At 39.4% G+C, this 223820-nt stretch overlaps 5 protein-coding genes across 5 annotated transcripts; 2 read left to right on the top strand and 3 right to left on the bottom strand.

Annotated features, from left to right (window-relative positions):
- The first annotated feature begins 7860 nt into the window (after positions 1 to 7860).
- LOC129085417 (tumor susceptibility gene 101 protein-like) lies at positions 7861 to 9385 on the top strand. The gene has a single exon (XM_054591825.1). It carries the CDS (start codon positions 7956 to 7958, stop codon positions 9129 to 9131), a length of 1176 nt encoding a protein of 391 aa, XP_054447800.1. The 5' UTR covers positions 7861 to 7955; the 3' UTR covers positions 9132 to 9385.
- A 12957-nt stretch (positions 9386 to 22342) lies between these two features.
- Positions 22343 to 124056, top strand: MCUB (mitochondrial calcium uniporter dominant negative subunit beta). Its single transcript, XM_054591625.1, has 8 exons — positions 22343 to 22536; positions 100622 to 100697; positions 101203 to 101373; positions 104807 to 104911; positions 118468 to 118628; positions 121435 to 121638; positions 122218 to 122334; positions 123642 to 124056. Exons 1-8 carry the CDS (start codon positions 22441 to 22443, stop codon positions 123717 to 123719), a joined length of 1008 nt encoding a protein of 335 aa, XP_054447600.1. The 5' UTR covers positions 22343 to 22440; the 3' UTR covers positions 123720 to 124056.
- A 7342-nt stretch (positions 124057 to 131398) lies between these two features.
- On the bottom strand, positions 131399 to 145701 carry CASP6 (caspase 6). The gene is made up of 7 exons (XM_054591824.1): positions 145617 to 145701; positions 140974 to 141016; positions 140291 to 140437; positions 139464 to 139540; positions 137197 to 137372; positions 132573 to 132732; positions 131399 to 131906 (listed from the first exon to the last, which is right to left on the bottom strand). Exons 1-7 carry the CDS (start codon positions 145654 to 145656, stop codon positions 131671 to 131673), a joined length of 879 nt encoding a protein of 292 aa, XP_054447799.1. The 5' UTR covers positions 145657 to 145701; the 3' UTR covers positions 131399 to 131670.
- A 5849-nt stretch (positions 145702 to 151550) lies between these two features.
- On the bottom strand, positions 151551 to 168125 carry PLA2G12A (phospholipase A2 group XIIA). Its single transcript, XM_054591624.1, has 4 exons — positions 167760 to 168125; positions 157560 to 157636; positions 156406 to 156571; positions 151551 to 154512 (listed from the first exon to the last, which is right to left on the bottom strand). Exons 1-4 carry the CDS (start codon positions 167965 to 167967, stop codon positions 154394 to 154396), a joined length of 570 nt encoding a protein of 189 aa, XP_054447599.1. The 5' UTR covers positions 167968 to 168125; the 3' UTR covers positions 151551 to 154393.
- A 10125-nt stretch (positions 168126 to 178250) lies between these two features.
- CFI (complement factor I) lies at positions 178251 to 222985 on the bottom strand. Its single transcript, XM_054591623.1, has 14 exons — positions 222832 to 222985; positions 214005 to 214052; positions 206698 to 206977; positions 205043 to 205196; positions 201801 to 201982; positions 200800 to 200913; positions 200536 to 200646; positions 195611 to 195631; positions 192899 to 192934; positions 190749 to 190852; positions 190489 to 190592; positions 184331 to 184608; positions 179937 to 180041; positions 178251 to 178583 (listed from the first exon to the last, which is right to left on the bottom strand). Exons 1-14 carry the CDS (start codon positions 222886 to 222888, stop codon positions 178366 to 178368), a joined length of 1812 nt encoding a protein of 603 aa, XP_054447598.1. The 5' UTR covers positions 222889 to 222985; the 3' UTR covers positions 178251 to 178365.
- Positions 222986 to 223820: the final 835 nt, after the last annotated feature.

Here is a 223820-nt window from a genome sequence, read left to right as displayed (position 1 = left end):
GAAAAGGGAAAAAGTTTGGTCTACTCCTGTTTTTTCCTTTACTCTCACATTACTACCACACAACACTCCAGATACCAGACATGTGGGGGAAACAAAAAAAATTAAAAATTGTGTGTTTATTCTTACATGTTTAAACTTCAGTCACCTTCAAAGTATTCTCCAAATGATGCGATACACCTATTGAGACATTTTTTCCACTGTTCAAAACAGTTTTTGAACTTGTCAATTTTGATGCCTTTTAGTGCTTCTGCTGTTTTTGGTTTCACCTTTTCCACATCATCAGTGTTTCCCTTTGGGGACATTTTTCATGTAGGGAAACAAACAAAGTCACTCAGGGCAAAATTGGGTGACTACGAAGTATGGGGGCGTCATGCCATTTTTTGGTCAGAAACTGCTGAACACTCAGCACAGTAGGGCACAGTAGGGCAGCTGCACTTGAAAATCACCCATCATGAAACAGGCAAATAGTCTTCAAAAAAATTCACTGAAGTTGAATGCAGCTTCTCACAACAAGGCCAGATGGCACACTGATATAGTTGGGTTCCTGGAACACTCACCTAGTGGGGGAAGCCTGTACAAGGGACCTGCCCTCAGGAAGACAATGCAGTTTTTTTGGCCCCCCATCATATGTGGGGATTTTCCCCACACTGAGCAATTCTCTGTGACACCAGCTGGGTGTCCTATAGTTCAGTTCTGGCACCACCTAAAGATAACATCAGATCCCACAGGCCAAGACTCAGTCCCACAAGTCTACCCCACCCCCCACCTCAGGTACCAGTTGCAAGAGCATGTTGTTTGTTACCTGTGCCTCTCTGGCCCACTGGCTATCGGTCAGAGATTTCATGGCCCCCACCTCAGGTTGGATTAATTTACCAGCATATTAATAAAAGGACATGATAGAGGATACAGATGAACAGCCAGACAAAGAGAGACATAGGGCAAGTTCTGGTAAGGTCCTGAGCACAGGAGCTTCTGTCCCTGTGGAGTTGGGTACCCTCCTGGTGCGGATGTGTTCCCCAGCCTGAAAGCTCTCTGAACCCTGTACTTTCAGGGTTTTATGGCAGTCTCTTCACTTAGATAAAATTGGTTACTAAATCCATTCCATTCCCTTTCCCCTCTCTGGAGGATTGGTTGAGAGGGGGGAGGACTGAAAATTCCAGGCTCCTAACCATGGTTTGGTCTTTCTGGGGACCAGCCCCTATCCAGGAGCCCACCCAGAGTTGCCTCATTAGAATAAGAGATGCTTACATCACCCAGGAATTTACAAGGGTTTTAATAGCCCTGAGTCAGGAGCTGGGGTCATAGACCAAATATTACAATATGAGATGCTCCTAGTACTCTTACCACTTAGGAAATTACAAGGGTTTTAGGCGCTCTATGCAGGAACCAGAGGCAGATTTTATATAGATATTATATTATTATATATTTTAAAATATATATAAGTATATATTTTATATAATACAACATATAAAATTGAAAAAATGTTTCTGTTATCTTACAGCTAATACACAATTCTGTTAATTTTCATTTTGGGGGCCAAAAAGCATTACTTACTAGTAATCCACTAAATGAGTTGTTAAGGATTGCAAATATTTGTATTTGCAAATGAAAATCAGTGTTTTATTAGCGTTTACTTGGGATTATATTTCTATTCTCCTAAGAGACCTGGTGCCTGTGCAATTTTCACAATTTTGCAAAATCTACCCAAAATGCATACACAGATTCATATTCTATTTCACAGATATGTTTCTATTAGACAAATAGCGGTACTCAGGCATGTTCTAATGCGTGTATCATCACTGTTCAGAGATGTTCATGGGTTTTGCTGCTATTTTTGCTTTCCAGGTTCATACTATTTTAGCTCGATAACCATTTAGATTGTAGATAATTTGATTAGTGTGTAGTGATATATGTGCTTATATTTACATTTGAATTGTCTAATTTTTTATAACTAGATTTTTAAATATATTTTTATAGAAATGAAATGATGATTCTGTTTTTAAAAGATTTTATCTACTTATTTTTAGAGGAAGGAAGAGAGAAAGAAAAGGAGGGAAACATCAAAGTGTGGTTGCCTCTCTAATGCTCCCTACTAGGGACCTGGCCCCCAAGCCAAACGTGTGCCCTGACTGGGAATTGAACCAGAAACCCTTTAGTTCATAGGTAGGCACTCAATCCATTGAGCCACACGAGTCAGGGCTGATTATTCTTTCATTGCTAAAGCAAACCTCTCTAGCTAGGGTTTTGGAGCATTGCCATACCCATTCTGAAAAAAAAACAAACAGTTGTTTTTTTTTTAGAACAGCTCCTAGACTGCTACTGAACTGTTCACAACAAGCTCTCCAGTGCCCTTGTGACAGTGTGAACCAGACGATAAAGTCGAGCATGCCCAGCAATGGTCTATCACTAAACAAAAATAGTATATATCAGGCTCAGCTGATCCTGAGGTAGGTTGCATGAGCTGGTGGCTCAGGTTCATGGCATCAGCTCCCGCGGCATTGCCACCTTTTTCTCAGTTCACATCTATGGCCTCATGAGGCATTTCCCTATGATCAGTCAACTAAGAAAGAAAAGCAATACCTGCTTTTAAGACTAAATGCTGCCACCAACTAGACTGCTATAGTATTAGTCCAGTGGCAAAGGGCAATCCTCTTTGTGCGAGAGCCATACATTTGTCTAGACTGTGTAGACCTATACAACTTCATTTTATCTCCAACTTGGAATAATTTAAAGTTGATTCAGCAAACATTTAGTGAATGCTCATTATGTGCAAGGCATGGTGGGGTGTAGGGGGCACTAAGACACAAAGCAGCTGGCCTGATAGAAAGTTGGAAAGTTCTACTGAAGACAGGTATAGTGACTTTGGTGTACATCCTCCAGGATGAAGTCTGTGCTTTGAGTCCATACCCAGCGCTTGTCTGCCATAGCCAGAACACAAGGTCTGAGAACAGAGTGGAAGCGGAAGCATTCCCTTTTAACCTATTCACGGAATTTCAGGGTCTCAGTTCCCAAAAGAGATGCTTCCACCAGGGAACACAATGGTGTTCCAACTGAATTGGTAGTTACCTTCTGGCCATTTGGGGCTCCTTATACCAACAGCCCAGAAGGGGGTTGATTTTCATTATAAAGCAGCATTAATTTGCTACTCTCTGTTGTAATAGGGCAGGAAGGACTGTATCTGGAACTTAACAGGATTTTCCAAAATGCCTCTTAATATTTCTATGTTCAATTCTAAAAGTTAATGGAATAGTATAGCAACACAGTAAAAGATCACTGATGTCTCAAACTCTTCAAAAATTAAGATTTCTGTCTCCCACTAGGTTAAGAATGCCAACCAACATATTCCGAGCTGAGTAAAAATTGGAAGATGATCTGAGAGGTACAGTGTGAGGAAATTCAATTATGAAAAAAAGGGAAGTCAGTTCTAGCCCTGGATCTGTCACATTATATTAGACCAACTAGAATATTAAAAATATGTGTTTCAGAGCCAAACACAACACAATTTGAATTCTAGTCCCTCTGCTAGCTGTGTGGCCTGGGGCAAGTCCCTAAACTTAGTATCCCCACCTGCAATAATGATTACATGGTGAGAGTTTTGTGAGTACCATATGGAACAAAAAAAGTGTAAAGTTTCTAGTGTAGCATCTGGCACATAATAAGTACCCAGTAAATGGCAGTCAGTGTCATAGCATAATAGCAGCACAACAGTAATAGTCGTAATGATCCTCCCACATTGACCTGCCTTTTGCCCTCCATTCACCAGTTTTAGTTTGTCTCTTAACTACCAGATTCTACCTTCACTGAAATTCTTCCCTACTTGAGACCAAGAACTGAAAGTTTTAGTGGTGGCTACTGCCACCTTAACTCCCTTTTTTTCTCATTGACTCATTAACCACAGATATTTTAAATATCTGTTTATTGATTTTTAAAGAGAGAGGAAGGGAAAGAGAAAAACATCGATTGGTTGCTTCCCATATGCACCCTGACCAGGGACTGAACCCGCAACCTAGGTATTTGCCCTGACTGGGAACTGAACCTGTGACATTTTGGCTTACAGGATGATGCTCCAACCAACTGAGCCACCTGGCCAGGGCTAATAACACTTAACATCTGCATCAGACCATTCAGTACTGCTGGATATACAGAAGCAAACAGTCTTAGTCCATTATATCCGTACACCATCAGACTTCAAAACTTGATACCTACAAGTAACTACAATTGTCATGCTAAGTTTTTATTGATACCAAGTTTTAACTTCCTGCCTGATAATCTGTCAGTAGAGAATTATGAACTCATACCTCTGGACCTTTGAACGTGCTGTTCTCTGTGCTACAAACAACAACAGAGCCACAGAGCTGGCAGGCTGGTGCCATATGTAAGACTCCATCAACCTGGGTAACACTCTTTCCCCCTCCCCAGAGGTCTCCAGAGACTGTGTCTCATTCAAATTATAGGTCACCCAAGCTGCTTTTCCATACGATGGCTGGGCTTGGCTCATGCTTCACAATTTCCTAAATCCTCTCAAACAAGCAAGAGCTGGCCTCAGTGAGCCCCCAGGCCCTGTACCTCTTGCTAAGTGGCCTCAGTCCTGGCACTAACAGCAAACAGCCTAGATTCATAGTTGGGCTTCACCTGGGAATCAGCAAGCCTAGCACAATATCTGCCATCTCAGAGTGCTTTACAGCTCAGGCAGGGTAGCTCCAGGCAAAACACAGGTGGGAGCTGACCTTGACCTGCACCACCAGGGAAACCCAAGAGCCTGCGCACCCAGTGGACAGCTACAGACCATGTCAGAGCACCTCCACCATGCCCCTGCTCATCTGATCCTCCATAGAAAGTGGAGGTTGGTGGTCAGTGGTTACAGTGAGTCCCAGCAGCTGACTGGCCTGGGTATATCCCTCACATTGACCTACCAACAGCAATCAAGACTCAACTACAAGAGGAAGGTGTACTCAGCCCATTCAAAGAGCACTCTTGAGTACCCAGCTTGGGTGATAGGGGAGGCTGTGCCACAGGATCCTACTGGACACTACTACATTAGGCCACATTACCAAGACAGGGAGACAGAGCAGCTCTACCTAATACATAGAAACAAACACAGGGAGATTGCCAAACTAAGCAAAGAAACATGGCCCAAATGAAAGGACTGAAACTCAGAGAAAGAACTATACAAAATGGAAATAAGCAATCTATCAGATGCAGAGTTCAAATCACTGGTTATAAGGATGCTCAAGGAAATCAGTGAGGACCTCAGCAGCATAAAAAAAAATCCAGTCAGAAATGAAGGATTCATTCAATGAAAAAAGAATAATTTACAGGGAAACAATGGTAGAGTGGGGGAAGCTGAGAATCAAATCAATGATCTGGAGCATAAGGAAGCCAAAAAATAACCAATCAGAAAAAGAAGAAAAAAGAATTCAAAAAAACAAGGATAGTGTAACTTCAAGCTTTCCAACATTCACATCATAGGGGTGCCAGAAGGAGAAGAGAAAGAGCAAGAAATTGGAAATCTATTTGAAAAAAATAATAAAACTCCCTTAATTGGTGAAGGAAATAGACATACAAGTCCAGGAAGCACAGAGAATCCCAAACAAGATGGATGCAAAGAGGCCCACTCCAAGACATGTTATAATTAAAATGCCAAAGGTTAAAGATAAAGAGAGAATCTTAAAATCAGCAAGAGAAAAACAGTTAGTGACCTATAGGGGAATTCCCATAAGACTGTCAGCTGATTTCTCAAAAGAAACTTTACAGGTTTGATGGGTTTGGCAAAAAATATTAAAGTAATGAAAGGCAGGGAACTACAGCCAAGACTGCTCTACACAGCAGAGAGATCATTTAAAATCGAAGGGCTTCCCAGAAAAAAAGAAAAAGAAAAAAAGGAGTTCATCATCACCAATCACTATTTTATGAAATGTTAAAGGGACTTATTGAAGAAAAAGACCAGGACAGAATCAAGATGTCAGAGGAGTGAATGGAAGTCACACTGACCTCCTCCCCAGGACTAACTTGGAATTACAACTAAATTGTGGAGAAATCACCTGGAACAAACAACCGAACAATAGTGAGAGAGGAGCCTTGTAACCTCAGAGACAGAAGAACCAGTTTTAGTACAATCTAACTGGTAAGGAGTGTGGTAGAGACTGGAGAAGGCAGGCAGGGTGCCCACAGGCAGCAGCGAAAGAAGGATATTGAAACGGCCAGTTGGATCCCACAAAAAGAGTGGGGTCTAAACCATAAGCGAGGGTCTCCAGCCGACAGCATGAGAGCCCAAAAAGTACACAGATAACAACCAGCTGGGAAAAGCGGCAGGGTTGCTCTCTGTCAGAGACAGGTGTCTGGAGACGCAAAGAGCTGTTTAAAGGGCAAACGTGTAAATTTTTATTTGCAGCCATTTACCCTGGGCTCCAGCAATGGGAGAGGCAGAGTGGGCTAGAGACACCTGAGGAGAGACTGGGGAAGGAGTCTTTGGGGAAGGAACTGAGAGAGTAGCCAGCTGGATCCAGGTGTTAACTCCTCCCTCATGCGGCAGCAGCCATCCTGGTCAGGTGGACCACTCCCCCAAGCAGCAATAGCATGAGAAGACACAATAGCCCCACCCCCAGGAGTGACTAGGCCCTGGCCCAATAGTGCTAAAACAGACTGCTGAGTACAGAGTGACTAGATCAACAGCTGAAGCAGACACTCACAGACAGTAGATTCCTGAAAGTCTCAAACAGACTGCCTAAGGTCAGACAGGGTCAACATCTGACATCATCAGAGACAGATCCAGAAAGAAAAAAAACCCAGCAGTCTTCTACCACAGAAGTTCATACCACAAAGCCAGGAAGTCAAGACAGATCAATTTAAGAAGCAGAAGCAAAAAAGAAGAGTCTCACAAATAATGGGAAGACAAAGAAACACCCCTCAATCAAACGGAAAGGAGGAATCCCCAGAAGGAGAACTAAATGAAATACAGGCAAGGAAACTATCAGATATTGAGTTCCAAAGAACTGTACTAAGGAAGCTTAATGAGCTCAGTGAGCTCAGAGAGAACGACAAAACACTACAGGGAAACTACGAGGAACTTACTGCAAACTATATCAGCATGAAAAACGACATTGAAACTATCAATAAGAGACAAGAGGGAATGAAGAACACCATTTCTGAATTAAAGAACACAGTAGAAGGAATCAAAAGCAGGCTAGATGAAGCAGAGGATCAAATCAGCGAGCTGGAGGATAAGGTGGAAAAAAGCTCCCAGAAAGAGCAAGAAAATGAAAAAAGACTCAAAAAGAATGAAGAGGCATTTAGGGAAATGCAGGACAACCTGAAACATAATAATGTCCGTATACTAGGGATACCAGAAGGAGAAGAGGTGCCAGGGATAAAGGACCTGTTTGAAAAAGTAATGGTGGAAAACTCCCCCAATTTGAGGAGAGAAGAAGTCCCACAAGTCCAGGAAGCACAGAGGGTCCCATTCAAGAGGAACCCAATGAGGCCCACTCTAAGACACATCATCATTAAAATGGCAAACATCAAAGACAAACAGAAAATCCTAAAGGCAGCAAGGGAGAAACAGGTAGTAACATACAAGGGAGCCCCTATTCAGCTAGCAGCTGACTTCTCAACAGAAACACTGCAAGCCAGAAGGGAATGGCAAGAAATAGCCAAAGTCATGAAAAGCAGAGGCCTGCAACTAAGACTGCTCTACCCAGCAAGGCTCTCAATTAAAATGGAAGGCGAAATAAGAAGCTTCCCAGATGAAAGAAGGCCAAAAGAATACACCTCCACCAAACCAGCATTGCAAGATATGCTAAAGGGACTGCTTTAAGAAGATGAAGAGGACTTCCTGTTGTTAGAGGCGGGGAGGTGGGGGGCTGGCCACTTAGTGTGCTGCTGTGTGGGGCGGCCTGGGGCAGCCCGGGAGCGGCTGACCCCCTGTCTACGGGGACAGAAGCCACGAGGTGGCCGCCATGGCGGTGTCGGAGAGTCAGCTCAAGAAAATGGTGTCCAAGTACAAATACAGAGACCTAACTGTACGCGAAACTATCAATGTTATTACGTTATACAAAGATCTCAAACCTGTATTGGATTCATATGTCTTTAATGATGGCAGTTCCAGGGAACTAATGAACCTCACTGGAACAATTCCTGTGCCTTATAGAGGTAATGCATATAATATTCCAATATGCTTGTGGCTGCTGGACACATACCCATATAATCCCCCTATCTGTTTTGTTAAGCCTACTAGTTCAATGACTATTAAAACAGGAAAGCATGTCGATGCAAATGGGAAGATATATCTTCCTTATCTACATGAATGGAAACATCCACAGTCAGACTTGTTGGGGCTTATTCAGGTCATGATTGTGGTGTTTGGAGATGAACCACCAGTCTTCTCTCGACCTACGATGTCAGCATCTTATCCGCCATACCAGGCAACAGGGCCACCAAATACTTCCTACATGCCAGGCATGCCCAGTGGAATCTCTGCATACCCATCCGGGTACCCTTCCAATCCCAGTGGTTACCCAGGCTGTCCTTACCCACCCGGTGGTCCGTATCCTGCCACAACAAGTTCCCAGTACCCTTCCCAGCCTCCTGTGACCACTGTTGGTCCCAGTAGGGATGGCACAATCAGTGAGGACACCATCCGAGTTTCTCTCATCTCAGCGGTCAGTGACAAACTGAGATGGCGGATGAAGGAGGAGATGGACCGTGCCCAGGCAGAGCTCAACGCCTTGAAACGAACAGAGGAAGACCTGAAAAAAGGTCACCAGAAGCTGGAAGAGATGGTTACGCGTTTAGATCAAGAAGTAGCTGAGGTCGATAAAAACATAGAACTTTTGAGAAAGAAGGATGAAGAACTCAGCTCTGCTCTGGAGAAAATGGAAAATCAATCTGAAAACAACGATATCGATGAAGTTATCATTCCCACAGCCCCATTATATAAACAGATCCTAAATCTGTACGCAGAGGAAAATGCTATTGAAGACACTATCTTTTACCTGGGAGAAGCCTTGAGGCGGGGAGTAATAGACCTGGATGTCTTCCTAAAGCATGTACGTCTTCTGTCCCGTAAACAGTTCCAGCTGAGGGCACTAATGCAAAAAGCAAGAAAGACTGCCGGTCTCGGTGACCTCTACTGACTTCTCCGATACCAGCTGGAGATTGCGCTCTTCTTAAAGCATTCTTTTCTTCTCTTCTTTTCTCTGATCAGTAGGTGCCCAGAATAAGTTATTGCAGTTTATCATTCAAGTGTAAAATATTTTGAATCGATAATATATTTTCTGTTTTCTTTTGGTAAAGACTGGCTTTTATTAATGCACTTTCTATCCTCTGTAAACTTTTTGTGCTGAATGTTGGGACTGACTATGCTAAATAAAATTTGTTGAGAAAAAAAAAAAAAGAAGATGAAGAAAAAGAGTCTATGAGTATACATTTCCTTTCACAGTCACCAATACTTGATATTACAAATAGTTTTAATATTTATTAATCTGATTGTAACAATTATGTTATTCTGTTACTTTATTATTTGTTGAAACTAAACCTGTTTTTGTATATTTCTTGCCTATTTCTATTATTTTTTTAAAAAACTTTAAATGACTTTTTGGTATTCTTTATCCATTCTTTGATTAAGTGTTTGTAGAATTTTCCCCTCAAAAAAAACACAAAACTTTTAACTCTTTTTTAATGTGTTGCAAATACTTTCCTATTCTATTACTTGTCCTTTAACTTTTTTATATGTGTATTACTGTATAGTCTTAAATGTTTAATATAGTCATATTGTCAATATGTTACTTTATAGCTTCTGGGTTTGAATATTTTACTTCAGGGTAAGAAAAATATTATTTTGTGTTTTCTCCTAAAACTCCTTAGATTTTACATACTGATTTTTAACTCACCTGAATATTTTTTGTATAATGTGTGAAATATGGCTCTATATTTGTTTTATTTCAAGTAATAATGCTCCGTGCACCTTATTTGTTGAATAAGCCTTATTTTCCCCATTGATTTGAAACATCAATTTAATCATATACCGCATTGTTAGAAAGATATACACATTTGTTTCTAGAATAGTCCTTTTATTTTATTGATCTGCTTGATTATTTCTGTGCTGATGTCTTGTTTTAATTGCTGAGACTTTATAATGGATTTAAATTTTTTATATTTTATAACAGAATTTGATATATAAATAAATTAAATTAATAAAATCTGCATTTAAAAAAATAGAAAGAAGGAACTCCTACCTTTTCTGACAACATGAATGGAACTGGAGAACATTAAACTAAGTGAAATAAGTCAGTTAGTGAAAGATAAATACCATATGACCTCACCTATAAGTTGAATCTATTCAACAAAATAAACTATCAAACAAAATAACCACAGGCATGGAAACATGGAGCAGACTGAAAGTGACCAGAGGGGATGGGGTGGAGGACAATGGTGGAAAGAAGGGCAAGGGACTAGACAAAGAACATGTATGAATGATCCATGGACATGGTCAGCCGAGTGGGAATTGACTGTGGGAGTGGGGGGTGGGGGTGGGATGGGTGGAGGCGGGCAAAGGGGGAAAAATTGAAACAACTGTGATAGATTAAACATGATTTGAAAAAAAGAACAAGATCAAAAGAATGAACAATAAAATGGCAATAAATACTTATCTTTCAGCATTTGAATCAAAAAACAAACTATGCAAACAGGAAGAACAGAGGCATAATCATGGATATGGAGATCATTTTGGTGATTGCCAGATGGGAGGGGGTAGGGGAGAATGCATGTAGAGGTGAAGGGATTACAAAGTACAAATAGGTAGTTACAGAATAGCCATGGGGATGTAAAGTACAGTACAGGAAATGGAGTAGCCAAAGAACCTAAGCATGACCCATGGACATGAACAATGGTGTGGGGATTGCCTGTGGGAGTGGGGGTTGTTGAGTGGAGGGGCGTAAAGGGGAAACAATTGGGACAACTCTAATAGCATAATCAATAAAATGTAATTAAAACTAAAAAAGGATTATATGTAGTCAGAACTACAGACTAATGTTCTGTTTATCAAGCCAAACATTTTGGTGCTCCCCTCAAGCTACTAAACCTACAAGATGAAAATGCATTTTCCTGCACTGTTGATTTTACTTAAAAATTGGGGAAACAGCATTTTTTTTTTCTTACTAAAACACTAATGTATTTTGGAATAAATTCTTACGGAGTTTTAAAACAGGAATTGTTAAGAACAGGAAACTTGCTGCTTCCTCATTCGGGTCTTGTCAGACTACTCCTCTTCCTCCCCTGCTGAAGGGGAGGCACTTTCAGGTGTATTATGTTAATAGAGAGAAAATGCACAATATTGTAGCTACAACAGTATTAGCCAACATATTTTGGAGTGTTTTCAGTCTTACAGTTTATATTCCTGCACTCAAAACTCAAGGCCAAGTTTTGACAAAAGAGGTATTTAGTCATGCTAAATGCTAAGACACAATTCCTATCTTATATTGGTCAAAATAAATCACTCCAATTTCTAATAGACCAAAAAAGGACAAAGATGTCCTAATAAACATGCACCCAACATTTAACAGGAATTAAATTAATTTTTGTGATCATGATCAGCATTTGAATTACCTAGAACATCATACATAAGAATTTTTACATAAAATGATCATTTCTATTCAATGTTCATTTTGGTTAACTGATGTGATGAATATGGATAATAAAAGTTATCCAAAATAAGGACATGACAGGATATATGTGACATGTACTGTGGAGAAAATTTATGAAACCCATGTTTACATTAGTTTGAAAGAAGATGAGGGATGGTAGTTGAGTTGTCAGTTACTAACTCAGCCCTACCTGGTCTTTCAACTACTGCTTTTATATCTCTGTGAAATATACTTAAAGATACATTTTACAGTAATGGGAGGCTTTTATATTTAAGTTGTTTTGTCCTCTGCATTATTGGTATTTCATTACTTCAACTCAGTTAGAACTTCGTAAATTAGCCTGAAATTTTCTTGAGTACTTGTTTCTGTAGCATTTTGATGATATAAAACCACTTTTTAAGTACTAAATGTCATTATATGCCTTTAAAATTTCCTGTACTTTGAGTTTGAAATAAATTAGTTATGTCTTTTCTGTGTATATAAGTTCCTAATTATTACTTTTATATACCAGTACATCAATAAAGTCAGTTTTTGGTTTGTAGGGTTTTTTGTTTGTTTTGGTTAGGTTCAGAAAATTGAGGGAAACAAGGGTGCAAACCAGTATTTGCTTTGGAGCACATTTCCCAAGCATAAATATATCTTCATAATTATGTTTACTTAAGCTAATGTTCAACTGTTTACATTTCTGCAGAATGTATTTATGTGAATATAAAAGCAATCCAGATGTATATTTATATTAGGTAGAATCCAATCATGATCTAAAATTTTCCTTGGCTAATCCATAAAACAAAAAATTCAAATACAGATAAATGAAAGTTGACAGTATATTACAGTGATAATTTTGTATTTTTCAGGAAAAAAGCAAATTTCTCTTTTTTCTTTTTATTATAATGACCAACTCTTGGTACTTCATTGTTACAGAGATCTATTTTTAGAATAAAATATCATTCTCCAAGGCAAAAAGAAAGAAGAGAGAGGCAATAATATAAGGTCAAGGCTAAAACCTTGGGTTCATAGTTATGTAATTCCAGGCTTGAATTCTGACCATGTGACCTTAGATAAGTTATTTAAACTACTAACATACAGCTTTTTCATCATTAATAGAGAACTAATAATATAAGGTTTTTGTATTGATTAAACAAGATAACACAAACAAAATACTTATGCCTGACTCCCAGAGGCAGGTCCAGGTTTTATGGAGCTTGAAGCCTATATTATTTGGGGGACCCTTTTTAAAAAAAATTTAGAATACAAAATTGGCATGGATTGCTATTGATTGAGAATGGGAAAATAAGTCATAAATAACATTTTATACAGCACAAATCCATAAAAATAAAATATTTTACAGGATTGATTGCCCCTACACATTACTGTGATACTTTCTTTCTGACAGTTTAAAAAAATAGTTTATTTTTTATTGCATTTTTCCCATTACCACTTATCCCCCTTATATCCTCTTCCACATCCACCGAGACCCCTCCTTCCCCACAATCACCACACTGTTGTCCATGTCCATGAGTTCTTTTTTCTTATTTGCTCTATCCTGCTACCTCCTAACCCCTACTTAGAGCTGTCTGCCTGCTCTCTCTGAGTCTGTCTCTATTTTCCTTGTTAGTTCAGTTTGTTCATTAGCTTCCTCATATGAGTGAAATCATATGGTATTTGTCTTACTCTGGCTTATTTCACTTAGCATAATATTCTCCAGGTCCATTCATTCTTTCAAAAGGTAAAATTTTCTTTTCTGTACAGCTAATTAATAGTATTATCTACTGCATAGCATTCTTACAACAATTAAATGAATTAATACAGGAACAATACTTAAAATTGTGCCTGGCACAACAGGCAACAGTGATGATTATACAAGATCTGTCCACAAAAAGTCCAACCATTGTTAACATAACAAGAACAGTTTGCACGACATCAGTGTAACCTGGCAGCCAAAGAGAGTGGACTGGAATGAGAATCTGTGAACAATGATGACTTCACTGTGCTAGTCAGCGAGAGCAGTAGATGTCACTGAGTGAGCATGTGTACTCTGTGGCTGTCACATTCAAAATGACTTAGTGAGTAGAGCAATAAATCTGCATCAAATTTTCCATGAAGTTTGAACATTCTTTTGTAGAAACCATTCTGATGATTCAGAAGTCTGCAGCTATGGGCAAGTGGTGATTGGCAACTTCATCAAGACAACATTCTGCTCATGCATCACAACTCGTGCAGTTTTTTGGCAAAACATCAACTCACCCAGGTGACTCAGTCCCCCTTCAGCCCAGATTTGGCACCCTGCAACTTCTGGCTTTCCCTCAAACTAAAACCATATTTGAAAAGGGAAGAGATTTCAGATTGTTTATGAGATTCAGGAAAAAAAATGACAGGGCAGCTGATGGTGACTGGGAGAACTGTGTGAGGTCTCAAGGTGCCTACTTTGAAAGGGACTGAGGCATCACTGTCCTATGTACAAGGTTTCTTGTATCCTCTTCAATAAGTGTCTCTATTTTTCATATTACATGGTTGGATACCTTCTGGACAGACCTCTTTCATATTAAATTTTGGGTTTCTTCAGATAAATTCCCAGAAGTTGTGTTGCTGTATCCAAAGACAGATCCACTTTTAATTTTTTGAGGAAACTCCATATTGTTTTCCACAGTGGCTACACCAGTCTGCATTCCCATCAACAGTACAAAAGGGTTCCATTTTCTCCACATCCTCACCAACACTTGCTTGTTGATTTATTGATGATAGCCACTCTGACCTGTGTGAGATGATACCTTATTGTGGTTTTAATTTGCAATTCTCTGGTGATTAGTGATGTTGAGCATCTTTTCATATGTCTATTGGCCATCTGTGTGTCTTCTTTAGGGAAGTGTCAATTCAGTCCCTTTGTGTTTTTTAAAAGTTGATTGTTTCGTTTTTTGCTTTTTTTTTTTTTTTGGTGTTGAGTTTTATAAGTTCTTTATAAATTTTGGATATTACCCCTTATCAGATGTACCGGTGAATATATTCTGCCATTTAGTGAGTTGTCTTTTCATTTTGTTGATGATCTCCTTTGCCATGCTAAAACTTTTTAGTTTGATGTAGTCCCATTTGTATATTCTCTTGTTTCCCTTGCTTGAGGAGATATACCTGAAAAAATATTTCTATGAGCATTATCTAAAATTTTATTGCCTATGTTTTCTTCTAGGGTTTTATGGTTTCAAGTCCAACATTTAAGTCTTTGATCAATTTTGAATTTATTCTTGTGTGTGGTGTAAGAAGGTGGTCTAGTTGAATTTTTTCTGCATCTAACTGTCCAATTTTCCCAACACCATTTACTGAGTAAACTATCTTTAGCCCATTGTTCATTTTGGTCTCCTCTGTGGAATATTGACTATACAGGTGTGGGTTTATTTCTGGACTCTCTATTTTGTTCCATTGATCTATGTGTCCATTTTTATGCCAGTATCATGCTGTTTTGATTGCTTTGGCCTTATAGTATAGTTTGATACTAGTGTGATTCCCCCAAATTTACTCATCCTTCTCAACATTACTGTTGCTATTCTAGGTCTTTTGTGGTTCCATATAAATTTTTGGAATATTTGTTCTAGTTCTGTGAAATGTGTCATTGGTATCTTGATAGGAATTTCATTTAATCTATAGATTGCTTTGGGTAGTATAGACATATTAATGATGTTAATTTTACCTATCCATGAACACAAAATGCTTCCACTTATTTGTATCTTCTTCAATTTCTTTCTTCTGAGTCTCCAAATTTTCTGGGTATATGTCTTTTACATTCTTATTTAAACATATTCCTAAGTATTTTATTCTTTTTGAAGCAATTTTGAATGAGATTCTTCTCTTAATTTCCCTTTCTGATAGTTTATTATTGGCATATAAAAATGCAACTGATTTCTGGACACTTATTTTGTATCCTGCTACTTTACTAAATTAACTTAAGAGTTCTAGTATTTTTTGGTGGAGTCTTTAGGGTTCTTTATGTACAGTATCGTGTCATCTGAAAATAATGACAGTTTTACCTCTTCCATCCCAATTTGGATGCTTTTTATTTCTTCTTCTTGTCTAATTGCTGTGGCTAGTACTTCCAGTACTATGTTCAATAAGAGAGCCTAAAGTGGACATCCCTATGTTGTTCCCAACCTCAATGGGAACAATTCTGGGTTTTGCCCATTGAGTATAATGTTGGCAGTGGGTTTGTCATATATGGCTTTTATTACATTTTAGGTATGTTCCCTCTATTCCCCCTTTCTTGAGCATTTTTATCATAAATGGTGCTGGATTTGATCAAATGCCTTTTCTGCCTCTCTTGAAGTAATCATAGGGTTTTTATCCTCCATTTTGTCTATGTGGTATATCACATTTACTGATTTGCAAGTATTATAACCAGTGCTGCATCCCTGGAACAAATCCCACTTGATCATGCTGTATGATCTTTTTGATGTATTGCTGTATTTGGTTTGCTAATATTTTGTTGAGGATTTTAGTACCTAGGTTCATCAAGGATATTGGACTATAATTTTCTGCCTTTGTAGTGTCTCTATCTGGTTTTAGAATTAGAATAATGCCATCCTCATAAAACAAGCTTGGGAATATTCCATCCTCTTGAATTTTTTGGAATAGTTTGAGAAGAAAAGGTGCTCTGAGGTGTTTGTTCTTCTCAGAATGAAGCCATCTGGTCCAGGGTTTTTTTTTTGTGTGTGGTTGTTGGGAGTTTTTGATTACTCCTTTAATTTCACTAGCTATGATCTATCTATTCAGATTCTCCTATTCTTCCTGATTTAGTTTTGGAAGATTGTATGTTTGTAGGAATTTATTCATTTCATCCAGATTATCCAGCTTGTTGGCATATAGTTGTTCCTAATATTTTCTTAACAATCCTTTGTATTTATTTAGTGTCAATTGTTAATTCTCTTCTTTAATATCTGACTTTATTTATTTGGATCATCTCATTTTTTCTTGATGAGTTTGGTTAAAGGTTTGTCAATTTATCTTTTCAGAGAACAAGATTGTGGATTCATTGATCTTTTGTATCTTTTTTACCCTATTTTATTTCTGTTCTGATTATTAATATTTCCTTCCTTCTACTCACTTTGGGCTTTGTTGTTTTTTTGCAAGTGTAAAGTTAGATTGTTTACTTAAGCTTTTTTTGTTTGTTTTTTGAGATGCCCAGTAAAGCTATGAATTTTCTTCTTAGGAATGCTTTCTCCATGCTCCACAGATTTTGAATTGCTGTGTTCTTAGTTTTATTTGTTTCAAGGTATCGTTTGGTTTCTTCCTTGATCTCATTGTTGACCCATTCATTGTTTAATAACATATTATTTAGCTTCCATGTCTTTGTGTATTTTTTCAGTTTTCTTCTTATGATTGATATCTAGTTTCATGACACTGTGGTCAGAGAAGATGCTTGATATGATTTCAATCTTCTTAAATCTATTGAGACTTGCTTTGTGTCCTCACATGTGGTCTATCCTAGAAAATGTTCCATGTGCATTTGAAAAGAATGTATATTCTGCTACCTTGGGATAAAATGTTCTGAAGATATCAATTAAATCTATTTGATCTAATGTGTTATTGAAGGCTGCCATCTCCTTGTTGCTTTTCTGTCTGGAAGATCTATCCATTGAAGTCAAAGTGGTGTTAAAATCCCCAACTATGATTATATTTCTGTCAGTCTCTCCCTTTACATCCATCAGGATTTGCTTTATATATTTAGGTGTCCTAAGTTTGGTCATAAGTGTTTACTAGGGTTATCTCCTTTCGTTGGCTTGTCCCCTTTATCATTATATAGTGTCCTTCTTTGTCTCTTTGGTCTTGGTTTTAAAGTCTATTCTGTCAGATATAAGTATTGCTATCCCAGCTTTTTTTCTCCCTTTCATTTCCATGAAATATTTTTTCTCCATCCCTTTACTTTTAGTCAGTGTGCATCTTTCATTTTGAGGTGGGTCTCTTGGAGGTAGAATATATATGGTCTTGTTTTCTTATCCATTCAGCAACACTATCTCTTTTGATTGGAGCATTTAAGCCATATACATTTAAAGCGATTATTGATAGACATGTACTTATTGCCATTTTATTTTTAACTATTTTCTTCTTTTTCTTCTCTTAAAATGATCTCTTTAACATTTGTTTCAATACTGGTTTTATAGTAACAAACTCTTTAGCTTGCTCTTTTTTTGTTTTTTGTTTTTTGTCTGGAAAGCTCTTTATTTCTCTTTAAAATTTAAATGATGGCCTTGCTGGGTAAAGCAGCCTTGGTTGTAGGTTCTGACTTTTGATCACCTTGAATATTTCACATGAGTCCCTTCTGGTGTGAAATGTTTCTGTTGAGAAATCAGATGACAGTTTTATGGGAGCTTCCTTGTAGGTAACTAACTGCTTTTCTTTGTGGCTTTTGAGATTCTCTTCTTGTCTTTAAGCTTACCATTTTAATTATGATTTGTTTTGGTGTGGGCCTCTTTGGGTCCATCTAGTTGGGACTCTCTGAGTTTCCTGGAATTGTGTGTCTTTATTCACCAGGTTAGGGAAGTTTTTGGTCATTATTTCTTCAAATAGGTTCTTGATTCCTTGCGTTCTCTCATCTCCTTCTGTTGTCCCTGTGATATAAATGTTGTTATGCTTCTATGCATTTATAATCGAGCTGGAGAGCCAGACATGAGTGCAAATAGACAAAATGTGATACATGGTATGAAGTAGGCAAGCACTAAGTGTTATGGAATGGTTTGGAGTAAGAATAATAGCATTTATTGAGGAATTATGTGTCAGCAAAGATTATTTAGCTTAAGCTTCAGGACTCTTCACTTACACAAGAGCCTCTTCCAAGGCACTTGGCGGGGGGGTTCCTAGCATTGTGTTCACTTGGTAATATGTTTTTAAAATATTTCTAAAAGTAAGATATTTTAAATGAAATCAATTAAGACCTCAGTCTCATGCAACCACCCCTCTGGCAAACCCACCACATGTATCAGGTGGCTGAGTGGCCGTGGCCATTTTCAAGATCCAGCAGAGTAAGTTGAGTCAGAGATATATTTAGTTTGGGTTTATTGGGGTATTTTATGAGGCTCACTGTCATTTTCATGTATTATTAAGTTATTAGTAGGCATGCCCACATAGGAATGGCTTCCAAGAATAGTCCTATCACCTACTGGACCAATTTACCAAGTGATGTCACCCAAAAGTGCAGGGCCAGAGATTGTACTGCAATATGAATGTGACATACGTTGCCAAGTTACCAGAATTATGTGGCTAGTTAAAACGTAGTGACATTTGCCCTGTCCCCTGTGGCTTAGTAGGTTGGCCGTTGTCTTGCAAATTGAAGGGTTGCTGGTCCAATTCCCAGTCTGGGCACATGCCTGGGTTGCGGGTTTGGTCCCTGGTTGGGGTGCATATGGAAGGCAACCAATCCATGTTTCTCACTCACATTGATGTTTATCTCCCTCTTTTTCCCCCTCACTTCCCCTTCTCTAAAATCAAAAATAAAATAAATTCTTTTAAAATAAATGACATTTGAAATGAAAGGACACTGAAACTAATTTGTGGAATATTCTTTTAAATATTACTGCTTATATGTGAAAATCACTTGATGGAAGTTTTCCCAAATTTAAGAACAGTCATCAGAATTGACACAACATTACCAATAATCAATTATAAAGCTCAGAAACACTTTTCTAAAGTGTCAATGACATAAAACAATTCAACATGCTGGAGAAAAGACAGTTATCTTTTCTCTTCCCTCTATAGAAAGTATTATAAAATTGTCGTTCTATGAAAAGGCAATTAAAGGGAATGTAGCAAAAAAAAAAAAAAAAAAAATCACAGTGATGTGTAGGGGCAGATTCTGTGCTCCCAAGTGGACATTTTCTCTTCTTCATTTCCTTTCTAATAATATGCTTTTCTTTCTTTCTTCCTGCACCCCCACCCCACTCTATTGAGGTATATCTGACAAATAAAAAGTATATATATTTAAAGAGTACAATGTGATAACTTGATATTATAGGTAGGTAAATAGATGGTGAATAATTACCATAACCAAGTTAATTAACACTTCTGTCACCTCACATATAGTTAGGTCTTTTTTGGGGGGTATAGTAAATACAGTTTAGATATACTCTGTTAGCACATTTTAAATATATTTTACAGTATTGTTAACTGTAGTCAAAATGCTCTATATTAGATCCCTAAAATTTATTCATCTTATAACTGAAAATTTGTATCCCTTGACCAAACTTTCCCCATTTTTTTCACCCCCCAGCCTCTGGCAACTACTACTCTACTCTCTGGTTCTATGAGTTTGACTTATTTAGATTTTACATAAAAGTGAGACCATAGTATTTGCCTTTCTCTGTTTAATTTATTTCACTTAGCATACTGACCCCCAGGTTCGCCCATGTTGTCTATTGCAAATGGCAGGATTCTCTCCTTCCCCTTCCCCTTCTCCTTCTCCTCCTTCTTCTCCTCTTTCTTCTCCTCCTCCTCCTCCTTCTTCTTCTTCTTTTTTTATTTTAAGATTTTATTTATTTCTTTCAGGGGGAAGGGAGGGAGAAAGGGAGAGAGAAAGAGAGGGAGAGAAACATCAATGTGTGGTTGCCTCTCACAGGCGCCCTGCTGGGGACCTGGCTCATAACCCAGGCATGTGCCCTGACTGAGAATCGAGCAGGGAATCCTTTGGTTTGCAGGTCAGCACTCAGTCCACTGAGCTACACTAGCCAGGGCAGGATTTCCTTCTTTTTATGACTGAATAATATTCCATGGTAAATATGCATATATAATAGCATATAATATAATAGAGAATATATAACATGTAATTGATAATGGTTATATATCACATTTTCTTTATTCATTTTTCTCAGTGAACACGTAGGTTGTTTCCATACCTGAGCTATTAGAGAAATGGGGATCCTGCACATTGATGGTGGGAATGTAAATTGCTACAACCACATAAAAGAATTGATAGAGTTTCTTCAAAAAATGAAAAATAGACCTACCATAGATCCAGCAATTCGACTATGGGGGTATATATCCAAAAGAAGTAAAATCAGTATCTCATGAATATATCTGTGCTCCCATGTTCACTACAGAATTATTCACAATAGCCTACATGAAACTCACTTCTTTCATTTGGAGCACTAGCTAAAATAGAAGGAAAATACTCAGGAAAGTTCTCATGTGGACTTAATGTTTGCTGTGTCACACTATCTGCCTAGGGCAATTGTACTTTGAAATGCAAATGCTAGTTAACACGTGTGGCTTTGTCTTTGAGTTAACAAAGTTTTTGCTGTCATAGAAACCTCCATCTTTTTTCAATAAAGAAAAGAGATCATCATCAGGAAAGATTTGCTACTTGTTGCAGTGTTTGCCAGTTTTGAATTTCAGAAAAACAACAAATAATTTAGTGTAAGTATATCCCAAATATTTAATATATTTTTTAAAAAAGAAAAAGTGTGACCCATGCAATATTTGGGACATACACTAAGAAAAATTTATTAGTTGAATCTGAAATTCAAATGTAACTGGGCCTTGTTTTATTTAACAACTTACTGTAAGTAAGCTATGTAATAGCTTGGATTCGGTTGCTCTTAAATGGTTGATGTTTGTTTGTTTTTAAAAACAAAAAGTCTCCAGGATGTCCTGGCCAAGTGGCTCCATTAGTTGGAGCTTCCTCCTGTATACCAAAAGGTGCTGGGTTCCGTTTCGGTCCGGGCACACACCTGGGTTGCTGTTTCCATCCCTCACCGACGTTTCTCTCTCACGTGGATGTTTCTATCTTCTCTCTTTTCCTTCCTCCCCCCCCCCCTCTCCTCCCTTTCCTTTCTCTTCTCTTTCTCCCCCGCCTCCCAAAAATCAATGGAAACATATACTCAGGTGAGGATTTAAAAAAAAGCTTTACATTTCCCAGGGGTTGGGAAGACTAAGTTCCAGTTCTTTAGCAATTAAAAGCGTGCTGCAAAATATAAGCCGATTAAGCTGTGGGACTGTCCCAAAGAGCTAGGGGTGGGCCACCGTCTGGTGAGTAGCAGACCTCAGGCCGGGCAGAGATGGGCCTTGGGCTTACAGTCCGATCGACCTTCCTGCGGTCGCGACAGAGATCAGCCCCGGGCCCAAATTCCAAACAGACCTCCTACGCCCTGCCCCTTTTTCGCTCTTTTTTAAATTATTTATTGATTTGAGAGAGAGAGAGAGAGAGAGACAGAGACAGAGACAGAGACCGAGAGAGACAAAGAGAGACAGAGAGAAACATCGATTTGTTGTTCCACCCATTCATTCGTTCACTGGTTGACTCTTGTATGTGCCCTGAAGGGGGGAACAACTCGCAATCTTGGCATATCCCGACGGAGGACGCTCTAACCAACTGCGCTAAGAGGCCAGCGCTGAAGGCCGCTCTTAGAGCACCAAGTTAACAGCGGGCTCCCACGTCGAGAGCTCTCCCGCTCGCCAAGTGCGGGTGGCCGGCTGTCACTCCTGAAGGGGCTTCCGCAGGAGGAGGGCAGCCTGCCGGGCAGCGCCGCCCTCGAAACCTGCGGTGCGTAAGGGGCTTGGCCCTTGTGCTCTTTCTCTCCTCATCCTTACTGTCTTTTTTTTTTTTTTTTTTTTGGTCGGAGGAGAGAAAACAGTCTCGCGCTGGGGTGTGTGCACAGACCAGAAGTGGAAGTGGAAGACGGGCACACCCTCCTCCAGCCCGCCCAGCCTGCGCTGGGCGGGGAGGCGAGAGGCGGGCGACGCGGGACGAGGCGGGGCGCCCACGGCCAGCTCGCTGCAGCCCCCACGGCAAAAAGGCTGACGGAACTGAAAGGAGCCCCGCGCCTGCAAGATGATGCTTTTGAGAGGCTCCCGATCCTGGCGCCTGCAGCGGCCGCCGACTCCCAGCTCCCCGGGCCGGTCGGGATCCCGGCCGCTGATACCCCAGGTAAGACAGCTGGCTCCGCGGCGGCTGGAAAAGTTTGTGGGGGGCACTTCTGTGGAATGGAAGCTGAGCGGCCGGGAGTTCACTTCGTTTCTGCGCGCGCGAGGACCCGACAGTAGTCGCGGGGCAGCAGATGCAAGGCCGGGGTCTCGCCCGGGGCAGATGGCAGGAAAGGCCAGGGATGGGGAGGCTCGCGGGCCATCACCCCGGCCTGGTTGTGATACGAAGACCTCAGGACTGCGACCCGGGAGCGGCAAAATACCCGGGGAGGCGGTTTCTCCGCGTCCCGACCGTGATCAGGAGTTAAGTTTCATAGCCGCTGTGCCCCGGCTCGGTGGTCGGTGCCCGAGGGGGCTAATGATGAAGCGCAGCGGACCGTCTGCCCGAGTGTGGACTACGGTCGGAGGAGTGACATTTCCATCGTGAGAACCGCGAGCCCCTCCCCTCTCTAGAAGAGGGAAAAATAACTCGCGTCTTTTCCGAGAGCCGAGCGGGGTGAATCATGAGCGTGTGCTGTGAGTAACAGTTGGCCTGACACAATGGCCCCGTGGACTGCGTGGACCCTTGCTTGGAGGAGGGAGGAGAGTGGATGCGCACTGAAAAAGACACAGGAAGCAGGGGACCGTGCTGCGTGTCCCTGGGGCGGTGAGAGGGAGCCCGCCCTCAGCCCGCTGAGGGAGTAAAGACAGACCGCCTTTTGAAAAGAGCCTTCCAAGTGTGTGGTCTCGAAGGGGTTAGTTTCTGAGTTGTAGTTTGTAACCTCCCTCCCCCCCCCATTAGATTAGTTTCAGATTGTTAAAGAGAAAAATATTTTTTATCTTTCAGCTGTGCCGTTTGAAAGAAAAGCAGAAAGCCATGCCATTATCTTGTCACTTTCACTTCCTGTTTATTTTTTTCCCTGCAACTCTCTCAAGGCCTCAGAGATTGGATTGATGCAGGAAATGTTTAAATACATTTTTAAATGCCTTCCCTAAAAAAACAAACAACAACAAAAAAATGCCTTTCCTGAATGTTTGAAAGAGAGTGAGGGAGGGTATTATGTAACTAATATCTCAGAAAAGGGCTAACTCTTTAAAATGTAAAACGGTAGATTTAATAGAGTAGTTGGAGAGAGAGGCTTTTCCATTTTGTAAATTGTATTTTTATAAGTGTAGCCCTTGACAGTCAAAGACATACCAAACAGTAAACCAACACAATACAAGGAACACTTTTCACCGTACACTATTTAAACATAAATGAATGATTCAGTTTTTTTATGACATCTAACATTTTGAGTAGAATTTTTATTGAACCCAAAACTGACTGCCCTCTCTCAAATGATCAGTCTAAGCCCTTTTTCCCGGATTTCCCACCTGATGCTATATCTAGGGTAGTGCCATTGCATACCCCAACAGGGGAAAAAAACACCAGTGATGTTTGCAACCTGACAGCTTGCAATGATTTTATCATTAATAGTATCTCAAGTGAGTATTCCCAATTATATTTGGCTTATTCTGAAATTCTGAGTATGCCTTACAGGAATTTAGTAACCTTGAAAAATATACAATTTTCATCCTTCATATGGTAGGTCCACCAGTGTTTTGTGACTGGGGCGGGTGGGTAGGGGAGAGTTTGAAATTGATTTGTTAGTGTAGCAAAATTGCAAAATTGCATTTTAAAGAACACAGTGCACCTGAAGCATAAGAGAGCAGGGACATGTTGTATTACAATGGGCTAAGGCTGGACTAGTGTCCATGATCACGATTTGGTGGCAGCATCTGTGCTTGTCAGCACGGTTGTCAGGGCAATCTGTGGCTCCTGCTGGCCTTTCGGTACTCCAGCTCCGACTGACTTAGCTTTGAGTGATTATGGTATCTGGTGAATGATCTCTGAGAGAAAACCCTGGCCCAACTGCACCTTTCTTAATTTCATTTTTTTGCTGTTTAGTTTTGAGAAACCCTCTGATATGATTTCAAGCACCCCATGCAGCATTTGAGTCCCTACATAAACTATGTTTAAGACTTAAAACACTGAAGTGTACTGCAGAGGGAAGTTTACGTATTGAGTGTGCCTTTTTAAACTTATAGAAGCAAAGCATGTACTATTTTAAATCCCACTACCAAATGTTAATTTAGAAATTGTTTTCATCTTTTGAATTCTGTAGACATGTCATTCTTGTGTGACACTTTTCCTACCATTCTACCTAGTGTTTGTAATTGGCACATTGTATTCTCTCTCCGGAGGAGAGTGATTGGTTGTTTGTTGGTGGTTGTACTTACACAATAGAAAAGATATTGATGCTGTGGTCTCAGAGTAATTCTAGACAGGTTTTTCTATTAAATATTAAACATTACTATCCTCCCAACACTTAGATATTAGTACTAGATTTTTTGTTTTGTTTTGTTTTAGGTTTTACTACTTATTGCAGTTTAACAGTATCAGTGCTACTTTGCTGCCAGTTAAGCTAGAAAACCATTTGGTATCTTGGCAGATAAGTATCTGTTGAATGAGATACCTATGAAACTAAGAAAACCTGAAGCTAACATTAGTTGATTTAATAGCTGTATAAACTAAATGTGTTCATATCATAGAATAGAAATGAGCATCTAAGTTAGCTGGTGTTAGTCTAAGTAGGACACTTGAGTTCCAAACTGGCCCTGCCACCACTTAGCTCTGTGAACTTAGACAAGTCATTCAGTCTGTTTGGGCCTGTTTTGAAAACAAAGGGCCTGGTCAAAATTACAACTAAACTACAGAACAACCGTCATTCAGGGCTGCTTGAAATCTAGCTGAACAGCAAGACTGCAACTAACAGTCTAAAGAAGAAGCCACATTAAGACTGGTAGGAGGAGCAGAGATGTGGAATGAGTTGGTCCCACACACACGAGTGGTAAATAAAAATTGAGAGTGATGTCTTAGCTGCAGAGGCCTCCCTTGAGGAGCAAGGGGTTCTAGCGACACAACAGGCTCCTAGCCCAGGGTTCCAGGGCCAGGAAGAGAAGCCCCCATAACTTCATGCTTTAAAAACCAACAGGGATTCTGGCTGACTGAGATGGAGGTCTTCTGGAGTCCCAGGCAATTTATTTTAAAGGGCCCATGCATAGATTTACTCAGAGTCACTGTCTTTGAGCATCAGTATTAGGGCAGCTCAAAAAAGCACCAGGGACACATGGGGAAGAAATGAAGTATCTACCATCAGGGTAAGAGTTGGAGGGGCAGCTTTCCCCCAGGCAGGAGTGCTGGCAGAAGCCATTGTTCCTTTTATGAGACCTTGCTCCACAGAGCTGGCAGGTGGGCACCGTATCTGAGTCTCCATCAACCTGGCTATCAGTTTGCTCTGAGCTGGTGATTCCCTGAGACCCCACCCCACCAACGTTCACCCAAGATGTTTCCAGTAGTTTTTCCATACAATGGCTTGTCTTCGCCCATGCTTCAGACTTTCCTACAATCTCTCAAACAAGCAGCATCTGGCATCGGCATGCCCCATACCTCTCACTAAGTGGCCCCAGGCCCAGCAATAGCAGCAGGTGATCTTGGTTCACAGTTTGGCCTCATTTGGGCACTGCCAAGCCCAGCATGAAATACTCCATGTGATGAAAACCAAGGACCTCCAACCAAAATTACTCTACCCGGCAAAGCTATCATTATTGAGACTGGGAGGACACATGAAGAGCTTCCCAGACAAGAAAAAATTAAAGGAGTGCGTCACCACCAAACCAGTGTTATATGAAATGTTAAAGGGTCTTATTTAAGAAGAAGGAAAAAAAGATCTAAAATATGAACAGTGAAAGTGGCAATAAATTTATATCCATCAATAATTGAATTTAAAAAGCAAAATAAATGAACAAGCAGAACAGAAACAGACTCATAGATACAGAGAACACTTTGATGGTTGCCATATGGGAGGGGTTTGGGGGGTTGGGTGAAAAAGGTTAAAGGGATTAAGAAGTACATATTGGTAGTAACAGAATAGCCATCATAGAAGGTTTAATACTTCCTTCTGTCATTATCAGTGTTTTCATCTGTGAAATGTTGCTTATTCAAGAGTATCTAGCGTTAGACCCTCTGACATAATAGGCATCTTGAGCTAACCTACAGGTTGTATACCAATGTGTAATAAAACAGCATTATATGACATATTCTAGTACTGTCTTCTTTGTTGATCCTGTTTAATTTACCACAGTATTAATTTTCCTGGGTTTCAAAACATACCAGATCTCTGTTCTCTGCTCTGTGTATTTCAAATGCACAGTATTAGACCTCCGCCCAAATGTTTTCACTGAATTTTCCACATCATCATCCCTTCTGAGAAACAGCCCTATGAAATGTGGTCAATTAAAAGGTCCCCTTTAAAGGACTCCTGGGACTAATAGCTCTCTAGTATTAGAATTGTTGAGTTTCTCCTGAGTGTATGTGGGTTTACTGTCCAGACAGCGAAGTGCATAGCCAGTGGTGTTCTCTCTCTGCACCTGCTGCCAGGAAGATTAGGGCTCAGATTTTAGACACACCTTCTAAAATATGTGAAAGACCTTATGCTCTGCATCTGATGTGTTTGCCATACTCCTGGTTTCATCTGCTCTACCTTAATTTTTTTTCCTCCATTTGTGTCATCATCCATTTTTCTGTGATCATTTTTTAATGGGAAAAAGTGATACATAGATGTAAGACATTTTAAAAATCAGCTCTTTGGTGTTTGAACAAATATATTCTAAGTAGTTATGGGTTAAAGTGTGGAAAACCAATCTCTTTCTTGTTCAAGTAGTTTCCTTGGTGTTTTGCCCATAGGAAGGGCCCAATATTGATTGCATTGTATTGAATTGCTGTAAGAATTTAATTTTGATGCTGCCTCTCTAAAGGAAATTTGGTACTGAAGTCATTCACTCCCCCCTCACCCTTCTTTTTTCCTTCTTCCTACCCTCACCTGCCCTAAATCTTCCTGTTTACCCAGTCCCCATCTGAGATAAAATATAGTTTGGGACAACTGCCAATGCCTGTAGATCTCTTTATTCTGAGAGTTTCCTACAATATTTTAGTAACTCATAAATGGTGTTATTTGATTTTAAATTATTTTTACCTTAGTTACAGATCTGAGCTTTTGTTTGGCAGCTCTTTTGGGGATAGACAATTAGATATTTGTCTGGAATTTAGAATATTAGTGAGAGATGATGTATGAAATCTGCACTATAAACACGATCCACTGAAGAGAATTTCTCTGAGTAGATTTGAGGGCAAGAAATAGGGAATAATGAAAAGGAAGGCAAGAGGTGGAATTATAGTTGAAATGCCTGTAGCCTGTGAGCAGGAAAAAAAGTGAGGTAAAACATTAAATCTCATATCAAGTGTGCAAATTTTAGGGAGGAAGATCTTCAAGATTGACAAGGGTCAGCCCACAGTGTGAGTTTTACGATATTAAGATTGAGTAGTTGATTTGGTTTGTACAAACTGACATAGACACAGGTAGTAATCTTATTATATTCAACTCCACTGAGAATTCTCAGCTATTGTTGAGAGTTGTGGTAGGAATATTTTTTATGATGAATGCATCGTTCAAATTACAGTTCTGGGATGTAAAGATGAATTAGCTTATTTTCAACCTCTTAGACATAACAGTAAATAATAAATGCCATGAACCTGACTGGAGGAAAGAAGAAGGTATCATTCTTTTTGACAAATCCCCGTTGTTTTCCTGACTCTCTGTGTGTGGATACATTTGTATGTTCGTGTTCATGTTTGGCTGTCTTATTTGCTGAGCGTTTTGTTTGTCTTTGGTATAGCGTTTTTCTCTTAGGCTGAGCAGGATATTTAAAGAGGGGATTTTAAAAGGTGTTGATAAATAACTGCTCTTTCTGCCGGTAATGAAGCTAGAATACAAGCATGCATTTTTATTAGAGAGACTGACAGTAATGTGACCATAAACCTGGAAAAAAAATTACTTTTAGAAAACATTTTACAAACAGATCAACACAGCATTGGCTGACTAAGGCCTTGCTAGAGGATATTTGTTGTAACATTTTATAGTCTGATAATTCATTTCTGCTTTTGGAGTGTTTCAGATAATGTATAATAAAGCAATTTTTACTTTTCAGGAAAAAGTGTTGCTTCTTTTGACCTTGTACATATTCTGTTATGTGGGGGTTTTTATGAGTGAATCCAAGGTGAACAAGCTACAGTGGGTTCAGAAATCATGTTCTGGCCTCATCCCTGCAGTCACTCTTTCTGTTCCATGCCTTACGCAGCCCAGTCAGCCCTGCTGGACTAAGACCTCTTCCTGTGGCTGGTCACGCATTTTCACCCTTCTGCTTAGTGTTTATGGTGTTCCCAGGCAATGTCGTCTCCCTTTGGTCGCCCTCTTTAATTCTATTCCTGCTCCAAGGCTGAGTTCCAGTGCATGCTCACCCTCACCTCACCTCACCCCACCCCAGTTTTCATGAGGTCTCTGTAGGTTTCTGCCAGCAGAATGAATTACGTGACATGTTCTTTTGGACGCCCGTAACCCTTCAGCATTTGCCTTATTTCACCATGCATTATAGTTAGCTGTGCTTCTATGATCTTCCCACCTGGATTCTCCCAGTGCTATTTTTCCTCTTCTCTGACGGCCTCTGCCCTGCCACAGTAGGCGCATAATAAAAGCTTATTGGGTAGAGGAATGAATGAATGGATGATGAAGAACCAAGTATTGTATATACTTCCTTAACTGTGTGTTCTCTTCAGCTCTTACCTTCTCAGTTTCCTCTTTTCCACTTAATCTAGCTAGGGGATCACCTGAATTATCTACTTTTTTGATATGAGCCTTGAATAGTTGGAGATTTCTTAAAAGTTAACCAAAATAATCTTTATACATTTTGTATTTTTATTAAAAGAAAGGAGTAATCTTTAATCATGTTTTGGTTAATTGCTTTATTTCTACATCAGGATTTTTGAAAGACAAAATTAACATAATTTAATGAAACAAATTCTGTAAGGACAGCCCGGTGGATGAGTATCTTCTTGCCTGTTTTAAAGTGTGGTGTTGCCTGAGGATGATTACATGGAGAGGCAGTTCTTGTCTCCATAGACCAGGGCTTCTGTAAGTGGAATTATCAGAGTATTAGGTCATATTGGTTTTAGATTTGTGAAGTGCTGTTTTGTGATTGCCAGAAATTATCTGTTAACTAAAAACTTGATCATTAAAACTGAAATAATTTAGAACATTTTAAAAGTCAATTATAAAAATTACTTGTTTGTAAGATACAACTTCTGGGCAAAATAGAAAGTTAATCTTTTTAAAAATAACCACCCCGAAAAAGGAATATAAATTTTGATTAGGAAACACGCAGTTCTTTCCCTGTGATGATCCTTCTATTACTCTCCAGAAGCAGAGCACGCTTTCCTTTGGAGCATGGAGTGTAGCAGTGAAATTATCACCCGTTGGTCCTCCAGTGCTTGGGGATGGGTCAAGGGAGGCCCTTAAGGAGCATGTTCAGCAAAATTTGTTGAATACCATTGAGTCGTCAAGTACTGGATAAGTAACCATGTATAGAGGTTATCATTTATTTGTTTTACTTTTACAGCCTAAAATCTGAGGCCTTTGAATGTGAATAGGAACTTTTAAAAATCTATAAGGTTCATGCAGGAACTGTGGCCATTGTGCCAATATTTCAGGTTTTGAGGGCAAAATGGATAAGCAGGATGGTAATGGAGGTTCCAGCTGTTACCTGAGCCCTTGCTGCTACTTGTGCTGCTACTACCCTCAACTCCAGGAGCTGGTTCCAGCTTGACTCCTAAAAATGGTTTAACTAAAAGCTTGACTTCTTTATCCCCCATCCTGATTAGGCTGGTCTACTTTGACATGTGGATGCCACTTCTCACGCGTTTGGTTTTGCAGAGCTAAGTCCTAGTCTGTGACATTTTAATTGCCCACATTTTTCGTGCCCCAAGGGTGGGTTTTGTCTTTTACATATATATATGAAAGTTTATTTAGAAAGTCACAGAGGAGAAGTGAGCCATAGAAGAAATGGGCTTAGGAAACAGGGTACAGAGTCAAAAGAAGGGCTCTTGGAGTGTAGGAAAGAGAGAGGCAAGGAAAATGCACGTGGAGGAAGGGTTGGGTAAGAGGGTATGCTCCGCAGAGAGCTGCTCCAAAGAGAGCCATGCTGGGTCCTCCATTTTGAGGGTCTTTATTTGGAGATCTCAGGGGAGGATCCCAAGAGAATATTCACCAGCTTTCCAGTTGTGTCCGTTCAGGGTTGTGGTCTCTGCTGATTGGTTGGGGCCAGGGTGGTGGTTGGGGGTGCAGTCATTCGTCAATGCAGCTGTTCCAGATGGAAACTATGGTAGCTCTTGTCTGGTTTTGCTGCTTTTCTGGGCCCTGGAGCTGAGGTTTTGCCTTTCATCGAAGCCCGAGATTTCAGTGGAGGAATTGTGGTGGCTCATGCTAAGACTGAAAGCTTGTTTCCAGTTGGCTCATGAGGGTCAAATAAATATTGGAGACAGTAAATACTAACAGGATTCAGAGAAAACAGATCATTATAAATTGAAGACATGAGAAGAAGTGAGACTTGAACTAAGCCCTGAGAGTAGGTTAAAGGTTTATAAGACATATCTGAGTGGGAAGATGGGGCATAAGCACAAAGAGCGGAGACTGCAATGGGTTTGGGGGGTCCAGTAAGAACTCTGATCAGTTTGATCAGGCTGCAGGAAGTACTTCCTGTGAAGTGTGGTCTTTGACCTGACTTGGATTAGAATGTTTGATAGACATTGTCTTAAAATCTCACAGGATTTATGTTTACTGAATTAAACTCTGTCACAAACTATTATCCTGTGAAGCAGGTCCAGAAAAAAACAAATTCTCTGTTCTTATTAGTTTGAATAATTCTAGGCTAAGCCACACCAAATTAAATGGATTTATTTACCACAAAATTCTGGGAACTTTACTTGGCTAATGGGCATTGGGACAGTCTGAGAGTGGAATGAGGTTGATCACAGACCTTTTTTATCCTAAAACACTCCTAATAACTTCACCCAGAAAAGTGGTCCACAGAATACAATTTGGGAGACATTACATTAACAAATTAGATTGGGGATGGATTATGTTGAAAGATACATGAAATCCTGCTATGTCCTATTCTTACTTTCTGAGGCATAACTAATATTGCCAATCTGGCTCTAGTGCATTGGACCATTCTTACATGCTACACTCTTCAGCCTCCTTTGCAGCCAGCACGTGACCAAGTTCTAGATACCCTTCACAAAATGGAAGTGCAACTTTTAGTTTACATACTTAATTAGGAACCTAATGTCTCCCTTCTACCCTCTTCTCCCTCCCATGGGATATGTGGAAGAAGTGAGACAGCTGGACCCTGCAGGAGCATACAACCCTCTAAGTGATGGAGGAACAACTAGACCACTTCCATAAGTAAATGCTTTCCTGATTACTAGGTAGAATTCATACTTCCTTCCTATGTCTGTGTATATAGTTCACTCATTTTACCCCTCATTTGGTACTTGTATACTTCCTTGTATCAGGGCTTTTTGTGTTTCCATTTCACAAGCGTGCCAGCCTCCCCCATGAATATTCTCCTAACTTCTGAAGTGCAGGTTCTATATCTTTTACATTTTGAGGCATATTATGTCTTTGTGTTTTTTAAAATTCTATTTTATTGATTATGCTATTATAATTGTCCCAATTATTCCCCCTTTGTGCCCCTCCCACCCAGCACCCTCCACTCCCTTAGGCCATCCCCACACCATTGTTCATGTCCATGGGTCATGTGTGTAAGTTCTTTGGCCACTCCATTTCCTATACTGTACTTTACATCCCCATGGCTATTCTGTAACTACCTATTTGTACTTTTTAATCCCTTCACCTCTTCACCCATTCCCCCCATACCCACCTCCTATCCAGCAACCATCAAAACACTATTCTGTATCCATGATTCTATCTCTGTTTTTCTTGTTTGTTTAGTCAGCTTTTAAGATTCAATTGTTAATGGATATACATTTATAGCTATTTTATTGTTCATAGTTTTGATCTTCTTTTTCTTAAATAAGTCCCTTTAATGTTTCATATAATAATGGTTTGGTGATGATGAACTCCTTTAGTTCTTTCTTGTCTGGGAAGCTCTTTATCTGCCCTTTGATTCTAAATGATAACTTTGCTGGGTAGAACAATCTTTGCTGTAGGTTACTGCTTTTCATGACTTTGATTATCTTGCCAATCCCTTCTAACCTGCAAAGTTTTTTTTTTTTAGAAATCAGCTGACAGCCTTATGGGAACTCCCCTGTAGGTAACTAACTGCTTTTCTCTTGCTAATTTTAAGATTCTTTTTAATCTTTAACCGTTGGCACTTTAATTATGATGTATCTTGGAGTGGGCCTCTTTGCATCCATCTTTTTTGGGACTCTCTGTGCTTTCTGAACTTGCTTGTCTATTTCCTTCACTAAATTAGGGAAGTTTTCTTTCATTATTTTTTTCAAATAGATTTCCAGTTTTTTGCTCTTTCTCTTCTTCTGGCACCTCTGTGATGTGAATGTTGGAAAGCTTGAACTTGTCCCTTAGGCTGCTTATACTATCCTTGTTTTTTTTTTGGACTCTTTTTTCTTCTTGTTGTTCTGATTGGTTGTTTTCTTTGCTTCTTTATGCTCCAAATTGATTTGATTCTTGGCTTCATCCACTGTACTGTTGTTTCCCTGAAAATTGTTCTTTATTTCAATTAGTGTATTCTTTGTTTCTGACTGTATCTTTTTTATGCTGTTGAGATCCTCACTAAGTTCATTGAGCGTTCTTATAACAGTGTTTTGAACTCTGTACCTGATAGATTGCTTATCTCTGTTTGTTTAATTATTTTTCTCACTTTCAACCTGTCCTTTCATTTGGGCCATGTTTTTTTATCTGCTTATTTTAGCAGCCTCCCTTTGTTTGTTTCTTTGTATTAGGTAGAGCTGCTCTGACTCCTTGTCTTGATATTGTGGCCTAATGTAGTAGGTGTCCTGTAGGGTCCAGTGGCACCACCTTCCCTATCACTCTAGCTGGGTACTCAAGCTGCGCCCTTCGTGTGGGCTGAATACACCTCTCCTCTTGTAGTTGAGCCTTGATTGCTGTTGGCAAGTCAATACGAGGGATTTACCCAGCCATTCAGTTGTGACCACTGGCCACTAACCTCCACCCTCTGTGGAGGATAAGCTGTGCGGCGGCAGGGTATTGGTGCTCCGATGTAGTCTGTGGCTCTCCACTGGGTGCACAGGCTCGGGTTTCCTGGGTGGTGTGGTCCAAGGTCATCCCCAACAGTGTTCTGCCTGGGACCACCCTACCTGAGCAATACAACGATCTGAGATGGTTGCTACTTGTGCTGGGCTTGAAGATTCCCAGGCAAAGCCAAGCTGTGAATCTAGGTTGGTGCTGCTAGTGCAGGCCCCGGGGCCACTTAGCAAGAAGCATGGGAGCTTGTGGCTTGCTGAGGCCAGTTGTTGCTTGTTTGAGAGGATTTAGGAAGTTGTTAAGTACGAGCCAAGACCAGCCTTTCATATGGAAAAGTCACCATTCACAGCTTGGGTGGGCTCTTAAGTTGGGTGGGACGGAGGCTCAGAGATCTCCAGGGTGGGGCAAGCAGTGTTAGCCAGGTGGATGGGGTCTCAGTTATGGCACCAGCCTGCTAGCTCTGTGGCCCCATGCGGGGAGGGTTCAGAAAAGGGACAATGGCCTCTTCCTGACTTTCTCTCTGGGAGAAAGCTGTCCCCCAGCTCTTGCCTTGGTGCTAGACACTTCAGTTCCTCCCTGTATGCCACTGGCACCTTTCAAGCTACTACTCTGGTGCTGGAACTCAGAGGGAGTGAATCTGAATAAGTCTCTGTGTGGGTTCTTTAAGAGGAACTTCTTGGGACACCAGAAGTTACTTCCACTGACTCAATCCCTGCTGGTTGTTGCAGCCAGAAATTGTGGGGACATACCTCCTTGGCACTTGGAACTCTGGGTTGGGGGGCCTGGTGTGGGGCTGGGACTCCTTGCTCCTGAGGTATCCCTCCCAAATTTTTATCCACCACACGTGGATGTGGAGCCAGTTGTTTTGTGTCTCCACCCCATCTGCCAGTCTGGATGGATGTGGTTTCCTTAATTCTATAGTTGTCAGACTTCCATTCAACTCAATTTCTGATGGTTATTAAGTGAGCATTGTTCTATAGTTCAGTTGTAATTTTGATGTGATTGTGTGAGAGGTGAGCTGTGTTTACCTATGCCACCATCTTGACCAGAAATCTTCTTTGTGTTTCTTATTCTGCCCATACAGGTGCTTATACTGGTGCTAAATGAATGAGGCATAAGAAGGTAGCTGTCAGCATCCTTATGAGTGATGATATGGGTCTAGACCAGGTGCTGGTAAACATCTCCCGTAAAGGTCCAGATAATAAACATGTTAGGCTTCACAGGCTATGGTCTTTATCCAACTACTCACCTCTGCCATAATAGTGTTAAAGCAATTATAGAGAATACAGAAATGAATGGGCATGTGTGTGTTCCAAGAAACTTGGTATGCAAAAATGTGAGTCGGCCAGATTTGGCTCATAGACCATAGTTGGCCAACCCCTAGTCTGTACACTCTGGACCAAGATTTTGGCAATCGTAATGGACTCTGTTCTAGAAGATGAATTCGGAACTGGCAGTGCAGTGTATGTAGAGGGAGACAAGAAGTGAGTACTTTTAATGAGGACCAGTCGCAAAGTCGTGGTTACTGTGCATGAAGCTGGAATAACAACAGCTGGTACGATGAAAATGTAAGAAGAAAATATAAAGATGTTTTAGGATTTCAGCAGATTGGGGTATAACCATGGGGCCTAACAACTGTAGTGCCTGGCAGGAATGAAAGGAGGAAGAGAATGGGAAGGCTGAGACTAAGTAAGTTGCTGCCCAGAGTCAGAGGAGCAATCAGAATCCTGTGGTGCATTCTAATTACTATGGGACAAGTGACCTGGTAGGTATAATGGTGAAGACTTGGGTAAGGAATGTTCAAGAGACAGTGCCCTGGCACAGGCATTTATTTCAGTAGGTTTATTTTTCTTTGGAATTATTGTTAAGCCATGGTACAAGTTGTCTTCCATCTGAACCCAGCATTAGAACTTAGTATGTATATGTTTTCCTCCCTTTTCCTTTCCCAAACCTTTTTTATTTTTAAAAAATAATTTTCTATTGTATCTGTTGGTTAGAGTAAACTATGTCTCTGAAACAAAAGACTCAATAATAATTAAACTGCCATATTCTTTAAAGACAGTTTTTTTCTCCCTTGGGAAGTAGTTCTGATGTGACCTTTTCAGGTCGGCAATAATTTGGCTCCACACAGTCATTCAGGGACCTAAGCTGACCAGTTCTTCTGTCATCTTAAATATATGGCTTCCAAAGTCAAAAGAGCCTAGAATAAATAAATAAATTTAAATACACACACACACAGAAGCTTACAAGGTGTTATGGGCTAGGCCTCAAAGTATCACATAATGCATGCTAATGTTCCCTTGAGTATTTCATTGAATACGTCAGATGGCCACATTTAGCTACAAGGGGGCCGAGAGATGTTATCCTAGGTGGGATCCACATTCCAGCCAAAACTCGATTACTGTAGGAGAGGGGAGAATGGATTTTAGTGGACTTCAGCTGTTTCTGCCTCAGTTCCTTTGGCCAGAAACCAGATAGTTTTGCTTTTTTGTGGGCATTTAATCTCCAAGGCCCCACTGAGCTTTATTTATATATGTTCCATGCCGGTGGATATTGGGGAACAGGGAAACTTCATTTCTTTCTGGAAAACTTAAAAAGGAAATGGTGAAAATGCAGCATTTTAAATTTGGGCTGGAATAAGAACATCTGACACCTTGTTGGGCTCATCATGAGCTGCCCTCAGGGCTGTAACTTAATAAGAAAGGGTGTAGTCTCACTTGTACATTTAAGCTTTGGAAGAGAGAAATAAATTCTAATTCTTCAATTAGAATTTGAAGCTGGAATTCAAATTTATGTAATGACACCTGATAAGGAAGAAAAGAAGTATTTTTGAGAGAAGATGCTGATGATATGGTTTTAGGAAAGGACTTCCTTTAGAGAAATTGTAGTGATTAATAGATAAAGGGGCAAAGTAGAAGTTAAAAAAATATCGTGCATATCTAGTATATGAATTTAGTGGCATTTTGTAGGCTAGCCTGTTATAAATGTGGTCTTAAAAAGGAAATCTTAAATTGATACTTAGGGTGCTTAAAAGATGCTAACTGTGTTTTAGGAAAAAAAAGTGCCTTAATCACATCCTTTTGGCTTATATGCAGGCTTTTAAATTTTAATTTTTCAGGCTTGGATATCACTATTGATCAGTCTTAAATGCATAACTTTGATTGACTTTGAGATACTAGAATTTTTTCCTTTCCAGTGCTTTTCATGTACTTCAGTATAATTATTGTTTTATATAATGGAATTATTAGATTTTCATAAATACATTCCTTGAACTTGGACACTATATATAATTGTCTATGAAACATAAATAAGAATTTAGTAAAAGAGTTGTCCAAAGGACTATTTTTTATACATAGTAATATATAAAATATGTATACAGTCATACCTCGGTACTCTTTGGAACTCGTCAAACCCTGTACTCATCACATTTTGATGAGAAAAAAATGTTTCAGCGCTTGGCGCTTGCTTCGGACTCATCGCACTTGCTAGAACTTTTATTAGTCATGATACCGCCCGCAAGAGAAAATGCTTCATTGTTTGGCACTTGTTGGTTTCAACATTCATCACGAGTTCCAGAACAAATTAATGATGAGTATCAAGGTACCACTGTAATAGAAAATAGATATAATTGGAAAATATAATATTATCACTAATACGAATCTATTATGATATCATGAACTGTGTGCATCGCCTGGCAAGGTCAAAACAAATAAGGTCATGCTAGGTCCTGTGGAACTGTATTTTTCTGGAGGCTTATAATGCTCATTCCGTACTGCAGCCGATTGACCTGGCCTTGGCAAGCACATGTCACCATTGCTGTAATAGCAGTAAAAGAAAACCAGTTTCTTTTGAAAGAAAATCCACTGAACCACACCTGGCTGGCTGGTGTGGTTCAGTGGATTGCGTGCTGGCCTGCAAACCGAAACGTTGCTGGTTCGATTCCCAGTCAGGGCACGTTCCTGGTTAGCAGGCTAGGTCCCCAACTCGGGGCGTGTGAGAGGCTTGATCCATGTAGTTTTTCTCCCTCTCTTTATCCCTCCCTTCCTTCCTCTAAAAATAAATGAATAAAATCTTAAAAAGGACAATTGAGCAATGCTATAGAAGGCAGTTTCTCTCTCTCTCTCCCCCCTCCTCTTTTAATTCTCACCTGAGGATATGTTTATTGATTTGAGAGAGAGAGAGAGAGAAAGAGAAACATTGGTGAATTGCTTCCTGTATGCACCCTGACCTGGTATCGAACCTGAAACCTAGGCATGTGTCCTGACTGGGAGTTCAAACCCGCAACCTTTTGGTGCATGGGATGACACCCCAACCAACTTAGCTACCCAGCCAGTGCCAAAGTTTCTCTTAATGGAGAAAAAAACTAGGATTAGTAAATCCTAGCTTGAAAGTTAGTTGCGTGCAAAGAATCTAGCAGTTTCAGTTGATCCACAAGCCACCACCTGTAAGTGTTGGATTACCAGAACACCAGTGTGGCTCCTGACATTGTATCTCATGACATTGATATCAGGACTGCCACAAGTATCAGGGTTGTTATGTTTTGTTACTGAGGAAATACTTTAGAAGGGACTCAGACAAGCCAGTGGGGAGAGAGGTGCATCCAGAAGGCAATTAAGATGTTGAGTATTTATTTGGGAGATGATTAAAGTGACAGGATATTTTTTAAACCAATTCTTTTTTTAATTTATTGATTTTAGAGAGAGACAGAGAAAGGGGAGGGGGAGAGAAGCATCAGTTTGTTGTTCTGCTTCCTTATGTATTTCTTGGTTGATTTTGTATGTGCCCTGACTCAAGATCCAACCCACAACCTTGGTGTATTGGGACAATGCTCTAACTAAGCTACCTGGACAGGGCAGCGGCAGGATATTTTTTAATCTGGTGAAAAGAAGGCAATGGAGAGCAAAGTAATTGTTTTTGAATATCTGAGAAGCTATTATGTGAAAGAAAGTTGTCATTCTGTGTTGCTTCAGAGCAAGGCTGTCACTCCTAAGAGTGGGCAGAATTCAACTCTATTTAAGAAATTATTTGTATATACTCTAGCCATTCACCAATCGATAGACTACTTCTTAAAATACAGGACTCTTAAGCTACTAGAAGAACTCAGGCAGGAACTAGAGAAGCACAGGGGAAGGCCTCCGTGCTCAGGGAACACACCAGAACCAGAAAGCAAAACTGTTTCCTCCTTCAGTGTCTCTCTGGTGCCCTTCACTAACAGAACTTTAATGCCAACCAGAAAAGGAAAAATATGTAAAGAGCCGAGATCCATTTTCACAAAGAAGTCAGGAAGGGTGAATTTGGAGTTTACAGGCAGCAAACTGATAACCCTCACAGGAGGGCTGAGGTAGCACCTGCACAGTACTTGAAGTGGCAGCTGCGCTCATAAGCACTGCCAGCCTGGGGAGGCCACAGTGGGAGACAGAGGCCACACCATGGCAGGGGCACTGATGGAGGAGTGGTAATTTTGATACAGTGCTGTAGTCTAGGGCAGAAATCAGGGAAACAGCACTTGAATGTTCCAGGGCCAGAAAATCCAGCCCAAATGGGGAAGAGCTAAGGCAGAGAGATCTGGGGGGGGCGGGGGGGGGGGAGAAAGAAAGAAAGAAAGAAAAAGATAGACTTAGATGAGGAAGTGAGAGTGAATAGATAGGAAGGTAAGGGGTGGATTACTGAGAAGCCAAGAAGCAAGTTTAAGTAGGGTTGTAGGGACCTTGGTCAGGGCCAGATCAAAAATGGGAGGTCAGCTGGGGTGACCTAAGGTTCCTTTCATCACTTAATGTTCTGTGAGGGCCCTTAGGTATACAACCTTTGATCCTTCACAAAATTGGACACTTCTGAAGCCTGGAGGTTGGTAAACTCACATTAGCTAGCTAAAAATTAGCCAGCTGCCATACATCCCTTTCTGCCCACCCCTTACTGCCTGCCTTCCCTACTAAGAAAAAAATTTGGATTGTTTGGGGCGTCCCACCCATGGCCCCTGGGCCACATGCGGCTCAGGATGGCAATGAATGCAGCCCAACACAAAATTGTAAATTTCCTTAAAACATTATGAGATTTTTTTGTGATCACGTGTTGCAATGTATTTCACGTGGGCCCAAGACAATTCTTCTTCCAGTGTGGCCTGGAGATGCCAAAAGGTTGTGTTGTAGTTTTCTTTATTTGTGCGATATTGGGTTTAGAATGTTTGCTGTGAGGTTTTGCCTGGAAGTGGCACAAGTGTGCTACTCGTAACTGTTGTTCATTTGAGCTTAAGCACAGGTGTGCCACATATGGAATTCACTTTGAAATGAATCCAGGCTGCTTCATTTGTTTATTCTGTTTAGTGGGATTGTGCCACCATTTAATTAATGAAGTCTGAATTTGTGCCAGTCACTAAGCACCGTAATCAACAGTTGTTATGCTTGCAATTAATGTGGAAATAGCAAAGTGTAACCTCTCTTGGACAGAAATTACATTACTTTAATGGACCTTTGGAACTGCTTTAGGATGCAGTATCTTAATATTTAGAATTATCCTGCTTATTTAAAGGTAGTAGACATTAGAAAAGGCCTTTCATTGGCACAAGAGTGGCCATTACAACTATTACTATTACATTTCAGCATGGTAATATTCTTGGTTTTAAAACTTTAGAAAACACCTTTGTGTTCTCTTAGTCATCTTGCTTTTTTTGGTAACTTATCTCCTGTTAAACACATGTTACAGCAAAATTGGCCATCTTAGTGGAACATGACTTTCATCAGCTCTCCACCTGACCTGGGAATTTGGAATTGGGTCTAGGATTGCCATCTCTCCTGGCTGCTCTTCAGCATAGTGGAGTTGCTTTCTTGGAGCAGTTTGGTAATTATCATTTTCTACCATGTGGACCAGGAAGCAATGTAAATCATTTTATAGTGATAAAGCAGAGTGATACTAACACGTTGAGAAAGGAGAAATGAAATATGGATTGAGAAGACTTTCCAACCTCACCATGACACTTCATCCCCTGGCTCTAGCCCATTCCTGACGCTTCACTGATCCTTCCATGTAGGCTCCATGAGAGACACTCCTATCCTTCCAGGAAATTCTCATTCTAGCTTAAACTGAGTCAAGTAGAAGATTCTTCCTTTCATCCATATAACAAATATACATGAAGATCATTCAGACTTCTAAGAGAAACACTAAGATCTTGGTAGAAAAGTGGGCAAAGAACATAAATGATTCTCAGAAAAAGAAATTAAAAATGCTTAATAAACACATTAAAAATAGTTTGACTGATAAAGAAATGCAAAAGCAATAGTGCATTAGATATCACTGTTGTTTTTTAACCTATCAAATTTGCAAAGAAAAACAAAGATAATAAATATTCAAAGCATAAAGCATGTCATGATGTGAGAACTCTTCTGGGCTGCTGGTAAGAGTCAAAGTGATTCTGTAATTCAGAGTCCTGACAGGAAGCAGATGGGCTACTCAGATAAGGGTAAGTAGAGGAGAGTTTATATATAAAGGAGCATTCACGGAAGTGGGGGCACAGGGCCCGCCACAGGGATGGTGCAGGAATGCTGGGCCGAGGGGGGATGGGCCAAAGGCCACCCCGAGGGAGGGCCCAGCCGGACAGTCACTCGGAAATCATTTCCTCTTGTTCCATTAAACATTCACATTCATTAAAACTAAAACTGCAAAATTCTCAGCCTTACCGATTCAGGTTAAGACTTCAAGTGCTTTATTAAGTGTTTTTTAATGAAGAAGCTAATTTTTTCAAAGTCAAACCTCTTAGTATTGTTTTCCTTTTTATACCAGCAGCCACCGAAGTCAGCTCTCCTTTTGTTTAATATACATAATGATAGCTAATACATAACATATGCTGGAAACTGACGTCAGCTCTTCCCATGAGTTATCTCAGTCAGTCTCAGTAATAAGGAAAAACTCAGTTTTCCACTTTCGTCTGTAGGGAAATACCCAGTTCTTCCCTACTGTGTGTTTCTTCATTGTGAATCTTCTTTATTAATACTCACACTCACTTCTGATACTTCTGGTCACCAAATGTGTTGAGGGTTTTCCCACAACAATTAAGTCTCTGATACCAGCTGGGTCTAGTTTAACTCAGTTCTGACGCGTTCTGCTCGGAGACAGCTTCAGGTCTCACAGGTTAAGGGCTAAGCCCACAAGACCGCTGGCCACCCTCCTAAACGTGCACTTTAGATAATTGCAAGCCCCGATTATCACCTGTGCTTCTAACCCACTAATTAGCTACAGATCAGAGATTTCAAGAACACTCACCTGAAGTCTGTTTAATTTGCTAGAGCCTCTCATAGAACTGAGGAAAATATCTACTTAATTTACCAGTTTATTGAATTATATGATAAGGGATACAGATGAACAGACAGTTGAAGAGAGGCACCGGGAATGTCCCAAGCACAGGAGCTTCTGTTCCTGTGAAGTTGAGTGACTCACCCTCTTGGTGTGGATGTGTTCACCAGCCTGGAAGCTCTCTGAACCTGCCCTTTTGGAGTGTTACAGAGGCTTCCCCTCACACGGGTACAATCCACTATTAACTGAGTTTTTCTTCCCCTTCCCCCTTTCTGGAGGATGGGGTCAGGTAGGACTGAAAAATTCCACGCTTCTAACCAGGGCTTGGTCTTTCTGGTGACCAGCCCCTATTTAGGGGCTTATCCAGAGTTGTCTCAGTAGAAAAAAAGATGCTTCTAGTGCTCTGATCACTTAGGAAATTACAAGGTTTTAGGGGCTCTGTGCAGGAACCACAGGCAGAGACATCTCTCTCTCTCTCTCTCTCTCTCCCTCTCTCTCTCTCTCTCTCTCTCTCTCTCACACACACACACACACACACAGTCTTTTTTTCTATTATCTTAGGGGCTCTGTGCAGGAACCACAGGCAGAGACATCACACACACACCCCCCCCCCCCCCCCCAGGGAGAGACATATCACACACACACACACAGAGTCTTTTTTTCTATTATCTTAGAGCCCCCTCACCGAAGCCCTGGGAGATAGGTGTCCACATTACCCATTTACTGATCAGCTGATGAAGGAACAAAGCCTCAAACCAGGCCTGTCGCCTCTCAGGCCTGTGCTCCTAACAGCTCTGCATTATTGTTGATGTGTCTTCTCTCTTTCTTTGAAAAAAAAAGTTATAAAACAATATCTTTTCAGGCTTTGATTATGCTGATTCAGTTGAAAAAGAGCTTTGGACACACTTGACTGTTTCATAGTCATTGAAATGGATACTTGAATTCTGTAAGAGCTGTGAGATTAAATTTTAATGTACCACAAAGATGACCTAGCCATACTAGTTTCATGTGGAAACTTGTTTATGATGTTAAAGTGTAGTTTCCTAAAACCTTTTTAAAATTTTTCCAGATAAATAAATGGCTGAATAAAGGTCCAAATAAACTGCCTTATTTTTTTCCTTCAAAAGATGCAGTGGACTTTCAAAGAGGAAATAAAGTTAATTAACATCAATTAGTTAAAGGAGACTTTAATTCTTTTCAGAGTCAGTCAGTGATTTCAGATAATCCCAAAATATTGGGCAGGAACTTCAAAAGACAATTTGGGTCAGCATCAATTTTGGAGGAAGGTTATAGCAAAATTATAGTTAAACTAGTACATGGCTTCCCTCCCCCACCAAAGGAATTAGTCCAGTGTCTTAAATTTTAAAGCTGTTCTTTTAAATACTCATAAAACAACCCATTTTAATATAGTTCTTAAAATTTGAGAAGGTAAGTGAGGAGCAGAGCAGAGCTGTCCAGCCCGAGAGGGGCCTCGCCCAGGGCCACCTCGCAGCCGTGCTGTCCCACGGCTGTGCTCGCCCTCACTGAGCTGTGACGCTGCGGAGCTGTCCCGCAGCCGTGCCGGCCGGCCTCACGGCCCGCGCTGTGTCCCGACTGAGCAGCTTGCACTGAATCAAGCTTCTCTCTTCACCACACCAGATTGGGGATTCCTGCTGGTGTTGAATTAACACCACGACCATTGGTTGACAGTGCACTTAGACTGGACATTCTCTGGGGTCAGGGACCATGTGTGACACTTATGTTTTGTACTTTGAAACGCATAGCGCTGGATTAGAAACATAAAGTAAGTGGTTGATTGATTTCTATTTTTCCTCCGTAAGTGTATTTAGTTGGGACCCTGGGACTCTGGTAAAACCTCACATTTAAAGCGAAGCAGGATTGAGGTGTAGAGTTTTGTGGGCTTTGTATTTATTCAAGGGCACTACGTCTAGGAGGTGGCTTTACATTGTAGACATCATGGCTAGGGAAATTTATGATGAATGTATCTGAGGACGGGGAGCTGCCTTCTAAATTTACTCAAAGACAAAAATGGCCAGTGCAAAATTCCAGACCATAGTCACATAGTAGAGATTTATGTATTATATTATATTTTACATTTATTCAGAAATTAAATAAAAATAAAAAGGATAATTGAACAATGGCTGAAATTGGCAAATCAGAGAAGAAATCATGAACCAAATCCCTGTAAAGACACATCAACTTTTAAAAAATTACTTTTACAACAGCTTGAAACAAAAGTTTATGGGAAAAGAAAGTATTCTCTTAAAAGATATCGTTCTAGATTTTAATAAGAAACAGTGGTCAAATGACTAATTTATAAAGCTATGTTTGGAGTGTTGTATAATTAGAGATCATACTCTTAAGTTTTCCTAAGAAACGAGCACATATAAAAATAATAGATAAAAAGCCTCTGCTGGAAGCTTTGTAAATGAATTAAATTCAGAAGTATTTCTTTTCTTAGATAAGTAGTAATTTTGCTTTTTTACTGAAAAAATTATCCCAGTAGAAGTGAAAACATGTTAGCTATTTTAGTTTGTAGATTTGAAATAATTAGAAGAAAAATCCTAAGTTTTTAGTGACTGTAATATGATCTAAAATACAGAAACTTGTAAAGAGTTACAGAGAGTCCCCCTGAGGCAGATCTAAAAAGTTCAGTTGTTTGTCATTTAAGGAGTTGGTTTTTAAAAACGACAGTGTAGCAGTAACCGTCACCTTTACAGTTGTAGAAGCCAAATCACAATTTTGTGGTGGCCTATTCACCAACTTTAGGGCAGGGTGGAATTGTGGTTGAACTGACAAGAATACATCTTTAAAAATGTATCACTTATTTCTCATCTTTAAATATATTCGTGCTGAAGGATGATGCATCAAAGTGAGGGTGATATTTTGCAGCCAATAGACGTGTTTCTCATTTTTGCTACAGTCGCGCAAACTGTCGGTAACTCATTCTGTTTACTTGGGCCGCAGCCAGCACGTTGCTGTGGACGCAATGAGAGTGAGCTTGGTGTTTGAGTACTGAACTCGGATGGGTTTTACTCTGTCAGCTAAACGGACATTTCTCTGTTTCTGTTGAGCTTTTCATATTTGCACTCTGATGCTAAAATTATCAGCTTTTAGCAAAGGTTGATATTGGAAATGGCCAAGAGAAAGAAAATCGTTTTTTTACCCCCACTTCCCCAAATTGAAGATTCCATCAGCTATTTTTACCCCTTACAACGAGTTACTGCCTTATTTCAGTTCTAACAAATTTCTCTCCTGACAAAATGAAGCCTTTCTGTTAGGCAATAATTGCAAAGTCATCTTGACCTACTTTCCTGTCATGCCTGTCAGAGAAGACAAGGGCCCGGTTTCATGCCTCACTGTGACAGTTTTCCAAAGCCCACGCCACCAATTCTTGGCTTTCATTTTTTAACACCTGATTTGAATTGTGTCATTTTTGGTACTCCATATTTCTGTGGGAATTGAATGGGATATAAAAAATGCTCAATAAATAAATCTTTAATGTCAGTACAATAAGATTTTTCATGAAACCTGATAAATTAATTTTGAAACTTATTTGGAAAAGGATAGAGTAGTCAAAATTTTGAAGATGAACAAGAAGGGACTTGTCCTAATTAAGACACTGTAGTATTGATTCAGGAATATATAAATAGATCAGGGAATAGAAGAATGAGTAGAGAAATAGACTGTATATTGATGGGAATTGAGTATATTATGAAAGTGGCATTTCAGAACGGTTAGAAAAAGGTAGATTATTTGGTCAATGATTCTGGGATAATTGTTAACCATTTGGAAAAATAAAGAAGTGTAAGTTTGTACTGTATACATTCACAAAAATTAATTTCATATGATTTAAAGAACAGTATGAAGAACTTTGGAAGTACTAGAAAAAAGAGAATATTGCTAATCTTGAATAAGAGATATCACAAAAATATTGATATTTCATATTGAACTAATTATACCAAAGTAATCAAAGTTTTTAAAAGATTGGTACAGTTATTAGTATATTAGTAAAACTCTTAATAAGCATAATTTGTTATGGTTGTATAATATTCCATAAGGCAGAGGTACCATTGTTTACATGACAGTTTTCATTTACATTTCAAGTTCTCACATAAAATTCCTTAAATCCTTGAGTAGATTTATGTTTTCTACAAGACGATACTCTGAACTGGTTCAGATAATCCAGGAAAAACAGTAAATTATACCTTCTTGATTCAGACAATTTTCTTTCTTGGAATTTTGCATTAGGTAATCTGATTATTTTAAGAAATGCCCTTTTACATTTGTTCCTTTTTTAAAAGATGACATTTTAAAAGTTGCATTTTAACACTGCTCTTTTAAAGTTAGTTTTCATAATTATTATTACTAATTTATTTGCTCTCCATTTTTATTTGTGACTATTGTGGTAAGCCATCAGGAATCTAACAAGATACAAACAACTGAGAATTAAGAGATTTTCAGATTTAAGTAGTAGAAGCTTGTTTTCAAGGGCTATGTTTGGATGAAACCCAAAATATAAAACAGATAGAACGGGCCCCTGTGGAAAAGGCACTGGGGGTCCAGCCTCTGTCTGGCCTTTCCCTCTGGCTATCTTCGCCACGTTTGTGGGGCCTGTCTTGAGACTTCTTGGAAAAACTCTTTGAAAATCATTGACCAATAAATAGTAACAGTGCCCGAGTGAAAAAGCAGAAGGTGCAGTGTCTAGAGGGAAGAGACCTAGTGAGGTTTCTAGGCTTTAGGGACTAGTCTTCTTTAAAGTAATATATTGTGTTTTTGAAGTTATTTTTGTGTGCATGGCCATTATGGCATTCTTTTAATAGTTCTCCAAATGACAGCTACTGATGCCCTCATATATTTGTTTGTTAGGTGGAGACGAAAGTATAAGGTCTTTAACTACTTTTTTGCTTCGAGGTGAAGGCCATGCCTGCCCAGTGAGTTCCTTTTTGTGTGATGATGTTCCAGGAGAACCTGTCAGAAGGCGGGACCAAGCTGGTTTAACTCCTTATCTACCCACTGATGTTGCTCTTGCCTCTAAGGATAACTTTTCAGGGAAGGCTGTCCACAGAAAAACACTGGGTTGGAAGTGCCTGGACCTTCAGTAAGTGCTTTCCCTCTGCTTACAGATACAAATCCTGAGCTGGATACCTTGGTTCCCCCTCCCCACACAGTTGCTTTAGTTTAAAGCAGTGCAGAAAGTCCTCAGCTTTAGTCATCTTGGGTTCTACAAATAACCTTCATTTTAGTCACTACCTCCAGACTGGGATACAGAAACTGAGACATAGACGCTAACTCTCTTTTAATTGAATCAAGTCTCTTCATTGGTGTTGCCCAGATTAATTCCTGGGCGAGTTTACTGAAATCAGCAGATTTTTTAATGCTGTTTTCTTTCTTTTAGTTTTGCTGATAAATAAGGTTGATGAGGGTGGGGATTACATACCATTTGTATCCCCACGGCCTGGCGTTGTGCCTGGCACGTAGTAGGTGCTCAGTGTATATCACCGCCTGACTGACTTCCGTCCCTCTGCCTGATCATGTAGGAATCCTCATTTTTCTTTCTTAGACGTGGCTTGTATTCAAAGCTGCCTTATATTTTAGATAAGAATGTTTGGAACATCTTGTGTTTTTTCCCCTCTAGTTGATACAGATCCAAAAAAATTACCATCAACCATCATTCCAATTTTCCCAGCAGCATTTATTAAAAAGTTTCCTTTTTTTCATTGTATGTTTTTCCTCCTTTGTCAGAAATTATTTGCTCATACATATATACATGTGGTTTTATTTCTGTGCTCTCAATTCTGTCCCATTAGTTAAAATGTCCATATTACCCAAAGCAATATACAGATTTAATGCAATGCTCATCAAAATTCCAATGACATTATTTAAAGAAATAGAACAAAAAAATCATCAGAGTTGTATAGAGCCACAAAAGACCCCAAATAGCTAAAGCAATCCTGAGAAAAAAAGAACAAAGCTGGAGGTATTGCACTACCTGACTGCAAATTATATACTACAGGGCAATGATAATCAAAATAGCATGATATTGGCAGAAAAACAGACACAGACCAATGGAAGTATTTTATGACCAGTAAAGTGCTTACAGTTTTGTTGCTCTATAATCAGCTTCCTTTTTGCTTTTGTTTGCTTATAGTTTAAGTCTTTTCTAATCCAGTTTTAAAATAGTTTGATTAGCACTGAGAAAATGACATCTAATGTAGTTTCCATCTTATCTAGCTGTTTTATTGGATTTAAAAAATCGAACTTTTTTTTTTTTTTTTTTGGTTAGTCTCGAGTCCTCAGCAAAAACGTCCTTTATCTTTTCTTATTTCTTGGCCTAAATCTTTTTTCTTTTTTTTTAATTTATTTTTTCAAATACATTTGTCTCTGCCTACCCCCCACCACTTTCCCTTGCCCCCTCCCTCCCTCCCGCCCGCCCTCCTTCCCTCCCTCCCTCCCTCCCTCAATCCTTCCCCTTTGGTTTTGTCCATGAGTCCTTGCTATATGTTCCTTGACTTTTCCCCTTCCCTTCCTTTTCCCCCACCCCCGCCTTCCCTCTTGTCTCTGTTGGTTTCTTTTCCTTTCAGTGTTGCTGGTCTTATTTTCCTCGCATCTTTGTACTGTTGGTGAGGTTCCAATTATAGGTGAGATCATATGGTATTTGTCTTTCGCCCCCTGGCTTATTTCGCTTAGCATAATACTCTCCAGTTCCATCCATGCTGTCGCGAAGTTTAGTAGTTCTTTTTTTATTTCTGCTGCGTAGTATTCCATTGTGTATATGTACCATCATTTTTTGATCCAATCATCTACTGATGGGCATTTAGGTTGCTTCCAACACTTGGCTATTGTAAATTGTGCTGCTATGAACATTGGGGTGCATAGGTTCTTTTGTGTTGGCGTTTTGGTGTTCATAGGGTATAGTCCCAGCAGGGGAATCACTGGATCAAAAGGTAGTTCCATTTTCAGTTTTTGAGGATTGAAAGACCAAATAAAAAGAGTAAATTAAAAAAGTTGGGTTTTAAAAATTTAGTTTTTATTTTTATTGGATTAGTATGGACATACATTATTAATAAATAGTTGTACAAATTGCTATGAAAAACAGGCTTCAGGGGAAATACCTGTAAATCTAGAAGCAGCTCCTTTTGCAGCTGCTCTCGAGTGCTTGGAGAGTTTTATTTATTTATTTATTTATTTTAATGGTTTTACCCCACTTTACAGATGAGGAGACTGAGGCCTTCTGAATTTAAGTGACTTTCCAGAGGTGTTGCATGCAGGTGGTTAAGTGGCACCAAGAGAGAAGAGAAAGAGGCAGAGAGACTATTTGAAGAAATAATGACCCCAAACTTCCCAAGTTTGATAAAAATATAAACTCTACACATACAAGAAGTTCAGTGAACTCTAAAATAAAATTTCTTAGAATTTATCATAGACACATCGTAGTGAAACTACTGAAAATCAAAGACAGAGAATGTTGAAAGCAGCAAGAAAGAAACAATTTATCACATACAAAGTTTCCTCAACGGGATTAACAGCTATTTCTCATCAGAAGCCAGGGAGGCTAGAAGACAGTGGGTTGAATTTACTATGCTGGAAGAAAAAGCCCATAACCAAGAGGTTTATATACGACAAAACTACCCTTTAAAAATAAAGGAGAAACAAAGACATTTACAGATTTAAAAAATGGTAAGAAAACAGTAAAAATACTAAAGGGAGTTATTCAGGCTGAAATGAAAATTCACTAGACAGCAGCTTTAATCCACACACAGAAATAAAGAGCAGTAGTAACGGCAATTGTACAGGTAGATATAAAAGACAGTTTAAGTGAATGTTTTCTTGTAACTTTTTCCTCCTATGATTTTTAAAAGACAACTGCCTAAAGCAATAATTATAAATCTAGGTTGATGGGCATACAATATATATTAAAAAGTAATATATGTGACAATAGTAGTACAAAGGAGTGGTGGTAGTGGAGCTGTATAGGAGCAAAGTTTTTTAAAAAAGATTTTATTTTTAGAGAGAGAGTAAGGGAGGGAGAGAAACATTGATGTGAGAGAGAAACATCGATCAATTGCCTCATATATGTGCCCTGATTGGAGACCAAACCTGCAGCCTGGGCATGTGCCCTGACTAGGAATCCAACAAGTGACGTTTCGCTTTGTGGGATGATGCCCAATGAACTGAGCCACACTGGCCAGGCCAGGGGCAAAGTTTTGTATTAAGTTGGTACAAATTTCCCTCAGGGGAACCACTAAGAAAATAACTCAAAAAATAGAGTAAAAGATTTGACAAGATAATTAAAATGATGTACTAGAAAATATCTACTTAACATAAAAGTAAGCAGTATTAGGATAACAGGAGAAAAAAACATAAGATACAGAAAACAAATAGTAAAATGGCAGACATAAATCCTACCTTATTGCTGATTATGTTAAATAGAAAAGAATAAAACACACCAATCAAAAAGCAGAGATTGTTGCCCTGGCCAGTGTGGCTCAGTGGGTTGGGCACCAGCCTACAAAACCGGAAAGTTGCTGGTTCTGTTTCTGGTCCCCTCGCTTGCCTGGATTGTAGGCCAGGTCCCCTGCTGGGGGCAAGAGTTAACAATGTTTCACTCACATTTATATTTCTCTTTCTCTCTTTCTCTTTCCCTACACTTCTCTCTAGAAAATAAATAAAATCTTAAAAAAAAAAAAAGCAGAGATTGGTAGGATGGGTAAACTGCCATGATCCAACTATATTTTGTACACAGAATTAAAAGACACAATTAGGTAAAAAGATAGAAGATATACCATATAAACAGTTACCAAAAGAGAGCTGGAATGACCATTCTAATATCAGACAAATAGATTTTAAGATAAAAATTGTTCCTAGATGCAAGAGGTACCTTTTGTAATGCTAAAAAGATCAATCTGTCAGGAGGATACAATCATTGTAAACTTATAGGTCCCTAACAAAAGAGACCAAAACTGTGCAAAGCAAAAACTATAGAATTCAAGGGAAAACAGGCAATTCAAGCATAATAGTCGATTTCAGCACCCCATTTTCAATAATGGATAGACTAACTAGTCAGGAATCAACAAGGAAATAAAAGACCTGAACAGCACTGTAAACCAAGCACCTAATAGACATCTGCAGAACACTTCATCCAACAACACAATATGCACATTCCTCTCACATAAGGAATGTTCTCCAGGATATGTTATGGCATAAAACAAGTCTAAATTAGTTTACAAGGATTGAAATGATTAAAAAAACTATGAATCAATTAGAAATCAGTAACAGAATGAAATTTGGAAGATTCACAAATACGTGGAAATTAAACAATACATTCCTAAATGACCAATGTATCAAAAGAAATAAAGAGAGAAATCACAGAGAAACTTAGAGCAAACATTGGAATTGAGATCCATTGATCCCTGAGAGCTTCAAAAGGCAGTGTTTGTGTAGAGGGTAGTTGGCAAAATACCATTCCTGAGGGACATGCTGCTCTGGAAACCCTGCTGGCAGGGGTCACAGGGCAGGGGCCACGCTCAAGTGGGCTTTATCCCCCAGACCCCAATTCAAGACCTGAGTCTGACATGAAGGCATCCGCTTCTTGTTTTGATTATGAGATTTCCCAGCCAGGATCCCAACACTGGGGCCCACACATCCCAATGATGTGCCAGCTGCTGACTTATCAAGCAACTAATTGGAAATTGATTTCCTCCCTCATTGCTGATGTATCTCACCTCACTGGTTCTTCATGTGTCAGATGGAAATGATATTGTGGCTTCAGCTTCCAGAGGTCCTTGCCTGGTGCGCAGGGTGGGATTGGGGTCGGGGGGCGCATGTGCAGAGACTGGGTGATGGTATGGGGTTCTGGGAGAAGATGGGGGCGGGACTAGGTATCCCTTGTCATTATCTGCTGCAATCCCTTTTCTTTGGTGAGTGTTTCTGAAATCCTGTTGGCAAATGTTCCCTTGCTCCTTGGATTCCTTTGATGATGGGGTGGGGGTGGGGGGTGGCTGTGGTATGTGTGGTTCACATGCACTTTCTCAGCTCTAGAAATGGAAGAATTACAAGAGCTTTATTTAGGTATATTAAAAAATACAATATGTTTCAAAAAAAAGAAAAAGAAAAGCAGGCTTCAGTCACTTCCTCAAAGCATGCACTACTCTTTTAGCTGATAGGTTTTATTTACCCTCATGGCTCTGAATGATATGCTTATTTGCTATCACTCGGTACTTCAGTTCTAGTCATTTGTATTGGCCTCTATGAAAGATGAGTTAGCTCTCTTCACTCCTGCTCCATACTTGTCTCCTCCCTATTCTCCCTATAAAGTTACAATCTTAGCTCAGTATATAGGGTTTACCTTTTTGTGACTACATGAATGCTACAAAACCATGATTATGTCTCCTTTTCTAAGATTTATCTTCCCCGAAGTTAAAAAACTGTTGGTCTATGTACAAGTATATATGCACGAGCTTGCTCTTAATTTTCTTTGTACCACTCAGTAATTCAATCTCCATCTTCCCTTCAGTTGTAGAAATCTCTTAGTGCATTAAAACTCATTACAAATCCTTTCAGTTGCATCATCTTAAGAAAATCTTTTTGGGGCCTCTGCCTGCTCTGTCTGCTGCACAGCTGGCACCTTGTGATCTCTCTTCTGCTGGATCCTGATACCTGGAGAGCTTTCTTGGTTTATTCGCTCAATTGGTAAAGAACCTCTTCCAGCAATTGGGGGACAGGGTATTACATATATGAATGATATGTTTTAAACACATTGTATTGGGTAGATTGGTCACATTGGCTGCAGGTTGGACTCTAGATAGGGGAGAGTATTTTCTTTGCAATTTAGGAAACATTTCTGTTTTATATTTTAGTTTCCGCTGTTAAGTCTGATGCCATTTTGATTCTTGGTCCTCACTAAGAAACCTGTTTTTTTGTGTGTGTTTTTAAAAAATTTTTTTGGAAGTTTGTAGGACCTTAACTTTGCCCTACAAAGAAATTGGTGTTCAGAAATTTCATAAAGGTGTCTTCATCATGGTGCTGGCTACTTGATACAGTAGCCTTTAGCTCTAGGAATTTTTTTTGTTTTATTGATTTTCTTCATTCTTTTTTCTGTAATTGAGACTTTTAGAACTACTTATTTAGGTATTGGACCTCAAGGATTGATCTTTTATTTTACTGGTCTAATCTTTTCTTTCTCAGTTTTTTTTTTTTTTTAAATACTGATTTTGAGAGAGAGAGGGAGGAGAGAAGAGGAGAGGAAAGAGAGGGAGAGACAGAGGGAGAGAGAGACTGGGACTGATTTGTTGTTTCACCTGTTTATGCATCCTCTAGTTGCTTCTTGTATGTGCCCTGACTGGGAATCAAGCCCACAAACTTGGTATGTTGGGTCAACACTAACCAACTGAGCTACCTGGCTGGGGTCGTTTTCTCTCTTAATTTTTATTTCTTGGTCTTTTGTTTTTACTTTCTGGAAGATTTTCTTGATCTTTTAAGTGTTCATTTGAAGTTTTCCTCTTCTCCAATTTAATTTTTTATTTTCCAAGAACTCTCTTTTATTTACTGAGTTTCCTCCCTTAAAAGCTATAGCATCCTGTTCTTGCTTTGTTGATGTAATGTCTTCTTTTATCTCTGAAGATATTAATGAGAGGTTTGATTATTTTTTTCCTGACTTATCCTTAGTTATTTCAGATTGCTTTTTTTGTTCTTGTTGCTTCTCTTTCATAATACATATGTGGTACTAAAACGGCTTATTGGAAACTCTTTGCAATTAGATGGAGTTTAATATGGTCTACTCTTTTTTTCTGTATAGGTTCACAATCCCTTATCTGCAATTCTAAAATCTTAAGTCCTGAGTGCCAGTATTGGTGGGAACTCATAGATTCTTTTGCTTTTTGTTAAATCCTCACCCGAAGATATATTCACTGATTTGAGAGAGTGAGAGAGAGAGAGAGAAATACACTGATAGCCGCCTCCAGGGTTGGAACCCACAGCCCAGGCACGTGCCCAGACTGGGAATCAAACCCACAATCTTTTTGGTGTATGGGACTATGCTCCAATCATTTGGTGTATGAGGCATCTGGCCATGTCTCACAGATTCTTATTTTATTAAATGGGTTATAATCTCTTACTGTCACCGTTTATTGTGATGCTAAATTTGTCCCAGATTTGGTTAGTGGGAGCCCCTTCAGTCTGACTTGTGCATCGTTTTGATGCCTCTTCTGTCATTCTTTGAGTATTTCCTTACTTTATGGTACAAGATATTCCAGACTCACTCTGTATTTTTCTTGCCCTAACCTTTGAATTTGCTTTTTCCTCCAAGAGCCCAGATTTCTTTTAGTAGGCAACAGTATTTAGAAACCAGGATCTAGTGCTACGTGAGCTCCTTGGTGCCAACTGTAGCATTCTCAGACCAATCTAGAAGAAGAAAAAAATATGTATGTATACAGGATGGAGCAAAAGTAGATTTACAGTTGTTTGTATGAAAAATAATAATAAATAATAATACAGAAATAAACTCTTCTGGGTACTCACAACTGTAGGCTTATTTTTCTTCCATCTTGTATATATTATATTATTTTTGTATATTTTGTAACACATTGTATATATTTTATATAACACATATATATATGCCATGAGTTCATATTTGACACCAACTATATTTCAATCCAACACTAAATGTTACATTTCCAATAATGAGGAAACTACATTATTTCAACATGTTTCATCAATTGCTTAAGCCTAGAATACACAGAAAATAGTTTTACAGTGTGGTCCAGCTTGTGTGCGTTCCTCAGGATTGTCACAGCAGTCTACCTGGTGTTCTATTTGCGTGAGATTCTTAAGCTTTCCAGAACTGTGAGAGGCACGGTGGGGCACATCGTCAGGTTATTAGCCACTGGCATCAAAGAGAGGGAGCGAAAGGCAGTCTCCTCACTAGGCCCTGAAGAGAGTGCCTCGTGAAGAAGCAGCTCAGCCTGAAGTGAGGATGGAAGGGGAGACCGGAAGGCCAGGCGACCCAGATTGGGACAAAGGACAGGGGTGGTGGAGGAGGGCTACCACTGAAGTAAATAGGAGAGCCTTCTGGAGTGAGTTTAATTCTCAGGAAAGTTGGGTAAATTCTCTTTTAATTATAATCTGGGCCTTTGATTTTTCGTATTGCCAGTGAGGCTTGATCAAAAAGGAGATTTGTTTGAGAACTTCAAACTGACACTTCTCTCATTGAATTCCTTTTGCTATATATATATGTATATACATATATATATACATGCATACATACATACATATATACACACACACACATTTTTTTCCATAACCAAATGTTTAATTTTGTTGTGTTCTCTGAATTGGCATTAAAAGGAATAATTGTGCAAGTATTTCTGTAGACAAATATATATATCCAGTTGTTCAGAATAGTCAGTCAGCTTTTCTGTATCAGCCAAAAGCTGTGTCAGAATAAGCAGTCTGGGCATTTATCATCTCTGAAGAATTCTTAAATTGTAACTTTTGGATGAAAAAGCATTGAATGTCCTTGATTTTTAATGTGTTTTCCAACACACACACACACACACACACACACACACACACACCCCCCCCCACCCACCCACCCACCCCCCACACCCACCCGCTGTCCCTTCATTTGGGGGGAAAATGTGAAAGTGGAGAAGGTAGAAGGTACTCTTAATGATGGATATTTAATCAATTTCTGTGGCCCAAGAGCAGAATTGGAATCTGAAGCTTTAGTTAAGTGCTGAGCTTTGCTTGGAATTGAATGTCAAATCAGCTGAAACTCGTTTTATGTGGTTTTGTTCAAAATCCCGTCGTCTCTCCCAGCTTTGTTTGACCCTCTCCACCCTCTTTAGCTCTCTGTCTGATGTGATAGGAAAACCTTGGGAGTTATGTGAAACATCCAACTATAAGAAACAACTTTGTAGACTTCTCCTTTCTCTCAGAAACATTTTTAGCCCCAAAATATGTATTTTTAGAATATCTAAGGTCTTATATTATAGTAGTTTTGAGGGAATGCTGTCTAGAATGGCTTTGTACATGGCTGTACCTTAGCATGTTCTCTGGTGAATCCTGGGAGTAGTCTTGAGGATTAAAAAATCTTAATTTTGTCAGCTCATTGGGCTGGGCTGGGCCTAGAGAGACCTCAGCTGTTCTGGCCAAACTTACACCTTTTATTAAAACCATGTTAACATTAATTTACAGTTGGAAGAATATGTCATACACAGAGCAGTGTTTTCCTGGTGTTGGAGGTATCTTGTAGATGCACATTGGGCCAGGACTGAGGGACGTATCATGTAGGCTGTGAAGAACAACCCCTTTCCACTCTAGGAAATGCAGATTTTGGTGATTAAATAGCAAAGTTACTTTATTGTGATTTAAGAGATCTGGATTCTAGATCTAGTTCTGCCACTTGCCTGTGTCACCTTAGTAGTTCTTTGACCTTTTAGAGCCCTGGTGTCCTTATCAGAACAATCAGGGATGCAATTAGGTGACTTAAGAGTCTGAGCCTTTGTACCTCCTGCAGCCTTTTCCTTTCCTCACTAGGGCTCAGTGCCTGTGATATATCGCAGCCCTCATCCAGATGCCATGCAGCCTACATTTTTCACTTTCTACATTTCTGTGCTATTGCAGTAAAATGGTAGGTTCATAGATTAAAAGCTATTTTAGAGATCAGTTCAACAGTCATCTACCTAATTCTTGGGGGAGCCCACACTGACTCAAAAGTGATCGCTCTTTGGGGCTGAAATACTGTGTTAAGTCCCTGGACATCTCTGGGTCCCTATCAGCTAGTGGTAGGAGCAGATCTGAGAGGGGCTGAAACAAACCCTGATTCCTGATCTTAGCTTTGAGAACAAAATCTAGTTAGGGTGGGCTGCAGCTGAGAGCCCATGGCCCTTCTGTAGGGGAACTTTGGGAGTTTTGAGACATTTTCATTGTATCGTTTAATCTCATTATTCCATATGCATCTCTCACCTCTGAGATTTTTTTCTGTAAGACTAAAATATATGGAGGTCTCGTTTGCTTCTGAGGGGATGTTCTCTTTCTAACTTGCTTGTTTGTTCTATGTCTGCAGTTCTCTGCTATTTGTCAAGAACTATAAAGGGTTTGAGCTATTCGCCTACTTCTACAATTATGTGCTTACAGGCGAATGTTGGTAATATTGCGGGTTTTGTTCCACAGTAAAGTGAGTTGTGATATTTTTGCTGGTGGAGGGTCTTGCCTGCAATTTGTGAAAACAACAACAACAACAACAAAAAACAGAAACTGCAACATCTGTGGAGCACAGTAAAGTAGAGCATGGTAAAATGAGAGATGCCTGTGTGTGTAGGTGAATATTGTAGAAAGACGCGGCATCTGGGTAAGGGAGAAGAATACTTTTTATTGATTACTACCAGACCAACAGCTAGAGTACCACTGCAGCATCAGTCCCCGTAGCTGGACCCACCGACAATGTGAAGAGAGCTCATGGGATTTCTTTGTGCAGGTGTCAAGTTTTGCCCCATAGACAAGAGACAGAGAACAATGTATTTTCTCCATTTATATACAGAAGAGAGTCAACTGCTCCCCTCCTCTTCCAAAGGAGGGAGAAAAAGCAGGCCTGGTGTGAGCCTGCTTCCCAGCTTTCAGGCAGCTGCCTTTTCTCCATATCCTCACGTGGGGTGGTGTGCGGGAAGTGGTGGTAGGAAAGTGGTGGCGGGAAAGTAGAGACAACTGTACTTAAACAACAATAAAAATTTAAAAATCCTTGTCTTGAGGTTGTTGTGCCTAGGAGACAGCTCCAAACTCGGGACTTCTGTGACTGCCTAGGGAGTTGGCCATAGGTATGTGGTGATGGCTCTCCAGTCTTCCTGGCTCTTTGTGCACCTACTGTAGAGGCCCAGGAAGAGTTTTATCATCCCTTCCTGTCCAGACCAATAAGCTAGACAAATGGCTGTAGATCTAATCCTCCGGGTATGTGAAGAATAAAAGGCTTCTCGGGGAATTGAAAGCAAACATTCTTTATCTCTATATCTGTATCATATATTTCCATGTCTCAGGAGGCTAGGGATTTTTACAGGAGCACTGAGAAATCCAAGAAAGTTTTAGTTCCACATATGCACCAAGGATGCTGACATCATTCTGACATTATCTTTCATTTTTTTTTTTAAAGCAGTGACTGAATTGAGAAGCAAAAGGGGGGAATTTAGTTGCTTACATATCCTGTGAGTGAGAATTTCTTGAAGTTAGGGCTAAACTTCTTTGTGATTCAAACAGAACTCAGAGTCTAGGCATTTATTAATTTTTTTTCTTGTTAAAAAAGGGCTGATGGTTTGAAGGCTACTTCTTTTTATTGGTATTGCTCATGCTGGTGAAAAGGGAGCAGATGGCAAACTGGTGCATTTTAAATCCCACTGCTAGCGAAAACTGTAAGAAACAAAGTCCTGTGATTATGCTGCATTGATCAAGTGATTAAAATGAAAGGGGTGCATTTTGTAACAGACTTTCTTCTGATCTCTTTGACTAGACTCGTGACATGAAATTTTTAGACTAGAATTACTATCCTTTAAGATAGACTGCTCCTTAATTTTTTCTCATTAATTTTGTTGGCCTTGTGCAATGCTAATCTTTTCTGGCTGCTATAACAAAATACCATAGATTGAGTGGCTTAAACAATAGACATTTATTTCTTGCAGTTTTTGTAAGCTGGGAAGTCCAAGATCAAGGAGCTGGCAGATTTGATTCCTGGTGTGAGCCTGCTTCCTGACTTCCAGACAGCTGCCTTTTCTCCATATCCTCACATGGCAGGGAGAGAGAAAGCTCTGGGTGTCTCTTCCTCTTATTAGGGCACTGATCCACCATCATGACCTCCCAAAGGCCCCGCCTCCTAATAGCATCCTGTTGGGAGTTAAGGCTTCAGTACGGATTGGAAGTGGGGCACAAACATTCAGTCTGTTATAGCAGAAGATTTGAGGCTGACTTCCCGTAAAATATAGAAGGTTCCACAAATGCATATGGTTTTCTTCCTGAATTCTAACAAAACAAGAATACAGGAATAAAAAGAGAGATAAGCCCATAAGAATAAAGAAATCAGGAAAAGAGCCACCAGCAACAAAATATTGGGGCTAGAAAACAGGGACAAATAGCCTGTATTGTTGCATAACAAAATTCGCCAACACTTCAGTGGCTTAAAACCACACAGTTGCCATGGGTCAGGAATCCAGGCATGCTTCAAAGTTTTTCCAGGCTGAAGGCGTGGTAGTTGGCTGGAGCTATAGTCGTGTCTCAAGGCTTCCAAGCTCACCTAGTGGTGTTTTGGGGTATTTGTTTGTTTGTTTGTTTGTGTTAGCAGGATTCAGTTTCTCGCAGGGGAATAGGCTTTGGACTTCATTTCTCCCTGAGTAGTGGCCAGAGGATGCCCTCCATCCCTTGGCACGTGGGCTTCTCAGATGGCAGCTTGCCTCATCAGTGCATCTAGCTGAGAGGCTGCAGAGCCAATCGAGCGGACAGAAGTCTTCTGAAACCTAATCATGGAAGTGATATCTAATCACTTACCATATTTTATTTATTAGAAGCAAGTCACTGGATCCTGTTCACAGGTTCTACAGGGGTAGAAATGCCAGAAGCAGGATCACAGAGGGCCATCTTTTTTAATTTTTAATTAAAATATTGAGGTAATTGCAGAGTCCCAAGTAGTTTGTAAGAAATAATACAGAGAGATCTGATGTACACGTTACCCATTTTCCCCTGAAGGTAACAGTTTCCAAAACTGGTAGAATAGTAAAACCAGGATGTTGATTTTAACATTGATATAATCCATCAGCCTAATTCCTATTTCCCCGTTCTAGTTGTACTCATTTGTGTGTATATATGTGTGTGTTTAGTTCTATACAAGTTTGTACAATTTTATCACATGTAGGTTTGTGTATTCACCACCGCAATCAAGGATTCCTCATGTTACAGGACTGAATTTAAAATTGCATACAACAGTCCACTTAATGATTTACATCCCTCCAACATTCAAAAATACATTTACCCCCTCCCAAGGCCCCAAAAGTCTCATCCCATTACAGCATCAGCTCAAAGTCCATAATTGTGTCCTCTGAATCACGTCTGGGCCTTTGGGTACAGAGCCTCATCTGTAGGCCCGTGATACTAAACAGATTGGTTATCTGCCCCCAGCGTACTTTGTTTCTGATCTGATGGCACCTGGTTGGCATGCAGCAGCCGCTGGGCCTGCGACTACTCAGTCTTCCTCTGGATCTTTCTTAGCTTCTCTAACTCCTGGGCCAGATGTGTGTGTGTTTAGCTCTATGAGGAAGGGCTCCGGCTTCTGCAGAATCCCCATGGCAGCAAGACCAGAGGCAGCAGAAACTGCCATGGATTTCAACCTATCCTCATGGGCTCCAGGTTGTACTTGTGGTTTTTAGCTTGTTTTATTCTCTCCCCCACTCTGCGTCTGTCTTCCTTTGCTGCCTGCATGCCCTGTGGACTTTAGCTCCAGCATCAGACATGAAGATGACAGCCATATGGAAACCGCTTAACCAGTTACCACAGTTGCAGAAAGGCAAGTCCCTTTAATGAATCTCTGTGTAGTCACACACACATTCATAGTGGTTTGCTTCTTTGATTGAACTCCAACTAATACACAGTTCAGAAAGCTGATTGTTAAGCAGTTGTAGGGAAAGCCAAGAAACTACTAATTTATACCATTTAAGGATTACCACTTAATTTATACCACTTAGGATTTGATGGAACAACTATCTCTGTAAATATGGGGTGAATGGTGGGCTGTAAACATGAGCATTGGTTGAAAATCTGTTTAAGAAGTATTAGACCCCAAACTCTCCTACCCTGTACAGCTGGGCAGGTGCCCTCTCTCTCACCTGGAAGGAATCCCAGATATGTATTTCTTTGAGCTTGGGGACATCAGGCGCTGTGGAGAACTGGCATACTCTATGGAAAACAGGCGGACTGAGTGAAAGGGAACTAACTGATATTGCGACTCCAACCATCTTTACCCATATTGCAAAATGTCAGCCCCAGTATTATATCCTTTAAGAAGATTAGAAGAAGCTCTTATGGAGAATTTGGCCAGCTGAGAAGAAGAGACTTAAAGATGCCGGCATTGTATAAAATCCTGAACAATGTGATTGTCATAGATATAATTTATTTGCTGTCTCAACAAATTAAAACAAAGATGTACTTTAAAGAAGGTGGTTTTAGGAAAAGTATATACCTCAAAAAAGAATAATCTTTCTTTATTCGTGAAAGGCTGTCTTTTTCTACAAGGTCACATCAGAGAAGGTTCGCTCCTTATGTGTGGTGTTGAGGGAGAGGATTAGGGACCCCTCTCCACCATATTGGCTCTGGCGATCGGTGAGTGCCATCGGGTCCACAGAGAGGGCGTAGACCAAAACTTGGAGTTCACAGAGGATACATGTAAGATGATAAGAGATTGATCCTATGCCTTGTAGTTCTCACTCAGCAAGCATTTGTGGAATTAATAAATGAATGGGTATTTTGATACCTGTTTTTCTCTTTTACTGCATATTTCTAAATTGCTTTCTAATTAACTTATTTCCTGGGAAAGTAATCAGCTTTGCGTAAATTGTAACTGCCTCATGCTAGAGAATTTTACATGTTATTTTTACTGCTTTAATTAGTAGTGGAACAGTGCATTTTTTTGCACTTGTTTCTTATGTATATAAAATATATAAATATATTTTAATTTGGTGTTTGTTTATTTTGGTTACATTGAATATAAATTTTGATGTTATTTTTTAAATAAAATTTGTATTGTTAAAAAAATAGGAGTGGAACAAACCTTTAGACTTTTATTATGTATATTATCCTAACTAATGTACGTTTTGCTTCTGTAGATCTTGAAAGTCTTACAATTAAGTTTTTCGTAATGCCTTACCTCTAGTATAATACACAGTGGGGCTAGTTCACTGCTGAGTCCTACATTACCCAACAGAATAACCAACTATAAGGAAATTACACAGCTCTAAGTGTTACTGTCCTTTCTTGCATCAAGCCCAGCTTTTACTTTCATTTGGACCTGACACTTACCTTAAACATGTGTGACTTGGCCTCTATTACTGACTTTCAGATTTTCTTGAGGGAGCTGCAGACTTCTCTTTCATTTAAGCCACCAAAATTTCAGTAAGGGAGAAAATGAAAACCTCTGATAATTCCACCACTAAGAAGTAACCATACTAATGTTTTGACATTTTTCTTCTAGCCTTTTCTCTGTTCAAAATCATGTTTGCACGTAATAGTTCTTAAAAACATGTATTGAAGTAAAAAAAATACAAACCCGTGTGTTATACTTTATGGAGATTTGTTCTCTACCAAGAAAGTAAGAACATGTTATAAAATTGCAATTTATACTTGATTTTGTAGACATACTTTGTGATTATGCTTTTCCAGTATTTGGAATACAGTCTCTAATTTTGTTTGAGTCATAGCTGAATATATACCATTCAGTTGATAAACACATACATATTCAATTGTACAAATACAGTTCGATATTAAAATTTCACCCCTCTTTGCACTTCTGTTGATTTCCTTCTTTGTCCCAACCATATTATTGCAATCTTTCTGCTTTGTAACACCAGTGATTAACATTAAGATGTGCCCATCTCAGTTCAATTTTATAAAATAATAGTGATGTATACCAAACAAATCTACCTCAAGTTTCTGTCACAGATGCTTGAAAACTGAGCTTTTGTCTGGCATTAGATCATTCTGTTTATTCCTTAGCTCGTTATTTTTACTGTTGGCATTTTGGTAGGCCGAATTTTGTTGCTGTCGTTGTGTTTTGTGCATTGCAGCATGTTTAGCACCTCTGGCCTTGTCCACAATGTGTTTATAGCCCCCACAAATTAATATGACAACCAACAAAAGCTTTCCCACATTTCCACATGGATGAGGGAGGTGGTGAAGCAAATCGCTGTGGGTTAACTATGTGTTGGAGTCCAAATTTGGTGTAAAGATAGTCTAGAAGTGAAAATGTATAGTTATGAAAGTGCTGGTTTTGAAATGTAATAAATTTGAGGACCACTTGTCTATACTTTTGCACAAATGCAGGAACAATATGTGGTTTTGGATCTGACTTTCAAAGTATCATGATCACAAGTCTTTCCTTGTGTCATTAATATTTTCTTGAAAACAGTTTTAAGGGATGTATAATAATTATATTTTACAGATTTACAATTTATTTAACCCTACCATTATTGCTGTACAGTTGGGTTGTTTCCAGTTTTTTGCTGGTGTAATGCTGCATTAACCTCTTTGTAAAGATAGGATATTATTAGATACTATTGAGCCCACAGTAAGGTGTCTGCAAAGATTTTATTTTACTTTTGACCTATTTTCTACCTATGTTAGGTAAAGATGCCCTCAAAACTATTTAGGGAAGGTCAAGATAAGGGTAAACTTCACTTTATTCCTTGGAAAAGCCTGGGAAGACTTGTTTGCACATGCAACTCCTTGGTATTTTATGTGCAGCAGATGCCTCTGGTCCTTGCATGCCCAATTTGCCCACCTCTAATTTCAGCTGTAGCTGCTGTGGATAGTGTCTTGCAAATTCAGACTCATCTTCCACTGCTGGTGCTCTATCTCAAACTCACTTACGCCCAGTCTTTTTGCATTCTGCTCCAATATGTCCTCAGCAACACAGGAGCTAGGGAGCTTGCTGAGCCTGTGCACCAGGTGCAGCCTGTCAAGAAAGGCAGTGAAGGTAATGTACCTCCCCCGTACCCCCAGGGTAACTCTCAGCCAAGCTGAACAAAGGCTGTAGCCTCCTGTCTTTCAGATGGACAATTTTGGGTGATATTCGGAATACTTCTCATAGGAACTGTTGTCTATAGCAGTGAGCTTAGTAATGCTCTCAGATTAGCTTTTCTTCCTTCCCTGTCTCATGCCTCCCGTTCTCTCACTCCATAGGATTACCTCCAAAATAAATTCCTGCACCCAGATTCTTTTCCTCGGCTGTACTTTCTAAGAAACCCAAACCAAGACTCATGTAATAACTGATTTTTTGGTTATTGAGTTTCTTATTAAGTTCATACTCATTTTTACCTAAGTAAGTAGCAAGTAACAGAAAATAGCCTGGTAACAAATTATGATTAGCAAAGATACAACTCTACTGGGTCAAAGTTAATTAGGAATGATAGCAGGAATAAAATGTTACATGACCTGCCCAGGGGAGTATGATTTTTCTTGTAAATACTATTAGTCTTTAAATAATTGCATTGTTTTAAAAATGTACTTAAAATAATGGTATTTTACCATACACTCTTTCTAGCTGGTGGCTTACATGCAGCAAAGAAAATTGCTAACTTAATAATAAGCTTCTTACAGGTCCCACTTATTACCCTCCTCAAAGTACTTCAGATACACCAGCAATCCCAGTTGTTTTCAAATCCATTATTGAAAATTAGAGCTCTTTCTGTGTTGTGTTGTTCTTCCTGAAATTATCCAAACTTTTAGGTTACTACTGGAGTTAGTCTCTGATTGTGTTTTGGGGTTATGTCGCGTCTGCCTGAGAAATTACAATAATCATAATGATAGAGTAATAACGAAGATGCTGTACTTACGGAGTGCTATGGCACTTTATACGCCTAATCATCTTTAATGCTTATGTCGACTTGTGAGTTAGGTACTCTCCTGCGAGTTTATCTCCATTGTATAAATGTGGACACCTGAGGTTGTGAGAAGTTAATATACCTAGATCATATAGGTATTGAGTGAAATTTGGATGCCCATTCCTGCCTGCCTGTGTTAGCTCTGCCTTTAAATACTTCATACTTTATTTCTCCAGATAGTTTCTGAGTCCTTTAGGAATGAAACAATGTCCCTGAGGTCAGTGTTAGAGGCACTGCTGGGTAAATTCATGGCCAGCTAACCAAGCATTCTGTTCCTTTTAAAAATTATTATTGATTTTAGAGAGAGAGAGGAAGGGGGAGAGAAATGCAACGATTTGTTGTTCCACTTAGTTATGCATGCACTGGTTGGTTGATTTGGCCTGGGATTGAACCCGCAACCTTGGCATATTGGGACAGTGTGCTCTAACCACCTGAGCTCCCCAGCCAGGGCCCCAAACATTCTGTTCCTTTACTTTTCTAAAATTTAATCCTCACCCAAAGACATTTCTTTTTCATTGTCTTTAGGGAGAGAGAAAGGGAGAGAGGGAGGGAGAGAAAGAGAAACATCGATGTCAGAGAGAAACATTGATCGGTTGCCTCTGGTATGTGCCCGAACCAGAGGGGTACGTGCCTGGACGGGGAAGCAGACCCACAACCAAGATATGTGCCCTGACCAAGATATGAACCCATAACCCCTTGGTTGTGGGAGGATGCTCTTATCAACTGAGCTACACCAACCAAGGCTGTTCCTTTACTTTTTGTGCATAGGTCCTTCAGGTGCCAGACAGATGGCTTGATTACCTCTAACAGCAATATAAATTTAAGTTCTAGAACCCCATAGCAGAGGTTTACAGAGCGATTTCCTCTGGTTCATCAACCCCAGTAACAGGTCAAGAGTAAGGCCTGCCCAAGCCAATATCCCTGATTAATAGATGCCAAAATTTATCAACAAAATATTAGCAAATCAAATTTAGCAATACATTAAGTATATTATACACCATGATCAAATTGAATTTATTCCTGGGATGCGAAGCTAGTTGAATATCTGCAAGTCGGTTAATATGATAAACTACATAAAAAAAGAAGGATAAAAATCATATTATCATATCAATAGATGAAGAAAGAGCACTTTAGAAAATTCACCATCTATTTATGATAAAAACTAGCACCAAAGTGAGAATAGAGGGAACACATCTCAATATAATAAAGTCCATTTATGACAAACCCACAGCTAACACTAGATTAGAAACAAGACAAAGATGTCCACTGTCACCACTTTTGTCCAATATAGTACTGGAAGTTTTAGCCACAGCAATCAGACAAGAAAATGAAATGAAAGGTATTCAGATTGGTAAGAAGTAAAACTGTCATTTTTTGAAGATGACATGGTACTATACATAGAGAACCCTAAAGAGTCCACCAAAAAACTATTATAACTGGTAAATGAATTAAGTAAGGTAGCAGGATACAAAGCAAATTTTCAGGAATTGGTTGCATTTTTTTTATCCTCTGAGGATATTTTTTTCATTACTTTTACAGAAATATGAAGGAGGGGGAGAGAGACAGAGACAAAGACCAGGCATTGAACCCAAAACTCTTTTGGAGCATGGAACAACCACTCCAATCAACTGAGCATGCTGGCCAGGGCTGATTGCATTTTTATACACTAATAATTAACTATCTGAGAGAAAAAATACAAAAACAGCCTCTTTACAATTATTTCCAAAAAATAAATAAAACAGGAATAAATTTGACTGCGAAGGTCAAAGACCTGTACTTCGAAAACTATAAAACTCTAAAGAGAGTAATTTAAGATATAAATAAATGAAAACATATACTTGTGCTCATGGATAGGAAGAATCATAATCCTTAAAATGTCCATGCTACACAAAACAATCTTTAGATTCAATGCAATCTCTATCAAAATACCAATAGAATCTTTCTGCACAAAAACAGGCCAAGTAGAGGAAGCAGCATGCTGTGGATTGCTGGTAGCTCCAAATAGGTTGAACAGGACCACTTACAAGCAGAGTCTTGACAAAGGACTACATCAGAGTCTTTGCAGATCTACCTAATACATAGAAACAAATATAAAGAAGCCGCCAAAATGGGATGACAAAGAAACAGACCCCAAACGAAAGAACAAGAGAATTCTCCAGAAGAAGAACTATAGGAAATTGAGGGAAGCAATTTATCAGACAGAGAGTTTAGAGTAATAATTATAAGAATACTAAACAACATGAAGAAAAACATGGAAACATAAAAAAGGACCAGTCAGAAATAAATAATGAAATATATGAAGTAAATAATACAAGGGAAGGAATAAACAGTAGGTTAAGAGAAGCAGAGGATCGCATCAGTGATTTGGAAGACAAGGTAGAAGAAAACACCCAGGCAGAGCAGCAAAAAGAAAAAAGAATTTAAAAACATGAGTACTTAAGAAACATTTTGGACAATGTGACGTGTAACAACATCAGCATCATGGGAATACCAGAAGGAGAAGAGAGTGAGAAAGAAATTGAGAACCTATTTGAAGAAATAATGACCGAAAACTTCCCTAACCTGGTGAAGGAAAAATACACACAAGTCCAGGAAGCTCAGAGAGTCCCAAATAAGTTGGACCCAAAGAGGCCTATACAGAGGCACATGATAATTAAAATGACACCACAACTGAAGAAAAGGAGAGAATCCTAAAAGCTGCAAGAGAAAAGCAGGTAGTTACATTTAAGGGAGCACCAGTTAAGACTGTCATCTGACTTCTCAACAGAAACATTTCAGGTTGGAAGGGAATGGTATGAAATATTCAAGGTGATGAAAAGCAAGGACCTATAGCCACGGCTACTTTATCCAGCAAGGCTATCATTTAAAATCAAAGGAGAAATAAGGAGCTTCTCAGACAAGAAAGAGCTAAAGGAGTTTGTTAACACCAAACTAGTACAGCAACAAATCTTAAAGATCTTGCTTGAAGAAGAAGAAGAAGAAGAAGAAAAAGAGAAAGAAAATAAAAAACAGAGGAAACCTCCTAGCTTTCAAAGGACTTATTTCAAAGTCTGAGTATTCAAAATTATAATTACTTATTTGTGTTGCACTTGATATATCACATGTAATAGAGCCATGATTTCTGAATATTAAGTTTACTACATCTCTTCTACAAGGCCTTTGTGTTCTTTTTGAAACTGATAGCTTATTTCTGGAGAAGAAAATTGTGATGAGAATTTTTCTCTTGTACATTTTCTCTAAGAAATTGCCAGAAGGAATTTGAGATGAGTGTGAGCTGTACAATGAGTCAAGAAGGAAGTGATAGAGGATATAACGCAGTGCTCAGTGTAAACAGTGTGACAAGTCAGTGCTGGCACAGTCTCAAACATCTAAATTTCATTTGGGTGTTACTTTAAAATGTAAGGCACTGTCCGGTAGGAACTCTAATTTAGGACATTGACTTGTAACTGAAACAATAGAAAAGGTTAACATTCAGTCTCTTCTGAGCTTATGAGGACCAGTGTGTTCTGAAAAATTCATGGAGGAAAAGACTAGAGCGGACCATAAATGAAGATTTTTTTTCTATTACCCAATGGAAAAATCGTATTTCCATTCATAATGAGGGCAATATCTCACCGTGTCCTCTCTCACTTTCTCCCAAAACCATTTACTAAGCATTTATTACATTTATTGTATAATGTGTCAGACTCTGGAAATATATTGGTAAACAAGATACAACCCCAACGCTGTGAGACAGATGGGTAAATAAACAATTGTAATACTGGGTAATAAAGTCTATGCTGAATTAAATTTAGGATGCTGTGAGTCTATCCATAGAGACATATTCAGGACTTAAGCTTGAAATAATTGAAGCACATTTTAACAAAATAACTGGTTTCTAAAATGCTTCAGACAATTCTCAATTTTAAATCATATTGACATTTCTATTAAAAATGAAACATCCTTGCCCTGACTGATGTGGCTTGGTTGGACATTGTCCTGCAAAGCAGAGTCTCTGTTCCGATTCCCTGTCAGAGCCTGGGTTGTGGGTTCCATCTTGGGTTGGGGGGCTTGTGAGAGGTGACAATATTTCTCTCTCACATCGATGCTTCTTTCCCTCTCTCCCTTCTTTCTCCTCTCTAAAAATAAATAAATAAATCTTTAAAAAAAAACCTTGAAGTCACAAATTGCTTTTCAAAATCTTAAAATTCCTTTAAGATCTTTACTCCAAGTAAGTTTTCCTTAACTTTTTAGTTTTCATCCATTCACCTTTTGCCAATAAATAATTTGTTTATTTTACACACTTGATTCCAAATTTCAGAAATATTAGTTTTTATATTATTTACTTTTTTTGGTATTATTATATGTTACCACTGGTTGTGCAAAGGGAGGGAAAACATGGAGACTGGGTTTTTGTCTTCCAGTTCTTTAATTTGTTTAAAATAAGCACATACTCCTTTTGTATTGAGAAACATATTTATTAATAAAGCCATAAAACCCACATTTTCTTATGTTCATGTTTTCTATGAATCGACTACAGAGGTACAAGTATGCTAATGTCATCTCATTGTGACCTAACTCTGGTAGTGACATTAATTTTGTGGCTTGGTATAAAGCAGAAACAAGAATAAAATGATAATGTTCTATTTATGTACTTTACCCCTTAATTTATTACAGTACTTACAGTAAAATCTGAAGGAATAAAGTTTGCTTTATTTCTTTTGTGTGCAGCTACTATACAACATTATGTTCCTTTCTCTTACGGTATTATAATTCAATACTACCAATTTAAATTCATGCACTTTTGCTCCTAAGCAATTCAAAGTGCTATAAAGCCTTCATTCCATCTATCTTGCAACATTCCTGCATGACATATTAGCTTTGTAGTAGTTTGAAATCAGGTAGCATGATACCTCCAACTTTGTCCTTTCTCAAGATTTCTGTGGCTATTCAGGATCTTTTCTGGTTCCATATAAATTTTAGGACTATTTGTTCTAGTTGTGTGGAAAATGTCATTGGTATTTTTTTTCCCACTACCATTTAGTCTCCTTATATTCGCCACCTCCCAGCAATCACCACACTGCTGTCCACGAATCCCTTTTCCTTTTTGCTCAATCCCACCACCCCCTAACCTCCCCTCCCCCAGCTGTCATCCTGCCCTCATCTATGAGTCTGTCAGAGTCTGTCACCATTTTCCTTGTTGGTTCAGTTTGTTCATTACATTCCACATATAAGTGAAATCATATAGTATTTGTCTTTCCTTGGCTGGCTTATTTCACTTAGCTTAATGTTCCTCAGGTCCATCCATACTGTCACTAAGGGTAAAGTTTTCTTTTTTTTTTTTACTGCTGGCAGTATTCCGTTGTATAAATGATCCATAGTTATTCTATCCCCTCATGTACTGATGAACACTTGGGCTGCTTCCATGTCTTGATGAGCATAAATAACACTGCAATGAACGTAAGCGTGTTTATGTTCTTTCAAATTAGTGTTTCGGGTTCCTTTGGATATATTCCCAAAAGTGGGATCACTGGGTCAAAAGACAGGTCCATTTTTAATTTTTTGAGGTATCTCCATACTGCTTTCCATCATGGCTCCCCCCATCTGCATCCTCACCAACAAGGCAAAACAGTTCCTCTTTTTCACAGCCTCACCAGGATTTGTTGTTTGTTGATTTATTGATGATAGCCAATCTGACAGGTGTGAAATGATACCTCATTGTGATTTTAATTTGCATTTCTCTGATGATCAGTGACTTTGATCATCTTTTCATATGCCCACTGTCTATCTGTACGTCCTCTTTGGAGAAGTGCCTATTCAGGTCCTTTGCCCGTTTTTTTAATTGGATTGTTTGTTTTTGGTGTTGAGTTTTTAAAGTCTTTGTAAATTTTGGATATTAACCCCTTATCAGATATATTGGTGAATATGTTCTCCCATTCTATGGGTTGTCTTTGTATTTTCTTGATGATTTCCTTTACTGTGCAAAAACTTTTTAGTTTGATGAAGTCCCATTTGTTTATTTTTTCTTTTGTTTCCCTTGCCTGGGGAGATATATCTGATAAAATATTGCTATGAGCAATGTCTAAGATTTTTGCTGCCTATGTTTTCTTCTAGAGTTTTTATGGTTTTGGGTCTAACATTTAAGTCTTCGATAAATTTTGAATTTATTCTTGTGTGTGGTGTAAGAAGGTGGTCTAATTTCATTTTTCTGCATGTAACTGTCCAATTTTCCCAACACCGTTTATTGAATAAACTCTCTTTAGCCCAATGTATGTGCTCGCTTCCTCTGTCGAATATTAATTGACTATAAATGTACAGGTTTATTTCTGAGCTCTCTATTCTGTCCCATAGACCTATGTGTCTGTTTTTATGCCAGTACCATGCTGTTTTGATTACTATGGCCTTATAGTATAGCTTGATATTAGGTAGTGCAATTCCTCCAACTTTGTTCTTTTTTCACAGGATCACTGTTGCTATATGGGACCTTTTGTGGTTCCATATAAATTTTCGAAATATTTGCTCTAGTTCTGTAAAATACGGCATTGGAATCTTGACAGGAATTGTGTTGAATCTATAGAGTGCTTTGGGTAATACGGACATTTTAATGATGTTATTTCTTCCTATCCATGAACATGGTATATGCTTCCACTTATTTGTATCTTCTTTAGTTTCTTTCTTCAGTGTTTCATAATTTTCCAAGTACAGGTTTTTACATCTTTGGCTAGGTTTATTCCTAGATATTTTATTCTTTTTATAGTAATTGTGAATGGGATTGTAGGCTGGGGAGCCCAGCTTGATCCCTCACTGGTTGGGGGAACCCAACCAGCCACTGAAATATCCCTCTGAATCTTCAGCTGCCACTCACGGGAGCCCAACCAGACCTCTTGTGGCTCCGTACTCCCTACTAGTCACATTGTGCTGAAGTGGTTTCTTCTGTCTCTCTGTCTAAGGTTCAGATGGTTATTCAGGATGCTTTCTCTGCAATATCGTTGTAATTTCAAATTGGTCCTGCAAGGAGGTTAGTGTAGTTTCCACTTACTCCTCTGCCATCCTGGATCTGAAAGCCAGGAGTTTTAAAAAATAAAAATAATATTAAAGGCAATGTGGCTTTGGTGACTTTGCGCTCAGACAGACCTGGGTGTGAATTTGGACCTTGTGACTTGGGCCTTGTGATTCCTTAACTTTGGAGCCTTGGGGAAATAGAATGAAAATGCCTGTCTCTTCGGGTTTATTTGAGAATTAAGTCACATAGCACAGGCAAAATGCTGCTATATACATTTTCAATAGGCTGCTTTTTCAATTGTAATGTTACAGTTAAAGTAGTACAGTATATTTGTGTTATCAGTACCTTTTCTATATTAATTAAAATTCACTTAGTTGAAAACAATGGAATCCAACTCTGACCATCTCAAACAACAAGACACCTACTAGAAGAACAGTAGCTTCTATAATGAATAGCTGAGTGCCTGTCTTCAGGAGGGACAGGAACCAGAGAAACACTTCTGTGAATTCAGCAGCAGGGGTTAATCTAGGGCACCACTGTAAAATGATTCAGCAACCTCAGACACTTCCTACTGGCTCAGGAGGAGGTGAATGGCCCAGCTGGGGTCCATTAGCTCTGGCCAGATAAAAAAGTTCGAGAGAGTTAGCACTGGGAAATCATTCTGTACAGGAAAGCTGCCCAATGTGTACCTCCTCTATATTATATTTACAGTATTCTTTTTTCATTTTAACTTACAAAATATTCTGTTTTTGAAGTTGGAAGCAAAAGCATGTATTCACTCATTTATTCATTCAACAAGTAGTTTTTGAAATGTACCATGTGCCTGATTTCACAGATGTGTAAGGATTTATGAGGTGCCTGACATGTGCAATTAGTAGCAGCATGATTATCCTGCAGTTTACTTTAGAGACAAAATCACAGTAACCTTTAAGTTTGATTGCGAATAGGCCCCCAACATAATTATTTCTTTACTCCCCTCATCATCCCAATTTTCTTATAGGAGCGCCATCTGTTGTTTTTTTTCAATGAGTTATGTTTTTATTTATTTACACTTGTATTTTATGTATCTTTTTGTATTGCAGTAATTATTTGGGATTTTTCAGAAGGACAAAATTTCTAAGATGATAGTATTGTTAGAAAACACTTTGCTTCATTTTATCTTTTTCAGATAAATAAATTGAGGCCTAAAGTGATCCAGTGGTTTGTCAAAATCATGCATTTTGCCTCTGAATCAGGATTGATGCTGGAGTTGTTATTCATTTCAGTCCAATTGCTTTTGAAATTCAGCCTTTCCTGTTTCATGTATGAAAATTTTTTAATAGTTTGGGATAAAGATATGTGGAGCATGAACTAAAGACCTCTGAAATAGGAAGTTAAGTAGATACTAAATTTCTCTGGAAAAATGCTTATACTGTTTCTATCTGCTATCATGAAATAGTTAACCTCATTTTTTCAAACTAATTTAAGCTTTGACTTTAATACCTGATATTTTCTTTAAGAAATCATGACTAACACATGTAAGTGACATGGCATTACAGGTATGTAGTTATTGGATAAGGCATTCAGATTTAACTATATTCTCAATGTGATATCTTAGTGCTATGTTTATTTAATTCATTCTCATTTTGTAAGCTTAAGTTTGGGTTTCAAAGAAACATCTAAAGAAAAGATGGATGTTGTTGTTTATAGCTGTGGAAGTTAAAGCTGGATTTTAATATACAGTTATATGGAAGCTGGCAGAAGTATTAGGAATTTGCTGTTAATTATTTGTGTTCCCAAGAAGAATTCTATTTTGAGGAAGCCTGGGTCACATTTACACTTACAAATTGTACCAAACAAGTTGAGGTGCATTTGCTATATTTTATTGTCTTGATTAAAACAGATGTTTTTTTTTTCCCTCCACCACAAAATAACTTTTTTATTTGGGGATATTAGTTAAACATTAAAGGGTAAAAATGAGAAAAGAAGGAAGAACCATGAAGATTAATGTGTGAAAAATAATGCTAATAGTACATGTTGGAGTAATGAATGGATAATTCTGTTATGTACTTTTACTAGGGAGATTAGTTTCTTTAAAAAAATTCTAATAAAATTAACATAGCTCAAGGTGCGCCACAGCTTTCCGTTATAATCTCCTGAGCATTATTACCATTATTTCTAAATTTAGCTTTTTGAGATTTAAAAAAATTCCTTCAAAAGATACAGTTTATTCCAAAATCTTAATTCTTCAAGTTTTCTGTAACTGGTAGATGACCAGTGTTTACTAACAAGTACCTGGAAGCATTTTGGAAGGAACGACTAAAGAAGTTCCATTTTTCTTTTAAATATTTACAGATAAGTAACAAAGCCTAAGGGTATTGAGGAAGAGTTAAATTCACCTCAGTAATTATTTAAGTACAAGTGATACACTTTGTGATTTGAGGGCATTAAAAAGTTTAAGCTTTGCCTCCTCAGATGGAATCCAGGTAATTTAGGAAATAAATTGCTTTTGATGGGGTTTGTTGACCCTGAGAAAGAGAATATCTGCCAAGAAGGACTCCTTGTGGTTAATCAGGCCCCAAATTCATAAGTGAAGTATAGCAGCCATTGTTTGCAGAAGCCTCTTATGCACATTGTATATATTGTATATCAGGGAAAAGCCACAGGCTAAGCTGTCTGCCTGTACACTATGTACCTGCTGTCTGAGCCAATCCTAAAAGAAAGCTCCTGGAATTGTATTGCAACCAATAGAACGGAGACTTTCCCATCCATCAGGAGTTGTGCAACTATATTCTCATTAGCAACTGCACCTGTCAATCTGAGTGCCTCCTTCTGACCAGTCAGGACAGTGCTTTTTGTAGCAATCAAACAGAAGATCTGGAGGCCCCATTTGGATGAGAATGGACCAGTCAGGGACTGGGGGTGGGCACTTGTCTGTATATAAGCCAGCTTCACCTCTGCCTCATCAGAGCACACTTTCCCTTTCTACCAAAGCTGCATTTCCCCAGCTAGGGCTGTAACACTGAAGCTTTCTTAGTGGAGCAGGCAGAGCTGCCTCACCCAGGTCTGCTTTGACTGGGCTGTTCTATAGCCAACCTGTCTCTTGTTCTGTTTGCAGTGAATAAAGTCTCTTTCCCTTCACTGCACCCAAAACTGGGGACTCCTATTGGCATTCAGTTGGCTTTGACAACCTTTGGTTAACAGGTTTAGGACACACTATCCCTAAGATATGGCACCTTACCATATTAAATATCTTAAAATGAAGGATTTTTTTTTTTTTGATGACAGAAGCATGAAAGTCATGTTTACTTCTTCCCTTCCTCCTTTTTCTCTGAACTGGGTCATAAAACTCCCATGTGAAAGGTACCTTCCTTGTACAGCAGACAGTGGGAATTTGGAGGCAAGAAATCTGTACAAACAGAACTTACTAAACTAATCCTTATCTTCCTAGTTTCTTCTTAACCCCTATCCCAAACCTCTTTGTCATTTCTTCATAAATTTTTTGTTTCTTTGCCTAAAAGATATAAAAGCTTCCTGCTGTGTGGTCTTCATTCTCTGTGAAGGCTCCTAAGTACATGTAAAAATTAAATAAAATTTGTATGCTTTTCTCTTGTTAACCTTTGTCAGTTTAATATTCAGACCCAACCAGGGGCTCTAAGTAGGTTAAGGAAAGCCTTTTCCTCCCCTGTGCTTTCTTCTTGTGCTCCTCTAGCATTTCTTCATAATTTGGCTAGAACAGCTGTCGCATTGTATGGTAGTTGTTCATAAATTCAACAGATAATTTTACGAGTGCCAACCATGCACCGGGCATGGTTGCTGGTGCTGGAGACAGAGTGGTGAATACAGGAGAACACAGAGTCAAGATCCCTCCTTTCTTGACACTTTAGTGGTGAGAGGCCAGCAGAGAAGCAAATACGTGGCGCACACTCCCTGCGGGGAGCACACCTGCGCCTTTTCCTTCCCCCTCCTTCTACCCAGGTGCCTTACCTTTGCCTTTCTTTCTCCTAAGCTCCAAGAGCCCTCCTTTTTCTTCATTAACTTGTTTCCTGAGCAATGCAGCCCAGCTAGCCCACTTCTACTACCTCTGTAACATTGTAAATAAACTTTCTTATAAAAAAAAGCAAATAAACAAATAACTGACTTAATTGCAGATTAAGAGAAGGACTAGGGGAAAGTCAAAACTCTGAGGAGTATGGGACGGTCGGTCGTGTGGGAGGAACAGTGTTGGCGATGGTGATGGGGGAGGCCTGCGTGAGGAGGCAACATCTGATGATGAGCCAGAGGAGCAAAGCCTCCAGGGAAGGGACTGTGGGACGTGCAGAGTCCCTGGACAGGAATGAGATTGATACACTATTTCAGGAAGAGAGAGGAGGCCCATGTGCCTAGGGAGGACAGAGCGAAGGAAAGGAAAGAAAAATAGAAGATGAAGTCAGAGGGGTCGGAAGAGGTCAGAAGAGGTCAGACAGGGGAGGAATTTAAATTTATTGTAAGAGCAGTGTGGTAGGCTGTAACATTTTAGCAAGGCGGGTAACAAGATCTGCATTACGCTTGTAGAAGATCCCTTTGCTATTACAGCGAGAATAGGTTGTCGAAGGCAGGAGGAGAAGCCAGGAAAGAGTTTAGGAGATACTAAGAGCAGCCAGGGAGAGAGACGCTGATGGCTTGGAGAAGGGTAGTGACTGTGGAGAGTTTGGTCAGTTAGGCTTTTGTTTGGAAGTAAAACTGATAGCATTTGCTAAGGGAGTGTATGTACGGGAGTGGGCAAAAGTCGGTTTACAGTTGTGAGTATACAAAACAGTTTATTATTTATTAGTTATTGTTTTACTTTCCATACGAATAACTGTAAACCTCTTTGCTCACCCCTGCATGAAGAGAAAGAGGAATGAAGAGGGCCTCCTTGGTTTTGCCTTGAGCGGCTTAGTGGATGGCGGGACCATGTACTGAGATGGGGAAGAGTGAGGAGAGGCTGGTGTGGAGGGGAAAGATCTCTGCTCTTCTGCTAAAATTAGTTACTTACAGTAAGGCCGAGAGCCTGCGCAAGGGTCCTGCAGATAGAAGCAGGACTCAAATTCAGGCAGTCTGGCTCTAACTGCTATACCCTTCTTGGGCTCTGTGTCTAGAATTATAATAGCGTAGAGTCTAGGAAGAGGGCATTTGAGGTAAAGCAAACTGAGGGCAAAGGCATAGAGCCAACAAAGTGTGAAACACTTGGAGCAACAGCTTGGGACTTCCTGCTGGAGGATTGTTTGCAAGTCCTGTTTGGTAGAGCCTCAGAGAAACTTAGATCCAGTTTTTTTTCTTGAGCCCCCCTAAATTAAAATTCACCCTCTGGAGAACTTTTTTTTTCAATCCTTACCTGAGGACATTTTTTATTATTGGTATTATGGGGGTGGGGTACAGAAAGATAAATATCAATCAGTTGCCTCCCATACACGCCCCAACCAGGGATTGAACCTGTAACCTAGGTATGCGCCCTGACCAGGAATGGAACTGAAACCTTTTTCATGTACTGGACGATGCTCCTTTAACTCAGCATCCGGGTCAGGGCTTGAGAAGTTGTAGGAGCTTAAGTTAGAACTTTTCTCCAGCCTAGATTGTTTAAAGAAATCTGATTTGGGCAATATAGCTTCTTTTTTTCTTTTATCAAATTAAAAAAGAATCTTCTAAAAACTTTCTTCATAAAGGTTATTTTCACTTAGAAGATAAAATTTTCAGCTGCAAACATTGTTCCTTCTTTCTCTGCATTGTATGAACTGCCTTCCCTGGACTCTTCTGTTCAGTGAGCTAACTTGTTTCTTGAAGAGTTACTAAGCTTCACCATTTACAGATTTTAGAGCACATAGAATTTCTTTTAATTCTTTTTATAATAGTTTGTTGTCTTCTTTACCCTTTCTGCTTAAATATTCAGTCTCTGGGTAGAGGTCAGTGGCCTCACAGGCGGGACCACAGGCAGTGTAATTTAGAGGCTATTCACTCAGAGGAAGCATGCTGTAACATCGTTTCTGCCTAGGAAGTAACTGAAACCCTGTGTAACCACGCTGGGTATAATGTTTAGCACCACACTACACATAGGCACGTGATTTGTCGCTTTTGATGATGAATAATGCATTTCTAGTTTATATCACCTAATCTCTTATGCTTTGGGACTTAGGAATTTGTTTTTCGTCTATCACACTTCCTTTTCATTTTTTTCCTCCAACGCTAGATAACTAGATAGGAATGTAAACTCCAACTCAAAAAAAGCGACCTGTAGGATCCCTTTTTACCCAGAAAATATTACATATAGAATGAAATTGAGTGCCTGTGGCATGTTTACTAAATATAGTGATAAATATTGACTATCATCATATACTTTGGACACAACACATGCTTACATGTTCTTCCTTTAAAAAAAAATGCAGCACAATAAGGGTGAGAAAGAAAGAGGAAGTATAGTGTCAGATATTAATTCATTACATCTCAGCTCCAAATCTACCCTTCTTTGCTCTGTGATATTGTAGTTGGACCCTGTAAACACTTCCCTTTTGCCAGCTGGTGCACTTAGTTTTTGTCATAAAGGCACTTGGGAGACACTGCCAAGTGATAGCAGCAGGAAGTACTTCCTTTCCCACTTCTGGCTCTCCATTCTCCAACGTGAGAACCCCCATGGCCCTCACACCAAATTAGCACTCAGGCCTTCTTCTCTGCACCTACTGGCTGATTCTGAAGGGGCTCCAGCTGTGTCCTAGTCTGCTTCTTCACACCGAGAGAGCTGCTTTCCAGATTGTTCACACCCTTGACAAACAACAGGCCCCTTCTACAGCCCAGCCCAACTCTGACTGGAGCTCTGTTGCTAGTTCCTGTGCCCCGAGCAGCTGCATGTTTTCCCGCGTAACCAATAGCCACACCATCTGCAAAGGTGCCTGAATCTCATTCTTTGGAGAGAGAAGCCTCTCCGAAGTCCTCCACTATTCCTCTGCCTACATAAATATTATCAAAAGACAAACATAAAGCAACACCTCCCTCCATTATTGGAGTTTGTTTAGAGCAGAGGTCAACACACTTTCAATGACCTTCTAAAAGTATGAAAGAAAAGAATTCTTAGCTCATGGGTTGTAGTTTGCTGACCCCTACATTTAAAGTATGAATAAAGTAAATTCTTGAAGTCTAACCTAAAATGGCGAAAAGTCTGAATTTTTGCATAACAGATCCCCCAAAATCTTAGAGGCTTAAACCAACAATAAAAAAATGTATTAGTGTTCACTGTTTCTGTGGGGTAGAAATTGGAGAGAATGTGGCTGTGGTTCAGCTTCATGTCGCCTACGAGCTTGCTGATGCAGGCTAGAGCTGCCATCATCCTAAGGCACACATGGCTGACTCTTGGCTGGCGGCCTCAGTTTCTTTTCATGTGGGCTTCTCAACTGAGTTTCTTGAATGCCTCACACCGTGCTACTGGCATCCTCCAGAGAGAGAGTGATCCAGGATAGCAAACAGAAGCTATGATGCCTTTTATGATCTAACCTCACAAGCCATATGCTATCACTTACTGTCTTATATTGGCCACACAGGCCAGCCCTAATTCCATATGGTGGGTGTTACACCAAAGTGTGAATACTAGGAGGTACAGATTATTGGGGACTATCTTGGAAGCTGGTTACCATAGACTTGTACATGCAATTGCTTTTAAGTATGTTCAGTGATACTTACTAAGTTAATAAAGTGTTGACAAGTAGAGAATCTTGAAAACCCAGTGCTTTAGAAGTTTGATTAATGAAATAATATATAGTATGACAAACACAAAGCTACATAAAAACAACAATTTCTAAAATGCTTCAGTTAGATAGAATTGTGTATAGTAAAAATGCTCTCTACCATCCATTTAATTAAGGAACACATTAGGACATTCAAGGGTTTCACATTTTAAAAAGTATTTGAAGCCACTTATCTAATTCAACTCCTTAATTATACCCTTGAACAAACCTGAAGGAGGTTATCAAATTTGCCCAAAAGAATATAGCTGGAGTCAGTTATGAGAGAACCAACAGGGTAGAAGCCTCAGTGAGCTGATGCCCCCATGATATTTTCCTGCTTCGCTGTGTCCTCTCTCCTCAATAGATTAAAGGTTTCCTGGAAGAATTCTTTTTGTTTTATTTTTTCCATTCTTTCCTTTATAAGCTCTTTAACATTATATTGCATTTAAGTTACTTACTTTAACTTAACCTCACTAAATTCAAAATGAAAAAAATCTTAAGTAATGAGCTTTTACTATACTGAAGATAGTTTCTGTTGTTAAAAACTATGCTGTTTTGACCTATGATAAATCAAAATTAAACTCAGTTGTATTTTCTTAACTACTTTCTTTCATCCCCCCGCCCCCTGCCCCAACCATCGTTCTGTTCTATAGTCCCTCCTGTGTGATGAATGCCTGCTTCCCATCTATTGGCTCTGCTGGTCCTCTGCCCAGATACCTTCCCCTCGCATTATTTCCTGTCTTCAGGGCCCAGTACAGTGGCCTCTGACAATAGTCAATGAATTTTTTCTCCTCTGACTGGCTGTTGCACATGCCAGTTACACGTTGTTTTCCTTCTGAGTTTGTGTTGTCTTCACAGCCAGAGGGCTGACTTCTTGAAAACAGACAATGATCTGTTCCTATTGTGGTTCCTAGGATGGTCCTAGACCAATATTCACTCTGCCATTTTGTGCTGGGTTAGTTGTCATTAGTTTGCATACTATGGTTTTAATGAGAAACCTTTAAAGAATATATATATATATATTTTAATTTATATTTCCTGGGCCAGATCAGTCTGACCAATGTAAGCTAAGTATACACAATTCACTTGAAAATAAAATGCCCTCCCTATCTGATCCCTACAGTAAGATAATGTGGTTTTTTCTTTCTTTTTTGGGGCCTTTTTATTATATTTTTATTTTTTAATATGTATTTTATTGATTATATTATGACAGTTGTCCCATTTTTTTCCTTCCTTTTATTCTCCTCCTCCCTGCACCGCCCCCCTGCAGTCCCAGTCCCACCAACATCCCTGCCCCCCTTAGTGCATGTCCGTGGGTCGTCCCTATAAGTTCTTTGGCTTCTCCATTGCTCATACTATTCTTAACCTCCCCCATCTATTTTGTACCCACTATTTATGCGGCTTATTCCCTGTACCTTTTCCCCCATTCTCTCCCCTCTCCCGCCCCTCTGATCTCCATTTCTGCGATTCTGTTCTTATTCTAGTTGTTTCCTTAGTTTTGGGGTTTTTTTAGGTTCAGTTGTTGATAGTTGTGAGTTTGTTGTCATTTTATTGTTCGTAGTTTCTGACCTTCATCTTTTTCTTAGATAAGTCCCTTTTACATTTCATATAAGGGCTTGGTGATGATGAACTCCTTTAATTTGACCTTATCTGGGAAGCACTTCATCTGCCCTTCCATTCTAAATGATAGCTTTGCTGGATAGAGTAATCTTGGATATAGGTCCTTGCTTTTCATGACTTTTTCAAACTTCTTGCCAGCCCCTTCTTGCCTGCAAGGTTTCTTTTGAGAAATCAGCTGAGAGTCTTATGGGAATGCCTTTGTAGGTAACTGTCTCCTTTTCTCTTGATGCTTTTTAAGATTCTCCCCTTATCTTTAATCTTGGGAAATGTAATTATGATGTGTCTTGGTGTGTGCTTCCTTGGGTCCAACTTCTTTGGGACTCTGAGCTTCCTGGATCTCCTAGAAGTCTCTTTCCTTGGCCAGATTGGGGAAGTTCTCCTTCATTAATTTTTCTCAAATAAGTTTTCAATTTCTTGCCCTTCCTCTTCTCCTTCTGGCACCCCTATGATTTAGATGTTGGAACGTTTAAAGTTGTCCCAGAGGTTCCTAAGCTTCTCCTCATTTTTTCGAATTCTTGTTTCTTTATTCTGATCTGGTTGATTGTTTATCTCTTCCTTCTGCTCCCAATCATTTGAGTCCCGGGTCCCTTCCTTTTATTCTTGGTTCCCTGTATATTTTTCTTTATTTCACTTTGCATAGCCTTTGTTTTTTCCTCCATTTTGCAACTATACTCAACCAATTCAGTGAGCATCCAGATTACCAGTGTTTTGAACTCTGCATCTGATAGGTTGGCTATCTCTTCATCACTTAGATCTATCTTTGGAGCTTTGAGCTGTTCTTTCATTTGGGCCATATTTCTTTGTCTCAGCACACCCATTACATTGTAAGGGGCGAAGCCTTAGGTATTTGCCAGGGGAGGGCAACCCAGGTCGCTGTGTTGTGATGCTTTGCATGGGGGAGGGGTCTGAGAGGGAACAACGCCGCTTGCTCAGCTCTTGGCCAACTTTCAGCCACTTCCCCCACTACCCACAAGCAAATTGGGCCCTTCTTGTGATGATTCCCAGGTGGGTAGGTTTGTGTAACTTCTGGGACCCTGTGGGTCTCTCCAATGGACTCTCCTGTGAGGTTGGGAATTTCTTCTGCCGCCACAACCCCCACAGGTTTTTACCTCCAGAGGTCTTGAGGGTTTCTTTTTCCGCACTGGAACCCTGGGTTGCGTGGTCTGTCTTGCTCCCCAGCTGTTCCTCCTGGTTTATCCACACGCAAATGTGGGACTGACCAGATCGCTAGTTGCCACCTTGCCTGCCTGGTCCTCCTTGCCATGTGTCCTTTCCATTCCGGCTGCCCACCTCCACCCTTTCTATTGGTTTGGATGAATGTTCCTCCTTTCCTTCTTGGTTGTTGGCCTTCCATACAGTTTGATTTTCTGGCAGTCTGGTTATTTTTTGTTTTTAAATTTGTCATCTTTCTTTTGATTGTGTGAGGAGGCAAAGTGTATCTACCTATGCCTCCATCTTGGCCAGACCTAAAGAATATTTTTTTTGTTCAGTTAGAACTTTGTGTCAGTGTCCTTTTCATTTTCTTTTTTTCCTAAAAAAATTATTGCATGCCAGTAGACCAAAAGTATCTTACCATAAAATGTGTTCTCCTTTGTAGTTATTTTCAGAGATGACCAAGTAGTGATGTTTTTTTCCAGTTGGTTTTTATTTTTTATCTCCTTTGAGTCTCTGTCATTGCCAATCAGTGCTACCTTGGTAGGTTTCAGGGTGTGGTAGCAAAGTGAATTGTCAGGCCCTGAGGCTGGTACTCTAAAATAATGACTATGAAACAAAGATGTTTCTCTCCCTCTCTTTTACCCTCCCTTCCCCGTCTCTAAAAATACGTAAATAAAATCTTTAAAAAAATATACAGGGCAGACATAAGCTAGAAAATATAGTGTATTTTCAGGAGTCCAAAATGAAATATATAATTATAAATTCATTATATTAGAATGACAGAGTAAAGATATTTATCTGCTGAAATAAAATTTAAATCATCTGACTTTCAGTTGAAGTCTGTGTTTTGCATTTATTTGCATAGAATATAGTATTTTATGAGGAATTTTTAAAAGAAACTGTAACTGTATCATTAAATATGCCGGCTGTGGAATAAATTTAAAGCATTTAATGTGTTGATTTGCAGCCCTTGAGTAGAGATGCCAACTGTGCTATGCCATGTGGTTCTCAGACTTCTGTTATCTCAGACACCCAGGCATCAAAGCAAAGAAGACCTCTGGCTAGACCTCTAAAGTCTCAATTCTCTTCCTTTGAGATCATTCTTGACAATAACTGTCTTAAATTGGAAGCAAAAAGCTGGTGTATGTTCTTAGCAAAAGGAGCCTCCCGTGTAAAAGTTTTCCTTCCTAAATAATTTCTTTTTTGGGGGTCCCTCCATTATTATACTTAATCTCATCATTCCTCTTAAGCCTATTAAGACCTCAAAAACTGGCGTTCGTGCTGCCTCTCATTACCAGACCAGCAAGTAGAGATAAGGATTGAATCTTTATGGGCGCTTTTTTCAGATGGCTGCTGATCTGGAAAGCCAGTAGGTTATGTACCCTCAAAGACCATCTTACTACCTCATATCCAGCTAACATTTTTATATAAAGAGTAGAAAGGGTAGGTAAGGGGTTTGGGAAAAAAGCTTAATGAGATAAATGTTGTAGTCTAGCAGTGGTTTTCCTAGGACAGCAGTACCTCAGTACTCGTTAATTCATTCCGGAACTTGTGACGAGTGCCAAAACTGATTAGAACCAAATAATGAAGTATTTTCTCTTGCAGGCTGGCCTCATGACTCATACAAGCTCTAGCAAGCGCAATGAGTTCTGAGCCAGCACTGAGTGCTGAAACGTTTTTTTTCTTGTCAAAATATGATGAGTACAGAGAGTTATGACTGTATTTCTTTATCTGTTGATCAACAATTCCTTATCTGCATTCTCTCCTGGGAACGTAGTGGCTCAGATGCCATTTCCATAGCTTGTAGACCACCTGGGGGACAAAGGTTGAAATGTGTGTCCACCTCCTGGAGTCACATGGTCATGCATTCCAGTTTTTGGAATAACAGCTTTCCACGTGTGTTAATCCCTTAAGCCTATCAACTATAGCTAAAGCTAAAACCTTTAACTCAAGACTTCCCTTATCATGATTAATTGTAAAGAATTTTCACAAAGGAGAACTTTAATCTCAGTTCAAGTATCCAGATCAGATTTAACTGAAAATCTTGAAGAATAACACTTATATTGGGCCCTGGCCAGGTAGCATCATCCCAGTAAACCAAACCTGTGAGTCCAAGTCCCAGTCAGGGCGCATACAAGAATCAACCAATGAATGCAATAAATAAGTGGAACAACAAATCGATGTATTTTTCTCTCTCTCTAAAAATTAATAAAATTCAAAATAACCCCATTTATATTGGAATTGCATTGTCCCCAAGTTTAATTAATTTTCACAAGGTGAACATACTCATTAGGACCCAGATCAGGAAATGAAGTACTATTAACACCCTGGAAGCCCAAGCCCCCTAATTTACTCTCTTAATTACTATCTAAACTACAAAATGTAACTACTATCCTACTTTCTAACACCATAGATAGAGTGCTGCTATGAATGTGCTTATATTTATGCTTCTTATATTTGTATTTTGAGCACTTATTTAATTATTTCTCTTGGTTTATACCTAAGAGTGGAATTGCTTGGTCATTAGGTATGTGTATATTTAGAGATACTGCCAATTTTCAAAGTGCTAGTTGACGTACTCATTAATAGTGCAACAGCATAGATTTTGAAGACAGATTTAGTCTCAATCAGATTTCTTGGATGGGAACCTGATTGGCCCAATGTGGAGCAGATGTCCGCTCAATTTCAATGAGGGGACTAGAAGTCACATAATACAGATATGGTTTTTTGGGGGGGGCCACCACAGCTACACTCTAGGTGGAAGTAGAGGTAATTTCTAGGTAGTTTCTAGAAGATTGTATGAGATGGATTGATATCCTAAAAGGTTTCAACATATATACAAATTATTTGCACAAAGAGAGAGTCTAAATTGGAGGTACAGCTTTGTCAATGTAAGAAATATCCAAACCCCTAGAGAATTTTTATGAGTTTATTTGAGCCAAATTGCAACACATGCTGGAGAACAAGATCTCAAATGCTCCAGAGTATAACAATTTTGGAGATTCTTTTTTTGCATTTGAAAATAAGGGGGAAATGTAAGGAAAATTACATGGAAGTGGGAAAAAGCAAGATAGGATTAGATTACAGGATAGTTAACAAGATTATGTGCTTTCTCTTCTTTTTGTTTTGTTTTTTTTTTGTGAATGTAAACTGCTTTTATGTCTTCAAACCATTAGTAAGTCTGATACATATAGAAATATCATGTGAGAACAAGTTTCTTTTCTTGGGAGAGAAGAAAGGCTGGTAGCTGGAAAAATGAAGGGAGAGGCTCCATGGTGTAGAACTCTACCCTAACCCCTTACAGTACGTGGACACCCTCCTCACCATGTGCAGCCGCCGAGACTCCCGGCCAGCTATCCCTCAGCATGGATGCCCTCCTTCAGACCCTCTACCTCAGGCCACTCCTCTCTCCACTCCACGAGTGCCCTTTTATTTTTTTTTCAATGATTTTATTTATTTTTAGAAAGAGGAGAAGGGAGGGAGAAAGAGAGGGAGAGAAACACTGATGTGAGACAAAAACATCTGAGACAGGAACATCGATCCATTGCCTCTCATACACACCCTGACCAGCCCTGACCAGACGCCAGAACCTTCAGCCCACACATGTGCCCTGCCCTGGAATTGAACCAGTGAACTTTCACTTTGTGGTACACTGCCCAATCGACTGAGCCACGTGGGTCAGGGACGTGAGTCCCCTTTCAAAATGAATCCTTAGAATGAAAAGGTTTTATAAATTCTAAGAAGAAAACATAAAATTAGATCTGTACATGACATACTGTAGTGAAAACTAGAAGCCCAGAAACAGAACGGTGAGAAAAAAATCTTTAAATTTAAAGAAGATGTGTTAATCGAGGCCAAAAAGCATAGGAATGTCTCCAAGGTTCTAAGTGGAAATAACAATCAATCTGGAACTGTATATCCAGTAAACTATCATTTCAACAAAAGGAAGCCTGAGAGAGAGTCTTATTGAGAGTTGTTCTCTGGAAGAATAAAATTGAACACATAAGGAAGTAGGATATAAGAAGAAATGACAAGCAAAATAAAAATCTTATATATGAATCTAAGAAACACTAACTATATAAAATGGTAGCCATGATGGCAATTTGAGATGTTCTAAAAAATAAGGTAGAAAAAATTCCTTCCTAATTGTGATTGATGCAGTCTAAGATCCTTTTATCATTGTACAGTAGTTGGACAGAGAAATTAACTTTACACTCTAAGCCAAGTAAGAATGTCTCAGAAAGTACAAGGCAAACCTTAAAAGGATAGAGAAACACACATGTACTTCCAAATTAATAGAGAAGGTAAAAGAGTATAAAAAAAATTAATTAAATTATCAGAAGACAAAAAAGAAGCAAAGAAAAAGCAAGATAAATAGAAAACATGAAACAAAATGGGAGATATCAAAATTTACCTGAAATAATAAATGTAAATAGATTAAACTCAGCAGTGAAAAGGACAGAAATGCTGAATTTATTAATACAAATTGAGAGTTTACTACCCATACACAGGCTGTCATTGAAAGCACTATTCAAAGCCGCAGTGAGCAAAATTTACCACAGAAGGAAGTAATGAGAATGCAGAAGAAATGTTGAAGAAGGAAATGGGTAAAATATAAGCATAAAAAATGAATAAAAACTTAATCATTTTAAACCCTATTTTACGTACTACCTAATATGGAGTTCTTCTATGGAATGTGTGAACCAAGCAAGTAAATCCCTTGGTTATATCATTGTTTTGCTTTGAAGCTTGTTCTTGGGTTCATTAGTGGTCCACCCTGTGGTGTATCATGAGCTTTTGCAGAACCTCACACTGAGCGTCAAGCTTTTATAATTTATTTTGCTTCTCTGGTTAAAAAAAAGGAATCCCAAACTGCTCTATAGTAGCTCTCTTTGATGAACTCTTCTGACTTCCCATTTATTAATTATAAATAAGGTATTTTTAATCCAATATACTCTAATATTTCAGTATGTTTTATAACAAGCAAATTAGTCTAATACCTTCTCTTTGGATTGTGACCCTTCATTATTTGCTCTCAAAAGTGTTTCTTTGCTGAAATGAAAAAAAGGGGAGAAAAAGATAAGGAGGAAAGGCATAATGAAAGAAGTATTTATGAGAATATAATTTCAGGGATCGTACTGAAGTTTGTCTCCGGAGAGTGAGGGAATGGCTGGCGTAAATGCAGAGTGCTTAGAAGAGATGTAACCGTGGCCTTGCTGAGACGCTGCACTCATTGTGGAGGTTATTGTTGGTTACTAGCCAGATGCGGTATGCATTGCTTCTGCTGCTGTTCTGTTTTAATTACGTTGTGGATTAACTCTTCTTGAACTGCCTAGATCAGGGGAGTCCACCCCGTGGCTGACGGGCTGCCTGGGGCCTAGGATGGCTGTGAATGTGGCCCAAAACAAAATCGTAAATTTACTTAAAACATTGAGATTTTTTTGTGATTATGTGTCTCAGTGCATTTAATGTGTAGCCCAAGACAATTCTTCTTTTTCCAGTGTGGCACAGAGACACCAAAAGGTTGGATACCCCTGGCCTAGATGATCTCAAGAAGATTTATTATTTTATTTTATTTTTTTTTTTATTGTTCAGTTACAGTTGTCCTGCCTTTTCCCAGTAGCTCTCCCCTGTCCCATCTACCCGCCCACTTCCCCGCTCCCATAGTCAATCTCCACCCCATTGTCCATGCTGATGAGTCCTCTATTCATGTTCCTGGACTTGCCACTTCCCCTTCTTTCCCCGTTATCCCCTTCACCCCTCCCCTCTGGTCACTGTCAGTTTGTTCTTTACTTCCAAGTCTCTGGTTCTGTTTTGCTCATTTGTTTGTTTTGTTCATTAGGTTCCACTTACAGATGAGATCATATGGTATTTGTCTTCCACCACCTGGCTTTTTTCTCTTATCATAATGCCCTTCAGTTCTTTTCATGCTGTTGCGAAGGATAGGAGTTCCTTTTTTCTTTCTGCTGCGTAGTATTCCATTGTGTACATGTACCAGTTTTTTGATCCACTCACTTACTGATGTCAATCCATCTCAGCCGTTTCTAGCACTTAGCTATTGTAAATAACATTGTTATGAACATTGGGGAGCATGAGTTCTTTCGAATTGGTGTGTCAGAATTCTTAGGGTATAATCACAGCAGTAAGATCACTGGATCAAAAGGCAGTTCCATCTTTAGTTTTCAAAAAGATTTATTTTAACTGTGATGATTCATATAGCGCCTGAGAGAGGCTAAAATATTAATTCAGTGCCTAGTGTGTACTACAAAATCCAATTTTGTTGGACAGACTTAAAATATAAATCTAGAATGCAATTTTGTTGGACAGATTTAAAATATAAATCTAGAAGTCAGAAGAGTTCATCGAAAGGGAACTAGTACATTTGTTCTATGGGTTTCATGGTGGGAAGATAAGAGAGTTAAGAATAAAGAGTTGCCCTACAACATAGGTACACTGGGCAGGGCCTTCCAGGCAAGGTGGGAGTCACTACAAAGCCAAGGAAGCATGCAGCAATGTGCCATTTTCCAGAAACTCCAGTACGTTTCACATCTCTGGAATGAATACAGGATTGGCAGGTAGGTGGTGCTAGGGGTGCAGTGAGGCTGGAGAAGTAAACAATCAACTCATGAAAAGTTTCATTTGGAATTGGTTCTCTTTGCAAGAGAGAGCAAATGGAGGTCTTCAAACCTAGAAATAGTTTGCTTTTTGTGACTTGAGTGGATTAGAATATATCTTAATCTGGAATTGAGAGGTGGAGAAGCCAGTTAGGAAGCTGTTACATTGATCCATGTGAGATGGTAAAGGTCTGAGCTAGGGCAGTGGAGGTGGAGCTGGAAGAGAGAGGTTGGATTTGAGAGCTCTGTGTGAAATGTTAGAATCAGTAGGCCTCAGTGACAGGTTGTATCTACTGGTCTACCACTTCATCAAGATAAGGAATAAAGGAGAGGCTCGGGTCTCTGCAGGAACAAGAAAGCTCAGCTCAAGAGGCGTTGAGCTGGTATTCCTGTGGCCTGTCTGGGGGTGGCCTCCAGCAGGAAGTTTGTTGATCCAGCAGTGCCCAGATGTGTCTTATTGTTTGCTTCTGAACCTTATGAAGATCTGTTTGTTTAGGTTCAGACTGGTACCAGTACGGGATTGTACTAAGTAAGGCAACATGAGGCAAAGAAAATATTTCCCAAAGAAGTTTGAAAAATACATTTTCAGGATCCTAAAATTATTATTACTTTATGATCCAATCATTCTGCAGTCTACTCTAAAGGAAAAAATGCAAACAAAGATTTATGTGCAAAGATGTTTAGAATCAGTTTAGTTGTGATGATCAAAAAAACTTGAATAGAGTACATAGGATATAAAGTAGAAGGAGGCCCTGGCTGGGTAGCTCAGTTGGTTAGAGCTTCGTCCCAATACATGAAGGTTGTGTGTTTGATCCCTGGTCAGGGCATATCCAAGGAACAACCAATGAATGCATAAATTGGTGGAGCAGCAAATCAATGTTTCTCTCTCTCTCGAAAATAAATAAATAAAAATTTAGCCCTGACCGGCATGACTGAGTTGGTTGAACATCATCCCACAAAACAAAAGATTGTTGGTTTGATTCCTAGGTCAGGGCACGTGCCTAGGTTGTGGGTCTGTCCCCATCGGAGCGCATGTGAGAAGCAACCAATCGATGTTTCTCTCACATGTTGATGTTTCTCTCCTCTCTCTCCCTCTCTTCCTCTATCTCTAAAAATAAATCAATAAAATTTATTTTTAAAAATTTTAAAAAGAAAATAAACTGGATGGTATACATCACTATTAACTGTAATAATTTTAGATGATGGCATTATTGGTGACTTTTATTTTTTATTTTGAGTGTATGTGATATATGGGTTTTCTAAAATGATCATGCATTTTTTTTTCTGACCAGGAAAAAAATGTAGAAGTAATATATAAAATGGAAATGTCCAACAATAGGTAATAGTTAATTCTGGTATACCCATAGGATATGTGGTTACAGAGCTATTTAAATAAAATAATTTAAAATAACGAGGTTTTTAATCAGGTAGGTAAATCTTATAAAACATTAATGAGCATCTCTCAGTCATGAATTATATGATTATATGAATATAAATATAAAGGCTGGCATGAGAGAGTTCAGGTAGGTGGGATTGTGGGGACTTATTTTCTCTATTCTCCAAGTTTCCACAAGGACTCTTATTGCATTTCTTTTCTTCACTTTTTCTTCACTTTTTTGTTTCCATAGGGCTTTTTGCTTCTTTTTTTCTACTATCCATGAAATAGTTTGTTTTATTCTTTCTTCTTTTCTACCACTTTAGAAACTGCAGACTGGGTCATTTCCTTTAAGTGTTTAACATAAGCGCATATTTAATTATAGCTTTTCTAACAAAGTCTCAACATTTTCATTATCTTTTGCCTCCCCCTGAACACGATTTTATATGAATTCACTGAATGTAATGTACCAAACACTGTTAGGCACTTTTCTACTCTTTTTAACACACAAGCTGGTTTAAAGTTTCTTATCAGTAGCTTATTTACCCACATATTTTACAGCTTTGGTGTTTGTGTTAGTTTCCTAGGGCTTCCATTGAGAAAGTGCCTCAGACTGAGTGGCTTAAACAGGTTTTATTTTCTCACAGTTCTAGAAGCCAGCAGTCTGAGGTAAAGGTGCTGGGAGTGTTGGTTTCTTCTAAGGCCTCTCTCCCTGCCTTGTGCAGATGGCCATTTTCTCATTGTATCCTCAGAGGGTTTTGTTCTCTACACATACACATATCTGTCCAAATCTCCTCTTCTCTTAAAGTCACCAGCCATTTTGGATTAGGGTCCACTCACACGATCTCATTTTAACTTAATTACCTCTCTAAAATACAGTCAAGTTCTGAGGTACTAGAAGTTAGGACTCCGGTATATAAATTTGGAGGGGGACACAATTCAGCCCATAACAGTGTCTTCTTACATTCTGCTTCCACTGGGTTTAGTTCCTTTCTTCCTAAAAAAGTTGCTTAACAAGGGTATGTATGTGGGAAAGAACCTATGACCTCTGTTTATCTGAAAATCTCTAAAAAAAATTTATTCATCTATTTCTAGAGAGAGGGGAAGGGAGAGAGAAAGAGAGGGAGAGAAACATCGATGTGTGAGAGATACATCTATCAGCTGCCTATCTCACACCTCCACCCAGGGACCCGTCCTGCAACCCCGGCCTGTGCCCTGACTGGGCATTGAACCGGTGACCCTTCAGTTAGCAGGCTGGCACTCAGCCCAGTGAGCCACACCAACCCAGGCTGAAAAACCTCTATTTCCTTCAACCTAAAGTAATTTTCCGTAGTGTAGTGTTCTAGGTTGGTGTAGTTATTTTTTCCTTAGCGCTTTAAAGATATTCATATGTTCATTTAACGTCCATGAAGTTTTGAGCCTCTGTATTCTGTGTCAGACACTGTCCCAGGTGCTGCAGATAACAGCAGCAGCGAACAAGACCAAGCCCCTCCCTTCTCCCAGGGACTATGACTCTAGAGGGAGGAAATGAAGTAATGTTTGTACAAGTTGTATGAATATGCTTTTATTTCTCTAGTGCAGCAATTTTCAACTGGTGTACCGCAAGAATTCTTAAAACAAATAAAAAATGACAATAGCCAACACAAAATAACTACGGGTGTGAATGTCCTGTCTTGAACCATAAATATATAGGTCATCTCATAGAGCTGGATCTTGTTGCTCACATTGCATAATAAGGTTGCAACTGATTAGTTAATTCTTGATGAGAGAAATTCTTATGTACAAGTGTAGGCACCTGATTTTTCAAAAAGTCACTTTGGAACAAAAACGGTATATAATTACTATTATTATCATTTTTTTTGTAAACCAATCAAAATTCTACCTATTTTTTTGTCAGATTGAGGAAAAATTTATTTTTTGGTATGTCTAAGAATTTTAGTAATTAGTTTGTGTGTACCATTTAATGAAAAAGGTTAAACATTGCTGCTCTGAGGTAGACACCAAGGAGTAGGATTGAGGGTCATGTGGTAGTGTATGTTTAACTCTATGTGAAACTGCCAAACATTCTCCTGATGGTTGTATCCTTTTACATTCTTGCCAGACATGTATGAGAAGTAATTGTTTTTTGGATTCTGAAAGTTTCTGTATCTTTCTGTGCTGTACCTGAGTGAAATATTGTCTAATTAAATTAATTTTCTGTTTACTTCATCCAGTCAAGAATTTATCTAAGCTGGGTTTTTAAGTGTACGTAGATTTTTTTTTTCATTTCCAGGAATGCTAATTTGTTGATCATAGTAACTAATTTTTGTTTCCTTTCTATTACTTTTACTATCATAATATCTTGTTTATATCCGAGAAGCATACTCTCCAATTTATCTCTTTGAAAGCCCTAAATATAATCTATGTTAAATTCAGTTTCGGATGACTCTCTTATTTTTATCTTTCCTAAATGGAATTAATCTTCAAAATACATTTGTTGGTTTCTTCTTAGCATTTAACTTCTCATATATTAGAATTTTGAATTTCAGACTGTATGTAGGAGTTTATCTTTCATTCTGTATGTACCTCTTTTGGTTAGTAATTTTATATTGCCTCCAACTGGGCTCCTGTGGCCCAAGCCCAGAATTTGTTCTTAAATTCAGACCTTAAGGTCCTTGTCCTGGGTGTTACTGTTGTTACCAGTTAGGACGCCTGGCCCTGAACAGGTCTGCCTTGTGTGTGAGTTCTTGACCTCATGCAGGAAAAGTTTCACAAAAACGAGTCCGGGTGCCTAGGAGAGCATGTTTATTGAAACTGCAGACACTGAAACAAGGGCCTAGAGCAGAAGAAGCAACAGCAGAGAGCCCAGCCTGGGCTGCCTTACCTCACAGAGAAGTCAGGGAAAAAGGGGCCTTGGAGACAGGTTCAGGGCATTAGCCTGGGACAAGCTGCAGCTGCCCATTGCTCCCCTTGTTGCAAGTCTCCTGGGGACCCTTAGAGTTTAGGAGATGCGTGCCTGTGGGGAGGAAGCGGGAGAAGGGAATGGCGTGGGGCTGCTCCCCAGAGGGAGAGGCCACGCTGGGTCCTTTGTCTTGAGGTTTTTAACTCTCTTACAGGTGACAATCTAAGGGGAGGTCTCAGGGGAGGGTTTCAGCAAAATATTCATCAGTTTTCCAGATGTGCCCTTTCAGGGTCCTGTTCTCCATTGAGCGGTCAGTGCCAGGGCAGGGGGTCATCGGTCGCTGGAGCAGGTCCTGCTGCTTTTCTGAGCCTGGAGCTGCAATACAGCTGAGGCCTAGATGTTATCTCTAGGGAGATGACCTTCTGTATCTGGCTATAAATTGCTCGACCAGTGTGTTCAGCTGTCTCAGTTTCCCTGTTCCACTTGTCTGGGTTTACTAGCCTGTCTCACAGTCACATTGGAGATATCCCAAATCAAGTCATCAAATCACTGGAAGGCTTGGCTTGACCCTGTGGCCTGGGCTGCTTCTAGCCTCTCCTACCCCAGAAGAGCCAAACTCTCATTTACTTCTTTTGTTCTGGACTATCAAAAGCTAATTTTCAGAAAAAGGGAAAATTATGACTCCCATGCAGTTATAAAAATGAGCATGTATTAAATATTTTATTGGGTTGGCCAAAAAGTTTGTGTGGTTTTTTCGATAAAATAAAAGACATATTTTTCATTTTCACCAATAACTTTATTGATTTGGATATTTTAGTATGTCAGCTATCTCCTGTGTGGTATAGCATTGATGGTTCTCAATTAATGTCACAATTTGATTTCTGTCAGCTTCAACTGTTCTACCCAACCATCGAGCATTGTGCTGCAAGAAATCTCCGGCACGAAACTTGGCAAACCACTCTTGACACGCATGATCAGTCACAGCACCTTCTCCATACACTGTACAATTTTTCTTTTTTTGGCATATCAGTTGCCTATTTACCTTTCTTGAAATACTAAAGCATAATATGCCAAAAAATGCCACTTATTTTCTTCCATCTTCAATATTAAAATGGCTACAAAAAATTCACCAATTTTGATAAGTTTTTTTTAAATGCGTGCTGATAGGACAGCTGTCATGATACAATCTAATAAAATAGTTTCAAATGAAGTTAAAGACAACTAAGCACTACTAGAGCCATCATATGGAAAAAACCAAACAAGCTTTTTGACTAACCCAGTATTTTAGAATTTCAAACATATTTAGTCTTACTGAGGTAAGAATGTTCAAACTTGTAGAAAATATTTATGAGTTTATTAGAGTTTATTTGAGCCAAACAGAGAACATACCTGGAAGGAAGATATCAACAGACTGAGAAAAATGCTTCCCAGAATGACAGTTTGCAGCCTCTTTTATGCATTTGGAATTGAGGAGGGAAGGTAAGGAAGATCTCATGAGTGAGAGAATTCAAGGCTGGGAAGTCTCTGAGATTGGAATACAGGACAGTTAACAAGATTTTGAGGGTGGTCTGAAAAAGAGGCATTTCAAGGTGTGTTACACTAGATGCACAAGAACAATGGACAGGGCTTGCTTAAGGCAAAGGTAACCTTTTACTAGGGTAGTTATTTGCCTGGTGTGTGACTACCCACCATAACCTGCCCAGGTAGGAATTTATGATCAGATCACCCTTTCAGGTAACTTTTTGTTAGTTTTTTTTTTTAACAGAACTCCTTTTTCATCTACAATCTTATGATATGAAGGAGCCAAGCACATGTTATGTCCAGTTAAAAGGAAAAATATAGATATACAGATTTACACGGAGAAAAGAATATTAAGATGAAATGCAAAGAGATAAAACTGGTATTTCCACAGTGGGAAGACACTACATGGGAAAGTCACTTAGATTACTACCAAGTTGGACAGAATTTACATACCTATTAGTTACCTACAATTTACAAATAGTTGCAAAATGCTGCCAAACCAATGAACAGGGCTAAACTGTGATCACTTGGAAAAAAGTGTGCTGTGGACAATACATATGTTTCCATTGAAACATATTTTTTTTTCTACAGGACCCAGAACCCCCTTGACTGTCCACTGAGCCTTGCTTATCACATTGTGGTTTTTCTGTTTTTGGTACATGGAAATACATATATATTGTTCTTGAGCATGGAGCACAGGGGTCCCTTAATCTTGAATGGAAGATAATAATAAAAGTATTTAATCTAAATTATGATAAAGCTCTAGAAGCAACCTGATCTTGTTAATTGGCCCCAATGTGTAATCATTATATGAGGTCTGTCAGGAAGGTATCCAGCCACATGATATGAAAAATAGAGACATTTATTGAAGAAGATAAAAGAAACCTTGTACTTAGGACAGTGATGACTCAGTCCCCTTCAAAATAGGCACCTTGGGATGTCACACAGTTCTCCCAGTCACCATCAGCTGCCCGGTCATATTTTCCTGAATCTCATTGACAGTCTGAAATCTCTTCCCTTTCAAAGGTGATTTTAGTTTTGGGAAAAGGCAGAAGTCGCAGGGTGCTGAATGTGGGCTGTAGAGGGGCTGAGTCACCCACGTGATTTGATGTTTTGTCAAAAAATTCTGTGCGAGACAAGATGTGTGAGCAGGTGCATTGTCATGATGAAGCTGCTAATCACCAGTTCCCCCTAGTTGTGGCCTTCTGAATCATTTGAATGGTTTCCATGGAGGAATGCTCAAGTTTCACACAAAATTTGATGCAGATTTGTTGCTCTACTTTCTCAGTCACTTTGAATGCGATGGCTACACAGTGTACATGCTCACTCAAAGGCATCTACTGCCCCCTGACTAGTACAGTGAAGTCGTCATTGTTCACACATGCACATTCCAGTCCACTCTCCTCGGCTGCTAGGTTACATGGATGTTGTGCAAACTGTTCTCATTATATTAACAATGGCTGTACTTTTTCCAGATAGAATTCATACATCTCTTTTTTACTAATGGCTGCCTTCATTTTACTTTGAAGCTCAAACAGGTCTCTTACATATTGATATTTTACCTCTTGTAGTCTCTACCTATTGCCCTGGCTCCCTGCCTGTGGCCTCCACCCCCATCCCTGCCAAGCATATTCCCTTCTTTTCCTCACAACCTGTTTCTTCCAAACCTTCTGGCTGTCAAGGGTCACACTAGCTGGTATAGTTTGAAGCTGGGATTCCAACTTGGTTCTGACTGCAAAGTCTGTGCTCTTTTCACTACACCATCATGACCATCAGGAAAAGGAAATGGAATTTGAGCTGAACCTTGAGGGAATGACAGAATTTGTTAGGCAGAAATGGGTAAAGAAAGCACTGTAATAACACAAAGCTCTTTTGCCTAAATTCCTAATGCAGGGAATAGAAAGTGATAAAGCTGTGGAGCTGAGTTAGCCCATAGGCATGTGTTGTGCCTTACACTTGCTTAATGCTTTGTTTTAATCTTCACATCTGCTCTGGGAGACAGATGTTGTAATCCCCACCTAACCCTCGAGAAGACTGAAGGGGTCCCTTCTATGACTTACCTGGGGTTTCTCAGCTGTTAGTAGGCTGAATTAAATTTAGAATCCCTTTTTTTCCAACTCTAGGGCCTTGGTTCTTTCTACTTCATATAAGGCTAAGGGGTTTTAAGTAGGAGTGCAAAGTGATTGGAATTCTATTTAGGAAAGACAGTGATAAAAGAGTAGCCTAGGTCATGCTATCTATCTATCTATCTATCTATCTATCTATCTATCTATCTATCTATTAGAGAGGCGAAAGGAGGGAGAAGGAGAGAGAGAGAAACATCAGTGTGTGGTCCCCTCACCTGGGCCTCCTACTGGGGACCTGGCCCACAATCCAGGCATGTGCCCTGACTGGGAATCAAACTGGCAACCATTTGGTTCACAGGCTGGTGCTCAATCCACTGAGCCACACCAGCCAGGATGTACGTCATGTTTTTAACCAATACTGAGTATCATTTGAAGGCCGTAACCTTTAATCTAGCGCTAAAATTTGGAATTAAAAATGATTCTATGCAGAAACTTAAGTGCCTTAAAAGCCATCAAGGGTCAGTTATTTATAAGGTGGTCCTCACACCTGCAACTTCAGTATAACTCTAAGGTTTATTAAAAATGCAAATTGTCACACTCCTACCTCAGACTCACTAGAACAAAAATCTCTGAGGTGGAGCCCAGGAGTCTGTGTTTTTAGGTAAGCTCTCCAGGTGACTATTAGTCACAGAAATATTTGATAAAGCCCTGATAATACTCTCTGGCCACTCAGCCTTCTCTCCTCATTTCCTGGTTGTCAGGAGGGTTCATCTTAAAATGATTTCCTTGATAGTGGACCAGAAACTTCATCTGTGCACTAAATGATATGTACTTTATTGGTGAAGAATATCATTATTGATATCTAGGAGCTTGACTCCTTTACTCTCTATAGCATCATACAGACTCTAACATAAACATTAACTCACATATAAAGGTGGTAGTAGATAGGAAAAAAATCTTGAAGGATGCACACCAAGCCATTGTTAAAGAAACAGTCATTCGGCCATGGCCAGGCAGCTCAGTTGGCTAGAGCGTCATCCTGATATGCCAAGGTTGCAAGTTCGATCCCTGGTCAGGGTACATATGAGAAGCAACCAATGAATGCATAAATAAGTGCAACAACAATCAATGTTTCTCTCTCTCTTCATCTCTCTAAAATCAATAAATGAAATTTAAAAGAAAAGGTTATTCATGACATTTGCTGAAGAATTGGAGAGTAGACTTTATTCAGGGGAACCACAGCATTGGGATTTTGCAAGAGGAGAGAGATTGGGCTCAACTCCAAATACAACAAGAAACAATGAGGGTTTATGTCGGTGGAGCAGAGTGGGGGTTGTTCAGTGGAAAATTACTGAGAGGATATGGTAATTCTTTGCTAAACTAACCTAACAGGATTCTTGCTGAAGGCAGACTAGGGTGATCAGATAATACTTGGCAGATGGCAAAGGATGAAGAATTCGATCAGGTATCAAGGGTGGGGGATTCTGGCTAAACTTACTTGACGCAGGAGTTTTGCTAAAACTGGGGTCTTGCAGAACATGCCCAAGGATGGGGCTTAGTGAGGCTTATCGGCGTCTGACTAAAGTTTGGTCAAGAAGAGAGTCTCGCCCTGGTTGGTGTGGCTCAGTGGATTGAGCGCCGCCCTGCAAACTGGAAGGTCACCGGTTCAGTTCCTAGTCAGGGCACATGCCTAGGTTGTGGGCCAGGTCCCCAGTTGGGGTCATGTAAGAGGCAACTGATCAATGTATCTCTCACACATTGGTATTTCCCTCCATTTTTTTCTCCCTCCCTTCCCCCTCTCTGAAACTAAGTAAGTAAAATCTTTTAAAAGGAGGAGGAGGAGGAGGAGGAGGAGGAGGAGGAGGAGGAGGAAGAGGAGGGGGAGGGGAGGGGGAGGAGGAGGAAAGAAGAGGAAGAAGAGGAAGAAGAAGAAGAAGAAGAAGAAGAAAGAAGAAGAAAGGAGAAAGAAGAAGAAGAAGAAGAAAGAAGAAGAAAGTCTCTACCACTACAAACAGTGACTACTGTGGGGAAAGTTACAGGATTGTGGAGAAGTAAAGGGAGGGGCTTTAACTTTTCCCCCCTACATTTTTATTTTTGGCCTTTCTGTTTGGAGAACCATTTATATCTTTCAATATTTTAAAAGATGTATTTTGATAGAGAATTCTGACGTGTTTTTAAATGGGTACTTTTTTTTGTTTCATGTAGTTTTACCAAAAGTAATAAATAATACTGTACCATCCATTATCAAACTTGGAGAACTTCTACATAAATTTATTGAGAGTGGCATCTATTTTAAGAAGTAATCAGCTTTTTTTCTTCTTACTTAGTAGTGAGTTTTATTTTTAAAAATAAAATTCAAATGAATGACCTTAATGTGACAGATGATATTTTGTTGAAACTAATTGCCTAGGTCCATTTAGTACTAGAAATATGTATTTAAATGTTTTGTTTTACCTATTGATGGGATTATTTTGATTTTGAGCGCAACGGAACATCATTTGAGTCAGTGTCACTATTTCATTGTTATAGCAGTGAATACAGCTTCACGTTGTGACTAAAACTAGAAAGGTTGGCATTTGCGCTTCTTTTCATTACAGAACCAATAAGTGGAAACAAAGATGGAATGTTTTTGAGTGCTTTATTCATATGGCCTGTGATCTGAGAAGACAGTGGGTTATATACCCTCAGAAATTGTCTTAACATCATTTCAAGCTGACCTTTTTTTAAGGAGAAGAAAGGGTGGGTAAGGGGTTTGGAATAAAGGTTAATAGAAGAAGAGTTGCAATCTGGTAGTGGTATTTTCCTTTTTTCTCTGTTTATCAACAGTTCTTTATCTGCATCACCTGCATTCCCCCCGCAGAACACAGTGGCTCCATGGCTTGCACAGCCCATGGGGCACAGAGTTTGAGTTGCTTGTCATCCTCCTGGAATCACATGGCTACGCATTCCAGTACCTGGAATAATAGCTTTCCACATCATTAGTCACTGAAGTCTATCAAATATAGCAAAGGCTAAAATATTTAACTCTTGAGTTCCCTTATCATAACCATGGAACTAATTCCTTTGGCACCAGTTATTTTGAGTTACAAATGCCTATGAACCAGTTCCTCAGCGCTGTTTCTTTCTGCCACCACAGTACTATCATTGTTCACATACTGCACTATGATGTCATTTGGCCTTTGTTAAGCATCAATATAACTTTAAACACAAACACCAATGCAAATCCTAACATGTTCTATAGAGAGGTAGCCATTCTTGGAATATGTGAAGGTCCTTGTTATGCTGAGGAGGAGGGCAAAGATAATGAAAAATTTGAGACTGTTAAAAAAATTATAAGTGTGTGCATATTGAATATTTTAAACATATAAAGGAAACCACTCAATTTGCAGTTTCTAAAGTGGTAGAAAAGAAGAAAGAATAGAAACCAGAAAACTGTCTAGCAGACATTTCTGTGATGATGGAAGTGTTCTCTTCCTGTGCTGGCCAATATGGTAGCCACTTGGTGCAAAGAGCTGTGGAGCACTTGAAATGTGGCTAAGGTGACTGAGAAACTGAATTTTTAATCTTACTTAATTTTAATTAATTTAAATGGCCACATGTGTTTAGTGACTACCATATTGGACAATGCAGACCTACCTAGATCAGGTGTTTATCAAAGTCTAAAGTGCAGGAGAATCACCCAGGGATCTTGTTAAAGTGCAGGTTCTAACCCAGCCCGTCTGGCCTGGGTCTGTGACTGCATTTCTAACCAGCTCCTAGGGCATGCTCACGCTTCTGGCCCAGGGACCATACTTTGAGAAGCAACTATCTGGAACATACTTGTATCCATTTATTTTAGATGATCTCCTAAAAGGAAGAAGCAAACTTTAAAATTCTCACAGAAGAAAAGATTCTCACAGAACTCTAGGATTTTCAGGCGTTCACACCCTGGCGCACAGCCAGAAAGGTTTAGTGGGCTTCTCTAGAGGCTTTACCCAGGGACCTGCAGGAGGCTGGATTTTTCATTATGCTTGCCATATAAGGTTAAAAGGAATCTTCTGGTGAAGACACCTGTTTCGATCTTTCCCGCTTTTTCTAAAAGAAAAAATAATCTTCCTTACAGGTTTTATGTGTGAAGCTGTGTGGAAATCTGCAATACTGTCGATCACAGTTTTCCAGTACACTGGTGCCACCGGACGGTAAGCTTTCTTAGCACTTCGTTCATTCCTATGCTAATTCATTTCCTTTCTTCCAAATGAAGTGAGAAGTGTGAGGTTTGAGCAAAACCAACCTTTCTTGCCTTCTCCCACCCATGACACCTACACCTGGCTCCGTTCAGTTCCTCCCTTCCTGTTCCCCTAATGTTTCTGATGTCTTTTGGCAAACTCCCACCCCAGCAATCAGAACAATTATAGATGAATGAGAAGCAGTTTCCGCTCTCAGAAACTTCATTCTTTACCTACAAATACTCTAAGATGATTATAACAGTGTATATAAGCTCTGATAAAATGGCATAGAAGGGCAGGGAAATCTGTAAGCTGCAGTATGATGAAGGCACTACAGCAGCCAAGCAAGTGACTACAGGAATTCAGGGACCTGTGAATTACACGTTTAAGCATTCCTTTTAGAATTTATGTATTTTAAAGTTATTTGTATAAAAAATAAATTTTATATTTCTATGTTGTATTTTTTATTTCTTAACAGAAATAACAGTTAATTATAGACATGGCCTTCCCTTGATAACACTCACTTTGCCATCCAGAAAAGAGCGCTGTCAATTTGTGGTCAAACCAATGTTAACAACAGTTGGTTCATTTCTTCAGGACATACAAAATGAAGATAAAGGTGTAAAAAATGCGGCCATCTTCACAACAGGTAAAAAGAATATGTGTGTGTGTGTGTGTGTGTGTGTGTGTGTGTGTATATATCTTTTCAACTTCGTCTTTTTCTTTTTTCCTGAACCTTTGTTTTGCTTCTTTACTTTTTAAGAAAGAAGTTGATTTTTAAATTCTTTGTATAATAATTGGTTGGTCTTCATTGAGACCTTGATTTTTATACTCAATAATATTAAAAACATTAACTCTATTGAATTAAAATTAATGGAATAAATTTAGTGCAACTTTCAGTTACTTATTTCATAAACTTAGCCCTGAGGAAAAGGGATTTTTAAAAATATATTTTTGTTTTTAGAGAGAGGGGAAGAGAGGAAGAGAGTGAGAGTACATCGATGTGAGAGAGAAACAGTCGGTTGCCTCTCTCACACGTCCCAGCAGGGGACCAAACTCACAACCCAGGCACGGATCCTGACCCCAGAGTCCAGCTAGCAACCTTTCGCTCTGTGGGATGGCACTCAACCAACTGAGCCATGCCGGCCAGGGCCCTGAGGAAATTTTAATGGCACAGTCATCAGTGTGTAATTTTCAGCAATATTTGAATAATTAAAAACCAAAATGTAGTTTCAATAAAATATCCAGTGAACAATTAAAATACACAAGTAGTTATTTTGTCTTTGTTATAAAGCAATTTCAGTATAGTATGTTTTATGACAGAATTGGTTCTCAGGAAGAATATAGATATTTTTTAATACCAGCGGTGGTGTTTAATCATTTAGACATTATAAATTTAAAGTATAGCTCTCATGTCCTTGAGGTCTGACATGGCCTTAGACCTACTGCCCCTAAAACAGGCAACGAAGTGTTTACCCCAACCCAACATACAGAGGCTACACATATGAATAAGTGAATAAATTTGCATTGTTATTTTATGGTAATATTACCTGATTGAAATAAGCTTATTTAAAAGTTGAATACTGTTGCAGTTTTGAAAAGGAAATAAACATTCTTCTTTCCTGTCCAAGTTCAGAACTAATGAAGGGTAGATATAGAAGTTGGAAAAATGGAGATTAAAGAATTTATTTACTCAACAAATATTTATCGCATACCTAACCTGTACCAGGCACTGTTCTAGACGCTAGAGGTAGAGCAGAGCAAAGCTCCTGTCCTTCTAGAGCTTACATTTCAAATGGAGAAATAAGCAAGGTAAAGAAATAAAATATATAAATTATTAGATAATAAGTGCTATGGAGGAAAAATAAAGCAAAGTGGTGGTGGCGGGGGAGCGTGTGTTGTAGGGGGAGGTGCTTCGCAGAGGCGAGAGCTCTGCACAGGGGAGGAGAGCTCTCCCGGCCAGGCCCTGAGGTGGGAGCCGGCTTCTTTGCGGCTGCAAAGGGGAGAGCTGGATGGAACTCGGAGGGGAGGTCCAGAGGGGGAAAGCCTTGCTGTAGGTCACTGTGAGGACTTTGGGTTTAACTGGAAGGGGAGTTGTTTTCCTGGTAAAACCAGGATCAGAGAATGGGATTTTAGTCCGATGGCCACAATGGCCTAATACTCCGCCCCTGAGCCAGACAGGTACCCCCCCAGCCACAGGAGCACTGCTCCCCATGGGCCTTCCCCGCAGCGCCAGGGCCTGCCTTCCTGAGCTTCTAAGAGCAGGCGGATGCAACCCTTGAGTGCAGTGCCTGCCTCCATAGGCAGTATGCACTCAATAAATGCTTGTTAAATGAATGAAATAAGAGAGGTTAAGGCAATGATGGATGTGGGGGTGATTTTTTTCCTAAAAATAATTTGAGTAGCTTTGAAACATAAAGCACTCAGAAAAGAACGAGAAATCTTAGAGAAAGGGGGCTTTTGGACTGAGATAAAACACTTCATTGGGGTTTAAATCAATACTGGCTCACGAATAGGTGAAAAATGTCAACACTTAGTCATTAGCTCTTCAAAGTGTTCCACATCAGTCCTTTGCTGTTACTACATTAGTATAAAGGATAATGTAGTACTTCAACTGAGAAATGATACACAGTTGAATTTCTTTTTATAATGATACTTTAAGAAGTTGGTTTGAAGTCATTTAAATGTAAATTTTAAATGACACTTGCAAAAGTCAGATAAAACTATTGGTTTTTGATCTTTTTAAAAGAGGCTCTGTGGGTGGAATTTGCCTGCATTTCATTTGGGCATGAAAAGAGTGTTCTAAACTTGTCACTGTTTTGCCCACTGTGTGGGTTGAATTATTTGGCAATTCCTTAGAAGATGATCTCACCCCAGCTGATGAACAGGAACCCAAACAGCCAAATTCTAGGAACAGACCCAGGTGCAGACTTGACAAAAGAAATACAGGGAACCAGGCAGGAGGCAGGCAACCAGGGTCTTCCTGATTTCCCTGGCAGTATTACTGCTGTGTCACATGTTCATATAGCTGAAATAGCTCCAGTTGAAGGTGACCAAGCAAATGGCCAGGAGAAAATACTCATCCTGAACTTTATAACACATAATTTATAAGTGCACTCTTCTGAAGGAATAACGATAGAAAAAGAAACTCCTAAATGATACCAGCTTTTTGTTTACTGTTCAGTGACTTTGCGTTCTTCACACCTGGGTGACATTAAAGTTTAGTTCAAAAGTGTTAACAACACAAACGAGGCCATATGAGAAGCTGTGCAAAACACACTGAGGTTAAAATTTTCCAAGAGATTTTCTTCCTGAAATGCTCCTAAGATATTTGTAATTACTGTTAGACTCTCCTACCCCTCTCCACCTCCGTAAAATAAACCGAAGAATTGCAGATTTACTGCTTGGGTTTAATTATGTTTATTACTATCCCTGCCACCCCCACCTTTCCATCTTTCGCAGCTTTGCCGCTTTTCATCTTTCCCAAGCTACAAAGGGAGAGAGCCCTGTGTGTGGTGGTTTGTGGTACTGTTTGCCTACCAAGTTTTAACCAACACAAATCAATCACCTATAGTAATTAGAAATAAGTGAAAAGTTGGCTTTTTAAAAAAAATAGAGAGAGGAAGAGAGAGAAAGAGTGAGAGAGAAAAACACTGATTTGTTGTTCCGTTTATTTATGCATTCATAGTTGTTTTTTGTATGTGCCCTGACCGAAGATCGAACCTGCAGTCTTGGTGTACTGGGATGATGCTCCAAGCAACTGAGCAACTGGGCCAGGGGTGAAAGACAGGCCTTATAAAATGGTACTACTGTCCCTGTTCTGCGTGGCTCAGGTTTTGGGCTCAATCCCCAGTTGGGGCTTGTGCAGGAGGCAGCCAACCTGCCCATACCATTTGGGCTTGGCTGTAAGCAGCACAAGTGAACTCCAGTAAGGGGTGCATCAGCTGACTCTGAAATTGGGGTTGCTAGGCCAGGCTCACAAGGCCAGGCTCACAAGGCCAGGCTGTAAAAGTATTTGTATGGAAAGAGATTATTGCTGTTCTAAAACAAGGACATATTTTTTCATTATATTTCTCTTTCAGATGGCAGTAAGATTGCAACTTCAACCTTGATGGAAATTTTGCTAAAGAATGATTTTAAACTTGTCATTAATACAATAACATATGATGTACAGTGCCCCAAAGAAGGTAAGAAACACAGCTATGCAACTATCTTCACAGTTCCCTTTTGCTATGGCACTTCTACAGGGAGCAAGCTGATCTTATGAATCTTTTAAAATAACCAAATGACTGTATTTAGGATCTTTTTAGCAGGGGTATAAATGATCAGTAGAGGTTGCCTAGCAGGACTTTTAGTCTCATATACTCTCTTTAGACTTTTAAAACTTCACTGTAGGAACTTGAATGCTTAATCTGACATTATTGGGTTAAGAAATAGACCTGAAAATCATGAACTCAAGTGTGTATTCTTATACAGCTCTTAACTCTTTTTAAAAATAGATTTTCGTTCTGAGAGCCGTTTTGGTTCATAGCAAGATTGAAAAGATAGTAGAGCGTTCCTGTATCACTTTGCCCACCTCCCCACAGCCTTTCCTACTATCAAGCACCACAGTGGTACATTTGTTACTACCATGAACCTGTATTGACACATCATCATGTAAATTCCATACTTGACAGTATGGCTCACTTTTTTTTCCTCACCTGAGGACATGCCTATTGATCTTAGAAGACAAGAGAAGGAGAGAGAGAGAGAAAGAGAGAGAGAGAGAAACCTTGATCAGTTGCCTCTTGAATGCACCCTGACTAGGGACTGAACCTGCAACCTATGCTTGTGCTCCAACCAGGAACTGAACCCACGATCTTTGGTTTACAGGATGACACTAACCAACTGAGCTACACAGGCCAGGGCTAGGGCTCACTTTTGATGTACATTTATTGGGCTTTGAAAAAATGTATAATGATATATATCCACTATTGTAGTGTCATACAGAATAGTTTCATTACCTATAAAAATCCTCCGTGCTCCACTTATTTATCCCTCCCCCAGCCCTCAACTAATGGCAACCATTGATCTTTTTACTGTCTCCATAGTTTTGCCTTTTTCAGAATGTTAATACAGTTGGAACCATACAGTATGTAGCCTTTTCAGATTGGCCTTCCTAAATTAGTACTATGCATATAAGTTTTCTCCATGTATTTTCATGGCTTGATAGCTTATTTTTATTTAGTGCTGAATAATATTCTATTGTCTGTATCATAGTTTGTTTGTCCATTCTCCTGCTGAAGGACATCTTAGATGTTTCCAAATTTTGACAATTATGGTGGCTATAAACATCTGTGTGCAGGTTTCTGTGTGGACATAAATTTTTAGTTCATGTGGGTAAATACCAAGGAGCATGATTGCTGGATCATATAGTAAGAGTATATTTAGTTTTGTGAGAAACTGACAAACTTTCTTCTGAAGTGACTGCCATTTTGCATTCCCATAAACAGCGAATAAGAGTTACTGTTGCTGTAAATTCCCATCAGTATTTAGTGTTGTCAATGTTTTGGATGTTGGCCATTCTAATAGGTAGTATAGTCGTATGTCATTGTTTTAATTGGCAATTGCCTACTGACATGATTTCAAATGCTTGCTTGCCATTTGTGTATCTTCTTTAGTGGGATGCCCAAGTCTTTGGCCCATTTTTTAAGCAGGTTGTCTATTTCCTTATTGTTGATTTAAAACTTCTTTGCATATTTTGGATTACAATTTATAGTCAGATCTCTCTTTTTATTTTCTCCCAGTGTGTGGCTTGTCTTCTCGTTTTCTTAGCATTGTTTTTCAGAGCACAGGTTTTTTTAATTTTAATGAAGTCCAGCTTCTCAATTATTTCTTCTGTGGATTGTGCCTTTGGTGTTGTATCTAAACGTTGTCTAGGTTTTCTCCTGTGTTATCTTCTGAGAGTTGTATAGTTTTGTATTTTATTGGTTTGACCAGAAAGTCCGTACTGCTTTTTCCATAAAATAAAGGATATATTTTTTATTTTCACAAGTAGTTTTATTGATTTAGATATTTTGAGTATGTTGGCTGTCTCCCGCATGGTATAGTGTTGATTGTTCTCAGATAACGTCTTGATTTGATCACTGTCAACTTCAACTGGTCTACCTGACCATGGAGCATCATCCAGTGAGAAACCTGCAGTACGAAACTTTGTAAACCACTTCTGACACGTTCGATCAGTCACAGCACCTTCTCCATATACTGCACAACTCTTTTTCTGCCTTTCAATTGTTTTACTTTTCTTGAAATAATAAAGCATAATATGCCAAAAGTATTGCATGTTTCCTTCCATCTTCAATATTAAAATGGCTACAGAAAAATTCACCAGTTTTGATGTTTTTTAAAAAATGCACACTGATATGACAGCTTTCACAGTACAATCTAACAAAATTGTTTAGAATGAAGTTAGAGACAACTAAGCACTACTAGAACCATCTTATGGAAAAAAAACAAACTTTTTGGCCAACCCAATACATTTAAATCTATGATTTATTTTAAATTAATTTGTGTGACATGTATAAGATCTGAGGCTAGATTCATATTTTTGCATGTGGAGGTACAATTCTTCCAGCATCATTTGTTGAAATGACTGTCTCTATTCCATATTGTTCTTGCCCTTTTGTCAAAGATCAGATGACTATATTTATGTGGGTCTGTGTCTGGGTTCTCTATTCTGTTCCATTGATCTATTTTTGCTTTACCAGTACCACACTGTCTGGGCTACTGTAGCTTTATAATAAGCCTTAAAGTTGGGAAATGTCAGTCCTCTGACTTTATGCTTCTTCCGTACTCAGTTGGCTGTGCTAGGTCTTTTGAGTATCCATGTAAACTTTAGATTAAGTTTATTGATGTCCACAAAATAACTTGCTAGGATATTGATTGGGATTGTGTTTAATTATAGATAAATTTGCAAAGAACTGATTTCTTGACAATATTGAGTCTTTGCATAATCATGAAATATCTCTTCATTTATTTAGTTCTCTTGATATCTTTTGTCAGGCTTTTGTCTTACAGATTTGGTACATACTTTGTTAGATTTATACCTATTTTCAATTTTTAGGTGAAACTATGAATGGGAATGTGTTTTTAACTTCAAATTCTACTCATTTATTGCTGGTATATAATACAGTGATTGATTTTTATATATTAAGCTTGTGTTCTAGAACCTTGTAATAATTGCTTATTAGTTCCAGGAGGATTTCTTTTTGTTGTTGATTCTTTCAGGTTTTCTACATAAGCAATCATCTGCAAAGACAATTTTATTTTTCCTTTGCTTTGTAAACATATATATATTATTTTTCAAATAGAGTTGGCATTCAATATTATATTAGTTTTTGGCGTACAACATAGTGTTTAGACATTTGTATACCTTAACAAGTGATCAACCTGATAAGTCTAATACCCATCTGACACCATGAGTAGTTATTACAATATTATTGAATGTATTCCCTATGCCATACTTTACATCCCTGTGACTTTTTATAACTGGAAATTTGTATTTCTTAATCCTTTCTCCCTTTTTACCCATCTCCCAATACCCCTTGCATCTGGCAACCAGCAAAATGTTCCTTGTATCTATGAGTTTGTTTTCATTTTGGTTACTTTACTGAATTAATTTATCAGTTCAAAAAAGGTTGTTTTATGTTTTTGGTGGAGTCCTTATGATTCTCTCTATATAGTATCACATCATCTGCACATAATGCCAGTTTTACTACTACCTTTCCAATTTGTATGGCTTTTATTTCCTTTTCTTGTTTGATTCCTGTGGCTAGGACTTCCAATACGATGTTGAATAAAAATGGTGACAGTGGACATCTTTGTCTTTTTCCTAATCTTAAGGAGAATGCTTTTCGCATTTCACCACTGACTATGATGTTAGTTGTGGGTTTGTCATATATACCTTTATTATGTTGAGATATATTCTCTGTATTCCCACTTGACTGAGAGTTGGGGTTTTTTTAACCATAAATCGGTGCTGGATTTAGTCAAATGCTTTTTCTGCATTTATTGATATGATCATATGATTGCTATCCTTCATCTTCTTTATGTGGTGTATCATGTTGGTTATTTTGCCAACTTTGTATCCCAGGAATAAATTCCAATTTATCATAGTGTATGAGCTTTTTAATGTATTACTGAATCCAATATTCTAATATTTTATTGAGGATTTTTTTCATCTATGTTCATCAGAGACATTGGCCTATAATTTTCTTTGTTTGGTTTTGGAATCAAGGTAATGCTGGCCTCTCTCACAAAATGAGCATGAGAGCCTTCCATTCTCTGAAATTTTTTGGAATAGTTTTGGGAAGGTAATTAATTCTTCTTTGAGTGTTTGGTAAAATTTACCTGTGAAGCCATTTGGTGCAGAACTTTTGTTTTTGGGAGCTTTTGATTGCTAATTTGATTTTGTTAGTACAGTTATCCGTCTTTTCAGAAGATTGTATGTTTCTAGGAACAGGTTGTCCAATTTGTTGGCATATTATTGTTCATAGTATTTTCATATATTCCTTCATATTTCTGTGGTGTCAGTTGTCACTTCTCATTTATTTCTGATTTTATTTATTTGGATTCTCCCCTCTCTTTTTCTGATTCTAAGAATATTTATTATTTTAAAATGTTTCCAGAGCAAAGTAGTTCAAAGAAATCCCTCTCCCCTCAAGCCTTTGTGCAGTTTCTCTAAAATAAAGATGAACTCTTGATAACAAAACAGGGTGCACAGAGCAAGGGCAATATGTTCCAGAGGCTTCTGTCATACCACTAGAAACAGAAACTCATTTTTGCCTGCTCTGTGCAGGTGTCAACTGATGGTTGTTGGCACCAACTCAACGCCAGTAGGAACCCCCAGTTTGGGGTGAGTGAAGAAGGAAACTTTATTCAGTGGAAAGCGGTTCAGTCACAGTACAGTACAGCTGTGAAAACAGCATGGGTGCGAGGCAGCCTGGGGGCCAGGCCCCGCCCTCTCTTTTCCATGAGTTTGGTTAAAGGTTTAAGGTTGGTCAGTTTTGTTTATTTTTTCAAAGAACTAACTCTTGGTTTCATTGATCTTTTAAGCCTCTATTTCATTTATTTCTGCTCTGTTCTTTATTTTTATTTATCAGTTTGGGCTTTATTGTTCTTTTCTAGTTCTTTTAGGTGTAAAGTTAGATTATTTAATTTGAGCTTCTTTTGGTTCTTGGGGTAGGCTTTTATGGTTATGAGTTTCCCTCTTGGGACTGTTTTTGCTGTCTTCCTTTGATTTTGGCTCATTGTATTTTCATTTTCATTTGCCTCAATGTATCTTTTGAAGTTTTTCTTGATCTCCTTGTTAACCCATTCATTGTTTAGTAGCATGTTCTTTAGCCTCCATGTGTTTGTATGTTTTTCAGTAATTTTCTCCTAATTGATTTCTAATTTTATACCATTGTGGTTGGAAAAGATGCTTGATGTGATTTCAGTCTTAAGTTCATTGAGACTCGTTTTGTGGCCTAAACTTGGTTTACCCTGGACAGTATTGCATGCACACTTGAAAAGAAAGTATATTCTGCTACTTTAGGGTGAAATTTCTAAAATGATTAATTAAGTCCATCTATCTGGTCTCTTGTGTCATTTAAGGCTGCTGTTTCCTTGGTGATTTTCTGTCTGGTCGATCCTCCATTGATATCAATGGGGTGCTAAATTCCCTTACTATGACTGTATTACTGTTGATCTCTCCCTTCATATCTGTTAATAGTTGCCTTATATATTAAGGTGCTCCTACATTGGACATGTAACTGTATACAAAGGTTGTATCCTCTTGTTTAATCAATCCCTTTATAATTATGCAATGTCCTTCTTTGTCTCTTGTTACAGCCTTTATTTAAATGTCTATTTTGTCTGAGATAAGTATTGCTAACACAGAGGTGTTTTTAATTCTATTTGCATGAAATATCTTTTTCCATCCATTTAATTTCAATCTCTGTGTGTCTTTTGATATGAAGTGGGCCTCTGTTAGGCAGCTTATGTATGAGTCTTGTCTTTAATCCATACTTCCACCCTTTTTTTTTCCACCCTTATTTTTTGACTGGAGCATTTAATACAATTCCATTAAGTAATTATTGACAGGTATGTCAATTTGCCATTTTATTATTCATATATATTTTTCTTCTTCCTAAAGAAGTCCCTTTAACATTTCTTGTAATATTGGTTTGGTGGTGATGAACTCCTTTAGCTTTTCTTGCCTGAGAAACTCTTTATATCTCTTAGATTCTAAATAATAGCCTTGCTGGGTAGATTAATCCTGGTTGTAGGCCCTTGCTTTTCATCACTTTGAATGTTTGGTGTCAGTCCCTTCTGCCCTGCAAAGTTTCTTTTGAGAAATCAGCCAACAGTCTTATCGGAACCCCTTTGTAGGTAACTAACTGCTTTTCTCATGCTGCTTTTAAGATTCTCTCTTTTTCTCTAACCTTTGGCATTTTAATGATGATATATCTTGGTGGTGGGTCTCTGGGTTTATCTTCTTTGGGACTCTACACTTCCTGGACTTGTATGTTTATTTCCTATACCAGCTTAGGGAAGTTTTCAGTCATTATGTTGTCAAATAAGTTTTCAGTCCCTTGCTGTCTCCTTTCTTCTTCTGATACCCCTTTATGCAAATGTTTTTATACTTGACTGATGTTGTCCCAGAGATCTCTGGAGAATCCTCATTTTTTCAAAATTCTTTTTTTCCCCTGCTCTTCCATTGTGTCTTTTCTGCTATGTTGTCTTCCAAATTTCCAATTCAGTCCTCTACTTCATCTAATCTGTTGATTTTTATCTACTGTAGTCTTCAATTCAATTATTGTATCCTTGTTTTCTTATTCTTTTTATGGTTTCTGGATTTGTGTGTAAGTTTTGGCAGAGTTCATCTACTCTCCCTGTAATTTCATGGAACAACCTTATAACCAGTGTTTTGAACTCTATTTCTGATAGATTGCTTGCCTTTAGTCTGTTTAGTATTTTTTCCCCAGAAGTTTTGTCCTGTTCCTTCATTTGGGACATGTTTCTTTGTTTCCCCATTTTGCTATCTCCCTCTGTTTGATTCTATGTATTAGGTAGAGCTGCTCTTTTTTCCCAGGCTTGGCAGAGTGGCCCGGTGTAGTAGATATCATGTAGAATCCAGTGGTGTAATTTCTCTGTTCACTTGAGCTAGGTGCTCCATGGGTGTCTCTTGTGTGGGTTGTATGGGTACTCCTGTTTTCGTTAAACCTTGGCTGCTGTCAGCTTGTCAGTGGGTGTAATCCACCCTCAGGCTGGCTGGCTGTGAAGACTGGCATGACCACAGAGGATGAGCTGTTTTATGGTGGCTGTCCCCACATAATGGGATTCACTTTAGCAGGGCTCTGGTGCATGCCAGTCCACCTTTTGGGTGTGTTATTTGTGGAGCTAATTGGATGGTACTCTGGTGTGGTCTGGAGCTAGCCATTGAGTGTGTTGGTTCTGGGACATCGTGGGAGGGGCTTTAGGACAGGCCCAGGTTAGCAGCTGCCTGCGCCTGACCTGGGGCCACCTGATAGGAGCTACAAAGCTCTCTGTGGTTGGTAGCTGCCCGTGCTGGGCTTAGAGGCACTTGGGAGAAGCTATGCTATTAACCATGGCCGACTGCCACTGGGGCTTTGCTTGGTTCCACTTAGCAAGCAGTACATAGTCTGCCAATGCCAGCTGCTGCTTGTTTGGAGTTTGTGGCCCTTTGGGGGATTTTAGGAAAGTCTGCAGCACAGGCTGAGGCTGGTGGCTTATAAGGAATAACAGCTGAGAAAGGCTGTGGCTGTTCCTGTAGTACAAGTTGAGAGTGGCAGGGCCTCAAGGTGGAGCAAGTGGTGTTAACCAGATTGATGGAGACTCAGATTTATGCCCTCCTGTGCCTGCAGGCTGGGTTGGGGGAGAGCTCATCCAGGAACAGTGTTTCACTTAAGTCATGACAAGAGCTGCCCCTCCAGTCCTTGCTCTAAACCAGTCAATACACTTTCTTCTGTTAAGTCCCTGGCTGGAACGGCAAAGGGACAGCAAAAGAGCGCAGTGAGTGTGAGTGAATCTGTGCTCTGGCCCTTTAAGAGGATGTTGGTCTACAGTAGCCCTCTGTCTCACCTGGACATAGTCCCTGCTAATTTTCCCAGCCAGATGTTGTGGGGGCTGTGCTAAGGGCTGGGGAGCCTAGTGTGGGACTGGGACCCCTCATTCTTCCAGGGGGACCTCTGCAGCCTAGATATCCATCCTGATTCTTAACGTGGGTTTGAGACCAGCCCATTCTGCGTCTCCATCCCTTCCACGAGTTTCAACATGGCTTCTTTAAATTCTGTTCAGCTGGTCATCAGGTGGTTTTCAAGGGTGGTTGTCCTATAATTTAGTTTTAATGTTGACGTGGCCATGGGAGGAGGCGAGCACAGCCTTTATCTACCTGCTCTGCCATCCTGACCAGAAGTCTCAGATGCTGTCAACCTCTGCTTTACTGGTAGTCACCTGCCTGTTTCTTCCTTAATGTGTTTGTCTTTTATTTCCCTATTTTATTTTATTAGCTGGGAAACGTAGTATGATTTTGAAAAGAATGGTGAGAGGAGACACCTTGCTCTTTTCCTGGTTTTAGTAGGAAACCTTCGAGTTTCTCACCACTAATTACATTAGATGTGTTTATCAAGTTGAGAAAGATCCTCTGTCTTCCTAGTTTGCTGATTTTTCAAATACTTTTCTGCATCTGTGGATATGGTCATGTGATTTTTTTTTTCTTTAGCCTGTTGATGTGATGGATTGCATTAATTCATTTTCAAATGTTGAGTCAGTCTTTCATGCCTGCAATAAAACCCGCTTTATCATGGTGTATGTCTTTTTATACATTGTTACATTCAGTTTGCTAATATATTGTTGAGAATTTTTGTTACTGTTTTATTTTTTATTTTTTTGCCATTGTTCTTTGTTTCTAATTTTGTCTTTCACATGTTCTCTGCTTTTGTGTGGGTTTTTAGAAAAGATTATTTTTATTTATTTACTTTTTAGAGAGAGGAGAAGGGAGGGTAAAAGAGAGGGAGAGAAACATCAATGTGCAAGAGATGATAGATCGACTGGTTGCCTCTCACATGCCCCCAACTGGGAACCTGGCCTGCATCTCAGGCATGTGCCCTGACTGGGAATCGAACCACTGACCTTTCGGTTTGCAGGCTGGAATTCAATCCCCAGAGCCACACCAGCCAGGGCTGCTTTTTGTGGCTTTAATTGAACATTTTATATGATTCCATTTTATTTCCTTTTTTTAGCATATCAGTAATGATTCTTTTAAAAATATTTTTAGTGGTTGCCCCAGCTTTTGCAATATAAATTTACAAGTAATCCAAGTCTACTTTCAAATAACGATATATATAGTGTTTCATAAGCATTGCAAGTACCTTATAATAACCATCTGTACCTAATCCTTCTCTCCCATTTCTTGTCATCCATTTCACTTACATATAAGCTATAATCATTGAATACATTTTTAGTATCATTATTTTGAATGAAGTGTTCTGTTACATCAATTAAGAATAAGGAAAAAGAAAAAGTTTCATTTTTATCTTCCCTTATTCTTTCTTTAATGTAGAATTTCTTTCTTTATTTAGATTTGAGTTTCTGACCTATATCATTTTCCTTCCCTTAAGATCTTTAAACATTTCTTGCAAAGCAGATGTAGTAGCAATGAATTCCTTTTATTTCTGTTTATTTGAGAATCTTCATTTCTCTCAAATTCTGTATCCTTCACTTTTGAGTCAGTCTTTCATGCCTGCAATAAAACCCACTTGATCATGGTGTATGTCTTTTTATACATTGTTGCATTCAATTTGCTAATATATTGTTGAGAATTTTTGTTACTGTTTTATATTTCTTTGCCATTGTTCTTTGTTTCTAATTTCACTTTTGAAGGATATAGAATTCTATGTTGGTGAGTTTTTTCTCTAAACACTCTGAATATTTCATTCTACTCCCTTCTTGCTTTTATAGTTTCTTGGGAGAAGTCAGATGTAACTTTTATCTTTGCTCTTCTATAGGTAAGGTGTTTTTTCCTCTGTCTTCTTTCAAGACTTTTTCTTTATCTTTGATTTTATTCAGTTTACTCTGTTATGCCTAGATTAGGGAGATTGGGGGCTTTTAGCCTCCTGATATTCTCCAAACTTCCTGGATCTGTTTATGGTTTGGTGTCTGACATTAATATGGGAAATTTTTAGTCATTATTGCTTCAAATATCCTTCCCTCCTTCCTTCTTTTCCTTTTCTTGTCTTTCTTCTGATAGTCCTAATCATGTATATTACACCTTTTGTAGTATACCAGAGTTCTTTGCTATCCTGCTGTTTTGTTCAGTGTACACGTGTGCCCTCTCTCTCTCTCTCTCTCTATTTTTCAGTTTGGGAAATTTGTATTGACATCCTGAAACTTAGAAATTCTCCCTTAGACATGTTCCATGTACTAATAAGGCTGTCAAAGGTACTCTTCATTTCTGATAGTGTTTTTGATCTCTAGCATTTCATTTTGATTCTTTCTTAGAGTTTACATTTCTCTGCTTTTATTACTCGTCTGTTCTTGCATGTTATCTACTTTTAGCAGAGTCATTATCATGTTAATTATAGTTATCTCAAATTGCTCTTCTTCTGTTCCTTTCTCTATTCTCCATCTGGTACTGCCATTTTGCATGTTATAATTACCTTTGTAATTGTACCACAGTTCTTGGGTATTCTGTTCCTTTTTTTCTGTTCTCCTTTGTCTTTGTCTTTCATTTTGGGAAGTTTTATAGACATATCCTCAAGCTCACTGACTCCTCCCTCCTCTTTGGCTAGTTTACTGTTGAGCCCATCATAGGCATTCTCCATTACTATTACATGTTTTCGGTTTCTGGCAGTTGTTTTTGATTTTTTAAAAAATCCTCACCCGAGGATATTTTTATTGATTTTAGAGAGAGAAGAAGGCAGCAGGGATGGGCGAGGGCAGTCAGATAATGAAACATCAATGTGAGAGAGAAACACTGATGTGTTGCCTTCTGTAGGTGCTCTGAATGGGGATCCAACCCACAACCATTTGGTATATGGGACAGTGCTCCAACCCACTGAGCCACCAGCCAGGGCTGTTTTTGATATTTTTATTAGAATTTCCACCTAATAAACATTACGCATCTTTTCTTACTCGTTGTCCACTTTTTTCATCACAGCCCTTACCACATTAATCTTATTTGTCTTAATTTCCTGGTCTGATAATTCCAAAATCTCTGCCATATCAGATTCTGGTTCTGATTCTTGTTTTGGTTCTTCATACTGTTTTTTTTCCTTGCCTTGTAATATTTTGTTGAAAACTGTACATGATGTATTGGGCAATAGGAACCGAAGCAGGTAAGTTTTCAGTGGATAGGAGTTAGGCCTCCCGTGCAGACATGCGGCCTGTGCACGCAGGCCTCACTGTCCTCAAGGTGATGAGATGCTTCACTGAACATTGACTCAGACTCGCCCAGCCTCACAGTGTAAATTAAATTAGCAGGGTGCAGTTGGGATGGTTGGAGGGAAAATGACAGAGGAATTCTACTAAGTTAATGGACAATGAAGTTTATAAAATGATAAATTTGCAGGTTTTAAAAAAATGTATTTAAACTCCATTTCTTTCCCAAAGCATTGTCAAATTTCAATTTAAAAATTCAGGGTATGAAAATAAAATCTACACTGAAGGCACATATAAAAGGAATGCATAGCTTCTGAAGAAAAAGAAAATAATTCTTTCCCATTTTGGCTTGTGTTAGGAGATACCAGAGATAAATGTTTAAATTGGTAATAAAACATATGAATTCTGCAATGCCCACATTTCTGAAAGAGTGTAGCCAAAGTTTCTGTCCTTGAACTCGTTAATTATTTTGTGTCACTTAACAAAGACTATCTCCTTGACCAAACTTTAGACAGGCTTGTCTGAGCCCTCTTCCTAACTAGGCCTCGCCTTGGCCTGTAAAAACTATGGACTCTCAGCACAATAGATTTTGTTTACGCCCACCATATACACTAAATGACTTAAATTAACACCAGCATAATTTCTAACAGCTCAAGGCCATAATCTTAGGATGGTGACTCCTGGCCCATTAAAACGCTTGCCTGTCAGAGCTCAGCACTGGCAGCGGAATTTACTGTTTGTTCCTGTGAAAACCTGGCACTGGGCCGATAGGTCTGTGCGCTCTCTCAGAGCAGTCACTTTAGAAAGCTTGCAATTATAAACTCATTCTTTACTCCTTTGGAGTGTCAATCTCCTACCACCCAGAGCTGGCTCCTCTTTGAAATGCAAGCATGCAAGGAGGTCAGTCTTGCTGTCACTCACAGCCTGGCAGGGCCCTTTACTCTGACTTGCACATTGTGCTTCTGTTTGCTTCTCTTCTGGGTAAGGCCAGGTCAAAATGTCCTAGTCTCAGTAACCAGCCCCATTCTCATTTTTTGTAAATTTCCACTTCCCTCACTTTGCCTGAGCCATTGATGTTCCCCCCCTCCCTCCCTCTCTTAAAATATCCAGGCACCTCTGGGCAAATGAACGTTGTGTTCAGATCATGCTGGATCCCCGTCCCTGCTGCAATAGTTACTGAATCAAATCTGTCTTTACCTTTTTGACTAGTGTCTGGTTTCATTTATCTTTGATACATTCCACAGCTTTTGACAAAATTGTGCCCCATCTATACCTTTCTCCTATATGGAGACTTTTAAATGTCAATATATATTCCGTCAAAACCTTTGACTGTTTTGCAAATCTCAAAAGCTGAGAAGGGAACATCCGGTTTTTACCTCTTTGAGGCAGCTTTAAGTTAGAATGTAGCAGGAATTAAAGACTATAATAAAGTCTTGAAGAAGTAGGTGGAGATGGAAGAGAAATAACTTCAGAACTGCAGGCAAAACCTGGAAAATCACTGGGTTAATACTGACTCCAGGATCCTACGTCTGTCTCTCTGTCTGCATTTGTTCTCTGGTCCTGAGCAGGAAGGTCCACCTTCCCTTCCTCTCACCTGTCCCCTTCCCTCAAGTTCCCTTCCACGGGTGGGGAACACGTATGACCCTCAGGAAGGTATCGTGACAGCCCAAGGTCATGTGAATTCATAGATCCACAGAGGTGAAGGGCTGAGAGAAATCCATAATCAGAATAACTCTCTGTGAAAGACTCAGAAATGGTGACTCCCTTTCTTGTCAATCTGAACCTCCTTTCAGATTCACACCTTGTAAAGGACTTCCACTTGAATTGCTTTTCAAATGTATTATACTTTTGGTGACATGTTTGTACACCAGCTTCCCTCCCCTCTGGATCCTTAAATGATTTTTGGATAGATGGTTGGAGGGTAGGGCGAGGGATCTTGGGTTGAACTCAGGTGTAAGAGCGAGACTGTAAACTAATGTGTTACAAACAAAGGTGAGATGTCCACTTGGGTTCTGGTAGATGGATGTTCTCCTTACCCTTTCTGTATGAAGGTTCTTAAAGAAACAGCAAAAGTCATATTACAAAGGAAAAAAAGACAAAAACATAATCATTTTAAACCGACTGGTAATTTATCATTCCAGATTGTCTCTATATGAGAGGGACTAATGGAGTCACCTGAGACTGGAAGAAAGGCCCACACCAAGTGTGCCCCTAGGAGCAGGGAGGCTAAGGGGCCTGCCCCGGGGAATCAGATTTGGGTCCCTGGATTTACGGACCCTGGAGGGAAAAATGGGGTGACTGCCTTATGTTTCTCTTTTCTCAGAAAAACTGAGTAGTGAGCACACTGCTGAAATGGAAAACATGAAGTCCTTGGTTCACAGACTTTTTACAGCCTTGCATCTAGAAGAGTTTCAGAAGAAGAGAGAGCATCATTTACTGGAGAAAATTGACCACCTGAAGGGACAGCTGCAGCCCCTTGAACAGGTTGGGAAGCATCACAGTTGAGTCTGAGAATAGTACCCAGTTTTTATTGAGGGCTGTCCATGTAAGCATTTTCTGAATGTTTTACCTACGCTCATTTCCTCCTTTAATCCTCACACTGAGCCACGAGTTGGGTACTGTTATCTTTCTCATTCTTCAGATGGAGAAACTAAGACAGCAAAGGTACAAAGATAACATGCAGCAGAGCCAGAACGTGGACTCCGGTGGTCTGACTCTAGAGCTGCTGCCTTAAACTCTGTGCTCTGCTTCGTCTCCACGGACGGGCCGTAATGTCTCTGTACGTGAGGGCGACGCGAGCTGGGATGCCTTGGCTGCACTGGTTACCACTGTTTTTCTTTTAGAGAAAAGGCCCACGGCCCCAGCTCTGCTTCACAGAATTGGAACTGGAAAGTCAGTGATGGCCTCCTAACATCTGATGTTAATCAATGACAGAGGAAAAAAATAACTTTTGGGGGAAGGTAGTGGAATCTGTTTTAATCTAAGGGAAAAAAAGCTGCATTTTTTACACCTGTGATTCCACTTGTGCTTTTTAAATATAGGTGGGTGTCTCTGTAACTTCGTATATGAATAGGAAGTTTCTGGAGAGAAAAACTTTTCATAGTGATTAACTCTTAGGATATTTAGGAAATGGCAGAGAGAGGGACCTTTTTATATTATTGTTGGATTATGTGCCTCGATTTTATTTTTTTCTTTTTAAAAGGTTGATGATATATTTACTTACATTGATTAAAAAGATTAATAAAAAGTTACTGATCGAAAGTTTTTCCTCCCACTGTCCTCACAGCACCGTAGTCCTAAACTATGAACCATTTCAGATTTTATGTACAAATACAAATATATTATTATTTCTTCCCCTTTTCAACGGGTTATTATGCACTACTCTCACCTTTTTTCACTAATAATGTACAGGCATACCGCATTTTATTTCTCTCCACTTTATTGTACTTCATAGATATTGCATTTTTTCCAAATTGAAGGTAAGACTCTCAACAAAAAGATAAATGCTTCACAGAAGGCTCAGATGATGGTTGGCATTTTGAGCAGTATTTTTAAATTAAGATATGTATGTTTCTTTTTAGACATAATGCTATTACACACTTGATTGTTGCGCTGCGTGGTGGCTAGATGGGGCGCGCCACCACGAGGTGGCACCACTGGGGCCGCTGCTTGGCCTGGCCCAGGCAGCAACCCCCGCGCTGGGGGACGGAGCGCATCGCAGAGGGCCGTGCTCCCTGAATCTGAGGCAAACTGGCGAGGGCCAGCTGAGATGGGAGCAGGTCTCTGAATCCCGCAGAGCCTGTCCCAGGGTTGTCACGGATGAGGGGGATAAACACAAATCATCGCAAACACTTCCCTGTTTGCTGAGAGAGCAGACAGGGGCGCTTCTCTCTCAGCAGAGAAGGCCATGACTCATCTCTCTAGTGGGGAAGGCTGCGATGCCCTTTGTTCCAAGGCTTTTATTGAAAATTTTATCAGTGGGGCCGGGTAACAGGAATGCATATGTTATCTCATTACATTAGTATGTTAAGTTTCACAGAGAATATATGATGCCTTTAAGAAGACAAGTGACAGGAATACACTGATTTACATGGGTCCGAGAGGAGACTAGTATAAACAAAAGAGACTAAAGATAAGGGCAGGCACCTTAATTAAATAGGGTAAGGGGTATAAATAATATAAATGTCCTTCACAGCATGAGCTGGCCGGAGATCTGAGGGAAGAACAAAACACACTTCAAAGAATTTACCTCTAGGCCTGATTTCCCCGGGAGCCACCAGATCTGATTTAGGGCTTATTCCTGCACTGTTTCAAGCCTGAGCCAGGTATGGGGAGGGAACCACCAAGATATAAAGAGACTGCTTTTCGGCTATAGGAAGGACTCTGGCCACGTCCAAGCCAAGCCGAGAGGTGCAGGGGCCTTTTTGCCCTTTCTTTGTGTCCCCCAATTTCTTATCTGCTGCCTATACTGGTCGATGTCTGGCTTAGGTTGCCCCTCCCCTGAGGGGGTCTTACCCGTCATTGACAGACCATCACAAGGCAAAGCAGAGAGGCAGGAGCTACGCCCCTGCCAGGGGCGACAGGTGTGTCTCCTCAGGAGCCTGTCTCTCCAAGGCCTCCTGATTATTTCTAGCCTTGGGACCCTCCAGCCTGTCGGCAGGGTTAGTTCCTGAAACCAGGCAGGGCATTCCCCAGCACTTAATAAATTGCAGTATAGTGTAAATATAACTTTTACATGCACTGGGAAACCAAAAAAATGCATGACTCACTTTATTGTAATGTTTGCTTCATTGGGGTGGTCTGCAACTGAACCTGCAATATGTCCGAGGTATGCCTGTATCCTGGGAGGAGCTCCACATAGGAGCATGGAGAGCTTTTTCATTACAGTTGCATAGTAGCTTGGTGAATATATGGACAATTTTTGGTCTTTTATACTTAGAAATGAATTACATGTATGTAAGAGCACCTGTAGGATGAATTCCCAGGAGTGAAATTGCTGGGTTGAAGAAAATCAGCATGTGATTTTAAGTAGGTCTCAGAGGTTGGCTTCTGAGTTTTTCATTGTGTACCCATCTATTCTATTTAATTTTTTTTTATGAGAAGGTATTATCTTTATAATTAAAAAAATGATTTATTAATTAACTGATTTGGAAACAGGCGATCCCTCATTAATGGAATTTTTTTTTAAGTTGTTACTTCATAAATCAGCCTCTTTAAAGTAACACAGATATGCATTATTGTTGTTCCTTTTCTTCTTGTAAACGGAACTGTCTTTTTTTTCCCCCCTCAGATGAAAGCCAGAATTGAAGCTCGCTCACAAGCCAAAACCAGTGGAGTCCTTTGGGCTGGATTAGCGCTGCTGTCCATTCAGGGTGGGGCACTGGCTTGGCTCACTTGGTGGGTGTACTCCTGGGATATCATGGAACCAGTTACATACTTCATCACATTTGCAAATTCCATGGTCTTTTTTGCATACTTCATAGTCACTCGACAGGTGAGTAGTTTGTTAGGAAAATAGTAAGTCAGAACATCTGCAAATATTTTCTTATCCAAGTCAAGTAATAAGCAATGAAGCCTTTTTATTTACTGAATACTGATATCTGGTTTTTGTAAGACAATAAATTTTTTTTTAGGAGGATGGAGATTTATATATAGCCCAGGAGACTGTATGTAACTCCTATAGAAAAATAAATATTACAACTCACAGATTCCTCCATTGAGATCATCACATGAAATTTACATTCTTTGTTCCCCCATCTATAAATAAAATTGAATTTGTGTTGCAAAACACTCAGTAACTTTAGCTTTAACTAATGTTTATTTTGCCAATATCTCCATTGTCCTCTCTCTTCCTTCTATCCCAGTATGTGATTTTTCTTCCCAGTTTATTTGCTTTTGAAAGGAGCAGCTGATCTCAGATGAGACTAAATGTTTTACTTGTGTTGCCTCATGCTGGCTCTGGTAGCTCCCGCAGATATTGAACCCATCTGCCTTTGCTTGGGTGCCGCTAAGGCAAATATCTTTCTTGTGGAGGCATTATGTTCATTTAAAACATGTTCTCTCTTTTTTTTAGGATTATACTTACTCAGCTATTAAGAGTAGGCAGTTTCTTCACTTCTTTCATAAGAAATCAAAGCGACAGCATTTTGATGTGGTGCAGTACAACAAATTAAAAGAAGATCTTGCTAAGGTACTTTATTGCAAACACAGCATCTTATAGCTGGTCTTGTTTGGGAGCCAAAACTTAGTGGCTTATCCTCACATGTTACATTTTTTACGTATTGTGATTTGTTCAGTGGAATAGTTGACTCGTCTGATACTAATTCCATATCCTGCTGTTTTATTGTCTTCTGTGTTTGATGTGGCAATAGCTTTAAATGTGTATGTGAAATGTCTTAAATGACTTTGAGAGAGTAAAATAATAGTTTTCAGTAGAAATCTATTTCTAGGTGAGTATGTGTTTCTAAAGAAAATAATCCAATATCAAGCTGATTTGCAGATTTGTAATCTATTAAAAACATAAAGAAAGAATTTTAGGAAGGTAGACACTGATCATTTTTTTAAGCTCTCTAAAAGCATTTGCAGATTTTTTTCTCCTTAAAAATAGAAGAATCAATATGGTATTCCTCCTTTAACCTTTTCTATCTGTCACATGAGAAATTGGAGGTGCTTAATGTCACTTGCTGAGTTGCATACCATTGGAAGGTGGGGAAACCAGGGCATGAAACCAAGGGTTTGTCTCCGGAGCCTGTTTCTTAGGCAGCTTTTATCTCTGCCTCCCAGTGGACTCATTAGCTTGTTCATATGGTGACTTCTCAAGACGTAACTAGATTTTAAACTTTTCTTAGTAATTTTATAAGAAAAAAGGTCAGTTAAAAATATCTTCCACTGCTCCATGTATCCTCATTTAATAGCCAGTAATCATCATATCTTTTGATAGCTGTACCTTTTCAATTTATAAGAAAGATATTATTAAAATTAAACTTGTAGTCCCAAAATTGGAGTTAAAGAGATTTAAAAGATTTCTTTTAATTTCATATACTCAGTACTTAGGAGAAATATAGTGATGCATTTTAAAAAAACTTAGGGGATGCTCTTCTATTTGAATGATCCAATCCAAGAAGGCTGAGGAATGTTTCCACCTAGTTTATAGCACTGGGCATTCAAGACTTAAAGTAGCACTCTGTAAACTTTTTTTTTAAGGTAATAAAGTTGAGGAAAAAAGGGAAGCTGACAAGTCACAGAGTGGGTTTTTATTTTTTTTAATTTGAAATGGAAAAACCATTATAAAAGGGGAAACTAACATAACAAGAACTGTAAGTATGTATTAGAAACTTGAACTCCCCTTTTAAGACAGGATCCTTTAAATTGAAATATCGCAGGCATTTGTCACTAGTAGTTTAGAATATGTACTGATGGAGACATTTCCTCTCCAGCAGGCATGCTGATGTTTTCCCTGTTCTCTGATTAGGAATTTTTTCTTTTTCTCCTTGACAGGCTAAAGAATCCCTGAACCAGTTACGTCGCTCTCTCTATTTGCCAACACAAGTAGAGGAACTCAATGAAAAGAATTAATCTTACATTTTTAAATGTCATTGAATTTTTCCATTATGTGTTGATTTGGCAACTTAGAAACTGGAACTTTTTGAGTCTCACAGTTCATTTGAATTTGACTGTTTCAGTGTCTTTTGTTAATTAAAAAAAAAATGCTTGCCAAACACAGATGTTCTTGGGAGTTCTCACTTGAGACTTCGGTTTGTGGATTTTCACTACTTGTGAAGGTTAATGCTGAAAGAAGCTGTGTCGCATCCACCAAAATCAAAGCGGCTGCTGCTGCAGTTTGGCGCTTAGGCCAAAAGTCCTCATCAGCCTGCCCTGTGTCCATTGCCTTTGAGGAAGGGAAACGGTCAGTGTGCTCGGCATTCACTTTTCATTCCTAGGCTTCATTAAGGATCATCTTGTCATTAATTTCTTTTTAAAAATTTATTTTTATTTTAGTTACAATATTATACTAGTTTCAGGTGTATACCATAGTATTTCAATGTTTATATACCTTATGAAGTGATCACAGTAAGTCTGTCACTATACATTCATTTCTTTTTAAATACATAGTACTTGGAAGATTTTTATCATTAAATATAGCTGAAATTGTTATAAAATATCATTTGAAATGTTTCATCTTAACTAATATTTCTGGAGATAGATACCACTTATCATATGTTGTTAAATACTGTACTAGGTGCTTTGCATATATATTACCTATAATCCTATGAGGTAGCTATTTTTCAAAAAAGATTTTATTTATTTATTTATTTTTAGAGGCGGGAGGAGGAAGAAAGCAGGGAAGAGAAACATTGATGTGAGAGAAAACATTGATCAGTTGCCTGTCCTATATGTCTTGACCGAGCATCGCACCCGCGACCTTTTGCCTTGTGGAACAATGCCCAGCCAACTGAGCCGCACCTGTCAGGGCTGAGGTAGCAATATTTAATCCCAATTTAATAATAAGGAAAGGCTTAGGGAGGTTAATTTGCCCAAGTGCACGTAATTGGAACATTTAAGCATCAGCTCATAGTAAGTCATAAATCTTTGTAAATTTTCAACTAATGGTATTTAATTTCACTATTTCAGTGTTTGACAAGGGCAGCGATGACACCTTGATATCAGAGATGTGCTTAAAGCAAACAGATGGTCTCCAGTGTTTTCAGAGTATATTTTTCAATCCAATCAGATTCGGACTTCTTACACCTTAACTACAACACAGTGATTGCTTGTTGTTTGTATCAGTACCTCTGAAACACGGAGATTCTGAATTAGCAATATATCAGTGTTTTATTACTAAGCTAATAATATGCACTAATGTGCTTTTATAAGGAATATCACCAGGTTAAGTATTATGAGAACTGAAAAGAGTTCCCAGACAGCAGTTTCAATGGGTGTGCGCATGCTCCCCACACTAACAGTTCTCGAACACAAGCAGGGTGTCTGAGAATGCAACTCAATTCTGACACGACCTACCTAGGGCTACAATGTGACCCCAAGAGTAGAGAAAGGGCCGAGTCCCACAGGACTGCCCTCCACTTCCGGTGCCAGCTACAAGCTCAGATTGTCACCTGTGCTTCTGACCAATCAGAAGTTCTGACAAACCCCTTCTCTGGTTAGACTAGACAGCTCATACAACTCAGGAAAACCCAATTACTGAATTACCAATTTATTTAAAAGAATAATATTTTCAATAAATTTAATAAATTACCAATTAATTAAAAAGGATATATTACAAAGGACACAAATCAACAGCCAGGTGGAGAGCTACGTGGTTTGAAGTCCAGAGCAAGGAGCTCTGTCCTCGTGGAGTTCGAGCCCCGCGTGGCGATGAGACTGGTTAGTAAGCCAAGACAAGTGGACAAGGGAAACTGACACAGGTAGTGAAATGGCCAAGCCCTTTACAGCCATCTACTAAATGGCAAAATCTTATCTCTTGTAACCAAGGACACTTAAGAGTAAATGGTTTACCCTTCTCCTCCCGAAACAGAGGTCAAATAGCTTAAATCACCCTACTCAGGGAGATAACAGAAACCCAATTAGTGTCATTTGTGCCAGCCACACCCAAGGAAGGATAAAGTCTGGGAAAAAAGTCTGGTGAATATTCTATTGAGATCCTCCTCTAAAACTCTGGCCTTTAGAAAACAGATAAGAATCTTTAAGCACTACCTACGTATCTTGGGAGCCTGCCCATGCCTTTCTCCTCTCTCAGGTGTGCACGTCTTTACTTCTCTCTCCAAAACTCAGAAGGACCCCACGGCACTTGTAACCAGTTATAGGGGAAACAGAGTCAGTCAGGCTCCCTCACTGGGCCTGATAAGCTGTATTCCCATAACCTTCAGAACAAGCAGTATTCCCATAGCCTTGAGAATGGGCCTGCATGTGCAGAAATGCACTTTGTTATATAATATCTTAGCACCCTGCTGGCTTTGTGTGCATCTAGTATATAAGGGAGTTGGGACTTCCCACAGTGAACACACAGCTTGCGGCACACATGGATCACCCAACCCTCGAATAAAGGCATGTCACGGCTCTGCAAATTTTCTTCTGTCTGCCTGAATCCCGTGCGAACCTGCCCAGCCTTGAAAGGCTGCAAGACACCAGGAGAGCAATGGCCAGCGGCAGCTCATTCTGGGCTTACCCCTTGAACCTGTCTCCAGTACCCCCTTTTCTCTGACTTTACAATTAGCTAACAGCAGCCCCACTTTGGCTCACTCCTTTCCTATAACATTCCTAGAGAGCCGAAGCAGAGCACTGCCTAGGCTCTCTTCCATTGCTGCTTCTACCCTAAGCCCTCCTTCGTTTCACTGCCCCCAGCTTTAATCAATGTACTCTCAAAATCACCTGGACCTGTGTTGTGAACTATTTCCTACATGACGTCAAGAACCCACACACTACTAGCTGGCCCAAGGCAGACCTGCTCTGAGCCCATTGCCTTTCCCGTGAAAGTGGCACATAGAAGCCTTCTGATTCTCCAGTGAGAAAGCTTCCCCCAAAAAGGCCAACTAAGTTGTCCTCTGGGTTTCTATGGAGGTTCTTCTGGTAACCAACCCCTACACTTGAGGAGGGTCCAAAAGTCATTTCATTTGCCTAACAAAACGCCTTTATCGCTTTCTAGACTTAGGAAATTCCAAAGGTTCTGGGGGCTGTGATAATGAAGACAAATACAATCACAATATTGCAACAACCCCTTAGGATATGTTCTGCCTTTAAGGAACTCTATTCCCAGGAGGAGAGAAGATCATCATACAGTGAAAGTGAAGAGAAACCAATTAGAAAATGTGGGCCTTGTCTCTTGTGTGGAATTTGGAATGAAGAAGGGCTTTTCAGTCAGCGAAAAATATAACAAGTGGTGGGAGGAGGCCAGAAGCAGGTCTTTGCTGTGTTTTGGTGGGATACTTCTCTAACAAGAACTGAACACATTCTGTGAAAAGTTGATTTCTTGAAGGTTGAACTGGGAGGATGGGGTGAGAAAATGGAGGTGGGATTCTGGATTTAACATAGAAAACAAAGTAAATCAAGTGTGGGCTTTGGGGTCAGGCAAGTTCTGCCATTTACTAGCTGAAGATACTAGACAGTTAACCTGACCTCATCAAAATAATTATAATATCATTGACTAATGAGAATAACATGATGCACCTGTCACCATGCCAAGAATACCTGGCCCATACCAGGTACCCAAGAAAGATAGGGAAGAGGCCTGTGGCACTTGCAGGTACAGCGAAGGGGATAGTCTAGTCATGGAAAGCTTGGCTACCGAAATCTTGCACACAGTCTAAAGGAAAATCTGGGGACTTCGGGTCAAGATTGTGATGTAGGCAGACATGGCTCACCTCTTCACACAACCACATCAAAATTACAACTCAAATATAGAACAGCCATCACTCAGAAACATCAGAAATTGAGCTGAATGGAAGTCTGACTACAGAATTAAAGAAACCACATCCATACGGGCTGGTAGGAGGAGCACAAGTGCAGAAGAGGCAGATCCCACACCCACACGTGGTGGATAAAGATTCAGGAGGGATATCTGGGGAGCAAGGAGTCCCAGGCCCCACAGCCCAAGGTTCCAGGAAGATAAGTCCCCACACTGGCTACAAAAACCAGCGGGGCTGAGTCCATGGAAGGAACTGCTGGAGCCCCAGGGAGTTTCTCTACTCACACACAGACTCACTGCCTCAGACTCACTCCCTCTGAACTCCAGCTCGAGGTGGCAGCTTAAGGGGCACCAGTGGTGCACAGGGAGAACACAAAGTGCCTAGCGTCAAGGCGAGCAGAGGCCATTGTCACTTTTCTAAACCCTCCTCCCACAGAGCCCCACAAACTCGTGTGGTATCTGAGACTCCACCAACCTGGCTAAAGTGTTTGACTTGCGTAGGAGAGGGCCAGAGACTCCACCCCACCCAACTTAGGGGCCCACCCAGCCTGTTTTTCCATATGAATGGCTGGTGTTGGCTCACACTTCACAACTTCCTACACCCTCTCAAACAAACAATAGCTGTCCTTAGTGAGCCCTAGGCCTGGTATTAGTAGCAGCCAACCTAGGTTCACAGCTTGGCTTCACCTGGGAACCTCCTAGCCCAACAAAAGTAGCAGCCATCTCAGATTGCTTTACAGCTCAGGCACTTTAGCCCCCAGAAAAACAGAAGTGAGGACTGAACTTGCCCTACACTGCCTGGGGATTCCCAGAGCCTATGCACCCAGTCAGCAACTACAGGCCACGTCAGAGCACCACCACCCAGCCCCTGCACAACTGATCCTCCATAGAGGGCGGAGGTTGGTGGTCAGTGGTCACAGCCAGTCCTTGCAGCTGACTGATCTGGGTAAATCCTTCCCATTGACCTGCCAACAGCAACCAAGGCTCAACTAAAAGAGGAGGGTGTACTCAGCCCGCATGCAGGGCACACCTCGAGTACCCAGCTTGGGTGACAGGGGAGGCTGGACCAGTGGACCCTACAGGACACCTACTACGTTAAGCCATACTACCAAGACATGGAGTCAAAGCAGCTCTACCTAATACATAGAAACAAACAGAAGGCTGCCAAAATGAAGAGACAAGAAAACATGGCCCAAATGAAGAACAGATCAAAACTCCAGGAAAAAAGCTAAACAAAATGTAGATAAGCAATCTATCAGATGCAGAGTTAAAAACACTGGTTAAAGGATGCTTGAGGAATTTGGTGAGGACATCAACAGCATAAAAAAGACCCAATCAGAAACAGAGGATGCACTAATTGAAATAAAGAACAATCTACAGGGAAACAACAGCAGAGTGATTGAAGCCAAGAATCAAATCAATGATTTGAAACATAAGGAAGAAAAAAACAAGCAATCAGAACGAGAAGAAAAAGAGTCCAAAAAACCAAGGATAGTGTAAGCAGCCTCTCAAACAACTTTAAACATTCCAACATTCACATAATAGGGGTGCCAAAAGGACAAGAGCAAGAAATTGGAAATCTATTTGAAAAAATAACAAAACTTCCCTAACTTGGTGAAGGAAATACCCATTCAAGTCCAAGAATAACAGAGTCTCAAACAAGATGTACACTAAGAGGCCCACCACAAGACACATCATAATGAAAATGCCAAAGATTACATAAAGAGATAATGTTAAAAGTAGCAAAAGAAAAGAAGTTACCTACAAGTGAGTTCCCATAAGATGGTGAGCTGATTTCTCAAAAGAAGCTTTGCAGGCCAGAAGGGATTGGCAAGAAATACTCAAAGTCATAAAATGCAGGGACCTGTAGTCAAGATTGTTGTACACAGCAAAGCTATCGTTTAGTATTGAAGGGCAGATAAAGAGCTTCCCAGACAAGAAGCTAAAAGAGTTCATCCCCACCAAACCATTGTCATATGAAATGTTAAAAGGGACTTATTTAAGAAAAAGATCAAAACTATGAACAATAAAATGATTATAAATACATATCTATCAACAATTGAATCTAAAAAACAAAGCAAACAAGAACAGAGACAGAATCATGTACATAGAGTGTTTTGATGGTTGCCAGATGGGAGTGGGTTGTGAAGGGGAAAGGGTTAAGAAGTACAAATGAGTAGTTATATAATAGGCATGGGGATGTACAGTGTAGGAAATGGACTAGTCAAAGAACTTATACACATGACCCATGGACATGAACAATAGTAGGGGGATTGCCTGAGGGAGTGGGGGTGCTGGGTGTGGGGGGCTAAAGGAGAAAAATCAGTACAACTGTAATAGCATAAACAATAAAATATAATTTAAAAAAATAAAGGAAAACCTGGGAAGATGGGGTCAACTAGAGCAGGAGCGGGCAAACTATTACCTGTGCTTATTTTTGTAAATATAATTTTATTTAAACACAACTGTGCTCATTCATGTATTGACTATGGCTGTTTTCACACTATAGCAGCCGAGCTGACTAGTTGTAATAGAGACAGTGTAGCCTGCCAAGCCTAACATATTTACTGTCTGGCTCTACAGAAAAATTTTGCTGAACCCTGAACTAGACAATTATCAAAGAATACTTCTATGTTTTTAGGGCTTCAGAAAATTAGTCATGTGCAAAATGAATTCTTTTGATTTGTATCTTCCCACTTTACAAAGTAAAATAAAAAGTTTAATTCTTATTCTTCAGAGGAGCTGTGTGCATATCACCCTGTACTTTATGACAAACTGATTTCTGAGTACTTAAGGGGACAACAGCTCAGCGCTAACAGGCAGGACACGCTGACCTTTTTAAGATTTAAAATGTAGTTTCTTCAAATGGCACATGTCATTTATATTGAAACTTTAGAGATCAATTATTTTAAAATAAATAGCATATGATCTTTATACTCATGTTCCAAGCTATACGTCCAAATAGATTGAAAACAAAGTTAAAGGAATTCAAACACATTCCATGTTAATTTTATTACAAAAGGATTGTATTATTCTGAGACAACTGTTTTATACAGGATTCCAATGTGCCCCCTTTGCCTCTACAGTCTCCATTGGCTCCAATGGCTTCTACAGATGCCATTTGGGTGCCCAGATTTGTAGGTACCAAGGTCACTGCGTCTGCACAAGAGGATTTTATTCAAATAAACCCTTTGACTGACCACAGTCAAGGAAAAAATAGTTTTTTTTAGAACGTTTTTAACATCAGCTCATTTCTCTTAGGTAACCAGAATTGTATAGCCTGTGCCTGCAAGGCCAGGCCAATGTTCGTAAGTTGAGCAGGAGTGCTTTTGTCATTAGCTCTTGAAAGTAGAGGCACGGCAATGGCTACACTGTGGTGAGTTAAAGGAAAGTAAAATGTTCAACTGACAGTGAAGCCCCTTTCATGACCTTGAAGGTAACATCTATTTTCCATTAACATAACAACAGTCTGTGAGTGTGAGTGATGACTGTTGGGCGATGAATAGCAACTTAACATGGAACCTACTGACAGAATCAGATTTTGGCAGTGTTTTAGCCTATATGGACTAAGAAGTAACTCTCTCTTTCTTCCTCAGAATGCCACGTAATAGTTCGTAAAGGCTGATTAGTTTAAGTGAGAGTTCAAGTCATATGAAAATGGTAATTCCTATGTAGATGACTATATGACAAACAAAAACAAGTCTGTAAATCACATAAATGAATAAAAATGTGAATTTGATTTTGATGAAACATTAATTATGAAGGGAAAAACTAAGTCTTGGGTTTAAAAAACTTTTATTAAAAATTTTACAAAATAAAAGTTAAATCAGCCAGATATTTTGAGTAATCTCACAATTTACAAAAATCAAGTATTAAAATGCTTATGGATTTTTGTTTATAGTAATTCCCTGAGGATTTTGTTTCTACATCTATCAAACCCTTTCACCATGTCCAATATGAACTATTTTTTTAAAAAGTTCTCCCATTAAACCTTAAAACATTTTAAATTGCTACACCATAAGCTTTAATCTAGTGATACTTATTTATATTGTTTTTTAAAAAAGGAAATCTATTTTGAATACAAATACATCAAACAAAAGAGCCTTATTATGATTTTGGAAAGAAGTACAGCTTTTTAGTTAGCATGGAGGCAAAGCAGGGGACCTGCTTCTTTCCAATTGCACTTAGGTCTTTGCAAAAGTCCACTCGGCGCTGAGAAACTTTCCTGTTCACCAGTGTGAGGAGCTCTGTGAACTCTAAGGAGGAGCCGAATTTTCTCAGCATCTCACACAAATCTTGAACGTACCAAGAGCCATTCAAAGTTTCCCGGTGAGAATAATAACCTAAAAAAAAAAAATAGGAGGAAAAAGGACGCTGAAATTTTCTGGCTTTAAATTACTGTGACTAAAAATACCTGTATAATTCACCATTACAGAAGTATAACTTCTCAAGAAACCTTGGAGAAGACTACGGTGTGTTTTTACATTTTTCTCTGTTGTCTGTTCTCGTGGGAAAAGAGGTTAATTCTATATAGTCCAATAAAAATGGGTTTAATTTTATTTAGTATTCTCCATTACCTAAAAGTTTCCAAGATAATAGTAGCCAGGTAATGATTTTGAGAGATTAGGAAGAATAAAAACATAAAATTATTTACTGCCAAAAAAAAGAATCATCATCATCAAATATTTTTCAACAAAGCTTCCCATGAATATGACCACGATGACACTATTATCATCAGTAATTTATAGCAGACTGCTTATATTCCATACAATTAGCCTTGTAGCTTTTAAATTTTTAGTTCTCAGGGATGATTTCTCTATAAGGTATTTTTACATTTTCATGTTTCACTCTGTGTTGCGTGATCAAAGGAATCTATTCTAAGCCCGTGAGCTTCAGGACCACATCACCATGTCCTAATAAAAAGACCTGATCCAAATCAAGCTAAGGTGAAACTTACAGGAATCTGGCCAGGAAGGCCAATTCTATGTTTGTATTAGACATGCACACACCTTCTGCAACAGAGTAACACATGAGGAAATCTGCTCCAGCAGGCAGTGTGTAAACTGAGGCCGCATCCACCTCGGTGATGTTGGCTTCCACCTTGTCTGTGTGATGATCCACAACATCCAAAGGAATGACGGGCACGTCATGCTGGTTTCCCCGACATGCCTGTGAGACAGGGAGGAAAACCACCTCCTTTATTTACATACTCTTTCCTTCCCAGATGCTTAACACTTAGAGCCGATGAATAATAACCTTTATGTTAACATCAACAGAAGCCACTTTACAGGCACTTCAAAAACAAAGCATTCAGGTTAAGAGCAGACTAGAGCTGACAATTTTTTCCTACCTACGTTTTCTGTCAATGTTTTAAAAACATTGGCATCCTCAACTATACACTAAATTCTGTTGTTTTGAAAGGTACACTACAGAGGACAAAGTTTCTGTGGATTAAAAATTCCTTATAGATAAACCATATAGCATTGCCAAGAGTCACCCTTTCTTTACAAAGCTATATTTAGTATTTGCCTAAATGTTTCTATTTAATCAGATATGCCCCTAGATTGGGTTTTCCTTGCCTATCTGCTGCCATAAACTGGTAAAGATCAAAATGACAACACTTGACCTGCGAAGATGGATATTAATATGCCTTCTTCCTTTTATTCCTACTTGAAAGTGTGGTCTTATTCTTATCCGCTAATTCTGACTCATGCAAAGGCTAACGTCAATTTTGTCCTGCCCTTCCCAAAATTCATATGATGAAGTCCTAACCCCCAGTACCTCAAATATGATTGTATTTGGAGATTTGATGTCTAAAGATATAATTAAGGTAAAATGAGGTCATGAGGTTGGCCCCTAATCCACTATGACCAGTGTCCTTATAAGAAGAGATTAGGGTAGACACACACAGAGAAAAGACCATGAGAAGATAGAAGGATAAGACGGTCAGTTATCTATGAGCCAAGGAGAGAGGCCAAAGTAGAAATCAACCCATGATCTCAGACTTCTCCAAAACTTGTAAGAAAATAAATTTCCGTTGTTTAAGTCACCCAGTCTGTGTAGTTTGTTCTGGCAGACCCACTACACTTAATACAGTGAACTCACAAATTGTCATAGTATTATAAACACATCCATCAATTATGAAATGGTTAAAGAATTATAAGCTGTAAAAGGAACGGAAAAGTCCTGAGTGATTTCCAGGTTATCAGATAAACAGAAGGATCCTTCTGTAATATTTTTACAGGGAGATTTTAATCTTATTTAGAATTATCAGACTTCTGGTCAAGATGGAGGCACAGGTAGACACGCTTCACCTCCTCATGCAACCACGGAGAGAATTACAACTAAACCTCAAAACAAATTACACTCAGAACTGTCAGAAAATTGAACTGCATGGAAGTCTGACAACCAAGGATTTAAAGAAACCACATTCATCCAGACAGGTAGGCGGGGTGGAGATGTGGAGATGGGGAGAGAGGCAAGGAGATGCAGTGGTGGTAGAACGGGCAGTCCCACATTCACATGTGGTGGATAAAAATCAGGGGGGTGCCCTGGAAGAGAGCGATCCCAGCCCCAGGCCAGACCACATAGCCCAGGGTTCTAGCACCAGAAGACAAATCCCCATAATTTCTGGCTGTAAAACCAGTAGGTGTTGGGGTGGCAGAAGAAACTGCCGGATTTCAGGAGACTCTGCTGAAGGGCCTGCATGCTCTTAGAATGTACGCAAAACCACCCCCTCTGGGATGCAGCACCAAGGCAACAGCTGGAAGGGTGCCAGTCGCATACAGGGAGTGGGTGAAGTGACTGGAAACAGAGTGCCAGGCAAACCTCCAGAAGCCAGGTAGTGGCACTGTCCCCTCTCCGAGTCCTGCCCCCACACAGAGTCACAAAGCAGTAAAGTGGGTTGCCTTGCCCTAGTGATTACCTAAGGCTCCACTGCACATGATTTACAGGTGCCTTTTCTACAATAGGCCATGCCACTAAGATAGGGAGTCAAAGCAGCTCTACCTAATACACAGAAAGAAACACAGGGAGGCCACCAAATTGAGGAGACAAAGAAATATGGCCCAAATGAAAGAACAGAACAAAACCCCAGAAAAAGAACTAAATGAAAAGGAGATAACCTATCAGATGCAGAGTTCAAAACACTGGTGATCTGGATACTCAGAAAACTCATTGACTGTGGTAACAACATAAAGGAAAAAAAGATGGTTACACTAAGTGAAACAAAGTAAAATGTACAGGGAACCAGCAGTGAAGTCGGGGAAGCCAGGATTCAAATCAACAATTCTGAACATGAGGAAGAAAAAAGTATTCAACCAGAACAGCAAAAAGAAACAAGAATTAAAAAAAAAAAAACAACAACAAGGATAGTTTAAGAAGCCTCTGGGACATCTCCAAATGTATTAACACCCTAATGGTAGGGGTGCCAGAAGGAGAAGAGGAAGAGCAAAAAATTGAAAACTTATTTGAAAAAATAATGAAAGAAAACCTCTAATTTAGTGAACAAAATAGACAGTCAAGTCCAGGAAGCACAGAGAGTCCCAAATAAGATGGGCCCAAAGAGGCCCACGCCAATACACATCCTAATTAAAAATGCCAAAGGTTGAAGATAAAGAGAGAATCCTAAAAGCAGCAAGAGAAAAGCAGAGAGTTACCTTCAAAGGAGTTCCCATAAGACTATCAGCTGATTTCTCAAAAGAAACTTTATAGGCAAGAAGGGACTGGCAAGAATTATTCAAAGTGATGAAAAGCAAGGACCTACACCCAAGATTACTCTATCCAGCAAAGCTGTCATTTACAACGGGAGGGCATACGAAGTGCTTCCCAGGCAAGGTAAAGCTAAAGGAGTTCACCATCACCAAGCCATTATTACATGAAATGTTAAAGGGTCTTATTTAAGAAAAAGATCAAAACTACGAACATTGAAATGGCAACAAATTCACAACTATCAACAACTGAGTCTAAAAAAACAAACTAAGCAAACAACCAGAACAGGAATAGAACCACAGGTATGGAGAACATTTAGAGGGTTATCAGTTGGGATGGGGAAAGTTGAGAATAGGGGGAAAACGTACAGGGATTAAGAAGCCTAATTGGTAGGTACAGAATAAACAGGGGGAGGTTAAGAATAGTATAGGAAATAGAGAAGCCAAAGAACTTATTTGTACAACCCTGGACATGAACTAAGGTGGGGAGGTGGGCTGCTGGAAGAAGGGGGTTACTAGGCAGAGGGGGGTGAAAGGGGAAAAACTGGGACAACTGTGATAGCAAAATCAATAAAATATATTTTAAAAAAAGAATTATCAGGCTTATTTTCAGACTTTATTTTCTACTGTCTTCTTAAATATAATTCAGAACACCCTGAAACTCAATGCCATCGTTTGCCAAATCAGTTGCAGTAAGAAGAAGAGCCAGCCTTTAACTGAGGGCTTGCCCCGTGCTAGGCACTGTTCTCCGCGTTTTTCATGTACAGGCCAGCTCATGGATCCTCACAGCCGCTCTGTGACGCAGTGCTATTTTATCTCCATCTCACAGATGAAGAATCTGAGACAGAGAAATAACAGACAAACACCCTCCCCCTTTGGGGCTATCCTCCCACAGCGGCTCATTAGTAATTTCCAATCCTCTGTCTCTGACAATGTTGGCCCCTCCCTTTTTTCATGAAGCAGCCTCTGTCATTTTTCTATTTCTCTGCCACCCCCCTCAACATCTTTGCTCTGCTCACTCCTCACAGGTGTCGCTTAGTTCTGTCTTACACTCATTGTTCAGGCTAAACTTGCCGCGGGTAAACCATTTGCTCCCGTGGCTTCAGTTACCATCCTCCTGCTCATTACTCCCAGCTTTGCTTCTCCAACCCAGGCTGCCCCTCTTAGGTCCCAGACCCGTCCCTCCAACAGCATGTCCCACAGACATCCCAATGTTGTTGTCCAAACATGAAACTGGGAATTATCTGAAACTTTTCTTATAGACCCCGCTTCTCCCCCCGCCGTAATGTTCTATGGCAGGATGCGGAACTGTGGTCATGGTGCTCTATGCCATTCATGGAAACACAGAGCTCCAGCCCGGAACATCAGGAGTTTTCTTTTTTTGTTTGAAATTCTTATTGATGTACTAGGTGATGTTTTCAGACCTAAAAATATTTTTATCCCAATACCAATTTGGCAGGGGGAAACAGCATTTTGGTTTAAGGGAGGATGTGAAGGGATGAAGCAAGCTACAGCTAAAACTCTCCATGCCTGCACCCTTCCCACTGGCTGCCACGCTCGCCAGCTCCCTGAGAGCCCAGCCGAGCCTGAGCCGGCTGCCCTGCACTACGCTCTCCACTCGGCAAGTACTTTCTCTGGTGGCTGCACCTTGACACCAGGCTGGGCCCTGCAGTAGCATATTGGTACGATAACTTTGCGTCATTTCAAACGTCAATTCTGGGAATAAAGACACCAAGAATCTTTATTTATTCTCTATGTTAAGAAAGAATTACTACTAATAATTCAAATTGCAACCCTGGCTGGAAATCAAAAAGGGCCTTTCTAGTACTACAGAAAGATAGTTTTGAGATTAGATTTAATTGTTAATAATCACATGTACAGACCCTGAGCTTTATAATTAAGATTATAACATCATCAGTCTTACCTGTATGATAAATATCTTAGGTTTTCCAACCAGGCTTTGACACTTGTCTCCTTTGAACAAGCCAGTCAATGACTGAATTTCAATTTTGGCATCATATGCGTAAATGTGATTGCCTTCGCCATGACTCAGGAAAACACATAAAAAGCAATCGGCATCTACATGGCTGGACATTGATACTATAACGGCCCCCAAAATTCAAACAGAAATGAAAATAAGACGCTTATTATCTACATATTGAAATTCAATTGACTAATACTAGAATAAAGTTACATACATATTATTGAGGGAGGGAGGAAACTTGCTATTCTTATAGTAAAAATAAAATGTCTGTAATGAAACACAACTTATTTTAATAAAGTAACTTATACCATACTATATCTGATTTTTTTAAATCAAAATATTAAGGTTCAAAGTAATAGATTTTGAACAGATTTCATTAGTTTTTCTAAAACACAGAAAAACGACATGTAAAATATAAAGGGATATTATGGGGAACACCCTTCAACACCCAAGTCATTTTGGCAATTAAGATCAGCAGAGAGCTTCTTAGGGCAGACTGGAGAGACTCAGAAACTGCTACTTAACAGTTCCCTGTGTGCTGCTGCACCTCCAATGAATGCGGCGCCTTTAATATACAGGGTCCGGCACAAATAACGTCCCTTTTTTATTACAAAATTTTTATTACAAAACCATAAGCATGTAATCCTTATTCACCCTCAAGCACACCATTTGACATTTTAGGTGAAATATTCAAATTAAAACTATAAATTATTACACCCATATTATCACCCTACCAACCTCAAGCAGGTATTACTTCTGCTGGACCCTTACACTTAGGGCTTCCAAAAGAGTATTAAGACACAAGACTGATGTCCTCCAAAGCTTATGAACATGCAAAACAGAAACTTTGGTCAGCAGTTAAAATTAAAATGATATACAGATTAAAAAAGAGTGGTGTGAAGGTTGCTCAAAAAGTTAAAAACAGAACTACCATGTGAACTAGCAATTCCATGTTTGCGTATGTATCCAAAGAAAATGAAAACACAAACTGGAATAAATATATATGCACCCCATGTTCATGCAGCATTACTAAAAACAACTTACATATGTAAACAACCCAAGTGTCCATCAATGAATGAATGGATAAAGAAATTGTGGTGTGTATACATATGCAATGGAATACTATTCAATCATAAAAAAAGAATAAAACCTTGCCATTGCAACAGCATGTATGGACCTATAGGGTATTATGCTAAGTGTCATAAATCAGAGAAAAGTCAAATACTGCATGATTTCACTTATATTTGAAATCTAAAAAATCCAACCAACCAACCAAACAAAAAAAAACCAAGCTCACAAACCTGAAGAACAGATTGGTGGTTGCCAGAGGAAACAGAAGGGTAGGAAGTGGACAAAACAGGTAAAGGGGGTCAAAAGGTACAAGCTTCCAGATATCAAATAAGCCATGAGGATGTAATGTATAGCGTGGGAACTCTAGTTACTAATATTCTATTGCATACTTAAAAATTGCCAAGAGAATAAATCCTCTTTCAGGATCAAATTTTTTAGAAAAAAGTCTTCATCACAAGAAAAAAATTTTTTTGATAACTATGTATGGTAAAGAATGGTAACTAGACTTATTGGGAAGTAGACATTTTGCAATGTACACATGTGTTAAATCATTACATTGTATACCTGAAACTAATATAATGTTATATATCAATTATACCTAAACAAAAGAGCTCTGAAGAAAGTTTAAATTATATAAAGATTATAACAGCCCATTAGCAAAAGACTTGAAAACCCATGGCATGCAGTGATTATGATAAACATAAACTGTTAAAATACCTACTGAGTTGTGATACAGAAATGAAGAGATAACGGGTGTAAATCAACAGTATTTTGAATCAGTAAAAAACTTAGGTACGGAAGGAGTCAGTTAAAAAATCACTGCCTGCCATATGTAGTGTTTGCATTTTTACACTTTGAATAGCCAAATGAAAATGTCATTTCATTCATTCCTAGAATAATAGGCTATAACTAGTGGTATGCTAAATATAAACTTTGGAGGCATAATACTTTGCAAGGGTCTCTAAATCTGGTGGGTAACATATAAGCAAATAGGCACAACCAAAAACCTATAACCCATACCAAATTAATTGAGAAGACTTTTTACAACATAGTTAATTATTTGGTCCTGCCTTTACATATGGGGTAATTAAAATACTCAATCCCATTAGAGGAAGGTGAATAGGAAAACTACTTACCCTCATGAATTTTGAGTAATAGTTCTTCTGCTTTAAGATCATTAAAGCATTTCACTTCAAATCCTAGATCTGACAACCTGGTGATAGATTAAATTGGATATTAGCTTATGAGCTACTCAAAGCTGTCACATACCCTACTTGAGGACTTTATATACATTTTATGACACATAATTATCTTTTCTTCAGGGAGAAAGAAAGAAAAGTCAAAAATGACAATGATGTTTTTCCTGGATCACTTTCGAGAAGAAAGGACTGACTAGTAATGATGACTGATTCAAGTTAGAATGTTGTATCTACCAGGCAAATACAGGTGACCTTTGAACAACAAGGGTTTGAACTGCAAGGATGCAGTTATACACAGATTTTTTTCAATAAATTACTGTTTTCGATTTGTGGTTGAGAGTCTGCAGATGCAGAGGGCTGATTATATGAGTTGATCTACACCATTTTGTACAAGGGACTTGAGCATCAGTATATTTTGGTATCCACAGGGGTTCTAGAACCATTCCCCTCAGTGGGTACTGAGGGACAACTTAGTTTTGGAGGAGTCAAAAGTCAGACATAGATTTTTGACTGTGTGGGCGGTCAGCACTCTTAACCCCTGAGTTTTCAAGAGTCAACTGTTTATCTGTAACAATACAGAGCCTGTTAACATTTAATAGAACAGGGTTAGGAAGAAAACTCAGGCAAGTTCTTACGGGGCGACCGTGCCCAAGAGGCTCATCCTCAAATACTCTTGCTCTGTTATTTCTTCAGTGTGGACAAGTTTCCATAAGTAGTTATCACTGAAATATCTCATCACCTTGACCCGTAGATAAAACTACTACCTGCGTGTAAGATTATCCCTGTCTGCGTTGGTGCCTCGCCTCTCTGGCAGTGTTAAGTGCCAGAAGAACCTCTCATGATTGAAGATTAATGCAAGTCCTCTCCTCTTGTGGTCCATTTTGTACTTTTCTGCTGGATCAAATACTTCGCTGTTAATGAAAAATTTAAAAAACAATCATTTTAAGTCATATTCAATAATAAGCCCCTGACAGCCCAAGGTCCCTGCATAGGGTAGCCAGAGGCCTGCTGCTTCCTCCTTCTCTGCCAGGTTGACATGTCACGTGCACCAGGAAGGCCTCACGGCCATGCTAGTAAGGACAGCCCCAAAATATTCCTGTGCCAACTGGTAAACAGCAGCCATCACGAGCACCCACCCGCAACCCACCTACAGTGGTATCTCTCCCCCAGGTCTCCAGGATCCAGCCCCCAAGGACAACGGCCTGCCCAGGGCCCATCTCTGGCTCTAGAGCCCAGGCCATACCAACTCTTAAATATTCTGAACATCACTCTTGGTCCTTTCACAACCAGGGCGGGATATAACCTGTATTATCTTCAGATTAACTCTCCAAATGCTAACGCTCAGTTCTACCTTCCAATTCCCAGGTCCCTTTCTTGCTTTGATTTTTATAATCTGATCATGACCGCCAGAGGAAGAAAACTTTATTAGAAAAGAGCGTATTTTTACCTCTTATAGAAGGCATCTGTTTCTGTTGTATTTTGTTCCTCACCTATTAAAAAAAGTTGATCTGTGTTAATTAGTTTACTTTTTAACTTACAGTAGTGACACACAGCGGGGATTCCCATCTGGATACCTAAGACTCTCTTTTCTGGCACATAAGTAGTAGGGTAAGGCAAAAGGAAGGGAAACTGCTTAATAACAAACAAATGAACTAAAAAGTAATAGCTTAATTCCTTCTCACTTCCACCTCTTACTTGCAAAATAGCAAAGAACATTATATACAGAAATGGAGAAAATATGCAAATGCATTCACTGCAAAATAAGCTTAGAGTAACAGTTTTTTGATTATGGAATTTCAGTGAAAATGTTTTTATAAATGTTCTCTGAAACAGAAGAAACTAAGTCATTCAGGAGAACTGAAACACTGTGGTTATTATGGGAAGAGCTCAAAGTTTGGGTGGAAGAAGGGAAGGGGCAGGGCAAAGGCTTAGACTTTGGAGCTCCTGAATGCCACATTTGCACTTATAACCCTACTCGCGATCAGACTTCCTCACTCTCTGAACAGCCTCTCAGTGAATCCCTCTCCATTCCCTGGAACAGTGCTGGGCAATAGGACTTTCTGTGACTGTGGAATTGTTCTATAACTGTGCTGTCCCACATGGAAGCCACAGGCCATATGTGGCTCTTGAGCACCTGAAATGTGGCTACTGCAACTGACAAACTCAATTTTTAATTTTTTTTAATTTGAATTAATTGAAATTTAAACAACTACACATGCCTGGTGGCTTCTGTACTGGCCAGCACAGTGAGTCTAGCATCTTCTACAATACAGCCCCATATACCCATAATTTGTTTTCACCTGATAAACTTAACAGCTTACAGGGGAGAGAGAAAATAATGAATAAACAAAAACACTCACAGAACAGCAGGATGCACCTCTCAGTTGAGGTCTTTCAGGAAGGACTGACCCTACACTATAGATTCCTACCCAATGACCCCCTAGCCAAGAGGGCTGTATTGCTCCTTCTCCATCGTCTCTCCCTGACACCCGGTTGTTCTAACCTCCCATCTCCTCACTGACAAAATCCACCTGGGAGTGAGGGTGAGGCAGGGATTCCAACTCAAATGTCCTCAGTCAGTCATGCTCAGCCCATTCCTCCTGGAATCCACCCAGCATTCTGAGCCAACCAAGACCCCACGATGGTGTCCTCCTGTCCAACAGCCCTGAAATCTGTTCTTCTCCACCTCTGCATCAATTCCTGGCCTGGGTGGTAAAATGCAGATTCCTGGATCCTAACCCAGACTTAGAGAATGAGAGTTCTGGGAGAGGTGACAATCTGAATTTTTAACAAGGTAATTTTTACTCACACCACAGACGGGGAGTCAACAGCAGCCTCTTGAATGTGTCCTCTCCATCTCCCAAAGTTTCCTTCCTCCTCCACACACTGTTCTACTGAAACACTTCCTACTCTCTGCCCTGCTCTGCTGGGATATTTCCCATTCCACACACACCACTCTATGGGAGATATTTCCTACTCCGTACTTGGCTCTACTGGGACACTTTCTACTCCACACATTACTCTTCTGGGAAACTTCCTACTAGGTTTCCCAGAGGTAAAGACAATCCTTTACCTGGAGATATTTCCATACGGCACATACCCATCTATCGAGATAGCTTACACTAGTCAGTGCTCCACCCAAGGATACTTCTTGACTACACACACTACTTTGCATGAATTCTTCCCACTAGACAGTGCTCTACCTGGAGACATTTTCCTTTCACACACACTGCTATACCAAGGATACTTCCTACTCTCCACACTGCTCTCTGCCTCTGTACACTGTATATCCAGGATTCTTCCCAATTCACACATGACTCATCTCATGCGTCCTACTGTCCTGTTGTCCTACTCCATCCACAAATTGCTCTATCCAGAACTCTTCCTATGCCACACACTGCTCTACTGGAGATACTTCCTGCCCCACACACTGCACTACTAGGTTGATTTCTAATCTGCAATCTGCTCTATGGGGGATGCTTACTACTCCATACAGTGTTCTACTGGGATACTTCCTACTTCACACACTGCTCTACCAATATACTTCCTACTCTCCCCACTCTACAAACTGTTCTACCTAGAACACTTCCCACATTGCTCTACAGGAATACATCCCTCTCCTCACTGCTCTTACCAGGATACTCCATGTTCCACACAGTGCTTACCAGGGACACTTCTTCCTCCACACACTGCCCTATGAGTAATACCTCCTACTATACATTCTGCTCTTCAGGGATACTTCCACTCCACACACTACTCTACTGTAGATATCCTACTCCCTACACTGCTCTCTGCTCTGGATACTTGGAGTCCACACACTACTCTACTACAGATACTTCCTACAGCACACACTGGTCTAATGGGATACTTTCTGCTCTATCAGGAACACATTCTACTCCAAATGCTGCTCTACATACATCCTTCCTATCTACTAGGATACTTCCTATTCCATACCATGGTCTACCCTGGATGCTCCCTACTCCGCACACTGATCCAATGGGATACTTCTTTCTCCACATACTGCACTACCAGGTTACTTCCTGCCCCATGCACTGTTGTATCCAGGACACATCTTTAATTCATCAACTCCCCTGCCTGGAATACTTCCTATTCCACATACTGTTCTATGGGGTTACTTCCTACTCCCTGTACTGCTCTGAGGCAGGACAGCGATTTTCTCTTTCCATTTTCAAAAGCATTCCATGATTTACCTCCTTTTAATAACCTCACCTCCTTATCTTTAGACCAATTATATTATAAAGAAATAGAATAATCTAAACACATGAAATCCTTGTCTGCAAGCCAATCACCTCCTTCACCCCTCTTCAAAAGCCCGCACAATTTGGAAAGCACTGAGTTTCTTCTGCGGTGCACAAAGTATGTAGTAGCAGACCCAGCAGCTTACCTCTTCTAGCTTTTGCACCATATTGGCTAGTAAGCCTAAGGCAGCTTAAAGTGAGCCTGTCAGAAGCCATGACAAATGGCGATTCACCAAACTAAATCAAATCTCTGCGCATGAAAGCACTGGCGGAGATGTAGACTCAACTGGGTCTTAAAGTTTGTTTTGTATGGTCCAAGGAAGGAGCTTCACAGTTCCTCTTACCTAGGTGTAATGTGAAATGTGCATTTGGGTTGTCACCCAAATATTGCCCTTTGCCTAATGAAGACCTATAGATTTAGGAATGACAGCTAGTTTTAAGTAGCTCAAGATGGGCTGTTTAAAATGGCATTCTCTTTCAAAATTAACATATAAGGCATTCTCAGTGAGGGATTTTTGAAAAGCATTTTGTTGTTATTGTTAATACTGTGGGCTCTAAAAACTGTAGTTCTGATCTTCACCAGCTCCAACTTTCCCTCTAATATAAATGTCGTTAAACTGGCACTTTAGATGCTTTCTCTCATCGGGCTCCACAGTCCCCCGAAGCCTGAGAAAGTGCAGTGGGGCGGGGATTGAAAGCCAGTCCACCTGTGGATTCCAGTCTGTGCACTCTTGTTACCACGCTACACCCTCTCACAGCAGAGAGAGAGATCAGCTCTCTCTTTCTAAACAAAGTGTCCATTTCTCCACATTTCTTTTGTCATCTATTGTCATAGCCTTTATTTACTACATAACTTAAAATTTACCCATACTCTCTATGAACAAATAATCCTATAATGAGTAACCCCTGTTGGCCTAGAACACACTGGAGAAGGGGTGAGGTGGACAAAAATAAAAGGGGGGCGGGGGGAGGAGGTAGAAAAAGGGGTGTGAACAAAAGAATAGAAGAGGAGGTGCCCTGCCTACTGGTCGGGCTTCCAGGATCCCTGCTCTGGTTTTCTAGCCCCACCCAGGTTCCAAAGTGGAAGTGGCCACTGGATCCTGCACTGCCTGCCTAGGGCAAAGCCACTCCTTGAGTGACTTTCTACAACTTGCCTTTGGGGCAAGGCTTGTTCTGTCCAGCAAAGAATAAAAAGCTCTGAAATAAAAGCACTCTGGATGAACTACTAGCACGTCAACGTTAAAATAAAAATAAAGCTTATCGGTAATTTAATTAATAAGCGACAGGGAAGAACGTTCTAAAGTACACGCTTAGCAGTTATTTTGTAAAGAAAAGCTGCTGTGGTTTTAACTCAGGCCCACAGTTGCAGGTTCCCTGGATGCAGGAGAGCTTTCCGATTCTGGGCTCAATACCCGTTAAGGCCTGGCTTTGTCTCCAGGTTAGTCCAAGCACAACAGCGGCTGGCTGGTAGGGCGGGCTTCCACTACTACTGCAGGCAACCACTTCTTCAACTTTTCCTTAGACGTGAGAAAACAAAGCCAGATCCAACGTCCAAATGTTAACTTTTCATGACTAGGCGCGGGGGAAGCCAGGACCACACGGCCAGCTTGTTAGTGTTTACGTGGCCAGACACCCCGAAAGCGCTTGCCTCCTGAGCACAAAGAGGCGGAGCCCGCCGCCCAGCAAAGAGGCAGCGGCGAGGTCCCCGCCTAGCTTTCCTGGACAAAAGCTACGCTGCTGCCACCGGACTTGAGCGCTTCCCTCCAGGACCCGCAACGTCCTCCGGCTGCCCAGCAAAGCCTTGGAAGCCCGCGCTGTAGGGAACCCCTACCTCCAAGGCCAGCCTCTCGGGGCCCAGGTACCAAGCTCATCGCGGCCCGAGCGCAGCGTCCACAACCCGGAGAGCTCTGCTTCCTAGAGCCGGACTCCAGCACCGCCCCTTCCTCCACCCTCTCCGCCTCGGCCAGTGCCACCGCAGGGTTAAGCTTCTTCCCTCCCTCCGGAGCCTGCAGGGCCCAGAGCGCCGCGGGCCAGGGCTGGGACACGCAGTTTTGACTGCTTGGGGCCAGGAGAAACCGACTGCCTCTCGGGCAAGCCCAGCCTCCACCCGGAGGACGTAGGGCGCCCCCGGTAGAAAGGCCCAGGCGACATTAGATCACGGGAGATGAGCTGAGGCTCCTTCAAGCCCACCCCAAACTTTTGCACTTATAGACTCGCATAAAGGTGAAGAAGACTGTTATGTGTCTTCCGTGTTTCAGATTGTGAACCCTGAGGACTAAGAAGGGCTCCTGATGGTTTACTGGGCCCAAACAAAAAACAGAGCCCAACAACCATTTCTGCTGAGGCCTCTGGCAGAAAACAGTGCTTCCTGAAGCCTCTAGGGGTGTCCAACATTTTAGTGTCTCTGGGTCACACATTAAATACATAAACACTAACGAAAACAGGTGAGCCAGAAACAGTTTTTAGTAAATTTACGATGGGCCATGTTCATAGCCATCCTGGGCTGCCTGTTGCCAGCGGGTTGGACACCCCTACTAGGCAAACTTGCCTGCCTACCTGTACTCTGTGTGCTGGAGCCCGCCAGTGTAAAAGAGTTCCAGGAATCCTATTTAAACCAATAGGACTGAAGCCTTAATCATCCAATAGGAGCTCACAGCTTTGACCAATCAGGGACTAGAGGCGGGGACTTCTGTATATAAAAGCCAGCTCCCAGCTGGCTCAGGGTTTTGGCATTACACCAAAGATTGAGGGCTATGTTTCCTTGGTTGAAGCACAGAGGATAGTGATGCTAGAGCAGGGTGGTGCAGACCTGAGCCTCCTCGCAGCCCCTCTGTTTTCAAAGTGGTGCTATATAGCACTATTGAGCTGTTCCATGGCAGTACTGTTTTCTTAGCCATGCTTTATAACTGTTGAGCTGTTCGCACTGAAGATCCCTTCTTCACCACACCGATCTTATTGGCATTTGAATTGACACTGACCATGGGTTGACAACGTTTCCCCAGTGCAAGTTACTTTATAGAACGTGCAATAATTTATTTTAAACGCTGTTTGCATAGGGGATTTGGGCCAAAGTAAACTAGAGGCAACTGCAGATTTTCAAGTCCGGTTTTTGTAGGTAGAGCTAGTGAAAAGTTGTATTTAAGTAAAGTCATTTTAAAATAATACCAGAGCAACCATTCCGGAGGAGCTGTTTGCATGTCTCACTCTGAGAACCTTTGCAAATATTTGAACTGGGCAAAATAGCTTTTGGAGTGGGCCAAGCAATATTGTCTTACAAACAACTATAAAGCTAATAGAAAAGTAGGTATCCTGACCATGAAGACTGATTATGGACATTCTTTAAAATCCATAACCGGAGACATAGTGAGTCATAATCTTTTTGCCGGTGGAGTGTCTGGCTTCAGTGAAAACAGTATCTGTGAAGCACAGTAACACAAAGTGCAAGAAAATGATGTAGGCCTGAACAGCTAACAAGTAATACAGCTTGGTAACACCGGTAGAAAAGTCCTTCCTTCTATTCATACAAAAATTTTTCTTCCTTCTCTCATGAAAACACCATTGCCTTCACCCTGAAATTGGAACACAATTTGGGTTTCTGCCTGAATCTATGCTCCTGATTGCAATTCTGTGACCTGAAATAAATGTTTGTTACCTCTCACTTTGACTTATTCAGTGAACAAGCTGTTGATTATTCTGTCACCCAAAGAATTTATTTGGGAAAAATAAAGAATTTCAGTCTGTTGCATGTAGACTTGGTAAGCAACACGCACACACTGAACTGGACCAAGATGGAGAAGGAACTTAGAAAGGGAAGAGAAAGTTAAGGAGAGGGGCTGTTACACCCATAGAGCTCTGTTATTATGAACAGCGTTCTTCCTGTAGTTATGAGATGGCAGAGTACACAACCCCTCCCACTACCCCCAGCTTCTCCCAAAGACCCTCCTGATGGATTGTGTCTGGTTAAGTCTGTCATAATTTTTATCAAAGTTAATTTGGGGAAGGAATCAGGCAAAAACTGGGGGCCAGGACTTTGGGGGTGTATAGATTATGGTTTGAGTCAAAGCATGTCGTCCTCATTCATAAAATTCTGCTCAGTGTGCAAATCAGCGTGATGGGGCACTTAGCGTTGCATTTAATTTAGCACCTCCTTGGGTGATTGGCTATTGTGTATATTTGCTTCATTTACAACTTCTTAAGACTGAATGAAAAGGTGGCCTTATCTTGTTAAGTCCTTTGGGCATTGTCATTTAAAAAGTAACCAACATCATACTGGGGGAAAAGAAAAACGTCTTAAGGCACCATTTCTAATACGTTAAAATAACTATACGGGATATTTAAGAAATAAGTAAGGGGTCACTCCGTCTTCTATAAATGTTACCCTATTTTTAGCGAGAAAAAAATAAAATTTAGGTTGATCATTTTTCCTACATGTGTTTGTGGTTCAAAAATTATGCTTGGTCATTAAATAGATATGAAATCAAAGGAGAAGGATTTTACTCACCCCATGCTATTTACTGTTCATTTCATTGAAAGCATAAAATATTTCCAGAAATCACCCTGGCCAGTTGGTTGGAGCATTGTCCTGTACACAAAAAAGTTGCAAGTTCCATCCCTAGTAGGGGCACATACCTAGGTTGCAGGTTCAATCCCCAGTCCGAGCACATATGGGAGGCAACTGATCAATGTTTCTTACATAGATGTTTCTCTCTCTTCCTCTCTCTATAGAATCAATAGATGTATCCTCATGTGAGGATTTAAACATTTTTTTTTACAGAAATCATTATTTTAGTTACTAATTTTTCAGTTAAGACATGGAATATCATATCTCCTTCATATGGTTGTTGTGACAATTGAGTTAAATGACTGTACTCAGAACAGTGCCTGGCTTGTGGAGAGCTCAATAAATTATTTTTATTATCATCTTATTATAATTGAAAGCAAGATTTGCCTTCTTTCAGTTTCCCTGTTACTAAGCCCAGTTGCCTAGCATATAGGAGGTGCTCAATAAATATTTATCCATTGTATGAAATTCAAGCTTTCACCATTTACACTCAGAACTTTATTCAGTTCAAATGTGTTATCTGACCACCAGAGCTTCCTGTCCTCTTGCCTAATCTTCAGAGTCTCCTCTGCTTGAGTCCTGAAAACACCCCCTCTAAAGGAGCAGAACCCCAACTGGTTGACCTCCCACTTAGCTGGAAGGAGCAGATGAAAGGAATTTAATTTTTCCTCTAAATATCCTGTTTCTCAGAATATTATATTGTTTTTGTAGCACATTTGGTTATATAGGAGTGGGCAAAAGTAGGCTTACAGTTGTGAGTACACAAAAGTTTATTCTTGTATTTTTTTTTTATTACTTTCCATATGAACTGTAAACCTACATTTGCCCATTACTGTATATTTTAAAGTAGGGTTTCATTTTGTCTACCTTAAGACATGCAAAGTATTCTGGGATACTTGTTTCAGAATTACAAATGTAGTGTTAGCCTTTTAAAGCAATAGTTATCCTGCCAGTAAAATGAGTAAGTGCCTGAGATTGGTGAACAGGCTGCCTAAATCCTAATCCTGGCTCCACCATTTTATCAGCTGTGAGATATTGGACAAGCAATGCAATTTAACCACTCCCAGCTTCAAATTCTTCTCTTTAAAATAGGGATCAACCTTACTCAATTTGTGAGACAGTAACTGCAAAACTTCTAGAACCTACCCAGCTTACAGTAAGCTTTGCAGTGCATTATTTTTAGCTACTGCAGATAACCTAGACCAGTTCTCAAACTATGGTCTCTAAGCACAAAGTATCAACATCATCTGGGAACTTATTAGAAATGCATTGTTTTAACAAGCCCTCCAGTGATTCTGCTGCATGCTTGTTTGAGAACGACTGAAATAGACTAATTAGAATCCTACCAATCTCTCTCTTCCTTGTCAAAGAAGGAAAAAAAAACCCAGTAATATAATATTAAAATAATTAAGATATACTGAGGATTTAAAGTCTCAACTGATGGTTGTTGCTCCACTTCAAGGCCAACAGAAACCCCCAATTTAGGGTGCAGTGAAGAAGGAAACGTTGTTCAGCACAAACAGCTCAACTGTGATACAGCACAGCTGAGAGTAGCATGGCTGTGAGGCAGACCTGGGGCAAGGCCCCTCTCTGGCTAAACACTTCTGCTCCTGGAAGGTTGTGCTCTGCTTGCTCTGCGCACAGGTCTGCTTTGCGCTGTGCTGGTCTGTTCCACTCTGCTCCGGTGGGACATGTTCCATGTTTTATCTCAGCCAGACAGATACAGTCTTCAGTCCCGAGTGTAAAGGGGAAAGTACACTCACAGCCAGAGGGGAGCTACTGGACAGACAGCCCACCCCTGCTCCCTGATCTGTCCTTCCTCTAACAAAGAAATGTTAGAAAAGTTATCAGCAAGGAGACTTGGAAAATTTGGGGGGAACCTAATAAGCCTGTGGCAAACAAACAAACTTAACTGTGGCTTGTCTGCAAAGATGATACTATTGACCCAATTTTAGTTATTTTTATTAAAAATTATTTTTCATATACTTATAGCACTGGTTCATTCTTTCACTTTTATTTATGATTTGAGCAGGTGGCTGGTTTTGTGAGGTTAAGCAGAGAAAAAACAGCAAATTGAAGGGACTCCTTCAAGTATAGCCAATCATTACACAAGCTTGAATAAATATGGAGCAGGTAATACCTGTGAATTTTGAACAATGCAATATAGTATGTGTGGAAGTCTCTTACCTGATAGATTTCGTTCTACTCTCCAAAGTTACTGAGGTCCATCTGGTAAAGATTGTTTTTATAGAAAGGCTCCATTATCTTCATTTTGTTAAATGTTATTGTTTTGTACCAGAATAAAATAATGACCCTATAATCTTGTATTTCTATAAATACTGATAGAAATAGTACTTTGTACTTAATTAGGAGAATTAGTTATAAGTTAACAAAACAACTTTTTAACTAGTATTACTCGTCTAGGGCTTCAGTGAAGGAAAGACTGCTCCATAAGATGTGATTAATTTGCTTTTGACCTCATAATGAAATGAACACAGCCATATCTGTGCCTGGAAGAAGTGTGTCAAAAGATTTTAAAGAGATATGCATTATTTGAAAGCTATATAGTTTTATTATTTTAAAATAACAACATTACAGTTTTTGCAAAGAGCTGTTAAAACTATTTTGGGGGGTTGGTTTAAAAAGTGTTTTAACCAACTTGGTGTGGCTCAGTGGATTAAGCGCTGGCCTGTGAAATAAAGGGTTGCTGCTTCAAGTCCCGGTCAGGGCACATGCCCAGATTGTGGGCCAGGTTACGGGTTAGGGCCATGCCAGAAGCAACCTATCGACGTTTCTCTCACACATCAGTGTTTCTCTCCTTCTCTTTCTCCCTCCCTTCCCCTCTCTCTGAAAATAAATAAAATCTTTAAAAAATTTTTGGTTTTGCTTTTTGTAAATGAATTTATTCTGTGGATAGGGAAAATACCATCCTTAAAATCTAAATATATGCCCGTGGTACAGGATTCAAGTGATGAAAACATCAATATAAACTCAAATATATGTATATTTATATATACACAGATAATTTTAGATATATACATGTTAATATACATATAGGGAGAGGCCAAAGTAGGTTTATAGTTATAAGTACATGAAAAACAGAGTTTACTCTTGTATTATTATTGTGTTATTTTCTATATGAACAACTGTAAACCTACTTTTGCCCCACCCTGCGTACATTTTATAGCTCTGTTTGCTGGGAGGGTCTAGAAGCAGTGATACCTGGTAGCAAGAAGCACATCCTGTACCTAGATCTTAGTTTCTAAGTTCCATCAGAAACCATTCTCCATTAAAAGGAACCGAAGCGGCTGACTTCAGGGCTGGGAACATACAACATGAGCCTGGAGCAACTTTCCTACTTTCTTGCCAGAAACTATGGAAGTGCTCAAAAATCAAAAGGATGGGCGTGTCAGAGACCCAGGAGCCAACCTGACATACTTCCCAATAGCCAAGCTGGAATGATTTGAGCAAGAAAATAAACATTACCCAGAGTGTAACAGAAGTATACAGAGTCCACAATGATATGAATAACTAACTAAATTGGGGTGGGCCACAAATCTCTGTTACAGAAGAATTCCAAGCACTGCATATAGATACACGCCCCATTCCAGGGGGTGGAACCTAATCTTGCCCACCCTCCACTTCCCATAGACTGGACTTGGGGACTGGCTTCCAGTGCACAAAAGTATGGAAAGGGAAAATAATAACTTTACAGTGCAGATACTTAACAGACAGTTTCTTAACCACGTCAACATCAACTTGATAGTATTCAACTACTCACGTGATTTGATGAGAACCCTTCACCTCAGTGATTTTCTTCCTAAAAATGCATATCCGCAGTCCAATCATGAGGAAAACATCAGACAAACCCAAAATGAGGGACATTCTACAAAACACCTGACCAATACTTTTTATTATCAAGTTTATGAAAAACAAAGGAAGACTGAGGAGCCCTCATAGACCAGAGGTTAAATAGACATGCTAAGTGCAATGTGGTATTCTAGACTGGATCCTGAAAAAGAAAAGTGACATTAGTGGAACAATTAGCACAATCCAAGTAAAGTTGAATTTAATTAATAGTAATTACCAATGTTGGTTTCTTAACAACTGTTTCATGGTTATGTTAAAATGTTAACATTAGAGGTAGGAAACAGAGAGGAAGTCTTTATGTTATTTTTTTGCAATTTTTTTTTTGTAAATCTAAAGTTATTCCCAGATAACAAGTCTTAAAAAACCTGAACATATAAAAAACAGCCTCTACTGATTTTTGTATATAATTTATGATCATGAATTAAATATTTAAAAAGACGTTCTGAGTTTGTCTTCCTGAGGAAGCTAATGCTGCCAAGAAAGTCCATGAATTTATTATAAGTTTCAAGTTATTTGGTCAAGTATTTCAATAGTAAATATTGATAGCGATTAAATATTGATAATGGCTTATAAAACTGGTCCTTTAAAAAAGTCTGAAAAGTATCAATTAAGAGTTCCAAACATTAAGTTCCCAGTTTGTTCACTTAGCCATGAGGTGTGATACACTTGCCTTGTCTACTAGAGGACACATCTCCTAGAACAGATGCCTCCATCTCAGTTTGAGTAGCTATTAGGTTCTCAGCAATAACATATACAGTAAGTCCTCACTTTACACTGTCAATAAGTTCTGCAACTTTAAGTGAAACTTTGTGTAACAAAACCAGTTTTAACCATAGGCTAACTGATATAAACAAGCGTTAAGTTTCTACATCATCTCATCAATGATTTTGGGGACCTGCTGTGTTCAGTTAGGAATGTGGCCTTTTTTCCAGAATGTATTTTTCTTTTTTCTGAATTCTGCCTGTAATGACTTGGGAAAAAAACACTTCTCCTGGTGGTGTATTTCTCTGACTTTCCAAGTAGTTTGTCTTAACAACTTTGGCCACAGGTTCCTCAAAAGATATATATGGCTTGGGATTCTGGGCTCAGGAAAGCCAACAGCCAGTGGTAAGTGAAGAGTAGTTGAGGACCACAACCGAGCTTTCTGAAAAGCTCTCAATACACATTTTCAGAGGCAGTTGAGGTTGTGGGGTTTGCTCTTAAACATCTGTTAGTAGTTTTTCATGTACGTGAGAGGTTTATAAAAGATAGTTCTTTGTATCTTGCTTTGTCATCCCTTTTGACCCCACAGTTAGGACTTAAACTCCCCCCCAACACCAATATCGAGAATAATTTTTATTAAGTCCACCTAATAAAAATATCCCAGAATCTATTATGAGGAGCAAGCTAGGGAATAAACACCAAATCATAACAGAATATAATGCTATGATGCGTATGTTAAACAACTTTTCACTTGTCTCATTAAGCTCATCTTTTCTCCAGTTTAGGCAAAGATTATAGAAAACTACGACATTTGTCATTGGAGTGGTTCATAAAATGGGAGAGGCTGTGCTTCTGAATTTTGTTCACATCACTTTCTAAGCACATTACATAATACCTACGAATCCTGGTTTTGCTCCCTAAGAGGTCACCAGCGAATGGTTCTGATCTTATAAGAGAAGCAGACATGGGAACCTTGTCCTTGTAATTAGTCCTGCATTAACAGAAGTGTGACTTCTTCATATGCTCAATGGGCTACAGAAAAACAATGTATTTTGTATTAATTCAAAGAGAAAAAATAAAGTCAGGTCCTTCCAGGCATAAATGTATATTTAAAATTTTATAGTAAACAAATACACTTCTGAGTGATGATCTCCCCATATTTCCAAATAAGGTAATGTTTAACAGACATTATAATGAATTTTACATTTGACTTCTTTTTTTTTTTTTTGTAAATTAACAAAAAAGGCACTGGTCAAGACAATCTGGCACACTAAGGCAGCGATGTATCCAGGAACATAACCTCCCCCACTTTTTCTTTAGTTTGAAGTGTTTTTTTAGTTTTAATATCAAAATAAGATCTTACAATAATCCTTTCACAAGAATAAGGCAACTTTATGCTGTAAAAACCATTAGTTCTTTGCCAAAGGTTATGTTCTTCCATCCTTATCTGCTGTCACCGCCTGTCAGCATCTTCTTTAAAGATCAGTTTTTTCTTCGTAGTGACACCTACATGCAGCTCGCTGGCTGTCCAGGTACGGTTTACAGCCTAAATGTATAACACTGTCAAACAAGAGCTCCACTGCTGTTTCGCATGCTGCAAAGTAAGAAAAGTGCCATTACTGCGGGGAAATGTCAAAGCATTGCTCTCTCTTCACACATGTTACATGTTCCAGTGCAGCATCAAGCACATCCTTCATTGGCACTTAAACGTATGCTGGTGAAAGTCTTCGCAAACCAGAAACATAAGCAACGCACATAAAGGCTCTTTGCATGCAACAGTTCAACCCAATTTTCTGTACTAGGCAAACAAGTTTCTCTCAATAGGACTGATCGACCAGTTCATCACTGTTACCTTTCCTCTTATCTGAAAGATATCACTGTTAGAGACACCTGATAACACTCTTAAATTTGCATTTCAAGGGAAGATTTTTAGATGTGGAAAAAATAAAGGTTAAAAATAGAGAAACATCAAAACATTTAATTCTGGCCAATGGCTTCTAAGAACTGATCACACATCATTTAAGATGCTTAAAGTAAATGGACCCAAATCTCTTTCTTTGACCAACACCCAAATTTAGCTTGGGATGGGCGATAGGAATCAAAGTGTTTTTCCTCTGGTAGGGCTTAAGAAAAAAAAAATTTAAGGCTATAGAAAAGATAATGGATTTACTTTGGAACACCCGGGTGAGGTTATCTTAATACACTCTATTTAGAGAGAGAGAGAGAGAGCACAGAGCGGCTTTTAGTTGTCCAAATAGTTCCAGTTTCAAATATTCATGTTAAGAGACTTTTCATTACAAAATCATCACATTATCAAAGCTCCCCAAAAGACTGTGCCGTTAAGGAACACAACCAATCACAGAGCTGTAAAGGCCATGATTATTAAATAAAAGATTGCAAGGAATTTGGTTTCATCATTTAGCTATGTTAGTATGACCTCAGATCAGAAAACAGGAAATACATGCCCCTATGTTTCAGCTGTAGAAGTTTACCTTAGCCAAAAGCATGAGAGGGGTTCAGAGGGGGTGAGTTCAAGTTTCACTAGGAGTAGTGATTTCTTCTTTGACAGTTATTAGTAAGGGTTTAGGGTCAGACCTATGAAACTATTTGGGGAATACTGCGGCAGACAGAACACAAGTTTCAGAGTCAGAAGTCTATCAGTTGGAGCAAGTTAGTTCTTTCTGAGCCTCAGTTTCCTTCCTTGAAAAACGGCCCCTACTTCTTTGGACTTTTGTAGACATCAATAAACATGTATCTGAAGTAAGGTAGTCTGTTATGCAAAGTATTTAAAAATGTTTCTTTTTGTGCCCCTTCTCACTGCCTTTCTTCTTGTTTTCAATGTGTGGTACATTCTTTGGCTTGACAGTAAAGAAATCTCATAACTGACAGCAAGTGTGCAATGATGTGCATGTCCACAAATATCTCATTTGACTCTTCTGACTCTCTGAGATGGGTGTCATCATTCTCATTTATAAACGAGATAGCAAAGTGCCTTTTCGCTTTGCTGATTTTTGCGTTGTACCTCTTCACTGTAGTAATCATAACTGTGACTAAGACTATATGCTGAGTCCTGAATCTTCCTAGCAAACCGCTGAACCTGGGGGTTGTCTTGGGGACCCTCAAGACACATACATGTGAAGAGACAGAGTTAAGACTCAAATCTTCTAGAACTTCCTACTCCAAATCCAATGTGCTCTACTTTTAACTCACTGGATCCAGGGTTTCCAAGAACTTGCATGAACTCTTCTCTGCCTCACAAACCCTCCTCCCACAGTTTCCTAATACTTTTTGCTTCCACGATTATAAATCATTTCAGAGTACAAAGTCATTGAGTCCTCATCTCAGAAAACCGAAGAGGCTGTGTTACAATGGGTACTGTAATATAGAGTGTAAGATTTCTACTGGGTAAGTCCTATCCTAAAACATAAAGCATGCAATTAAAACTTGACGAACTGCACTCATCCCCATCCCGCCAGATGATCCTCACCCTGAACATGCTGAGCTAGTCCTAGCGTTTTCTGCACCCCTCGGCAGATCTTGGAGAGGCAGTACTGGAACTCCTCATCACAGTCGTTCTTGCTCTTGCCACAGGTCTCATAGCACCTGTCATGGTGGTTGCAGCACTTTGTCAGGGAAGGGATGCCAATATTAAGCTGAAAGAGGCATTTGGATGGATTACTGTTGAGAGTCACAACTCCTCTGCTGAAGTTCTGCATTCAAATACCAGGGAAAAATCCATGACAACGACTGCTATATAATCACTAAAATCCATTTCTGCCTACGAATGTTTTCCGTCTTATATTTCTCTCCATGACTGTCCTCACTCCCCCCACATTACTCTGTGATCTCCCTCTTGGCCAGGACTTAGAGCTCCCTGGTTGGCAATGGTAGAATATTTACAGTTGCCTGCTGGTAGCAAACACAACTTCCAATTGCCCAAAGCACAAAACATAGTTTTAAAAACAGAAAGGTAAATCTAAGAGCATTTAGAGTTCCCCAGGCGCTGGGCAAGGAGGATTTTTGGATATTCCAAAGTATTTTGTACCTCCTCCTCCAATAAAATGTACTTTATATGAAATGGCATTGAAAATTTTTAAGCTCCTACAACTCAAATTTTGTTTGTTGTTTTGAGGTTTAATCTTTAAGTATTCCTCCACTACCGAAAGATACTGCTCCTTCGCATCTATACTTTATCTTTAACTAATTTAAATAACTTTATATGTAAAACCCATGTGTCTAAGAACCACTCTCATAAACATTTTTCCCCATAATACTGGGCTCAGATCCAGCTTCCCTTACGACAAACACACAGCTATCCTACTCAGCCTAGTTTTAATGTAGAAAATATTATGCCTTAGCTATACTTTTCAGCCTAAGTAGTATTTCTTCTATAATAAATCATATTTGTGGCATGAGGAAATATCAGTTAAATGGTATGAACATCTACAAGGTTAAAAAATAAAATGAATTTTACAACATTTAGTTTTGTTAGGACTTTTTAGGTATAAAAGAATATACCTAATCACTATTACAGCAAGTAAAATTATTTGTGAACCTGAGAACACATTGATATTTTGTATTATCAATAGTATTAAATAGCCTAACAACTGTAAAACTTATTAAATAAAAAATAATATTTACATGAACACCAAATAGTGGAGAACCGCATCCATTCGGCGGGGAAGGTTTATAACCATAACGTGGGAAAGGCTTAGATCCTATAAAATATAAATGTTGTCACAATTAATTTTCAAATATGATAGAAAATACATATGCAAAAAGGTCTACACCTAGACTAGCCTTGGAAATACTTAATATTTGGATGCTGATATAAGTGAATGTCTTTATTCTGATGAGCTTTAAGAATGTTAATTTGTCCACCTTATTCTTTTATTTCTCCTTCAGTGAAATATGTATAAATGTGTACATACACATTTGTGGTCGTGTATAAAATGTATGGCGGTGGTTCATAAAATATAATTATATTTGTAAAACTACACCATATAAAACATACAAAAGCTTATTCTGGACTTCTGGAGATTTCAGAGGTTATATGCCAGATATGTTCCATATGTATGAAAGAAATCCATCTTATTTTCCTGTACATTCTAACACTTACATTTTTAAGTTAAAACCTATAGGGCAAGAGCTGTATTTTCCTATCTTTTAGCCAATGCTCCATTTCACACAAATTTCAATAATGACTAACTAACCAGTTGCTAAGCTGGAGCCTAAAATTAAGGAAGACGTGGCATTAATGACCATTTAATTACAGTAGTCCTTACCCAGTGGATGCCTGAAACTACAGATAATACTGAATCCTATATACGCTACATTTTCCCCTTATGCACACATACCTATGATAAAGTTTAATTTATAAATTATATACAGTAATTATATATAATTTATAAATTTATATAAACATAACTTGTATAAAAATTATAATTGATTTATAAGTGATATATAATTACTGCATATAATTTATAAATTAAGTACATTAACACTTAACAATAACTAACAATAAAGTAGGACAATTATAACAATATGCTGTAATAAAAATTATGTGAATATGGTCTCAAAATACCTTACTGTGCTGTACTCATCCTTCTTGTGATGATGTGAGATGATACGATGCCTATGTGATGAGATGAAGTGAGGTGTTTAGAATGGCGTGTAGTTTAAAACTTATGAATTGTTTATTTCCAGAATTTTCCATTAATATTTTCACACACAGGTTGACTGTGGGTAAATGAAAAGGCATGAAGCAAAACTGCAGATAAGAGGTTCTTCTCTACCTTAATATAAAAGCTTTATACTATTATAAGACCTTACAGGACTACACACGCTAGCCCAGACTCCAGCCAATCATTTCAGAAATACACCCCTTCGACAGCTAAGAGAAAAAGTCAGGAATAAACTTGGTAAGCTACATTATTCCAGCTATACTCTCCCTAATGGCACCAATGGTTCAGTAACAAGGTGAAAGATAATCCATTTTAAATGTTGAAAGGTAGTTAAGAAACATCTCTCTTCAAGTAAAATACAGATCACTCTGACAAATCACTTCCACTGCTACCAGCCTGCTCCAAGCCACCCTAGATTACGGTCATAAGCCCCTAACTAGTCTCCCTCCTTTGGTTCCCCTCCTCATCCCTCCTCCAGGTACAGTCCATTATCAACACTGCACCTAAGTGATTCTATTCAAATATGTCAGACGCAATTTTTCCTCTGCCAAAATCCCACCGATGGCGTCTCATCTTATTCAGAATAAAAGCCTAAGTCCTCTCAGCGTCTATAAGCCCTGTGTAGATCTGCCCCCGACACCTTGACTTCTCTGTCCTCATCTCCTTACTATTCTCTCTCCCCTTCCTCTCTTCCTCACTCCTTCCCATCACATCTGACCTCTGCTGTTGCTCAGATACTCCAGGTGCCACAGTGCCACTGAACCTGCTGTTCCTCTACATGCATGCTCTTCCTCCTGACACCTAGTTACTCCTTCACCTTCTCAGCGAGGGCTTCTCTGTCCACACCGTCTGTAGCGCGCTATGACCTCCTAACATACTATACCACTAACCTACTTACTTCATCTATTATCTGTCGCCAACACTAAAATATAAACTCCTTGAGGGCAGGAATTTCTGTTTTGAACCCCAATGTCTAGGACAGAGCCTGGCACATGGTTAGACTCTCAATCACTATTTGTTGATGAATGAATGAGCCAAAGACTTGGAAGGCTAATCCCCATGCCAATTATAATACTCATTATAAATAGATAAACTGGTGCTATTGTTCATCCTTCAGTCTCTTTTGAGTTTGATGAGCTCAACAGCCTCCAAAAACTGATCAGTCCTGGTTTGTCACATCTTTAAAATGACAAACTGAATACCAAAAAGTACTTGTATTAATACAGCCTGGGACAGTTAGCATATGTTTCAGCTGTAACTAAGTTGGGGGGAAAAACCCCGACCATACCCACTACAGGTGAATAAAGAGAAACAGAGATAGTTCAGAGAAATTTGGCTGGCAAAAATGAGAATGAAGGGGCGAGGATAGAGGAGGTGGTTGTCTCACACAGGACTAGTGGTTAAAACTGCCCTGAGAAGTTAATAAAATGGAAAAATAAAGCACCAAGTTCTAGAGTATGTGAAACATTGGGCATTAACACTATGAAGTAAATGGTGGTAAACTGGCTCCCCAGATGTAGCAAAGAAGTGTGTGTTTGTTTTTGTTTCTTTTGAAGAAAACTGCTAATGTCACTCCCTCAGAGAGGCTTTCCCTGCTCACTCCATCTAAAATAGCACTCTTTCCCTTCCATGTCCATTCCAAACATCTTGTTGGTTTTATTCCAACATTTATTGACCTTAAAATTAACATAGTCAGTTCCTATGAGGACAGGAGCTTTGCCTTGCTCACTTAGAAGATACACAGAGTGGGCACCCAAGAAATTACTGGATGAAAAAAATGGGAAACACTTCTTGCTGAAACTAAATATTCTTTATCCACAGCAAAAGCAAATAAACAACAACAGCTCTCTTCACCAAAAACTGGAAATTAGTTTCCTGAAATGTTTTAAAGTGTTCTGCTGTTCTAAATTCACCTTTAAATTAAAATAACTGTTTCTGAACCAAACAAGTCATATAGAAAGTTCTTTATTAAACATTAAGTTGATATGGACACCAGAATTACAAATGTATTAATATAACTTAAAATCTTTTATGAGTGGTGTTATAAGCAGCTGAACATTAAAAAAAAATTAACAGTTCTACTGGTGGTGGTGAAGTGCTGTGTGAACTGCACTGTGTACCACCCTCCCCCTCAATTCCTTTGTTGAAGCCATAACCCCCTAATGTATCTGGTAATGGAGCTTTTGGGAGGAAACTAGGTTTAGATGAGGTCACAAGAGTGAGTCCCACCTGATGGGATTAGTACCCTTGTAAGAAGAGACACCAGAGAACGTGTTTCCCGTTCAAACCCTGCCAACCTCCACGCAGTAAGGCTGCAAGTCAGGAACATACAACAGTGTTGGCCAAATCTTTTTTTTCCCCCTTTGCCCTCGTCCACCCATCCCACCCAACCCCCCGCTCTCACAGTCATTCCCACTCTGTTGCCCATGTCCATGGGTCATTCATACATGTTCTTTGTCTAGTCCCTTCTCCTTCTTTCTACCATTGTCCTCCTTCCCCATCCTCTCTGGTCACTTTCCGTCTGCTCCATGTTTCCTTGCCTGTGGTTTATTTGGTTCGTTAGTTTATTTTGTTGAATAGATTCCACTTACAGGTGATCATACGGTATTTGTCTTTCACCAACTGGCTTACTTCACGTAGCATAATATTCTCCAGTTCCATTCATGTTGTCAGAAGAGGTAGGAGTTCCTTCTTTCTTTCTTTTTTTTAAAATGCAGATTGATTTTATTTTTTAAATGTCAAAATCCATTATAAAATATTAAAAAATTTAAATCCATTATAAAGTCTCAGCAATTAAAACAACATGACACCAGCACAGAAATAATCAAGTAGATCAATGAAATAAAATGAGCATTATAGAAACAAATGTATATATCTGTCTAACAATGTAATATATGATTCAATTGATATTTCAAATCAATGGGGAAAATAGGCTTATTCAACAAATAAGGTGTATGGACCAATGTTACTTGAAATAAAACAAGTGTTGAGCCCTATTTCCCACATTATACAAAAAATATTCAGGTGAGTTAAAAAAATCAATATGTAAATTCTAGGGAGTTTTAGGAGAAAATACAAACTAATATTCTTCTTACCCTGAAGTAAAATATTCAAACCCAGAGGCTATATAGTAAAATATTGACAATATGACTATATTAAACATCTAAATATATATATACACATAAATATATAAAAGTTAAAGGACAAGTAATAGAAATAGAATAGGAAAGTATCTGCAACACATCTAAAAAAGTTAATTTTTTTTTTAGGGAAAAAATTCTACAAACAGTCAAAAAATGGATAAAGAATACCAAAAAGTCATCTAAAGCTTTTTAAGAATAATAGAAATAGGCAACAAATATACAAAAACAGGTTTAGTTTAAAAAAATAATAAAGTAATAATTAAAATAACATCACTGTCACAAGCAGATTAATAAGTATTAAAAATATTGGTAATATCAAGTATTGGTGACTGGGAAGAGTCTATGAATACCCAGTCAAAGGAAACTGGGTATTCATAGACTCTTTTTCTTCATCTTCTTAAAGCAGTCCCTTTAGCATATTTTGCAATGCTGGTTTGGTAAAGCCTTCTGGTAACCTTCTGGTAGAGCCAATGCTGGTAAAGAAGCCTTTAGCCTTCTTTCATCTGAGAGCTCTTTATTTCATCTTCCATTTTAATTGAGAACTTTGCTGGGTAGAGCAGTCTTGGTTGCAGGCCTTTGCTTTTCATGACTTGGAATATTTCTTGCCATTCCTTTCTGGCTTGCAGGGTTCCCGTTGAGAAGTCAGCTGCTAGCCATATCAGGGCTTCCTTATATGTTACTACCTGTTTCTCCCTTGCTGCCTTTAGAATTCTCTGTTTGTCTTTGATATTTGCCATTTTAATGATGATATGTCTTGGAGTGGGCCTCATTGGGTTCCTCTTGAATGGGGCCCTCTGTGCTTCCTGGACTTATGTGACTTCTTCTCTCCTCAAATTAGGGAAGTTTTCCATCATTACTTTTTCAAACAGGTTCTCTAGCCCTTGCTCCTCTTCTTCTCCTTCTGGTATCCCTATTATACAGATATTATTATGTTTCAGGTTGTCCTGCATTTCCCTAAATGCCTCTTCATTCTTTTGAGTCTTTTTTCATTTTCTTGCTCTTTCTGGGAGCTTTTTTTTCTACCTTATCCTCCAGCTCGCTGATTTGTTCCTCTGCTTAATCGAGCCTACTTTTGATTCCTTCTACTGGGTTCTTCAATTCAGAAATGGTGTTCTTCATTCCTTCTTGTCTCTTATTGATAGTTTCTATGTCCTTTTTCATGCTGATATAGTTTGCAGTAAGTTCCTTGTAGTTCCCCTGTAGTTTTTTGTAGTTCTCCCTGAGTTCACTGAGCTCATTGAGCTTCCTTAGAACCGTTGTTTAGAACTCGATATCTGATAGTTTACTTGGCTCTATTTCATTTAGTTCTACTTCTGGGGATTCCTCCTTTCCGTTTGATTGTGGGGGGGGTGTTTCTTTGTCTTCCCAGTATTTGTGAGACTCTTCTTTTTTGCTTCTGCTTCTTAAATTGATCTGTCTTGATTTCCTGACTTTGTCCTGTGAACTTCTATGGTAGGGGATTTCTGTTTTTTCTTTCTGGATCTGCCTCTGATGATGTCAGATGTTGACCCTGTCTGGCCTTAGGCAGTCTGTTCGAGACTTCCAGGAATCTACTGTCTGTGGCTGTCTCCTTCTGCTGTTAATCTAGTCACTCTGCACTCGGCAGTCAGGCTTTGACACCACAGGGCAGGGTAGTGTCCCTCTTGGTGGCAGGGTTATTGGATCCTCTCATGCTGTTGCTGCTCAGGGGAGTGGGCTTCCTGAGCCAGAGGGCTGCTGCTGTGTGAGGGATGAGTCAGTACCAGGATCCCGCCTGCTAGTCTCTCCGTTCTCACCCCAAAGCCTCCATCTCCAGTCTCTCCTCAAGTGTCTCTAGACCACTCTGCACCCCCTTTAGCCAGGGATCTACGATCTGTGGCTGCCACTCTGTACTCAGCTATCAGGCTTCATTTAGCACCACTAGGCCAAGGCAGAGTCCCTCTTAGGGGCAGTATTCTCTTACGCTGTTGCTGCTCAGAGGAGTGGTCTGCCTGAGCAAGATGGCTGCTGCCATATGGCAAGGGGGCATGAGCCAGCACTGGGATCCCATCGGCTACTCTCTCAGTTCTCTCCCCAAAGCCTCCTTCTGCAGTCTCTCCTCTAGCATCTCTAGCCCACTCTGCCCCCACTTTTGCCAGAAACCAGGGTAAGTGGCTTCAAATAAAAATTCATGCATGGCCCCTTTAAACAGCTCTTCCTGTCTCCAGATGCCTGTCTCTGGCAGAGAGCAACCCTGCCGCTTTTCACAGTTGGTTGTTATCTGTACTTTTTGGGCTCTGGTGCTGTAGGCTGAAGATCCCTGCTTATGGTTTAGACCCCATTCTTCTCAGGGGGATCCAACTTGCCCTTTCAATATCCTTCTGGTGCTGCCATCCATGGGCGCATGTCTGCCTTCTCAAGTCTATACCGCACTTCTTACCAGTTAGGTTTTGCTAAAGCTGATTCTTCTGTCTATGCGAGGTTATAAGGCTCCTCTCTCACTATTGCTCAGTTGTTTGTTCCAGGTGATTTCCCCACAATTTAATTGTAATTCCAGATTGGTCCTGGGAGGAAGTCAGTGTGATTTCCATTCATTCTTCCGCCATCTTAATTGCCTCTCCAAATCTTAATCTTAGACTTTCCAGCCTCCAGAACTGTAGGAAATAAGTGTCTGTTGTTTAAGTCACCTGGTCTATGGTATTTTGTTATTGCAGCCTGAGCAGACTAACACACAAAGCAACCAGAAACTCATTAATAGAAGAAACAACATCTGAATTAAACTAAAGCCATAATGTATTCACCTGAAAGACTGTCCCCGAAATTTGTAAGGAGATAGAGAAAGCTGAGGAAAAAATTAGAAGGGGAGAAGAATTTAAAAAGCAAATCCACTGTGCATAACTACATGAAAATACTATTCACTTATTTCACTTTTTGACTTAAGGTACTGCTCCTCTCTACAACTGCTGTATGTTTTATCACCTGTATGGACAGCTGAAATCCAAAGATTGCCTGGACTGACACAGCAACAGTTCTTTTCTACAGATTTTTCTTAATTTGATGTAAATACTTTCAAACAGACCAATTTCTTTCACCTGAAAGACACTGAAGCCGATGAGGAGCACAAGGGGAAGGCCATTGGGTCACACAAAGATCTCCCCAGTGCTTGGCAGGAAGCACAGTGTAAAATCCCAACCTGCTTTCCCCAAAACGTGAGACTTTAACTTCATGATTAGGCACCTCCATAGTGCCCATATGCTACTTTATTTTTCTAGTCCATTCTCTTCATATTTTCCTCAAATCTCCAACACTTCCCATTCCCATCTTCCCTCCCTCTCAACTGATGGCCTTGATTTCTACATCACTGAGAAAACGGAGGCAATCAGAAGAGAACTTGAGCATCTACCCCCCTAACTGGCATCCTTGCCTGTATCCACTACCTCTGTCCCTATTAACAGGAATATGCCATCTGTGCTCTCGGTCAATCTCTCTGTTTATGAACTAGAACCTAAGGACATGACTCCAACAAATCTCCTTCCTCTCTCTTTCATCATTTTTTTTTTTAACTCTTTACTGAATCATTCTCAAAAGAATGCAAATATGCTATTATTTTTACTAATGACCCCAAAGTTGCTTTTCCCCTGGTCTTCCCCATTTCAGTTAATAGTAACTCCATCCTCCCAACTGTTCAAGCCAAAAACTTTGTAGTCATTTTTGATTCTACTCACACCCTCCTTCTAAGCCATCAGCAACTCTGTTAGGCTCCTTCTTCAAAATAAGTCCAAAATTCAACCACTTCTCACCACCTTTGCTGCTACCAACCTGGACAGAACAACCATCATCTTTTGGTCTGAATTCCTGTTCCTGTCATGCTGCTCCTTCATTGTTCCCCTACCTCCCTTGATCCTTCTTATTCCCAACATAAATCACTGAAAAAATTAATGACATTCATAGTTTTAAAAACATGCTCCTCTAGCTCTGGGATTTGTCTGTTTCTCTTTGGTCCTGATTTGTTCACTTGCATTCCAAATATATGAAAGGCTGAAACAGTGTTCCAGGGAGACTTCTTCAAGTAACAGCGACTAAAGAACAATTTTCATTATGTTGGAATGATCAGTGTGGTGACTGACTTGGAACCACAGTCCTATGCAGACAGTAGTTACTAAGACACAAAAGGATTTTCACTGAATCATACCACCTCCTAAATTATCACATTCATTTGTGTTTTCATGCTGGAGACATTGCTCCAAACTCCGAATGGTATATTTAGGTCAGCTTGTGAAAGGATAAAAAAGGGTTAAGCAAAAGGAAAATTAAAATAATCTTTTTTTAATAGGAATTGTAGCCATTCAACTTCCGAGCTATTTTAAATATAGCGACGCATAAACTTTAGAACCTTTGACTCATACATAATAAATTTATGAAGACTACTCCTTCCAAGTTTCCTATCTCTGTAAATGGCAACTACATCCTTCCTCTGGCTCAGGCCAACACCTTTGGAGTCTTCCTTGACTCGCCTTTCCCCTCAGGTCTTTACACTTGCTGTTCCTCTGCCTGGAGTGTTCTTTCCCCAGATCATCACCTTCTCCATTTTCCAACTTCTCAAGTATCTCATCAGTGAGCATTTCCCTGAACAGCCAATATAAAACAGTAAACTCCCTTCCAACACTGCCAATGATGTTTTCTCTGCTTTATTGTTCTTGAAGCACTTCATACCTACATACACTGCACATTCGGCTTATTTTACTTGTTTATTAGTTTACTGACTCTCTCCCCCCACTAGAATGTAAGCTACAGGGACAGAAATTTTGTCTGTTTTGTTCAATACTGAATCTCCAACTGATAGAACACCTAACACACAACAGGCACTCATATATTTGTATTGTTAATGGAGATAACTAAGTGAAACTGGGACAACCGCCTGAGGAAAGGCAACCATTTAATCTTCAAATTTCTCACTTATTCATCCAAACAACCTGTATAAGAACAAAAGCATCTTTCCAGATTGCATACTGGTAACATTTGGTAATAAGTTTAGGAAGAAATGAAATATTTACAACTTCATATCATATAAACTATAGCCCATTCTTTAACTTCATTAACATAAAACTAGAAATTATTTTGAGAATTACAGGCAGCAGGTGGCATCAGAGTTTTACATGATATCCAGTAGATTTAAATTTTCCTACAATCTGGTTTCACCATCAGTCATCGAGCTACCTATTCTTTTGAGCTGCCAAGCATTAATAGGCCCAGAACTTGTCTACTCTTACTGGAAACATGATCTCCCAAGCATTACCTTAGCATTTGGAATATCCAAAGAGAAGTACAAGTACTTTATCTGAACTATTACAAGAAAGATCTCTTGCCAAAATACCGAACAAGTTCTCAGATTCAAGCATACTTAAAGTTAAAAAAAATGAAAACATAAATCAAAACAATTATATTAACTATATTAACCTACAACGAGGAGGAGGCATCACTGATATCCAAGGAAAGAAAATTACTGTCAAGTTTTTATAGACTAATTTTATAGAGGAGTTATCGGAACTCTTTCTCAACAATAGAGTACACGAAAAGTCTGTACAAAGGTCGCCATGTATTTTCTGTAGCTTTGCAGAAAAAAATATTAAATCCAATTCTTGATAAAGTTAAACCATCATGACTTTAAAATTCTCAGTATGTTTTGCATGTTCAGCGGACTAATTTAAGGAGCTAAAATATAGAGCTAAAATCAGTGTTTTCACTCCATTCCCATGATGCACATGTCACCAAGTTCTTAGGCAACTTTGTGCAACAGCAAACAAAAAAAGAAAACTCAGAAGCAATGAAAACAGAGAGGCGAGCGCACACTCAGGCGATGTCTCACATTCTAACAATAGAGGTGCGACTTGTAACCAGGTGGCTCAATGACAAAAATCGCAAGATTCTATCAGTGGTGAGGTGCTTCCATGGCCAGAGGACAGCGTCAAGGTCTGCCGCGCATCTCACACTCCACGCCCTCCGTCCCCCCAGCAGCCCTGGAAGCGTGGGCCTCGCAGTGCGGGGTTCCCTCTCACCATCACTGCACTTATACTGGCAGAGCCCATCCTCGCCTCCCAGGAGGTCCAAGGCGGCGTTCAGGTACGTGTCGATCTTGTGAACGCCATTCCGGATGGTCTTCAGGGTGGCTCTCCAGTCGGTGGGCTGGGCCTCTTCCTGGCACCTGAGCGCAACAGTGAAGACGAGGAGGAGGAGAGCGAGCGCGGGACACCGGAGCAGGGCCATCCGCGCAACGCCCAGCCGCGTCGGGACCACCAGTCCCTGGAGCCGCGTGCTGCGCGCCCCACAGAGCCGCTGGGGCGTCCTAAGCAGCAGCACGCACCCCCACCCTCCACGGCCGAGGCCAGTTCCTAGCCCACACCTACCTCCCAGTTGGGAGGCGGGCCCTTGACTCCGTCACTGCACTCCCGCGGGACTCGGAGCCCCGGAGCGCCTGCGCCAGAGCGCCGGGCAGCGGAGAGGCGGGGGAGGCGGGGGAGGCGGGGGAGGCGGGGGAGGCGGGGAGGCGGGGGAGGCGGGGGAAGTGCGGGAGGTGCCAGTGCAAGAGGGCGATGATCTCCACGCCCAAGTGGTCGGAAGGCAAGTCCCAGATGCGTTGCGTCCTGCCAATAATAATGCTTGAGCGGGTCGAACTAACTAGACAGTCCTATGTGACCTCTCCCCTCACCCGGAGGCTGATGGAGTCCCAGGAGGCAAAGAGCATCGGTATTTTTTAAAAGCTCCGGGTGATTATAGAGTGTCTCCCAATGGAGAACCCCGGAGAACTAATCTGCCCTGCAGTGGTTCAACCCAGCCACATGGAGGGGCAATCTTAGCTGAGTGAGGACAACGTAGGGGAGCTGAGTCCCCGTGGCCCCTTGTAGAGATCGCTGCAAGGGGTCCAGCTGAATTTTGGTTTAAAAATGTGATTCTGCGCCCGGTCCTGGGCAGAGCCCGGACTCTTCGTGCATCTTTGCCTGGTTCTCCTGCCTGGGTGGCCGCGAGAGCAGAGAGCGCAAAGCAAACACGTCACCAAGGCCAAAGCAGTGCCTGACTCACGAAGGGGATGGTGAGGTAGATGCTGTTTGACAAATTCTGGAAGAAATGGTTTGTCAATTAAAACCGTAAGTTTTCTTCCGTGGGTAAGGAAGAAGCAGTTTTAACACTTTAATGCAGTTAAAAAAAAAATCGTATGGAAATTACTGTTTTCCTACTAAAGATAGTTTGTAACTTGATAGCGCCAGTGACGTTTCTCTATTTTTTCCCAGCACTGTGCAGTATCCTTAAATAACAATTGCAGTAATTTTCACCACAGCTATAAATACCTGATTATCTTAATATCCTGGCAGTTTCCAAGAATTTTACAGTAAGATCCAGGGCGGTTTTGCAAGTGTCGGGAGTAAGTGCGGCCTTTTCATAAGAATTACAGATACATTCTAGGTTGGCGTTTTGTGGCTGTTACAAGCTTCATTTTGTAGTAATTGTAGTTTGTATAATTGTGCAGTGCAGCGTTCTTAAGAATTATATCCTTCTGTATTGAGCACCTACTCTGTGCCATGCTCTTCTGATCTCTCACATTTAGAGCACCACTTTATGGGAATGTGGTGCTTAGGCCAGTTAGAAAAAGGCAATCCCTCTGCAAATAGATGTAGCCCAATCCCAGGCCCCAGCTTTATTCAGACCTTCAGCAGGATGCCCTTAGGCTGTGATCGTGGGCACCAAAGTGGAAGAAGAAAAGAAAGGAGACTGGATGGTATTACTTTCTTTTTTCAATGCAGGAAGGAATGGCGGTACAGAGAAGTCACATGCAGTATCCCCTCAAACCAAGGCCTCTTTCTACTGTCACAAGGGCCAAAGATTATTTTTTGTTAACTTTGGACAGCACAGTTCAACACATTGAGGAATGGAAACATTTGTAGAATTATCTTTTGTAGCTTTCTGGAGTACTGGTTTTCTTATTCTGAAACGTGGGTGTTGGACTGGATTTCTTCTGAGGTCCCTCTTAGCACCAATACCAGAACTGTTAAACTGGGCTTGGTTCTTCCCAGTCTTCAGAGAAACTGCCTGGTATTGAATAAGTCTCTCAAAAGGAAAGAAAGAATGTAGGAAGGTAGCCTGTTTCCAGCCCTTAGTTAGGGAAGGCCTCCCTTTTTTTCTCTGTATATTTGCTCCTTGATGATCTCATCTCATTTCTTGTATCTTAACTACAGCCTCTGTTCTGAAGGCTTGGACTTAGTCTTCTCTGTCTCTCTATCCTTAGGCATTAAATTCTCAAACTCTTGTTTCTGGGGTTCATAGAGCTGTTCCCTTTTTGTCGCAAACTAATCTTTCCCACTGTGTTTTCTGTGGCAATAACCACAATCTATCTAGAAAACAAGATTCAAAGTTTTATTTTCACATTTTTATAGGTTTGTGGGTTGTTTTTTTTTTTTAAGATTTTACTTATTTATTTTTAGAGAGAGGGGAAGAGAGGGAGAAAGAGGGAGAGACACATCCGTGCCTGAGAGATAGGTTGCCTCTCCCACACCCCCAAATGGGGACCTGGCTCTCAAACCAGGCATGTGCCCTGACTGGGAATTGAACCAGTGACCTTTATGGTTTGCAGGCCGGTACTCAATTCCCTGAGCCACACCATCCAGGACCACATATTTTTTTCATATTTAATCATTAGATATTTGTTGTTCTGCTGCAATAATACCAAGACTTGCTTTTTCTTAATTCCTGTTGTCAGATACCAGAGTTCAGCATTGACCATATGACCAGCTAAATAATTTGCAGTACTCAGTATAAAATAAAAATGCTGAGGCTCTTGTTCAAAAATTATGAGTGTGAAGGTGATGACAGGAGAGCATTAAAGCAAGTGTGGAAGGCTTCTGAGTTCAGGACCTCGTGCATCTCTGCATGAAACTAGCCCTGACTGACCAAATCATATACCTTCTTCTAGATAATCCACCTCCATCTTTCCTTCCTAAATTGTTAACATAAAATGCTTGAAAAGAGCCTCCTTTACAAATGCTTTCATCTAATCAGCAACACCTGTTATTACTGTGACAGAGTATTGGTTGCTGTCTTCCGGATCTAACCTGTTTGCGCGTGGCTAGTTTATCTATAAATGCTTTGACTGTGGATGGCAGAAGCTGCCCAGGAAGCCAGTTAGGACATAATAAACTAGAAAGGACATTATTATGGTTTGGCCCAGGGAGGGAGCAGTGGAAGTGTGAAAAGCGTCACATTCTAGATATGACCTGATGGTAGAGCCAACGGGATTTATGAATGGATAGAATATGGTATATGAAGGAAAGAGGAATCAAGAATGACTGTGTGGTTTTAGGCCTACATGATTAGAAGGGTAGAGAGTTCTTGCTAACTGAAATGAGGATTCCAGAGGAACAGATTACCGGGGAAATTTAGAAAGATAATTTCAGACATGTTTGAGAAGCTTATTCTAAATCTAGTTCAGAGAAGGGATAAGGGCTGGAAATAAATTTGGAAGTCACCAGCATAGAAATGGCTTTTAAAGCAATGGGCCTAGATGCAATTCTCTAAAAAGTGAGTGTGTAAGGAGAAGCAGAACAAGGTCTAAGTCACTGGAGGTCAGGGAACTAAGAATTGGTGAAGGAGACTGAGCAGGAGTGGTTGGTGCAGCGGGAGAGGGCAGTGTTTGAGTGTGTCAATGGAAGACAGAGCCATCCATTCAGCTGATGTGGAAGAAGTGGAGGACTGGATATTGATCACTGGCTTTAGTAAGATGGAGGTTATTGGTAAACTTCACAACAGAAGTTTCAGTGAGTATTGGGGACAAGACATAATTGTAGTCAGAGAGATTGGGAAATGCAATTGTAGTCAATATTATCAAAACAAAATGATGAAAATATTAAGTATGCCATATTTGTGCTGATTCTTGTCTGAATGAGTACCTTGGAATCTGATCTTCTGGGTGGTTGAGACTAGGCTTTGTTTTCTATACAGTGCAATTATAAGGAAAATCAGTGAGACACTCCTTCTAGAAGCCCCGAATGGTTCCTTCACTGTACATGGATCATTACGGAACATGATTGTATTAATGAGGTAAGAATGCAAAATTTATTGGGTTTAATGTAAAACATTAACTCAGAATACTTAGAAACTAGAATCTTATGCAATCCTTTGTGTTTGAAATCACACAAAATCAACAAAATGCAAATTATCAAGGGCAGTTTCTGTTTTTTAGTATTTTCCAGTGTCTCATTAAATGACCTCAACAGTGTTGTTGTGATGAAAATAAATATCATGTAGTGAAACTATTCCAGTCATAAAAATCAGTCTTTGCCCAGTGTGAAGACTGGAAGATTAGTTTCTAAAAGGAGCTCTAATTAAGGGGAAATAAGTTATAGTTTCCAGCATCTGTCTAAAAAAATCAATGGCATGAATAACTTTCAAGCTGTGGGTGAAGTAAAGGACAAGAAATGGCAGTACCACATCTGTGAGCGTGGGTTGGTTTCATGATATCTTGAAGATAATGGCTCTCTGTGTGGGAATGTCTACCATCAGACAAATTTGATCAGCATCTTAGTCCATCTGGGCTTCTGTGACAAAATCCACAGACTGGGTGGCTTATAAACAACAGAAGTTTATTTCTCACAGTTCTGGAGGCTGGAAATTCAAGATCAGGGTGCCAGCAGGGTGGGTTCTGTGGAGGGCTCTCTTCTGGATTGGAGACTACTGACATCTTGCTGGGTCCCCGCATGGTGGAAAAGGTGTGGGATCTCTGGGATCTCTTTTATAAAGACACTCTACCCATTCACGAGGGATTCACACTTAGGACCTAAGACCCCACTTCCTAATACCATCACATGGGGCATTGGGATTTCAATACATGACTGTGGCAGGGGTACAAACATTCAGACCATAGCAACCAGGACGGGAGGTTTTTAAATGATCTTTGTGGGTAGAATGTGCGGTTACTTCACACAGAGAGGAAGCACTGGAGAAGATGGAAAGGAACCCACTTACTGAGACTGCAGGGTTTTAGACCATCAGGACAAATTCAGGTGCATGGTTATCCTTGACAGGGTTTTGGCTACTTCCAAAACTCTGGCTGATATTCAGCTTCATATTTTCTACTGCATGTGATGATACATCCTCCCTGGGCTTCCAGAGATAGCATGTCTTCAAAATACCCCTAACTAAACCTATTTTTTTCTACTCTTATTTTTATTTCTGTATGGCAATACCAATGACATCATTATCCAAGAGAAAACCTGGGAGTTATCCTAGACTCACAGCTCTCTCCCTAGTGCCTTGTCATTTCTTCTGTCCCCAGTGCCACTGATTTCACTCCTTAACATATCTAGAATCAGTGCCATTCTCTTTAAAAGTAACCTGCTTTAAGAGGCCATTGCCTCTCTTCTGAAATTTCCCCCCACAGAGCCACAGAGCTGGCAGGCAGGGGCATTATCTGAGACTCCATCAACTTGTCTAATACTTTGCCTACCCTGGAGATCCCCTGAGGTCCTGTCCGGTGGACCAACTTACTGGCCCACACAAACCGTTAACAATGGCTTTTCCATATGAATGGCTGGTCTTGGCTCATGTTCCACAAATTCCTAAATCTTCCCAAACAAGCATTAGGTGGCCTCAGTGAGTCCTCAGCCACCAACCACTTGCCAAGCAGCAGCCAGCCTAGGTTCACAGCTTGGCTTCTCTTGGGAACCGCCAAGCCCAGCACAGGTAGCAGTCTTCTCAGATTGCTTTATAGCTCATGTAGGGATGCCTTGGGCAGAACACAGATGGGGAAGGACCTTGGTCTGCACCACCCAGGAAATCCCAGAGCCTGTGTACCCAGTGGACAGCTACAGACCATGTTGGAGCACCACCATCCTACCCCTGCGTACAGATACTCCATGGAAGGTGGAGGTTGGTGGTCAGAGGTCACAACCAGTCCTTTCAGCTGACTGGCCTGGGCAAATCTCTCCCCTTGACCTGCCAACAGCCATCAAGGCTCAACTACAAGAGGAGGGTGTACTCAGCCCACACAAAGGGTGCACCTCAAGTACCCAGCTTGGGTAATAGGGGAGGCTGTGCCACTGAACACTGTAGGACACCCACTAACTACATTGGGTCATGCTACCAAGTCAGGGAACCATAGTAGCTCTACCTAACACATGGAAACAAACACAGGGAGGCTGCCAAAATGAAGAGACAAGGAAACATGGCCCAAATGAAAGAACAGATCAAAACTCCAGAAAAAGAACTAAACAGAACAGTGATAAGTAAACTATCAGATGCAGAATTCAAAACACTGGTAATAAGGATGCTCAAGGAGCTTAGTGAGGAACTCAATAACAGAAAAAATATCCAGTCAAAAATGAAAGAAAGAACTAATTGAAATAACTATTTACAGGGGAAACAACAGTAGAGTGGATGAAGCCTAGAATCAAATCAATGATCTGGAACATAAGGAAGCAAAGAAAAAACAATCAGAATAAGAAGAAAAAGAATAAAAAAAAAATGAGGATAGCATAAGCAGCCTCTGAGACAACTTCAAACATTCCAACATTCTCATCATAGGGGTGCCAGGAGAAGAGAAAGAGCAAGGAATCAGAAATTCATTTGAAAAAGTAATGACAGAAAACTTCCCTAACATGGTGAAGGAAATAGACATGCAAGTCCAGGAAGCACAGAGAGTCCCAAACAAGATGGATGCAAAGAGGCCCACACCAAGGCACATCATAATTAAAAATGCCAAAGGTTAAAAACAGAGAGGCTCTTAAAGGCAGCAAGAGAAAAGCAATTAGTCACCTACAGGGGAGTTCCCATAAGACTGTCAGCTGATTTCTCAAAAGAAACTTTGCAGGGTAGAAGGGATTGGCATGAAATATTTAAAGTCATGAAAAGCAGGGACCTACAGCCAAAACTGCTGTACCCAGCAAAGTTATCATTTAGTATCAAAAGGCAGATAAAGAGCTTCCCAGACAAGAAAATAAAGGAGTTCATCATCACCAAACCATTATTATATAAAATGTTAAAGGGACTTAAGTTAAGAAAATGTTTGCCAGATGGGAGGGGATGTGGGGGAATGGGTGAAGAGGTGAGTGGATTAAGAAGTATAAATTGGTAGTTATATAATAGCCATGGGGATGTATAGTACAGGAAATGGAGTAGAAAAAGAACTTACACGTATGACCCATGGACATGAACAATGGTGTGGGCATGGCCTGAATGAGTGGGTGGTGCTGGATGGAGGGGCACAAAAGGAGAAAAATTGGGATGACTGTAATAGCATACCCAATAAAATATAATTAAAAAAATAAACATATCTGCTTCAGCTTCTACCTTCATCATTTTCTATTGGATTAGTCCAATAGTCTCTTGACTCTCTTCCTTACCCCATTTAACTCTCCTGCTGTCCATCTTCCTCCATGCCTCCAGTGTGAACTTTCCAAAGGCCTTCAGTGGTGCCAGCTCTTGGGCAGGATGCTCTCCCTGATGATGTTTTTTTCTCCCTCCCCTGCACCTCAGCTACACCCTGGGCTCCAGTTTCACTGAACTGCTTTCCATTTTCTTGTGCGATGGGCTCCTTAAGCCACAGGGCCTTTGCATTTGCATCTGCCTGGAGAGTTCTTCCATAAGTCAGATTAAGCTCACCTATGGGGAAGCCTTTGACACTTCAGGCTGATTTGTGAGTCTCCTTTGAGTTTTTCTTACCATTATACTTGACAAAATACAGGTGCATAATCTCTTTTTTTGTCTCTCTCATAAGATGGTAATCTCTGAGGCCAGGATTAAAAGTATAAAATGATGGCAGATCTCCACATTTAGTGAGCTCCGTCCATTGACCACCATCATGGAACCCCATGCTAACTCACAGAAGCAGCAGTGGCCGAGGGCCAAGCAGCAGTGTCCAGTGCCCAGCCTCTGCAGTACCCTCTGAACCTGGCACCTGGGACCAAGCTAGTGGCAGTGGGAGTTTCTGATAAGCATTCCTACAGCAGTCTGAGCATTATTCCCAGGTGAACTTCCTTTAAGTCTTTGGCTTTCCTGAAGATTCTGTGAACTCCATAATATCTGTAAATAAACCAAGTTTTTCATGAAACCAATGAGATTAGCTTCTGTTTCTCTGCAACTAGGAGCCCTCACAGAGACCTCTAAACTGGAAGAGCCCTACAACCAGGTCATCCACTGCTGCTGCTCCTAGTCTGCCGCATGGAGTCACTACAGAAAAGCTAACTTGCGTCAGACCTCCACCTGGTCCACCCTGCTGCTAAGACTCCAGGTCCCAGGTCACTGTGCAGACTGGCTTGGTCCTTCAGGGTGCCACAATGACCCTCCTTCCTTGATCAGCTGAGGGTGCCCCATATGCTGGGTTTCCCAGCTTGCAGCTCTTAGTACCTCTGTCTTTTTGTCTCATACACAGATATTTTCTAAGATGTCATATGTCCCAGGTTTGCTGGGTCAAGACAAGGCGGTGGTTTTAAAACATGCCACAGATTCTTTGATACCCCTCCCATAAAGAGATGAATTACATTTCCTCCCCCTGAACCTGGTCACATCTTTGTGATGGAAAGCTAAATGACTTCTGGGTCTGGGTTTAGAAAGGCTGTGCAGGTTCTGTAGGTCCTCCTGAGATGTTTGTCAGGTGCTATGTGAGAAGTCCGGCGGCTCCGAGTAACTATGTTGAGAGCCCATGTGAAGACTCCATGTAGAGGAAGAGGTCTGAAATGCCCCAGCTGAGTCCTCCCAGCCCAGGCAACCAGACATATGAATGTGGAAGCCTTAGAGATGACCCTTGCCCCAGCCCTGTCTGACAGCCACTGCATGAGAGGATGGAAGAACTGTCCAGCTGTGCCCAGGCAATCCCCAGATATAAGAGCAAAATGATAAACGATTGTTATTTCAAAGACTATTTTAGGGTTCTTTCTTACATGGCCGTAGATAACCAGATACTCTCCTGCATTCAATGACAAAAGGAATTAAAAATCAGGGCAGCATGGAAAGCGAGGAGTTACTGTTTATGGGGACAGAGTTCCATTTTGGGAAAATAAAAAATTTCTGCAGGTGAAGGGTACACCACAATGTGGATGTACTTACTGTCACTGACTGTATACTTCAAAATGGTTAAAATAATACAAATTTTATGTATATTTTATCAAAATTTTTAAAAAGAAAAAAATTGGACAGTAACTGATTCTGGAATATATGTAGATATGAGCACTTCTGTTATCAAAACAACTGGGCTCTATCCAGGACCGGACCCCAGGAGTGGTGAGTAATAGTTACAAAAAATATATACCTCTGTCTTCAGGATAATGATAGCTGTGCTTTAAAAAAATAATAGCAGCCCTGGCCTCATAGCTCAGTTGGTTAGAGTGTTGTCCCCATATCTCAAGGTTGTGGGTTCAATCCCCAGGCAGGGCACATGCAAGAATCAACCAATGAATGCATAAACAAGTAGAACAACAAATGGATGTTTCTCTCTCTCTCTCCCCCCTCTTGTGTCTTTCTCTTAAAATCAATAAATAATAATAAAAGCAGCTAATGCTTATTCACTTCTATGAATCAAGTGATAGGGATGCAGACAGAAGGAATGCAGAGAACACAGTGTCTCTTCTCACACGTCTTACTGTGTACTGGGAAGAGGTAGGCAAAGATAAAAACAAGTGATGACAAGTGCTATGGTAAGATTAAAACAGGGTCATGTGATAGAGAGAAACTGGGCGCCTACTCTACATTGGCTCCACAGGGGAGCCCTGAGACGATGTTGGTACCATTTACCGAAGAGGGAGGAACAGGTTTAAGAAGGCACAGAGATCTGGGGTGGCCATGTTTCTTTTGGAATGCTATGAAACAGGTGATGGTAAGTCCGTAGATCTAGGAAAGGTCGCAGTTGGAGATAATGGATTTGAGAATCACTGGACTGTGGGTGGGATTTAAAGCTGAGTCTAGAGGAAGTCGCCAGGGGAAGTGCGGAAAAAGAGGCTGGAGAGGAGGCTGAGACCAGCAGCCAGGCAGGCAGCAGGCCAGGTGCCCTGGGGGGTTGCCTGTGAGCTTAGACACTGAGGAGCTCAGCGGCAGTGTTATGTGTCAATGGCGAGCTTTAAAGAAAGGGTCAAGGAGAACTTGTGAAATCAGGAACTAGAAACAAATTATTTAAGAACTTTTAATTCTTAAAAAGAGAAATGGGACAAAGACTGTGAGGTCAGTTACTTCCCTGTGACAGGTACTATGTCAAATATTCTCTTTCAATATGAAGTTTTATTTTCTCAAAATTCCAGTTATCATTTTAAACATGGAAAATGAGACACAAAGTAGATAGTATTTTGCCCAGCTTCAAGTAATTAGTAGGTGGTAGAATTAGGGTTTGAAAGTAGGCTTATGTGACACTTGTGCCACTCAACTAGCTACATCTTTAATACTGTCAATATATCACTCTTCTATGCAGAGATAACCTGATCACATTTTTAAGAAATAAAACATGTGTGGTTGCCTAAAGCATTTACTTGAGAATTATACAGCAAAATTCCAATATGGCATAGAGACCTTTAAAAATATCCAATAAAATTTGCTTTATTTTTTTTCTAGAGAAGTCCACATTATGCAGTATCATTTCAATTAAAATGGAACTACTGAGAGAAAAAGAGAAGGATGAAGAGAGAGGTCACAGTTTTATACATTGTGTTGAGAAATAAGAGACCGTCCCACATGATAGCTAATCCAGTCAAAATAATGGGCCACTTTGGTGTAAACGCCTGGGAACTCTGGTCTTCCACAGTTTTCACCCCAGCTCACAACACCCCAAACATAAGTCACGTTGTTGGCATCCATACAGACTAAGGGGCCTCCAGAGTCCCCTTTACAGGCATCAATGGAACCATCATCTGTACCTGAGAAAGACAAAGGAAAAATGAAGTCACACATTTACTTACATTTGGTAAGGCCACCGTGCCGCCTGCCTTTTCCACAATGAGCACAATGACTTTGTTTTTTCTCACTTTTCTAATCGGAAGTAACGCCTGCTCTCTCTCGCGGGCCCATGGAGTTGTAGTGACGCAGGTTGGAAAATACTGTGTCTCCTACTCATTCTCTAAATTAAGCAAGTACTCTCTCTGCTTTCTCTGCTTTGTGTAAGTATATGCTATGTTGAGATTGCATTCTGAGAGTAGCATCATATGCTGAGTGGGAAAATAATAGGAATACCTAGTACTTATATGTACTAGCCATTGCTTTAATCTTCACCACAACTCTATGAGGTAAGTGCCATTATTATCCTTATTTTAAGAAGAGACAAATGAAATATAGGTTATAAATATTAACCTCTTGCCCAAGACCATGCAGCTACTAAGTGGCAGGGCCTGGACTTAGGCAGCCAGATCTCAGAGCTTGTCCTCTTATCTGTGATGTTGCCTCCTGGTAGATTTTGTGCTATTCTTCCTTTTTGTCTGTATATTCCTGAACTCCATTTTCAGATGGGAAGGCACAGGAAATAGTCTATTTACTTTCTAAGACTTTTAAATCACTGTATCCAAGCATTTACAGGATGTCAATAACTTTCTTTTCCTGTAATACATTACTTATAGGTGGTTTCAATAAAGCATCATTAATATACTACCTGACTGGTACCCCGCCTTTGGGTCTCCACCAAAAGTAGGAACGGCTGTATTGTATTGGGGAGGGGCACTGGCGTGACTGTGGTGACCAAGGAGACAGTGGCAGGTATTGTAAGAAGTGCAATGGGATTTCTGAGGAGAGAGGATTTAATTCCAACTGGATGCATTTGAAATGAGATCATTTGGATTTTTATTTGGAGTTTGGATTTTGATCCTGAGTATACCATTTGTCTGTAAGACTTTGGGCAAATTAGGTAACTCTTTGCATCTCAGTGTCCTCATCAATTAAGATTCCCAATTTTGCACATAAGGAAACTTGCTCAAGGTCACATGAGTATTAATGGGTAAACACAAGGCTATAAACGCAGCAGTCTGGTTCCAGAGTCTGTGCTCATAGTCACCTTGCTATACTGCTGTAGAATAGCTTAAGGAAGGCTTTTCCTCTTAGTGTCAGAATGAGGGAACTTGAACTAAGAGGGAGGGAGTGAAGGAGTTTGATAATGCAACAGCCAGAAGGCCAGATGAAAGGTTCGGGGCCCAGAGCAAGGAGACTAATTTGGTGGGGTGGAGGAGACACGTTTGGTAGGGAGTACATGTAAAAATATACCAGAGAAACCACTTAATACTTACCTGCACATTCCATTTCTTTTTCAAAGAACCGACCTGGGTAAAAGTTAGAGCAGTTACCTATTAGGCGTACTTCACCCCAATGAAGTGAATAGACTTTTGCATTATCTAAACAAAGTAAGAAAACAAATAGATATTTAGAAGTCACAAATGAGAAACCTAATAAATACTTAGTCTCATAATTTAGTAAACCATTAGGAAGATATAAGAATATATATCTTCTTTAATACTTCTGAGGATAATTCATTAGTATACTTAATCATATATTGCTCATATCCCCAGTTTCTGTATTTTTCTTACTAAAAATAGTCAGGAGGTACTCTGAAGTCGTACTCATTCAGTCAAGAGCTGAGATGAGTGAGATAAACTCCTTCCCGTCTGATTGCCTAGTCCAGTGGGGGAGTTGGGTCGGAATCAGGGATCAGGGTCTTCTCACGGAAACAGCTCTATTTTCTTATAGTTCCTTATTTCCTTGAAAGTGCTTGTTAGAGTGAAAACAGCTTTTTAATGTAAGAAGTTAAAATAAAGAAAATACATACAAAACTATCAGTGTGTATGTGTTTTGTGCATTTGTGAGGAACTCCATCTCCTAAGTGAGCTGAAAGTGAAAGGGGGTTTAGGGTTTCCTGTACATTTAAGTTAGAGATTTGGGACTTGGACATTTTACATCCTAGGAAAGAAAAGGGCCAGGTACTGCTGCTGATCCACAGTCTAGGGAAGATGAGAAAAACCTAAGAATACAGGGTGAGATGTCTCAGGGATAAGGAGTGCATCTTTGCCCATCTTCCCTACTCCTTCTTCCCAGGTATCAGCAGCTATTATGCTCTAGAAGGGCCAGTTGCAGACCTGACTCGTTCCTTATTGCAAAGCCCCCAGCCTCACACTAACACACAGTAGTTGCTTAATAAAAAATTATACAATTAATCCATGAACTCAGTAATTCAATCATACACTGAACACCTTATGCCAAATGACTTACCTTCTCAATTTATCTATAAACTACCTGGAGACAGAGATCTCTCTGGCTTATCCTGAATGAACAACCCCACAGACCCTAGCACTATAGTAAGCACATATCATTGGGTTGGCCAAAAAATCCATATCATTGTTTTTCCATAAAACAAAAGACTTTTCATTTTCACCAGTAACTTTATTGATTTGGATATTTTGAGTATGTTGGCTCTCTCCCGTGTGGTATAATGCTGATTGCTTTCAGTTAATGTCCCAATTTGATTGCCATCAACTTCAACTGGTCTAACTGACCATGGAGCATCATCTGGTGAGAATCTCCAGCACAAAACTTTGCAAACCACTTTTGAAATGTTCAGTCAGTCGCAGTACCTTCTCCCTACACCGAACAAATCTCTTTTATTTTTGCATTTCAGTTGCATTTTTACCTTTTTTGAAATAATAAAGCATAATATGCCAAAAATGTTGCTTATTTTCTTCCATCTTAAATATTAAAGTGGCTACACAAAAATTTACTAATTTTGATAAGTTATTTTTTAAGATGTACACCAATATAACTGTCACAGTACAATTTAACAAATCTGTTTTGAATGATGTTAAAGACAACGAAGCACTACTAGAGTCATCTTATGGAAAATCCAAATGAACTTTTTTGCCAACCCAACAGTTAACTGTAGAACTAATGGTCTCTTCTGGGAAGCAGAGGGAGACAAAAATCCACCAAAGTGTATGGCAAATCTGGAAAGAGTATCTGTTTTTTCTCCTTCAAGTCCTACTTCAAGTTAGCCTCAAGATGGACACCTTCCTCAGGATAAGAGCTTTTAAAAAATTAGTAATTTATTGTTTCCCCTCGCGCAGGAAAAGCCCTTAAAAATGGGGAGTTCCTATTCTATGTGAGAAATTTTTAATGACTAGGGAGACTGCTCCCTCCCCTGAACTCTAGTTTTGTATAGCTAGCTCTTCAGGCACTTGTCACATTCTTCTGTCTGATGGTAGCATTCGTGACTGATGGTGCCTACAGGAGAGGAGAGGAATCCCTTGAGAGCTGCAAGTCCTTGAAAGCTGCCCTTTGTCACTCCACTTTGTTGCCTCTGAACCCCATTTTTTAACTGGGTCCGTATTATTAATCAGTAAAATCTTAGCACATTTGCATTTTTGACTCATTATAAGGGCTCAATAAAAGTGTTAAACCATGTTTGATTAATAAACAAACCAATGCATAAGAACATATCTACCATTTATAGAAAATACATGGAATAGAAGAACATGTTAAATGCTACAATCGGCCGAATTCAAGGTGTGGAAATTCTAAAATAAGAATGACCCAGTTTATTTAATGAGTACATTTAAATAGAAGAAAAGAGTAACTGTTGTAGATTAAAAGAGATTTAAGAAAAATAGCCACCAAGTGCTACATGTCGACTTTGTTTAGATCCCAATGGAAATAACCTGATTGTAAAAATACTTTGTAAATAATTAAGGAATATTAAACAATGGCTGGTTATTAGATGACATTGTCAAATCACTTTCATTTTTTTTTAGTATGAAAAGTAGTAGATTTTTGTTTCTTTGTTTTTTTTAAGTCCTTACCTGGTAAAGATATTAGAATATTCATAGGTGAAATTATATGCAATCTGGGATTAGACTTAATATATTTCAGGAAAAAAAATGTGTGTGTTGGGAATATGTTGAATAGCTCTCCTGATTGCCCTGCAGAACCATTCTCTACTCTTCAATGCCCTGCTCCCTGCCCTAAGAGCCTGACTTGGAGGTAGGAGATAGTTCAATAAGAATCCTTTAGCCTCTAGTTTCCAGCAGGTTTCCAACAGAAGACTCCAACAGAAGGGAGGCAGGGAAGGAGAGAAGCCAGCAAGATCTGGGCTAGCTATAACCTTCAACTCAAGGTCATTGCTTTTCTCAAGGAAGCCTGTTATACTTAAGGCTCTTTTTCCCTCTGGTAGCTTCTCTTTCTCTTTACACATCAGACCTAGGAGAGGTCTCAGCTCGTACTGTTAATCCTGAGTTTCTGCATAGTCCTCCTGGTTCCCCAACCTGACACTCATATCTTTGTAGTCAACTCCTTTATAAATAAACCTTCCTAATTATCCTATTGTAATAGTGATTGATTCAAAGAGATAAAACTAGAATGGTAGAATGTTGATAATTGTGGAAACAGGGTGATGAATAAATAGGTTTATTGTACTTTTGCCTGTATTTTTGTATATATTTGTAAATGTACATAAAAGTTTTTTTGTTTGCTTGCTTGTTTGTTTTTACTATAAGGACATACTGCTTTCTGGATGAATTAATTACTAATAAAATTTAGCCCTGGCTGGTGTGGCTCAGTCGGTTGAGTGCTGGCATGAGAACCAAAGGGTCACTGGTTTGATTCCCAGTCAGGGCACACGCCTGGGTTGCGGGCCAGGTCCCCTGTGGGGGAACATGTGAGAGGCGACCACACATTGATGTTTCTTGCCCTCCCTCCCTTCCCCTTCTTTAAAAATAAATAAAATCTTTTAAAAATTTGTAGTGTTTTGTAAGTCTTGGGTATTCAAACATACCACAAATCCAGGTGAATTCATACATATATTTTATATTTTTCAGTTTGGCAATTATAAATGTTGCATTGGATATGAGTCTATAAGATGAATGCAATGAAGTTATTTACAAAGAGAGTTTAAGAGGTCAGAAGGAAGCTAAATGCTGAGGCTAACTCTTCAAGATGGAAGAAAAACAGGTTAGGTTAAGGCTCTAATCTAACTTCTCATTTAGCAGGTCTTTCTAATAATTTGTACTTAAGTGTCCACATTTCTTATTCCTATGAATGTTCATCTCAAATCTTAGAGGCTCAAAGAATGAATTCTTTATGTTGTCTTTTTCTTTGTGGGATGTGGGGGTGTAGGGCATGGAGAGTGGGGGAGGGGAGTGGAGTGAGCAGAAGGGTTGTGGACTCAGCAAATACTGTGCATGTCCCTTCAAAAACCTGTTTATCTTCCATCCAGATCTCTCCAACAAATCCCAAAGCCATGCTTTATGTCTGTGTCACTATACTTTTTCTGGGTAAATGGTCACCCCTCACTATATGCTTTAGGATCAAAGAGTCTACGTGTCCTTTGAAAATCTGGATCAAGATTGGCTACATAATTTGTGAAGGCCCCTGAAAAATGAAAATGTGAGGTGGGTTTCCTGCAAAAAATATTAAGAATTTCATGATGGTGACAGCAGAGCAGTAAACCAAGCACGGGCCCCTCAGAGCTTTGTATGCTGCGTAGCTGCCCAGGTCCCACACCCAGAAAGCCAGCCTCCTGGATGTTCACTTTTCTAGATTTGATATATTCTCTCTGAGCATTAGGAGATTATATCCTATGCATTTATATTCCCATTTATTTTCAGCCCCTAGGTTCTGAGTAAAATTGTAAAACATTTACCTCTATCTCGGCCCCAGCCAGAAATGATGCATTTCTCATTAGGTTGGAATAAATATGGAGACCAGGGAACACAGGCAGGGACGGTAGTAGGCAGCATACAGTTATTTTTACTTGCGTGCTTTTTCATTTCAATCAAAGCTATGTCGTTCTGGTAGGTGGTTCCATTGTACTTTTCGTGGACAATAATTTTGTTGACCATCCGAACAACTATCCCAGCATTATAAGTTATCCAATCTATTAATGATATCCATATTTGGTAACGGTGAACTTTACTGGCTCTATAATAAAAAGAAAAGGAAAAGGGAAATAAAATATGTTGAGAGAAAAAACAACTATAAACATGGACTTCTGATGCTTCATCTTTTCAGTACTTTATTTTTTTTATTGGTATTCTATTAGAGCTGTCCCAGTGTATCCCCCTTTGCCCTCCTCCATCCAACCCATGCCCCTCTCCCACAACTTGATAGTCTCCCTTCTAAAGAACATTTTTCACTTTCGCAGATATTTTTTATCCTTGCTGTCATAAAGCAGTGTGATTTAAGTTTACATAGGACAGTGTTAAAGTCAGTGGGTAAATGAAGAGAGGAATAATTAATCTAACTGCTCAATATCAGGGACATAAAGAATTTGCTAACAACCAGAGATGCCCACAGGTACAGTAAACTGGCTGCCTGTGGAGTGACAGTACCATCACTGAAGGTGCTTGCAGAGACCAGACAGTATCTCTAGCTAGAAACAAGGACTCAGAGAATACATTCTCATTACTCTGCTAACCCCAGAGGTCCTCAGAGTGAAGACCACAGCAGTTGTCACCCTGACCTTTAAATTTCATCCTAGCTTTGCATTATATTTATTCACTCACGAGTCTTGAAAACAAAAAAGGGGTCTTCTTAATTAATGATAGCTGTCTGTGCCTAGTATTTTGCATGGAGCATAATAGCTGTTTTAAAATCTGGTTGAATTGGTGAATGATTTCTGGTCAAGATGGCAGTCTCCCCACGCAATCACATCAAAATTACAACTAAACTATAGAACAGCCATCATTCAGAGCCATCCAAAATTGAGCTGAATGGAAGTCTGATAACTATGGAATTAAAGAAGAAATGACATCCACACTGGTAGGAGGGGCAGAGACGTGGAACAGGCTGGACCCACACCCAAGTGTGGGGATAAAAATCAGGAGGAATATCACAGGAGAGAAGGGTCCCAGCCTCACAGCTGGCCAGCTAGCCCAGGGTTCAAGTGACCAGGAAGAGAATTTGCCATATCTTCTGGCTATAAAAACCAGCAAAGATTGAGGCTGTGGAAGACAGAAATTGCTGGATTCTTAGGCAGTTTCTCTTAAGGGTTCGCATACAGACCTACTAAGACTTACCCTTTATGAGCTCCAGTGTGGGGGCAGCAGATTGAAAAGCATAAGACACATAAAGGGAGGAACTGATGGTTTGACATCAGGGTGAGAGCTGGGGGACAGACAGTTTTCTCCCAGACAGAAGTACTGGCAGAGGCCAGTGTTCCTTTTCTGAGCCCACACCATGCACAGCCACAGAGCTGGCAGGCAAGTGCCATAGCTGAGACTACATCAACTTGGCTCACCCTGAAGTCTGTCCCACCCTGATGATGCCCTGAGGCCCTGCCCCACCCAACTTTCAGGCCGACTCAAGCTGTTTCCAGTGGATTTTCCATATGAATGGCTTGTCTTGGCTCATGCTTCAGGTCTTCCTAAATTCTCTCAAACAAAAAACATCTGGCTTCAGGAGCCCTCTACCTCTCCCTAAGTTGCCCTAGGCCTGTCTACAGCAGCAGGCAGCCTTGGTTCACAGCTTGGCCTCACCTGGGCACCTCCAAGCCCAGTACAATTAGCTGCCACTTGCAGATCACTTTATAGTTTATGACCTCAGACAGAACACAGTTGGTGGCTGAACTTGGATGTGCCAACAGCAATCAAAACTCAAATATAACAAGAAGGTGTACACAGCCCACTCAGTGGGCACATCTTGAATATCCAGCTTGGGTAATAAGGGAGGCTGTGTCACTAGATTCTACAGGACACCCACTACATTAGGCCACTCAACCAAGCCTGGGAGACATAGCAGCTACCTAATACATAGAAACAAACACAGGGAGGCTGTCACAATGAGGAGACAAAGAAACAGTCCAAATGAAAGAACAGAACAAAACTCTAGAAAAAGAACTAAAAAAGTGTAAACAAACAATCTACTAGGTGCAGAATTCAAAACACTGGTTATAAGGATGCTCAAGGAACTTAGTGAGAACCTCAGCAGCATAAAAAAGATCCAGTCAGAAATGAAGTATACACTAAAAAAAAAAAAAAAAGGAACAATTTACAGGGAATCAACTGTACAGTGGATGAGTCGAGAATCAAAGCAGTCATTTGGAATATAAGGAAGCAAAAAACAAACAATCAGACCAGCAAGAAGAAAACAGACCCCGCAAAATGAGGATAGTCTAAAGGTCCTCTGGGATAACTTCAAGCATACTAACATGTGCATTATGGGAGTGCTGGAAGGAGAAGAGAGAGAGCAAGAAATTAGAAACCTATTTGAAAAAATGACAGAAAACTTCCCTAACTTGGTGAAGGAAATAGAGATGCAAGTCCATGAAGTGCAGAGCCCCAAACAAGATAAACCCAAAGAGGCCCACACCAAGACACATCATAATTAAATGTCAAAGGTTAAAGACAGAGAGAGAATCTTAAAAGCAGCAAGAGCAAAGCAGTTAGTTACCTACAAGGGCTCCCCCATAAGAATGTCAGCTGATTTCTCAAAAGAAACTTTGCAAGCTAGAAGGAATTGGCATGAAATATTCAAAGTGATGAAAAGCAAGGACTTACAACCAAGATTACTCTACCTAGCAAAGCTATCATTTGGAATCAAAGAACAGGTAAAGGGCTTCGCAAACAAACAAACAAACAAAAAAACCCTAAAGGAGTTCATCACCACCAAACCAGTATTATATGAAATGCTAAACGGTGTTCTTTAAGTAGAAGAAGAAAAATATGAACAATAAAATGGCAATAAACACCATTTATCAACTGAATCTAAACACCAAAGTAAACAAACAAGCAGAACAGAAACAGGATAATAGATACAGAGAATGTTTTCATGGTTCCCAGATGGCGGGGAGAGGATGGGTGAAAAACATGAAGGAATTAAGTAGTACAAATGGGTAGTTACAGAATAGTCATGGAGATATAAAATATAACAGGAAATAGAGTAGCCAAAGAGAATATACACATAACTCATGGACATGGACAACAGAATGGGGATTGCCTGAGGGAATGGGGGAGGCACTGGGTGAAGGGGAAGAAGGAGGAAAAATTGGAACAACTCTAACAACATAATTAATAAAATCTAATTTAAAATAAATAGAAAGAAAGAAAGAAAGAAAGAAAGAAAGAAAGAAAGAAAGAAAGAAAATGGCAAATGAGTTAAATGGTAAATGAGCCTGCTCTTATGCCTCACTCCATTTTATACTAATTTTCACCTCTTGGTTTCTAGGAAATTGGGCATCTACCATCATTTTTCTCAGGCAATCACCTTAAACAGTGATGTCCTACAAGCTAATGAGATATTCTGGATGCTTTTATTTAATAATTAGTGTTCCAAGAACGCTGTTCTTCTTACTAATTTTGGTTGTTTTTCAGGATCAGAGGTTCTGAATACTGTTGAAAGGTTAATCCTGTTTATGCATTCAATTTACTAAACAAATACTTAGTGTGCACCTCCTGCATACCAGGTACTGTGGTAGCCACTGGAATAGAGAAATGAAGAAAATCAGAAATAGTTCCTGCCTTCATGGAGCTCAGGGTTTAGGGAAAGATGGAGCATTAAATAAGTAATCACACTAATGAAGATATGTATTCTATTGTGAAAAGTGAGAGGAAGGAAAGCACATGGATTCTAAGGACTTACAAAGAGGACTTCTCTGGCTATGGGAGTCAGGGAAAATTCTCTGAGGAAGGTGGAACAGAGAGCAGGCGGTGAAGCTGTGGGGCAAGGTGAGATTGATCAAAGTAAATAGGGCTCAGGTATATGGGGCCTAATGGACCATGCTATGTTTTTTGTTTAATTGTTTCTTTTTTTAATCCTATGAGGAATGCGAAGCCATTGAATTTTAAGCAATAAGTGATCAAACTAGGTATGAATATATTGCTCTTGCTGTATAGTAGAGAATGGATAGATGAGGGAGAAGGTGGACAGAGTGAATGTAAGTAGCTGATTAGGAGGCAGTTGGTATAATCCACATGAAAGGTGAAAGCAGGGTTACCATGGAGATAGAAAGTTTTGAGATTAAATAATTAGAAATTTAAAATGCCACCTAGAGTTGATGACATATTGCCTGGGCTGGGTAGGGTTGAGGGCATGAAATGGGATGATGCTTAGATTTCTGTCTTGTGTAACTAGATGAATGGTGTTACGATTTGCTGAGATAGGAAACAGTGGGACAGAACCATATGTGGGGCAAGAGGCATATCATGAACTCAGTCTTAGAGATTTTGAATTCAATGTACTTTTGATATAGCCAAAAAGTATTGATGGACTGTAGACAGTCAGTGGTTGGAGGAGAGTCCAAGCTGGAAATAGCACTGTGTCAGCTTATAGCATTGTTTAGCATCAAACACAGTTAACTTTAAAGAGAGAAGTAAGAAGAGAAAGGGAAACCAAGCTAAATATTGAAGAACTCCAGAATTTCACTTGAGCAATAATGCTCAGTCACATGAAGGGGAAGCTGCAAAAAAAGGCAGGGAAGGTGTGGCCTCTACAGAGGATGGTAGAAACCAGGACCATGTGTCTCACAGAAGTCAAGAGAAAAAGGTCATTCAGAAGGAGGAAAGTAGATTTGGCTCCTTGCTCTGAGAGTCATTATGGGTATCACCCAACGTAATCATTCAACATGTTTCCCATCCCCCTCACCTTTGGGTCATCTGCAGCTTTGTTAAGTAGACTTTCATCTAAGCTACTGGCAGATATGTTAAACTTGATTTTATTCTGGCTCTGCTACAGACTAGTAGTGTAGCTTCAGCCAAGTCATGTAAGCTTTCAGTCTCAGTCTTATCTATTTAATGGGAAGAGTAATATTTACCTCTTAGAACTATGAGAATATTAAAACAAAAATAACATATGTGAAAGCACCAGGCACAGTATTTGGTCTGTAACAGTGCTCAATAAATGATATTTCATTCATTCTAATGATCAGAGCTGAGGCCAGAATCCCAAAATCTGTCCTCCTTTAAGGTGACCTTTATTCATTTTTAACACCTTTTAGGTATTTCCCTGTAGTTGCTGTTATGGACTCAATTGTGTCCCAGTAAAATTCACATCTTGAAGCCCTAATCCCAAATGTGACTAGATGTGTTTGCAGATAGGACCTTCAGAGAGGTTCAACTAATGTTAAATGAGGTCATAGGAGTAAAGCCCTAATCCAGTATGACTGACCTCCTTATAAAACCAGAAAGAGACATCGGAATGCAGGCATGTGGAGAAAAGGCCATTGTGAGGACACAGCAAGAAGGCAGGTGTCTGCAAACCAAAGAGAAACTACCCCTACCAATATCTTGATCTTGAACTTCCAGCATCCGGACTGTGAGAAAATAAATTTCTGTTGTTTAAGCCCTGTCCCCCCGATCATGGTATTTAGTTATGGCAGCCCTTGCAAATGAATAGAGACATTTATTAACTTGCTTTATTGGCCCTCAATCAAAATTATATTTCCTATCTGTAGGTAATTATGAGACATCTTTTGTCATGTGCTAATGTTGAATCCAGATACACTATGCATACTCCACTCCCTTGACCTGAGAATCTCAAAACCCTGACAAAGGAGGAGGTAAATGTAAGCAGCATCAACTCATTTTCCCACCATGAAAATGAGCCAAGTGAAGTAACTTGGTACCAACAGGTTTATCTGACCTTGACCCATGGGATCAACAATCTGGTCTCGGGGAACACAGTAGGTTCTGGGGGATTGGCCTCCGAGGTCCCTATTGTGGTTATTGGTGGATATTTAGCAGTTAGTAGAGTGGAACTTGTCCATAGCTTCTCTCTCATATGTTTTTGTTTATCATCTGCCACAATCTCTATTACTCATTTTCATTGTTTCAGGAAATTCAAAATCCATTGGAGACATTTTTTTACCTGACACAATGTGCAGCAGTTAGGATCCAACAGCCACCAATGTAAATTCCTCCACAGTTGATCTTGCCATCTTCCCTAATGGCCACCTGCCATGGGAAGTCTCCCTGTAAAGACATTTGGGTGATCACTGCCATTCTACAAACAGGTGGCTCTAAGAGATTTCCATTGCAAGACCCCTAGTCTCTTATAATTACATATCCCTTCCTCCCGTTTCCCCCCAAACTCAGGCCATTCCTGGGAAGTTTTCATTGCAGGTTTACCGGTCCTGCTGGTTTTCCTCCAACAACTCGTTTCCTTCGGGTGGGTGTGCTCTTTTTAACTCCACAGGATAGTTTAGGGAACAATGACTTTATCCGTCTTCTTTCTTCAAGAAAAGGAGTGTGTCATAACTTTTTAAAAGGATTTTATGCATTTATTTTTAGAGAGAGGGGGATGGAGGGAAAAGGGAGGGAGAAAAACACCAATGAGTTGCCTCTGGCTTGTTCCCAACTGGGGAACTGGCCTGCAACCCACGCATGTGCCCTGACCGGTTATCGAACCAGCTGCCTTTTGGTTCACAGGCCAAAGCTCAATCCACTGAGCCACACCGGCCAGGTCTCATGATTTTGAACCCATTACCTTGTGGGCAGATGCTTCTTGGTTTACGTATGCCACAAAAAAAGCAGAGTCACAATGAATATGAAAGAGGCCAGATTCATTAGTGAATTATTTTGGATGCTAAACTGTAATTTTTATCTTGTTTAAAAATTCTGGCTTAATACTAAAATTGTCTTGATTATCTCAAAGTCTCCTCAAAGGTGGACTAGTGGCAGAAAGAGGCTGGCTGAGGGGTTAAACATTTACCAACATCTGGCTGATGAGAAATGCCACAAGCCCAGGCATTACAGCTGGGTCAGCTCAGAGTAGCAGTCTCAGGGTGGAAAACTCTTATCTTCTCGCTTTCATAGTTTTGACATTTTAGAGACTATTTATATGGAAATCTTTTGAATAATATTAATATCAACATCATTAGTCACATATTACATCACATATTACTAATGATGTTAATATTAAGTACTTTCTATGTGTCAGGCCCCATGCTAAGTACTTTGTCTATGGTTATCTCATTTAATCATCACCTTAACCCCGAGAGATAATATGCCAGGAACCCCTAGACTCTCTTGGGTCCGCTGGCCAGAAGAGGGGCCAGTTTAGCCACTTGACATGAGCTGCTGTTTCCTTCCTCTATGAGCATTCAGATGTGGTACATCTGTTACTGGGAAGACAACATGGTGGAGCTAGGCTTAAGACAAGAATTTGCAAGAGAATTCATGACAAAGGAAGAAAGTAAGAGTATAAGATGCACTCCTTATTCTCCCCATATTTTTTATCATGTCATGAAAATTTTTATGGACCCAAATGAGAAAGGAAAATTAATATCGCTGTCCATTGCTTTGAGCATATAGGGAGGTAAATCCGCAAGGGAGAGAAGTTGTGAACCAATGTGGATTGGCTCCCACATTGGGCTCCCACCCCTCCTAATGTTAGAGGACGGGTGTGATGGCAAGTTTTAAGTTTCTGCTTGGGCCTTTGAAAGAAGAGAGATCTTATTCATTTAGGGCTGTGAAACCAGCTTGGGTAGTACCTAAAAATTAATGTTATCTTGGGAAGAAAACAAAGGGCCTTTGTTGAGAACCCCTTCTGAGTATCTGTGGCTTTGAGATATAAATGTTTAACTCATTGCCTGATTTTTAAAAAATGTTACTTAATTTTTGGGCCTGGCCATTAGGAGGGAGTCTGACATGAACTTCAGTTTAAAATAGCCCTAAAATAGGGAGCTATTTTATTCCCAGTTTGTAGTTGAGGTTAAGTTACTCACCTAAGGTTATGTGGCAAATAAATAACTGAGTTAGGATTTAATGCAAGGCGGTCTGACCTCAAAGCTCTTATCAATTACTGTCTTCCCAGAAACTTAATACTAACATTCAATTTGGCATTTAATACACAACTGGCCAGAGTACAGATTTTCACAGACCTTCTATCATGGTTTAAAACATTGCAAAAGAACAGGTAAATTCAATTAAGTCCATTATTTTTCTATTTCAAAATGTATGTCCTAGGTCATGCTTGAAATTTTGTTGTTTTTTAGAAAACTGACCTGACAAAACTCGTAACAAATAGAAAAACTTTATGTAGGACTAGAGTATTATTTTCACTTAAAATTAGTCAAAGGTATTAATCCATTTTTAAAGCAGTTCTTAAGAAGCATTTATGTTTGTTTTACTTAAAAGTGATAAGGGAAAATGTCATGTTTTTTTCTATTTAAGTTGGTATAAAAGGTAACTGTTGCTTCAATCAATTAATTTACATACATGTATACACACACATTAAAACAGTCAACCACTAGTAAAAAAGAATAGTGTTAACTTACCTGCATCCATATTAGCAGTCAAAATTTCTGTTTCTTCTATAATAAAACAAATATTCAAAGTTTAAAGTTGTGTTAATAGTAAAAATTAAATCATTAAAATCAGTTAAACTTTGATAGTAATTTTCTGTCTTAAAATTTGTCCTCCCTTTAAAAAGGACAGTATGAAACCCCAAAAGCACTTCATCTGATTTCCTTTTTTTTTTTTTTTTTTTTTTTTTTTTGGCTAGGTAATTGTGAAGGCTCAAAATGAACTCTGTAGAATTTTGCAGGCATCAACTAGAGGGGTCTGTTGGTACAACTGAACGGTGAGGCTCATGGTGCTGCAGTTTTCTGCATTTAGAACAAGCAAAAGACCTGGATCAAAGAAGAAAAGCTCTTTCAAGTCTGCCTTCACAAGGTCCTTACATAAGGTAGGGAGCAGTCACTGACCTGATCGAAAGAGTTCTGAGCTGACAATACAAAAGCTCCTCTCCTTTTGTACATAATAAGGCACTTCTTTCAGGGGTCGTGCAAACAAAGATACCTCATTGGTTTCAGTGTCAGTCATGGTTAGTATTAGACATCTGAGATGCAGAAGTCAGAAGCAAGAAATAAAACAAACAAAAAATACTCTTCTTTCTCTCTTGCTTAGATTTTGCTTAAAGATAAAGAGAGTGATGTTCATCTTCACTCTGCTCCCCTAGAACATTTCAGTTATTCTCAGGATCCTGATTTCTTTGAACTGGGGACCTGAAGGTGGATTCCCACCAACCTGTGGCTCTGTCTTGGATGAGGTTGCTGCCTACAGGGCAATGTTACTTTGTGCAGCAATCCTGAGTCTTAGCCCTGGATTTCCTGGGTTCTTTTCAGAAGAGACATACCACCATATGTGTCTGTTATGCCACACACATAGGGCATTTTCTGGGCTGAGAGAGGCTCTGCTCAGAGCTTTCACCAAAGCACCCTCATGAATCAAAGAAAAGTCTCACAATTCATACTAAATGCTCAAAAAAGGAAGATGGGGAAAGTCCAGCATAGCTAAGGTATACTAGCTATTAATAAAGCAGCACAAAGCTCTGACAGCACTAACCACTAGAAAAAACAATCAATGACTTTAAAGATTTATATTCAAGAAAGCTCATTATGGATAAACTTCATAGATGACAGAATGGAAGAAGATATATGCAATGTCTTAAACTGAAAATGGATTAATGTCTAGAACGCAAACCAACAAGAAGGCAGACTGCAATCCCAACATGAAATTAGGCAAAAGGTGTCAAGTGGTAGAAGTAAAGATGGAAGAAAAAGAAGAAAAAAATTTAAAAAGCTAGCATGCATATAGAGACTCAAAATCATTGGTTATTACAGAAATTATAAATAATAAACAATGCCATATCACTGGACAGTATGAGACCAGCAAAATTAGAAGGCTGGATAATGCTAAATGTTGGTGTGGTTGAGAAGAACCCTCAGGAGTGGCAGATGGAGCTGAGGACCAGAGGGGCTCAGCCAGAGAGCATGCAGACACTGCTTAGTCAAATTAAGTAGGTGCGTACCCCAAGAGGCAACAACTCCTGGCCAAGAAATGTCTCAGAGAAGTCCTCCTACACAGCTCTAAGAAGAGGATATTCATTGCAGCGTGACTGGGGGCTGAGAGTGCATTACTGAGAAAGCAGAGAGTAAATTGTGAAAGATGAATATCACAAGAGTATTTTACACAGCATTTAGAAGCAACAGATTAAATGGCTACGTAACACCATGAACAGATCTTTAAAACCGAATACTTTTGTGAAAAGAGAAAAGGAAATATGAGATCTACAACAAAACACTATATGATTTGAAAATGTATGATCACAAAATAAGAATACACATTGGATGAGAATGCATATAAACAAAGAGACATACATGTTAAATCACATGAAAACGGTTGCTGAGGGGAATGGGAGTAAGGAATGGGGCTAAAGGAGAATAAATAAAACAAGAGTGGGGCCTTGCCTGGACCAGGGATGATCAGGTTCAATGAGCTGAGGAGTACCATGAACTCATCTCTGTGCCCCTGAGGTCTGACACTAGGAAAGAAGAGACGGAAGGAAGGGAGGGAGGGTGGGAGGAAGAGAAGAAATAACGAAGGCTTCTGGTGGTGGTAGGAGGAACAGCAGCCTTGGAGGGTAAGATGACAATGGAGGGGAATGCAAAGAAATAACTGGTATTAGGCCCTTAGGGGAGATCTTGAGCACATAGATGTCTCCCGGAAACCCTAAGAAACCTTAAGGGAGGGCTGTGACCTTCTGGTAGTCATTTAATATGGATGAGAAAGAAAAAGGTGATCATAAAGAGCAGGATTTGGGAACTTCCAACTTACAAAGTATAAGAAAATACCTATCATGCAACGATGTATCTTTCATCTGGTGGCAGTTTGGTCAGGAACTGGCTTGGCTTTGAGGGAAAAGTGAAGGAAAAGGAGAAGGGCACTTGGCAAATGTGGAACATGCAGGAGATGCCCCACTTTGGGTAGTTTCAGTCTGCAGACTGCAGACAGGGACCGAGAATGAGAACGAGAGTTTATCACACTGTGAACAAAGGCCTCTGTGCCTGAAATCATGTTGAAGCTGAGTGAATGGTAATACTTGGTCATTTCCTCAGTTAAGAGTTACATTAAAATATAAGATAGCAGTATCTTTGTTTTGTTTCAATTCTGCAATATCCCAAGAATTTAATACAATTGTTTTTTACCTTGAGCCACATGTGAAAAGCCTGAAAAAATAAAAAACAAAAAGTTTACCACAGCAAAGGATAATTTTAATTTGAGAAAAATGCACACTACATCAATATACTGTACATATGTCATAGAAGTTATAACACTTGGTTCTTATTTTCAATTCCGTAATATAGAGTGTCTATTATAAAAATACATTTACCTTTAAATTTAAGATTTTCAACTCTTCAAAACAAAACAAAAACTCACTGTAGCAAAGAGATCATTTTCGCATAGATAAAATACACACAAATCATTATTATTTCAGACATAGTATAACAACTTAAATTAATATTTATAAGAACATAAAAGGGAGCCACCTTATGCCATCTCCCTTTGATTTAAACATTTTTTTCCTCTTACTGATTCTACAGAAAGGAGAAGGGAGGTAGGGAGGGAGAGAAGCTTCAATCGGTTGCCCCTTGCATGTGCTCCAACTGGGGGCTAAACCTAAAATTCAGGTGCCTGCCCTGACCAGGGCTTGAACCCAAGACACTTTGGTTTGCAAGACAACACTCAGCCAGCTGAGCCACACCAACCAGCGCTCTTCCTTTGATTTTTAAGACTGTATAACAAATGTTTCATCTTCTATGTAAACACACCAATTTCACCAGAGCAAGGAAATAATTTTAACTTAGATTATAAAAGAGACTTGTATTTTAGATATATTTGAATGCATGCCCAACAGCAAACTTACTAGACAGTTATTCCACATTTGTAACTCTTTAACTTATATTAATAAAAAGTAGGCTTATGAAAGATAAATGAAATCAAGATATACCCCAAACCTCCCTTGGTTTAATCATTCTGATCTGTTCACTGAAAAGAGACACCAATGAATATGTCTAATATACATATATTTTACATATCTACTCTCACTTGCTCTTTCTTACATGGGGAGAAATTAGATTCATTACAGAAATAGAAGGGTAAACTGAAGTAACAATGACAGTTGACTATATGTATTTTTGATATCGATTTGAGAAATTGATAAGGAAAGTAGCTTCATGTTATAGTCACTCCCTTGAAGTAGAATATTTTTTTCTGATGAAATAACAAATTGTGTTCTTTGACAATAAACTTTAAAGTTTTGAATTAGGAGGAGAAGGAGGAAAGAGAGGGAGTGGGGAAGGAAGAGGCAGAGAAGAAACCCAACATATTATACTGAAGAAGTGAAGTCAAACTGTATATAGCTTCAGAGAAAGACAGACACTGTATGATTTCATTTACCTCAACTCTTAAAAAACCAAACTTGCAGACACAGAAATCCAAGTGGTGGTTAACAGAGGCAGGGCGGAGGGGCAGGGGGAATAGGGTGAAGGTGGTCAAAAAGTACAAGATAGTTCTATCTATTAATAATCAGTTATAGGGTACATAAGTATGGGGGGTGTGATATACAGTATGGTGACTACAGTTAACACTGCTGAATGACATATTTGAAAGTTGCTAAGAGAGTAAATCATGAACTTTCTCATCACAAGGAAAAAAACCCTTCTTTTTTTAACTATGTGAGATGATAGATGTTAATTAAGCTCATTATAGTCATTGCACGATATATGTGTCAAGTCATTATGCTGTAAACCTTCAACTTACGCAGTGCAGTGTATCAATTATATCTCAATAAAACTAGAAGGAAAACTGTCAAGTTTCACTGGCAAAGCCATGGTTTACTGCCTTTCTCCCTGAAAAAATTTTTGAAATTTCTTTCTCCTCTCTCTTTATGAAGGATTTAACTACATATAATGAATGTAAAAGTATTTTGTTCACCTGCTTTTATACCCTTCAGGAGAAATGATATGATTTGAAATCCTAATTAATTTAAGAAGTGATATCAATGGAAAATTAAACAAAATTTCACTGAAGTCAAATACTTGGCATACCAAGTAATGACAAAACAGAATTAGTATTGATTCACTTATCCCTACACATCTTCAACATTTACTTATTTGACGTTGAATGGTGTAAGGTTTTTTACCTAGGACATGTGGAATATAAATATAATGAGATAGAATCTGTTTTTCAAGGTGTTTACAGTTGAGAAGGGAAGGTAAGACAAGCACAAAAATGACAATAAGCAGTTTCCAGTCATTCAGTAGCATCCTGGTATAGACTCTACCACTACACGAGAGACTGTTGTGTTACTTCCCAGCTTGTGTTCTGTGACATTGTGTCAGTGGCTTGAAATCACTCATTGTGGGAGCATTTACATGGCAGAAATTGACAGGGGCTGTATACAAATCAGGGCTTCCCTCTCCTTCTCAAAACCAGCTGTTAAACATTTACCAGCACACCACTGGGTAAGTCCCATCTGTGAGGTGTGCCTAAGTACCACCACTTCTTTCGAAGCCTTTCCCACCATTGTGGAACGTAGCTCCATCCTTTCAATTCTCAGGCCCGAACCCATGGACTCATTCCTGACTCCTGATTTGGTCTCACACCCCCATCCAATCTATCAGCAAACCTTTTTGGGCTCTAGCTTCAAAACAGATCCAAAATTTGACTGCGTCTCATCATTTCCCTCCCTACTCACTTGTCAGAATCACTGTCGTCTCTTGCCTGGATTGGTGCAGTGGCTTCCTCACAGGTCTCCCCGTACCTCCCCTTACCCTAGTACAGACGATTTCCCACCCAGTCCCCAGGTTGATCTGCATTTAAAATGAAGGTCATGTCATGTCATTTAAAGTCCCCACTTCACTCACTAACAGGCCCTGGCCTCTTCCACCCCAACCACCCGGCCAGCCTCTCCTATGTCTGTCCTTTAATCTCTCATGACCACCACCTGTAACACTTGTCCCACTAGCCTCCTGGCTGCTCGTTCCCCCAACATACTGACGTGTTCCTGTCTTAGGAACAGCGCCCTGGTTGTTGCCTGTGCCTCAAACACTTCCGCAGATATCTGCATGGCTGGCTATCTCTCTTTTTATCAAAATTTTTTTTAAATTACAATTTATATCCAATAATTAATAATTCAAAAATAATAATTACAATATTATTTTGTATTAATTTCAGGTGTGCAGCATAATGGTTAGACAATCATATGCTTTACAAGGTGTTCCCCTCAATATTTCTAGTACCCACCTGGCACCATACATAGTTATTACATTTTTTCCAGCTCTTTGCCTAAAAGTTACCTCAGTGAGACTTCCAAGGCCACCTTATCTAAAATTTTAGAACTTACCCTTGGCATGTTATATCCTCCTTCCTTGCTTTATTTTTCTTCTTAGTACTTATTTTTTCTTACAAGATATTTTATTTATTTCTCTTTTCTATTGTCTTCCTTGCCCACTTGAATATAAAATCTATGAAGGGGCAGTGATTTTAAAAATATTATTCACTATTGTAAACCCAGCACCTAGAACAGGGCCTGGCACACATAACATAGTGAGAACTTAATACATATTGAGTAAATGAACGAATATGATAACCTGCAGAGCTTTTCCCCCCAGAAACACTGATGGAAGCAAGAAGTCAGTCTATGTGGCAGAGTAGGTACCTAGTAAATATTCCTCACATTGAAGGTTTTTCAATGAGCACCAAAAATCTAAAACCATCAACTCAATGTTTTGAAATTCTTGGTAAGTAAAGGGGAAGAACTAACCTGATTTGCCTTTTTATTATGAACTGCATTTCATGGAAACAAATGAGTTGATACAGAAAGTTCTTCTCTAATGACATTAATAAATGCAAAAGGAATGTTGAATTAGAAATCACCATTTTACAGTCCCTATTGAGAAATTGAACCTAGGCAACAATTACAAAGGATGCTGAAAACCATTGAGGTCAAAGGTTGTAGAGAAAGTGTTTTAAAGGGGCCATCAGCACCTTTAAAGGTGCTGTCAAGAATCTGTGCCTGAAACTTGCGTCTAATCAAGTCTCCATAAATCCAGAGTAAGGCATATCCTGTAGGCAAATGACCCAGTTTGTCTAGAAAATCAATGGCATAAAAAAAATTGGGGATGGATGGTTGGGTAACTCTTAAAGAATAAAGGAGATTTTAAAAACTTAATAACCAGAATGGATGGACCTGGAGAGCATTATGTTAAATGAAATAAGCCAGGCAGCATAAGGCAAACACCATATGACCTCACCTATAACAGGAACCTAATAAACAAAAGAAACAAACGAGCAAAATAGAACCAGAGGTGTGGGAAACAAGGAACAGACTGACAGCGACCAGAGGGGTGGGAAAGGGGCATAAGGGAGGAAAGAAAGGGAAGGGTCTAGTTAAAGAACAAGTATAAATGACCCCTGGACATGGACAAATGGATGGGGATTGACTGTGGGGCGGGGGGCAGCGGAGAGCAGTGGGGGAAAATTAGGGCAACTGCAGTAGAACAACAACAAAACTTTATTACCAAACACAATGTTAGATTCCTTTGTCTTCTGATTCAAACACATTAATTCTAAAAAGATATTTTTGAAAGAATTGGGAAAATTTGAACTTGGGCTGTTACTAAACAGTGTTAGGGAATTATTATTATTATTTTTAAGTGTACTAATGAGATGATGGTTGTATGTAAATACGTTGCTATTTATATATATATATAGGTAAAGCTATGTGATATCCAAAATTTTCCTTAAAATACTCAAATGAAAATGCTGAACAAGACTGGCAAAATATTAATGGTTGTCATAGCTGGGAGATGCATGTATAGGGGTTCATTCTGCTAGTCTATTTTTGTTGTGTGGGAACTTTTCTAATAAGAAGTTCTGAAATAATGAATATTTAGCAAATAAAAAATGAGATAAGAACAGTCCGTAGTTCTTCAAATGCTCACTCAATAGTACTATTAGTGTTACACCCTCCTTTTGGTCAGTTAAGATTACAATTTGCCTTAAAAAAAAAAGTTTTAGAATCCCTGGATCGAATAATGAAAAAAAGCAACCACAAAATTTAAATTACCTTCACAATGAACTTCATCTTCTCCTGTGATGCAATCCACCTCACCATTGCACACATGCTGTTTTGGAATACAAACACCTGATTTACAGTGGAAAGCTTTGTCATGGCACCCTAGGCAAACATAAATAGAAGAATTTTGGTGTGTTTTTTTTCTTAATTCTTAAATTTGAATGAGATGGAGTCTTAAATTCAATGGTAAAGTCGTTTCTACTTTTTGAGTCAAAAGGGTGCATTTGGGGGATTTGAGGCGAGATTTATCTCTACCTTTACAGCACAGCTCATCACTTTGGTCTCCACAGTCATCGTCCCCGTTACAGGCCTTACTCTGAGGAATGTGTTTCCCATTGACACACTGAAAGGAGTTATTTGTTGGAGAAACTGTAAAGTAAGGATTAGCTTTGTCAGTTTTATTTGTAGAGTTCTGGGTGACATCTTAATCACATTTTGGGGAGAATGGGAACATTAAGATAAAGTCAGGCGTTGAATAAAAATTGATTTCAAATGTATTGGTAGCATCAACATAGAACATGTTGTTAGTAAGAAAAATACATGCCAACCCTGGGTTATGAAGAGCCTATCGTTACCTCTGAAAACCAGTGTTTACTGTGGGGATCTGTACTTGCTGAGACTGGGGGGACAGGTTCAGGAATCAGGAGCACTCGCCGACACTGGCGAACACTGGGGTGCTCACCTTTCCTTTTCATGCTGCTTCACTCATCCCCACCCTCACCCGGAGTCTTACTTGGGCAGTGCCATTTACATTTGATAGTATGGCTGTTTTTTTATTTTTATTTGTATTTTTTTTAGCACCAGAAAAGTCTTTGGCCTTTAACACCATACATATAGCTAAAATATCCCAATGTCAGGATGAAGGGGAAAAAGAGGCCTGGAAACTGAAACCCAGATGTGGTCACTTAATATGTTAAAGGACCCTGTACAGGCTGGACATCTCAAAGGAGATGCTGAGGTTTCTTCTGATGTTTGATTGCTTTATGCTTGCTTATGTTAACTTTAATCCAGGTATTCAAGGAAGCAAAAGGGAGTCAAGCAACTTTGCTTCCCATATAGGAACCTAGACAGAATTAATACTTGAGTAGCAAAAAACTACAATAGGGGAAGAAAACCAATTTAGGCTCTAAAACCCAAAATATGATTTTGCCTCTGTGACTGGCAACTGGGTAGTCATCATTTGTTTATTTATCACAGACTTGGTTTGAAGTAAACAACCTTGAAGGAAGGGAAAATATCAAGCAAACACTACCAACCTGCATTCTGTGTGTAACATGTCACACTGGCCAAAGCCTGGTAATTCTTAGCTTTTCTCTTGGTAAAAGTACATTCAGCCAAATGGGACTCGAATCCTTGACAATGCACGTGAAGACATTCAGTGGAATTTATATGGAGATCTTCAGGAAAATGAAAACTTCCTTGGGTATCATTAGCACCTCTGCAAATAGAATAAATGAAATATTTGGGTAGAATAATGAATATGTTGCATTTATAACCTCACTACAGAGGAAAAGTAATAGATTTAATTTCCTCTTATTTTCTACTGATGAGTGGTAGATTGGGTAAGATGCTTAAAATCTCTGAGCCTCAGTATCTTCATCTGAAAAAGAGAGTATGACTATGTCATCAAGTTTTGTAAAGATAAACTATAACGACCAATTTAAATGGACTAGCCAGAGTTCTAAATGTGGCAAGCACTAGCAAATATTGGTTTCCTCTCTTCTGTTTCTTCTTTTTAAATTTTTTTTAGATTTTATTTATTTATTTTTAGAGAGAGGGAAAAGGAGGAAGAAAGGGAGAAAAACATCAATGTGTGGTTGCCTCTCATGAGCCCCCAGCTGGGGGCCTGACCTGCAACCCAGGCATGTGCCCCAACTGGGAACAGAACCGGTGACCCTTTGGTTTGCAGGCCAGCACTCAGTCCACTGAGCCACACCAGCTAGGGCCTCTCCTCTGTTTCTTGTTAAGAAAGGTTGCTTCTTCTTCCTCATTCCTGAAGTTTCCTTCCAACTTGAGATATGCCAATCTTGGCCTTTCTCTCCAGAAAAGGGAATGGATTAATTTGATTAGGGAATTTTAGAAATATAAATCAAGCAAAGTCAGGCCAGCTTTTCCATTTTTGGTGGGATTGGGGGAGGGCAGGGGTGACTCTTTTGCCTGCCCCATGCTGTAAGCCTTACCACATTGGCCCCATTGTTGCCTAGGATTTGGCATGTTAAGTTGACTTGATTTTAGCAGGTCCATTTTGCTTTTACACTAAGCGACATCCTCAATTCATCCTTAACAGTATCAAGGTGATATTTTGACATCTATATATCACTGTTTGGACTTACCAATTTGTTTAAAATTTGTGTAAGAGGCTACCCCAGTGACCCAATATTCTAGAGGTTATGAATTGCAGTGAACTACTGTTCCAGGACATTCAAAGCTCTCTGCTCCTCTTTAGAGGCAAATGAGAAAAATGGGTTAAAAATAAAAAGTTGGGCAAAGATACGCCAGACAAATATAAACAAAAATAAAGGAGTAATGCCAATATAGATTTTAGATAAATTAGAATTAGAATGAAAGGCAAAACAGTTAAGTGGAGCAAGGAGGGTATTTTTAATTATTTCAGATCCATAATGAAGATATAGTAGTCATGGAACTATGCCAAACAGCATCAAGATATGGGCATAAATGAGAACCAGTTGGGGTAATCTGAAAGGTGAATAATATGGAAAAGCTCTCAGCCTAAAACTATCCAAAAATACTAGATAAAATATAAAAAATACTTATAATAAGCTCTTAAGGAAGTATGGGAAATACCCACTGGCTCATATCTGGGAAACCTGTTCATGAGCTTACATGAAATATGATAAGAACAAGATAGTGAGAAAGTTTACCGTTAGGTAGAATAATAAGGTTGTAGGTCACAGACTGCCAAAAAATCATAAACACCCCGTGGCTCATTTTAATGGTTAGAGACTCTCACTAATGAACTACTTACTAACAGATATGGTTTAAAAAGAAGAAAATCGAATTCAGAATTGAATCAAGAAGTTGGTAAACATCAAATAAATCTAAGTAAGTGCTGACTGAACAACAGTAATAATAATTGCTTATTATATAGTGATAGCAATTAACTTCAAGGACATGTTTAAATGAGATGGAACTAAATCCTGGAAACCAAACATTGTAATGACATTGTTTGTATTATTCCTGAAGAGGCCGTGGACTTGCTAAGTCAAAGATTCATGGTGTTAATGCAAATATGACAGTAAAGGAATAGAAATAGAATATAATTTCCAAACCACATAGAGGCAGAAAATGGGAAAGATTAAAAAAAAAACTTTATTAACCCAATAGAAGTTAGAGAAGGAAGAAACAAGAAAAAGCACAGAAAAAGCAGGGTAAATAATAAGCCCAAAATAAGATAGGAAAAATAAATTAAAAAGTGTAAATAATCACAAGAGTGTAATGTTCTACACACTTCACGCAGTAATTGTCATATTGGATTTTTTTTTAAATATAGATATATACTGTTTATAAGGGACATGAAAGATAAAGACACAGAAAACTTGTAAGTGAATAAGTAGGAAAAGATTTGAACAATGCAGTTAACAAACTTGCTTATTCTAATAAATAACATACTGATTATATAAACACTGTACATGAAGTGTTTAAAATGTACTTAGCACAAATCAAGTCTCAACAAATATTTAAACAATTGTCATTGTATAGAGATAGTCTCTGACTACAATACAATTAAATTGAAAGTCAATAACAAAAGCTAATTAAAAGCAAACTAATATATCCATTAGAAAGAAAGAAACTTCTAAATTATATATGGGTGAGAGAATAAATCATTTTGAATATTAGAAAATATTTTGAAGTCAACAATAAATAAAACCACTTATGGAGGCTAATGGAATGCAAATGAAGAGTTAGCTAGGGTGAAATTTGTATCTTGAATGCTTATCTTAGAAAAAAATAAAAATTGAAAATTGAGGAGTTAAGTATTTAACTCAAGGAATTAGAGAAATTACAATACAGAAAAGAAGAGAGAGCCAAACGTAACAGCAAAACTTAATGAAATTGAAAAAGAGACAATTTATAAACCTAAAAATCAAAAACAACTCAAATAGACAAAGCTATGCAAGGTTGATCAGGAAAAAAAAGAAAGGAGGCTTAAATAAATATTATTAGGTATGAAAGGGTGGACATAATTATAGATGAGTAGAGACAGGCAGTAATGGAAGTTATTTGCAACTCTCTGAATCAGCAAAGAATTTGTATCCAGATGCTTTAACAAACTTCAGTTGCTTTGTACTCAGCAGTGTTCTAAGTGCTAAACAATCATGAGCACATTTAATCCTAACAATGCTGGATTGAGGCAGGCAGTTAATATTCTCAGGTTACATTTGAGGAAACTGAGCCACAGAAAGGTTAGGTAATCAAAAAGCAAATAGTTGGAACAAGAAAATCAACCCTGAGAAAATACCCTCATACAGGAACTCACTGTTGAAATTCAAGGTCAAGGCAGGCCACATTGGCCTCGGTTATGCTCCAGCTGTCATTACATATGAACATTGTCTTATTTTGGCCTGCAAATTTTACTTCAACAATTCCCTCTGAATACTTTTTGCCATACTTCAAGGTAACTTCAAACTGTCCTAGAATAAAACCAACAGAATGAGCAACATTTAGGTATCCACTCTTCTCCTCTTGATTGAAAGCCTTGAAAATAATAAAATACATAATATCAAATTAAACACCATGAAGATTTTAACAAGTAATGATACCAACTAGTTTATGAGAGCTTACTACGTGTCAGTGGCTGTGCTACCCAGTCATATAGAGTATGACAGAATCCTCGTATCAACCCTCAGTAGATTAGGCTGATTTCCATCCTCATTTTTACACACAAGGAGCCTAAGTTCCTTCATTTTGATATCTGAGGTTAAGTTTCTTGCTCAAGTGGTAGAGCCAGGAATCTGAGCCTACTAATATCAACCTCACTCCAAAGTCTGTGCTCTGAAAAGTACGCCAAACAAAAAAATGAAAGTGTAAGTAAGGTTTGTTTGTTCTCATATATTTAAGGCATTTAATGTCTCAAGGGAACAGAAGTGGGACACCGACAAAATAATCTCCACTATTGCTTTCCTCCTCTCCAACAAGTAATAGAGACGGGCTCAAACAGGGAGCTTTCTTTCTCCTTTCCACAGTACCTCAATGTCTTAACTCAGCACCGCAAAAACATGTAGGCTGCTGTGAGCTGGTATATACATATCATGATGCTTTTAAAAAGAATGTTTTCAGCATTCCTCTGTAAATTCATTGAGTGCCTGTGATAACTGATATTGAAAGACAATAAGCCTGAGGTTTGCTGTCAAAGCTGAAATTTCATGAGCATTTTCTCTGTGTCAACATTGTGCGATGAACTCTGCATACATCGTTTTATTTAATTTCCACCAGGACCTTACGAGTTAAGCATTACTATTATTCACATTCTGCAGATATGGAAATGGGGGCCCAGAGAGGTCACAGAGCTTGTCAATAACCAAATTGGGGCTTGGCAGGGCTAGCAATTAAATTGGACTGATACTGAGATCCCTAATCTTAACCACTGCACTAACTCACATGTTAGCATCCCGACCTTCTTACTACATCAGGCTCATGGAAGGAGTGCAGGCAAGCTCTCTGATCTGATGTGCAGAGTTTGCTAGGTTGGTGTATGTCCCAGGTCAGCAGTGGCCTGGGCTCAGCCTTGGCTAGGGAGAGGGGTAGGGGCTGGGGGGCGGGTGAGTATTGGAAGAAATTATTGGGGCCGGAGGTCCAGAGGGGACTCCACATCAGTACCAATCTCATGTAAAGGCTTTATTTCTGGGTTTTGAACCAAGTCAATGACCTTTTTAGCTAAGTAGAGATGAGGGTGGGGACAATTCTGAAGGGCTGGGCGGCAAAGCACTGAGGGGAGGACTGGCCTCACACCCTCGGGCCCTGGATCCAATGCTGGCTCCCTTCTGATTTCTTTAGTTATCACCCCAATTACTACTAAGACTGAAGAGAATTTTTAATTGTCACCGTAACATTTCAGATGAGAACTATTTTCTAATAGAAAGTATGATCGGCAATTTTCTTCTTATATTATAGAATAAACTAGGCTTTTCCTACCATTAGCTGTACATGTTCCATTACTTAAAAACTTTGTCTCTGGATGAAGACATTCTAAACTCTTTTGCTGACAGTAGGTTGGGTAGCTTTTCCCATTAGTTGAGCACACTGGGGCGCCCCCCTTCGGGCACTGATAAGGAAGTTTACAAATACAGGTCCCCTCGATGCATCTCTGCCATGGTTGGCAGAAGACTTTTTGGCAGGAGAGATGTGTGTATTTTTCACGTAAGCACTTTTTATCCACCAGATCCTCTTGAGGTGTGCCTGATGTCGAAGTGACCTATAAAACACAAATAAAAATTGTTAGCAACAAACCAAAATCTTTTTGAAGATGAAAAAGTGAAGGAAAGGAATGAAACAGATCTACCAACCCCACAATACAGATGAGGGGAATGTAGTCTGATTGTTTTTAGAATTAAATAAATCTGGCTTCTAGTCCCAGCTTGGACACTTACAAGTTACTTGTATATGATCTTGGGCAAGTTACCCTCGTGAATGTGAGTTTCCTCATCTGTAAAATGAGGATGAGCTCTTCTATTTTGCAAGGTTATTGGAAAGATTAAAAATAATATGCATATAATGCTTGACAGGTAATAGGCATGAAATCAATGGAAGCTATTAATATCCTAATGCCAGCATAAAATTCTGCCTTTGAAGAAATCAATGAGTCTTATCAGTCATGTTAAGGAGTAACACATTTGATGCTGAATTTAGTCTTATGGAATGACTTGATGAATGAAATTGATTAATTCTACTAATAACTGCAAAACTAATTGTTAAACTCCTACGGTGTGCAAAATTTTTCTAAGATGCACATGGCATGGGCTCTGTCTTCTAAGAAGATAATGTAGAAACACACATAATAACTGAGGTACAAGGCAGACTGTGGTAAGTGATGTAATAGTGGTGCAAGTATACGCAGTGCTCCTGGAGTGGAAGAGAGTAAATCTTGCAAGGGGGATTTTAAAAGGCCTCATGGAGGTGGTAGCAGTTGAGCAAGGGGAGGAAGGACAGGTGTTAGCAGAGGGCTGGTGCTAACAAAGCCCCGGAGAGGTAGCGCAGATAGTATCTAGGGAGTTGTGAGTCCCAACTGACAGCCATGCAGCGGGGGGCAGCGGGGTGTGCTTCCAACGGGGTGTTCATTGGTCAGAAAACTGCGGAGTAAGAGGCAGCAGGAGTGAGCATGAGAAAAGTTTGGAAAGACACTTGAGAAGACAAAGCAATGAAATTGGACAGTTTATTCCATGTAGGAGTTGAGGGTGTGTCCTAGGTTTTGAAGTTGAGTGACAGTCAGGATGTATAATAACATTAATCAAAATAGACATTAAGTTAAATTAGAGCATTATGAATGTGGTTAGAGACGGAGGTGCCTGATGGACATGTATCAGGAGATATTGTGTAGGAGGGGAGATGTGTGTCTGAAGCTTGGAAGATAGATCATTAGCTCATTTATCAACTAATTCAGTAAATGAGTTAGTAAGCAGCACTCTGTGCCTCCAGCCAGAGAAATAAAAAGCTCTTGCCCTAATGAGCACACTAACCTGAAGGGAGGAGACAGGCAAGCCTGACTGACAAACCTCTGATCCACAGGGGCCAGACTGCTGTTAGGTCAGTGTTCTGGGCCCCTGGCTGACTAGGAGACTGGAGGACATCTCCCGGAATTGCTGATGTCTGGGCTGAGTTCAGAGGGTGCTGAGGAAGAGGCTGCTGGCAGAGGGGTGATAGATAGGCACTCCAGGTAGGACTGTGAGAACGGACAGTGTGCTCGAGGCTGGAGAATAGAGTGAGAGGTGGTGAGGGGGTAAAAGAGCAGGTCCTGAGGGAGCCACTGAGGGACTTCAAGTTGGGAAGCAAATTTGCATTCGAGGAAGATCTTTCTGGAGATGTATCAGACAGGGGAAATAAATGCCAATTAGACCTGCAGGAATCCAAAGAAATATGATGAGGGCTGGGAAGAGGCCAATCGGGTCAAAAGCCAGTTGTGGAAAGCCAGTGTTTTCTCTCTGTGTCCCAGGTGCCCGCTCTGGAGGACGGACACTCTGTCCTCCATCTGCCCAGCCCCAAGCACAAGAACACCCTCTCTTCTCAGTGCCCTCCCACTGTGGTAACGACAAACTGGGGCAGAAATGTCAGACAATCTTTCAATGCTGTTATGAAGGCAGATAAAAACACCAGTCAATTAGAACCATGCAAAAATTTGCTAAAGCTGTGAAAGTCATCTCATCCAATGTGCTTTTCAGTAAACTTTTATTAAATAGCCATAGAAACAATTGGACAAATTGTTGATCCACTACTCGGGCTTTTGACACACCGATCAAGAATGAAGTCTACCAGTTACATACTTTTCATGGTCCCAGGTACCACTTACTAGAGTTGAAATTTTTATAATTACTTGGCCCTTATGTAAGTGCCCTGACAGCAGAGACTCACCATTTTATGTATCACCCTTATATTGAAAGACTGGTATTTTAATTGGGTGCAAAGAGAAAACAATTTGATTCCACCTTTAATCCCTTTAAATCTTTCTGAGGTCTCATTTTTCCTTGATTTTTGGATAGAAACTTGGGCAAGTGTCATAACTTTTCAGTCATCATTAGATCAGAGCAAAAACAAAGCATTAAAAGACTTGTAGTCCCAGGAACAATCATATAGCAACAATCACAATGTCCAGCCTGTGTAATCATTAAAACTCAACTTCATTTTAGTTGAAAGCTTCTTTTCTCCTAGTTGAGATTCACTTCGAAGTCATGATGAGCCTGTTATTCATGGAATGAATGGTGAAAAATAAAAAAATGAAACACAGACAAAACATGGGGGAAAATTTACATTTAAGGAACTGAAAACGTGAAGAAAGCCAAAAACGCTTTGCTTCTCTTGCTTAGTATGTCTAAGGTTGCAGAGAGCTTCAGAAGATGAAGACTGAAAAAAGACCACGGAAAATGATGAGCAGAGGTCATGGGGATCCTTCAAGGAAATAGCTTTAGCTGACTGGAATAGTCAGAAACCAGATCTCAATGAGCTGAGGCCAGAACAGGAAGTGAAGAAATGGAAGCAGAGCACAGGCTAACCCTATTCATTGGTCCTGTGCTTGGACATGGGAGGCTGAGCACAGGCTTAAAAAAAAAAATCTCTGGAAGTACAAACAAAATGAGAGTAAAAGATTAAAAAAAACAAACAAACAAAGCCTCCACCCCCCCCCCCCCCAAAAAAAACCAGAACCAATAAAGCCAAAGAGAATGGAGAGGGGTCTACAGACTTCAGATGTTATCAAAATATTGGAGGCTAGAAAGCAAATGCGCTAATGGTAGGGGATTTAGCAGCCCAGAGGGAACTGAAACCCAAGCACAATAATGGAAGGCCAAAAAGTACAGCAAATTCACCCCAGAAAAGCTTGGGGATTGGGGTAGCTAGTACCTCTGAAGAAGATGGAGTGGCTAAAACAACCAAGGGTTTGGTTAAAAGAAATGGTTGTATGAACATTTTATTAGGGAATCTGATGTAAACAGTAAAAGAAACAGCAAAGACTTGGACGTTATTGTAACTGGACAGAGAGAACCAGGAGTGAGCAGGGGTGGAATAGGGGTGTTTTATGCTATAAGCAGGGCTAATTGGTTGGTGATCTTATCTAATTGGTCAGTATGCCCAGCCAATTGTTAAACATTCTCAACATCATCATAGTTTTAAGCTTTATGGTATTATTTGCTTTTGTAAACTATATACATGAGTGAATTCGATAAAAATAATTAAATGAAAAAGAATGTTATGCTTCCAGTAGAGAAAAGAGTAAGTGTTATCATTTGAAGGAGGAAAAAGATGGGTGGTGTACAGAATAAAGAGGGCTTTTTGTTGTTAGGATAGAAGAGATTTCATCATGATTATAACCTAAAGTTGGGAATCTAACAGAATGGGAAAGATTGAAGCTTTAAGAAGAGTGTGCAAAATTGTTGAAATAAGGTTGAGAAGGCGATATGAAAATATGCAGTCAGAGCATTTAGGGAGAGGATTGCCTTAGAAATGAATCACTTTACTGTTCCTACAGTTTCTTACTATAGTTTGGAATCAATTTTATGATAATATTATCATTTTAAACTTTAGTTTGATGGTAATGACTAATGCCAACACAGTGGTTGTTGACAATAATCAGAAGAGAAATAGAAATTATTGTGTGGCAATTGCTGGGGACAGTAAGGGTAAGAATTGTTCATATACAGCGTAAGACGTGATGACAATAGGCTTCACCTCTAAAGGGACTGGGTCAGTCACGTGTGTCTATGGGTCCTCAATATCTAGAACAGCAGGCTGATGATAATTGAGGATATTATTAAACAGATTTGCAAATGTATTTGTACACTACCTGAAGACAGAAATAAACTATACCTTGTACAGTTATGTATACCTATCTTTCCAATGTATGTAGATGATATTAAGATTAATAAGAAACAAACTTATTTAAATTGTCACTGATTTAACTGTGTTACTTCCCACAATAACAGACAATAAAATAACAATTACTGTCATGTGTGTAGTTGATAATATAAGATGAGATGGTAGATATAAGTGTTTTTTAATGTTTCTGTTTTTTGTAAATATTAATACTGTTTACTAAAATCTTATTTTCCTCTACTTCCAGGCAAATGAGAAGATTGCATTTTCTTCATGAGGCTGGACATGGTGGCAACTTGCTTTGGCCAATAAAATATAAGCTAAAGTAACATGTATTAGTTTCAGATAGAAGCATTTAATTCCCAGTACTCAAGGACCCAACTTTCTTGGGCCTTGTTGTAGTGATAACGGAGACATGTGTTGCTGAGACACTGTAGAATCAAAGCAGACTAGAATGCTGGGCCCACACATGGGGAACACTTTCCCTGGAGAGTCACCGAGACTTATAGTAGACTTTGCTTGAGCAAAAATCGACTTTCATTGTTAAGCTACTGAGATTTGGGGATTCGGTTTTTACTGCTGCATACCCTGGCCAATACTGACTGATAAGACACCAGATATCTAGATATAGTCTCCGTAATTCAAAACCTTGAGAATTACCTGTCTAGGAAGAATGGAACCTAAATCAGTCTGTATGTGAGTGGTGTTTGAGTTGATTGAAGCATGCTGTAAAAGTTTTTTTCCATTTTTCTTGAGTTTTGTAGTTACAAACTGAAAAAGACTGCCAAATACATGGGTCAGGTATTTCCAGCTGTGTCCCCAGACCATCTGCATGATAATGTGGTATATAATCTTACAAATGCAGATTCTTGGACCCAAACAATAGATCTCTGAATCAGACTTTCTGGGAGAGGCTTTGGATCTGTACTTTAAACAAACTCCATAAGGACTCTTATGCTCCCGAAAGATTTACAACCATCGGTGTTGACCAATAATTTTCAAAGTGGATTATATATACCTTGGGAGTATAAAGATAACCCAGTGGGTAAAATAACAGAAATTATATTAATTTACATTTTATTGAAAAAGTAGGAAGAAAATAATCTTTACTAATATTTAAAAATGGATTGGCACTGGTAGCTACATTCATAACATAGTCATTCAATATTTACTGAGAGCCTACCACATGCAAGGCACTGCTCTAGCTCCTGGGGCTGCAACTGTGAACAGCACAAAGTTGAAGAGCTTCCATTTCTAGTAGGAGAAGCAGGCAAGGAAGAATAAAGAATAAATACGTAGGATGACATATGGTGACAAATGCTTTGCAGGGTGAGAGAGAGAGAGATGGTGGAGAGAGACAGGAAGATCGTTCTTTTGTATAGGGTTATCAGGGAAGGCTTTGGGGAGAAGTTTACCTGAGAGCAGAAACCTGAAGGTGAGTGAGCAAGCCATGCAGATATCTAGAGGTGAACTGTCATGGTCAGAGGAAACAACTATGGAAAAGTGGTAGGGTAGAAGCATATGTGCTGTGTGGTATGCTCTTGGTGTTGGGGACCAGTGTGGCCAGAGGGAAGGAAGTGGCTGGTGGGAGAACAGGAAGATAGAGGTCAGAGTATTGGAGGGGCAGGCAACCGATCATGTAGAATTTTGTAGGCTACTGTAAAAATGTTGGCTTGTTTTGTGAATGAAATATAAATCCTTTGGAGGGTGTGAGCCCTCCAACACTTAGGGGTTGGGCAGATATTGAAGATTTAGTAAAGGAGATGAGAAGATGCGGCCAGTGAAGTGACAAGCCAATAAATGGAAAATGATGGCACAGAGACAAAGAGAAGGAAGGAGTGATCCGCAGCTGTCTCTCTTGCATCTCCAGTAAGGTGGCGACCTTGACAAATATAATCTGGGTAGAATGGTGCAAACTCAGACCTGACTGTGTTCAGGAAAGAATGAAAAAAGAGAAATTGAGCACAGGATATTTTGGAGAGTTTAGACGTAAGGGGGCACGGAGAAATAGGGTGATAATTGGAGGGGGGATGGGGTAAGGGTGTGTTTTTATTTTAAGACAGAGGATCATATATATGTGCTTGAGAAAGGAACATTATGGATTATATAAGATTATATAATCTGGTTTTAGCTAATATAATCATTGATATAATTTTCACAAATGGACATGCAGGTTAGACATTCTTATAGTGAAATGGATGCTGGATTAAAAATAATGCCAAAATGTAATACCAGTGAATAAGAAAATGACAGAGTCTATACTTCTAACCCTAGTAGAAGCTGTTCATCAGCCACATCATGGGGTTAAAAACAATGAAAAGCTGATGAGATATGGCAAAAAGCCAGGCCTGTGCCTTAATCAGACTATTTGAAATATAGATTTACATCTAATATTGTTAATGATGAACTTCTCCCTGTGTGTTGGTATATGTTGCTCTTTGTGAGCTATCTTTCCCAGCTAATATGCCATTTAAATCAAATGAAAAATTTCAAAACTAAAGAAGTGATTTTAGTGACATTGTTCTATTAAAGATTAATGGTGAAAAGTTATTAAAATATTATTTATGTATTTAAAATTTTGTTTGTTTTTAAGATGCCTTTATTTGTACTGCAGTGTTATTTATTACTTAAAAGTAAATATGTTCATATATACTGGGACCACATGTTCGGTAATTTTTAGCAATTACTACCATAGCCTAGTCATCTATAAAACATGATTTAACTTCTGATGCTGCTTTTTTGTGTACATGGATTTTTGTTTTTTTGGTCCTTTCCTTGGTATTTGTAATGATGTAGCAATTATTTTGATGTGAACTTTATCTTTTTATTCTAGGCAGGACTACAGTGAACCCTTTTTAGATAAATGGTTGGTCATTTGAAAGTGAATAAGAAACAATTTCCTATTCAACCCCAGCATGCTTTACCTTTACTTTCTCCATCTCCTCCTGGTTTTTTTGTTTTTGGTCTTTAACCTATAAACAAAAGAAAAAAAAAGCTCAACTATGACCAATGTGACAAAAAGCCCACCACTTTCCCATTCTCCTGCTTTTTGTAAAAATGTACAAAGTCCTCTTCTACTGCTAAATAACCATAAGTGACTTTTACCTCTCTGATTCCGTTTCTTCTTCTCTAAAGTGTGGAAAATAAAAACAATGTCCTCACAGAGTTGTTGTGAGAATCACATGAGAATCAAATGAAAAATACATGGGAAAGCACAAATACATGTTTAAGGGCCTATACAAATGAGAATATGATGATGACTGTGGGAGATTGCATATGGCTCCAATTCTTCTACCCTCTCCTCACTCCAGTCCTGAACTGTGCGTCTCACTGAGGGCAGGGTGCATTTTCCTACCTCTAGACTCTGAACCTGGCCATGTGACTTGCTTTGGTCAATAGGATATCAGAAGATGTGACGCAGAAATGCTTGAAAAGTACTTTTGTAACTGGGTTTGTCCTTTTGCTTTTCTGCCATACATCTGAGAAGAACATGGCCATGCTAGCAAAGAACCATTCCAGCAGAACCCAGCTTAGATCAGCTGATCCCTAGCCAACCTGAAGACTTGGATAGTACTAAATAAAGTTGTATGCCCCTGAGATTTTATGGTGAATATATTATTATGGCATTAACCAACTGATATACTCATGATTTCCCTGGAAAACTTTAAGAAAAAAATAGAAAAGGTTAAAAAAGAGTAAACAATAAATTTTTTTTCTTTCTTCCTGAAACAAAAACTCATATTCTGAAAGTTAACCACATCAGAAGCCCTTCCATTGAAAGAGTTTTAAGCCCCTTGTGGCCTCAGTTCCTTCTCATCTCATGGTGTTCCCTAGCACTTATTTTATTTTAATTTTCCCTCTCCTTTGATCTGCCCATCTTGTACCATACCTGTTTTGATATAAAACCATGTCCCTGACAGCACCCAAACCAGCTCCTTAACCAGATGTTATTTTATTCAGATAAAAGTAATAGAGAATGTTTCTCTACTAATACCTAATGATGAACTGTTCCAATTCACATAAAAAATTTGGTAATGCCTTTTGTTATTTTTGTTGTTGGTAGTTTATTTTTATTAAAAAAAAAATCTCACTTTTGGCTCTGGCTGGTGTGGCTCAGTGGATTGAGTGCCAGCCTGTGAACCAAAGGGTCACCAGTTCAATTTCCAGTTAGGACCCGTGCCTGGGTTGTGGGCCAGGTTTCCAGTAGAGGGCACATGAAAGGCAACCACATGTTAATGTTTCTCTCCCTCTCTTTCTCCCTCTCTTCTCTTCTCTCTAAAAATAAATAAATAAAGTCTTTAAAAAAAAAATCTCACTTTTGGACTTCCAGCCAAGATGGAAGCATAGGTAGATACACGTTGCTTCCTTGCACAAACAAAAGAAGGAAACAACTAACTTAAAAACAGAAAACAACCAGGACTGCCAGAAAATTGAACTGTGTGAGAGTCCGACAACCAAGGAGTTAAAGAAGAAACATTCATCCAGACTGGTAGGAGGGCTGAAATTGGGCAGCCTGAGCAAAGAGGACACACAGTAAGGCAATGGACCAGGCAGGCAAGGTAACAACTTGCAGACTGGGTAGCCCCATATATGCATGCAGATAAACCGGAGGAACAGTTGGAGCATGAGACAGACTACGCAACCCCGGGTTCCAGCATAGGGAAATAAAGCCTCAAAGGCCCTGGCTGTAAAAACCCTGTGGGGGATGCGGCGGCAGGAGAAACTCCCAGCCTCAAAGGAAAGTTCATTGGAAAGATCCACAAAGTTGTAGAACAAATTCAAACCAACCCACCCAAGAATCAGCATCGGAAGGGCCAAATTTGCTTGTGGGCAGCAGGGGAAGTGAATGAAAGCAGGGCTGAGCAAGTGGCACTGCTTCTTCTCAGACCTTTCCCCACCATACAGTGCCACAGTAGAGCAAAGTCAGTTGCCCCACCCTGGCGAATACCTAAGACTCTGCCCCTTACAATGTAACAGGTGCACTGAGACAAAGAAATATGGTCCAAATGAAAGAACAGATCACAGCTCCAGAAGTAGAACTAAGCGATGAAGAGATAGCCAACCTATCAGATGCACAGTTCAAAACACGGGTAATATGGATGCTCACTGAATTGGTTGAGTGTGGTCACAAAATGGAGGAAAGAGTGAAGGCTATGCAAAGTGAAATAAAGAAAAATACACAGGGAACAAAGAGTAAAGGAAAGGAAATTGGGACTCAAATCAACGATTGGGAGCAGAAAGAGAGATAAACATTCACCCAGAACAGAATGAAGAAACAAGAATTCAAAAAAATGAGGAGAAGCTTAGGAACCTCCAAGACAACTTTAAATGTTCCAGCATCCGAATCATAGGGTGCCAGAAGGAGAAGAGGAAGAGCAAGAAATTGAAAAGTTATTTGAACAAATAATGAGGGAGAACTTCCCCATTCTGGCCAAGGAAAGAGACTTCCAAGAGATCCAGGAAGCTCAGAGTCCCAAAGAAGTTGGACCCAAGGAAGCACGAACCAAGGCACATCATAATTACATTACCCAAAATTAAAGATAAGGAGAAGCTCTTTAGAGCAGCAAGAGAAAAGCACACAATTACCTACAAGGAGTTCCCATAAGACTATCAGTTGATTTCCCAAAAGAAACTTTGCAGGCAAGAAGGGGCTGGCAAAAAGTATTCAAAGTCATGAAAGCTAAGGACCTACACCCAAGATTACTCTATCCAGCAAAGCTATCACTTAGAATGGAAGGGCAGGTAAAGGGCTTCCCAGATAAGGTCAAGTTAAAGGAGTTCATCATCGCCAAGCTATTACTATATGAAATATAAAAGGGACTTATCTAAGAAAAAAGAAGATCAAAAACTATGAATGGTAAAATGACAACAAACTCACAACTATCAACAACTGACCCTAAAAAACAAAAACAAAAACAAACTAAGCAAACAACTAGGGCAGGAACAGAATCACAGAAATGGAGACCACATGGAGGGTTATCAGTGGGGAGGGGGTGGGGGGAGAATGGGGGAAAAGGCACAAGGAATAAGTTGCATAAATAGTAGGTACAAAATAGACAGGGGGAGGTTAAGAACAGTACAGGAAATGGAGAAGCCAAAGAATTTATATGTATGACCCATGGACATGAAATGAGGGGGGAATGCTGGGGGGAGAGGTAGTGCAGGGTGGAGGGGAATAAAGAGGAGAAAAGAACGGGACAACTGTAATAGCATAATCAATAAAATACACTTTTAAAAAAATTCACTTTTCCAAATCCCAGTATGTTATTATTGGAAATGGTGGGGAAATGATTGTATGATGTGAACAGGTAGGGTGGATTCTTATATCCTGTTCTCTTTAAAAATTGGAAAAATTGTTTTGGGGTCAATTCCAATATTTTTGCCTTAGAGATGAAAAGACTCACTGGTCTTTTTAAAAAATATATACATGTAAATGGGTATAAAATGACTGAAATTTTGTTGTTATTTTCATTTTTAATTGCTTTTTAAAAGATAAGAAACATATAGAAATGTAGCAAATGTGTTTATAAGGGCGCCTGTAAAAATTCTATTTCCTTCATCCCCTTATCCATTCAAACCACTCATCCCTCACCTCAGAGTCAACCACTTAATAGTTCTTTGTAAGTCCTTCCAGACATCATCATTCTATGTGTGAATCCTCATTTTACTCCCTAACTCGGCCCTCAACGCCAGTTCAATTTGCAGCCAGTGGCCCTATAACTAGTCCCCCAAAGGGCATTTAGATGATTTCCAATGTTTCCAAGGTTTTATTATTATAAACAATGTTGTAATCAACCTTTTTATAGAACACACATTATTTCCCAATACTTACCAGAGAGTGAAATTGCCAAATCAAAGGAATGAGTATCCTTTTAAATTTTTTTTTTAAGATTTTGTTTATTTATTTTTAGAGAAAGGAAAGGACGGAGTATAAGAGGGAAGGAAACAGTGGTGTGAGAGAGAAACATTGATCACATCAATCATTTGCTTCTCGCACTCCACCAACTGGGGACCTGGCCCACAACCCAGCCTATAACCCAGGCATGTGCCCTGATCGGAATTGAACTGGCAGCCTTTCTGTTTGTGAGATGATGCCCAACCCACTGAGACCACCAGCTAGAGCAGTAGTTTTAATTTTGAAAGGCATTGCCTAATTTCTCTCTATCAAGGCTGTCTTCCTTTGCATTCCGATCATCAATATATGACATACTTTTGATCAGAGACCATATACCTCAATAAACTTTTTTTTTTCAAATTTGATATATGAAAGTGTTATGAGAGCATAGTTTTATTTGTATTTTCCCCCAATAAATGAAGTTGGGCATCTTTTAAAATACTTAAACTTAAGAGAGGTTTTTATGTGTTTCTCCACCTTTTAACCATATCTCTTGCTGATGTATACCGGATTTTTTCTTTCTTTCTTTCTTTCTTTTTTTTGTAGGAACTCCATATGTTTAAGAAAACAGACTTTTTATGGAATATGTGTTGCAAGATGTTGTCTTTTTACAAATGGCAAGTCTAGTATATTTGTCATACAGAGCAGATACTTTTTAAACACTCCCTTACACAACAAGAGTATTTTCAATAAAAGTCTTGAAAAGATGAATAATAAACTATGCAGAAAATGTAAACAGCAAATACATTTTTTAATTTGAATTCACATACAGCAGTCCCCCTTATATCTGCAGATTAGCTTTCTGTGGTTACTGTTATTTGTGGTCAACTGAGGTCCCAAAATATTACATGGAAAATTCCAGAAATACACAATTCATTAGTTTTATTTTATTTTTTTAAAGATTTCATTTATTTATAGAGAGAAAGTGGGGGCAGGGGAAAAACATTAATGTATAAGAGAAACATCTACCGATTGCCTCTCCTGAACCCCAACTGGGGACCTGGCCCACAATCCAGTCATGTGCCCTGACCAGGGATCAAACCAGACCTTTCAGTTTGCAGGCTGGCAGTCAATCCACTGAGCCACACCAGGCAGGAATACAATTCATTAGTTTTAAATAGCATGCCATTCTGCGTAGCATGATGAAATCTTGTGCTGTCTTATTCAGTTCTGTTCGGCATGTGGATCAACCTTTGTCCAGCGAATCCACACTGTCTCTGCTACCCACCCATTAGTCACTGGGTTATCAGATGGACTGTCAATGGTACTGCAGTGTTTAAGTAACTTAATAATGTTAATATTGCTCAAATAACTTAATAATGGCCAAAGCCATTCACATAACTTTGGTTACAACATATTTTAATTGTTTTATTTTATTATTCATTATTGTTAACCTTTTAGTGTGCTTAATTTATGAATTAAAATAAACTCTATCATAGCAATACATGTATAGGAAAAAAACATAGTACATATAGGGTTCAGTACCATCTGCAGTTTCATGCATCCACTGGGGTTCTTAGAACATAGTCCCCATGGATAAGGGGGAACCACTGTGTGTGTGTGTGTGTGTGTGTGTGTATGAAATCATGCCTATAACAAATAAAAATATAAAAAGTAAAATACATAGTACAGTACAAATAAATATAAAAGTAATAGGTAAATAAAATATTTTTAATTATATTAATATACTTAATGAAAAAGGAAAAATATTATACCTGTATAAGCCTGTTGCAATAACAAAAAATAATACTACAGTTTAACAATTATTAAATACATTTTTAAAAAGAATAACAAACTTTATTTTAAAGATATTATTCTCTTAGCTTTGGATTTAGTTTGCTCTTCTCTTTCTAGTTCTTTAAGGTATAAAGGTAAATTATTGATTTGAGATCTTGTTTTGTTTTTCTTGCAGGCATTTATTGCTATGAATTGCCACATCCCATATGTATTGCTATTCTATATTTTTGTTTTCATTCATCTCTAAGATTTCTTAATTTCCCTGGTCATTGGTTCTTTAAGAATATGTTGTTTAACTTCCACACATATGTGAACTTTTTAGTTATCCTATTACTGATTTCTAGCTTTATTTCATTGTCGTTAGAGAAACGACTTCATATGATTTCAATATTTTTAAATTAATTGAGACATGTGTTATGTCTTAACATAAGGTGTATTCTGGAAAATGTTTCATGTAAACTTGAGAAAAGTGTGTATTCTTCTGTTGTTGGGTGGAGTGCTCTATATACGTCTAGTTGTTAGGTAAGTTTAGCTTATAGTGCTCTTAAAGTCCCCTATTTTCTTATTGATTTTCTGTCTAGATTTTCTATCTGTTATGGAAAATGAGATATTGAGGTCTCCAACTGTTATTGTAGAATCATTTCTTCCTCCCTTCAATTACATCAATGTTTGAATCATATATTTTGGGCTCTATTTGTTGGTGTGTATATGTTTATAATTATTATATACTTTAATAAACTGACTCTTTTGTCATATCTAATACCCTATTTTGTCTCTTGTAACAAGATACAAAGTCAATTTTGTCTTATATTAATGTGGACACTCCAGCTCTTTTTAGGTTATTGTTTGCATGGAATACCATTTTCCTCTCTTTTACTTTCAAACTATTTATGTCTTTGGTTCTAAAGTGGGTGTCTTGTAGACTGCATACAGTTGGATTGTGGTTTTTAAAAAATAAATCCTACCAATCTTTGCCTATTATTTGGAGAATTTAATACACTTGCATTTAAACTAATTGCTGATGAAGAAGTTAAATTAATTAACTTCTGCCTTTTGTTATTTTTTTCTCTATGTCCTGTACCTTTTTGTTCTTTATTTCTTCCATTACTGCCTTATTTTGTGTTGATTTTGTGTGTGTGTGTGTGTGTGTGAACTGCCTTTATTCTCTTCTCATTTCCTTTTTTAAAATATATTTTAAAGATATTTTCTTTGATGTTATCATGGGGATTATGCTTAAAATCTTAAATTTATAGCAATTTTGTTTGCATTAATACCAGTCTAGCTTCAAGAGCATATAAAAACTCTGTTCCTTTTTAATTCCATACCCTCTTTTCTGTTATTATTATCACACATTACATCTTTAGTCATACATTGTGTGATTATTAACATTGACTGATGATTATTTTATGCATATTGTCTTTTAAATCATTCAAGAAATAAAAAGAAGAGATACAGACTAAAAATAAAATACATTTACCTACATAAACACAAAAACTTTACCTTTACAGGGGTTTTTATTTCTTCATATGGCTTCAAGTTACTGTATAGTGTCCTTTTGTTCAGCCTGAAGCACTCCCTTTTGTGGTGCATTTCTTCTTTTTGTAGGTGAAAACTATTATTTTCAGTTTTTTTTTTTAAATTCTACTTTTGTTCCAGGAACTGAAAATGTGGCTAAAATGTCTTTTTTTTCAAAAAACATTTTTTTAATCATAAATCAACACCCATTTATTTGGTATTTAAAAAAGAAAAATAAAGAATGAACTAAACAGAGAAGTTCTGAATTCTGAAAATTCATAAATGTATAAAACAGAAAATAAAAGTCGCCAGTAATCCCATCACTCTGAGATACCAATGGTCACCTGTTTGATATGCACCCCTGAGAACTTCTAAGTTGCCATTTATATAAGCAGCTGCATGTGTGCATTTGTGTGTGTACATGTAGGTGTGTGTACGCTGATACATACATGTGTATGTATATTTTTTATTGAACAAAATCAAGATTTAGTAAGGTCTTCCTTTAAGTAAATATCATGTACCTTTAATGGGTACATGATAGCTCATTCATGGATGTACTATAATTTAATCAGACTCATCAATGAGTACTCAGTTTATTCCCATTTGTTCTCTGTTATAAATATTGCATATATATTTTAGACGTTATAGGAAACTTAAAGTATGTAATTCTGATTCTTACATAGTTTTACTTAAATTTCTCTGCTTTAAACTGCATTAAAACAAAAACAGTTTTTGAAGTCCTGTTTCAAAATGTTTTGATCACAAAAGTAGGCAATCCTCAGTAAATATCTGAAATGTCTTAAACATTTCTAACCTTTATAGATGACCTTCCAACTTGGCTACAATCTGTCATTTCAGTTTAACTCCCTGAATTGCCTGCAAAGTCTCCACTCTGATCAAAGATTTTATTTATCTGGAGCTGCCTTTGCTATCCTTCTGCCATAGCTCTTGTTCCTTCTCCAGGTGGAAAGGCTGAAAATCACTTTCTCTTTCTCTCCACTGGTGAAATCTAATCCAGAGTTATAGGTCTAGCTCAAATTCCACTTGGTCCAGAAACTCTTCCTGCTCTTCTAGCAGGAAGGAATCTTTCTTTCCATTAAAGTCCCTTGGCACATGATATTTGCACCATTTTTTGGCATTTAAATATATATTGTCTTGTAACAGTTTCTTCTCTTGTGTTTTCAAATGTTATTTAAATCTTGCTTGCTATTTCCTCATTGGCATATTTATATTATCTTGCTACAGCTGTATGGAAAAACTACTCAAAGAAGAGATTAGTTTTGTCATTTGCTCAGCAATATAGTTTGCACGTGGAAAGAGCTTGGTAAATATTTATTTATTTAACATGATTACTATAAATTACAGATCTGTACTACCAAAATTCTTATTCAGTTTAAATTCTAGGCACAAACAAAAGCATACAGAAAAGCAATTTCTTAAAACTCTTTCACCAAGATAATAACAAGAATCTTTGTTATTAATATACTGCTGTTGTTGGTAACTGAACTATGTAATCTTTAAATCAAAATAGTGTCCAAGACTTTAATGTTTTTATAATATTTAAAATATTTTCTTAAAGTAGTTTGCATGAGTGAGTCACTTACCTTGCAAAAACTTAAATAGAAGCACAAAAATAACAGAATAACTTGAGTGAGCTTCATGTTGGAGACATTCAGTGTCGGTGTCTCTACTGTGGGCACTTCTCTGCCTCAGATAGTTTTTTCAAACTTAATATTTAACCTCTGAAAAAATATTTAAAAAGAGCAAGTTTCCTCAAGAGCTTTAGACTTTTGAACTTGTAGAGAATTTGGCTACAATCCAAAGACTTTACCGTAACAGAAACAAAGCAAAACAAAATAAAAGTCCTTCCCAGTGAATAGCCAGGGGAGGCAACCAACAAGGGCTGCGTTTTCTCCAGAGGAAAATAATTTTCTCCTCTTGTTACTGAGTAAAAACCTCCATTCTGTTTTCTTTTTTTTTATTTATTTAATTTTTCTTTTTATTGATTATGCTATTACAGTTGTCCCGTTCTTTTCTCCTCTTTATTCCCCTCCACCCTGCACTACCTCTCCCCCCAGCATTCCCCCCCTCATTTCATGTCCATGGGTCATACATATAAGTTCTTTGGCTTCTCCATTTCCTATACTATTCTTAACCTCCCCCTGTCTATTTTGTACCTACTATTTATGCAACTTATTCCTTGTGCCTTTTCCCCCATTCTCCCCCCACCCCCTCCCCACTGATAACCCTCCATGTGGTCTCCATTTCTGTGATTCTGTTCCTGTCCTAGTTGTTTGCTTAGTTTGTTTTTGTTTTTGTTTTTTAGGGTCAGTTGTTGATAGTTGTGAGTTTGTTGTCATTTTACCGTTCATAGTTTTTGATCTTCTTTTTTCTTAGATAAGTCCCTTTTATATTTCATATAGTAATGGCTTGGCGATGATGAACTCCTTTAACTTGACCTTATCTGGGAAGCCCTTTACCTGCCCTTCCATTCTAAGTGATAGCTTTGCTGGATAGAGTAATCTTGGGTGTAGGTCCTTAGCTTTCATGACTTTGAATACTTTTTGCCAGCCCCTTCTTGCCTGCAAAGTTT

This window comes from Pteronotus mesoamericanus, unplaced genomic scaffold (genome assembly GCF_021234165.1).
Source record: "Pteronotus mesoamericanus isolate MK-2021 breed Mesoamerican mustached bat unplaced genomic scaffold, CSHL_Meso_final scaffold_232, whole genome shotgun sequence".
NCBI lineage: Eukaryota > Metazoa > Chordata > Mammalia > Chiroptera > Mormoopidae > Pteronotus > Pteronotus mesoamericanus.
This window is presented reverse-complemented; position numbering and strand designations above follow the sequence as displayed.

What these genes read in the sequence shown, in the direction of transcription:
- LOC129085417 (XM_054591825.1), top strand. Translation starts at nt 7,956, where the DNA reads ATGGCGGTGTCGGAGAGTCAGCTCAAGAAAATGGTGTCCAAGTACAAA.
- MCUB (XM_054591625.1), top strand. Translation starts at nt 22,441, where the DNA reads ATGATGCTTTTGAGAGGCTCCCGATCCTGGCGCCTGCAGCGGCCGCCG. An exon ending in CCCGGCCGCTGATACCCCAG is followed by an intron (nt 22,537 to 100,621) that starts GTAAGACAGCTG and finishes TCTTCCTTACAG; the next exon opens with GTTTTATGTGTGAAGCTGTG. An exon ending in AGCTGCAGCCCCTTGAACAG is followed by an intron (nt 118,629 to 121,434) that starts GTTGGGAAGCAT and finishes TTCCCCCCTCAG; the next exon opens with ATGAAAGCCAGAATTGAAGC.
- CASP6 (XM_054591824.1), bottom strand. Translation starts at nt 145,656, where the DNA reads ATGAGCTTGGTACCTGGGCCCCGAGAGGCTGGCCTTGGAG. An exon ending in ACAGATGCCTTCTATAAGAG is followed by an intron (nt 140,438 to 140,973) that starts GTAAAAATACGC and finishes TTTCATTAACAG; the next exon opens with CGAAGTATTTGATCCAGCAG. An exon ending in ATTACTCAAAATTCATGAGG is followed by an intron (nt 137,373 to 139,463) that starts GTAAGTAGTTTT and finishes GGGCCGTTATAG; the next exon opens with TATCAATGTCCAGCCATGTA.
- PLA2G12A (XM_054591624.1), bottom strand. Translation starts at nt 167,967, where the DNA reads ATGGCCCTGCTCCGGTGTCCCGCGCTCGCTCTCCTCCTCCTCGTCTTC. An exon ending in CTCCACTATTTGGTGTTCAT is followed by an intron (nt 156,572 to 157,559) that starts GTAAATATTATT and finishes TGCCTCTTTCAG; the next exon opens with CTTAATATTGGCATCCCTTC. An exon ending in ACTAGCTCAGCATGTTCAGG is followed by an intron (nt 154,513 to 156,405) that starts GTGAGGATCATC and finishes CTTACTTTGCAG; the next exon opens with CATGCGAAACAGCAGTGGAG.
- CFI (XM_054591623.1), bottom strand. Translation starts at nt 222,888, where the DNA reads ATGAAGCTCACTCAAGTTATTCTGTTATTTTTGTGCTTCTATTTAAGT. An exon ending in CTTGACCTTGAATTTCAACA is followed by an intron (nt 201,983 to 205,042) that starts GTGAGTTCCTGT and finishes TTCTATTTGCAG; the next exon opens with AGGTGCTAATGATACCCAAG. An exon ending in AAAAGAAATGGAATGTGCAG is followed by an intron (nt 178,584 to 179,936) that starts GTAAGTATTAAG and finishes TGTCTTTCTCAG; the next exon opens with GTACAGATGATGGTTCCATT.